The 286,316-nt window shown below is 40.3% G+C and overlaps 6 protein-coding genes across 10 annotated transcripts; 1 reads left to right on the top strand and 5 right to left on the bottom strand.

The window, feature by feature from the left end:
- Positions 1–10,658: 10,658 nt before the first annotated feature.
- cd8b (cd8 beta) lies at positions 10,659–16,560 on the bottom strand. Of its 2 annotated transcripts, XM_034167127.1 has the most exons (7): positions 16,405–16,535; positions 14,969–15,322; positions 12,184–12,273; positions 11,386–11,469; positions 11,202–11,235; positions 11,048–11,095; positions 10,659–10,903 (listed from the first exon to the last, which is right to left on the bottom strand). In XM_034167127.1, exons 1-6 carry the CDS (start codon positions 16,457–16,459, stop codon positions 11,074–11,076), a joined length of 639 nt encoding a protein of 212 aa, XP_034023018.1. In that variant the 5' UTR covers positions 16,460–16,535; the 3' UTR covers positions 10,659–10,903; positions 11,048–11,073. The 2 variants fall into 2 exon arrangements, with proteins under 2 accessions (XP_034023018.1, XP_034023019.1); XM_034167128.1 differs by having other exon boundaries at positions 10,659–11,095; positions 16,405–16,560.
- A 24,023-nt stretch (positions 16,561–40,583) lies between these two features.
- Positions 40,584–56,028, bottom strand: zmat1 (zinc finger matrin-type 1). Of its 2 annotated transcripts, XM_034167129.1 has the most exons (8): positions 55,883–56,028; positions 46,890–46,996; positions 46,692–46,775; positions 45,448–45,583; positions 45,048–45,329; positions 43,868–43,952; positions 43,515–43,522; positions 40,584–41,747 (listed from the first exon to the last, which is right to left on the bottom strand). In XM_034167129.1, exons 1-8 carry the CDS (start codon positions 56,019–56,021, stop codon positions 40,792–40,794), a joined length of 1,797 nt encoding a protein of 598 aa, XP_034023020.1. In that variant the 5' UTR covers positions 56,022–56,028; the 3' UTR covers positions 40,584–40,791. The 2 variants fall into 2 exon arrangements, with proteins under 2 accessions (XP_034023020.1, XP_034023021.1); XM_034167130.1 differs by lacking the exon at positions 43,515–43,522 and having other exon boundaries at positions 40,584–41,749; positions 43,862–43,952.
- Positions 56,029–60,162: 4,134 nt separating this feature from the next.
- Positions 60,163–64,234, bottom strand: gnrh2 (gonadotropin-releasing hormone 2). The gene is made up of 3 exons (XM_034167708.1): positions 63,017–64,234; positions 62,831–62,914; positions 60,163–60,341 (listed from the first exon to the last, which is right to left on the bottom strand). Exons 1-3 carry the CDS (start codon positions 63,137–63,139, stop codon positions 60,303–60,305), a joined length of 246 nt encoding a protein of 81 aa, XP_034023599.1. The 5' UTR covers positions 63,140–64,234; the 3' UTR covers positions 60,163–60,302.
- Positions 64,235–73,519: 9,285 nt separating this feature from the next.
- ptpra (protein tyrosine phosphatase receptor type A) lies at positions 73,520–193,972 on the bottom strand. Its single transcript, XM_034167131.1, has 22 exons — positions 193,602–193,972; positions 133,923–133,969; positions 131,533–131,614; positions 131,031–131,420; positions 115,343–115,442; positions 115,095–115,168; positions 114,519–114,655; positions 111,609–111,699; positions 108,210–108,286; positions 108,043–108,079; positions 107,839–107,936; positions 107,264–107,383; positions 97,838–98,004; positions 97,615–97,750; positions 96,168–96,317; positions 95,912–96,005; positions 87,520–87,596; positions 84,142–84,276; positions 81,164–81,289; positions 80,641–80,792; positions 79,800–79,935; positions 73,520–77,106 (listed from the first exon to the last, which is right to left on the bottom strand). Exons 2-22 carry the CDS (start codon positions 133,941–133,943, stop codon positions 77,032–77,034), a joined length of 2,475 nt encoding a protein of 824 aa, XP_034023022.1. The 5' UTR covers positions 133,944–133,969; positions 193,602–193,972; the 3' UTR covers positions 73,520–77,031.
- Positions 193,973–204,294: 10,322 nt separating this feature from the next.
- idh3b (isocitrate dehydrogenase (NAD(+)) 3 non-catalytic subunit beta) lies at positions 204,295–239,058 on the bottom strand. 2 transcript variants are annotated; one of them, XM_034167136.1, is made up of 11 exons: positions 238,971–239,058; positions 227,858–228,031; positions 224,602–224,722; positions 221,597–221,657; positions 221,373–221,505; positions 219,719–219,852; positions 218,747–218,849; positions 212,011–212,157; positions 211,765–211,859; positions 210,059–210,119; positions 204,295–204,463 (listed from the first exon to the last, which is right to left on the bottom strand). In XM_034167136.1, exons 1-11 carry the CDS (start codon positions 239,010–239,012, stop codon positions 204,386–204,388), a joined length of 1,149 nt encoding a protein of 382 aa, XP_034023027.1. In that variant the 5' UTR covers positions 239,013–239,058; the 3' UTR covers positions 204,295–204,385. The 2 variants fall into 2 exon arrangements, with proteins under 2 accessions (XP_034023027.1, XP_034023025.1); XM_034167134.1 differs by lacking the exon at positions 204,295–204,463 and adding an exon at positions 207,753–209,019.
- Positions 239,059–254,177: 15,119 nt separating this feature from the next.
- wdr1 (WD repeat domain 1) lies at positions 254,178–284,052 on the top strand. Of its 2 annotated transcripts, XM_034167133.1 has the most exons (16): positions 254,178–254,311; positions 257,120–257,241; positions 257,837–257,927; positions 258,010–258,157; positions 260,518–260,692; positions 267,554–267,559; positions 267,700–267,777; positions 271,528–271,608; positions 271,731–271,964; positions 275,019–275,106; positions 275,817–275,970; positions 280,060–280,147; positions 280,379–280,489; positions 281,279–281,452; positions 281,574–281,718; positions 283,001–284,052. In XM_034167133.1, the coding sequence occupies exons 1-16, from the start codon at positions 254,296–254,298 to the stop codon at positions 283,105–283,107; spliced, it is 1,818 nt and encodes a 605-aa protein (XP_034023024.1). In that variant the 5' UTR covers positions 254,178–254,295; the 3' UTR covers positions 283,108–284,052. The 2 variants fall into 2 exon arrangements, with proteins under 2 accessions (XP_034023024.1, XP_034023023.1); XM_034167132.1 differs by lacking the exon at positions 267,554–267,559 and having other exon boundaries at positions 260,518–260,698.
- The last annotated feature ends 2,264 nt before the right edge of the window (positions 284,053–286,316 follow it).

Genomic DNA, 286,316 nt, shown 5'->3' on the forward strand with positions numbered 1-286,316 from the left:
ATATCAACTGTTGCAATCATTTATTGACGATAACTAATTGACATCAATTGAACAAAGTTACTGTAATTCAGATCATTACAGGTTTACTCCTGATTTTTATTTTTCATCACATTAACCGTGACTTGTTTTCGATGCCGTGCTGTACGTCTCATCGGTGCGGATGGACAAAATGAGAATGAGGCCCATCATAAAAAAACATGAAAGAACTGTGGGGAAGTGAAAGAGCAGTGATGGTGCAACTCTGGGCCCGTTCTATTTCCTGTTCAGTGATGGAAAGTCAATGCACAAATTTGGGTAGTGAGTGTCGATAACACACTGCTGTGGGCGTTTTATCTGTTCCACAAGTGGGAGGAGAGAGAGAGCTGCTTCCCATCAAACCTTTTCTGTTGTGTGTTATTATTATTTTTCTTTTTTTAACCACACGTTCACTGTTACCTTTCTTTGTGAGAGTGTTATTTCTTTGGTGACTTTACATTTATTTGTTTTATTTTATTTATTTATTTGTTTGTTTACATTTATTTATTTATTAGTGGTGGAAAGTATCTAAATGCATTTGATCAACTACTGTATTTAAGTACAAATGTGAAGTACTTGAAACACACTCCACACAGAAATGACAAGGCAAACCTGACACCTTCTCGCTGTGAGGCAGCAGTCCGGCCACTAAAACCAGATTTAGATTATCCATCCATCCATCCATTTTCTTCCGCTTTATCTGGAGTCGGGTCGTGGGGGCAGCAGCTCAAGCAAAGCCACCCAGACCTCCCGATCCACACAAATCTCCCCCAGCTCCTCTGGGAGAACTCCAAGGCGTTCCCAAGCCAGCCGAGAGATGTAGTCCCTCCAGCGTGTCCTGGGTCTTCTCCGGGGCCTCCTCCAAATGGGACGTGCCCGGAACACCTCTCCAGCGAGGCGTCCAGGGGGCATCCGGACGACGTGGAGGAGCAGCGGCTTGACTCCGAGCTCCTCCCGAGTGACCGAGCTCCTCACCCTATCTCTAAGGGAGCGCCCAGCCACCCTGCGGAGGAAACTCATCTCGGCCACTTGTACTCGCGATCTCGTTCTTTCGGTCATGAGCCAAATCTCATGACCACAGGTGAGGATCGGAACGTAGATCGATTGGTAAATCGAGAGCTTTGCCCCCTACTCAGCTCTCTCTTCACCACGACGGTCCGATACAGCGACCGCATCACTGCAGATGTTGCACCGATCCGTCTATTGATCTCACGCTCCATCTGGCCCTCACTCGTGAACAAGACCCTGAGATACTTAAACTCCTCCAACTGAGGCAAGGACACTCCACCGACCTGAAGAGGGCAAAGCATCTTTTTCCGGTCAAGAACCATGGCCTCGGATTTGGAGGTGCTGATTTTCATCCCGGACGCTTCACACTCGGCTGCAAACCACCCCAGTACACGCTGAAGGTCCTGATTGAAGCCAACAGAACCACATCGTCCGCAAACAGCAGAGACGAGATTCTATGGTTCCCAAACCAGACCCCCTCTACACCCTGGCTGCGCCTAGAAATTCTGTCCACAAAAATAATGAACAGAACCGGTGACAAAGGGCAGCCCTGGCGGAGGCCAACGTGCACTGGAAACAGGTTTGACTTACTACCGGCAATGCGAACCAAGCTCCTGCTGCGGTCGTACAGGGACCGGATAGCCCTTAGCAAAGGACCCCGTACTCCTGGAATACCCCCCACAGGGTGCCCCAAGGGACACGGTCGAACGCCTTCTCCAGATCCACAAAACACATGTGAACTGGTTGGGCGAACTCCCATGAACCCTCGAGCACCCAATGGAGCGTGTAGAGCTGGTCCAGTGTGCCACGACCAGGACGAAACCCACACTGCTCCTCCTGAATCCGAGGTTCGACCATCGGTCGAATTCTCCTCTCCAGTACTCTGGAATAGACCTTACCGGGGAGGCTGAGGAGTGTGATCCCCCATTAGTTGGAACACACCCTCCGGTCCCCCTTCTTAAACAGAGGGACCACCACCCCGGTCTGCCAATCCAGAGGCACTGTCCAAGACCGCCATGCGATGTTGCAGAGGCATGTCAGCCAAGACAGTCCCACAACATCCAGAGACTTAAGGTACTCAGGACCGATTTCATCCACCCCAGGAGCCTTGCCACCGAGGAGCTTTCTAACCACCTCGGTGACTTCGACCTGGGTAATGGATGAGTCTGCCTCTGAGTCCCCAGTCTCTGCTTCCTCTTCGGAAGACGTGACGATGGGATTGAGGAGATCCTCGAAGTATTCCTTCCACCACCCGACAACATCCCCAGTCAGCGTCAACAGCTCCCCACCCGCAACGTAAACAGTGCTGGTGGAGAGCTGCTTCCACCTCCTGAGGCGCCGGACAGTTTGCCAGAATCTCTTCGAGGCCGACCAACAGTCCTCCTCCATGGCCTCCCCGAACTCCTCCCAGACCCGAGTTTTTGCCTCTGCGACCGCACGGGCTGCGGCACGCTTGGCCTGCCAGTACCTGTCAGCTGCCTCCGGGGTCCCACCTACCAACAAAGATAAGTAGGACTCCTTCTTCACCTTGACGGCATCCCTTACTTGCGGCGTCCACCACTGGGTTCGGGGATTACCGCCGCAACAGGCACCAGAGACCTTGTGACCACAGCTACTAGCGGCTGCATCAACAGTGGAGGTGGAGAACATGGTCCACTCGGACTCCATGTCTCCAACCTCCCCCGGGATCTGGGAGAAGCTCTTCCGGAGGTGGAAGTTGAAGACCTCGCTGACAGAGGGTTCCGCCAGTCGTTTCCAGCGGACCCTCACGATACGTTTGGGCCTGCCAGGTCTGACCGGCTTCCTCCACTCCCAGCGGATCCAACTCACCACCAGGTGGTGATCGGTCGACAGCTCTGCCCCTCTCTTCACTCGAGTGTCCGAGACACGTGGCCGAAGGTCAGATGATACGACTACAAAGTCGACCATCGACCTCTGGCTCAGGGTGTCCTGGTGCCACGTGCACTTATGGACACCCTTGTGCTCGAACATGGTGTTCGTGATGGACAAACTGTGACTAGCACAGAAGTCCAACAACTGAACACCACTCGGGTTCAGATCGGGGAGGCCGTGCTTTCCGATCACCCACTTCCAGGTCTCACTGTCGCCGCCCACGTGGGCACTGAAATCCCCCAGGAGAACAATGGAGTCCCCAGTCGGAGCACTATCTACTACCCCTCCCAGGGACTCCAAGAAGGTCGGGTACTCTGCACTGCCGCTCGGCAGATTTAGATTAATGATACAAAACATTACTAGTAACTACATTAGATTATATGGTAGATAAGGCTTTGTTGGGCCCCAAAGAAATGAATAAACTGCCACACCGTATGTAAAACAGGATTTGGAAAAGTCTATACACACGGGCCCTTGAAAATACATTGAGCGAATGGACAGATAAATGAATGAGTCGATCCTTTCCTCTGTTTAAACACCCTCTTAAAACTCTCAGTATTAAAAGTTCATAGCCAGAGCAAGCGAATTACAATCTGGTGAACTGTAATGCACCAGATTACTAGTAATTAAAAAGTAGCTTGTTTTGCCTCTATATTATCCCATAGATGTGTCTGCCCCCTGCTGAGCGGTTAGTGGATGCTGGACTGATGATGGATTAGGAGTAGGTCAGAGAAACCATCCTTTTTTGAACAAAAATGTACTATATTAAAGAAGTAACCTGTTACTGATGTTTCACAGTTGTTACATTCTACAACTCAAATGACACAGTCATCATAACACTACACAACAATGCCAAAAGGATTTTGCATAGAAAACACAAACCATGCCACATATGTACATACATACATAGATTGCCTTTTATATATATATATATATATACACACACACAAACAATTATAATCATACTATTTAAGTACATTTTCATTACAACCGTGACAACCATTGAAAACGATCAATTTTTACTTGGAACAGTGTTGTTACTTTTACTTCTGTGAAATATCTGAGTTCTTACACCACTGTTTACTTCTAACTATTCACTAATTTAAAGCAGGTTACTTTCAGGTTTTGCATTATTTTCCGTAAGCAGGGGATTCTGTTAATGCTTCACCTCCATACTTGTGTTTCAGGGATGAGTCAGTGACAGTTTGACTCCTAGCACCTGCATGGGCTTCCCTATCTGAGTCACACAGGGGGTATCCAACCTGAAACTTCACATCTGTGTGTCTCTGTTTTGTATGTGGTGGGTGACCAAGGGATACCCATGAAAACGCTGTGTTCCATCGCAGTCAGAAGTCCATCCATAATCAGAGAATAATGGCAGGATGAACGTTGTGGAAATTGTTTGTTCATCAGTTTGTCTCACCTGTCAAAGCTCTGCAGCTACACCGGAAACATCAGGCATCATGGGATATGAAGTGATGAAAGGAAACAAACAACAACAAGAAATGTGAGTAGACACCATAGAAAAACATAGATTTGGGTATTTTCAGAGATGTGGATATTAAAAGTAATTCCATATTTATTCAATGTTTGCTAAGAAAGATAAAGTCAGGCACCATATTGAGAATTTCAGAAATAATGTAATGGATTTTTTTATTTTTTTTAAGAAAAATACTTGTATGTTTTAGGCATGTTTGTAACTCCCCTGCTGTTGTTAAATGTTTGATTAATCAGACATTAATTGTTACAAATTTTATCTTTGGGGACACCTTTTACTCCCCCTGTTGTCTATAAAAATAACAGCGTTTTATAGCAGGAAGCGAAATATTCTCTATTTCACCTTATGAATTTATGATAACCAATCATCAATGTAACCTTATAGTTGCATATCTAAACCCAGAAATCATCATCCTGCGGTTGTATTGCACTGTCATGTACGCATTCTTGTTGTACATGTTCAACATAGCAGCTTACTTGTAAACTGGTTGTCTTTGGCAATATTAATACCATCAGTCACAAACAAATTATTGTGTATTTAAAATTTCTGTGATGTCTCATTTTTCTTTATGGAAACACTGTATGTGCCTGTGTGTAATTGCTTTGTGTATAGTGTTGCTTTTTATGTGATATTCACTCACTCATTTACTCATCTTCAACCGCTTACTCCAGTTAAGGATTACAGGGGACTGGATCCTATCCCAGTAATCATAGGACATGACGTGGGGTACACCTTGGACAGGACACCAGTCTGTCACAGGGCCACATATAGACAGACAAACACATTCGCTTTTTTAATTTTATTTATTTATCTTGAACAGACACAATGTGAAATAGACATGAAAACTAAAGTACTAAAATCAACATGTAGTATCAATAAAATTATATATATATATATGTATATATATGTGTGTGTGTGTGTGTGTGTGTGTGTGTGTGTGTATGAATGCTTGAGAAGGAGCAGGAAGAAGCAGATTTATCCATTCACTCATGATAACAAACCTGAAGACCAGTTTCTAAGAAATTCATGTCTGTCACCAACAACTAAGCCAATGAAGAGATTCTCTGTTGCATTAACTTTTGAACATGTTTAATACACATAGTACAAAAATATAGTTTACATTTATTATTCACCATTTTTTATAGTGTTGCTGCCGCCTGCGTTCAGACGTCTGTATTAGAAAGGTTTGAATAAATGTTGTATTCAAACTTTGACAGAATTGTATGGTATAAAATTGCCACAATAAGCAATTTGTTTTTGGCAATTTTCACATTGTAACATGATGTTTTAATAATGTGTGTGTGTGTGTGTGTGTGTGTGTGTCTGCATGCGCATTGTATTTTAATTATTGTTGCAGTTGTTTTAATTCTATCTCCATGTAAAGTGTTTTGAAACATTTTAGTTATTAAAATGAAGCTCTCATTGTACTACAACAAACAATGTGGAGCTGAAAGCTCAAGAGTCCAAGCTTTCAGTGTTCATTTTAATCTTTGGAGCATTATTTTAACCCTCTTACACAGCAGTGCTATTGTATCTTTGGGTTAATCACATCAGTGTTGATTAATTTATCTACAAGTGTGTAACACTCTGGAAGTGTAATTATAACTTTGTTAATGAGGTATGAGAAATGAGAAACAGAGTTCTTGTGATGTATGTTGAGAGTTTTCGATGGTGTTGCTATGGCAGTGCTGTCACCTCATAACCAGAAAGTTGTAGTGTCGAAGTATTTCTCAGTGTACTACTTTGAGTGTAACAGAAGTGTAACTTCCTCTCAGAACTCGCAAAAATGATACAAATTGGGGCTGGTAAAAGATGGTTAAATTACCATTTCTAAGTTGTAAATCGTGACTTTAATATCAGATAACTTTTTTTTTTCCAAATGTGTGACTTTATAAGCTCATTAAATGTTTTGAGGTGTTTTTTTTTTAGGGGGTTTTCTTGCAAATTCACTATTTCAGTCTCAGACAGTGGATGAGTTTTTTCTGGTAAATACAGCTTTAAATTAAAAGATTAGGTGTTTTTCCTCAGAATTTTCATTTATCATTATTTTCTGTCATTTATTCAGGTCTGGGTCACAGTGGCAGTAGATCAAGCAGCTCATCCTACACTTCCCTATCTTCTGCCGAGTTCTCATTCTGGGGGATCTCAAGGCTTTCAAAAAGATGTCTGGGAGATATTATCCCTCCAGCGTGTCCCACTCTCTGGGGCTTCCTTCAAGTTGGACGTGCCTGGAAAACCTCCCTAGGGAAATGACCAGGGGACATCCTGACCAGATGCCCAAACCATCTCAGCTGGCTTCATTCAAGGCAAAGATGTAGCGGCTCTATTCCGAGTCCCTCCTGGATATTCAAGCTTCTCACCCTCTCCCGGAGTGTAAGACCAGATGGCCGACACAGGAATTTCATTTCCACCACGTGTTCTTTCAGTTATTAATCAAAGTTCATGACCATATTATCAACTGATAAATCCAGAGGTTTACCTTCTGACTCAGCCCTTTGTTGACCGTGATGATCTGGTACATTGTCGGTAAAACAGACGCAATCTGTCTGTCGATCTCAAGCTCTAAATTACCCTCAACTCCTGAACAAAACCCCAAGATTAAAACTTAAACTCCTCCTCTTTGGACAATAACTCTCCCCTCCCCTGCTCTCAGAATGTTAAGGAGTATCACTGCCTATAAAACTGAAAAAAAAAAAAAATTCTAAAAACATTTCCTGTGAGAAAATTCCTTTAACTGACTAAAGTGTAGTTCAGGTTAGTAAAAACAAAGTTGGTCAGATCCTCTGTAATTTTATAGCTGGACCAACAATCATGAACTGAAGCCTGACGACCCCCCCCCCCCTCCCCCCACAACGTAGGTAAGAAAAATTGTGATTGGAGAGAGAAATTATCAGCATCTTTTATAGGCAGGTTAAAATCTTTTATTTCCACAGAAACAATTTGTTTAGATGCTGACTGTCAAATTATGAATTAAGAAAACTAGAAATAATTACTTCTTAAATATTATTGTTTAGAACATCTTAGGCTCCTCAGGAGAGTAACATATGATCAAATAGAGACTTACCATTGAACAGTATCAATTTGATATATTACCCAGCAATCATCAGTCATATGTTCTTTATTGTTTATTTCTAGGTTTTGTCGTTTACATAGAATAAGTATATCACTGAGTGAAACTTTGCTACTATTCTGAAAGCTGTTACAGAGATGTGTTTGTAATGCCTGTAGTGTATAACTGTCAGTGGTTATTGCACTAGGAGGCTTCAAATATACGAAGCCTCAGCTTCTCACCAACATAATATATTGTTATTAACACTGTGAGCTGAATTATAAGAGGGGACTTTGCTGTATTACAGTGTAATATAATAATAGAGGTTAGTGTACTTTCTTTCAAAGCAGAAGGTTCCCAGTACAAGGCCTCCCATGTCAACTCTCCAAGTAATGTGGAGTTGTATCAGGAAGGGAATCCGACATGAAACACGTGCCAAATCAACATGTAGATTCATATCAGAGCGAGTGTGGAGACCCTGAGCGACAAACGGAAAAACAAAAAGAACTTACCAATGAGAAGCAGTGAATACTCAGTATTATTACAGCGCTCACTGTCTTATATGTGTGGAGAAGAATACATCTGTTTTTACACATAACATCACATCATTTCATGAATATTAAAAAAAGTGATTGGAATGAGGAACATTTGTTGTTTTAATGATAAATGTGATACTATGTAAGAAAGTCAGTTTCTTGATGTAAGGTGATCATAAATATTTGGTATATAACAAGAATATCATTATGCCATACTACTGGGATTGCCTCTGGCTGGCTACCCCATGTGACCCTTAATTGGAAGAAGCAGGTATAAAAAATGGATAGATGGATCATTACACCATCAAAATTTCTCAACATTTAATTTTTGGTGTAAATGACATGTTCTTGTCATTAAAATGGTGCTGAAGATTTGGTTTTAATGTGACATTGTACAGCTTAAAACATTTACAAAATAAAAACCATAGCAGCACTGAGGTGATTTTGTCTTAATTAATTTCTTCATGAATGTTGTGCTTTTTATTCCCTTTAATCATTTTTGATGTATGAGACACTCACCTTCGCAGTTCGCACACACAAACACGTTACACACTTAGTAACGGAGGTGCACTTACACCATAAAGTAGACTTCATGCTGTTGTTTTGTTTTTTTTCTGTATTCTTGTTTTAAAAGTGTGCAGCTCTCTCCCTCTCGACACTGTGTCTGTCAATGCTTGTGGTTGGGTTTGTGGGATTTTTGTGGTCTTTTTGTTTCAGACTTGAGCTAAAAAGCTCAAAGCTGAGCGAAGCGATAACATCTTAGTGAACAATGCTCATCTCTCAAGCACACAGGAAAGGGCCATGCACACTCCCAGAGACCCGAACCACACACACACGCACAGTCACACAGGTATGTGTGTGACTGTGCGTGTTTGTGTGTGTGTGTGTGTAAAACTTGTACTCTGCATTAGCTTTAATTCAAATAAATGATGCCTCCTTTCATTTTAGAGACATCAGAAAGTGGATATGACCCAAAGTTACACATTAAAGTAGAAAAAGAAACCTAAGCTTGAACAAGTTCTGTTCAACTGACTCTGGATGTACGATACACTGCACGAATCCCTCACATATCTGCACCCATAGGTGCTGATAGACACATCTGAGGTCTACAACACATTCTAAATGTCCAAGTGCCCTGGAGCAAAGCCCTGCTTTATTTATTTATTTATTTATTTAATTTGAACAAAAACAGTGCTTTGGGGGTGAAAAGCAGGTTTTGGGTGCACTGTTTTGCATTTGAATAACAAGATTGGAGTTTCACTTTAATCTGTGGTATTCTTGTGAAAAATATCAGAGAATCTATCATTTGATACTCAACAAGTCAGAATACATGAACCTCGCGGCTGCACCGCCTTAACGGAAGGAAAAACTAGATATCTGTGATCAACACCCCCGTAACAGCTGATTGCATGATACACCCAAAGTAACAAACTGGTTTACCCCTGTATATCTAACTGGCAAATATGATGTATTAAAAAAAAACTAAAAATCCAACAACAACAAAATTCCATTTATCTCCCCTTGAAGACTTATTTTCAGATGCACATTTCCATGCGGTATGCTATGTGTCCGGGGAGATCTAATTGAATTACATAAAATATTAAATGGTTATGACAATATATCAGGTGTCCCAAAAAAAATGCAACATTTTATCAGAAAAGAAAATGGTCAAAGCATATGTCTAGGAAATAAATTTATGGCTGGATAGAAAGCTGAAAGGTTGAAGTTTTTCATACCAATGTCAATATTGGCCCTGCATTTTGTCAGTCTAGCATAAAGTCGCTGCACCTGTTTGACACTCTTGGTCTGGTGCCGAAACTCAATAATTTTTGTTAACTGTAGTATGGTTAATCTTGGCATTTTCCTGAGTCTTGCTTAGCATCAACATAAACTTCAGGGTCTCTGCAAGTAAAAAAGAAACATAAGTGATTAAGTTTGTAGCATTTAAGGGTCAAACCGAATGTTTTAAATGTTGTATATTTTTTGGGACACCCTATAGATTATCAAGACTTTTTTGAGTTATGAAGCTATACTGGCCTTAGGGGTCAAGAAATGAGTGTGGAGGTGAAAAGAGCAAGGTTGAATATTAGAAAAAGCTTTTTCAGTGTTAAAGTTGTAGAAATTTGGAATAGTCTTCCTAGCAATGTGGTACTCTCGCCAAGTGTGAATGCATTTAAAAATAGATATGACAGCGTTCACAATGCAAATAACACCACCAATGGCAACATGCCATAATTTGTTTTTATTATGTTTTTTTATTGTTATGATGTGTCAGTATATACTTTCATCTATACATTGTTTGAATTAAATTATGAATTACTGTGTGACGTTTCACTGAACTGCACCAAATACTTTAGTAGGAGTTGCACTTTCAAGATCCATGCACAGGCAGAGTGATTCCAATAGAAAATACCACCTTAAATTTTGGGGGTTTGTTGGGGGGGCAAAGATGCTGCTTTTCAACATACAACTCATGACATTTTAAAAAACACACATACTGTACACAGGTGTTAAGTGAATTCTTTTAAAGGTTTTCTTGGTGCACCAGTTGCTGGACCAGAGGAAAAGTAGTCCCGTATGTATTTTCTATTTTAATTTGGATGCAGAAAGCTCAACTACATTCTGCAGACCCCCTAACTTAAAAAAAGAAACCTGCTCATGATCATTAAAAACACAGTTTATTGACAAGGAAAACATATTTAGCAATGTAATATTACAACAGTGACCTGGGTGGAGTCTCCTCTTGCAATAACTGAAATAAAAAGAGTCACTATGTCACATTATGATACACGGTTGATGCTGTTAAAACATAAAAATGTTCCTGAACTCATATTTCACAGGAAACAGATGTAAGGGGCTGTTGTTAGCCAAGGACATCCTCAAGGGTAATTTTCTTCCCCGTGTCTGTTTAAAACGAAACATTTCAGTGTCATTGATCGCATGACAAAAATAATTTCATTAAAGCAGGTTTACTTCCGACTGAAAACAGTTCCCAAACTGGTGGCTGTTGTTCAGATTTTGTTCACACTTAATGTGTAAGCTGCATACTTTGTCACATGTCGCCGGTGATACATTCATGAAGTCATCGGCCTTTTCCTTAAATGGAAAAAACACAAAGAAAGAAATAATCAGTTCACTGTGGAACACGTTTTATTTTCACATGAGCTGAAGAGCATCAACACAAGTCACACTGTACACTTACTTTACAAACTGGTGTCGACACTTTTTGGGCAAACCTGTAATTAAGACAAAACAGTTACGTTTTAAGGTTTAAGCTCAGTGCTGTCACCTGTACACAGATTTCTGCACAACATCACATACTGTAAATAAATAAAGCCAGCCATAAGAAAGATTGTGTTACTGTGTTGGAGAGGAGCATGACTCACGGCTGAAGTAGTAGAGCGTGCAGACCAGGACCACAGCCAGGACCAAAATAACACCCACCAAAGGCCACACAAGCAGGCAGCCGTCTGAAACAAACAAACTGTACACATGAGCAAATTTGAGCCGCTCAAGAGATTTTAAAGTTAAAAAGCCTCTAAATCTTCATGGCAAACTGCGCTCACAGAGTCACAACTCACGATTCAACACTGAGACGTTCAGCAAGAATATGTGCAGGAAAACAGTTTAAAAAGAAACAATTGGCTGATTTTAAAAGCAGTACATGCAGTACAATGTGTAGTCTCGATGTGTTAATGATGAGTTGACCTGATGTATTCAGTCATTAATCCTGCTCAGGAGGTTACATGATCACAAAGGTTTTTCTGATTGGCAGCAAATCCATTCAAAAAGACACGCAGTGGAACGATCAGTTCCATCGAGAACAAGAGCTCCTACGTGTTCTGCTGTGGACCAAGATCCAGATATGGATTCTGGATAATTTCATCAATTTGTTGTTGCTAACAAGAAAAATTTCAATCAGCTGCTCAAATAGCTGATTTTGAACAAATATCTCGCACATTATAAGAGTCAATCAAGTGAACTTTTGTGAAGATCCAGACAGGTTTATGGCATTAATTCTTAATAGTTCTGCTCATCTTTCATTTTTGTGTACGACAACACACATTTCAATTTAATAACAGAATTACACACCATCAAACACAAAAATCAAGAATTTTCAAAAGAACACAGCGGGATATCAGTTAAACTGTAAGACAGCTGAGGCCGTTTCCCTCTAAACTGACCGTGGGGTCGGGTCTTCTTTTTGCAGCGAGGACAGACCGGGTTGACCGGCAGCCTGAGCTTCACCTCTGGCGGGACAGTTGGAGGAGTCACTGCCAGATACCAAACGTTAGAGAAAGAAAAAGTGATGAATGAACACAGGCAGTCAGCACTGAAATCAATGAATTTAACAGAGCTACAGTGAAGCTGATCATTTTTCAAGCTTCATTATACTAAACGATCATCTCACTGAGCGCGCCACCACAAAATGCCGCTACACCTGTTTATCTGCTTCTCTCCAATGCATTGCTACCGGGCCACTGTTTGTATTCAGGTTTTTCAATCTGCTTGTTTAGCGAAATAGATTTAAAAAATCATTATTACTTCCATTATCAAGCAACTTTTAGAATGTATTTTGCGTTGCATTAAACCTATATAACGATCTGCTGGATATTTGTATTCCTGTGGTTTCTAGAGCAAATTTCAACCGTCCCACATGGGATCAGACTCAAATTTGGCACAGTGGTAGTCTACCGTCTGGGTCAGTACATTGTTAGTTTTCATTGCAATCTGACTTCAGTAGACTGTTAAAAGTTCTGCGGTTCAAATAAATACATTTCTTGCTGCACATACAGTTTCCACATACTTACTGTGAATTAGCTTACAACCCTTCAAGAATCCTAAAGTTTCTTTGGGGTTAAAGAAGCACTTCCCCCATTGGATAAACTGCCTCCACGTTTATACGGCCTGAGCCAAAATGTACACGTTTTTCCGAGCAGCGCTGCATTACTGTACGTTACAGAACCTTCGGTGAAACAGGCAGTTGTGGGCACCGGCCAAAGTGGCAACAAATCTACAGCACGTTTTGTTGAACTGGGATGAACCTGTCAATTACATTTAAGAACAAACCATGTGTGTCAGGAGAATCCATCATCCCGCAACAGCAGGTAACCAAGCATATAGGACAGAACAAGTTACATCCAATATGGTGAGAATGAATAAATATATATAGTGAATTCATGAACAAAAACATCATTATCCACAGTGTAGAAACATTTCTCTGGTTTTACAAAAAAAAAAACACCATTGCAACATCATCACAAACAACATAAAATTATATCTAAATAAGAGTTCATATAGCCTCTATACATATCTATAAATAAGATTAAAACTCACAGTACACAACATCATTGCAGCAACAACCATAAAAAGTTAGCTAATAAAAATTCATAAACTAGAAAATTGCACTCATAGGGCGCAAACCTCCACCAACACTACTTTCCAATTCCACAGATTTTTTCCTTGGAAGAAGTGGGTTTTCATAAGATAAAATACAGATCAAAAGCGCTTTTCAATATTAAACTCAAATATGTGCTAAATCCACAATACGGATCAGATGCGTATCAAACTTTGTCTGTTCATTGAGAGTGCCAGTTTGCACCCCATTGTCACAAATGAGAGTGGTTGAGGCACTTTTGATTGAGATATAATGCAATATGTACACCAAATGGACTTTTCAATATATTTGAAAATGTCCACAAAATCCGCAATCCAGATCAGATCCAGATCAAACGTTGCCAGTCTGCACCTCACTTTCAAATATGGGAGTGATTGGGGCATGTTTGATTAAGATATAATGTAAAATATACATTAAATGGGGTTTTCAATATTAAATTCAAATGTCCACAAAATCTGTAATCCGGATCAGATCCAGATCAAGGATACAGTCGATAAAGAATACCATCAGTCGATAAAGTCGATAAAGGATACCATCTTTTTTAACGGAGTTATGAATTTTTGAAAATTTGTTCAGTGTAAATGGATAGGGATTTTTCCCATTTTAAAAGATTTTTCCTGACTTTGACCTTGAAAATTGAATCAGTTCTTGCCTATCAGGACATGAATCCTCTGTAAAAACCTCACAACGACATATGAAAACTTGTAGGTTACAGGCTGTTCACAAACAAACAAATGGGTGAAAATAAAACCTCCAACCAACTTTGTTGGCAAAAGTAAAAAATAAATCACAGAATGCAAACCTGCACTTTAATTAAAACTCTAATAGCACTTGCTACAAAGGATTTATTGTAGATATTTATGTTTGCCTTTGTTATTTTATAACATCTCCCTGAAGGTAAATGTTTGAATTCTCTGAACAACGGACGTGACGGGTCATTTGTAGTTCATCATATATTTTACTGAGCTGCTTTTGTAGCTTACTGAAAATTTTGGAAGTCATGTTCACTATTTTCTGCAGCTTGTTCCTCTTCTTTATGTTTAAATTACCGTACCAGAAGATCATGTTAAAAGATAAAATACTTTCCACTAAGTTCGCAATACAACATAAAGAATATTTTGGCTCACAGCAAAGTTGTTCAACTTGCGGAGCAAGTGGAGAAGTTGTGGACACTTCCTGAAAATGTGCTCGGTATTTACTTTAAAAGTCAGATTACTGTTAACAAATGTACCAAGATATTTAAAGTCTTGGACCTGTTCAACTGGTTGCCTGTTAATATTTCTTGGCTGCATTAAATCTGGGCCATTTTGTAGGATGAGCTCTTTTGTTTTACTGACATTTATTTCTCGGGAGCTCATTAAACACCAGTTTGGAAAAGTTAACACGATTAAACATCGCATATAACTTAAAATACTGTTTAAAAACATTTTAAAGGTATTTTATCCTCATGGGGTAGTAAATGGTGGCATGCATCAGGCTGAACTCAAACTAAAGATGTCTCAGGTACACGGTGGGTGAGACAGCTGAAAATTTTAAATAGATTAAAGCAGCTGATATTAAAACATACACACCTCCCGGGCGAAGAAGAATCCCAGGATTCCACATTTCATCCTTCCTCTTGCTGGTCAGCACGCAGGAATAAACCCCTGCATCTTCTTCCGTCACATTGACAATTCGTAGCACAAAGGACAAGCTGCCCTTCTTGCTAAACTTAAACTGTCCTGTATTGGCGACACTCGTGTAGGTGTCGCGATTTGCGTTGTTGCATGTACCGAGGAACTGTAGGTCATTACTGATGAGAAGACTGCGAAACCACAAGACAAAGTCACAAGAACTGTTTCCACAATCGCACTCAATCACCTCTGAAGAGAGGATTGGAGGGTAGAGAACCTTTGAGGGTTTTTGGATCAGGATCTGGCTCAAACCTGGGAGTGGAGACAAGAAGGACACTTCAAAACAACATATCTGAAAGCCGTTAGTTCAACGTTAATGCTGGCAGCTTTCAAACACAATGGAAAAAGTTAGTCTTCATTAAATTTTTACAAAAATCACAAATTTTACCACGTTGGTTCCAAAGTTATTCTTTCTGTGGTTTTGTTGCAAATGCACTTAAACTCTTTTATTTAAAGCATTTAATAAACACGCCTTTGATTTTGCACAATCAGTTTTGGCACAGTCATAGAAGGGTAAATGCAGTGAGGCTTCAAACAAGCAATTTAGCATTAAGACACACTTTCCAATACATAAAAGGAAAAAAAAGGCAAACAAAACCAGAGTTTTTCAAGAATTAAAGCTGCAGTGTGACGAAACGTTGCGCACTGATTTCTAAGTCTTCTCATGACATTTCAAAAATGCCATATGTCAACATCGGCAACTTTTAAGATGCCCACAGTGGAAGTGTTACTTCATCTAATCTACACCTCACACCCTGAATGTGTCTGTTTGTCAGATACGTGTAGGCAAATACCTGTTGCAATCGCATGTTTGTGAAATAAAGAAATCTGGAAAACATACATGTCTAAAGGTCCTGTTCCATTCTTATTTCAGGCTTGTCAACATGTGTGAAATGTTTTGTTTAAGAATCCACCAAAGTGAGACAAACTCAAACATAGTGCACACGCTCATTCCCATGTCCTCATAATAGTTGTTTTAATATTATTTGCAAACAAAACGAAACAGAAAAACACACAAATCTCTCATTCTCAGATTTTGGCAATATAATGGAGCAAGGAAACCTAAATTTTACACTCACTGCATTTATTATTACGAACAACATGCCGAGAGGGCAAACGTAATAACAATATTAATATTACAAACACCTGTAACATATTCATCAAAGCCTTCTGTTAATATTACAAAATAAACTCAACACACCTCCCAAGTTTGTAAAAACATAGATAATCATTTAAACGGTGTATATTTGGAGTAACGCATATTCTGGCTACAGGCCGCAGACTGAGGCTGCAGCAGTCTGATATGACATGTTAGAGAAACTTGTGAGACCTACCTGGAGTCCATAAGGTCACCACCAACATGGTCCACAGCAGAGACGTGAGAATCATTTTGGCCGGTCCACAGCGACTCTGTGTCTGTATGTGAGGGTCGACACTGATGCTTTCTTTTCCTGATATCTGTCTGTCATAGATGAGAGGAGGAACTGAGGTGTCAGAGCTCTGTGTCGTCAAGGTGACAGCCCAACGTGAGACACACACACACACACACACACACACACACACACACACACACACACACACACACACACACACACACACACACACACACACACACACACACACACACACACACACACGGCCTATCAGAGAGGGCTATGCAAGCAGCCGGATGATTTGTCAAAAGTATTAATTCAACAAAAGTGAAATACAGAGCTGCATATGACATTATAGGCCATGTACATACTCACTGTTATTACTGTGTAATAAATGTTTTCATCTCACAGGTGCATGTTGTTAGAGGAGAAAGATTAAGTTCAACATGTAGTACTTTGTATCACAACAGACAGCTGGAAATGTATAACTGGCCTGACACACAGACACATTTAAGGCATAGCACGCACACACACACACACACACACACAGACACATGCACAGAGAGAGAAAGAGAGAGTTGTGTAGCAGTTTGCAGCGCTGTATTCTTTGCCCAGGTGTGTGACCCACAGCTCTGCAGAGGCCTACATACAGGCTGCACGATGCACCATGGGAATACTGATGTACAGGATTAATTCAATTTGATAGTCACATAATGTTGCAGCAATGTTCACTGTCCACAACATACAACACCCCATGTCCCCACAGTTGTACAACACATACTGTTCAGTCGAAGAAATAAAATGTAGAATTTATTTGATAAAGTTAACTTTTTCCACATCTTTGTCAGTTAAGTGCAAAACAATATTGGGAATTAAGTAATAATGTTTCATTTGATTTAATTAATTTCAACTACAATATTATTTTGCACTTAACTGACAATGTTATGTGGAAAAAGTTACCTTAACTTTATCAATTAAATTCAATGTTTTATGCCTAAGAGTGTATGTTTCATCTCTTAGAGTGCAGTTATACAGAAACATGAACAACAGAACTACCTTTTTTTTTAAGGGCAGGGCTCTACACTTAGACCTAGGAGTGACTTGCCATGCTGGGCAAGTTGGGGGTTAGATCTACATGCCACATGGCAAGTAAACCAATGTAACCAAATAATCCATGTACAGTGTATCTGTATCTAGTATTTACAGCACTTTACTTTTTATTCACTTATTTGTTTTATGTAACACCTAAAATAAATACTTGTCATTTGATATTTTATTAATTTATAAACAAGAGAAAAAGGACTTACAATTTGGTGTGCCTCAGTGGTCCTTTGAGGTCAAGAGGTTCCAAATTAAATAGCAGTTCAATCCAATCCAAAACTGTTCTCAGTCAACTTGCAAAAACAGTCAGCTAGTTCAAAAACAATCCTGACGATGTACGAGGTCTGTGATAAAAGTAACGGACCTTATTATTTTTTTCAAAAACCATATGGATTTGAATCACGTGTGATTACATCAGACATGCTTGAACCCTCGTGGGCATGCAAGAGTTTTTTCACGCCTGTCGGTTACATCATTCGCCTGTGGGCAGTCTTTGAGTGAGGAGTGGCCCACCCTCTTGTCGTTTTTTCATTGTTTAGGAATGGCTCAGAGACTGCTGCTTTGTTTGATAAAAATTTTTTCAACTGTAAGGCACAACTGAGTGGACACCATTCGATAAATTCAGCTGGTTTTCGGTAAAAATTTTAACGGCTGGTGAGAGATTTTGGTCTGGTAGTGTCGCTTTAAGGACGGCCCACGGCGCCTGACGGCGATCTGCACCTTGAGGCGGCAGCGTCTCGCCGTTTCAAGTTGAAAACTTCCACATTTCAGGCTCTGTTGACCCAGTAAGTTGTCAGAGAACAGAGAACTTTCAGAAGAAGTCGGCATGAGGAGTTTATTCGGACATTCCATTGTTAACGGACATTTTGTAATGAAAGAACGTGCGGGCAGAGTCACATGTCGGGCCGGACCCGACCGCGGGGGGTCGCGACAGGAAAAACACCTCCGTGTTGGAAACCTTAACGGGCAAGTTGGAACATGCCCAAGCTGTTAAACAATTTCTTAGTTACTCACTTGTTGAAAGCCATCAAAAGTGACCTTGGTTTCCTAGTAGTCTTAATGTTGTCCAATTTAATTTTTGGTTATTACTGGTGCAGACACGTTAAATAGCTAGTTCTCAATTTTTATTTAGTTATTTTTTAACAGGTGGTTGCATTCGGTGGATAACAAGCCTAGTCTGAACAAGATGATGCTGGATATGCACATGGTCAAGTTGGTATGTAATATGTTACAGGTAAATGATGATTGTTGTAGACCTATTTGTACAAGTTATGACTCTGCTGTTAAAAGGTATATGTAAACATTGTTGTCTGATCCTTTGCAGTTACACCTGTACGTGATGATCACATTTTGCTGTTTGAGCAGTGACTGATTCTTATTCTGCAGGCATACAGTCCAATTGCACCGACCACCGAACAAATCATTTGGAGGTTGATATGATGTTGCACATCATATCAATGATGTGCAAAAAAAAAAAAAAAAAAAGATGTACTCCATGCTGCCAATAAAAATTACAAACAAACATGTCTACTTTGAGAACCACAAGATGAGGGTGTCATTGGCTGAACAGACACCAAGTCTCTCTGTGTCAGTGGCTCTCCACACAATGAGGGATCTTGGGTACTCTCAGTTTAGAGACTGTGAGGCAACGGCTGAATTCACTGAGGTAATAAAAATAATGATTATAGAACCAAGTACATATTTGAAAAAATATTTCAAATTCAATTTGGGCATCAGGAACAATTCTGACTGACTCTATATTCAACATGCAAATATTGTCATAAACTGTGATATTGCATATTCATCATAATTACAAAGGTTTGTACATAATATTATACATAGCTTCAAAAATATTAGAGTGGTATAGCTCTGAAATTTACTGCAGTACAAAGCAGACCTATATATATATATACGAGAATGCAACAGGTGCAGCCAATCATCGTAACAGAGGAGAGAGACTCTTCTGCAGCACATTTTCCTCAGAGAACAGCCCCAAATCACCTGGGAAGGAAAATAAACACAAAACAACCCAACCTTGTCCAGCCAAACCCCCCGCCAACACACAACATAAATGGCCACCTTAAATACCCTTTCTTATGATTGGATTCACCTGTGTAAGGAGGTCAAGGGTCAATGAGCTTACCAAACCAATTTTGTGTTCCAATAATTAGTGATGAATGTATTCAAATCAATAAAATGACAAGGGTGCCCAAATTTATGCACATGCCCAATTTTGTTTAAATAATTATTGCACACTTTCTGTAAATACTAGAAACTTCATTTCACTTCTCAAATATCAGTGTGCTCGTCATTGTCTGCTATATGATATATTTAACTGAAATTTCTGATCCAGACAATCAATGATTTATAAAGCAAAATCATGGAAATTATCAGGGGTGCCCAAACTGTTGCATACAACTGTAAAGTGAAATCTTGATCCAGGATCCGAATCACCTCCAAAATTTCATGGAGTTTTCCAAGGCCCAATATCTATCTGTGGTGAAAATTTTGTCAAACTCCATGCAGTGGTTTTGATGTAATCCTGCTAACAGGCAGACAAATAAATAAATAAATAAATAAACGTCAATGATTTTATTACGTCCTTAGTGGACGTAATTACTGTGTAATATGGAGTGATTTTTTGTGTGTGTGTGTGTGCACCCGTCCTTTGTTTTGTTATATAAAGAACTTTAAATTTGCACAAAATGCAACATGATAAAATCCAGTGATTAAACACAACACACAGACACTGAGCAGCACTTATACAAATAAGCACAGTATTTTCCCATCCATTAGCCATCAGTAAAAACTATGACTCCAAAAAAGGATTCGTTTCATAATGTTAAGCAATTAGTTGTTTGGTCTTTATAATGCTCAAGACAATGTCTTATTTTGTCCACAACCCAGAGATATTCAGTTTACTGCCAGATAGTAATGAAACTATTAAAACAAAGCAGAAAATACTCACATTTCAGAGACAGAATTTGGGTATTAAAAAAAAACTTTATTAATCGATTGTCAAAATGGTTGACAAATTTAATAGTCAATTAATAATCAACAAAACATTGCAGCTCTTGTAAAAACAAAGTCAGCAAGAATAGAATGAATTTACAACTTTTTTTTTTTTTTTGGATTATATCACACATCATAATAAGAATACAATGAAAAAAGTTGAACAAAAGAAAGAAGAGTCACTAAAACAGTATAATCCAACACAAATAACAATCCTCTCAAAGTTGTCCAGAAACAGCTGCAAAAGGAAAGCAAATAAAATAATGAAGTTGAAAAGATTTGAATGGTGTTACTTTGGATAAAATATTCAACTGAACTTTTAAATTATCTGACTGTCGAACAAAGTGTCCAGAAACCTACAGAGGAAGATGAAAAATATGCATTCATAATAAACACAAAAATGATGCTGTTCACATATTTGGCAACATTTCCACACACACTGATTTTGTTATTGACTTTGAGTACATTTCCTTGAATGCAAATCATGGGGCACTGACCAGCATCTATCATTTAACTCTGTGCTCACGGCCTGATTTACAAACTGTTCTGTGCCACTTTATTTGAAGAATTCATAACTCTTCAATAACTCCTGAGACTCCTTAAAGTGGTGCTCTGTGGATTGTGTATTTGTGTATGTGAAAGGTTATGGTTGTTTTTCAGCCTGACAGGGGTCTCAAACGCAGAGGATGTGGGCTCCATGCAGCTCGACGGGGGTCGGGATTCGAGTGAGACGGAACCAGACCACAGGATTCTTTGAAAACAGGAGATCTCAGGGGGCTTCAGAGCTGCTTTTTACACATCGCTGAGCGACAAAACCTTTGTTGGGCTCTCTGCTCTCATCTTACATAAGATGCCGAACTCAGAACTTGTGTTGTTTGTTGGTTCATATGAGAAAATGTGTCACATATGTAAGAATTTATATATTTTCCAACATCTTCTGCTGTCAGTTCTGCTATTGCGTGTTTTTAAAATATATCTGAAAACACTATTTGTTCTGACATTTTTCTATGCCAGGTTCTCCATGTAACCAACAGTTCTACAAGCACGTGTTGTACAGTTCTTTAGGTCAAACTGCCTAAAGGTTTTAATCTGCAAATTAGCCCTGTGTAGTGTTTCAGCACCTTGCATGGCAGCGCCTTGAGGTTGGCGTAGAGGTGGAATAGTTTAAAGTGCAATATAAATACAGTCCAGTTACACACATTCATTCATTTTCTATACTCACTTACTCTAATCATGGTTCAGAAGGGGGCTGAAGCCTATCCCAGCAGTCACAGGGTGTGAGGCAGGGTACACCCTGGACAGGATGCCAGCTATCGCAGGGTCATACACAGTAGTGTTCAGAATAATAGTACTGCTATGTGACTAAAAAGATGAATCCAGGTTTTGAGTATATTTCTTATTGTTACATAGGAAACAAGGTACCAGTAGATTCAGTAGATTCTCACAAATCCAACAAGACCAAGCATTCATGATATGCACACTCGTAAGGCTATGAAATTGGGCTATTAGTAAAAAAAGTAGAAAAGGGGGTGTTCACAATAATAGTAGCGTCTGCTGTTGACGCTACAAATTCAAAACTATTATGTTCAAATTGCTTTTTTATCAATCCTGTGAATCAATAAACTAGTATTTAGTTGTATAACCACAGTTTTTCATGATTTCTTCACATCTGTGAGGCATTAATTTTGTTGGTTTGGAACCAAGATTTTGCTTGTTTACTAGTGTGCTTGGGGTCATTATCTTGTTGAAACAACCATTTCAAGGGCATGTCCTCTTCAGCATAAGGCAACATGACCTCTTCCAAGTATTTTGACATATCCAAACTGATCCATGATACCCGGTATGCGATATATACAGAGGAAAATAAGTATTTGAACACCCTGCGATTTTGCAAGTTCTCCCACTTAGAAATCATGGAGGGGTCTAAAATTTTCATCTTAGGTGCATGTCCACTGTAGAGACATAATCTAAAAAAAATAAATAAATAAACTGGAAATCACAATGTATGATTTTTTTAATAATTTCTTTGTATGTTACTGCTGCAAATAAGTATTTGAACACCTACCAACCAGCAAGAATTCTGGCTCACACAGACCTGTTAATTTTTCCTTAAGAAGCCCTCTTATTCTGCACTCTTTACCTGTATTAATTGCACCTGTTTGAACTTGTTACCTGTATAAAAGACACCTGTTCACACAATCAATCACACTCCAACCTGTCCACCATAGCAAGACCAAAGAGCTGTCTAAGGACACCAGGGACAAAACTTTAAACCTGCACAAGGCTGGGATGGACTACAGGACAACAGGCAAGCAGCTTGGTAGAAGACAACAACTGTTATGATTATTTATTAGAAAGTGGAAGAAACACAAGATGACTGTCAATCTCCCTCAGTCTGGGATTTCATGCAAGATCTCACTTTGTGGGGTAAGGATGATTCTGAGAAACTTCAGAACTACACAGGAGGACCTGGTCAATGACCTGAAGATAGCTGGGACAACAGTCACAAAGATTACATTCGTAACACATGATGCTGTCATGGGTTAAAATCCTGCAGGGCAGCAAGGTCCCCCTGCTCAAGCCAGCACATGTCCAGGCCCGTTTGAAGTTCACCAGTGACCATCTGGATGATCCAGAGGAGGCATGGGAGAAGGACATGTGGTCAGATGAGACCAAAATAGAGCTTTTTGGAATCAACTCCACCTACCATGTTTAGCTGATGAGAACAACCCCAAGAAAACCATCCCAACTGTGAAGCATGGGGGTGGAAACATCATACTCTGGGGGTGCTCTCCTGCAAAGGGGACAGGATGACTGCACCGTATTGAAGGGAGGATGGATGGGGTCATGTATTGTGTGAGATTTTGGCAAACAACCTCCTTCTCTCAGTAAGAGCATTGAAGATGGGTCATGGCTGAGTCTTCCAGCATGACAATGACCCCAAACACACAGCCAGGGCAACTAAGGAGGGGATCTGCAAGAAGCATTTCAAGGTCCTGGAGTGGCCTGGCCAGTCTCCAGACCTGAACTCAACAGAAAATCTTTGGAGGGAGCTGAAACTCCAAACCTGAAAGATTTGGAGAAGATCTGTATGGAGGAGTGGACCAAAATCCCTGTTGCAGTGTCTGAAAACTTGGTCAAGAACTACAGGAAACGTTTGACATCTGTAATTGCAAACAAAGGCTACTGTACCAAATATTAACATTGATTTTCACAGGTGTTCAAATACTTATTTGCAGCAGTAACATACAAATAAATTATTAAAAAAATCATATTGTGATTTCCGGATTTTTTTTTTAGATTATGTCTCTCACAGTGTACATGCACCTAAGATTTTTTTTTTTTTAGATTATGTCTCTCACAGTGTACATGCACCTAAGATGAAAATTTCAGACCCCTCCATGATTTCTAAGTGGGAAAACTGGCAAAATTAAATACTTATTTTCCTCACTGTACAATGACTGATATATCTTCTAAACCATGAGAAGGACTGATGATGCAACTGTTTACCAAAGCACTACAATGTAAATAAAGCAAATAATCACCTTTGGAACAGCTCCAGATGTGCTGCCCAGCAGCCCTCTCTATCTCTCTCTTTCTTTTACTCTCTCCTGGACATCAGCCCTTTAGCAGACAGCAACCTTCCCGCTGTCCGGCAGCTGCAAGCAGTGATGAGGGCAGACCATTCTGTGTGGAAGATCACTGACGAATCGAAGCTTTTGGATACAACTCTTTGGATCCTTACTGCCCGTTCAGATCTTGCCGGGGGTTATACACACCCTGTGCAGCTGTGGAGTTTGATCAAGCACACCAACGTGGAGCTGTGGGGTCTGATCGCACACAGCCCTGTGCAACTGTAGAGTTTGATTATAGTGCTGCAGTGCCCAGTGGGGGGGGCAATGTCACGGTGCAGAGGGTCAGTCATGTGTGGAAAGGAAATGTCCATCCTGAGGGGACGTATCCTGCTAACAGACAGTGAGTAGTAGAGTGAGGGAGAGGAACAGGCGAATGACATATTTATCACATATGTCATATTGCGGGCTGTTGGACAACAGCAATTGGGCACATGTAGGGCATCGACACGTTACGTGTCAGGCCACATCATGGACTGCTTGTTATAACAGGTGTGTGCACTGGTGATGAAAGAGGTGACATACATTGGATGACATTCGGGGTCCAGTAGAGTGACACTCCAGGTCTTGGAGGAGTGGCAGATGACAGCTCTGCTGTCCCCCTCCTCTCCCCGTGTTTGCCTCCCAGACATCGGGTGGCAATCGGAGAGCACATGTATGGCAGTCGAAGTGCATTCTTCATATTCTTACTGCATTCTGACAGCAGTCTGAGTATTCGTAGTGTGTTAAAACTACATCTGACCAGCATTCGTAAGCATGCACACAGAATGTGCACGAATCAGCTGAGGTGGGATCTGCCCACATTCTAAGTGGTCATACGGCATTCGTACACGGCTATTCGAATATCTGTCCCATCTGACTGCATCTCAAATTTTGGCTTTTTTCCCCCCATTTCGCCTGGGTCGGCTTGATTCATGCTCATTGTTGCTAAGTGTGACGGGGTCCTGAAGGAGAAAGAGCTGCACCCGTGGAAATGCAGTCAGAACATGTAAAACAATCAGGGCTGTTTCTCACAAAGTCTGGACACATATCTGCACTGGGGTTCATCTAAGTTGGGGTGCAGTTAACATCTGTTTTATTGTTATGGCTATAATGTTTTGATTGCATAACAAAAGCAGGAACATGCCAGTCTCATTGGTTAACCCCTTTCTGTTTTTGCTATTCGTAGGTCTAAGACCTTGGCAGTTAGCCCGAGCTGCCCCTGCTAACTGCACAGCTACATTTGGCAGTATCTTTTGTTGATGTCAGTAAACTACTGCATTATAAGTTCTTTCTCCCTGCATTTTTTTTTTTACAGCTGTTGAAAGGTTCATTTTCTGGCAACTTGGAGAACTCCAGCTTAAGGTGGACCACATAATAATGGTGCTGCTTAAGTCCACCACTTGCCGCAGCCAAGATCCTGATGATGAGGAGCTCAACACCACCCTTCCCACTGCACTGCTTCTCTCCAGGATCTGGAGCTTTTTAACTAGAGGGCTGCAGGACAGCAAGTTTAAACAACTTACAGTGTCCCTTCACAGTCAAATTGGGATATAACAAGATCTAAATGGGACTTTGTTTACTTGACTCCATTCTTCCAAGTACAGACAGGAAGGTGAAAGTGATGTTCCAAAGTAATTTTGATGCCTCTTTCCTCATCCACCACAGTTGGTTGGTGGATGAGGAAAGAGAGGGTTGAGTAGTGATTTGAGGTGTCAAGATGACTTGGCTCAAAGAGATCAAGATATAATTGGGAGAACACAGATTGTTCAGTTTAAGCAAAATAATTTATTACATTAAATATTTACATAAGTCAGTATGTGTGAAAGGAAATCAAAAAATTGAAGGGGTTCCTGGCAGGACCTTTGCAGTGAGTTAATTTTTCCAGCATGGTGATTGCTGTATTTACGGCGTGTCGAGAGCCTTTGCAGTAGACAATTTGATGATGATTACTTTATGGATGTACACAGTTTGTTTACGGTTTGTTTCATTCTATGATAGCCATGAGTGGGGCCTCATTTGAGGGGTATGTGGTGTGGTACCTTTCAATACTTGATCACACACATTTTTGCGTCCCTGGAGTCACATGCAGCAGGGGTTCATATATGCATGTCGGGTCATTCCCGAATGCCCTTGTTCAAATTTTGGTATCCCTTTAATTTGATCCAAATATCGTGGCCTACGGGTCTGTATACTGGTAAATGGACAGAATGAAATAACATAATAACATTATTATAATGACATGTGGAAAAGAAATGTGATGTGGTTTGATTAATTGAATTCATTTCAGATTGTAAAGCTGTCTTTGTCAGGGGGCGGCTCGGTCAAAAAAAAAAAAAAAAGAGTGTGTGGCGTTCACACCACAGCCTGCCACTCAACTAAACTGGTGTGGGAGCGGTGACAAAACTTAAAGGAACACCCCAGCCACGATATACTGCTGTTTAAGTCCCACAAGGTGTTAACAAGGATGTAATAGTCAGCACTAAACTCAAACACTCGCTAATCCAGAAATGAATCAGCTGAATGTTTGTGCCTTAATTACAGGCGATCCAGTCAAATATCAGATTTTGATGGAGTGTCTCTGTCTTTATGTCTTCTCTGTACTGAAAAACGCTGCCTTGGAGCAGGGGCGGTCCTGGGGGCGGTCCTGGAGGCGAGCCGACCGGGCAGCCGCCCAGGGCGGCATCACGGGGGGGGGGGGGGGGGGGGGGGGGGGCGGGAAAAAAAAAAAAAAAAACCTGCCCAAAATAAATAAATAAATAAACAAGGTGGGGGGGGGGGGGGTTCGTGGTTACGTTACGGCAGAGCGGCGCCCCCATCCCAACGGTGGGAGGCGCGCATCTGGCGCCTGTACAATCCACTGTGCTCAGATCACATCATCATCTGTCATCACGCTCTGCTCTATTATTGTATAATATTTCAAATAAAGGTTTCGAAATTCTCTACATTCCCATTAGGTTTGATTCTGTGTTGTGTATGATGAACCGAAGGAATTCCCAAGATTATGGTGGTCGTGGTGGTCAATTGGTCAAGTTGAAATGGTTCAGCGACAGTCTCACCTCTCGCGTTAGGTGAGCAACGCTGCACAGTGCAGAGTTTGTGCAGGGGGAGGGGGGAATCATTCAATGTTTGGACGAGGAGGTGTTCGAAACGGAGTAAGACATAACCATGGATAGGAAACAATCAAAGCCATCAAGTGCCCAATTTCGAAAGAAAAAGAAAGATGAAGAGGAGAAACGAGCAAAGGAAAAAGGTATGTATCGATTTATGTATTGATTTCAGTGAGTGACATGATGAATTAGTGGCCTAACTAGCCTGATGATGTTTGCTAAATCGGACGGTCTAGCCGAAATTAATTTCAGCATAAGATTAGGCTTAAACTTTTAAAGTTATTGCTGGCATCACCTTGGGTTAACGTTGGGCTCTGTGTTAGCCAACAGAATGGTAGCCCCCTAATACACGCCGACACCGTTCCCCCAGTGGAACGCTGTAATAGTCATTGAAATGTTGACTACCAAGTACTACACTACTACAGAGGCGATTGCTTTAAGACTGCAAGGGAAGTTCAGCTTCCCCTAAAATGTCAAAAAATAAGTGATCAAATATATACTACTGTTGTGTGTACATGTCATTGACTAAATATGCGCTACAACGCGCTCAACTTTTGTTCAGAATCAGCTTCTTATCACTGGTAACGACACAGCTTTCCTCCCTCACTCATTCCCGCAGCTTCACAGTGCTTCAAACAGTGTGGATGCTGAGCGTCCATGGAGTTCAAGAGCGAAGCAAAGAATGCAGCAAAACGAGACGAGTCATTGGATAAATGCTGGGCTTTGTCCCGCCCATCGGACGCTCAGCGTCTCTGGGGGTCTATGGGGCAGTGGGCTGGCCTCGGCTGGCCTGGACGCTCAGCTTCTGCATGATGACTGGATGATCTGTCTGAGGCTGAATCCCTTTTTGACTGACAGCGAAATGAGCGAATCAGCGATCTTTTGGTGTAAACATCCGTGGGAGCATTTTTTAATTTTCATTCTGTTCTGAGTTGAACAGGAGACTTTCCTAATCCTCTTGGCAGCATTTTCTTTGTTAAAAACAACTAGCGACAAATCGAGCTTCTATTGCTGGTGTTTTTTTGTTGTTTTTTTTGTAGCTGCTTGTGTTTGGACACTGACTTCTATCACTCTTTCTGACTTCTATCGCAGTTTCTGTCCCTACCGAGCAGCGGGTGCTGCTGAGCTCCTCCACCGTCACAAAGCACTCACAGACGGACAAACTTCACACTAGCCTCACGCCAGTCCCAGCTAGCGAGTTAGCTAGGTAGCAAGCTGCACATAATGGCAGACAATTTGAATGTTGTGGACCGGATTTTGGCGAAGCCATTTGATAGTCTTCCTTACGAAGAAGCCATGGCTGCTGTCATGGCTTCAGCTCTCAATGGTTTGCAGGCCAAAGTTAAAACAATAGCCCCCAGTGCAATGTTTGTGCATTGCTATGCACACAGACTGAATCTGGTTCTGTCTCAGGGGGCTAAATGCTTATCTGAGTGCAGAATATTTTTTGCATCACTCTCTGGGTTTGCCACATTTTTCTCAAAATCCACAATGAGGATGCAGGGGGTTTCACCCGGGGAGTAAATCACTCTAGGACCGCCACTGCCTTGGAGAACGCCACTGTGGCAGATGTTGAGGCAGCAGTCCAGAACTGACTCCGCCTGAGTCAGGACAGACCAAGAGGACGGAGACGCAAAACTGAACCTTAAAGGTAAGCCTATTGACAGAGCTACAGCTGGGGCTGCAGCTTTTACTGGCACTAATGAAGTGCATTTTGAAACTTCACTACATAAATATCAACATCTCAGAAATTGCTAGTTTTAATTCAGTTATTTGCCATTTATTCACCTTATTCAGCCCCGCCAACTTTAACAACAGAGGCATTTACGTGTTGTCTTAGGACTTCCAGTGAGTGGTGTTTTCAGTATAAAAAAAATGTAAGATATTACATGGGTGGAAACAAAAACCTTTTTGAAAAGCTCAAAGGGAACGACTCTGGCTCACCCACAGGTCATAACAGAGTGGGAAGATGACATGAAAAAGTGGCCCTTGATTATGTATGACGATATTTTTAACTACTTTGTGTGGACAGTTTGGCTATCAGGAACTATAAAACCACCGAAGCCTATCAATATCTCCTTGAATCAAGTTAAAATCCCAACTTACCCAACAAGTACCCAACAAGTAGTGCCACCGTAATGACAAGATTAAATCAAATCAAATCAATTTTATTTATATAGCACCAAATCACAACAAACAGTTGCCCCAAGGCACTTTATATTGTAAGGCAAAAGCCATACAATAATTACAGACAAACCCCAACGGTCAAAACGACCCCCTGTGAGCAAGCACTTGGCGACAGTGGGAAGGAAAAACTCCCTTTTAACAGGAAGAAACCTCCAGCAGAACCAGGCTCAGGGAGGAGCAGTCTTCTGCTGGGACTGGTTGGGGCTGAGGGGAATCAGGAAAGGACAGGATTACGTAACGTTAATATATGTATGGTGTGATTTCATGCAGTGCTTGGTTGTATCAAACGCCAGAAAATGAGTAAATTAGATAGCAGCTAATGCTATACACACAGCTTACCCGTTTGTCTCACTAGCATCAGCCGTGGCTTCTTCAATGGAGTGTTGTAGTCCAACCATTTGTCTGGGTAAGGATGCAGTGGTATGGGTTTTTTCTCCACAAAATAAATAGTACAGACATAGGGATGTTTAGGTGGATTTTTCAAATTCAGCACCTTTAGCCAGCACCGGAGATCATCGTCTTTCAATGGAGGAGGGAACAGGTTAAATCCTGGTCCACAGCACTCAGATCTCTCCTTTCCATGTTCAAAACATCGTTCTGAAAGCGAGTTTCCTCTTCTTCCAGTTGCTGTGGCACTCACGAACTGAACAATTAATGCTGCTCATGTCTGGACACTTCTAGCGTACTGTGTTCCCATGTAGCTAATCATTAGACGCAGCGACAAACTGGAAGTTGTTTGACAAAGTGGAGCCTCCCACCCTGACTTCCAGAATAAGGTGAATATGCGCAGATCATTCAGGGCGTGGTAGAGCTGCTATTTGTTTTAACTTTGGACTACTGTCTCTTCAGACAACAGAACACTTTCTAGTAAAGGTTTACATTTAAGTCAATAATTCTTATGACCTCACATGGCAAGGGACATGTAAGGGCATAATAGAGGGGACATGTAAGGGATGTTGGCTGGGGTTAATGCACAATAACCTCAGGTGAGGTGAGCTAGTAACACAATGACCTTTGCACATCTACAGAATCATACAAATACTGACGTCCTCACAGTCCAACCAAAATAGTCAAAAAGAAAAATGTTGCAGTCATGAAGTGACTCTGGACATGTTTCATGTGTGCTCACTGCCTTTTCTCTGTCTTGCAGAGAAAAGTTAAGTCAACCGATTTTTTTTTTTTTTTTTTGGGGGGGGGGGGGGGGTGTCTATGTGAAGCAGAATAAATTAAAGCAATTCAATATTTGTAGCATTTTGTAATCTCCTGTAAGAACCACAACTTATGGCAGTTTAAGTTAAATGTAATCCAAATGTCAGATTTTGTTATTTTATGCTATATTTCCTGTCATTTGATGTTATGCATAGGTCATAAATAATGTTAATGGTAAAAAGTGCATTAACACTGGATGGATATAACTCCTCCCACCCCCTCCTCCCCCATATTCTGTTGAAGTCATGCCTCCAACATGGAACAGATAATCTGTGGGAAAAAAAATAACAAAAACAAAACATTAATTTCTGGATTTAACTGCATTTACAGACAGTGGAGTATCTATTAATTGATTATTTTTAATCACTGCTCTGATTTTCACTTTTTTCTCTTTGTTCGGCTCTGCACTGAGAGCATCTTCGCTCACTCACAAAGAAAAAGAATGAGAAACTGGACTTTGTAAACACACACACATACAGAAAAAGAAAAGCGCTCTGTCCACAAATAATAGTTGCTGACGGGCAATCTGTTTGAAAAGTTATGCGTCAGCATTCAACTCAAGGCAGAACTGGCTAGTAATCGGTTGACTTCTGATAATATGCTTTAAAAACATGATTCTCTGTGTTGAATGCATGTGTGTGTGTGTGTCTGTTCACTCTGACACCTCACAGAGATGAGGTGAGAACATGCATGGATTTAGAGAATCTGGTTTCATTTATCCTACAACAGTTGAACACAAAATCGCTTCTGCTACCACGGGAACATCACTGAAGTATGCTGATTTTTGACCAGATTTGATTCTTCGTAAATGCAGTTGAAAATTATTTTGCCACACTGGGTAAGTGAGGGCCGTGAAAGTCCGACAGCACCGTCAATGTCGAGCAGACGAACATTAGGGTCCCTTCACACATTGTGCGAATTTGGTCGAATTGTGCATTAAGTGCGCATGACACAGGAATCGTATGCAAACTTTCGTAGCTGCTTCCGTCTTGTACACCTGTTGCTACAACTATGTGTGCACACCAGCAGCTGAAAGAGTGTGCGCGCTGTACGAGCCCATCAAACCCTCTCGTGACAGGTGTCAGCCAAATTCCAACTGACATGCATGGACATCTAACAACACTCGCATGGCACTGGGTGGGGAAAAGCTGCTGTATTTCCACGTGCACGGAACTGTTGCAGCATGTATGTTTTATTTATTTATTTTTTATTCACACCACCTGCACGATGTGGTGCGAATAAAAGCTGGTGGCACTGTGTTACCATGTGCACATCTGCTCATCGGCGCGATGTTTCGTGGTGCGCACATACCAGCTGCTCCCACGGGTGTCACCCTGGAGTACATATTCGCACTATGTGTAAAGGGGCCTTTACTGTGAGCCTTGCCAGGTTGATTTAAAATAAATAATTTTAAAACTATTTAACATTTTAGGAGCTTGAATGTTGTCTCGTTATTATACACCAACACACGCGCAAAAAAATGTATTTTTTTAAAGCTTTTCCACACATAATGGTTGCCTAAACTATTTAAAATATTCTTACTAATATGAGCTAGTTTGACCTAAATATAAAGGTTGTGACTATAGCATCTAGCCTGAAACTGGCTCTTTTGTTAAGTCGTTTTAAAACATTGTTTAATGGTCGCCCTCAACAAAACAGATGTTTGGCGACATATTGCCAATGAGCAAAAGACCTTACAGAGACATCTCCACGATGACATGTGACACATCGTGGCGATGTCAGGGAGATGTACGTGGGCTGTCTGGGTTGTTTGTCAATTATTTTTATGCCACAGCATCCTTAATAACTATCTTTTACACAAAATACCACAGATCAAACTTTTGTCAGGTGATTTTTTTCTTCTGGTGTTCTTCACATAATTAAGTTATAAAATATTTTCATGTAACTAGTGTTAATTTTAAACTATCTGATTACTCCGGGATAGCCTTTAACATCACACTCATCTGAAAAGAAAAAAAAGTATTTTAGAGGATGTTTACATTTTGTGTCTGTAAGAACACCAAAGTTGCTCCTTTATCATTCATTTGAACTGTTCTTGTCTCATTCAACACTTGTTAATCTGAACATGAATTATAGAGTTAGTGGAGGAGTGTCCTCATTTTGAACTTCTGCACCTGTGACCCCGAGGCCCAGATTATATGCAAATCCATCTGAAACAAACATACAGGGTAAGACAGAGTGTTTCAGCACTGTGTTTTTGTTTGACTGCAGTCATGTTTTTATTCATCCATCTGTTTGTCTCTGTGCCAGTGAGCGAAAACGTTTTAATTTAAAAACAAAAAACCTCTGCCTCTCTACAGCACCACCCACAGGTTGTTAAAGAGATGGCAATCTATCAAATCCTCCCCCAGCAACACAGATAAAAATTATCAGTTTTAACTTGCACAAATGTATAAGATAACACAATAATTAAAAATTAAAGGCAAAGCACGAAAAAAAATATTATAGATGATGAGAGTGCATTAAAACTTAAGCCGGACACTTACTATGCAATGATACAAAGCACTTGTTGATGTAATGCAGTTCAACACAATTCAGGAACACATTTCTGAAGAACTGTAGCACACAGCACATACATTACACTGTGTGCCTCTATAACAGTGAGCAGCTACGCACTGTGCACAGTGTCACAAATGTTTTCCCATCTGTGACTGATGCAAAGCTCCAGTGAGGGAGAAATGAAAAAACAAAACACACACACAAAGAAGGTAATGTTTTCACCAGCATTTTGTCTGTTAGCAGGATAACTCCAAAAGTAATGAATGTGTTGTGTGGGCCGCTGAAGAGGAGGTACTGCTGGCCCACTACCACCAGAGGGCGCCCTGCTTGGAGTGCGGGCTCCAAGCACGAGAGGGCGCCAGATCCAGAGGAAGTGACAGCTGTCACTCATCTACGCCACTACTTAAGCCGGACTGCAACTCCACCTCCCCGCCGAGAAATCGACTACCGTGAGGTAATTCTCTGCTGACTGACACATTGTGTTATTTGCAGCCCTATTCCTGTGGACGGAGCCTTATCTGGAGTGGCGGAGATTAACGACGACGACTGCGCCTTACTCTCTGGACAGATAAGTGGTTACACAGGCGTTGCACGAGTGTGTGATTCGGAGGTGGAGGTTCCCCCTCCTAACGGTGTACAGACCGAGAACCACTGAGTGTAAAGACTTACACTCATTCATCTTGTTTCTGCTTTTTGCCAGCAGTACCAGGGTCGACAGTCGAAGACAGAGGTCACCTGGGGATTCGGGACTTGGCGGCTCCGGTGTTCTTCAGGCCGTTGGTGGTGGAAGCCGTGTGGGACGCGGCCTCTCTCTCATAGGGGTCTCCTATCTTCGAGCCTGCCCACACGTCACCTGGTGTTAATTGACTTTGCAGATTTTGTGTATTTAGTTGTGTATTGTCACAACATTAAATTGTTACCTTTTGGCTTACTCATTGTCCGTTCCTTTGCGCCCCCTGTTGTGGGTCCGTGCTACGACACCTTCCCAACAGGATTTCTCGGCCAATCGTCATGGATTCCGAGGGGCGTCAGCTCGAGCGTGAACGGCCAATGGAAGAGCCAGGAGCGCAGGCGTCAGCAGGAGGCGTGTTGAGTGAGCTGCAGCAGATCTTAACCGCCTTCACGGCTCGGTTGGATTTAGTGACCGAGCAGAATGTCCTCCTTAATCGGAGAGTGGAGGCTCTCGCCGCCAGGGTGGAAGCGCGCGATCAGGGCGCTGCTGCAGCTCCTCCTCTGGCTGGTCCTGGGCCTGTGTCAGACGTTCCACTGGTCGTTCAACGAACCCCCCCACCGTCCCCTGAAGCATACATAAGCCCTCCGGAACCGTACGGGGGCTGTGTGGAGACGTGCGCAGACTTCCTCATGCAGTGTTCGCTCATTTTTTCACAGCGCCCTGTCATGTACGCATCAGATGCTAGCCGGGTGGCTTATGTTATTAATCTGCTTCGAGGAGAAATTGGATCTTAGAAATGCGTACCACCTGGTTCGGATCCGGAAGGGAGACGAATGGAAGACGGCATTCAACACCCCGTTAGGTCATTTTGAGTACCTGGTCATGCCGTTCGGCCTCACTAATGCCCCCGCGACGTTCCAAGCCTTGGTAAATGACGTCTTGCGGGACTTCCTGCATCGGTTCGTCTTCGTATATCTGGACGATATACTCATCTTTTCCCCGGACCCTGAGACCCATGTCCAACATGTACGTCAGGTCCTACAGCGGTTATTGGAGAACCGGCTGTTTGTGAAGGGCGAGAAGTGTGAGTTCCACCGCACTTCTTTGTCCTTCCTGGGGTTCATCATCTCCTCCAACTCCGTCGCCCCTGATCCGGCTAAGGTTGCGGCTGTGAGAGACTGGCCCCAACCAACAAGCCGCAGGAAACTACAGCAGTTCCTCGGCTTTGCAAATTTTTACAGGAGGTTCATAAAAGGTTACAGTCAGGTAGTTAGCCCCCTGACTGCCCTGACCTCCACCAAGGTCCCCTTCGCCTGGTCGGATCGGTGCGAAGCCGCGTTCCAGGAGTTGAAACGCCGGTTCTCGACTGCACCAGTTCTGGTGCAGCCTGATCCTGATCGCCAGTACATAGTAGAAGTGGACGCCTCTGACTCAGGGATAGGAGCTGTGCTGTCCCAGAGCGTGGAGGCTGATAAAGTTCTCCATCCTTGTGCCTTTTATTCCCGCAGGTTGACCCCAGCTGAACGGAACTATGACGTCGGCAATCGGGAACTTCTTGCGGTGAAGGAGGCTCTTGAAGAGTGGAGACACCTGCTGGAGGGGGCGTCGTTGCCCTTCACGGTTTTCACGGACCATCGGAACCTGGAGTACATCCGGACCACCAAGCGGCTGAACCCCAGGCAAGCCCGCTGGTCTCTGTTCTTCGGGCGCTTTGACTTCCGGATCACGTATCGCCCCGGGACCAGGAACCAAAAATCAGATGCATTGTCCCGGGTGCATGAAGAAGAAGCCAAAGCGGGGCTGTCGAACCCCACCGAGACCATCATCCCCGAGTCCACTGTCGTGGCCACCCTTACCTGGGACGTGGAAAAGACCGTCCGGGAGGCCCTGACCAGGAGCCCGGACCCGGGGACTGGCCACAAGAACAGACTGTACGTCCCACCAGAAGCTAGAGCTGCCGTATTGGACTTCTGTCACGGGTCCAAGCTCTCCTGTCATCCCGGAGTGCGTAGGACCGTGGCAGTAGTCCAGCAGCGCTTCTGGTGGGCGTCCCTGGAAACCGACGTCCGGGACTACATCCAGGCCTGTACCATCTGCGCCAGGGGCAAGGCAGACCATCGGAGGACGACGGGCCTCCTCCAACCCCTGCCAGTGCCTCATCGCCCCTGGTCTCACATCGGCCTGGATTTCATCACGGGCCACCCGCCGTCCCAGGGCAACACCATCGTTCTCACGATAGTGGACCAGTTCTCCAAGGCGGCCCACTTCGTGGCCCTCCCGAAGCTCCTGACGGCCCAGGAGACGGCAGACCTCCTGGTCCACCACGTCATGCGGCTGCATGGGATACCATCGGACATTGTATCAGATCGTGGTCCCCAGTTCTCTTCACAGGTGTGGAAGAGTTTCTGCAAGGAGCTGGGGGCCACCGTGAGTCTCTCGTCCGGGTACCACCCCCAGACCAACGGCCAGGCAGAGCGGGCCAACCAGGAGTTGGAGCAGGCCCTGCGGTGTGTCACCTCCGCACATCCGGCGGCCTGGAGTCACCATCTGGCCTGGATCGAGTATGCCCACAACAGCCAAGTTTCGTCTGCTACCGGCCTCTCCCCTTTTGAGTTGTGTTTGGGGTACCAGCCCCCATTGTTCCCGCTGGTGGAGGGAGAGGTCGGTGTGCCCTCGGTCCAGGCCCACCTCAGGAGATGCCGCCGGGTGTGGCGGACCGCCCGCTCTGCCCTGTTGAAGGCCCGGACGAGGGCCAAGTCCCATGCGGACCGCCGACGTTCCCCGGCCCCCACGTACCAGCCCGGGCAGGAGGTGTGGCTGTCAACAAAGGACATCCCCCTCTGTGTGGACTCACCCAAGTTAATGGACAGATACATCGGACCATTCCCCATCCTCAAGATCATCAACCCGGCCGCAGTGAAGCTCCGACTCCCGGCTTCACTGCGGATCCACCCTGTCTTCCACGTGTCCCGTATCAAGCCTCACCACACCTCACCCCTCTGTACACCTGGACCCGCGCCGCCTCCTGCCCAGCTCATCGACGGGGAGCCTGCATGGACAGTACGCAGGCTCCTGGACGTCCGTCGTAAGGGCCGGGGGTTCCAATATCTGGTGGACTGGGAGGGGTATGGACCTGAAGAACGCTCCTGGGTGAAGAGGAGCTTCATCCTGGACCCGGCCCTCCTGGCCGAGTTCTACAGACGACACCCGGACAAGCCAGGTCGGGCGCCAGGAGGCGCCCGTTGAGGGGGGGGTCCTGTTGTGTGGGCCGCTGAAGAGGAGGTACTGCTGGCCCACTACCACCAGAGGGCGCCCTGCTTGGAGTGCGGGCTCCAAGCACGAGAGGGCGCCAGATCCAGAGGAAGTGACAGCTGTCACTCATCACACCAGCTGTCACTCATCTACGCCACTACTTAAGCCGGACTGCAACTCCACCTCCCCGCCGAGAAATCGACTACCGTGAGGTAATTCTCTGCTGACTGACACATTGTGTTATTTGCAGCCCTATTCCTGTGGACGGAGCCTTATCTGGAGTGGCGGAGATTAACGACGACGACTGCGCCTTACTCTCTGGACAGATAAGTGGTTACACAGGCGTTGCACGAGTGTGTGATTCGGAGGTGGAGGTTCCCCCTCCTAACGGTGTACAGACCGAGAACCACTGAGTGTAAAGACTTACACTCATTCATCTTGTTTCTGCTTTTTGCCAGCAGTACCAGGGTCGACAGTCGAAGACAGAGGTCACCTGGGGATTCGGGACTTGGCGGCTCCGGTGTTCTTCAGGCCGTTGGTGGTGGAAGCCATGTGGGACGCGGCCTCTCTCTCATCGGGGTCTCCTATCTTCGAGCCTGCCCACACGTCACCTGGTGTTAATTGACTTTGCAGATTTTGTGTATTTAGTTGTGTATTGTCACAACATTAAATTGTTACCTTTTGGCTTACTCATTGTCCGTTCCTTTGCGCCCCCTGTTGTGGGTCCGTGCTACGACACCTTCCCAACAGAATGGATTTCAGTGAAGTTTGGTGAGGAAATAAATAACATTCCAGGAAATAACAAATGGATGGCTTAGTGGTTAGCACTGTTTCCACACAGTAAGAAGGTCCTGCGATTGCTTCCCACCTGCTCCTTTCAAACTGTGGAAACAAATTTCACAGGCACACGGTAAAATTTCAGGCAAAATACATTTTTCTATTTTGTTTTCTCTACAGTCACTCCACTCCACACACGTTGCTGAAGTCAGGTCTTTTAAAGGAGTGTAGCTTCACTTTTGTTATCCCCTGCTGGCCAAAGGCCCAAAAGGGGGATTATGTCATGGCAATTTATTTCCTTCCTTCCATCCATACATCCGCCTAAGGGTATAAACATTCTGAAATCAACTCCTCTCACATTTTTTGGAGGAATTTTGTGAAACTTGGCACAAATCCTTGTTATAGGTTGATAATACACATATTATCATATTGTTCAAGTTGGGCTCATTTTACCAGAGTTATGGCCCTTGATTATCAAATCTAGGCACTGCCAATTTCATGAGTCGGTGCTTGCATTCTGAAATCAACTCCTCACATTTTTAGGAGGAATTTTGTGAAACTTGGTACAAGTCCTTGTTATAGATTGATAATATGCATATTGTAATTGTACTGTACAACAGTGACACAATTTTGCAGAGTTATGGCCCTTGATTAACAAACCTAGGCACTGTTAGTTTCATGAGTCGCTGTCTGCATTCTGAAATCAACTATCACATAGACCTGTGCGATATATCCGGTTTAAACGTTAAATGGTATCATTTTGGCCGATGGTAGAGCTTTGGACTCCACCCACTAATCGTGATAACAGCGGATGCACTGGGGGAAGGCAGATGCTCCGGGTGGAGGCCTAAATCAAACTTTTTAGAAATCATCACATTACATACCGCAAGGATTTTTTTAACAGGATTAGAAAAACAAACTCAGCAAGCTCACGGCAATTTACCCAGAATGACTTCAAACATGAGTAAATTAAGAATTTTTTATTCATTTTTTTTGTGTGTGTGGTTTTGTGTTGAGTTTTGTAAATGAGGAAAAGCACAGCTAACTGTACTGAAACACTTCATGTACTCAGAGTGGGTGTGCCATCTAGTGTTCAAAAGATGAAACTTCAGCCACTGACTCAATAAATACATTTATTTAATTCTTTCACCAAAACCCCAAATCTAGGCTTGCATCTTAGATGTACCTTCTGGCAAATTGTAGCTGTAGTTTTGAGATCTGCACAATAAATTCAAAATTACATTATATCTGTTTTTATTTTTTTGCTGTCATTTTTTTCCAATTTACCTTTATAAGGGACCCATTCAGAAACACATTATAATTTTTACACTTATGTTTATATTGCGATATATACCGTTATCGTGAAGGGATTCAATTTATATTGCAATATGAATTTTAGGTCATATTGCCCAGCCCCTACTATCACATACCTTGAAACGTTATCCGAATATATAGCAAGCACTTGTACCAAAGCAGAATTTGCCAGCTGGGGATATTGTGGTTTCAGAGAACTCTTGTTGTTCGTTCACTTGCTCTTATTTGAAATTTGAACAACAGAAAGGCATTGCCTAACACAAAGTCTTTCAGGAAGTCTGATGGACTTCGGCCACAGGTAAGTGCATTACAATTTTGCTACTGGCTGCTCCTGTGCAAGCGCAAATGTGCACACTTGTGTGTGTGGGTATGTGCACCTGTGCGGCCCTCCATGTGTGTCTCTGCTTGTAATAATATCTATGTAACTCCATGCAATGTACATTGATGGAATTAAATTATTTTAGCTTCTCCCTTTTTTAACTTGGGGTCACCACAGCAGATCAGATATGGATCTACATGTTGATTTCACGTTTTGCATCAAATGCCCTTCTTGTCCCAACACCACATGACATGGAGAATGGTAAGGGGTGGTTTTGAACCCGTGTCGCCGACCGAACGGTCCTCTCTAAAAATCGCCCCCCTCCCCTGCCTTCACTGCGCATGCGTCATTTCAGAGCATCAGCCGCAGTTCACAGATTATCACCTCATTTCTGCTTAAAACTGCACTCCAGTCATCATCTATCTCAGCAACAGATATCTGAAGCTTTTGTACAACAATCATTTCCACATAAATGTAGCATTATTTCATAATAAAAGACGGGGGACCAATCACAGCGCCACAGCTGATGTTCTGCTGTTGCTGCTGCACCTACGTCATTTCAGATCGTCAGCCACGGTTCACCGATTATGGCCTCGTTTCTGCTTAAAACTGACTTTGGAATAATTTAAGAGGTTTTACTTTGTCATGTGATGGTTAATAATCACATTTTTCCCTTTGATCACTTTGGGTGTAGAGAGTCAGACTCAGACATGCTGCTGTGGTCCCAAATGACGCATGCGCAGTAAAGGCAGGGCGGACCAATTTTTAGGGTGGACCGTTCCGTCTGTGACACCGAGAGCCTTCTGCTCTGGAAACAGGAAATATGGCACTGGTTGCATCACAAACATCTTTAACGTGCTTGAACTGCTGCACTTCAATCTGACCTCTCAAAGACACATAATGCGGCTGTTCTGTACACTTTGCAAGCAGACTTGCAAAGTGCATTCATATTGCATCATCATTTAGCTAGTGGCCGACCTAGAGAGTAAAGCAGCTGCTAAAAAAGCGTAAAATTTAGTGTGCAAAAGAAAAACAAAAAAACCTAAAACACCCCGAACTTCTTGTCGTCTTCTACTATACTGAAATAAGGTGGTTACATTCAAAAAGCCCAAATTTACTAAACACAGCCAGCCAGCTGTCATGCGTCGAGCCTTTAGATCATTGGTACAATGATTAGTGCTGATATTTCCTCATGTCAGACTTGTGATAATGTTCAGCGTTCTATGTCAAAAGTTCAGAACAGCTGAACTGGGTCTCTTGTACTTAACAGCCAAGTATGGATTCATCCCACAGCTTCTCCTCCTCTGTTCTACTGTCTACTTTGTCCTTTGTTTTCCTCTTTTCCTTCCAAAATCTGGATCGGGTTAACTCATCTTGCTCTTCCTGCTGCTCATCCTCAATATTACACCGAGTTCCTTTTTTCATCTCCATCATCTCTTCTGGCATTAAAATATCCAACACCTTTTCCCCGCCTTCCTCCACGTACTCACTTTGCAGAGTTTTTTTGTCTTGCCTTCCATCACCATGCCTTTTATGTTTTGCTCGCTTGTTTTTTTCTCCTAACTTATCTCTTCTCCTCCCTTTGTAGTTTTCACCCCTGGCCTTCCTCCTCTGCCTTTTCTCTGCATCGGAGTCTTCCTCTCTTGGTCTCCTGCCTCTCCTCATCCTGGACCTTCTGGGTCTCTTCCTGTGTCTGTGCTTGCGTGTGCTCTCCTCACAGTCACTCGTGCTGCTGCCAGACGAGGAGGAATACGAGGAGTCAGACAACGAGGTACTGTATGAAGAGCTTGAGCACTCTCTGTTCCTTTTCCTCTTGAAGGACCTCATAGTGGTCTGTGTAATCTCTGAGCCTGTGAGGTCTGGAGGAGGGCCACTGGAGTCCCAGCCACAATACATTCTTCTGACGCTGTAATTACACACAGGGTCCTGATATGGAGGATGCCAGCCTTCAGCTACATAATAACCACTGGGATGAGAGTAATGAGGATTATTTGAAGTAGGCAGATGGTTGTGAAGATGCTGGTCCAGCTGACAAACACTTCCCTCATTAAATGTTTCTTCTTCCTCACCCTCTTCCTGTCTGTCACCCAGGGGGACAGTGTAGGTCGTCTTGGGGGTGATTCCACGAGCCTTCTGGCCCTTGATGTAATCTGCCAGTTCATCTGCAAATGTGCTACTGACCTTCTCTTGGGAAGTGCACACATCAGCAACCTTCTTCTCTCTGGTCAATAACATGACAACATGAATTCAGTTTGTATTCAGAAATATATTTAATATTTATACTGAAGTAGTAACCAACAGAGGCAGATACCACTGTTTAACCACAACTTAAAATTGCAGTCCTAAATTTTTTAGCACCATTATGATTGGACCGAAACATGTATATTAAAAAAAAAAAAAAATATCAACAGTTTGTCTTACCTAAACTCTTATTTGCATTTTTCATGAGCTGATCTTTTATATGGACTTTCTAATTCTTGCTGGTCAGACAATGCAACCTCAGACTGTCAGAATTAGCTTACTGGCAGTGGCTGTATATGGTTTACACATTTCAAAGAAAAAACACCTAAAATTATGCCCTGTAACCTGAGAGTGAAAACAAACCTCTACGACATGATAAAACTGAGTGACTGTTCGAAGAAAGAGACTAGTGAGGGAAGCCACCAAGATACACCCATGACAGCTCTGAAGGAATTACATGCTTCAGCTTCATGATGAAGTGGTACAGGGGAGGATTTTATTAAAAAGAAGACCTGAACCTTTAGCTACAAACTGCCAGAAGGTACATCTGAGATGCAAGCCTAGATAAGAGTGGTGATGCAAAATGCAAAATCTGCACCGTGCACAATTTCTCCAATCATAGCTACATAAGGCTATAACTTCTTCTGGGTTGTCTAAGCGTCTGGGTGTCTTCCCTCACAGTTTTTAAGAACTGTCTACTCCGTGCAGATTTACCATAGAGTGTCATACTGTTTGTATTTCTTCATAATTTATGTAGATAAAGTCCAAGACATGTTCAGTGACAGCTTTACCATCAGAGAGCCTCATCCACAACTACCACAAAAGACTCCAAGCTGTCATTGATGTTAAAGGGGGAAATACACAGTATTAAGAACAGAGGTATGTAAACTTTTGATCAGGATCATGTGGGTAGTTTCTGTTGTCATTATGATTTAAAAAGAGTAAACAGAGTGGTTTGACCATAAATGGCTTCACCAAACCAAAAACAATGAGTGAAAATAAAGCTTTTGTGTTATCATTCATATTCTCAGACAAACTGCCACCCCCCCACCCAAAAAAAAAAATTCTGCCAGGGTATGCCAACTGTATCTGACAGGATGAGATGTTGACAAAGCAATACTGTCTTAAATGTGAGTTTAAAGGATATATTTTCAGACATTTTAATAGAGAAGCTAGATTTATTTATTTATTTATTATTATTTTTATGTCACAAAAATGTGTGAAAACCTAAGATTGTTCAAACTTTTTCATGCCACTGTATGACGAGTGGTGCCAAAATGTTTGTGAACCCTTGACCTCTTATACATCTGAGTTTTGTAATGACATATTTTTTTTTTTTTTTTTTTTTTTAAGAATCACGCTTGTTCAAAATATATAAAAATGTCTAAAATGATAACCTGTAAACTGACAGTTAAAATTAACTGCCCTTCGACAGACTGGTGTCCTGTCCAGGGTGTACCCCGCCCCCTGCCCTACGACTGCTGAAATATGCTGCCTTTTTATTTCATTTATGTCATGTTGTAGAAATTAGTTTTCACTGTGTTTTTTATATACATAAGCCTGATTTGCATTGAAGATTCATTCATTCAATTCAATTCATTCAAGATGTTTGGAACACAAGTCAATTGGAATGAATAAACAAAAGTGATCTCTCAAATAAATAGAAAAAGACTAAAATGTTTTGACTAAAATACCTTGAGTTCTCGTTTGACTAAAACTAGACTAAAATGTTTTGACTAAAATACCTTGAGTTCTCGTTTGACTAAAACTAGACTAAAATGTTGAGACTTTTAGTCAACTGAAACATGACTAACAAAAATGATATGTGAATGACTAAATGTGACTAAGACCAAGAATGAACTTTGGCACAAGACTAAGACTAAAATGAAAAATGGGTGACAAAATTAACACTAGTGAGGCGTCAGTGTTATCCACCGTACCACCTCACGTTATTCCTCACATGATATTTCCAGGGAGTTTTATAAATGTGTTTTTATCTTTCCCAGTGTTCCTGTTGCTAACTATCAAATGTACAAACAAAAACAAAAAACAAAACATCCTTTGTGGAGAGAATAATGTCTTGTGAGCTTACCTATTCCGGTGCTTGTTGCCCTGCATGTGGGCATGATACATTTCCACAGAGTTAAATTCCACACTACACATCTGACACATCAGGGAGCTACCTGCAAACAGTCCACAACAGGTGAATTTCCAAAAGGTGATTTATTTTTTAATCTTCTGGGAAGAAGATATCTTATGTGCACAACATTAGAGAATTTGGACCTTTACTGTGTAGACTGGATGTCACACGTATACAACCTCCTCAAAATGGTATTACTTTCACCTTGGATTGTCACACAGTGAAATTCACCCAAATACAGGATCACTCTCTGTAGGAATTACTTACTGTAGATTTTAAATTACACTAATGCAAAGATTAAGTGGATTTAGACTGTGTAATTGACTTCAGACATGATCAACCAGAAGGCCCAGTGAAGCTGCATGTATGTAGATGGATATTTAGCATTTTAGAGAAAATGGTCAAAGTTAATAAAAGTAAGCTTTTTATTTGACAGAATTGGATCCCAAGCACGAGGCACGCAAAGAAATGAAACTGGCATGCTCATTCTCATTCTCACAATTCAAATTAAACCAGTTATTAGAGGAAAAAAATTATGTTTTCCTCATATCTGTAAGACAGGACACACCGGCTAAAGGTCATCCCCGTCTTTGTTTTTATAACACGTTGTGTTATATCCAGTTTCATGACTAAATAGATAATCTTAGCCCTGACTAGTTAATGGCCATGTTTGTATTATGATCTTGTTTTCGTTATGGCAAAGGTCCTTAACACGGCCCTCTAAGAAGGGAAGACAGAAGGCTTTGAGGGTACACTGCATGCTGTACCATTTGGAACTTCTCAAAGTGCATCTGTCTCTGCTTCGACCAAAAATAAATCTCTCTGCATCATTTATGTCCGACTCCTGGATGATCCTTCATTGCCCGTCTCATTTTATGCTGACATTCATCACACAAATTCCACATCAGTTATAGTAATGACAACTTATGCTACACCTCCCCTCAGTGCATGAATACTATCTGTGATAAAACCTATATATCTATCCATCCATTTTCTATACCTGCTCACTCCAGTTAAGGGTCAAAGGGGGCTGGAGCCTATCCCAGCAGTTAAAAGCTATATGTAATTTGTTTAACGTTTTCCTTATTTTTCTTATTTTGGTACACTACACAACCCCTTGTGTAAGGCTCATGAGTACCTTGTTGGACACTCTCTCCCAGTTCTTTAAGCAGCTCTTGTTTGGATTGATTCCTTTGGTGTTTCCGTCCACTGTAGTGCTGCAGAGCCATCTGAGGGTTGAAGAAGGGGGCAGCACACAGGGGACACCACTTGTTAGGGTCCTTCAGATCAATATCTGCACTCTGGGTGGATGCTGGGTCTATAAAATGCTTTGTGACATCCTCCAGAGATGATTCTTGATCAGCATTAGCAGAAGCTTGATTCAGACTTTCACTCAGCTTCTCTGTGCACTTGTTTAGAACTGCAAGAAAAAAAAAATCACAATGTTTAAATAACCTTCTGAACTTTAGTTAACTGTAATGAATGGAATTTACTTATAGATTTCAACAATTATAAATCACAATTATGCCTACACTTGCCTACAGACTGAAGACCTTGTTTACGTAGATTTTTTGCATGGACTTTTCCCACATAATGTGATTTTGCAACCACAGGAGCATTAAATACCATGTTACACAGCTCACAGAAACGGTCTTTATCCCCCATAATGGTTTGCTGAAACAAAACAGGTAGACAACTGACATCAGACATGTCAAGAGACAGATATATGCTTCTTCATATAGAAGTAAAATAATGTCAGTGAAAAAAAAAAATAAGTGCTGAGAATATAATTCCACAATGTCACACACAATGAAAATAGTACATTCTATATCACTAGCCACGGCTGCTTGACTAAATTCCAAAATGCTCATGCTGAGTCACCTTGGTTGATATTTGGGCATCACACCACTACAGTCATGTTTTCCTTAATGGCCCGGTCACACGGCACACGGCGTTTGCTGAACGAAGGAAAAATGTCACCAAGCCACAAATCGTCAAGAAAAAGTGGACGACTGAGCCGGCATGTCTCCCATCACTGAAAAGCCTGCGAGTGCAGAGAGCATAAAAGACCGAAAAGAAACCGAAACTAACAAAAGAAAAACAAAGCAAACGGTGACCTTGACACTGTGATCACAGCCACCTGCAGCTTTGTAATCTTGACAACAGGTTTGAACGTGTGCGCGCACATGCACGTTGGAGCCAGAAACGGCATGCGAACATGTGTAAACACTTAAAGTAGTTGATCAAACATTCTTGCTGCTATTGTTTCTGTATGAAAACGTTGCTTTTCATCCCACACAAGGACGAGTCACGTTCAGCTGGTTGTGCAAGACGTCGGACTTGTGAGGTTGGACGAAGTTGGACAACAATCAAACGGAACGCTGACTGTACGGGAACTATGCAAACGATGAGGAACTGTCAAGACAGACAGCAAAATGGCATACGGATTAATTGAAGATGTCGTCAGGATTCCTTCACATTTTACAACAGTTTGAAAATTCTGACGAAGGGCCAGCTACAAAAACAAAGCTGGACGATGGTTAAACGATGTCTCCGAAAGTCAACGTAAGTCCAGATTTCTTGCTTGGTTTTGGCTTTGGTGTCCTTTGTTAGTGCCATGTGACAGGGGCTTAATTATGCTTCTCTATAATGGTCACATTGCAGTGGAAATTACTTTATGAGGCCACTAAGATTTATTCTGCTGATGGAATAAGTACTTTTTACAAGAGTTAAGAGCATCACCTAAATTACTCAAAGGTAAAATCCCTAAATAAATGCTAACCTGGGATCCAGCAGACTGTGAGTTCATCTTCTCGGTTTTCTTTGCCTGCAAATACACCTTGAGTTTCTGAGCATGTTTCTTTCCCTAAAGTCACAGGGTGCAGCCATTAATATACGGTAAATAGTTTAATCCTCGGCAGATCAGTAAAGGAGCAGCTAAATTTTACAACTACAGCAATATGAAGGAAGGCGCACACACCTCATAGTGAGCAAGCCGCTGAGACTCAAACTGCAGCACAGCCTCACACACGTGACAGTAGCCATCAGTTAGGAGACCAGTCAGTAGCTCCTCTTCAGTCTTGTCTCCTAAATAGCAGAATATTCACTGTTACAAGATGATACTAAAAAATGTGTAAGCTTTAAATCACCATGAACCTGACTCAGAAAATTTGTTTTGAAGTCAGACAATGTATCATACAAGTTTACTCTCACAACCTTAAAGGTAACAAAGAACCTACACTGACACGTTCTCATTCAATTAAATATATACACAGCAAATGACTGCAATAAGAAAACAAGTATAAAACTGCATCTACCTGCACAGATCATCTCAAATCATGGGAAAGTTGTATTTTATGTAAACATGAAAAATATTTGGGATGTAAGCCAACTACGCCTTCTTCAATCAGGAAATCTAAGAAAACCAGTCATTCTGGATGTGTTGCTACGAAATGGCAAAATCGTGGTGCTTTTTGCAATTTGCTTGTTTGGTGCCTGACTGAAAGCTCCGTTTAATTCCTGTAATGTTGAAGGCAGGAAGAGGGTCAGCCACTTTTTCTGATTGTCTATTGTCTCATCGATAACGAATGACGTTGTACATCACACTGACAAAGTGAGGAACCTTGGGGTGATTTTTGGTCCCATGTTGTCCTTTGATCTACACATTACAGAAATCACTAGGACTGCTTTCCTCCACCTTCGTACATAGCAAGGATTTGTCGCAGTCCTGTCTATGGCTGATATAGAGATTATGATCCATGCATTTGTCTCTTCTAGACTGGATTACTGCAATGCCCTGTTCTCTATCTTACCACGGTCCAGCATTAGGGGTCTCCAATTGGTTCAAAATTCTGCTGCCAGAATTTTGACAAGCAGAAAGTTTGGCATTCCACCAATTTTGGCCTCCCTTCATTGGTTTCCGGTGTCTGTAAGGTCTGATTTTAAGGTTCTACTGCTAACATAAAGTTACTCGTGGACTAACGCCTCCTTACTTAGCTGGCCTAATAACACCCTACGTTCTCAGGATGCAGGAGTACTTTGTGTCCTTAAGGTTAAGAAAAAGTTGGCAGGCCACAGGACCTTCTCTAATCGTGCACTTATCTTGTGGAATGATCTCCCTGCAAAGATCAAACAGTCATATTCCGTAGACATTCAATTCCAGACTAAAGACACATCTGTTTCCCTCTCGTATGACTAGCATACCGGTGTAGTATGGAATTATGCTTCCTCTCCTTTTAATTCATATTATTAGCAGCGGATCAGGTCTCAGTCTCATTACATCTGAATTATGGGTCTGTTAGTGAAGCACAGGTCTAGCTGCCAGCGACCACTTTAGCAATCTCTCTGCTTCTCTGTTGATTTACTGCTGGTGAATTAATGTCTTAGGTGCAGTAATTTCCAACTGACTGATTCTGCTTTTTCTCTCTATCCAAGGCACTGACGAGTCCTTCAATGGATGCTGGCCCTGCACCTCAGGATGACAGACTGACCCCTGGAAGCCCTTCTTTTTCAAGACCTACCTATATTCAACCACCTAAAGACCAAAGATAGAGCGCTTTCTAATTTCAATTAAGGACTCTGTTTTTGTTGCTCTTCTGTTTTTTTCTTATTTCTTCTGTTTCCAAGGAAATTTTTCAATTTCAATTTCAATTTATTTTCATTTATATAGCGCCAAATCATAACAGAATTGCCTTAAAGTGCTTCACACAGGTAAATTCTTGCTAAATTTGTAAAAACCCTGTAATTGTTAGAATGGCCTTAGCAGTGGGTCACCCCTCTGAGTCTGGTCTGCTTGAGGTTTCTTCCTCATTATCACCAGGAGTTTTTCTTTACCATTGTCACCTGTGTGCTTGATTGGGGGTTGGTAAGGTCAGGCCTTACTCGTGTGAAGCGCCTTGAGGCAGCATTGTTGTGATTTGGCGCTATACATATAAAATCAATTGAATTATCACATTGTGCTCTTTATTTGTGTTCACTTGAAATACAGTCACACAATCACCAAGTCCAACATAAAGCCACTTTCAGAATCTCTCAAGGACACAGACTCTTGTTAGCAAGGTATTTGATGCATGAGGATTTAAAAAGCTCTTTAATGAGCACTGATTCTCAAATGGGGATACTGGCTAAATAAGGCCAGGGTACTGCACATCACAACATCCACCACATTAGCAAACTGGCTTGGGTCCTGGATCGCGACAACCTATGTAGGCAACCAGTCCATCCACAGTGCTCAAAAGTAACACCTGGGTGGTATGAATTAAGTGCTTCTGTATTTGACAGAGTTGAAAGAAAATTTAATCTCAAAGTAAATTCAGGGTAGTCTTGCGAACAATGTAGGAATGACAGCATGTTTTGAAGGAAGTAAAAGTAATTGGACAATTTGCAGCAGCTGTTTCATGGCCAAGCCTATGCTACACTGTTACGACATAATTTACAAGTAAGCAGAGACATCTTGAATTAATTTCAAGTCTTTAGTTTGTATTTGGAGTCAGCTGATGTTAAATGTCAATATAAAGTGAACAGAGGTGAATTAAACAACTCTCAACAAATAAACAGGAAAACTAACAGAAAAGTAAAGTGGTGGTCAAATCAATGATATACAACCCCTGGCAAAAATTATGGAATCACCGGCCTCGGAGGATGTTCATTCAGTTGTTTAATTTTGTAGAAAAAAAGCAGATCACAGACATGACACAAAACTAAAGTCATTTCAAATGGCAACTTTCTGGCTTTAAGAAACACTATAAGAAATCAAGAAAAAAAGATTGTGGCAGTCAGTAACGGTTACTTTTTTAGACCAAGCAGAGGAAAAAAATATGGAATCACTCAATTCTGAGGAAATAATTATGGAATCACCTGTAAATTTTCATCCCCGAAACTAACACCTGCATCATATCAGATCTGCTCGTTAGTCTGCATCTAAAAAGGAGTGAACACACCTTGGAGAGCTGTTGCACCAAGTGGACTGACATGAATCATGGCTCCAACACGAGAAATGTCAATTGAAACAAAGGAGAGGATTATCAAACTCTTAAAAGAGAGTAAATCATCACGCAATGTTGCAAAAGGTGTTGGTTGTTCACAGTCAGCTGTGTCTAAACTCTGGACCAAATACAAACAACATGGGAAGGTTGTTAAAGGCAAACATACTGGTAGACCAAGGAAGACAAAGCGTCAAGACAGAAAACTTAAAGCAATATGTCTCAAAAATTGAAAAATGTACAACAAAACAAATGAGGAACGAATGGGAGGAAACTGGAGTCAACGTCTGTGACCGAACTGTAAGAACCCGCCTAAAGGAAATGGGATTTACATACAGAAAAGCTAAACGAAAGGCATCATTGATGATATGGGGCTGCATGTCAGGTAAAGGCACTGGGGAGATGGCTGTCATTACATCATCAATAAATGCACAAGTTTATGTTGATATTTTGGACAATTGAAAGGATGTTTGGCGATGATGAAATCGTTTTTCAAGATGATAATGCATCTTGCCATAGAGCAAAAACTGCAAACACATTCCTTGCAAAAAGACACATAGGGTCAATGTCATGGCATAGGGTCAATGTCAATGAGCAGATCTGATTTGATGCAGGTGTTAATTTGGGGGATGAAAATTTACAGGGTGATTCCATAATTGTTTCCTCAGAATTGAGTGATTCCATATTTTTTTCCTCTGCTTGGTCTAAAAAAGTAACCGTTACTGACTGCCACAATCTTTTTTTCTTTATTTCTTACAGTGTTTCTTAAAGCCAGAAAGTTGCCATTTGAAATGACTTTAGTTTTGTGTCATGTCTGTGATCTGCTTTTTTTCTACAAAATTAAACAACTGAATGAACATCCTCTGAGGCCGGTGATTCCATAATTTTTGCCAGGGGTTGTAGTACACTATTAATAAAAAAAAAGGAACTCAGAGGAACTCTGTATGCTGTGAAGAATAAACCCTTCAATACAGATGGCATGATAAAGAGCACCCTCCATGAGATAGGTATGTCTGAGTCAAAGCCAACTTTAAAGAGACTCAGCATATGTAAAATAATGACAAGTGTCAAAAACAGGAAGTCCATATTGCCTGTTGAGTTTTGGAACAACCCATGAAGGGATGTGACAAAGATCAACTTGTAACAGAATAATGAGAAAAGTGTTGAGAACAGAAGGAACCACTTGTGATTTGAAGCATACCACTTCATATATGATGCATCGCTGAGGCAGCATAATGGAATGGGTATGCATGAAAGTGGTTCCCTTGTATCTACTGATTATGTGACTAACATAAAGCAACTGTAAGAATTCCAAAAAGCATAGGGTACATTATCTCCTCACACCCAATCAAATGCTAAAAAGGTCAGCAGGAGGTAATTCTCAGTGTAGCTGGGCAATGATCCAAAGCAAACTGTGAAAGCAAAGAAGCAGAATGCTCTGCAATGGCTATCAATCACCTGTGATGAATGAAAATGAGTATGAATTTCACTTGCTGGAAGATTTGTAGAGGGGGAAGCACACAAAGAATAAGTGGGAACTAAAAGCCAGCTTCTGTGGAAGATAGTCTGTGCTTCACCGGGGAAAAACTCAGCATGTCTGGTACTGCATGTGCATGGGTTTGGCTTAAAGGTATAGGGTCACTAAGCTTTTTAAAATTTAAGGCATAAAAATAATTTTCACTGGCACCATTATAATTTTATTTATTAGCCTTTAAGTAAGAGATACATATGGCATTACCAATACGATCAAAATTTGCATTGTCAGAAAAAATTAATAAAATCTTCCTCTGAAGGGAAAATTTTCAAAAGAACAGACAACTTTGAACTACTTACAGCACTGACAGATGAGACCCATGCAGTTGATGACAGTGATGTCATAGATCATGTGAGTGCTTTCCCAGACTTGGGCGAAGCATTATGGGAAGCACACGGTGGCAGCTAATCAGAGCAGAGGTACACTGACATCGCTGGTTGGTCTCCCTCTGGCTCCTAATCCAACATGGGTGGAAAACGCTCCGAAACTGCTGCATTTTTGTGAAATCTAACACATTTCTCATATATTAAATGCCAGCAAGAAATAAACACTTCTAAAATGAAAAATGCTGTTTTGTAACCTGATAACACCTCTGGAGTGATTTACAAGATTTCACGAACGTCAGCGTCATGCAATGCATCAAGGTAACTTCCAGTGTTTGCAAAAGCACTCTCTCTCTCACACACACACTCACATGTCCTCCTGCAGACAGCATTAAAAAGAGAAGAAAATATGTGCTATTTTACAAGCCATTTCAAAAAATAAACTGACATTATAATGCCTGGATTTCAGGAAAATTTTGATTTGTCAGTTGAGTGAAATGCGGGTGGCCGTCTAGCATTAAGGAATTCATTGAGTACAAAGGATGTGCAAAGTATTAAAAAGAGTGCTCTGAGAGCACAATATCCGTGCTGGCAAATGCTGCTTTGGTACACGTGCTTGCTACATTGTGATAACATTTCAAGGACTTGTATCAATTTTCACAAAATTCAACCTAAATATGTGAGTTTATTTCAGAATGCAGGCATCAATTGATGAAACTGGCAGTGTCTAGGCTTGTAACTCAAGGTCCATAACGCTGCCAAAATGTGTCAACCTTATACAAGCCTATAATAAGGATTTGTACCAAGTTTCATGAAATTCCTCCTAAACATGTGACAGGAGCTGATTTCAGAACACTTATACCCTTTTTTGGATGAACAGACAGAATCCCTTTTGGGCCTTCAGCCAGTGGGAGATAGAAATGCCAACTGTATGTTTAAACACATTACAGAACTTTTCGGCAAACAAATATAAGTCACCAGGTATAAAAATATATTGAAATTTGTAGTCAAAAAGCTACAGACAAGGAGGTGGCATAAAAAGCAACAACAACAAAAAACAAAAAAAAACATTTTTAGGGCTCTATGAAACAACCTGTTCCCGCTGTTATGAACAATAGTGGGGCGGCGTAACTTTTTTCATAAGAATTGTGCATTTGGTGATAAAAGCACATCTGGCACAGATGTAGCCAAAGATATTACAAAAAATATGGCTATTGAGAATTCATGCATAGCGACCTTTTTTTTTTTAAATGAAAATTGAAAAATGTTATTATACATTATTTGTCTGATCATAGTTTACACTGTGACTGAATGTTATGGTTTTATGGGGTAAAAAACAGCAAAAAGGATGAAAATGTCAATTTCAATTTTACAGGGGCAAAAAGTTAAAGCTGCTCCAATTTGGGTAAAAAGTGATGCAAATTATTGTTTTAGTCAATAAGGTTTTGAAAAGGATTAGTTATCATGTTACGGAACATATGTCAAATTTTATAGAATCCAATGGATGTCAACCTTGTTTGACCTTTCCTCTGGAGACCAAACACTCAACACAGACACAAATACTCCATTTATTCATCCTATTAGCACAACTAATAACTTGCATCACTTTTATTTATTTATTTATTTATTTTTACCAAAATTGAAGCAACTTTAACTTTTGGTTGAACAGTCTGCAAGCCACCCACAAGGGAGAATTCAAAAGATATTTTCTTAGAGTATTACATCACTTCCTTAAAACCTCACTTGACTGCCAACGCTGGTGCAAGGATTTTCTGTAAACACAGCTACCAGTACTTTTTAAAACATATAATGCATAAACGTCATTAAAGAAATACTTTTTAATCGCATTATCAATTTAACAGTACAAGCAGTGCACAAATGAGTGCACATACGGATCCTGCAAGGACTATGGTTTTAAATATGAATTCCATAATGTGACATGGACGCACATTCACTAATTGTACAGCAGGTGGGAGGACAGCACATGGCATTTTCCTTTTCAAGGGGATTTGGGAACTTTGTTGGAAACATGGCCGTTTCCACGGATTTGACGTTTCGGAGCAGTGTTTCAACTTAGTCATCACCAATTTGCAGTACCAACAAAATGTTCTGGCAATAACCACACATTCTATCCTTTCTTTAACTCCAGTTTTTCTTTCCCATTCTGTTGTAGGTTTTGACCCATATAATGTTTTCTTTGTGTGTGGACTCCAGAACATGTTTGAAACACACGTTTCAAAGTTTTGAAACATGTTTCAAGCTAAATTGCTAAACTGTACTAAAGTTTTTGGCACCATTGCCAGTCACGCATTCAATTCATTTTTTAATTCTGGTCTTACTTTGCAGTTTTGTTGCATAGTTTGTCAATCAATAAATAAGCTCTCATTCCTACCCTAAACAATTTTGATGCAAATATCCTCAAATTAAAGCTGAGAATTCGCACTTTAAGCAATATATCTATGGATGTATAGAACTTTAAATCAGAAAAAGGTTATGGAAAATGCAAAATAAACAAACAATAAATAATAAATAAAAAGTTATTGTGGCATTTACTTTAATTTTTGTTTCACTGCAGACGGTATTAACCTGAGATAATGTTTTTTGTGCCAACTTAATTTCATTTGTTAATATCCGTACAATATCCATTCCTGCAATTTAATGCCTATAACACATTCCAAAAAATAAAAAAGTAAGGACAGGGGTAAAATAGCAGTTGCTCTTCTTTGTGCAAACCTGATCCCATCAGATCTCAGATGGCAAGCAGTGCAGGTCAAGGTTAGTACTTGGATGGGAGACCTCGTAGAAAGACCAGGGGCTGTATTTCTCAAGGTAAAACTAGAGTTGTGCTAGGAAAGGCATCTGGTGTATAAAACTTGTGTCAAATTCCAATGCGGATCTGCACTAGCTTTGCTGTGGCAACCCAGTACAAACTGGGGCAGCCAAAAGACAACAACGAGGTAAAAGAAATTAAATAATGCTGTTTCCAATAGGTGATTGTAATCATGACTGGGTACAAAAACAGTATCCATGAAAGGCTGACTATTTTAAGAGGGAAAAGATGGGCAGAGGATCTAAAGTTTGTCTGTAAACGTGACAAAATTATTGACATGTTTAAAAACAGTATTTCTCAAAGAAAGACTGGAAGGGATTTGCATTTTTATCCCTCTACAGTCCATAATATGAAACACTTCATCACTTGGTATCCTCAATACCAAAACATCTTAGAAGGAATGGCAACATTACAAAGTGGTAAATACTTTACTGACCCAACTTTTTGGGGAATGTTTTGCAGACGTAAAATACAGCAATCAGTGTATATTAACAAAGACAATGAAGCTGACCAGAGGGGGGAAAAAAATGAAATATTGGGTTCATTCTGTCTGCAATGCAACAGAAGTCAAAGTAGGCTATACGTAAGGTACACAGTTTTGTTTTTTAATTTGCATTTTCCATATCATCCCAACATTTTTCGATTCGGGAGTTGTAATTGTACTGCATTAAAAGCAACACAGATGTGTCTCAAATACTTACCAAATGATAATCACAGTAGCACTTAACATAGAACTGAGATGAAAGATATCTTCAAGTATGTGTAATGTTGTTTGAATACCCACTTTATCGTTGCTGTTTTTGTGCTGAGACTGACCTACAGATGACACTGTAGCCTATTTTTGCCACTGACACACTCAGGCTGTGTTCCTCTCTTCCTTAACCGCACCCTGAACGATCACTTAACTGTTACACCATAAATAACGTTCAAATGTCGCCCACCACAAAGCGGGTTGTTGTTGCCTGACCGATTTCACGGTCTTTTCGCTGTAAATTCAGCTAAACATGTACTTTAGTTAGATGCCACCGTATTTTGGATGGGGAACTTAGCATTAGCTAGCACGCTAAATGGCCTAAAGTTAAGAGACCCTCAGACAAGCAACATTTTTAGTTTAATATAATTAAAAGGGCGTGGTGTGGTTTGCGACGTGAACATTTTCACAAGTTGTGTACGCACAAAAATTCGGCAAATGCTATATCTGACATTATTTTATGTAGCTAAGGAGCGCGCTAACTCGACTCTGGAGGTGGCTAGCCATTAGCTAGAAGGCTAAAATATTAATTTCCAGGTTCTCGATAAACTCACCTTCGACCTGGGTACTACCTATTTGAATGTTTATTACTTTAACGGCGTCTGTGACAAAAGCCGCATCAGGGGCAGTAGTAATGTTTTTTTGAGCGCCTGACTCCGCAAAACTCGGAGCACAGACACTCCTGTCGCCCATAGTTACCTAACTGGACGGCGCGTGCGCAACGCTCGTGACGTTGGCTTTAAAAACAAAACAAGCAAATAAATAAATAAACAAGACAAACACATACACAACCCACAATCATTTGCTATAATTTTAAATCGTCAGACATGATATAATTTAAAGGAATATGTGTGTGCTACAGACAAATGTGTGTTGTTGAAGTTTTAAACAACACATTTTTTAAAACAATTTTCATACAAGTTTTATAGCTGTATACCACACTCAAAATCACTAAGGTAGCAGATAAATAAATCCAATAAATTTAAAGAATTTCAAGTACACTTAAATCCATGCAAATCTTATATATGCTTATATATGCTTATATATGCAAATATATATATATATATAATTATTATATATATGTGTGTGTGTGTGTGTGTATATATACACACACACACACTTTAACCAAGCTCAAAAACATTCATCAAGGCATTGCACATAAACAAAAGCAGGTTTGTCTTATGTAACCTAGAATTCAATCAGCGTAATCAGCAACTATTAAGGATGGTTTTAAATTGAGACTAAGAATATATCTGTCGTCATCTTAATATCATATAGACCTACTGTATTTGATTGAGTGAGATTAGCACATCACATTATATATGATTTGCATGACGTTTTGTTTTTTTTGCGAGTTTTATTTTAAAAGATGTATTTTATGAACTGATATTGTAATGTTTGATTTTGTATTTTATTGTATGGACCCCAGGAAGACTAGCTGACATTTTGGCGCCAGCTAATGGGCATTCTTTTAAATAAACAAATAAACTAAATCCATTACACCTGCATAAGGTCACCTTATACAGGTGAAATGACATGAGTATAAGGTGACCTTATACAGTAACTGTTCTAGTTGATTACACTGATTGAATTATGGTTTGTTTGTTTGTTTGTTTTTTAACAAAAGCCTGGCTTAAAAACATATACATATGTTAAATGATTTATGTGGTTTTAAGTGTGTAGGAAATTCTTAAAATTTAAACTATTTACATAAAATATTTTGATGCTGATAACCTCTTTAAAAGGGTGTTGGCAGTTGCAATAAATTCTTGATTTATTGCTAATAAAAACCTCCATTCCTTGTTGGTTAATTTAAACCACCAGTTAACCAATTTCAATTAAACTTGGAAAAAAAAAGTCTGGCTGGATTTGGCCTAGAGCAGAATTGTGTTGTGGTAAAGGAGCTAAGTAGGGAACATGTATTTTGGAAAAAACAGGAGGACATTGAGTTTTGAAATGAGCACAAATCCTGAATAATTTTAAATTAAGAGTGTGTCTCCTGCTGATTTCCATGTTATTTATATTTTGATGAAACAGAGCCTCATCTGCTTAATCAGGTCATTTGAAGGATAAGTCCACTTTTTAAACATCTATTGTTATTTTTAAACATTGTTCACAACCAGGCCTCCAAGTACTCTACTCACCTTTGATGATTGATTTGTTTTTGAGAAACTGTCTTTTACACACACTCATACATACATATTTATGCATGTATATAAATCTCCCTCCCCACCGCGTGGAGGGTGGTATGTGTATTCCTCAAGCTCAGATTCTCAGAGGCCTGAGAATTTGAAGGTTTGGTACATTATCTTAGTTGTTCTTAGGACTGCACTCTCTGATGTTGTGCCCGGAATCTGCTGGAACCACTCTTCCAATTTTGAGAGGACAGCTCCTAGTGCTCCTGTTACCACTGGGACCACTTTGGACTTTACCTTCCACATCTGCTCCATTGCTCCTTCAGCTCTTGGTACTTCTCAATTTTCTTGTGATCCTTCTTTCTGATGTTGCTGTCAGCTGAGATTGCCACATCGATCACAACTACAGTTTTCTTTTCCTTGTCAACCACCACTATGTCTGGTTGGTTGGCCAGCAGCTGCTCGTCTGTCTGGAATTTGACATCCCACAGGACCTTTGCCTTGTCGTTCCCAACCACCTTTGGTGCTGTCTCCCATCGAGACACGTGAATGGGGGGCGAGGATGGACGGACGGACGGGCAGACACACACACACACACCACCAACAAATCAGAAAAAGTTGGCATTATGTTTAAAAAAAAAAAAGTTTAAAAAAACTTGCTGTGATTCTTACATTTACATTGACTTCTATGTCACTGTAGATGAATACAACCTATTAAATGTTTTATGTGGGCAGCTTAAATAATATCCTCAGTACATTCATTCTTGCATTTCAGACTTGCCACATTCCAAAATAGGATAGTACTGAGGTTTAAAAAAATTACATAATGATGTTATTTCAAACAGGTGACATCAACCGGTGATTGTAATCATGATTTAGTACAAAAGCAGTATCCACAAAAGACTGAGTCTTTAAAAAGCAAAGATGGACAGTGTCTTGACTTTGTCAACAAATGCATGTGAAAATTATTGACATGCTTAAAAACACTTTTATCAAAGAAAGATTGGAAAGGATCTGTGTTATTTCTTCTAAAGTGTGTAATATCATTCAGTGATTGAAGGAATCTGGAGGAATTTCAGTGCATAAAGGAGAAGGTCACAAGCCAATGCTAAATACCCATGATCTCTGATCCCTCAGGTGGTATTGCATCAAGAACACTTTCATCAATAGCTGATATAACTACAGGGCAACGGATTACTTTGGGAAACTTTTGTCAATAACTACAAAATGGAGTTATTTATTTATTTCCATTTTCCATACAGCCTTCTTTTCTGATATGGGGTTGTAGTTTATACCAATGCTGTGTTAGTTGTGTGATTTACCTCCAGGCAGTTTATTTATGAAGAATGTAGCTGCACAATAGCTCCTATATTACTTTGTGACAATATATGCTGTGAGAAATCATAAGATGTATAAACGCATTAACTGCACTACACTTTCAGAGCTGTACTGCTGGTGTCATGCATTTCTTTATTGTCAAATGTCTGAAAACAAGATTTTTCCTAATATGACAATTGTGATTGGTGAGTAGGACACTCAAAGGCTTGATTTATAACATTTTAATATAACCAAGTTGGCAAAAAGGTGAACTCTTCCTTTAAGGACAAATAAATGGGACTGTTGGCACAGGTTGCATGTGTTCAGATTGCATTCTAGTTGTGAATGTATTGAAGTCGTCAGTGTTCATTATACTGAAACACTCATTCATCATCACTCATCTTTAACCGTGTATCCGGAATTGGGTCGCGGGGGCAACAGCTTCAGTAGGGGACTCCAAACTTCCCTTTCCCGGGGCAAATTAACCACCTCTGTCTGGGGGATACTGAGATGTTCCCAGGCCAGTGTGGAGATGTAATCTCTCCTGGGTCTTCTCCAGGGGCTCCGACCAGCTAGATGTGCCTGGAACACCTCTCTAGGGAGGCGCCCAAGAGGCATCCTTACCATAAGCCCGAACCATCTCAGCTGGTTCCTCTCAACACGAAGGAGCAGTGGGTCTACTTCACGCCTCTCAGAGATGACTGAGCTTCTCACCCTGTCTCTAAGGGAGGCACTAGCCACCCTCTTAAGGAAGCCAATTTTGGCCACTTGTACCCATGATCTCGTTCTTTCGGTCATGACCCAACCCTTGTGACCATAGGTGAGAATAGGAACGAAGATTGATCAGTAGATTGAGAGCGTCGCCTTTAGGCTCAACTTCCTTTTTGCCACAACAGTACAGTAAAGCCAATGCAATACCGCTCGTGCTGCCCCGATACTTCAGCCAGTCTCGTGCTTCATTGTCCCCTCACTTGTGAACAAGACCTCGAGGTACTTGAACTCCTTCACTTGGGGCAAGACCTCATTCCTTACCCAGAGTAGGCAATCCATCGGTTTCCTGCTGAGCACCATCGCCTCAGATTTAGAGGTGCTGATCCTGAAACATTTTAGAAAAATTACAGCTACTAATTTTTGCTGAAATATTTTGAAATACAGTGTATAAAAACTGACATCTTGATATCATGTCCACACTATTTGTTTGTTACATGTGTTGGTTTTGCTCCTTGGAAAAAAATTCTATTTAAAAAAGTTTATAGTTATGTAAAACCTTTAATACATGGTGGACATAGGTTTGAAATTTTGAACATCAGACAGAAAAAATAACAAAAATCACAAAAATATATATTTTATTGCAGCATGTTACTTTTTTTGACATTCACCACAAACTGGAAGCATCCACATAATGCTGCAAATTTACTGACAGAGCAGAACAAAGAGGACAGTTTAACAATAATCGTTATGCAATACAAGGACATTGCTGAGGAGGGTCAGATGGTATAAAAGCAGCATAGATGGAAGTCCATCACTTTTTCTTTTGGAGCTGTCTGGCTAAGGCATCCACCTGTGGAGAGTCAGAAACACATTAAAGCATACCGCTAAGCATACAGTACTGTGTGCTATTAAAATGTTTTTATTCAACCCTACAGATGGATATGTGTGAGATCAATCAATGAACACTTATTTATAAAGCGCTTTACAGCAGCCAGACATTGTCCAAATTGCTTTACAGTAAAATCAAAGATTCACCAATAATAATACACATACAATGAAGTTAAAACAGCACATAAAAACAAAGCATGTCACAGCACCTATTAAAAGCCAGCTTAAACAAATAAGTCTTTAGCTTTGATTTAAAAAGTGCTAGGTCAACAATAGCACATAAATCAAGAGGTAGCTTGTCACCAGTCTGGGGCCAGCTACTGTAAAAGCACAAACACTCCTGAGTTTGGATTATGACCTCGGAACATTGAAGTAAAGCTGCCCAGACGCTTGTAATGTCATACTGTAAGTGCAGAGAGTTAAAATTTCAGACAAGTAAAGGATGCGAGGCCATTAATAACCTTAAAAACAAACATTAAAATCTTAAAATCAATTCTAAAATGAACTGGAAACCAGTGGAGTGAGTACAGGACAGGTGTAATATGCTCACTTCTAAAAGTGTTTCTTAAAAGACGAGCAGCAGCATTCTGCAGCAATTGGAGGCGTGCAAGAGAAAACTGGTTAATGCCAGTATAAAGTGCATTACAGTAATCAAGCCTGGAGCCGATGAAAGCATGAATGACCATCTGAAGATCACGTCTACTGAGGAAGTGCTTTACTTTTGCCAGAAGACGAAGCTGGAAAAAACTTGGTTTGACCACAGAGTTTATCTGTTGATCGAACAGGCACTGGTCCTCACAGGCAGATAAATTTGCAGATCATCTGCATAGCAATGAAAGGACAGGTTGTGCTGGGCTAAAATTGACCCCAACGGCAAAATGTACAAAGAAAATAGAATAGGCCCAAGAACCGAACCCTGCGGCACTCCACAAAACAGGGGAGCAGTTGATGAAGAGAGCTCACCAATTATAATAGAAAAACCCCTTTAGATGAAATACAATTTAAACCACTTAAGTGTCGTACCTTAAATGCCAATAAAATGTTCTAGGACTGAGTGATCCATAGTATCAAAGGCTGCTGTGAGGTCCAACAGGACCAGCACAGCAGGATTCCCTGCATCCACAGACAAAGCGTTCTCATTATGTACTTTTAAGATTACAGACTCAGTGCTGTGTCGCGATCTAAATGCAGATTGGAATTTTTCAGAGATGTGCTTTTAAAAATGATTGCAACAACATTATACAACCTTTTATAAAACCTTGTAAAGAAATGGCAGATGTGACACAGGTCTAAAATTGGATACAACTGACACGTAGCGGTGAGATTTTTTTAAGAAGGGGTCGAATGTGTGGCGATAGTCATACAGACGTACAAAAGAGAAATTTTACTAAACATTTATTTACCAATTAACAATGAGAAAATTGTGCAAACTCAGTTTTATCTACAATTTGTTATTAAATATCCCCAAAGTCCCACAGTCTTGTCTCTGAGTGACGAAACTGCTCTGTGATGACTGAAATTTATGCCCGAGACAGACACCTGTATTAAATCCATTTCAGGTCTGTGAGACAGACCCATTGTGCTTAGTGGGACATGCCTACCCTCTCTGTGGGACAGAGACAGATGCCTAAACTTAATGTCTACACTCCCAGGTCCAGTCTCAAGATCCTCCCTGACCCCTGAACCCTCACAGACTTAAACAATGTCACCTGGAAAGTGACTGAAAGGAGGCTAAAAGAGTTCAAAATGGGATAAAGAGGAATGGGACACATCATGTTACCTCAACAATGTCATGCTCTTTACCATTATAAACGGAAAAAGAAATTTTACACCTATAAGATTTTCATCTGTTTGAATGGCAGTTAGAACATAAATTAATTAACTTCATTTAAGGCATCTTTGTCAGTTAATCTGGTTCATATGAATGTAATGCCAATTGGATACAGTGTGTCAAGAAAGTATTCACAGGGCTTCACTCTTTCCACATTATGTTTATGTTACAGCCTCATTCCAAAATCGATTAAATTCATTTTCCTACTCAAAATTTTATTCACAACACCCCATAATGACAACATGAAAAAAGTTTTTTGCAAATTTATTAAAACTAAAACACTAAGAAATCACATGTACAATTTTGAGGAAAAAAAAGAATTTCATCCATTTTGAAATAAGGTTGTAACATTAAAATATGGATAAAGTGAAGCAGTCTGAATACTTTCCAGATGCACTGTATTAATGATGAAATGAAATGAAAGGTCGTTTAATAATATGACCCATTTAACCAAAAAATGCTATTGCCATAACTTGTATTAAAAATAAATAAATTAAAAAAATAAATAAATGAAAGGGGGAGGGAGGGCCTACAGCTGGAATTTAAAATAATGTTTAAAAAAATCATTGTGTCTATGCATCGTATATAGAATAAACTACGGTTTATATTGTTACACTTACAAGAATGCTTCTCAGAAGGCTCCTCCGCTGGGGTCTCAAGTAGCTGCATTCTCCTCCTTTACACACCTTAATCTCCTCTGAAATCTGAGAGTAAGATAAAGGAAATATCACAGATAAATAACAGGTTAAATAAGACACTTCTGTTAGAATGATGAGTTGATCACAAAATGATACATAGTTTCTGACCTCTGATGTGGCAAAAGAATCCAGTTCCCTCTTGCCTCCAGGGTACCAACCATGAGACCAGTGCTGGGCCCCCACACACAGAATCAGACCCAACAGCAGCACCAGCTGACACATACTCATCATATTCACACCTGTAGGCAAAGGAAGACTCAGTCAAAGCCTCAAAAATTATTAAGCAAAAGTGACTTTTCAGGCTAAACACAACAGTCACAGCAACGTGATCTGAAATGTTTAGCCGTTCACATACAATGGAATTCGAAAGAATGGGCAAAAACTGTTCATTTATTTTCTATACCCGCTTACTCCAATGAAGGGTCATGGGGTGCTGGAGCCTATCCCAGCAGCCAGTCATAGGGCAAGAGGCGCAGTGCACCCTGGACAGGATGCCAGTCTGTCGCAGGGCCACATATAGACAGACAAACATACTCACACACGCCAACGGTCAGTTTAGAATCACCAATTCACCTAACATGCAGAACACGTACAGAACTCTATACAGAATGGACCAGGCGGGAAGCAATCCCAGGTCCTTCTTGCTATGAGGCAGCAGTGTTAACCACGAAGCCAGGAAAATATTTGTGATTGATTGGTATAAGTGTCTTCATGATGAAGTCTCAAACAAGTCAAAAAATAAAGCCATATACAGTTGAGAAACAAAAAGCCTTAAGTGTGGCCCATCAAAGTTCACTGCACGTAAGATAATAAACATTCATAATTCATAATATAAACTGATATTCTTCATCTGAATGGATATGTTTTATTTCCTTTATATGCTACTTTGTTTCTCTTAAATAATTGTTTTGCCATTTGACTTTATGGTAAAAAAAAAAAAAAAAAATCACATTTCCAATAGTACAATTTAATCTGACATTATTAATCACCTTTTAGAATGAGGTATTTTTTTCAGGAGAAATGGAGACAATTCATTTTAATAGGTGGCAAATGAAGAAGAATAAGATGCATCATCACACTAATTGTGAATCTACAAATATCAATTGTAAAGTTGATGGTGAAAGATAAATTGTCTGAGAATAACATTTCTCTGCTGCATGGTAGTACTAAGGTGAATACTTTCATTTATTTTAGAAACAGTAAAGCTGGTCTTACCTTTGTCTGAACTCACTTTATAACAGCCTCCTGAAGTCGCTTTAGAAGATCCCTTTCTTATTTGTTTTTTTTTCTTTGTTCAGGTGTTGATTCTTTTGCACACTATCCTTCTGCTCAATATATATACACACCAGTCAACACCCACCGCCCCCCAACTCCCCAAACCCATCTTACATGCTCCACCCATTACTGACCTCTTTACATACATTAACCACATTAAAGTTAAATCTTCAGGGCACGAGGTGCAGGAGACCCGGTCACTTCCAATCATCATCGGCAAACAGCGCTGGCACCTCTTGGACGCGCACAGCTGCACACCTGTGTCACCCAGTATTTCCAAATACTGACGCTTTGCCTGCGTAACAGATTCAAGTCATGAATTTTACCGATATAGTGAACAACACCTGATTATAATTCAGTCACAAACCAACATGTACAGTCTACAGGCGAATAAGTGTATTTTAAAAGTGCAGAAAACTAAACAGTGTTGATATTACAGTATATATAACGGCTGAGTGGATCCTTGTCATTTGATTGGTGGCTTGTATGTCACGTGACATTATTCGTACTATTTGCTGTTGTGTTTCTTTGACCGTGCAATACTTCTTTTTTAACATGTAGTTTTGGCGCTATATGAAATGTGCTATTGCACGCTCCAACCACTGCACATGCTCACACTACCAGGGGCGGTGTCTAAACATGGCAGTGTTTTGCTGGTGGATGACGACTGAAGGACCAAGTTTACGCTGCTAATTCTAACACACACACAAATAAACAAATCCACCACGCCGTCTGGAGGCATGAAGAGCTGTTAGGATGAAAAGCTGGACAAATTTCTGATACAGTTTTTCACTGAAGTGAGTAAAGCAGACAGCAGTCTGTACAAAGTCAGTGCACGGAGAACTGAGAACATTTTTGGACTCCTATTTAAAGTTTGTGTTGGACTGTTAAGCACTAGTGACACACACCAAAATGTAAGTCCCTTTTCTGTTGTTTAGAAATTAATAAAATATCAAATGACAAGGATCTATTTTTGCTGTTATATCAAACAAATAATTAATGTTTTTCCCATTCTTTCAATGGAACGGATATTTAATTTAGTGAAATATGTAACGGACCATTCAACGAGACGTCCCATTGAACTCAAACATTCATTATGTATGTAATATTCTACAGGGTAAAGTGTTGCTGTATGGTGTCAGGTTAAGCTTTGTGCAAGATTAGTTAACAACAGGCCAACCAGCAGTTTAGGTACAGTATATACATAGTCAAGCAAGAGTTTGTTTTTGAATGATGCATGGAAATTCCTTAGCAAATTAATGGTTTTGTATAGGTTATCATGTGCTGCCATAACTTACACATCTCAATTAGGAAAAAAATGACTTAAACTTCATTAATACGCGAATACTTAGTATATACACCACACGACATGTCTGGTCTGGAAGCACACACTGGTGTTGCATGGCGCCACATCTACCACACGATGGAACTGCTTCTCCAGCTGCTGGGGTCTTCAACACAGAGGCACCTGCATGCTCCATCAAAACAGAGAAATGTGCCATATGCCAGAATATTGTAGCTAACATTGGCTCACAGTGCAAGTGATACTCCCCATCTGAGTCTCCATCAGTAACCATTAGTTTGACACAGTGTGATTCCAACAGTACCCAAGGATCCTGAGAGAAAACCTAGTACCAAAGACATCTAGTTGTTTCCTTAAGTCAATGGTTATCATCCAAGACTCACAAGCATAGTAAGACAGGAAACACCAATGCCTTTATCTGTGAAGCATCCTAAGGCTAAAAGTAGCTATTAGCGATGTTTTTCTAAGAAAAATCTTAGAATGACTTCAATTTTTCCTTGGTAAGATAAAAGTTGTTCACAAAGCACCTTAGACCTTAAGAGAGATCCTAAGGTGCCAAACTGGTAAGAAACGGGAGGAGGACTTTTAAGAAGCCTAAGAGTGTCTTAAACAGAGAAGACAGCAGAAAGACAAAGCAGAAGCAGAGATATTCTCTGTATGGAGAATAGCAGTGACTCAGTAAGACGCTACTGGCGCAATCGTGCAAGGATGTTTGTGGTTGACCTCATCAGGAATGAACTTACTTTTGCTACCCAGTGTTGTAATGTAATAACACCTGAGATGAAAGTCACCACAACATTGCTAGCTACAGGAAAAATGTTAATTGCATATATACATAGAGATTTTCATTGCACTGTCCTGTATGATGTTATACCTACAGCGAGGAAAATAAGTATTTGAACACCCTGTGATTTTGCAAGTTCTCCTACTTAGAAATCATGGAGGGGTCTTAAATTTTCATCTTAGGTGCATGTCCACTGTGAGAGATATAATAATAATAAAAAAAAAAAAATCAAAATCCAGAAATCACAATGTATGATTTTTTAATAATTTATTTGTATGTTACTGCTGCAAATAAGTATTTGAACACCTGTGAAAATCAATGTTAATATTTGGTACAGTAGCCTTTGTTTGCAATTACAGAGGTCAAACGTTTCCTGTAGTTTTTCACCAGGTTTGCACACACTGCAGCAGGGATTTTGGTCCACTCCTCCATACAGATCTTCACTAGATCTTTCAGGTTTGGAGTTTCAGCTCCATTCAAAGATTTTCTGTTGAGTTCAGGTCTGGAGACTGGCCAGGCCACTCCAGGACCTTGAAATGCTTCTTACGGAGCTCCTCCTTAGTTTTGGGAGTCATTGTCATGCTGGAAGACCCAGCCATAACCCATCTCCAATGCTTTTACTGAGGGAAGGAGGTTGTTTGTCAAAATCTCGCAATACATGACCCCATCCATCCTCCCTTCAATACGGTGCAACCGTCCTGTCCCCTTTGCAGAAGAGCACCCCCAGAGTATGATGTTTCCACCCCCATGCTTCACGGTTGGGATGGTTTTCTTGGGCTTGTTCTCATCCTCTAAACATGGTAAGAGGAGTTGATTCCAGAAAGCTCTATTCTGGTCTCATCTGACCACATGACCTTCTCCCATGCCTCCTCTGGATCATCTAGATGGTCACTGGTGAACTTCATACAGGTCTGGACATGTGCTGGCTTGAGCAGGGGGACCTTGCTGCCCTGCAGGATTTTAAATCATGACAGCATCATGTGTTACTAATGTAATCTTTGTGACTGTGGTCCCAGCTCTCTTCAGGTCATTGACCAGGTCCTCCTGTGTAGTTCTGAGCTTTCTCAGAATCACCCTTACCCCACAAAGTGAGATCTTGCATGGAATCCCAGACCGAGGGAGACTGACAGTCGTCTTATGTTTCTTCCACTTTCTAATTAATAATCATAACAGGGTGATTCTTTAACTACGGGCACTATTGGCCTTGTAAATGTAATTTCCACCACACCATTGCCTTACAATATAAAGCGACTTGGGGCAACTGTTTGTTGTGATTTGGCGCTATATACATGTGCTCTGATGTCACTGTTTATCTCCATAGAAACTACCCAAACAGTTTTTCATACAAACTGTTTAAAGGGACATTACAGTGTTGTGGTGGAAATTACGGCAATAGTGTGGGACAACTACATTTTGTTTAAAAAAAAAAATCACAACAGTTGTATGACATTGAATACCCCAATTATGTTTTGATTATTTTACTGATATTTTATTCAGAGATATTTTAAAACATTAGAAAAAACGTTTACCATTCATTTTTATCATTGAAGATCAAAAGTCTGGGTGTGGGACAAGCACAAAACGGCAATATTTGCATATAATGATGCTGAAAAAAGGTGAAAAAAGTCATCATAGACTACTAGAACAAAGTTCTTAACACACTTTCATTGTAAAGATAACTATAAAAGTGTGAAATTTCCCCTTTTTTCTGTTTTTCATACAATATGATCAAAGGACATAATAAGTGCCCGTAGTCTAAGAATCACCCAACAGTTGTTGTCTTCTACCAAGCTGCTTGCCTGTTGTCCTGTAGTCCATCCCAGCCTTGTGCAGGTCTACAGTTTTGTCCCTGGTGTCCTTAGACAGCTCTTTGGTCTTGGTTATGGTGGACAGGTTGGAGTGTGATTGATTGAGTGTGTGAACAGGTGTCTTTTATAAAGGTAACAAGTTCAAACAGGTGCAATTAATATGAGTAAATGTGCAAGAATAAGAGGGCTTCTTAAAGAAAAATTAACAGGTCTGAGTGAGCCAGAATTCTTGCTGGATGGTAGGGGTTCAAATACTTATTTGCAGCAGTAACATACAAATAAATTATTAAAAGAAAAAAAAAAAAATCATACATTGTGATTTCCGGATGTTTTTTTTTTTTAATTCTGTCTCTCACAGTGGACATGCACCTAAGATGAAAATTTCAGACCCCTCCATGATTTCTAAGTGGGAGAACTTGCAAAATCGCAGGGTTTCTGTGTAGGCTCTCAGTTGTCCAGGTGGTTTCCATAGTAGAGAAGCTTGAATCTTCGACTGGACTGGGTTGCTTGATGCGAGGACGTTTCGCTTCAAATCGCAGAAGCTTCCTCAGCTAAAATTCTTGCTCTGGTGGTCTGACTTCTGTCTTGACTCTTGTCGAGAAGAAGTCAGAGTCAGAAGCTGGGGACCTCCGACTAAGAGTCACAGCAGTGCTGAACAGTGCTAAGCCTCCTCCGTCCAACATCACAGGAGAACGGAAAGCTTTGTCAGCACTGCAAAAGGACCAAAGCATCCTTATCCTGCCAGCAGATAAAGGCAGATGCACGGTGGTCCTGAACACATCGGACTATGAGGCCAAGATCAACAACGTGCTCAGTGACTCCAATACATACGAACGTCTGAAGAGACCCCACGAGCGGCTATAAGAAGAAAATCATTAGCTACCTCCAAAACCTGGAGAAAGAGGGACTCATCGACAGGCAGACATACTACAGACTGTACCCGGGGAACGCCACTCCGTGCATCTATGGACTGCCCAAAATCCACAAACAGGACGTGCCACTCAGGCCTATTGTATGTAGCACAGATTCCATCATGTACAATTTGGCAAAGCACCTCAAGTGGATTTTGGCTCCTCTAGTGGGTAACTCAGACCACCATGTGGAGAACACACAAGATTTTGTGAACAAGATCAAGGACCTACAGCTGGAGGCAGATGAAACAATCGTGTCATTTGATGTGACTTCGTTGTTCACCTGCATCCCCACCGCTGAGGCTGTCTCAGCGGTGAGGCAGAGACTGCTGGAGGATGTGTCTCTACTTGAAAGGACCAAACTCACACCAGACCACATCTGCCAACTCTTGGAGATCTGTCTCAACACCACGTATTTCCTGTTTAGGGGGAATTACTACAGGCAGATTCATGGTTGTGCGATGGGTCTCCGCCAATCTGTACATGGAGCGAGTGGAAAAGACAGCCTTGATATCTTTCACGGGCATCTCTCCCAGTCACTGGTTCAGATATGTTGATGACACATGGGTTAAAATCAAGCAACAGGAGGTTGAGGACTTTACAGAGCACATCAACTCGGTGGACTCCAATATCAAGTTCACACGTGAGGATGCCAGAAACAACCATTTAGTCTTCTTGGACTATGATGTTACGATTGGAGAGAACAGGCAGCTCCAGACAGGGGTTTACAGAAAAACAACTCACACTGACCAATATCTGTTCTTTGGCTCAAACCACCCCCTTGAACACAAGCTCTGGGTGATCAGGATGCTTCAACACAGAGCCCTACAGGTGCCCACAACTGCAGAGGGAAGGGCTAAAGAACAACAACTTGTCCGGAAAGTCCTCACAGTATATGGGTACCCACGATGGTCCCTGGACAAAGTGCATAAGTCCCAGAGAACAAAGAGACCAGACAGATAGGAGACGGAGACAAGAAGAAGAGGAGTGTCTCTCCCTTATTTAGCAGGAGTAGGGGAAAAACTACAGAGGATCTTCAGACAGCACAAAATCCCAGTTTACTTTAAACCGGTTAACACCTTGAGACAGAAATTAGTTCACCCTAAGGACATGATCCCTAGTTACAAACAGAGCAATGTAGTGTATTCTATCAGATGTCAGGAAAACTGTAACGAACACTACATAGGTGAGACGAAGCAACCTTTACACAAAAGGCTATACCAGCACCGCAGAGAGGGCGCCAGTGGACCTCAGTCTGCAGTTCAACTCCACCTTAAAGACACTAACCACACGTTTGAGGACAAGGAAGTTAAAATATTAGCCAGAGAGAAGAAATGGTTTGAGAGAGGGGTCAAGGAGGTATTCTTTGTGAAACGTTTGAAACCCAGCCTTAACCGGGGAGGGGGTCTGAGACACGCTTTATCCCCTGTTTACAAATGGGTACTCAGGTCAAAGGAGTTTCAGTCTTTTGTTCATGGTAATGAGTCATTCACGTCATCAGCAGAGTTGCCAACGGAGCCACAGCTGCCCTGTCATTAGGAGGGTGCCAACTAGAGCACAATAGGTTCTAATTATAGCTATTGTTTAGTCACTAGCCTTAGCAGTCTGCCTCTCGGTAGGAGGGGTCTGGTTAGGTTTAAAACTCCAGCTTTTGTGACTTCGGTTCATTCTTCCCGACAAGAGTCAAGACAGAAGTCAGACCACCAGAGCAAGAATTTTAGCTGAGGAAGCTTCTGCGATTTGAAGCGAAACGTCCTCGTGTCAAGCAACCCAGTCCAGTCGAAGATTCAAGCTTCTCTACTAATATTAAAGTACGCAATGTCAGCAGCCATAGCCTAAACTCACCAATTTTGAGAAGAACTCCACTTGTGTGCTACAATCTCTGCTCTGCTTGGATTACAGCACGTACCAACACTTCTGACACTGGCCGCTTGTGCGCAACTACTAGCGTGGAGAGCAAACATAACAATAAGCTCATCAGTATAACTAGCGTGTTGCCCGTGGGGATCCACAAACACTAGATTGGGTAGTTTTTATAAAATAGGTAGCTGACATTTTTCAAGGGTGGTAATAAATTATGCAAAGTTTCTATGATGAGTTGGAATGGTGTGTCAGTCCAGAATGTTTTTAGAACCGTAAACCTCAACAGTGTTTGGAAGAACTCCTTTTTTCCTGTTAATTTTGTAATTTTTTTATGTTAATTTACTGTCTTAATGTATTTATAATTGTAAATTTATAAATTATCAGTTTATAAAAATTACTCCACAACTCTCTTCTGACCCAGAGGGAACAATCCACCCTTTTCCAACAGCGGACCATGGCCTCAGACTTGGAGGTCCTGATCCCTGTCCAATGCACATCAAAAGTCACTGTCTGAAGAAGCAAACAGATGTCCATCATTCACAAAAAAGTGTACAAATCCTTTGCTCCTAATTAATATGCAAATATATGCATCAAACAACCCTAAAATTTAATCAGCTCATCTACTTCTCAGGGGTTCGCTATGGCATAAGTATCATGAGTCATGTATTACTAACGAGTCCCAAAACATGTAATTATACAGAGACACATCCAAACAATGAAATCCTCTAGAGGCCCTGAGGCTCACTGATGCCCGTGCTTGTCCATGGGTATAGACTTCCCAGGGATGACTCACTAGTCCATTGCAACATACTTCCTCAGCCAAGGCCAGTACCCATTTACGTATAGCTGGCTAGACTGAGACAATGCAGATGAAGTGCGTTTCCCAAGGACACAGACTGGTAGCAGGAAGCACAGACCTGGAATTGAACACCAGTCCATAAGTTGGTACTCTAACTCCTATGCTACTGAGTTACCTTCTCTACAGTAAATAAATAAAATACATAAAAATTGATTTTGAGAAAGCCCGTGTCATGAATGATTCTGTTGAAGCTCACAGCTGCCCACAGTGCGAATTTCTGCTATTTTTTGAGCTCTGTCCAAGAATGATCTTTGGCTTTGAATTTCTCATGGTGCACCTTTGATTGGAACAGGAGCCCGTGTCCTCCTTTAGATGCAGTTGACCCTTGTGGTCAGGGGGAAACACAATGCCATCTGACGACAAGGACGGCAAACAGTGGATTCCTGTCCAGGCCACTGATGATATCCGTCCTTAATTAGAGAAGGGCAGGTGCTTTCACTCATATGATGAAAAATTACTCAGGAAGCGACAAAGTTTCACCTGCTGCTGTTGACATAAGCTATGTATCAGAGCCACTGCCGTGAAACCAAGGTTTGCTGAAAGCAAGATGACCAAGATGTTGTGGATATGTATCACAGATGAGACTCCACATGATGCCTGACATGTATCAATGTTATAAATGTTTTCAGAAATCTACACAGGAACATTTCTAAGTTTTTAAATACTTGTCCTGTAACTTGACTTCAGCCGATTCTTTCCTTGAAACAGTTTTCCCCAGCACACCCATGGCCTGTTTTCATAGGGCTGAATGCTAGAACTAAAACCAAAATTCATAGCTGGAGATGAACTTCAGGATGTTTTCTCTTTTTTTGTTGTCTTCTGTTTCCAGCTTCAGAAACCTGTTTGATGCTGTGGAAATGTGAAGGTTTCTCAAAATGCTGGCACAAGCTGTAATAGGTAAATTGTTTTTTTTTTTCCTAAAATCACCTGGATTTTTTTTTTAAACACTCCTGCATAGCCAATGCACTTGCAGGGCTGTTGTTCTCAATCCTGACGGTCTGTTCATTTGCATGTGAACATAATAACTCCAAGGTTTTAGCCCAATTTGGACCAAGGTTGGTGGAAAGATTGAGAGTCAACCAAGGACAACATGTTTGGATTCAGGAGGACAAAAATATAAGCTTTTATATATTTACAGTAGAATGGGTATTTTGAGGAAATGGTGAAAGATACCTCTGTAGCAAAGTGAAATCGACAATGAAATCTATTCTTTGCAACTTGGGTGGTGTGGATACCCCTTTGGTTTATCTGGTCTCATGTTTGAATCCCACCGGAAGCAACCAAGACAACACTTGGTTACACACCTATCAGTGGTCTAAGGGACCAGTTAATCCATACGGGTCACTCTTCACAGTTTGGTATGCATATAAAGTGCAGATTAACTGCAAAGATTAAATAAAAGTTTTGACCTGACCTGGAGTGTGAACACAGCGAGTTTGGTGAAGAAGGCACAACGCCTTTTCTTCCGAAGGTGGTGTGGACTTTTCTTCACAGATCACATGCAAAAGAGTCTAAAATACCACAGTCATCGCAACCAAAGAGCAACCTTCAGTAATCTACACAGCATGTATTTCTAGTAAGGCTGTAGGTCCAATATGTGGGTTCAACGCTGGAAATGAAGATTAAAAATCAAAGGCTACAAGAAGGTGGACCTGAAAAACAGACTAGTAGTTTCCTGTATTCTTGTGTCTTAATTTCCCCCTCTCAGATCTTTCAATAGGTGTGCTCCTACTTTATTTTGCCCCTGACACCATGCAACAGTAATTCCATTTATCAAAATACTTTAACATTAAAATAACAGACAAATATTAAAATCTCAAGCACTTTATTAAGTTTGAACAGTATCTTGTTTAGAAAGGCCTTTTGGCATTATATAATTATATATAATTTTTCATATATAATTATATATACATATATCCAAATTTTGAATAACAAAACACTAGAAACAAACAGGCAAATTAAAAAAAATATTTCCTTGCGACAGTTTTACCAAATTAAAAATGGTCAAAACATCTCTAATACATTTCAAAATGGTCCCAATACAGTTTAATATACACAAAAAAACAAAACAAAAAACAAAACAAAAACGACAATAAAATAAGCAAGGCAGCAGAAAAGAATGACATATAAATAACTTTAGGTTATGTACAAAAGTGTGTAGGCAGTGACCAGTAGACACAAATGGTCTGAGGGCGAAAAGAAAGAAGCAGTTTGTGTCGAGCTGTGAGCGATTTAGGACATAAACTTAAAGAGAAGAAGAGGTCAGACCATCATCTTCCTCTAGTCTTGCTCACTCAAGAAATTGAGATTTATCAATTCAAAATGCTCTGAAAATGAAGCTTAAACAAACACCTGATATTTTTTTCTTTTGGTACCGCATAAAAAAGTGTGATTTATATCAATAAACCCGATAGTACCCAGAGTGGATTCCTTGTCATCGGCTTTTTGTTCAAATATTAAGTGGAATGAATTGAAGCCACAAAGTCAAAGTGGAATATGAAGTAATCAGAGTTAGGAACTCAATTTAAAGTAGGAAACTGCACAGGAACAGACGGAATGTAAATCAAAAGATGACTGACGCAGTTAGCTTAACTTCTGAACATTTCAATTTGCAACATCATACAGAGAGGCCTCGTTAGTGATGATGATGGTTATGTGGGGAGGAAATAAAGATCAACATTCAAAGGTTCTACCACACAAACGCAGCAGGCGCACAAGATGAATTAATTTTGAAAATCAACCAGTGAGGCACTTTTATTTGTTCATTACACGTTGCGGAAAAGTGAGCCTCATTGGTTGGCACAGTATCCTGCTTTTGTTATATTGGAGTATGACAAAGTGACCATACTCCAAATACATACAACAAACCATATCACTTATACATGCCAGATGGACTTCAATAATAATAATAATATAATAATAATAAAAGCATCCTTCTCCCAAATAATAAAATGACTCCCAACTTGGCTTAGGTGTCACATGATTAATTCTGAGCAATGACTGGACAATTAAAACATTTAATAAAGCCCAAATAATAGAGCTGAGCATGGGCTAGAAGAGATAAATGAAGCTTCAAGTCTTAGCTGAACTCACCTCTTGTTTGGTTCTCTCTAAACTTTAAGGTTTTTATTTTGGTGCAAACAGTGCATGATTTAAGTGTTCCAACAATCCACATGAATAAAGCCAAGTGTATCCAAACCCACTGTGTAATTTGACTTTTTTAAACCCCATTTATCACAACCATACACTTTGGACTTTTATTCTGTGCTCCTATTCTGTGTTTTTATTTATTCGTCCAGTGCATCGATATTTCGTTCTGTGATAGCATCTGTGACGTTTATTGCTGAATGACCATAAAAATGAGTCTATGAGCCTAATGACTAACTAAAAACTGATTGTGCTCTTTTAGTTAAGGAATGATGCAACTGTTAGTGTGAAACATGTCGGCAATATCCTTGTATTTTTTTATTAAAATACATTTGGAAAGTTAAATCTCAGGAGATTAAAGCTGTCGCAATTTCATGATTTACTATATGTTAAATTTGAGAATGAGCAAATGAATAACCAAATGCGTCTTTAAAACAAATGTTAAAACAAAATGAACTAAATGTTGAGATGATTTTTAAATTTGTTGAATTTGTAAAATTTATACAAGTAGGCATCAGTCATTTCCTGAGCTGAGCTGAAACAGAACCGACTGACACAGGCTGCGGCTCACAGCTGTCTCTCAGTTTCCATTACAATCATAAAGAGCACAACCTCAGGTGTGACCTCAACTGTGTCCTCACGGGACTACTGTTACAAAACACAAAAAGAAACCCGGACACATACTGCACAACACACGTCCACAATGTAACAATGCATCCATGTTTGAGCAGTATTTTAGCAACAGCATTGTCATAAAAACAGAAACATTCTTCAGCATCAGTGATTGTTGCACAGAAAAAGCGCATATAAACATAAAAAAAGGCCCGACAGTCCAGCGCAGGGATATGAAGCAGATATAAAAGCAAATTGACAATTCTGGCAGACTTGAAAGAAACGCTGAACACAAACTTCAACAAATACTGATGAGTCTCTAAACAAAAACTGAATTACCACTTATAAAGAACTCATTTCTCTAAAGCATTATAGGTGTGTCGTCTGGTTTAGCGCTTCATCAACACTGTTGCCGATACTGTAACAGAGCTTGAGATTAAAATTATTTTTCAAGATTTAACATAAAAGTGTGAACAGTTCCTCTAAAATGCATTTCTTTACTGCATGGGATTAAACAAACTATTCATTTTCATGTAACTGCAGGCATGTGTTGGTGACTGACAGACATCCTACCTGTCAGGAAAAACAGCTTACTAGTACTGTAAAACAGCTGGTTCCGAGTTGGAGAATCCAGTCAGGTGAAAGACTTTGGCACTCGGTTTCGAGAAGACAAACATGAAAACACGCTGTGTACATTTTGCCAGCATAGGTTCCAACTCAAACACACACAGAAGTGCAGATGGCTCCTGGTATTTACAAGTGTGTATGAATGTGTTTCTTCGTATGACAGCGTCAAACTGAGACGAGGAGCTAAGCCACAAATATTCTGGACTCCACTCCTGATTGGACCTGCAAAACTTAAAAAGGTGCATTAAAGGAATGCATCCAGATCTTTGTTGAGAATAATGGCGCTGCAGTCGCAGTTTATGTGTATGTATTGTCTGGAATTGAAAACGAGCCCAGGCATTAGCTTGTGGAAATGCCCGGGGTTTGCTACTACACATGTGGCTACAGCGCGGCTGTGGTAAAGTCGCACAAGAATAAAAAGAAAAAAGTTACCTTGACTTTGGATTTTTTTTTCCTTTACAGTAGTGTCCAAAGCACGAGAATTAAATTCTTATATATTTATATATACCATTAAAATACATTACAGGTGCCACCCTAAAATGCAGTCAAAACTCAAATCTGTGTCTGAAACCAAAGTAATAATATGCATCACAGTTAGTGTATATACATATGGAGAAAGATAAGGTAAGCAAATATGGGTGAGGGGCTGTATTAACAAGGGTAATATTACAAAATATCCAAGAAGGCATCTCTCATTTCTCAGCTTGTTTCTTCTGTCTGGCTGCACTGCCCTGATCTCTGAACTGAGACCTCTGTTCCCTTTTCCACCAGGCAGATTGTTCCATCCACAGATCAGGCTGTGATGAGTTTTTTTTTTCTTCCATAAATCCATCACATGGGAATATGCAAGTCTCTGCATTTTAATGTAGGTGTAACTGTGGATGTATAGATGTCTGTTATGAAGTATATGTGAACATCCACCTGTGACAAGTCCCTACTTGAAGTTGGCGTAGTCAGAAAAGGCATCGATATACTCCTGGACCACTTTGTAGCAGAACTCATACTGCTCCTGAGGAAAGTATGAAGAAAGAAAAAAGAGAGAAACAATCCTGTTAAGATGTGAAATAAGCATTAAGTTGCAGAGCAGCTTCCAAAGCTGAAGCACTTACAGTAGTGTTCAGAATAATAGTAGTGCTATGTGACTAAAAACATTAATCCAGTTTTTGAGTATATTTCTTATTGTTACATGGGAAACAAAGTACCAGTAGATTCAGTAGATTCTCACAAATCCAACAAGACCAAGCATTCATGATATGCACACTCTTAAGGCTATGAAATTGGGCTGTTAGTAAAAAAAGTAGAAAAGGGGGTGTTCACAATAATAGTAGCATCTGCTGTTGAAGCTACAAACTCAAAACTATTATGTTCAAACTGCTTTTTTTTTTTAATCAATCCTATGAATCACGAAACTAGTATTTAGTTGTATAACCACAGTTTTTCATGATTTCTTCACATCTGCGAGGCATTAATTTTGTTGGTTTGGAACCAAGATTTTGCTGGTTTACTAGTGTGCTTGGGGTCATTGTCTTGTTGAAACACCCATTTCAAGGGCATGTCCTCTTCAGCATAAGGCAACATGACCTCTTCAAGTATGCTGACATATCCAAACTGATCCATGATACCTGGTATGTGATATATAGGCCCAACACCATAGTAGGAGAAACATGCCCATATCATGATGCTTGCACCACCATGCTTCACTGTCTTCACTGTGAAATGTGGCTTGAATTCAGAGTTTGGGGGTCGTCTCACAAATTGTCTGCGGCCCTTGGACCCAAAAAGAACAATTTTACTCTCATGAGTCCACAAAATATTCCTCCACTTCTCTTTAGGCCAGCTGATGTGTTCTTTGGCAAATTGTAACCTCTTCTGCACGTCTTTTATTTAACAGCGGGACTTTGCGGGGGATTCTTGAACATAAATTAGCTTCACACAGGTGTCTTCTGTCACAGCACTTACAGGTAACTCCAGACTATCTTTGATCATCCTGGAGCTGATCAATGGGTGAGCCTTTGCCATTCTGGTTATTCTTCTATCCATTTTGATGGTTGTTTTCTTCCACGCGTCTCTGTTTTTTTTGGTCCAATTTAAAGCATTGGAGATCATTGTAGATGAACAGCCTATAATGTTTTGCACCTGCGTATAGGTTTTCCCCTCTCCAATCAACTTTTTAATCAAACTACGCTGTTCTTCTGAACAATGTCTTGAACATCCCATTTTCCTCAGGCTTTCATAGAAAAAAGCATGTTCAACAGGTGCTGGCTTCATCCTTAAATAGGGGACACCTGATTCACACCTGTTTGTTCCACAAAACTGAGGAACTCACTGACTGAATGTCACACTACTATTATTGTGAACACCCCCTTTTCTACTTTTTTTTTTTTTTTACTAATAGCCCAATTTCATAGCCTTAAGAGTGTGCATATCATGAATGCTTGGTCTTGTTGGATTTGTGAGAATCTACTGAATCTACTGGTACCTTGTTTCCCATGTAACAATAAGAAATATACTCAAAACCTGGATTAATCTTTTTAGTCACCTAGCACTACTATTGTTCTGAACACTACTGTATGTGTTATCAGATATAAATATTTAGAACTAATGTTACTGCCCAATCGTTGTTTCAGAAATATTTAACCAGGTGTTAAAGTTTCCTTTAATAACTCACTCACTCACCTTCAACCGCTTTTCTGGGTTCAGGTCGCGGGGCAAAAAAAAAAAAAAATTTACACAAACACTACCCTCGATTTATTTATGTGCAGTTGGAGACACTATGTTCAAATTTCACTGGCATGACTCCCGCATTCTTGGTAACAGTTACTCAAAAGACTCATAAAAGCTGGATCAGTTGAGTCAGCAGTCGGGGCTCCATTACTCTCCAAATTGCACAATTTGAAATTGCAAATCGATAATGTGGAAATGTAATGGAAAGACTTGTATAAAAAAAAAAAAAATACAAATACTGCAAATGTTTTTTTTAAGCTCACAGGAGGTGGTTTTTTCAGGTGTTTCAAAAAAGCCTTATTTCACAAGTGTGTATTGGAAACACCACTATTACAGGTCAGCTTGTACAGAAAAAGTCACATGACATTCCAAAAATACAAGACACATTACATGTGGACAAAATGAGAGATGGAGACATTTGAATTGCCCATAATACCTTTCATCACGTGTCTGTTAAAAGCTCAAACCTTCAGAATTTAGTGCATTCCTTTAAAAGATATGTGTGTGATATTTTCTCTCTGTAAAAATGACAGAGGTACTGTTAATATTGAGAAACTGTCCGGAATTAGTTTCTTATGAGGAAAACCATGAGTGAAAAGTGTGTTGCGTTTCATGTCTCCTCCCCACTGTCTGTCTTTTTGCATGTAGAAAGTAAATGACTTCCATGCCGCTCTCTTCTGCTGGGGGAGGATTGGGCTCACAGCCATCTGACTATTGCAAAACATGCAATAGGTAGGTACTAACATGTATGATTTTGACCATTATATTTTATTCACTATGCCAGCAAAAACGTTAGCGGACTGAAAGTTAGCAGAACTAAATTTAGTGGAAGCTAAGTGGTCCGCTGATGGTTTTCAAAATTAGCTGAAAAGCTAATCTGCTAACAAAAAAGTTAGCTTTGCTAATTAGCGGTTAGCCCGCCACTGCATAAAACAAAGGAATGAATTGAAACTTCTAATATGTTTTAGCAGATCTCACCAGTGTTTGCACCATATGGGGTCTCTGCAGTCGGAGACTCTTTACTGTCTGGAAGACATCCAGGATGCCTTCTGCCTTCACCCTCTCCAGGACTGTACTCAAAGCACAGAAAGTCCCCGTCCGGCCAGCACCCGCACTGTACAGACACACAAAAGGAATAACACAACCCTCAACCTCTGACCACTACTGAAACAAAAGCAGCTGCACACATCAGGATTCTGTTTTTGTCTTTGGCATTCCAAAGACGATTTCAAGAAAACACAATAGCAAAGGTTTGTGGATGACACACATTTCTGAAGGTCTTTTTTGGAATGGTGTCCAGCTGGGCTGTCACGATCCACATGATGTCTCCCTTTCACTGTTGCTGTGATCTTGGGGAACAATCAAAAATCAGAGGGACCCATGTCAGGAAAGCAGGGAGCCTGAAGAATCACAAAAGTGTGACCCCACGGGAGTCAAATATAATGGTCAAAATGACTTTGACATTGCTGTGGACCTGCTGTGCCTTCTTTGGTCTTGGTGATGTTAGATGCTTCCGCTGCGATCACTGAAATTTGGTTTCCGGGTCATACCCGTAAACCCATGTCTCATCACCAGTGATGATAGTGTTAAGGAAGTCGGGGTCGCTGTTTGCGTATTCCAGCATGTCCTGCGAGACTTCCAGAGGCAGTCGCTTCTGCTCCACCGTTAACAGTTTCAACACGCTTTGTAAGCCCAAATCCTCTGTCACAATAGAATATACTGAACCTGTGCTTATCCCCACCTCGCCTCCAAGTTCTTGGATGTGGACACGATGGTCATACATTTTGGGTTCAAACCAAACTGATAGTGAGAGTTGTACCTGCAGTGCACAGTGATGGGGTGGTTTCCAGATTGCTGCTGTTGCTTCTGTACTGCAGCGATTATGTTGATCATGCCTTTTCCATCAGTGGGGATGCCTACTTCTGGCCACCCATGGAAATGAAACTGACGCACCGCTCGAGCCTTGTTCTCCTGAAAAGATGGGGGGAGGGGTAACACAGGAATTGGCAAAGGAAGATTATACAAGTAGGATTTGACCAATTACTAGAAATTGGTCAAAACTAGAAAAATGAACTGTTTGTGTTAAACAACAAGGATGAAAGTCCTGAGTTGCTCTCATTAATTTCTCAATTAAAAGGAAGTGCTACTTCACAGATGTTACTTTGGCCTCTGGGAAATTATGATTTCTGGCATTTTCTAGACTTGACATACAGACAAAACATTTAATTACAGACTGAAGTATGTTGTCAGCCAGCCATTAAATAAACTACGCTTTACAAAGAACAAAATTAACTGATAACATTTGTTGAATCCACTGCTTTTTGTTGTTTTTTTCCCCTTACCCTGTTGTTGGTGACCAGGAGGTCTCGAACTGTGTAACTCTCACTCTCCTCTTCCCTTTTGAGCTCAATGGAGATATCTCCATAAATTAACACTCCATCACTTGGCCAATACTGAGCACACTTTTCCTGTGGCACACAAAATGAAGACAAACATTTAACACCATACTAATTTTGACAAGTCAATGCTGCAACAGACAGATGGAAATTTCAAGCAATCAAAAAAAAAAAAAAAAAAAAATTACAATCCACCAACTCTCCAAATGGCATTCTTAATTGTGGATGCAAAATGGATGATTTGAATTCCAGATTTGAAGGGAAATGTAAAAACTGTAAAGGGAGAAATTAATCCCACACAAATTGATGATTTATCACAGTAAGGAAAGAAACAGTCACTGAGGCAAGGGTTTCCCACAGACACTGGGCACATGAAGTCTAGGGGCATGCACTGGCACCATGCGTCTCTGCAATCAGCACACTATGGAACCACCCTGGGTCCTGGTTGGCAACTACCCAGGCAGACAACTGGCCCACCTCCCAAAGTAGCCATCGAACTGCCACAACCAGGTGAAATGCTGGCATCCCCTTGGCCTTCTCCCGTTGCTGTGGTCATCAATACTGAGGCAAGTGCGTGTTGGATCAGGCACAGAGAAATATGCCACATGGCCAAAAAGTCACAGCCGATGTTCCTTCACAATGCAAGTGAAAGGCATCAATGAAGACACCTAGTAGCAAAGACACCCAATCGACTAGGTGTGTGTGTGTGTGTGTGTGTGTGTGTGGCGGCTGCAGAGTATGATCATTTTCATTTTGGCAGGCACTTTAACAAGTTACAGCTTGCGCACCAACTCAGATGCATCTCTTGTCATGGCTGTCGAACCTCGCTAGAGTTTCAGGGCAGCAGCTATTTTTTGCGCATGATGTGAGCAGCATACAGCAAAAGCTGACAGAACACGAGTCAGTCAGTTTGACGCTGTTCAGCAACATCAAATAAGTAACACCTTTTACTGTACTGTAGTTTCTATTTTGGGGAAGAGGTCACAGACATGAAAAATATACATTTTTTCAGACAATTTTAGCAACTGAAGACATTAATAAGAAAATCAAATGGTTGCTATGCAGTTACAAGAAGCCAATTTTATGGGCTTCACTTTTCCCCCACAGTGAAACCCACAAAGAGCTCAATGACCCACAGGGTCTGGATGAATCCAAAAAAAGAAAAGAAAAGGAAAAAGGTTCCTAAAAGCACAAGCAGGATGTGTGCTTTTCGAGGAATGTTCTCAACTGACCAATGGTAAATTTAGCTGCTGCATGCACCAGTTTCATTACAATGCAGATGATTTAAAACTAGCATTATCATCAAATTCTTGTGGAAGAAACAGCTACAGAAAACCTATGCAGATACACCTAACCCCTGCTGGCAGTACACAAGCGAAGCCATATTGAACTGTTCCGAACCGTACACAGGAGACCACCTAATCTGAACAGCATGTTGGTATGTTCTAATTTGCAGCCTTTGATTGATTCATGCTCTTTACCCAAGTTACCAGATGGTAATTATAGATGTGGTCATTGCAGTCGATGCAATTTCATATATCCAACAGAAATTTTTCAAGACCTCAGTATGAGTAAGACGTTTAAAATCAAGGGAGTTATCACATGTGAGACTTCCAATGTTACTTACATTTGTACATTTACATGTACAAGACAAAAAATGTACATGTTGAAATGTCCGTGTGGCTTAGCATATATTGGAAAAACTACAAGGCCTTTAAAAATAAGAATTTCTGAGCATAGATCCAAAATTTGTAGTCAGGATAATAAAAGTCCTGTGGCTGTTCATTTTTCTGTGAAACAACATGTGAGCTCACTCAGGTACTTGGGTATCAAGCATGTACAACTTAATAATCACGGTGGTGATGTTAATAATGTGCTTATGAAAAGAGAGACTTTTTGGATTTACACTCTTAGTACAGTTTCTCCCAGGGGCTTAAATGAGGATTTCGATCGCCCACAATGTCAAGGTCAGTAAAGCTTTCCCCACCAACAAAAGCAGCTTCCACAAGTCCACACAACTACTGAGCACTCTGGGAGCCAGAATATATTCCTGACTAACACCAGTGCTCACTGGGACAAAATAATAATAATAATAATAATAATGATAATAAATATGATTCTGCCCCTGCCTTCACAGTACTCACACTGACTATAATGTCCACAAACATGTTGTGGATTCTGTGAATTTTCAGGATGTCCTAGACTGGAACCTGGTCAACCAAATCAAACACTTAGGGAAAATCAGCATCATCTGCAAAGAAGCACTGTCAATATTTATGCTTGCATTCAATGACTAGTCACACAGTTACTGTACGATGTAGTCAATAGTTGACGTCTTGGGTGCGAAGCCAGACTGCTCCAGTCCCTGAGTCATAAGTAACTGGGACTGAATCACTACAAGTACTTTTCCTGGCACAGAGGGCAGTGTAATACGCTTGTAGTTGTTAAAAATCAAGGCAATCACCCTTTCATTTCCAGAATGAGTCTGTCAGAATGTCACATGTTTGCTGTGCTGAGAACAGCATTTCCACCTGCCTGACAAAGTGCAGCTGTAATATTGCAGATCCTTGGAGCTTTCTCCACCTTCAGCTGATGTGTGGATCATAAATGTTAAATTCTGAGCAAGTACAATTATTTTATTATACATCTATGCAGATCAATATTTTCCAATCTTTAACTTTTATAATGTACCCTTTATAACCTGCATGAAAGGACTGAAAAATAATTGCTTTTTTATTGGAGAGACACACCAACAGGACACATTAAAAATGCTGATGACAGGAAATGCTCTTTGATTATTAACTACTGCATAAGACTAGAGGCATCAAGATAGCACTGAGTAAATGATCCAATGTCAATATTCTATTTTGGCCCGTTATTGATCTGATATCTAATAGCGTTTGTTTCTGTGCACATGCTCACACCTGCCCCCTCTCCTCCAGCTCAGTAAGCATGACTATGGAGCAGCTTCTCCACTCCCAGATCATCCTCCAGAAGTCTTCTATAGTGTGAAGCAGAGGGCCTTGGCTGGCCATGTACGAATCCTTCTGACGGTAACCCTGTGTCAGGTAAAAAAAACAAAAAACAAAACAAAAAAAACAAAAAACAAAACAAAACAAAAAACCATGAAACAATGATATTAAGCAGGAAAGCAGAGAAATGTAGTACAGTTGTGGTCAGAAGTGTACATACATGCATCATGGCAATACTGAGCTTCAATAATTTATTAGACCCATATGGTCTTTTTCTGTGGCACAATTACTGTACAACATGCACTTTCAACTGTTTTTTTTTTTTTGTAAAAGTTTTAATTTATTTTGAGTTTTCTGAAATCAATGTGGTGAAAATTATAGTGGATTAAAAATGTACTACATGCAGAACACCTAATATTTAACCAAATGTCCCTGTGCAGGGCTCACTTGATCAGGCACTTCTGACAGCCATTAAGCACCTGGCAGAACTCTGGTTGGATATTTGACAACTCTTCTTGGCAGAATGGTTTGCATTCAATTAATTTAACTAGTTTCCTGGCACAGATGTGACTTTTAAGCACATTTCATAGGCTTTCAACAGGGATGAAGTCAGGACTTAGGTAAAGACATTCCGAAGGTTAAAGTCAACCTGCTGTTGCCGATTCATAACCAGCTTTGACATGTGATTTATGTTACTGTCCTGTTGAAATATCCACTTGTATCCAAGTTTCAACCATCTAACTCATGGTTTGAGGTTTTGCTAAAGAACTCTGAGGCTGTCTTCCTTCATTTGTTCATCCACTTTGTGCAGTGCAGCACTTGGCAGAAAAACAGCCCTAAATCATGATACTACCACCACCATGCTTAACAGCTGGCACAGTGTTGTTGAGGTTGAATGCCTCACTGTTCCTCCTACAGACACATTATAGACATTTTGAACCCTGTGACAGAAGACATTCTTGGGCCTTCCAAACCTGGACACTCACATTACTTTAAGTGTAAAAGTACAAAACTAAAGCTTTTTGAGGGCCCTCCTGACTGTAGCCAAATAACTTATTCTTTGTCTCATCTAACCATAAAACATGCACACAGAAGAGTTCATATCCCTTCTTTATGCAGTCTGCTGTAAACATTACTTAAGCTTGATGGTATCAATTTTGGAAGAGGGCTTCATTCTTTGTCGGCAGTCTCCGAGTCCACAGCGATGTAAAACTTACTTGACTGTTGACTAAAATTCCAGCAGCTTCCAGTTCATGGCAGACCTGTGCCTTGGTGACTCCTGGGTTGTCTGTGACCATCCCAACTAATTTCTTCAATGCTGGGAGTGATATTTTGGGCCTTCTTCAGACCTGGAAATGACTCCGCTTCCTGATATTTTGTACTTACTTAAAATTGCTTGAACTGATGATTATATGACAGCTTGTTTCAAAATAGCTCCCAGAGACTGGTGGAAGACTACAATTCAATAACAGATCTGCACTGAGCTTTTTGGACTCTCATACTGCACAGTGCATCCAGAAAGTTTTCACAGTGCTTCACTTTTTCCACATTTTGCTACATAACAGCCTTATTCCAAAATGGATGCAATTCAGTTTTTTTCTCAAAATTATATATATATATATATATAAAACCTAAACGGAAGAATTCACAGCCTTTGCCGTAAAGCTCAAAATTGCGCACAGCTGCATCTTGCTTCAACTGATCATCCTTGAGGTGTTTCTACAGCTTAATTGGAATCCACCTGGGGCAAATTCAGTTGATTGGACATTATTTGGAAAGGCATGTCTGTCTACATATAAGGTCCCACAGCTGACAGTGACAACTGACCAAGAACCTGATGGTCATTCTGTCAGAGATCTAGCATTCCTCTGTGGAGAGAGGAGAACCTTCGAGAAGGACAAACAACTCTGCAACAAACCACCAATCAGGCCTGTATCGTAGAGTGGCCAAACAGGAACCACTCCTTAGTAAAAAGCACCTAGCAGCCCGCCTGGAAAGACTCTCAATGCATGAGAAACAAAAGTCTCTGGTCTGATGAGCCAAAGATTGAACTCTTTGGTGTGAATGCCAGGCATTCTGTTTGGAGGAAAACCAGGCATCATCCCTACAGTGAAGCATGGTGGTGGCAGCATCATGCTGTGGGGATGTTTTTCAGCGACAGGAACTGGGAGACTAATCAGGATTGAGGGAAAGATGAATGCAGCAATGTACAGAGACATCCTGGATGAAAACCTGCTCCAGAGCACTCTTCACCTCAGACTGGGGCGACGGTTCACCGTTCAACAGGACAATGAGCCTAAGCACAGAGCCAAGATATCAAAGGAGTAACGTCAGGACAACTCTGTGAATGTCCTTGAGTGGCCCAGCCAGAACCCAGACCTGAATCCCATTGAACAATCTCTGGAGAGATCTGAAAATGGCTGTGCACTGAAATGGAAGACATGGAGCTTGAGAGGTGCTGCAAAGAGGAATGGGCAAAATTGTCCAAAGATATGTGCACCAAGCTTGTGGCATCATAGTCAAGAAGACTTGAGGCTGTAATTGCTGCCAAAGGTGCATCAACAAAGTATTGAGCAAAGGGGGTGAATACTTGTGGACACATGATTTCTTAGTTTTTTTTTTTAAATAAATTTGCAAAAATTTCAAAAAACTATTTTTCATGTTGTCATTATGGGGTGTTGTTACTCCATTTTGAAATAAGGCTGTGACATAAAATCTGGAAAAAGTGAATACTTTCCAGATGCACTGTAAACTTTAAGGAAATATAATGTCAACTACTACTTAGACTGTTAAAAATACAATTTTGAAGTATATCATCTAACTACTGTTATTGCCAGTTAAAAAAACATTACTTTTTGTCCATATCACAAACACCTCTATTTTTGACCTTGTATGTTTCACTGACCCTGTATTGATCTCAGAAAACAAAATAAATGAAAACATGCATCAAATTCTTGCCTGCCAAAGCCCCCCCATGCGTGCCTGCGCGCGCGCGCACACACACACACACACACACACACACACACACACACACACACACACACACACACACACACACACACACACACACACACACACACACACACACACACACACACACACACACACACACACACACACACCAGGTGGCTATGTGGGATAGGAGTTGGACTAACAACACGGAACCCTGCTTTCAATTCTGAGTTTATGCTTAAGGCCAGCTGTCTGTGTCCTTGGACAAGACATTTCATTTGTATTGTCCCAGAAGAAAGAATTGCTTAATGCTTAAGATCAATTAGCTCCATTGACGAAATAATCTTTATGATTTTGTGAAGACATGTTTAAACTTACATCAATGAAGGAAGCATTAACGTAATCAGTGTTCTCCTCTCCTCGTTTGACTGGAATGATCACTCTGTTGAATTCATCTGCAGCAGCAAGCAGTGACACACATTACATACATTTTTTTTAAAGCTAAGCTAATAATAATACTAGTATAAATAAAAATAAATAAATCACACACATATATATATATATATATATATGTATATATATATACATACACATATATATACATACACATATATACATACACATATATATACATATACATATATACATATACATATATATACACATATATATGTATATACACAAACCCTGGCAAAAATTATGGAATCACCGGCCTCGGAGGACGTTCATTCAGTTGTTTAATTTTGTAGAAAAAAAGCAGATCACAGACATGACACAAAACTAAAGTTATTTCAAATGGCAACTTTCTGGCTTTAAGAAACACTAAGAAATCAGGAAAAAAAAATTGTGGCAGTCAGTAACGGTTACTTTTTAGACCAAGCAGAGGGAAAAAAATATGGAATCACTCAATTCTGAGGAAAAAATTATGGAATCATGAAAAACAAAAGAACGCTCCAACACATCACTAGTATTTTGTTGCACCACCTCTGGCTTTTATAACAGCTTGCAGTCTCTGAGGCATGGACTTAATGAGTAACAAGCAGTACTCTTCATCAATCTGGCTCCAACTTTCTCTGATTGCTGTTGCCAGATCAGCTTTGCAGGTTGGAGCCTTGTCATGGACCATTTTCTTCAACTTCCACCAAAGATTTTCAATTGGATTAAGATCCAGACTATTTGCAGGCCATGACATTGACCCTATGTGTCTTTTTGCAAGGAATGTTTTCACAGTTTTTGCTCTATGACAAGATGCATTATCATCTTGAAAAATGATTTCATCATCCCCAAACATCCTTTCAATTGTCCAAAATATCAACATAAACGTGTGCATTTATTGATGATGTAATGACAGCCATCTCCCCAGTGCCTTTACCTGACATGCAGCTTCATATCATCAATGACTGTGGAAATTTACATGTTCTGTTCAGGCAGTCATCTTTATAAATCTCATTGGAACGGCACCAAACAAAGGTTCCAGCATCATCACCTTGCCCAATGCAGATTCAAGATTCTTCACTGAATATGACTTTCATCCAGTCATCCACAGTCCACGATTGCTTTTCCTTAGCCCATTGTAACCTTGTTTTTTCTGTTTAGGTGTTAATGATGGCTTTCGTTTAGCTTTTCTGTATGTAAATCCCATTTCCTTTAGGCGGGTTCTTACAGTTCGGTCACAGACGTTGACTCCAGTTTCCTCCCATTCGTTCCTCATTTGTTTTGTTGTGCATTTTAGATTTTTGAGACATATTGCTTTAAGTTTTCTGTCTTGACGCTTTGATGTCTTCCTTGGTCTACCAGTATGTTTGCCTTTAACAACCTTCCCATGGTGTTTGTATTTGGTCCAGAGTTTAGACACAGCTGACTGAACAACCAACATCTTTTGCAACATTGCATGATGATTTACCCTCTTTTAAGAGTTTGATAATCCTCTCCTTTGTTTCAATTGACATCTCTCGTGTTGGAGCCATGATTCATGTCAGTCCACTTGGTGCAACAGCTCTCCAAGGTGTGATCACTCCTTTTTAGATGCAGACTAACGAGCAGATCTGATTTGATGCAGGTGTTAGTTTTGGGGATGAAAATTTACAGGGTGATTCCATAATTTATTCCTCAGAATTGAGTGAGTCCATATTTTTTTTCCTTCTGCTTGGTCTAAAAAAGTAACCGTTACTGACTGCGACTATTTTTTTTTCTTGATGTCATAGTGTTTCTTAAAGCCAGAAAGTTGACATTTGAAATGACTTTAGTTTTGTGTCATGTCTGTGATCTGCTTTTTTTCTACAAAATTAAACAACTGAATGAACATCCTCCGAGGCCGGTGATTCCATCATTTTTGCCAGGGGTTATATATATATATATATATACACACACACACATATATATATATGAGGTCTGTTAGAAAACTATCCGACCTTTTTATTTTTTGCAAAAACCATATGGATTTGAATCACGTATGACTGCATCAGCCAAGCTTGAACCTTCGTGTGCATGCGTGAGTTTCTTCACGCCTGTCGGTTGCGTCATTCGCCTGTGAGCACGCTTTGTGTGAGCAGTGGTCCCCCTCTCTCGTCTGATGATTATTATGAATAAAATGTCTGAACGATTTGGAGCTTTGCTGCATCAAATTTTTCTAGAAACTGTGAGAGGCCTCCAGGTGGACACCATTCGGAAAATTCAGATGACTTTCAGGGACGATTTTATGGGGATTATACAGATTAAGGAGTGCTCCAGCCGGTTCACAGGCGAATGACGCAACCGACAGGCGTGAAAAAAGTCACGCATGCGCACGAAGGTTCAAGCTTGGCTGATGCAATCACACGTGATTCAAATCCATATGGTTTTTGCAAAAAATAAAAAGGTCGGATAGTTTTCTAACAGACATCATATATATATATATATATATATATATATATATATATATATATATATATATATATATACACACATATATACACACTCAACAAAAATATAAACGCAACACGTTTGGTTTTGCTCCCATTTTGTATGAGATGAACTCAAAGATCTAAAACTTTTTCCACATACACAATATCACCATTTCCCTCAAATATTGTTCACAAACCAATCTAAATCTGTGATAGTGAGCACTTCTCCTTTGCTGAGATAATCCATCCCACCTCACAGGTGTGCCATATCAAGATGCTGATTAGACACCATGATTAGTGCACAGGTGTGCCTTAGACTGCCCACAATAAAAGGCCACTCTGAAAGGTGCAGTTTTACCACACAGCACAATGCCACAGATGTCGCAAGATTTGAGGGAGTGTGCAATTGGCATGCTGAGAGCAGGAATGTCAACCAGAGCTGTTGCTCGTGTATTGAATGTTCATTTCTCTACCATAAGCTGTCTCCAAAGGCGTTTCAAAGAATTTGGCAGTACATCCAACCAGCCTCACAACAACAGACCACGTGTAACCACACCAGCCCAGGACCTCCACATCCAGCATGTTCACCTCCAAGATCGTCTGAGACCAGCCACTCGGACAGCTGCTGAAACAATCGGTTTGCATAACCAAAGAATGTCTGCACAAACTGTCAGAAACGGTGTCAGGGAAGCTCATCTGCATGCTCGTCATCCTCATCAGGGTCTCGACCTGACTCCAGTTTGTTGTCGTAACCGACTTGAGTGGGCAAATGCTCACATTCGCTGGCATTTGGCACATTGGAGAGGTGTTCTCTTCACGGATGAATCCCGGTTCACACAGTCCAGGGCAGATGGCAGACAGCGTGTGTGGCGTCGTGTGGGTGAGCGGTTTTCTGATGTCAATGTTGTGGATCGAGTGGCCCATGGTGGCGGTTGGGTTATGGTATGGGCAGGCGTCTGTTATGGACGAAGAACACAGGTGCATTTTATTGATGGCATTTTGAATGCACAGAGATACCGTGTCGAGATCCTGAGGCCCATTGTTGTGCCTTACATCCAAGAACATCACCTCATGTTGCAGCAGGATAATGCACGGCCCCATGTTGCAAGGATCTGTACACAATTCTTGGAAGCTGAAAATGTCCAAGTTCTTGCATGGCCTATACTCACCGGACATGTCACCCATTGAGCATGTTTGGGATGCTCTGGACCGGCGTATACGACAGCGTGTACCAGTTCCTGCCAATATCCAGCAACTTCGCACAGCCATTGAAGAGGAGTGGACCAACATTCCACAGGCCACAATTGACAACCTGATCAACTCTATGCGAAGGAGATGTGTTGCACTGCATGAGGCAAATGGTGGTCACACCAGATACTGACTGGTATCCTCCCCCATTAAAACAAAACTGCACCTTTCAGAGTGGCCTTTTATTGTGGGCAGTCTAAGGCACACCTGTGCACTAATCATGGTGTCTAATCAGCATCTTGATATGGCACACCTGTGAGGTGGGATGGATTATCTCAGCAAAGGAGAAGTACTCACTATCACAGATTTAGACTGGTTTGTGAACAATATTTGAGGGAAATGGTGATATTGTGTATGTGGAAAAAGTTTTACATCTTTGAGTTCATCTCATACAAAATGGGAGCAAAACCAAAAGTGTTGTGTTTATATTTTAGTTGAGTATATATATATATATATATATATATATATATATATATATATATGCTTACGTATAAATGATGATTAAAAAACGTCTGGTCAGCGTTTTGGTCCTTTTGGTCAAACCAGCCCCAGCACGTTTCATCCATTTGTTTTGTAGTTTCAACATGATGCAGAGCTCAATTTAAAATCTGTAACAGGGTCTGTCATTCGCTGCTGTGTGGTTGAGCAGCAGCAACGCTTTACATTTATCCTTCAGTCACGGATCAGGGAGTGAAAACGTGACGCTTAATATCCATTGTGACGTCTCATCAGAAATGTTTACAAACAATTTTACAAATACAAACATCTTGAAGACAGACCACAGGCTAAATACGTTGTGGGCCAAAAAAAATAAATAAAATAAAATAAATAAATAACCCTTCTTCTTTCGAGTTTATTAGCGGTTTGCAAACCAACACGGCACAGGCACATTACCGCCATTAACTGTTTGGGTGTGGACCATTAATGGATTCTGACGTATGCTATCAAAAATAACCCGGAAATGTTCACCACATAAGTCATTTCTGGGAATTCCCAGAAAACGTCAATCACTATTTTTAGTATCCTCTACAGGAGGCGTGCATGTGTATTTTGAAAAGACCTGAAGTTACATTTAGTGTGCACGCTGATGTCCATGAGCTGTCTTGTAAATAACTTCAGAGGTGTTATGTGGTTACAACAACAGTGTTTTTAGTTTTAGAAGTGTCTATTTCTCACTAGTTACAGTAGTGTTCAGAATAATAGTAGTGCTATGTGACTAAAAAGATTAATCCAGGTTTTGAGTATATTTCTTATTGTTACATGGGAAACAAGGTACCAGTAGATTCAGTAGATTCTCACAAATCCAACAAGACCAAGCATTCATGATATGCACACTCTTAAGGCTATGAAATTGGGCTATTAGTAAAAGAAAGTACAAAAGGGGCATTCACAATAATAGCAGCATCTGCTGTTGATGCTACAAACTCAAAACTATTATGTTCAAACTGCTTTTTTAGCAATCCAGTGAATCACTAAACTAGTATTTAGTTGTATAACCACAGTTTTTCATGATTTCTTCACATCTGCGAGGCATTAATTTTGTTGGTTTGGAACCAAGATTTTTACTAGTGTGCTTGGGGTCATTGTCTTGTTGAAACACCTATTTCAAGGGCATGTCCTCTTCAGCATAAGGCAACATGACCTCTTCAAGTATTTTGACATATCCAAAGTGATCCATGATACCTGGTATGTGATATATAGGCTCAACACCATAGTAGGAGAAACATGCCCATATCATGATGCTTGCACCACCATGTTTCACTGTCTTCACTGTGAACTGTGGCTTGAATTCAGAGTTTGGGGGTCGTCTCACAAACCGTCTGCGGTCCTTGGACCCAAAAAGGACAATTTTACTCTCATCAGTCCACAAAATATTCCTCCATTTCTCTTTAGGCCAGTTGATGTGTTCTTTGGCAAATTGTAACCTCTTCTGCACGTCTTTTATTTAACAGAGGGAATTTGCGGGGGATTCTTGCAAATAAATTAGCTTCACACAGGCATCTTCTAACTGTCACAGCACTTACAGGTAACTCCAGACCGTCTTTGATCATCCTGGAGCTGATCAATGGGTGAGCCTTTGCCATTCTGGTTATTCTTCTATCCATTTTAATGGCTGTTTTCCGTTTTCTTCCACGCGTCTCTGGTTTGTTTTGTCCATTTTAAAGCATTGGAGATCAATGTAGATGAACAGCCTATAATTTTTGCACCTGCGTATACATTTTCCCCTCTCCAATCAACTTTTTAATCAAACTACGCTGTTCTTCTGAACAATGTCTTGAACATCCCATTTTCCTCAGGCTTTCAAAGAGAAAAGCATGTTCAACAGGTGCTGGCTTCATCCTTAAATAGGGGACACCTGATTCACACCTGTTTGTTCCACAAAATTGACAAACTCACTGACTGAATGCCACACTATTATTATTGTGAACACCCCCTTTTCTACTTTTTTTTTTTTTACTAATAGCCCAATTTCATAGCCTTAAGAGTGTGCATATCATGAATGCTTGGTCTTGTTGGATTTTTGAGAATCTACTGGTACCTTGTTTCCCATGTAACAATACGAAATATACTCAAAGCCTGGATTAATCTTTTTAGTCACATAGCACTACTATTATTCTGAACACTACTGTGCCAAAGAGGTTATCTTTTCAGTCGCGTCCGTTTGTTTGTTGGTTGGTTGGTTTGTTAGCAGGATTAATCAAAAAAACTTCAAGGGATTTCAATGAAATTTTTACCAGGGGTGTATCTTGGCCTAACTTAGAAGTCATAAAATTTTGGTAATGATCTGGAACACGATCCGGATCCAGTAATTTTTTTTAAGGTTTTTTTATCATTGTAGGATAGGGCCAATTTCAACATTTTTGCATCTAACTTCATGAAGACGGGTCAAAAAGGCTGAACAAAAATTAAGTTACGACACAACAATAATTTAGCATTTGTTTCTCCTCATTGAATAAACTTATTAGGGAGAAAAAAAAAAGGGTAGTTCATGCAGTTTCTCTTAAATAAATACATCTGCTGAAGATCTAAGGGTTTAACCACTGAATCTGAAACATGATGGTAGATGCCTGAAACGACGTGGAATAAGTCTCTTTGCCAAAGGGTGTTCCATGTGACCTCAGTGACTGTATGGCCTTCGCAGAGGTTTGCGCTCTCCGAGTGCTTCTAGTTTTTAAATATATTTGAGAAACATGTTCAATTTACACAGCAAGGCCTCAGTTTTAGAGCCTTTTCGGCCATGTTGGATTAGCAGCCAGAGAGACCAGCCAGTGACATCATGGTGCCTTTCTACTGTGATTGGCTATCACCTTGTCCTTCCCAGAATCCCTTATGCAATTCTGGGAAGCCCCCATGTGATCTATGATGTCACTGTCATAGACTGCGTGGGTCTCTACCATCGCTGCAGTAAGTAGTTCAAGTCAGTCTGTTCTTTATCATTTTTATAATTTTTTTTCTCGACAGTGTGAATTTTGATTGTACTGGTAATGTCATATTATGAACCCCCTACTCAAAGACTAATAAATAAAATTATAATGGTGCCAAAGAAAATTCTTTTCATGCCTTAAATCTTAAAATGCTTAGTGGCCCTATACTTTTCAGTCTCACGTTCCTCAGAGAAAATAACTACATTTGTTCATCTTTACAAATTGGACTGCTCTTGAATTTTTCAGTGATTGGAGCATAAAATAAAGACGGAATTATATTCAGTTAATCACACTGGAGAAAGCAGATATAAGTGGCAACATTTTCGGCTATATGGCAAAATTCGTTGGAGGGTTGATGGAGAATTCCAACTTTACCACCATTATGACTGAACAAACATGCAAGTAATGATTTTTTTTTTTTTATCAAACACTTCCCCCTCAAAAGACTGACACTTTGCAATATGGATTACTGCTCTGAATTAAGTAATACTCATGAACAGAATGCGCAAGTGCCTACAAGTGTTCCTGAGTGCAAAATTCCCAGAGTATACATGGCGTCCTACACCAAGAATGGTGTGGAAAAAGTCGGTGACAGAGTGTTGCTTGCCATTAAGGCACAGAAGATAAAGGCCATTATTGTTGGATTTTTCCTCTTCAAGTGGTATTTTTTTTTTTTTAAAGGTGCAACTCATACGCTGAAAAATACGCTAACCGTTTTTCTTCATAGGAAAACATCTTACTTTAATTGGTATACTGTACTACTTTCTTTACTAAAAGAGAAAATTATCTGGTACCATTATACTTTTCAAAAGTAACATATAGAAATGTCAAATTTGATGTTTTACATAAATGCTAAAAACAAGAAAAATGGGGATGCTTTAGATATTTGCACATACAGTAAATTTTATTTGCACATACAGTAAATTTTACATAGTAAAATGTACTCTGCCAGGACTATATTTGGTCCCAGTCCAAATAGAGTTAAATATACTCTATCAAGGTGTAAAATCAACACTATCATGCTGGAGTTGGAAAAACTTGATTTGACAAGATGGTAGAGTTGATTTCACTCTATAATAGATTCTATTTAACTTTATTTGGACTGGGACCAAATATTATCCTGGCAGAGTATATTTTACTCTGCAAAATTTACTGTGCAGGACTTCAACACTAGGCAAAAGAGCAACCTCAAGTGTAAACATCTGTGCCACTCACATGGAATGATCTGTAGGACTCTGTTCTTCTTCATGTTGGCCGGCAGGTTGCCTGTTCTCATCTTGTCATTCTGAATCTTGATGGATGTCAGTTTCTAAAAGTTACAAGATAACACTGCTCTGTTAATGCTGTGAAAAATACATTTAAAATATCTTATTTTGGGTAAGAGCCTTCAAAGGTAAAAAATCTGGAACGTTTGATTTGTTGTAATCCAACAACATATTGCCATATTACATGCACCCACATGCACACAAACCTTGAATTCTGCCTCCAATCCACTGCAGCCAGCTCCAGGTGAGAGGGCATAAAGCTTGGCCAGGTGAGACTCCAAAGATGTCACCTCCAGCTCTGTGTCACCGTACAGGTAGTGCTCCAACAGTGCCTGAAAGATGAATACGTACTGCATCTGGGGGTGAGAGAGAGGAAGGGAGGAGAAGTGTAAAGGGGAGAATAAAACAATATAAATATGTTCTAAATATGACTGATTCAATCAAATCATAGCTAGGCCTGTCAGTGTCACACTGCATGTCTGTGTTCTTGGACAAGACACTTAATCTACATTATCTAGGTCCACCCAGTTGTAAATGGGTACCAGCCTCATTTTGGAAAGTAACCTGTGTCGGGTTGGCGTCCCACCCAGGGGAATCTTAGACTCTTCCTCTTGGTAGCAATGGGCCTCATGGCCTATATAGGACTTACCTTTTGCCACAGTTATTATTTTTGTAGGATGATATATTGTCACAACAAGAATTTAGAGAAATGACATCATCATCATCTTTAGGAGGTTTAATGACGTTTCAATTCTTAAGAATATCCAGAAATTGAAACTGGAATATGGAAGGGGAAAAAAATCCAATATCAAAAAATTACAAATAAACAACTAAAAAAAGAGATTCTCAAGCTCCCTTAACAAAAACTGCACCTAAATAAAAAAAAGGGACAGACACTCAACATACTGGTTTGTTCCTGTTAAAAGGCGTTAATCTCTCACAATTTAAAACAAAAATGTTCCCACAACAGAAAAGTTGTGCAGCGCCATTTTCAGGTATATTTGTACTTATGCAGTTATCTAGAAAAACACCTATCAACATCAAATAACATATTAGCTCCACCGTCACTCCCTGTGTGTATTTATGTGCGGTGGAGTGGTCTGAGCCATAGTTACTGTGAAATTCCAACACAAGAGGAGGCAACAGCAGCAGCAACACTGCAGCCCAAAATGACAGCAAAATGTGCCCCTGCGTGTCACTTTGTCCAAGGTTACTTCCCCAGCCAAGGCTACTACCCATTTACAGCTGGTGGACTGGGACAATACACAAAAAGTGTCTTGACCAAGGACACAAACAGGTAATGTGACTGGGAATTAAATGTATGCACCATATTTGCACAAGCTCAATTCCTTATTCCATCGAGTAAGCAAGTTGACTATTCTGGCGTCAAATTTATGACATTCTTATTTAAGCAAACGTGTGTAAACACAACAGCCAATATCAATGTCACAAATGATTGAGGTCATGCTCATACAGTATATCGTATAATCAAAATAAGTCAATATAGTAATTATTGTGACAGACCAAATCATAGCCTCAAGTACAGACAGGTACTGACTTGGGTTTCATCGGGAATAGCTAAGCCTACGGCAAAACAGAATTCATTTTTAGCTGTCTGCCCTAGTGGTAGCAGCATGTTAAAAATTAACCTACATCAGTCTGAACCATCTGACAGCGTTGAGCTCTGATCCTTGTGACAAAGCCGAACACATCCACCTTCCTCTCAGCGATCATCATGTCCAACATGGCATCAATCACAATGAAGGTGCCTGTCCGCCCCACACCCGCACTGAAATGAAGGAGAGAAAAATGTAACAACAAAAACACCATATGACAAAAACAAAGAGACTATCACTAAGAAGTCCAACATATTTACCTGCAATGGACCACAATTGGTCCGGCATACTGCGGGTTGCAGGTCTTGACTTTCTTAAGAAACTTGAGCATTCCAATGGGGGTGAAAGGCACCCCAAAATCAGGCCAGCTTGTGAAGTGGAACTGAGTAACAAGTCTCTGTGGCTTCTTCCCAGAAACATCACCCACCTGGGGAGACAAAAACCACATCATACTCCAAACTACGAGATGAGGACTGGCGTTTGGGCATTTATGTATTCCACTAAATCTATGTTTAAATAGCAACCCATACACAAACCTGCCAAGGCATAATGACAGTGTTATACTGGCAGATTTTTTTAAAACATGAAAACAAAACATTTTTAACATTTAAGGATTAAAAATAAATTAATAAGAATAAGAAGCTGAAAAAACTTATGACTCAAAACAAGCTGTTTAGAAAGCTCTTTCACAAAATATTTGTAAGATGCATTATCAAAAAAACAAGTCCTTACATGTGGTTGAAATTTTACTTATTAGGTTGGGGTGTCTTATATTAAGCGTAGATAAGATATTTTGACTAAAAATTAGACATATCAGGGTTCGCACACCTTGTTCAACATTATATTCAAGGACTTTGAGGGTTAAATTCGCTCATATTTAAGGAACAAATGTGGCAGCAGTTCAAGTAGAGAGAGCAAACTTAGGTAGATTTACAAATTTTGCAAAATACCTGCAAAAATATTGGAAGTTCAGGCAAATAAGTTCAAATTCAAACTTTATTAATTTATATAGCACCAACTCACGACGTGGTCACCTCAAGGTGCTTTAAAAGATTAAGAAAAACACACACACAATAAAAGAATAAAAACATAAAAAAATAAAAAGAATAAAAGAAAACATGCAATCACATAAAATACTACAGATAAAACAGGGTAAAAAGATGAGTCTTTAATCTGGACTTAAAAATTTCCACATAGTCTGACTGACATATCCGTGCAGGGAGATTGTTTCACAGAGCCGGGGCACAATAAGAAAAGGCTCTGTGACCCACAGACTTTTTTCACCCTAGGAACACACAGCAGTCCTGCACCCTGTGAATGCAAGGCCCGAGCCGGTACGTAGGGCTTAACCATGTCAGCCAGTTAGGGAGGTGCCAGTCCATGAACAATTTTATAGGCCAGTAACAGCACCTTAAAATCTGACCTCAACGAGACAGGAAGCCAATGAAGGGATACCAAAATGTGCATTTCAGGCACAACAACTGAAGTGAGAGGCTTGAATTTGTGAATATGTCTTAATGGCCTTCTGTCTTGGGACAAGACACTTAATATGCACTGTCCCAGTCCATCTAAATGTAAATGTGGACGAGCCTTGCCTGGGCAAGTAACCTGGGGTTGGACTGACATCCTGTCCAGGGAGAGTCACTGACTCTCATCCGCTTCACACTACAAAATTCAGAGAAAAGCACCAGCACAGGGCCTATACAGAATTTACTTCACAACAGTGCTGTTAAAGGGAAAGTTGAGATGGTGGTCTCTTGCTTTCTCAAACACAACACAGCAAAACAATGTACGGTGTAAGTAGAGCAATTGAAACTAGGACTTATTTAAAAGTTGAGCAACGTAACTCCTTCCATGGATTTCAGTGGAGAAAAACAGCTTCATGTTGGAGTGGAATAGAGAAGGATTGTAAAACAGAACAAATCTAGGCTTGGGTTTCCTATGTACCTACTTGCAAACTGCAGCTGAAATTTTGCATGCCTGTTTTAAGAAAATCTTCCTCTATACCACTTCACAATGAAGCTATATAAATGGTGATTCAACAGAAACATTGCACTATGCACAGTTTCGGTAATTCCTTCAGAGTTTTCAAGTTGACTTTCCTCACTTGTCTCCTTCCAGCACAGTCACTCAATCCCGACTTGTCTCAATAAAAACTGGCTATAAAAGTTATGATTTAATCCTTACATATAGAATAAATTGCCCTATCCCAATTTTTTCTGGAATTTGTTGCAGGTCTTAAATACAGGAATGGATGTATATTAAGAAATGAAATGAAGCTGACCACATAAAACTTGAACTATCCTGGGTATGGGTCGTTGGATGTTTTCCAGAGGCCGAAATATGGCCATTGGTTATTGCGAAGACTTTGCGTCCATCCATCTGTCTGTCTGTCTGTGCTTAGCATAAGTCCAGTCATACTACTGCCAGGGTCTTCAAATACAAAGGGAGCATTCTTGGGACACAGACCTTGCACAAGTTCAAAGATGGGTAACCTTGACCTATTTTAAGTGGTCAAAAGATTCCGTTTCTTAGTTTTTATGGTCATACGGCCAAGGATATTTTAGCATTATGTTATATATATATATATATATATATATATATATATATATATATATTTTTTTTTTTTTTTTATTTGCATTTTCTATATCCTCCCAACATCTGATTTGGGGTTGTACATATAAACTCATCATCAACTTTTCCTTTGATGGATTACTTTCAGAATCCAGATTCTGTGTGGTTGAGGAACATTTGGAAAAGCAAGAGCAGAAAAGTGACTTTTTGTAAATGAAAGCAGTCGTGTGACTTTTTTCAGTAGCTGAAATGTCCATCCATCCATCCATCCATCCATCCATTTTCTTCCACTTTATCCGGAGTCGGGTCGCGGGGGCAGCAGCTCAAGCAAAGCTGCCCAGACCTCTTGATCCACACAAATCTCCCCCAGTCCGAGGGAACTCCAAGGGGTTCCCAAGCCAGCCGAGAGATGTAGTCCCTCCAGCGTGTCCTGGGTCTTCCCCGGGGCCTCCTCCCAATGGGACGTGCCCGGAACACCTCTGCAGCGAGGCGTCCAGGGGGCATCCGGAAAAGATGCCCGAGCCACCTCAACTGACTCCTTTCGACGTGGAGGAGCAGCGGCTTGACTCCGAGCTCCTCCCGAGTGACCGAGCTCCTCACCCTATCTCTAAGGGAGCGCCCAGCCACCCTGCGGAGGAAACTCATCTCGGCCGCTTGTACTCGCAATCTCGTTCTTTCGGTCATGAGCCAAATCTCATGACCATAGGTGAGGATCGGAACGTAGATCGATCGGTAAATTGAGAGCTTTGCCCCCCTACTCAGCTCTCTCTTCACCATGACGGTCCGATACAGCGACCGCATCACTGCAGATGCTGCACTGATCTGTCTATCAATCTCACGCTCCATCCATCCCTCACTCGTGAACAAGACCCCGAGATACTTAAACTCCTCCACTTGAGGCAAGGACACTCCACCGACCTGAAGAGGGCAAAGCACCTTTTTCCGGTCGAGAACCATGGCGTCGGATTTGAAATGTTTTTAAAAAATGTTTTTAAAATGTTATGAAATGTTTAAAAAAAAAATTGTATTATATTTTCCATGTATAGGGCTTCTTTCCCAGTCACAGAAAGTCCAGAAAAATATGTTATTTAATGTTGTCACTATGGTATCAAAATTATCATTTCTGTGCTTGATTAATGATTGCTACACTGGAGTCAATCCATAGAATTCTGCATGAAGGCCAACGTTACTGTGTGGTGGCCAAATAAACAAGGACATAGATGAGAGAAAATGTATGCAGAAAAATTAACAATTTCTGTCTTGCACAAATATATAAATTTAAGTTCTTTCAATGACCCATTCAAGGATTTCAAGGGCCAGTGGGACCCCTAATATATATATATATATATATATATATATATACATACATATATATACATACTCAACAAAAATATAAACGCAACACTTTTGGTTTTGCTCCCATTTTGTACGAGATGAACTCAAAGATCTAAAACTTTTTCCACATACACAATATCACCATCTCCCTCAAATATTGTTCACAAACCAGTCTAAATCTGTGATAGTGAGCACTTCTCCTTTGCTGAGATAATCCATCCCACCTCACAGGTGTGCCATATCAAGATGCTGATTAGACACCATGATTAGTGCACAGGTGTGCCTTAGACTGCCCACAATAAAAGGCCACTCTGAAAGGTGCAGTTTTGTTTTATTGGGGGGGATACCAGTCAGTATCTGGTGTGACCACCATTTGCCTCATGCAGTGCAACACATCTCCTTCACATAGAGTTGATCAGGTTGTCAATTGTGGCCTGTGGAATGTTGGTCCACTCCTCTTCAATGGCTGTGCGAAGTTGCTGGATACTGGCAGGAACTGGTACACGCTGTCGTATACGCCGGTCCAGAGCATCCCAAACATGCTAAATGGGTGACATGTCCGGAGAGTATGCCGGCCATGCAAGAACTGGGACATTTTCAACTTCCAAGAATTGTGTACAGATCCTTGCAACATGGGGCCGTGCATTATCCTGCTGCAACATGAGGTGATCTTCTTGGATGTATGGCACAACAATGGGTCTCAGGATCTCGTCACGGTATCTCTGTGCATTCAAAATGCCATCAATAAAATGGACCTGTGTTCTTCGTCCATAACAGATGCCTGCCCATACCATAACCCCACCGCCACCATGGGCCACTCGATCCACAACATTGACATCAGAAAACCGCTCACCCACACGACGCCACACACGCTGTCTGCCATCTGCCCTGGACAGTGTGAACCGGGATTCATCCATGAAGAGAACACCTCTCCAACATGCCAAACGCCAGCGAATGTGAGCATTTGCCCACTCAAGTCGGTTACGACGACGAACTGGAGTCAGGTCGAGACCCCGATGAGGATGACGAGCATGCAGATGAGCTTCCCTGAGACGGTTTCTGACAGTTTGTGCAGAAATTGCGACATCTGTGGCATTGTGCTGTGTGATAAAACTGCACCTTTCAGAGTGGCCTTTTATTGTGGGCAGTCTAAGGCACACCTGTGCACTAATCATGGTGTCTAATCAGCATCTTGATATGGCACACCTGTGAGGTGGGATAGATTATCTCAGCAAAGGAGAAGTGCTCACTATCACAGATTTAGACTGGTTTGTGAACAATATTTGAGGGAAATGGTGATATTGTGTATGTGGAAAAAGTTTTAGATCTTTGAGTTCATCTCATACTGAATGGGAGCAAAACCAAAAGTGTTGCGTTTATATTTTTGTTGAGTGTATATATACATATATACACGCACACATATACACATATACGCACACATATACACATATACGCACATATATACACATACATATATACGCACATATATACACGCACATTATACGCACATATATACACGCACATATATATATACATATATACGCACATATATACGCACATATATATATACATATATACGCACATATATATACATATATACGCACATATATATACATATATACGCACATATACACACATATACATACATATACACACATATACACATATATACACACATATATACACACATATACATACATATACACAAATATACACACATATATATATATATATATATACACATATATATATATATATACACATATATACACACATATACATATATCAATCAATCAATCAATCAACTTTTTTCTTGTATAGCGCCAAATCACAACAAACAGTTGCCCCAAGGCGCTCCACATTGCAAGGCAAGGCCATACAATAATTATGAAACACAGTCTACGTCTAAAGCAACATAACCAAGGGATGGTCCAGGGTCACCCGATCCAGCCCTAACTATAAGCCTTAGCGAAAAGGAAAGTTTTAAGCCTAATCTTAAACGTAGAGAGGGTATCTGTCTCCCTGATCTGAATTGGGAGCTGGTTCCACAGGAGAGGAGCCTGAAAGCTGAAGGCTCTGCCTCCCATTCTACTCTTACAAACCCTAGGAACTACAAGTAAGCCCGCAGTCTGAGAGCGAAGCGCTCTAATGGGGTAATATGGTACTATGAGGTCCCTAAGATAAGATGGGACCTGATTATTCAAAACCTTATAAGTAAGAAGAAGAATTTTAAATTCTATTCTAGCATTAACAGGAAGCCAATGAAGGGAGGCCAACACGGGTGAGATATGCTCTCTCCTGCTAGTCCCCGTCAGTACTCTAGCTGCAGCATTCTGAACCAACTGAAGGCTTTTTAGGGAACTTTTAGGACAACCTGATAATATGAATTACAATAGTCCAGCCTAGAGGAAACAAATGCATGAATTAGTTTTTCAGCATCACTCTGAGACAAGACCTTTCTGATTTTAGAGATATTGCGTAAATGCAAAAAGGCAGTCCTACATATTTGTTTAATATGCGCTTTGAATGACATATCCTGATCAAAAATAACTCCAAGATTTCTCACAGTATTACTAGAGATCAGGGAAATGCCATCCAGAGTAACGATCTGGTTAGACACCATGCTTCTAAGATTTGTGGGGCCAAGTACAATAACTTCAGTTTTATCTGAGTTTAAAAGCAGGAAATTAGAGGTCATCCATGTCTTTATGTCTGTAAGACAATCCTGCAGTTTAGCTAATTGGTGCGTATCCTCTGGCTTCATGGATAGATAAAGCTGGGTATCATCTGCGTAACAATGAAAATTTAAGCAATACCGTCTAATAATACTGCCCAAGGGAAGCATGTATAAAGTGAATAAAATTGGTCCTAGCACAGAACCTTGTGGAACTCCATAATTAACTTTAGTCTGTGAAGAAGATTCCCCATTTACATGAACAAACTGTAATCTATTAGACAAATATGATTCAAACCACCGCAGCGCAATGCCTTTAATACCTATGACATGCTCTAATCTCTGTAATAAAATTTTATGGTCAACAGTATCAAAAGCAGCACTGAGGTCCAACAGAACAAGCACAGAGATAAGTCCACTGTCCGAAGCCATAAGAAGATCATTTGTAACCTTCACTAATGCTGTTTCTGTACTATGATGAAATCTAAAACCTGACTGAAACTCTTCAAATAGACCATTCCTCTGCAGGTGATCAGTTAGCTGTTTTACAACTACCCTCTCAAGAATCTTTGAGAGAAAAGGAAGGTTGGAGATTGGCCTATAATTAGCTAAGATAGCTGGGTCAAGTGATGGCTTTTTAAGTAATGGTTTAATTACTGCCACCTTAAAGGCCCGTGGTACATAACCAACTAACAAAGATAGATTGATCATATTTAAGATTGAAGCATTAAATAATGGTAGGACTTCCTTGAGCAGCCTGGCAGGAATGGGGTCTAATAAGCATGTTGATGGTTTGGATGAAGTAACTAATGAAAATAACTCAGACAGAACAATCGGAGAGAAAGAGTCTAACCAAATACCGGCATCACTGAAAGCAGCCAAAGATAACGATATATATATATATATACACACATATATATATATATATACACACATATATATATATATATACACACACATATATATACATATATACACACATATATATATATATATACATATATACACACATATATATATATATATATACATATATACACACATATATATATATATATATACATATATACACACATATATATATATATATATATACATATATACACACATATATATATATATATATACATATACAGTGAGGAAAATAAGTATTTGAACACCCTGCGGTTTTGCCAGTTCTCCCACTTAGAAATCATGGAGGGGTCTGAAATTTTCATCTTAGGTGCATTCCACTGTTAGAGACATAATCAAAAAAAAAAAAAAAAAAAATCTGGAAATCACAATGTATGATTTTTTTTAAATAATTTATTTGCATGTTACTGATGCAAATAAGTATTTGAACACCTACCAACCAGCAAGAATTGTGGCTCACACAGACCTGTTAATTTTTCTTTAAGAAGCCCTCTTATTCTGCACTCTATACCTGTATTAATTGCACCTGTTTGAACTTGTTACCTGTATAAAAGACACTTGTTCACACATTCAATCAATCACACTCCAGCCTGTCCACCATAGCCAAGACCAAAGAGCTGTCTAAGGACACCAGAGACAAAACAAATGACCTGCACAAGGCTGCGATGGACAACAGGACAACAGGCAAGCAGCTTGGTAGAAGACAACAACTGTTATGATTATTTATCAGAATCAGAAAGTGGAAGAAACACAAGATGACTGTTAATCTCCCTCGATCTGGGATTCCATGCAAGATCTCACTTTGTGGGGTAAGGATGATTCTGAGAAAGCTCAGAACTACACAGGAGGACCTAGTCAATGACCTGAAGAGAGCTGGGACCACAGTCACAAAGATTACATTAGTAACACATGATGCTGTCATGGTTTAAAATCCTGCAGGGCTGCAAGGTCCCCCTGTTCAAGCCAGCACAAGTCCAGGCCCATTTGAAGTTCACCAGGGACCATCTGGATGATCCAGAGGAGGCATGGGAGAAGGTCATTTGGTCGGATGAGACCAGAATAGAGGTTTTTGGAATCAACTCCACTTATCGTGTTTAGAGGATGAGAACAACCCCAAGAAAACCATCCCAACCGTGAAGCATGGGGGTGGAAACATCATACTCTGGGGGTGCTCTTCTGCAAAGGGGACAGCACGACTACACCGTATTGAAGGGAAGAAGGACGGGGTCATGCATTGCGAGATTTTGGCAAACAACCTCCTTCCCTCAGTAAGAGCACTGAAGATGGGTCATGGCTGGGTCTTCCAGCATGACAATGACCCAAAACACACAGCCAGGGCAACTAAGGAGGGGCTCTGTAAGAAGCATTTCAAGGTCCTGGAGTGACCTGGCCAGTCTCCAGACCTGAACTCAACAGAAAATCTTCGGAGGAAGCTGAAACTCCAAACCTGAAAGATCTAGAGAAGATCTGTATGGAGGAGTGGACCAAAATCCCTGCTGATGTTTGTGAAAACCTGGTGAAAAACTACAGGAAACGTTTGACCTCTGTAACTGCAAACAAAGGCTACTGTACCAAATATTAACATTGATTTTCACAGGTGTTCAAATACTTATTTGCAGCAATAACATACAAATAGATTATTAAAAAAAATCATACATTGTGATTTCCAGATATTTTTTTTAGATTATGTCTCTCACAGTGGACATGCACCTAAGATGAAAATTTCAGACCCATGATTTCTAAGTGGGAGAACTTGCAAAATCGCAGGGTGTTCAAATACTTATTTCCTCGCTGTGTGTGTGTGTTATATATATATATATATATATATATATATATATATATATATATATATATATATATATATATATATATATATATATATATATAGAGAGAGAGAGAGAGAGAGAGAGAGAGAGAGAGGAGAGAGAGAGAGAGAGGAGAGAGAGAGATAGAGAGAGAGAGAGAGAGAGAGAGAGAGAGAGAGAGAGAGAGGTTTTACATTTAAATGAAAACAACCATTCCAGTTGAACACCATGCACATAATGAGCCCTATACTGCACTGTAACACCACTAGTCAGCAATATATTACCCTGCAAGAAATAAAAGTGCTCACCTCTGACATACTGTTTTCACAGAATCTCATGGAGGTTCTGGTATCTAAATGAATGCATGCTCGCTTAACTTTTAATACCTGTTGAATGCAAAACTTTCGGATGGTGTAGTCCACCAGCACCATTGTGTCTTCTACTGACACACGAATGTTTCCATATGTCCAACAGCCCTGGTCCGGCCAGTACTGTGCACACTTACACTGAACAAAAAGAAAATGACAGATAAAAACATTTTAAACATCTACTCCATACTCTGAATTTACACATATGTCAATGAAGTTTCTGAGACATCAAAGTAGGAAAGGTTTACTCTATAGTGTATGACAGCTTATCTGTCTTCATGATATTTTGTCACTTATTCAAGAGATATCTTCAGGTGTCTGATTGGGTCGATGGGTGTAAGACTTCAGGCAGCAAAGCACTTGCATCCAGGTCTTGAAAATGACCACATTCATGCTGTTTTAGTCCAATTACTTTTGTTGACTTAAAAAAAGAAAAAGCTGTAATTCCTCCACTCAACCAGATTTGAAAATAAATACCAAGAAATTAAAGCTATATGTCTTTTTTATTTGAGTTTATATTCAGCATTTGTTTTCAACTACAGCATATTTAAGGACTTGGGGCACAATTTAACACCCTTCTCCAGCTCCGATACCTCTTTTCTTTCCTTTAGGTTGGTCACCATGACAATGGTAGCAGTGTTTTGCTCCCAAATCATACGCCAGAAGTCATTGACCGTTTCTTCCTTCGGTCCTGAGATGAAGACAAACAAAAATAGACAACAATGGATCATAAAGTAATTTCTTCCTGCATTTAAATACACACTTCTTCCTACTGCAAATGTGGGTGAAAACTTTACCTTGAGCTGCAATAAACTTATTTTTCTCTTGGTAACCCTGGAATAGAAAGAGAACAGGAGACGATCTGACACAGTAGCAGTAGTTCAGAGTTTGCTAAAAAATTCATGCATTAAAAAGTGCAATAATTGTGTTGGCTTTGTAGACAACAAGCTGGACTTATACAAACATTTATAAAGGAGGCATTGATGAAGTCTGAGTCTGGGACTCCCTCGAGAGATGACAGATGTACCCTGGAGTGATCATCTGAGAAAGTGACAGGAAGCAAATGATAAGTAGTCGGAAAAGCAGGGTCAGCGAAGGAATTTTAATTTCAAGTGGTATACAGTGCATCCGGAAAGTATTCAGAGCTTCACTTTTTCCACATTTTGTTATGTTACAGCCATATTCCAAAGCAGATGAAATTCATTTTTTTTCCTCAAAATTCTACACATAGTAAGTCCCTTCGGCTGCTCCCTTGTTTGCACTTGGGGTCGCCACAGCAAATCCAAGGTGGATCTGCATGTTGAATTGGCACAGGTTTCACGCCGGATGCCCTTCCTGACGCAACTCCACATTATATGGAGAAATGTGGCAGAGGTGGGATTTGAACCCGGAACCTTCTACACATAATACCCCATAATGACAATGTGAAAAAAGTTTGAGATTTTTGCTAATTTACAAAAAAAAAAAAAAACAACTAAGGAATCACACGTACATAAGTATTCATAGCCTTTGCTATGAAGCTCAAAACTGAGCTCAGGTGCATCTTGTTTCCACTGATCATCCTTGACATGTTTCTACAGCTTAACAGAAGTCCACCTGGGGTAAATTCAGTTGATTGGACATGATTTGGTAAAGCACACACCTGTCTACATACGAGGTCTATTAGAAAAGTATCCGACCTTATTATTTTTTCAAAAACCATATGGATTTGAATCACGTGTGATTACATCAGACATGCTTGAACCCTCGTGGGCATGCGAGAGTTTTTTCACGCCTGTCGGTTACGTCATTCGCCTGTGGGCAGTCTTTGAGTGAGGAGTCGCCCACCCGCTCGTCGATTTTTTTCATTGTTTAGGAATGGCTCAGAGACTGTTGCTTTGTTTGATAAAATTTTTTTCAAAACTGTAAGGCACAACTGAGTGGACACCATTCAATAAATTCAGCTGGTTTTCGGTAAAAATTTTAACGGCTGATGAGAGATTTTGGTCTGGTAGTGTCGCTTTAAGGACGGTCCACGGCGCCTGACGGCGATCTGCGCTTCGAGGCGGCAGCGTCTCGCCGTTTCAAGTTGAAAACTTCCACATTTCAGGCTCTGTTGACGCACGCAGTAAGTCGTCAGAGAACAGAGAACTTTCAGAAGAAGTCGGCATGAGGAGTTTATTCGGACATTCCATTGTTAACGGTCATTTTGTAATGAAAGAACGTGCGGGCAGAGTCGCATGTCGGGCTGGACCCGACCGCGGGGGGTCGCGGCAGGAAAAACACCTCCGTTGGAAATCTTAACGGGCAAGTTGGAACATGCCCAAGCTGTTAAACAATTTCTCAGTTACTCACTTGTTGAAAGCCATTAAAAGCCGCCTGAATTCTACAAATGGTTTTCAACACAGAGGTGTTTTTCCTGTCGCGGCGCACACAGATTTGCCGAGTCGTCACAGAAACAACTCGGCGAATTTGCGCGTACGTCTTTCATTAAAAAAAATGTCCTTAAACAGTGGAATGTCCGCATAAATTCCTCATGCCGGCCTCTTCTGAATCTTCTCTGTTCTCTCACGATGTCCTGGGTGAATTAAGCCTTAAATTAGGATGTTTTAAGCTCGAAACAGGCCGACGACAGCGCCTGGAAGCGCTGCAGGACGTCCCGCTCCGTGGGAAGTCCTTACACCGACAGAAACACCCCATAATCTCTCATCAGCCGTTAAACTTTTCACAGAAAACCATCTTAATTTCTCGAATAGTGTCCACTCGGATATTCCTCACAGGTCTAGAAAAAATTTTGATAAAGCAACGCGCGCCGTCTCGAGCAGCGTGTGAAACAAAGGAATTCAGCCGAGAGGGCGGGACCACATCTCACTCAAGGCCTGCCCACAGAAAAATGACGTCACCGACACGCGTGAAAAAACTCACGCATGCGCACGAGGGTTCAAGCATGATTGGTGTAATCGCATGTCATTCAAATCCATAGTTAAAAAAAAAAATAAAAGGGTCGGTTTATTATCTAAGAGACCTCGTATAAGGTCCCACAGTTGACAGTGAATGTCAGAGCACAAACCAAGCATGAAGTCAAAGGAATTGTCTGTAGACCCCTGAGACAGGATTGTCTCGAGGCACAAATCTGGGGAAGGGTGCAGAAACATTTCTGCTGCTTTTTATGTCCCAGTGGGCATCGTGGCCTCCATCATTGGTAAGTGGAAGAAGTTCAGAACCACCAGGACTCTTCCTAGAGCTGGCCAACCATCTAAACCCAGGGACTGGGAGAGAAATCAAAGAGGTAACCAAGAACCTGATGGTCACTCTGTCAGAGCTCCAGCATTCCTCTGTAGAGACAGGAGAACCTTGCAGAAGGACAACCAACTCTGCAGCAATTCACCAATCAGGCCTGTATGGTGGAGTGGTCAGATGGAAGTCACTCCTTAGTAAAAGGCACATGGCAGCCCACCTAGAGTTTGACAAAAGGCACCTGAAGGACTCTCAGACCATGAGAAACAACATTTTTTTGGCGTCATGAGAGTGAATGGCAGACATCATATGTTTGAAGGAAACCAGGCACCATCCCTACAGTGAAGCATGGTGGTGACAGCATCATGCTGTGGGGATGTTTTTCAGCAGCAGGAACAGGGAGACTACTCAGGATTGAGGGAAAGATAAATGTAGCAATGTACAAAGACATCCTAGATGAAAACCTGCTCCAGAGTGCTCTTGACCTCAGACTGGGGGGACCCAGTCAGAGCCCAGACCTGAATCCAATTTCACATCTCTGGAGAGATGTGAAATTGGCTGTGCACCGATGCTCCCCATCCAACCTGATGGAGCTTGAAAGATGCTGAAAAGAGAAATGGGCAAGACTGTTCAAGGATAGGTGCACCAAGCTTGTGGCATCATATTCAAGAAGACTTGAGGCAGGAACTGATGTCAAAGCTGCATCAATACAGTATTGAGCCAAGTGTGTGAATACTTATGTACATGTGATTTCTTAGTTTTATATTTTTAATAAATTTGCAAAAAAAAAAAAAAAAAAACTTTTTCCATGTTTCATGTTATGTGTTGGTGTGAGTACAATTCTGAGGGAAAAATGAATTTCATTTATTTTGGAATAAGGCTGTAACATAACAAAATGAGTAAATAGTGAAGTGCTGTGAATACTTTCTGGATGCACTGTACGACAAACATTCTGTCCCACATTCCGTGACAAAAATACAACTCACTAACTCACTTTATGAACCCTGTAACTGTGAGCTGCATGGTGTTTACTGGCGTCTACTGATGAGTGTATATAAAACCCTAAAATACCTGGTAAAAACTGGAGACACACTGAGTACTCTATTGTTAGGGTCAGGCAGTGTCACAGAGGTCAGCTGTTACTCACATGGGAGGATGTTGACATATCTATTCTTTTCTTTATTCTCTTCCTTAGACGCAGCATCACATGATGCCTGGATGGGGCAGACTGGCAATGCCTACACACACAGAATGAATGAATGAATAAATAAATAATACAATGTAAAAGTGGACAGATATCCATCCATGAGTTCTGTAGATCAATACCCACTTTCAAAGAACAAAATTAAAAAATAAAGCACTGAGGACTCCGAAGTGATGCCGACATAATCAGTTTTCCTTCAGTGGTGCTTTAAGTTATGCAATACTGTGAGCTCATCTACCACGCCAAGTATCTGTAGGCAGCAACATGGCTGCATAAGGTCTTGAACCTCCTAATTAGTTCAAAGCTTTGTTTGGCTGCAACAAATGATTATTTTTTTATTGATTAATATCCTGATTATTTTTCACTTAAACCATTATGTTTATTACTCGATATAACACAGAATTTACTTAAACTCAGTTTTAAAAAGTTGTCATTTATATTTGAATATTTAATGGTCTTCTCTTTAAAAACAAGCAAAAAAAAAAGAGTATGCACTGTTGGACATTATCCCCACCACCTTAAAATAACACTATTAGTTCTCAAAGGGAAATTTAGGAAGTCTTAACTGTTTTAGTTAATGAAAGAACTTTGTTTCTGCAGTCACATTCAAATTTTCTTCTTTTCTTGACAATGTAGCCAGTGTATGTCAACCGTATTAAAAACGCGGGCATAAGTCCAATAGGTTAAGGGTACTTTTTTATAAGAGCAAGTTGAAGCACGTTGAAACACGTTGAAGCTCGCTGATGTACGTCCTGATAAGCTGAGCTACTCAAAAAAAATTTGGGCATTTTGGGCAAATTTTTCAACGCATGCCAGCGTGTGACTCATTCGTCCAGCACATGAGGGACTAAGTCTAAAGCTGTCCAATAATGCTGGCCACTGTTTGGCTGAAAGCTGCGGTCGTCATGCATATCGACTGTTTCATTCACACACAGAGGAAATATGACCTGTTAATTTCAGTCCAATTCACCATCACAGATGGACATGAATCCACATAAAGCTCCTGATTTTTGAAAATGATGTCTGAAAATACTTTAATTTGTGGCTGGAAATGTGTCATTTTAAAGCAAGTCCCTCTGTGTTTTTTCTGCTGCAGGTGCGCTTCTCATGTCGGTGTTGTGCTCTGAACACACAGAAGCTCTGTGATGGTTTCAACTTTTAAAGCGTTGTCACTGTTGGTGTGATCATTATTTGACCTGATCAATCGATCAGGGTGATCACACCTGATTAATGCGCCGTTTAAACATTTAAAGCGCCATCGCTGTCGGTGATCATCACACTGACAGATCACACTTACAGATCACACAGCACTTTATTCAGGTCTGATCACACCTGATCACAGTCCGACTGGTGCTTTAAAAGTTTAAATCATCACAGCATTTCGTTCAAACTTTCCTGATCAGGTCCGTTGATCAGGAAGCAGCCGGCACATTAAACATTAATAGAGACACAGCCCTTCATTCATTCACGGCAGCGTTTACCACAGCCAGTTGACTCATCAGCATTGAAAATGAAACACAATGAAAATGGTCCACCAAGATAAAAAATAATAAAATAAAATAAAATAATGTTAAATTACTCTGTTTTTGACCCGCACCACACCATGCAGTACTGACCCTAACCACTGGGTGGAAACGGGGCCGTTGGCATAAGCTGGCTAATCATCAAGGCGTGACAGCTGCATTAATTTTTTAGACGTACACCAGCATGTGCCAGCGTTTTTAATACGGTCAGCATACGCAGGCTAAATCATCAAGGTGTGACAGGGCCTTAATGTTCATGCCACATCGAACTCTATTTAAAAAAATAAATGAAAGCAAAAGACCTTGTAAGATAAGACTGGCAACTTTCATAGTTAACTGCAAAAGGCAACAAAACAGGGGATAATTAATGCATTAAAAAAGGGAGATAACTCCACCCAAAGTAATTCTGCTTTAAAGGTAAAGGGTCGTCACACAAGGTACTTGGTTTAGGTTTTAGCACCATCATAAATTATTTGACATTTAGAAGCTTTTCTTTTCCCCCAGAATAGCTTTACACCGCAAAAACTGATATCTAAGAAAGTACAAAAAAAGTCTTGTTGAATGAAAATTTGACTTAATTTTGTCTAAACAGAAAAATAATCTTGTCAAGCATTTTTATATAAGAAAGACCAAGCTGTATTTAACCAGTAACAAGGAAAGGCAATAGATTACAAATCATCCAAGCAAAAGAAAAAGATTGTTTTCCTTATTTTAAGACAGAGGCTAATCTTAAAATACGGATTCTGTCGAGTTTTAAGGGTCGAGTTTGATTATTCAGTGTCTAGACATTTTGCTAGTTTTGAGAATTCTAACCAAGTAAATTTTTCTTACCCCATTAGCAGATTTTTTTTTTTTTTTTTGCTTAATGCAAGACAACTTTGCTAGATTTTGGATTATTTGGCTTATTTTGAGAGGGACAGTTATTGCAGTGTACTTCATTTACATATTTTTAAAATTATGTGCAAGACCTTATGAGATCCTTTGTCTCTGCCGTGCCTAATGCAAGTCACTCATCTGGTAGATTTCTGTGTCTATGTGTTGCTTCAGTAACATATTAAAAGTATACTCGTAGTTAGACATGTCAAAGTCTGAGACACTCTGGTCTTGGCAGATTTTTACACTTCAGACTTTGATTAATTATTTGTCCATTTTGCATATCTGTACAAAATGCTCAGAAACAGTGTTACTGTTTAACTGTATACTACCTTTTGTTTTTGGAAAAATATCTTCACAGCCCTGAATGACAAGGAAATTATTTACAGTATAAAGACACAAGACAGTATGAATTTTGTGTGTGCTGTAAGGCAGTGTGTGTTTGAGTGCTCCCTACGTTAAACTCCTCCCTGAAGAGCTTGTTGTCATCGGCCATGCGGCGGTTCATTTCTTCCTCAAGTTTGTCTATGGGAAGGGGCGGGTACTTCCTATTTGTACTGGGGGAACGGGCCAATAGCGGCACACTCTGGAGTTCTGTTTAAGCAAAGAAGATGGAAGTGAGCAGAAGAGGTCACGAAAAGGACAAGAAAGAGGTAACTAAGAGATGGGATTAGAAAGTGAGACCAAAGTTTAACCTGACTTCAATATTTATTTCATTTTCTTCCCCAAAACGTCCACCAGAGGGCGATGTGTATTCAATGCTGCCAGCTAACTGCAGCCTGTTGGTTAAGTAATCACAGCAAACAAAAGCCTTCTACCAAGAGTCAAACACTGAAATGTTATCAGTTGGAGGAGCAAGATCAATGCAGTCTTATCAGAAACAATGCAGAGTAGTAAGTCTGGTCAAGCTTTATGTTTACTGATACAACCAAGAACACACAAATTTTTGTTCAGTGTGTACGTACACAGCCACGCACATCATCACTGACAGCACAAATATACACCAATGCTCGTACATGTGTGGGCAAGTTACCTGTATCATCTGATCTACCATTGGTCAATCTGAAAGAGCTGGAATGGCTTCCTGCTTGCTTGTACCTTTTGAACCTGCAATAATCAGACATTACTTCACATTAATACATGCACAAACCCCATCTCACATGCTGCCATAGTCATCACAGCATGCCGATCAGTCATTGCCACAGTAACTTCTGCAACATAGGCCTACCGCATAGATCTCAAGCTAGCATGTCTGAAGAACAAGAACTGCAGTTCACCAACCTGAGCATATAGAGGATGATGATGATGAATATAATGACCAGCAAAGAGGACAGGGCCACCATCACTGCTATGACTGGCATGTCATCATTATGGCTGTTGTCTTGGTCAAAGAGAGAAAGAAAAAAATATGAAACAAATATGGAATACAACAAGTGGCCATTAAATAGGTCAGTGTACTGGCTTGGCGATGATGGTATGTATCTCCTGGCATCTTAAGCCCCCCCCCCCAAAAAAAATTAAAAACACATTCTTTAAGGTAAAACATCAAATACTCAAATACTGGGTATTTATCATTTCAAACCAAACACCTAGGAGTTGAAAAAAGTAATTATATTGCTGACCTATTATCAATGACTGACTTCAACAAAATATAATGAATAAAAGTCCAGCTGATGTTTAATGTCTCAAAACTGCAGTTTTTAGCATCAGATGTTCATCGTTTGACTTGTGCCTATTCCAAAACCAACTTGCACCTTTGTTTTACCTAATGGATTCTCAAAATAATATGTGAAGAAAAAGTCCAGCACATGTGTAACAGGCATTCCCCCAGAATGAGCAGACACATCACAGTTTAACAGAAGAACAGTGACTAACTATTTACATAGAAGACTACAGCAAACAGTAGCTCAGGTAATGCAACATTTACATCAATCATGGTCTGTCTGTTATCTCTGTCCTGTCCATGGAAGCATCTTTATGGTTGTGTCAAGCACAGTTTTTGGTTTGCACTTTTCACAATCATCATTTTCAGTATTTGTTTAATGGCAGTTCTGTGTGTATAAAACAAAGAGGACAGCAAATTGCTGGTGCCACATATTCTTAATGGTATGAGCTGTGGAATGGAATGTAAGCACTGATGTCATTGAGATTGGTGTGTGTGCACCGTGTCTTCTTCATGCACTTCTGTGCCAAGGGCTGGGAGCAGCTGGAAGCACTGATCTGTGGCTGGAGGTCCACTGAGCACCAGGAAAAAAAAAAAAAAACCCTCCACTGTATCCAACTTTTGCAAAATGCTGTGCCTGCTTGGTGAGTACTAATGTATCCAGAAAGAGGTATATAAATAAAGTTATTATTTCAAGTCTTCCCAAAGCATCTCTGCAGGAATGCACATAAAGAAGAAACTGGCAGACAGAATGATTTTTAGGGCAAAGTGCAGCTTTAAAACTATATAATATTATCAAAAGTAACATATAATCCAAAACCTATAATTTAGGAACTTTAAGAAGATGGCCTGTGTTCAGTGTGTTTTTAATTATTTCAGATGTTTCCCACAGTTTCCACAAAGTTTTCAAATGCAAACTACTGAACAGGTTTCACTCAGTCACTACAGATGAAATAATGTGACCTTTCTGAGTAAATTAAAGTTGTTAATGAATCCCCTGTGTTTTAGTTTAGGTGATAATTAAATGTTTCAGATTCTAACTGTCCAGAAATGTGTTTTAATCCATTTCATTCATGCACCTCCAGAAATAAATTTCTAACATAAATGCAGATTTTCAGGAGTGGGGCATTAAAAAAACAACAAAAAATAAACAAAAAAAACCCATGAAAAAAACCTGTGTGCATGTTGTTATGTGGATTTTCTTTAATTCTTATTTTGGTCTAATGTTTATTTATGTGTTCATGATAAAAAAAAAAACAAAACCTGGACATCGGAATACATGCATTGTTTGTTAGTAGTTTGTTCCTCATAAGAGGTATTCCGCGACCACTGTTAAATCCATAAATTACAAACATCATTTATAACTTCTTAATGAAATGGCACAGAACATGCAGAAGTGATGAACTTCTGACTGACTCTGAGACAAGACCTTTCTGATTTTAGAGAAGAGAGAAGATGAAAGTATTTTTTTCAGAGCTGCGTCAGTCACAGTCAGTCAGAGCTGCGTGTCGTCAGAGTGAGCTGCAAAAAGTTTGTACCTGAGTTTTCAGAGGTGGTGTTTGTAGTTGCCATCTGCCACGCCGGTGTTTGCCAACCCGGACAGTGGGAATACCACCTCAACCGGCAACTTAGCCCCGCGACTGGACAGCAACAACGTCCGAGGCCCGCTCAACGTGGTGAATTCACTGAGGCCGCGCGCTGCGTCATTAGAGCCGCGCGTCACGAGTGCCGCTTCCCCGAGGCCTCGTGCAGCCACCGCGGATCCATCAGCGCGGAAACACCGAGGCCGCGCGGCACCAGCGCAGTGCAGATCCATCCCGGTGATAAACAACACAGGCTGTTAACATCGGCGATCGACAAGCTGCTCATAAACCGACCATGGGGCCTAAGAAGGTTCTGACAGCGGAGGAAGGTGACGATATTAAAAAATCTCTGGACTTTTTATCAGAGGAGATTTCTGTTGTGAAGCAGCAACAGAAATCAATCATGGATCTGGTGGAGGAGGTGAAGGCATTACGGCTCCAGAATGCCGAGAAAGACCGGCATCTGGTGCAGCTGGAAAATAGAGTGGCTGAATTGGAGCAGTACACCAGAATCAACGACGTCATCATCACAGGTCTTCACATCAAACCACGGTCCTACGCACGAGCGGTAACAGATGAGAGCGGAGGGGAGCCCAGTGAACAGGAGGTCAGCTCTGTGGAAAAACAGGTTGCTGATTTCCTCCTATCTAAAGGTATAGAAATGGATTTAAATAACATTGAAGCGTGCCACCCTCTGCCCCGGAGAAATGACGGTGATAAACGAACCGTCATCATGAGATTCATCAACAGAAAACACAAAACAGCACTGTTAAAACAAGGAAGAAAACTGAAAGGGACAAACGTATTCATCAATGAACATCTCACCAAACGGAATGCCGACATCGCCAGGAAAGCACGCTTCTTGAAGAAACAGGGAAAAATCCAGCACACATGGACTTCAAACTGTAAAATATTCATCAAACTGAACGGATCACCAGAACAAGCAAAAGTCATGGCAATAAGGAACATCGAGGAGCTGGACAAATATGAACAATAGTGTTTCTTAAAGCGAGGATCTGGACAGATATGACCAATAAGGTATGAGGACACAAACACATCACAACACCATGACACAGACCAGAGGAACCTATTCATCTACTACCTATTCATCTACATCTGGAGACAAGAAGGATATAACTCAAAGGATTGCTGATCATGGAAAAGTAGAACTGAGAACATTTAAATACACAGACCACAATGTACTGGACTTGGAGTACGATATAGACCCAGACAATAATTTCTTCTCAAATATCAATGACAGTTGTTGCTATTATACAGATGAACAGTTTAATCGGATCATTAAAACGGATAACAAATTATCAATAATCCATTTCAACAGCAGAAGTCTATATGCAAACTTTAACAACATTAAAGAATATTTAAGTCAGTTTAAAAAAATATTTAACATAATTGTTATATCAGAAACATGGATCAATGAAGATAAAGGAATGGATTTTGAACTGGATGGATATGAATTTAATTGTGTAAACAGAAAGAATAAGAGTGGAGGAGGAGTGGCTGTGTATGTGGATAAGAACATGGATTATAAAATAGTAGACAATATGACAACTGTGATTGATAACTTATTAGAATGTATAACTATTGAAATATGTGAAGAAAAAAGCAAAAATGTATTAGTCAGCTGTATATATAGAGCACCAGGATCTAGTATTGAAACATTCACTGACTGTATGGGAAAATGTTCTCAAAAACTAATAAAAAAACTGTGTTCATTTGTGGTGACTTAAATATTGATCTGCTCAATCCAAATAAGCATTAAATAACAGATGAATTTATCAGTATAATGTACAGTATGAGTTTATATCCAAAAATCACCAGGCCAAGCAGAATTACATCCCATAGTGCCACCTTAATTGATAATATATTCAGCAATGATATTGAGAATAACACTGTGAGTGGATTATTAATCAATGACATTAGTGATCATCTACCAGTTTTCATCGTTTATAATAGAAACCATCGGCGGAATCAGCCAGAGGAGAAAATAAAATACAGGCGAGTGCGGACAGAGGAAAACATGAACACACTAAAGAAGGATTTACAGGAGCAAAACTGGGAAAAGGTATACAGTGAAAGTGATGTTGATAGTGCATATGAAACTTTTTTACAAATATTTACATCATTATATGATAAAAATTGTCCAATTAAACAAGACTACAGAAAACAAAAAATCCAAGCTCGACCATGGATGACGAAAGGGTTACGAAATGCATGTAATAAGAAAAATACACTGTATAGAGAATTCATAAACTAAAGACTAAAGAGGCAGAAAATAGATATAAGAAATACAAAAATAGATTAACTAATATTATACGGGTATGTAGGAAGGAATATTATAGTAACATATTATATAATAACAAAAACAATATTAAAGGAATATGGGATATATTAAATAGCATTATCAAAAATGGTAATAAAAAACAGAGTTACCCTCAGTATTTCATTGATAATAATGTCAAGAAGGAAAATAAGGATGAGGTAGTCAACGGTTTTAATAATTTTTTTGTAAATATTGGACCAAGCTTGGCAGAAAAAATTCCCGATTCCCAACCTGAGGATTGGGATAATAATCTCATAGAAAGAAATCCCTGTTCAATGTTCCTCACAGCAGTGGATGGAAATGAAATTATAGACATTGTGAATAATTGTAAATATAAAACATCTACCGATTTAAATGAAATTGATATGGTGGTGGTAAAACAGGTCATTGAATGGATTGTAGAACCATTAACATACATCTGTAACTTATCATTTCAAACCGGTAAATTTCCCAATCAATGAAAATAGCTAAGGTTGTGCCGCTGTATAAGACTGGGGATAGACACCACTTCACAAATTATAGACCTGTTTCTTTGCTTCCACAATTTTCCAAATTATTAGAAAAGTTATTCAATAATAGATTAGACAAATTCATAAATAAACATAAATTACTTACTGATAGTCAATATGGATTCAGAGCACATAGTTCAACATCACTTGCATTAATAGAATCAGTTGAGGAGATTACAAACGCCATAGACCACAAATTACATTCAGTTGGAATATTTATAGATCTTAAAAAGGCTTTTGATACAATTAATCATGACATATTAATCAATAAACTTGAACAGTATGGGATTAGGGGGTTGGTGTTGCACTGGGTGAGAAGCTACTTAAGTAACAGAAAACAGTTTGTGAAGTTGGGGGAATATACATCATCATGCTTGGACAATGCTTGTGGCGTCCCACAGGGGTCAGTATTGGGTCCAAAACTGTTTCTAATTTATATAAATGATATTGTCAATGTTTCCAAAATATTAAAATTAGTATTATTTGCAGATGACACAAGCATTTTTTGTTCAGGGGGGGATTTGCAGGAGTTACTGAGGAGGATCAGTATGGAAATGGGAAAATTGAAAATATGGTTTGACAGAAATAAATTATCATTAAACTTAAGTAAAACAAAATACATGTTATTTGGCTATTGTAATACAGATATACAGGTTCAGTTACAAGTCGAGGGGGTAGATATTGAAAGGGTACATGAAAATAAGTTTCTGGGGGTGATAATAGATGATAAGATAAACTGGAAGACTCATATAAAACATATACAAAGTAAACTGTCAAGAAGCATTTCAGTTCTAAACAAAGCGAAACATATTCTGGACCACAACTCACTCCGCATTCTTTACTGCTCACTGGTTTTACCATATTTACAGTACTGTGCAGAGGTATGGGGTAATACTTATAAAGGTACAACACAATCACTGTCAGTAATGCAGAAAAGAGCTATAAGAATTATTCATAATACTGGCTATAGAGATCATACAAATCCACTATTTTTACAATCCAAATTCTTAAAATTCACAGACTTGGTTCATTTTCAAACAGTACAAATTGTGTATAAAGCAATAAACAATTTACTTCCAGCAAATATTAAAAATATGTTTTTTAACAGATCAGGGGATTACAGTCTGAGGGGGAAATTTAATTTAAAGCATCAGTGGGCACGAACAACATTAAAAGGTTTCTGTATTTCTGTCTGTGGGGTGAGGATGTGGAACAGATTGGGAGTGGGGCTCAAGCAATGTCCAAGCATGAACCAGTTCAAACAGCGGTACAAAAATATGGTTTTTTCTGGGTATAGGGAGGAGGAAGGGTAATGAGGGTTAGGGTGTTTTTGTTGTTTGCTTCGGCTTGTAAATATATAGTATTTTGTATGTAAGTAGGTATGTGTAGGTGTATATTTATGTTTGTGTATATATATGTGTATATATGTATATGTGTATATATGTGTATGTTGATGTGTATATGTATGTGTGTGTATATATATGTATATATATATATTGATATCGGTTTAGGTGTGTAGGAATTTATGTGTATATGTGGCAAAGGGTATTACTGGTTGTGGGGAAGAAGGGGTAGGGATAAATAAGCTGATGCTTCACCCTACCCCTTTTCGGACATGTTGGGTACACAGTAGGAACTTTTTTGTTGTTGTCTTTACTGATCTATCTTGTAATTGTTGTTGTATCAAATGTTCGAAATAAACAGTTTTCATTCATTCATTCAACTAAGGTGTTTATTGTGTTTACTCAACATTTTTAAGAGTGATATGATTTTTGTAATGATGTTATTCAGAAAAATACATAGAAATGTTTAACTCTTTACCTTTAAACATATCATTTAACTACTGTATACGTTTCTTGTCCACTTAGAAGCTAAAAATAAAAATGTTAGCTTGGTATCCTATTTTTCCATGAACTGGACCATTTGAACAAGTTAAAAACAACACTCAAAAATGCTGGTTAACCTTTTATAAAGCCACTTTTCATGAATTCTGTCTAGACTATTTTACTTCAAATTTCAGTTCATCTTTATCACTTGGAACAAAAATTATGACACAAAATGGGAAACCTAAAAACACTCAGCACAAAGTTCATCTCTATTCATAAGATGAAAATGTCATAAGAAATTTCTGGCAGCATGGAGAGGGTCACTGGAGAGGTAAAGGTGTGCATGTTTACCTCAGCAAATGTAAAGAAACTTCTTTTCTTTTCTTTTTTTTTTTTTTTTTAAAGAAAATGACTATACAGTTAACATCTTAGCTTAGCCTCCAGTTGCTTTTGGCGATGCCGCTCCCCATAAGTCATTACAAACCAACTGTTCATGAGGGAATCATTGTTCTGTTTACAACAAGAATGAGTCCCTCATCGAGAACTGACTTATAATGACTCAGTGAAGACCAACGTCGCCACAACAAATGGAAGATGAGTTAAGATGCTATGGTGCATCTGGAAAGTATTCACAGCACTTCACTTTTTCCATATTTTGTTATGTTCCAGCTTTATTCCAAAATGGAGTAAATTCATTTTTTCACCTCAAAATTCTACTCACAACACCTCATAATAACAACATGCAAATTTATTGAAAATAAACCCTTTGCTCAATACTTTGTTGATGCACCTTTGGCAGCAATTACAGCCTTAAGACTTCTTGAATATGATGCCACAAGCTTGGCACACCTATCTGTGGGCAGTTGTGCCCATTCCTCTTTGCAGCACCTCTCAAGCTCCATCAGGTTGGATGGGAAGCGTCGTTGCACAGCCATTTTCAGATCTCTCTAGAATGTTCAATTGGATTCAGGTCTGGGCTCTGGCTGGGCCACTCAAGTACATTTACAGAGTTGTCCTGAAGCCACTCTTGATATCTTAGCTGTGTGCTAAGGGTCACTGTCCTGCTGAAAGATGAACCATTGCCCCAGTCTGAGGTCAAGAGGTCATCCAGGATGTCTCTGTACATTGGTGCATTCATCTTTCCCTCAATCCTGACTAGTCTCCCAGCTCATGTCACTGAAAAACATCCCCACAGCATGATCCTGCCACCACCATGCTTCACTGTAAGGATGGTGCCTGGTTTCCTGCAAACATGGCACCTGGCATTCACACCAAAGAGCTCAATCTTTGTCTTATCAAATCAGAGGATTTTGTTTCTTATGGTCCGAGAGTCCTTCAGGTGTCTTTTGGCAAACTCCAGGCAGGCTGCCATGTGCCTTTTACTAAGAAGTGGCTTCAGTCTGGCCACTCTACCATAGAGGCCTGATTGATGGATTGCTGCAGAGATGGTTGTCTTTCTGGAAGGTTCTCCTCTCTCCACACCGAAATGTTGGAGCTTTGACAGAGTGACCATCAGGTTCTTGGTCACCTGTCTGACTAAGGCCCTTCTCCCATGATCGCTCAGTTTAGACAGGTGGCCAGCTCTAGGAAGAATCCTGATGGATCAGAACTTCTTCCATTTATAGATGACGGAGGCCAATGTGCTCACTGGGACCTTTAATGCAACAGAAATGTTTCTGTGCTCTTCCCTAGATTTGTGCCTTGAGACAATCTTGTCTCTAAGGTCTGCAGACAATTCCTTTAACTTCATGCTTGCTTTATGCTTTCACATGCACCATCAACTGTGGGATGCTGTTTGATGCACATTTTCTTCTACTCGCACTCATCTTGTGTTTATTAAGAGCTGACGTAACGTGAATTTCCCCATTGTGAGATCAATAAAGTCTTATCTTATATGTAGACAGGTGTGTGCCTTTCCACATATTGCCCAATCAGGTGAATTTACCTCAAGTGGACTCCAATTAAGCTGCAAAAACATTTCAAGAATGATTAGTAGAAACAGGATGCACCTGAGCTCAATTTTCAGCTTTATGGCAAAGGCTCTGAATACTTATGTACATGTGATTTCTTAGTTTTTTATTTGTAATAAATTTCCAAAAATCTAAAAACAATAAACAAACCTTTTATCACATTGTCATTATGGGGTATTGTGTGTAGAAAAAAAATTTCATCCATTTTGGACTAAGGCTGTAACATAACAAAATGGGGAAAAAGTGAAGTGCTGTGAATACTTTCTGGATGCACTGTAACTGTACAGTATAAGTGATTTTAAACGTTTCTTTACATTTGCCAAAGTAAACATGCAGGGATTCTCTTCATGCTACCAGACACTTCTAATGGCATTTTTGCCTTTTCAATGGTAACAAGAAGTGGTTTACACTGTTCTTAGTTTGTCCTATAGCATTACATTAGGTAGCTGTTTAGTCAACAGTGGTGTTATAGTTCTAAATCAACAATGTACCAATTAAATTCAGTTTTCTCCTGAATGAAATGTTGAACCCACAACCTGAAAAAACCTGAGTTCCTTTTTAGGGTCATGATAACCATGTCTATGCTATATCTGTTTAAGTCTAGTTTCTCCTGCATACGTTCAGGATTTGCTTCTGGCCTGCAGCTCTGCTAATATACAAGATCCACATCACTCACTGTCAGTGAAATCTTCATCCATTCGTCATGGAGTTTGGCTTTGACAGAGTCCCATTCTCTGAGAATTTCAGAGGAGAAATTTTGATGATGGATGTGTCTGTGGATCCACTGAGCATCACAGGAACTGATGAGGACCCTCCCAGTTTGAGAGCCAATCTCGCTCTGTTTTTAACTCCTCAGGTCAGTGATCCTCTGCTCCAGATTATCCTGAAGGTCTCAGTCTTTTGTTGGAATCTGCTCTTTTTCCATGAGCTAGACATGATGAACAAAAATCTTCTTAATGTCCTGAAGGAACATCACATCCCCGTCCTCTATTCTCAGCTGGATGTGCTGTCGACTCACCTCAAGTGCTCTCTCCCTCTCAGATTGGAGAGCAGGCTTGCTCAGCAACTCCAGTAACTAACCTAACATGCTGAATTTCACAAAAACAGGCCTCTGCATGAAGGTCTGCCTGCACAAAAGACAGCTGTGGATTTACTGCCAATCCACTAACAGTTCATTCAGTTGCTATGCCCACAGGGAATAGTCACCGGATCCTTCAGTAGATCCAGACAGATCGAACAGCACAACTCTGCTCCATCCAGCAGAATTACTTCCTGTGTCCTTGGACTTTTTTGCATCAGTGAATGTCAAAGAGTTTCACTTTCAGCAGCCTGTGCTGTGATTTAAAACAGGACTAATCATTTCCTGCTGGAGTAGTCAGTAATGTTCCGTTTGACACATAAGCTACATATCTTGTTACTTTTGGAACAACTCCACAATAATAGCTGAACCAGTTTGCCATTTTTTTCAGGAAGTAGTTCATTTGACTGCTTTAGTTTAACATACGGGACTGACATTTTGCACATTCAAAAGATTTCAAGAGCAATAAAAAGGTGATCTAAATGTGGGGGGCTTGTGTGTAAACTGGTGCACATTTTACACCAAAATGCTGGTTAGGCTTTAATAACCACTATTTAAACACAGCCACGGAGTGTAGAAATGCTTGACTCAATGTTTTTGTTCAATCAGCAGATTTGGATCCTATATAATCATTATTAAAGGGGTCACAGTGTAATAAATTTTGATCTACCTTTTACATTTTCATGTGTTTGATATTTAAAGTTCAACATCTCCAAAGTTCTGCAATTTGATAAGTGTTTTCACAGATATTTTCCCGATATAAACAGAATTTGTGATATAAGGCACTGTTTAAAGCCTCTGTGACATATGTATCAGAATCCCCACCCCCAATAAAAAGCTCTAATTCTCTGTCCTCGAGAGCCACCTTCCTGATACTCTTTGTTGTCTCCCTGCTCCAACACACCTGAATCCAATGAAAGGCTCATTAAAAGCCTGCTAACGAGTCTTTCGTTGGAGGACCGAACTTGAGCACCCCTGCTCTAATTTTACCTCAGATAATTAAAATGAAGACAATGGCAAAAAGGTTTTGCTAATAGTGTGTTTACACATAGGAAAGACATGTTACAAATGTCATATTTGCATCATTCTTGGCAGATTCCTGACATTCTTAACGTGACAACACATCTGAATAGGTTTCTTATAGTGCGTATTGGTGCGTGATGTGTGTGATTTTCGTGGAGCATGTTTTTGGCTGTCAAAAAATCTTCCACGAATGTCACGCACCACCCTCATTTCCCCTCATGTTGTGGAGGTCGCAAATGAGCATGTTGATCCGTGTTGATTAGTGGTGATCCTTAATAAAGCGTGACAGCGTTCATCTCTGACATGCACACAATTAAAACCTGCAGCAGCAGTTTCACTGAATGCAATGTCCTTCTTCAGCAATTCCTTTTTCAGCATATTGTTGAAGAAGGACAGTGACGCCAAATTGGCTAAAAGTCTCGTTCCAATGCTCATCAATGTGCTCCTGCAGGTGTTACACTTGCTGCTGCTGCGCCTGATGGTTGGGAAAACAAGCAAGACAAGAGCCGTGTGAAGCCACACATCTGGCTCTCTCAGTCTCCTCCTCCATTCTGCGCCACTCCATGGCACAGAGTCCAACTAATGCATGCAGTCACAAAGGTCTTCTGCTGTGGATTTTGAGGAGCAAACTGGAGCAATCCCAATTGTTCAGCAACTGACGGTAGGATGAATACGGGGGTGTGTGGAGACAAATCGCCTCATTAACAACGTGACAGGCTATAAGCTAACATATTTTGCCTTACCTGACAGCAGACCCCTTGCTTGACAAGCTGTCATACTGCATTGTGGTGATTTATGCTATTTCATCATGAGTGTACGCAGGAAAAATTTAAACAGAACATTTTCAAAAAGTAAAAAAAAAAATTGCCAGAGCATTGCTGTGTCCCACTTTGTTTGGCTTCATTCAAACTGAATGGCATACTAGGTTTTCACTGATTATCGAGCACAGTCAAACAGCCACTATTAATGGTTGCACATACATCCTCACCCCCAGTAAAACAACCTCTGACAGCGGTAGCATGTAGCTCCTGTCCCTGATAAAATAGTTTCCATTAGCGGTTACACGTAGCTCCTCTACTCAGTAAAGTAGCTTCTGTTAGTGGCAGCGAGGAGTTAAAAGCACACGTTACCCAGCAGATTTTAATGTTAATTAGTCAATTGTTCTTTGCTTAACTTTGTTGTTGTGTTTGACGTCTCAAGTTTAGTATAGCTTGCTGTACCCTGGCTGAGGACACACCCGGGTAGCTGCGCATGACTTCGGCATCCTGGATGCTGATGTGGACAATTACAACAAGCTAATAAATGGATTTTGTTCTATTCCTGTTTTGCACATTTGATAATTGTTTGTTGTACTTTGTTTATTTGATCTGTGTTATTGTTAGAATGGCCTAAGCAGCGGGTCACTCCTCTGAGTCTAGTGCACTTGCGGTTTCTCCCTGAAAAAACACCAGAGGGAGTTTATTCTTTACCGCTGTCACCTACATGCGTGCTCAGGGGTGTTGGTAAAGTTAGACCTTACCCTTGTTAAGCACCTTGGGGAGAATTATGTTGTGATTTAGTGCTACATAAATAAACAGAATTGTGTACAGTGGGGTAAAAAAGTATTTAGTCAGTCCCTGATTGTGCAAGTTCTCCTACTTAGAAAGATGAGAGAGATCTGTAATTTTCATTATAGGTACACTTCAACTATGAGACACAAAATGAGAAAAACAATTCCAGGAAATTGCACTGTAGGATTTTTAAAGAATTTATATGTAAAGTATGGTGAAAAATAAGTATTTGTTCAATAACAAAAGTTCAACTCCACACACACACACACACACACACACACACACACACACACACACACACACACACACACACACACACACACACACACACACACACACACACACACACACACACACACAACTGCTTAGTCCAATCACGGGTCGTGGGGGGTTGGAGCCTATCCCAGCAGTCATAGAGTGCGAGGCGGGGTAAACCCTGGACAGGACGCCAGTCTGTCGCAGGGCCACAAACAGACAAAAACACATTCACACCCACTCACACACCTACGAACAACTTAAAGATCCCAACCCACCTAACCTGCATGTCTTTGGATGTGGGAGGAAACCCACGCAAACACGGGGAGAACATGCAAACTCCACACAGAAAGGCCACAGGCGGGAATTGAACCCATGGCCTCCTCACTGTGAGGCAACAGTGCTAACCACTAAGCCACCGTGCTTCAATTCAACTCAATACTTTGTAACATAATCTTTGCTGCAATGACAGAGGTCAAATGTTTCCTGTAAGTCTTCACCAGGTTTGCACACACTGTAGCTGGTATTTTGGCCCATACCTCCATGTAGATCTCCTCTAGAGCAGTGATTTTTTGGGCTGTCGCTGGGCAACACGGACTTTTAACTCCCTCCACAAATTTTCTATGGGGTTGAGGTCTGGAGACTTGCTAGTTCACTCCAGGACCTTGAAATGCTTTTTATGGAGCCACTCTGACGTTGCCCGAGCGGTGTGTTTAGGATCGTTGTCATACTGGAAGACCCAGCCATGTTGCATCTTCAATGCTCTCACTGATGGAAGGAGGTTTTGGCTTAAAATATCACGATACATGGCCACGTTCATTATTCCCTTAACACAGATCAGTCGTCCTGTCCCCTTTGCAGAAAAACAGCCCCAAAGCATGATGTTTCCACCCCCATGCTTCACAGTAGGTATGGTGTTAAATGGTAAATGGACTGCATTTATATAGCGCTTTTCCATCTGCATCAGACGCTCAAAGCGCTTTACAATTATGCCTCACATTCACCCCGATGTCAGGGTTCTTGGGAAGCAACTCAGCATTCGCCTTCCTCCAAACATGACTAGTTTAGTTGTTACTAAAAAAAAGTTCTATTTTGGTTTCATCTGACTACATGATATTCTCCCAGTCCTCTTCTGGATCATCCATATGCTCTCTGGCAAACTTCAAACGGGCCTGGACACATACTGGCTTAAGCAGGAGGACATGCCTGGCACTGCAGAATTTGAGTAACTCTGTGCGTAGTGTGTAGCCTTCGTTAATTTGGTCCCAGCTCTCTGCAGGTCATTCATCAGGTCCTTCTGTGTAGTTCTGGGATTTTTGTTATCTGTTCTCATGATCATTTTGACCCCAAGGGATGACATCGAGGGAGATTATCAATGGTCTTGTATGTCTTCCATTTTCTTACAATTGCTCCCACAGTTGATTTATTCACACCAACCTGCTTGACTATTCTAGATTCACGCTTCCCAGCTTGGTGCACATCTACAGTTTTCTTCCTGGTGTCCTTTGACAGTTGTTTGGTCTTGGCCATAGCTGAGTTTGGAGTCTGACTGTTTGAGGCTGTGGATAGGTGTCTTTTATACAGATAACGAGTTCCAACAGATGCCATTAATACAGGTAACAGGTTGAGGACAGAAGAGCTTCTTAAATAAGAAATTAGAGATCTGTGAGAGCCAGATCTCTTGCTTGTTTGTGAGTGACCAAATACTTATTTTCTACCATAATTTACAAATGCGTTCTTTAAAAATCCTACAATGTGATTTCCTGGAAATTTTTTCTCATTTTGTCTCTCATAGTTGAAGTGTACCTATGATGAAAATTACAGACCTCTCTCAATACTTTTTTGCTTAACTGTATATATGGCAAAATATAATTTAAATCCTTTAATTTGCTGACAAGGGCTTTTGTCATCCTGCAAATCCGATGAACACTGGTGATGTTCTATTTTGGAAAGTCTTACAGTATGCTCCAGCAGTATGCTACCATTGTTGGATCAGAAACAACGGAGCAGGATTATGTAGAACAGGGTAGTGATTGTGCAAGTAGTCCATTATTATGTTCTTGTAAAGGAAGTGCAATATCAAGCAGAGATCATTTCCAGCATTACTACAGATTTATATCCATATACATTATTGACAATTCTTCTTAACAACATAACACTTGCAATTACATCTATATTATAATAGCCAAGTGACCTGTGTGTGTGTGTGTGTGTGTGTGTGTGTGTGTGTGTGTGTGTGTGTGTGTGTGTGTGTGTGTGTGTGTGTGTGTGTGTGTGTGTGTGTGTGTGTGTGTGTGTGTGTGTGTGTGTGTATGGCTTTGATCATGCAAAAACCAGGGAAAGCTGACATTTGCCATTTGGTATGCTTATGTATGTCGGGTCAAGAATGAACATTACAAAAACCGAAAATTGATAGGTCAAATATGTTTCGTGAAATTAGCAATTTTGGCTAACCAATATACAATGGATGCTGTGCTGCAACGCACCACGGGAGTTCAGGGTTTTGTGGTTTTAAATGTTATTGTGGTTTATGTTAGTTTAACAGTGATGTTAGTGTTATTGGTTTTGTAGCTCAATTTGTTTACTCAGTTGAGATAAGTGTCATATTGCTCTTACCATGAGTGACTTAAGTTTCATGTTGATATACAAGTAAAATGTGTAGTGGTTTTAATATCTTCAGCCACTGTCATTGTTTGTCAAATTAAAAGCACCTGCTTATAGCAGCTGTGCGTGTGTGTTGCTAACTACTTTCTGGACTCACAGGCCTGAGGATGATGGAAATGGTATAAACACAGGTTTGACCATGGCTCCAACATGCATTCAGCAGACATGTCAAACCCACATTTCATGTAATAAAGTTATGTGCATGTAATTAGTGGGACCTCCTGTCACCGTTGCTGGTTATGCAAATGTTTAACACAAATGCATAACAACCCATTTCTTGAAATTAACTCAAGGGTTTGTTGTGCTTACCAGATTGCTGCAATAGTGAAAATTAGCATAATTACTTTGAGGTCTGTAAGTATCATTTGTTCAAATGTTATGTCATGAACAGAATGTCTTGCACTTCAAGTGTTTTGTTCCATGTTTCGGGGAGTGCATGGTTGATTCACTAGGTTTAGAAAACAAATGGTATGCAAAAAAGCAAGAAATGTATAAAACCCCACTTACCATGAGGGCTGGAATCTGTAGTAGACACTGTCTCAATGAGGAAGTCATCGCTGTCTTCGAAAGGATAATCTGGAGGTGCAGTGCCTGGAATAGAATTTAAAGTCCCATTGTCCCCCCCACTGTCTTGGACCACTGTGGTGGGAGGAAGGGGAGGATTGGTGCTTGGTGGTGCCTGAGGGACATCAGCTGGGGATAGAGGAGTGATGGGTTCCACTGCCACAGTGGCATTGGGTCCTGCTGGCAGCGTTGGGGTAGTGGTTGTTGTTGTTGTTGTTGCTATCACAGAGACGACTGCAGGGGCAAGCATTGTGGGTGGCTCTGCAGTGGGTGTATTGTTAAGGAAAGGTGCAACAGGAGGGTCTGGAAGTTTGACAGTGACACCTGGAGGGCCTGGAAAAATAAAGACAGAAGCTCAAGGAAACTGGATGTCAGTTTTAAGTGGTGGCTTCTTAAAGTGAAGGAGGCAGTGAAGGCATTTGTTTTAAATGAACATGTACAGTACCAGTAATGGGGAGGTGATCCTGGGCAAAGGCCCCAAGGGTTACACTGAGCAGCAGGAGCAGGGGACACACACCCATTCTGCCCTGCCCACAGCAAAATCAAAACAGGATATTAGATCAACTGCAATTTAAATCAGTTAAAAAAAGTCTTCTTTAAGCACACGCACACAAACTTATGCATCAAGGCTCTCCCCAGACATTTTGAGCCCAACAGCGTGAGAGGTCAGGCATGGGGGGACTTTTCAGGAAGAAGTTCGAGCATTTTGCCGTTTTCGAATACCAGTGGAAGCCATTTCCTGCAACTTCAGCTTCACATCTTATCTAAAATTATAAACTTGTCCACACAGAAACTGATACAATCTGCATACACACGAATCCACTGAAAACGGTGCAGTATATGCCGGTGTGTAGTGAGTGACTGGCATGGCAGCACCCTGATACTGGTGTGAGAATGGATGAAAGTTAAGTGTCTTTGAGTTTCTGATTCAGATGGAAAAGTGCTTCTCCCGCCACCAACAAGAAAAAAAAAATAACGTTGTGGAGAAGTTGAAAATCTTTTCTGCAATTATGTGTCGCAACGGTCACTTTATTCATCTCAGTGCTTTCCACAACCATTCTTCGTCTCTTCAGCATTCTGCTATCGTCCATTATGAGCAGCAGAAGCTGGCATGCTCAGTGAGAAAATTCAACCTAAAAAAAAAAAGTTCTTGTTGCTTGACATCTTTAAGCTTGATCTGAGAGAGATGTGGGTCTATAACATGTTAAAACATTGCAAGATGACACCACTTCATGAGATTTCACAGAAAAACAATGGCGCCAAGGAAAATGACGCCGCATGGCTGCAAACCAATGAATTTCAATAAATTTAAGCGAAATTACCCAACAGAGAGGAAACAACCTAAATTTGAATTGGCAAAAATTGGCATGACACTCACTGTCTTTGCTTTTTCACGTGTTTAACTAATATGCAACTTTTGTGAAATTATGATGTCATAGCCCCACCTCTCCAACCTCAGCCTTAATCCCGGTTGGAAGAAATCATGGAACAACAACAACAATAACAACAACAACAATGGCAGACGACAGACTTGTGTTAGTGCTGCAGAAGCTACTGAGCTTATTGGAGCTGCTAAAGTAAAATCTTCTGCATCTCTTCTACACTCTAAAACCTGCAGCTGCATTTAGTTATGTCCACTTACTACCTACCCCTCTTTACCATAAAGAGCTCTTACAAGTTTTGGATGTTGAACTCAACTTTATGTTAAAGAGAAGTAGCAAGTGGACATAACTAGACACAGCCGCTTTTAGAGTGTAAGACAATGAGCAGCAAATAGTCATGTTAACAACATACTGTCATGGTTGGGGTTGGCGGGGATGTTTGATTGGTTTTGGTGTTTATTTCATGTGTGGGTTTTTCTGTGTGTTTGGTTGGTGATTTTCTGTCTGCACACTGTCTTTCTGTGGGAGTTTTGGTCTGGGTGTGTCTGGTCCCTTTTGTTTGCCACGCCCTCTTCCTGTTTCCTCCCCTGCACCTGTGTCTGATTATCCCTTATCACACCTGTTATTTACGCCTCACTTTTGCTTATCTCCATTTGCTATCTTGTGTACCAAACCCTGCCTGGTAAATGCATAAAGCCTTTTGAACATTCCTTTTTGTGTCTTGAGTCCTGCCTTTGTGTCCAGCCAGTTTTTGTCTGAAGCCCTGACACATACAGTCAACATTCTCTTATAGCTTAGTTGACTTATAACCCATCGTGACTTGAATCAGAATTTAGACGTCATCGTTGGTCCACATCAACGTCTCAGCTTTTGCTCTTGCTTTAGCATTCATGCTCACTATCCTATTGGTTGTCTTCTTCTGTGTTTGTATACAGCGTGCAAGCTGTATGCACATGCTCCACAGTTTCTTCTCTGTTTCTGTGGGAGAATTACAGTGCCACATATAGGCCTAGCATATGTACTGCAATCAATATGCATTTTCACTGGTTTCGTGTATATGCAAACATTTCTTGAAACCCTGCCGTGTTTACGGAACACTTTTTGAAGACAACAAAGTAAAAGATTGTATAGGAAAAGTTCTGTTTCCGTGTTGACAAGGCATCGTTTCATATGAAAGAGAGATCTGTTCATGACTTTGCAGTTGATTCAACATGGTCTTTTCCAGGTTTGACAGAAGAAGTCTGTGAGGAAAATAAGTGCTGTTAAAATGCAAATCCTTATTTGTAGCTATTTCAAGTATTTCAAGTACCAAGGGTTATTGCAAGCTAGGGCTTGTTTGTCACTTTTCATTTAAATGTAACAAGCCTTGAATGGTAGTAATTTTAGTTATATTTGTTTGGGAGGGAGAAAAAATCCTGCACATTTTCACAATTAAAACCTAAAAACTGTTTACCTGAAGGAGCGAAGTTGGCATCAATCACTCATTCGCACAGTGTCTTCCTAGAAAAACATAAAAAAAAAGAAAATTTACTTTGTATAGCTTTTCTCATCACATATGCACAAGCCTATAATTCCTTCAAAGGTGTCATGGTTGTCTTAGTGTCATCCTTCACTAGACTCCTTATGCAGTAGAGCTGCAAAAATTAATCAGTTCTTAAATGACAATCAACAAATATTTTGATATCGATTCTGAGACATTTAAAAAATAACTCTGAGTTCATCTTCTTCAATGTAAAGATTGTCTGTTTTATTTTAGGGCTGGGGCAGCATGTCACAATATGGCTGCATGTAGTCAGAACATGGATTCTGAAAAGCACGCAGCTTGGGGGGGGGGGGGGGGGGGAGACAAGTTGGACAACAAAGTTGACAAGCCCAGCTCTCCGCAATTTCTCTTATACTCACTCGACTGGTAAGCACTGAAAGCCGAGATAGGCATGTCCCAACTTGTCCTTTAACACTCCGAAACGGAGGTGTTCTTTGTCTCGCTTCAGCAGCGAATCGGTCGTGACGCGCGAAGCCTCGGCGCGGCTTTCCATGACAAAATCTCTTGTTAAAAGTGAAATCTGCTGGAAAATGGCTGATGTCCAGCTCTTGTGATAACCATAGAAATTGCACACGACGGTCCCGGCTCCACACAGCAATCCGTTTAGAAATGATGTGGTGGTTTCTGCCTCTCGATGGCGGCTCGGAGCGCGGCACGCCGTGCACCATTGTGGGCAGTCTTTAAAGCTGTAGTAACACTCCTTATTCTCTGTGAAGCCCATAAAATTTTCACCGAAAGCCAGATAAATTTTTCGAATGGTTTCCAGCTGCCTGTCTCTAACAGTTTCTGAAACAATTCTGATGGAAAAAAAGCCCAAATCATTCCACCATTTCCTTGCAATGAAACGACGACAAGAGGGGTGGACCAGTGCTCACTCAAAGCCTGCCCACAGACGAATGACGCAACCGACAGGCGTGGAAAAACTCACGCATGCGCATGAAGGTTCAAGCTTGGCTGACGTAAAAACATATGAATCAAATCCATATATTTTTTGCATAAAATAAAAAAGGACAGATACTTTTCTCACAGACCTTGTATCTCAGCGACAGATATCTCAAGCTTTTGTACAACAATTACTTCCACATAAATTCAGCATTATTTCATAATTAGAGACAGAGGAAGCGATCAGAGCACCACAGCTGCAGCTGCGCCTACGTCATTTCAGAGCGCCAGTAACAACTCGCCAATTATGGCCTCGCTTTCTGCTTAAAATGGCTTCATTTCTGCTTAAGACTGACTTTAGAATGATTTAAGAGCTTTTACTTTGTCATCTGATGGTTAATAATCACATTAATCCCTTTGATCGCTTTGGGTGTCGAGAGTCAGTCTCAGATGCGCTGCTGTGGTCCGAAATGACACATGCACAGTGAAGGCAGGGCAGACGGATTTTTAGGGGGGACCATTTGATCTGCAACACCGGTGTGATTTCTCAAGACAGTAAAACAGCGCCATCCTGTTTACTTTTTTGTCCCCATGTTTGTTCCTTGTTGTTTGTTGTTGCAGTTAAACTTGACATTATACCACTTCCAGTGATTCGTGTTTCAACACAGCATTGGCACATTTATAGTACACCTGTACATGTGAGTTTACTGCCAATGGCCACAGGTGAACAAACTCATTACAAAAGTTGAAGTTTTATATGAATTAGTGTAAGATTTCACGAATGGGATGTTTGGCAAATAGCAACACTGCCTACGGTAATTTGATTGTGAAAGTACATTTATTATAAACAACACACTCATACACACAAAACACTGACCGAGCTAGTAACTTTATTCAATGCAAATGTCAAGCAATGTAATCAAATTCAAAAGTGTTCAATGAAGAAAAAAAAAAAAATCAAGTTTACATTTACACTCTGACAAACGCTTCGGGAGAGAGGAAAAACCCTTGCGCGTGAAAGCAGCTCTCTGCCTCACTAGATTAAAGATACTGTATGCAAGTTTTCAAGACAGCAGCAAAAGCTGGGAACATCAAATATTAATGTCTTTTTTAACTTTTTAAAGATTATTCATGACCTATGCATTACATCAAATGATATAGAATATAAAGCCATATATTGTACTGTAAGATGTTTTGCTGGACCATTTGATTTGAGGTTACACTTTTGTTACGAGAGTAAAACCTGCATATAATGGATTCAGGTGGACCAGCGAATTTTGTCCGTTATAATCGAAATCTGTTATATGTCTAAAACAAACAAAATCCACTATATGTATAAAATGGACAAAATCAGTTAAATGCTTGTAACGGGTTAGTTACAGTCAGGAGGTGCCAAAAAAATCTACAAGGAATCCCCAGCACCAATTAGTCTTACGTATTTCCTTGATAAAATGCCTGACCTTGAATGGGGGGCCTGCCTCATTTAATGACTGGGTCAAACACCTGTCTAAAATAAGCACTAGGCATTATGTGCATTAAAAAATTACAACTGGTCGAGTCACTCTTTTTTCTAAGCCCGATGCGGAGTGATACCTTAAAATCCTAAAGCCTGATTTTTGTTTCTCCAGCTCTAACTCGGTAGCCGTGCAATTATTCTGACGTGCGTGTGACCCTTTTAACCCTCTGGGTATGGTACCTGGGTATAACTGGGCGTTTTTGACGACTTTTGGTTTTACCCTCATAATTTACCTTTAAAAAACAGTTTACCTTGCCTGTTTGGTGTCATTTTTTCAGCACAACCTTACCTGTGTGACTTTACAGTTTTGTTTTCATTCTGACATACTGCATTAAAACAATAAACCTAATTATACACAAAAAACTAAAATCCGAATAGGAAAAAGTTTGCTTTTTTACTTTGAAAATCACAAATATGTGTAACAAACCATTTTTATAACTTAAATCGCAAATATAAATTGAAAAATGTCAAAAACATATGTACAAATTTGTATATAAACAAAGTTATATGCAATTATTACATTAAAATGCAGAAAATGGTTCAAGCATTTTTTTGAACAACAAAGTTTTGTTTGAAACTGTAATTGTTATAAACTGAGAGAAGAAAGAGTGAGAAAATCTCTTGTTTGCGCACGCGTGCTGGACACAGCGACAGATCAGCGCTTCGTACACTGGCTGTGCGTTTTGCACTAAACGGCTGGTGCTTCTTTTTCCAACCTTGCCCACGGGGAGAGGCGGCGGGTGGGGGTAGCATTGCTCATTGCTCCCCAGCTCAGTCGCCATGTGTTGGAGTTCACCCCGATGAACGAGAGAGTCACGTCCCTATGCCTTCAGGTTGGGGACAGGTCTCTCACCGTTGTCTCGGCCTCCGTGCTGAGCGGCAGTGCAGAGTACCCGACCTTCTTGGAGTCCCTGGGAGGGGTACTAGATAGTGCTCTGACTGGGGACTCCATTGTTCTTCAATGCCCACGTGGGAGGCAACACTGAAACATGGAGGGGGGTGATCAGGAAGCACGGCCTCCCCAATCTGAACCCGAGTGGTGTTCAGTTGTTGGACTTCTGTGCTATCCACAGTTTGTCCATCATGAACACCATGTTCGAGCACAAGGGTGTCCATAAGTGCACAAGTCCCCAGGACACCATGAGCCAGAGGTCGATGATCAACTTCGTAGTCGTATCATCTGACCTTCGGCCACGTGTCTCGGACACTCGGGTGAAGAGAGGGGCTGAGCTGTCGACCGATCACCACCTGGTAGTGAGTTGGATCCGCTGGGACGGGGGGAAGCCGTCAGACCTGGCAGGCCCAAAAGTATCATGAGGGTCTGCTAAGAATGACTGGTGGAACCCTCTGTTCGCAAGGTCTTCAACTCCCACCTCCGGGAGAGCGTGTCCCAGATCCTGGGGGAGGTTGGAGACATGGAGTCCGAGTGAACCATGTTCTCCACCTCCATTGTCGATGCAGCCGCTAGCAGCTGTGGTCGCAGGGTCTCTGGTGCCTGTCGTGGCAGCATCCCCGAACCCGGTGGTGGACGCCGGAAGTAAGGGATGCCGTCAAGCCGAAGAAGGAGTCCTACTTGTTTTTGTTAGCAGGTGGAACTCCGGAGGAAGCTGGCGGGTACCGGCAGGCCAAGCGTGTTGCAGCCTGTGTGGTCGCAGAGGCAAAAACTCAGGTCTGGGAGAAGATTGGGGAGGCCATGGAGGAAGACTATGGGTCGGCCTCGAAGAAATTTTGGCAAACTGTCCGACGCCTTCGGAGGCGGAAGCAGCTCTCCACCAACACTGTCTAGAGTGCTGGTGGGGAGCTGTTGACCCTGACTGGGGATGTTGTCGGGCAGTGGAAGGAATACTTCGAGGATCTCCTCAATCCCATTGTCATGTCTTCCAAAGAGGAAGCAGAGACTGGGGACTCAGAGGCGGACTCATCCATCACCCAATCCATCCAGAGTACCTTAAGTCTCTGAATGGTGTGGGACTGTCTTGGCTGACACGTCTCTGCAACATCGCATGGCGGTCGGGGACAGTGCCTCTGGATTGGCAGACCGGGGTGGTGGTCCCTCTGTTTAAGAAGGGGGACCGGAGAGTGTGTTCCAACTACAGGGGGATCACACTCCTCAGCCTCCCTCGTAAGGTCTCTTCCAGGAGAATTCGACCAATAGTCGAACCTCAGATTCAGGAGGAGCAGTGTGGTTTTCGTCTTGGTTGCGGCGGACCAGCTCTACACCCTCCATCGGGTGCTCGAGGGTTCATGGGAGTTCGCCCAACCAGTCCACATGTGTTTTGTGGATCTGGAGAAGGCGTTCAACCGTGTCCCTCAAGTCGCCCTGTGGGGGGTGCTCCGGGAGTATGAGGTCCGGGGTACTTTGTTAAGAGCTATCTGGTCCCTGTACAACCACAGCAGGAGCTTGGTTTGCATTGCCTGTAGTAAGTCAAGCCTTTTTTCAGTGCACATCGGTCTCCGCCAGGGCTGCCCTTTGTTACCGGTTCTGTTCATTACCTTTATGGACAGAATTTCAAGCCACAGTCAGGGTGTAGAGGGGGTCCGGTTTGGGAACCACAGAATCTCGTCTCTGGTGTTTGCGGACGATGTGGTTCTGTTGGACTCGTCAAATCAGGACCTTCAGCATGCAAAGGAGCGGTTTGCAGCTGAGTGTGAAGTGTCCGGGATGAAAATTAGCACCTCCAAAACCGAGGCCATGGTTCTTGACCAGAAAAAAGGCGCTTTTTCCTCTTTAGGTCGGTGGACTGTCCTTGCCTCAAGTGGAAGAGTTTTAGTATCTCAGGGTCTTGTTCATGAGAGAGGGACGGATTGAGTAGGAGATCGACAGACGGATCGGTGCAGCGTCTGCAGTAATGCGGCCGCTGTATCGGACAGTCGTGGTGAAGAGAGAGCTGAGCAGGGGGGCAAAGATCTTGATTTACCGATCGATCTACGTTCCGACCCTCACTTATGGTCATGAGATTTGGCTCATGACCGAAAGAACAAGATTGTGAGTACAAGCGGTCGAGATGAGTTTCCTCCGCAGGGTGGGAGCACAGATGTGGTTGTCCAGGAATGGATAAGAGCAGCACGTGCGCAAAAGAGCGATTTTGCAGAAATAAACGGATGAACACAAAGTTTGAAATGGGATCACGGTGTGTGATCTGGCTCCTCGCCGACGAGCCAGCGAGGAGCACAGAGGTGGCTGTCCAGGAGCCCTTGGTTCGGTTCTGGCTGGTCTGGTGCATTACAGGTGGACAGCAGCCTGCCGCACAGCGCACAACCGCGGGACTGTACTGGAGCGTCTATTTTTGGACTGCATTTAAAATATGTGACATCTTTAAATGCTGCTGTGAATCTGTGAATTGAAAACCCACAGTTTAAATGGACCAGGTGTGGGAGGACTGGAGGTTTGGACCAAACCCATCATGCCTAAACGTGCGCCAACATGGCGTTATCATGGTGCTATCATGGCTTAGTGTGGCTGATGCGAGCCATTCGAGGCTCTAATGCCAGGTCGGTCGTGGCTCACTAGAGGCTGCTATGTGGCACATGCGGGGTACAGAGAGGCACATAGAGGCACCTTCATAGCGGATACGTGATAGATGAAAACGTGGGTGATTCTTCCAATAATCGCTGACACACCCATGCGTTATTCGATGGGACCCAGGCTTTACAAGCAGAGAGGAAAAAAAAGTGCGAAAACCTCTCTTGTTCGCAAACATGTGCATGCTGGCCGAAGCAATCGCACAGAGCGGCGCTTCACACATTAACATAATAATTCATGAAAAAACCTGCCGAAAATTACTAATCATTATTCAAGGTTTCCTGGGTCAACAAAATTTAAAATCTGGTATGGAGGTTGAAGTCTCCACTTTCAACAAACATTCAAACTGAAACTGAAAGTGTGGGTAATTTGATGGGAGGACAGCTTAATTTGGTCAAGTGATGTTTAATGTGTATGCGCATCAAACGACTCCAGAGGATTAAATTTCTCTGTCACATCTTTTTGCAGTTTACCACAGGAACAGTGGCTTTTTTCTGGATTAATTTGTCCCGCAAAGAGTTCCACTTCTTTATGCAATCAACAACCTCTAAACCAATGAAATGTGTAATTTCCATCCACGAATATATATATATATATACACACATACTGTATTTTCTGCACCATAAGGCGCACCGGATTATAAGGCGCGGCCTCAATTAGCGGGTACTTAACCCTTACAAAAGGCGCACGCTAAAACATATAGTCTACAAAAAAAAAAAAAGGTCACGGAAGCAAAACGGTGAGTTTATTTGAACTTTTTAACAACTTTGAACTACCGGTATTTAACAATATGGTACTCACATTATTTTTTATTATGGTTCTGTCACAAATCCATCGAAGTCTTCATCTTCTGTGTCTGAATTGAACAGCTGGTCTTCTAGCTGTGGCCACTTCGCTTTGTTTCTGCGGAAACTCCATTTGGTCTTTTTAACTTGGCGCAGTTCATTTTCTTGTTTCCCCTCTTCTCTGATTGGTTTATCGCTGGCAGCGTACGTACTCTACGCTACCAGCGTACGTACTTTACGTATTACGTAATGTTCTCCGATTGGTTTATCGCTGCCAGGGTACGTACTCTACGCTACTAGCGAATGTACTTTACGTATTACGCCCTTGTGTCAGCAGGAAATGGTCCAGCGGGATATTCCGACGGTCAAAGACAAGGTCGGTCGTTTTTACAGATTTTGGAATTCAGTGCGCACATAAGGCGCACTGGATTATAGGGCGCACGGACGATTTTTGTGAAAATTTAAGGCTTTTAGGTGCGCCTTATGGTGTGGAAAATACGGTATAAAGACCAAATATAATGTTTTATGTAAAATGGAATATATTTGTTGTCACAATACTTGGCTACTTTCACACTGTAAATTTATATAATTTTTTATATTTTGACAAAATTGGGACAATGTCTCACTGCCTTCTTTTCCTTTACCAATCACTGAAAGCACAACCAAATTATAATTATATTTGAATTCCTGCACTCAAATATGTCAGCAGGTATAGAGTATCAGCCAGATAAGAGAAAGACTCAGGGAACATGAAGAAGACTGGATGGCCTGTCTGGATGACCATCACTATTTTGTGTTATCCTTGGAGCAAACAAGGTTGTTGTCTCACTAACTGATCTGTGATAATCCGTCTGTGTAATCCCATGGTCCTGACCCAGGAACAATCACTCCAGCCTGTTGGGTTCCTTTTAAAGAAATATTTCAGCACTACACAGAAGCAGCCAGTTCACAAGTTAATGGTTTAAACCAGGGATTATTGCCCCTACTGGCAGCAGATTAACTGGGTCTTAAAAGCACAAACTGAACCACTTGCCAGTTTCTGGTTGTGTTTTGGACAAAGATCATTCATTCCAGTATTTAATTCGGATTTCAGCACAGCCCTGTGTGGCTTTAACAGCTGCAATAAAACCCAAAATCAAATCACTTTGGGATGATACAGAAAATGCAAAAGCAAACAGTAATTCTTACATGGACTTTTATTTTATTGCAGACAGTATGAACTAAGGGTGAGGGAAAAACTGATTCTCAGATGCAGGGTTGGGGTGATGCGTTGATGTAATCGATTACATAAAGAAATCAATTTGCGTAATGTGCATCGATACGTCGCAAGGGTGGAGCATGGCTACACTTACAGCATCAACTCCACCAAAGAGCATGCTGTGTGTGTGCACAAATAATAACGTGCATTAACAACATTAGTGTGACGTGAAACATTTATGTTGTTCTTCCATGACATGCTGGCGAGGAGCACACAGAAAAAAAGTGACTGGAGACAAAGGGCGCAGAAGCGTGGATACATATTTTATATATTTTGAAGTACCGGATAATTAAGCATTAATGCACTACATTCCATTTACTTGACTGAAACAGGTTCTTGCATTAATTTTATTTTGGGGGACTTTGTTGCCAATAATGGTCGGAATGGTCATTTTCGCCTTCAGTGCGGAGCACATGGCATCCAGTTCACTGAACAAAGAACAGAGCCGTGAAATAAAAATTGTGAAATCTGAGGAAAATTCGCAGGGGGTCTGGGGGCGCCCCCCTAGGAGCCGGGGTCTAGGGCCTTGTGGGGCCCCAGAAACCTCCTCCTGGAAGAACAAATCTCAAAATTAGTGCATATTTAAATTATCCTAGATTCAACCTTTCATTTGAACAATCAATGATCATGTTGAAATAACAGAATATGACATGGAAGTAGGACCTGGAATGATTTTCCTTTTAATTGTAAACCAAATTATGCATTAAGTCAGAACAATTAAACTACATGAAATTCATGAAGACTTTTCAAAAACCACAGCTAAAGCTTGTAGAGTATTTTAAAAATCAGGGTAAAATATCAATAATATTCCTTATAGTAAAAAAGCCACACATTCTTGTGTAAATTCCTGTAACTCCACTCAAAGCCACAGTGTCTTTTTTCCCATGAAAAAAGTCTACATTAATAAAAAGTGGAGGAGGAAACTGATATGTAACTGTAACACACAGATCAGTGTCCGTGGACTTATAAAACTTGCATGATGTGTAAAAAAAAATGTACCTCTGTGTGCAGCAGGAGCATCTGTGTGTTCTGCATGTTTCCTCCAGCTGCACACAGTATAAACACGTCCTCAGACTCCTGGCCCAAACAGAACACACAATCTTATTAGCCACATCCATCACATCTTCCATATTTACGGACCATTACGCTGCTAGCCGACTTTTCAATTCCTAGACATTGCGGGCATGCAGAGGTGATTTAGCCTGGAAATTTGCATCGTAGCTCTTGTGGCTCATTTTGAAGTGCCGCACCAAATTTCCTCTCTTCGGTAAAACAACATTTGTGTTGCAGATAAGCCACACGGATTTTCCATTTGAATAAACGAAAAAAATAATCGTCCTCCTACTCTGAATGAAAATAAGTTTGATATTTTTTTTTTACCTCTGCCAATCGCTGCCAACTCCTCAGTAAGGAAAGTCACTATTGGCTGCCCGAAAAGTCGCTATAAGTTGCTAAATGACATCATCAACTAATTTGCAAAATTTGCCTTTTTTGCACTGCGGATATACCTCTTTCATTCAGTTAAATTTTATGTTTATGACCTTTCAAGTCAGCATGTGGCTTAAGCACCGGTCACAACCCACCATGCGTTTTTTTTTACCGTACATTTTCTGCGGATGCCACGGCCACTACGTTTTAGTGAAAACGTACGGAGGCAGTAGCAAGAGGAGGGAGGGAGTACGTTCAATGCACGTCTCTAGGAGTGTAACGATAAAGAGAGTTGACAATAAAGCAGTGTGTGTGGGGGGGGTTGGCTTTTCTTTTGATGTGTGTGTTATGAGCGGGACCGGAGCGGCAGGTGTTTTTCGGCACGAGCATGTCCAGCCTGTTAGTGAAAAGTCACACAAGGTGTGAAACACTGATAGAGGAATATATTCACTACACTTGATTATCAGCTTTTTAAATTTCAACTTAATTCTAATTTATATATGTCTATCAATCTTCAAGATCTGATACCTACAATTTAATTCCATAGTATGTGGTGAGTAGCCTACTGCCTCCGTACGGATTTGGTTAATTCAACAGTAATTGAATGAAAATGTGCTGCTTTGAATCCGTACTGAGGCAGTACTCACAACGTGCGTCATCTGTACTGCTGGTGAATCCGCAGCCTGACCGCAGCGAACGTTCTGCATACGCTAAAACCTCTACGGCATGTCTGCGTGTGTCTGCGTGCTCCTAAATTCGTACTGAGGCAGTACTTACGACGTACGATCTCCAAATTTAGCCCACGTTTTTTCAAGTAGACTGCACGCACGTGCAAGTATGGCGGGTTGTGTCCATGGCTTTACTCAGATTTATATTTGTAGATATTTGCACTGAAAGGCTTGCATCATAACTTTCGTTGTACTGGTTACAATGACAAAGAATCTGTATCTGTAAGTGCATGCAATTGTTATTGATGCTGCAGGAGAGAGGAATAACATTGTGGGAGAGAGAAAAAGTGAGTAAAAAACACCCTGCATATGTTTAGAAATACAAATTAACTTTCTTCTGTTGATTTGTGGACTTGGAACTGACAAAAGTGATCCAAAAGAGACACTCTAGTGGAGGTACTTGCTTTTTTCCCTTTAGTTCATTTGTTTGTTTGTTTTAACTTCAGTCTTCTTAAGCCTGGTCTTTAGTGCAGTGATTAATTTTTGACAAAGAAAAAAAAAATTTGCCCCAAATTTACATAACACACAGGTAGTTGGGACATTTATTTACTATGTTGTGAGATCAGATTTTATGGTTCTGTTACTAACCTATAAAAGTGTTCACGGACTAGCACCTCCCTACTTAGCTGTCCTACAACCCCAATGAGGTGGGCTTCATAGATAATTGGCAAAGCTTCTGGGGAAAACCTGGTCTTGTTAGGAGAGACGGCATCCATCCCACTTTAGATGGAGCAGCTCTCATTTCTAGAAATCTGGCCAATTTTCTTGGATCCTCCAAACTGTGACTGTCTAGCATTGGGACCAGGAGGCAGAGTTGTAGTCTTACACACCTCTCTGCAGCTTCTCTCCCCCTGCCATCCCCTCATTACCCCATCCCCGTAGAGACGGTGCCTGCTCCCAGACCACCAATAACCAGCAAAAATCTATTTAAGCAAAAAAATTCAAAAAGAAAAAATAATATAGCACCTTCAACTGCACCACAGACTAAAACAGTTAAATGTGGTCTATTAAACATTAGGTCTCTCTCTTCTAAGTCCCTGTTGGTAAATGATATAATAATTGATCAACGTATTGATTTATTCTGCCTAACAGAAACCTGGTTACAGCAGGATGAATATGTTAGTTTAAATGAGTCAACACCCCCGAGTCACGCTAACTGTCAGAATGCTCGTAGTACGGGCCGGGGCGGAGGATTAGTAGCAATCTTCCATTCCAGCTTATTAATTAATCAAAAACCTAGACAGAGCTTTAATTCATTTGAAAGCTTGTCTCTTAGTCTTTTCCATCCAAATTGGAAGTCCCAAAAACCAGTTTTATTTGTTATTATCTATCGTCCACCTGGTCGTTACTGTGAGTTTCTCTGTGAATTTTCAGACCTTCTGTCTGACTTAGTGCTTAGCTCAGATAAGATACTTATAGTGGGCGATTTTAACATCCACACAGATGCTGAGAATGACAGCCTCAACACTGCATTTAATCTATTATTAGACTCTATTGGCTTTGCTCAAAAAGTAAATGAGTCCACCCACCACTTTAATCATATCTTAGATCTTGTTTTGACTTATGGTATGGAAATAGAAGACTTAACAGTATTCCCTGAAAACTCCCTTCTGTCTGATCATTTTTTAATAACATTTACATTTACCCTGATGGACTACCCTGCAGTGGGGAATAAGTTTCATTACACTAGAAGTCTTTCAGAAAGCGCTGTAACTAGGTTTAAGGATATGATTCCTTCTTTATGTTCTCTAATGTCATATACCAACACAGAGCAGAGTAGCTACCTAAACTCTGTAAGGGAGTTAGAGTATCTCGTCAATAGTTTTACATCCTCATTAAAGACAACTTTGGATGCTGTAGCTCCTCTGAAAAAGAGAGCTTTAAATCAGAAGTGTCTGACTCCGTGGTATAACTCACAAACTCGTAGCTTAAAGCAGATAACCCGTAAGTTGGAGAGGAAATGGCGTCTCACTAATTTAGAAGATCTTCACTTAGCCTGGAAAAAGAGTTTGTTGCTCTATAAAAAAGCCCTCCGTAAAGCTAGGACATCTTTCTACTCATCACTAATTGAAGAAAATAAGAACAACCCCAGGTTTCTTTTCAGCACTGTAGCCAGGCTGACAAAGAGTCAGAGCTCTATTGAGCTGAGTATTCCATTAACTTTAACTAGTAATGACTTCATGACTTTCTTTGCTAACAAAATTTTGACTATTAGAGAAAAAATTACTCATAACCATCCCAAAGATGTATCGTTATCTTTGGCTGCTTTCAGTGATGCCGGTATTTGGTTAGACTCTTTCTCTCCGATTGTTCTGTCTGAGTTATTTTCATTAGTTACTTCATCCAAACCATCAACATGTTTATTAGACCCCATTCCTGCCAGGCTGCTCAAGGAAGTCCTACCATTATTTAATGCTTCAATCTTAAATATGATCAACTTATCTTTGTTAGTTGGCTATGTACCACAGGCTTTTAAGGTGGCAGTAATTAAACCATTACTTAAAAAGCCATCACTTGACCCAGCTATCTTAGCTAATTATAGGCCAATCTCCAACCTTCCTTTTCTCTCAAAGATTCTTGAGAGGGTAGTTGTAAAACAGCTAACTGATCACCTGCAGAGGAATGGTCTATTTGAAGAGGTTCAGTCAGGTTTTAGAATTCATCATAGTACAGAAACAGCATTAGTGAAGGTTACAAATGATCTTCTTATGGCTTCGGACAGTGGACTTATCTCTGTGCTTGTTCTGTTGGACCTCAGTGCTGCTTTTGATACTGTTGACCATAAAATTTTATTACAGAGATTAGAGCATGTCATAGGTATTAAAGGCACTGCGCTGCGGTGGTTTGAATCATATTTGTCTAATAGATTACAGTTTGTTCATGTAAATGGGGAATCTTCTTCACAGACTAAAGTTAATTATGGAGTTCCACAAGGTTCTGTGCTAGGACCAATTTTATTCACTTTATACATGCTTCCCTTAGGCAGTATTATTAGACGGTATTGCTTACATTTTCATTGTTACGCAGATGATACCCAGCTTTATCTATCCATGAAGCCAGAGGACACACACCAATTAGCTAAACTGCAGGATTGTCTTACAGACATAAAGACATGGATGACCTCTAATTTCCTGCTTTTAAACTCAGATAAAACTGAAGTTATTGTACTTGGCCCCACAAATCTTAGAAGCATGGTGTCTAACCAGATCTTTACTCTGGATGGCATTTCCCTGACCTCTAGTAATACTGTGAGAAATCTTGGAGTCATTTTTGATCAGGATATGTCATTCAAAGCGCATATTAAACAAATATGTAGGACTGCCTTTTTGCATTTACGCAATATCTCTAAAATCAGAAAGGTCTTGTCTCAGAGTGATGCTGAAAAACTAATTCATGCATTTATTTCCTCTAGGCTGGACTATTGTAATTCATTATTATCAGGTTGTCCTAAAAGTTCCCTAAAAAGCCTTCAGTTAATTCAAAATGCTGCAGCTAGAGTACTGACGGGGACTAGCAGGAGAGAGCATATCTCACCCGTGTTGGCCTCTCTTCATTGGCTTCCTGTTAATTCTAGAATAGAATTTAAAATTCTTCTTCTTACTTATAAGGTTTTGAATAATCAGGTCCCATCTTATCTTAGGGACCTCGTAGTACCATATTACCCCATTAGAGCGCTTCGCTCTCAGACTGCAGGCTTACTTGTAGTTCCTAGGGTTTGTAAGAGTAGAATGGGAGGCAGAGCCTTCAGCTTTCAGGCTCCTCTCCTGTGGAACCAGCTCCCAATTCAGATCAGGGAGACAGATACCCTCTCTACTTTTAAGATTAGGCTTAAAACTTTCCTTTTCGCTAAGGCTTATAGTTAGGGCTGGATCAGGTGACCCTGGACTATCCCTTGGTTATGCTGCTTTAGACGTAGACTGTGGGGGGGGGGTTCCCATGATGCACTGTTTCTTTCTGTTTTTGCTCTGTATGCATCACTCCGCATTTAATCATTAGTGATCGATCTCTGCCCCCCTCCACAGCATGTCTTTTTCCTGGTTCTTTCCCTCAGCCCCAACCAGTCTCAGCAGAAGACTGCCCCTCCCTGAGCCTGGTTCTGCTGGAGGTTTCTTCCTGTTAAAAGGGAGTTTTTCCTTCCCACTGTAGCCAAGTGCTTGCTCACAGGGGGTCGTTTTGACCGTTGGGGTTTTTCATAATTATTGTATGGCCTTGCCTTACAATATAAAGCGCCTTGGGGCAACTGTTTGTTGTGATTTGGCGCTATATAAAAAAAAAGTTGATTGATTGATTGAAGTTGGGACATTGTGTGAAATGTAAATAAAAACGCAATACAATGATTTGCAAATCCTTTTCAACCTATATTCAGTTGAATACACCACAAAGACAAAATATTTAGTGTTCAAACTGATAAACTTTATTGTTTTTGTGCAAATATTTGCTCATTTTGAAATGGATGCCTGCAACATATTTAAAAAAGCTGGGACAGTGGTATGTTTACCACTGTTACATCACCTTTATTTCTAACAACACTCATTAAGCGTTTGGGAACTGAGGACACTAATTGTTGAAGCTTTGTAGGTGGAATTCTTCCCCATTCTTGCTTGATGTACAACTTCAGTTGTTCAACAATCTGAGGTCTCTGTTGGCGTATTTTGCACTTCATAATGCGCCACACATTTTCAATGAGCGACAGGACTGGACTGCAGGCAGGCCAGTTTAGTACCCGCACTCTTTTACTACGAAGTCACATTGTTGTGACACGTGCAGAATGTGGCTTGGCATTGTATTGCTGAAATAAGCTGGGACGTCCCTGAAAAAGACATTGCTTAGAACCCTACGTACCGCCCTGGGCTCTGCATTCTCAGGGTGCAGGACTACTTTGTGTCCCTAGCAGTGGGGGGCAAGGTTCCGCTAATACGCTAACCGCTGATTATCGAAGCTAATGTTTTCATTAGCGGATTAGCTTTCCAGATAACTTTGAAAACCATCAGCAGACCAATTAGTCTCCGATAAATTTAGCTAGTTCCAATAACATTTAGACCGCTAACATATTTTTGTGGGCATAGTGAATAAAGCTTAACAGTTAAAAACATTTGTAAAGTCTGAAATCAAAGATTTTAGTGCTTGTCTGTTACATGTTTTATAGCAGACAGACAAGCTGGATGTCTAGAAACTTAAAACTTTTATACTCTGATAAGACTGAAATTATGGTTCTTGGTCCAGTGAGACATCGGCATCACTTTGACTAGTTAACGCTTAGCCTAGGCTCGTGTGTCATACATCACACTGACAAAGTGAGGAACCATGTGGTAATTTTTCATCCTACATTGTCCGTTGACCTCCACATTATAAATATTATGAGGACTGCTTTCTTCCACCTGCGAAATATAGCGAAGATTAATCCCAATCTGTCTGTGGCTGATGCTGAGACCCTGATCCGTGAGTTTATTGCTTCTCGATTGGACTACTGCAAAGTTCTTTTTTCTGGTTTGCCGCAGTCCAGCATTAGGGCTCTCCAACTGGTTCAACATGCTGCAGCCAGACTTTGGACACGAAGCAGAAAGTTCAACCACATTACACCCATTTTGGCATCCCTTCACTGGCTTCCTGTCCCAGTGAAATCAGATTTTAAGGTTCTGCTACTAATCTACAAAATTGTTCACGGACTGGCACCTCCCTACCTCGCTGACTAATTAAACCTTACGTACCGGCCCGGGCTTTGCGTTCTGCGGGTGCAGGACTACTTTGTGTCCCTAGGGTGTATAAGAAGTCTGCGGGTCATAGAGCTTTCTCTTATCGTGCCCCTGTTCTGTGGAATGATCTCCCTGCATCAATGAAACAGTCCGATACTGTGGAGACTTTCATGTCCAGAATTAAGATGCACTTATTTTCCCTTTTGTATGGCTAGCATACCGGCATAGTATAGTTCTGCACTTTTTACTCTTTTAATTCATTTTATTTGGAAATGGAGTGTGCCACGGCCTCAACTTCTAGGTCTTTTAGTGAAGCTTAGGACTAGTGGCCGATGATCACCTTAGTATTTCTTCTGTTTTTCTTGTTGTTTAATGCAGACAAATTATACTGTATTTCTTGTCTTTCTGATGGGTGATTCAGTTTTTTTCTCTCTGTTTAAAGTGCAGGTCCATCCAGAGATGGGTGTGGTATTTGTGCTGGAGACCCTCCTGTCCTGTGCACCAACAGCATTTCCTGTATATTCATTTTGTGAATTGTTTCTGTAATTTATGTCTGTAGCATGGCCCAAGGAGAGGGTCACCCCTTTAAGTGTGGTCTGCTTGAGGTTTCTTCCTCAGAGGGAGTCTTTCCTTACCACTGCTGCTCTGGGGCTTAGTAAGGTTAGACCTTACTTGAAGCACCGTGAGGCAACTCTGATGTGATTTGGCGCTATATAAATGAAAATAAAATGAACTGAAATTGAAAGTCCACACCATCAAAAAGTCCTCACACATGGATCGTATGCATGACTGCAAGCTGGAGAACATTGTCCAGGTCAACGATAAATCCTCACACGTGTTCACCAGCCAGAGAATAATGTCCGACTGTAGCTCCCCTGTCAGCTCCTCAAGTTTTCTCACGATTCTGGCATGTTAGATAGAAAGTCCATTATCTCTTGAAAATAATATCTTCTGACTTTTCTATTCTAAGAAATACATCTGCGTGTTCAGGCAGCCTGAAAAACAGCGTCATGGAGACATTCCACGTCCATGTTCACGGTGGCAGGAAAACAGCATCCTGTGACACAGACAGCAGCATTACCACACCTTAAGTTAAAAAATCCAATGACTCTGAAAAAGTTAAGAGTTTCGGGGTGAAATGTGTTGTCTCTGCTCTGTACATCCAAGCCATCACTTACGAATGAAAGCTCAGAAGCTTGGTTATCAGACACAGCAGCGTTCGTTTCACTGTCTGTCGGCCATTGGGATGTTTCTGCTTTTTCTAAAATGTACGTCACAAGCCAAGAAATGCTGAATACGACATTTACCAGAAACGCACCTGCTAACTCTGTAGCGAGAGGCATAATTAGCAACCAGTGACCACTGATTATTATTGCATGTGCACAGATAGACAATCATGAATACTTTGATGTTGTGTTGCTAACTGAGATGTTAAATAATGTGCGACATGTCCTTTAAGGGAACCACCAAGCCTTTGAAATTCTTTAAAAAAAACATCCAAAAAAAAAAAAAAAGGCCGCCAGGTACTCGGATAACAGCCTCATACTCACCACAAACATGCCTCTAACATCTTCGTTTGTCCTCGTAGTACCTCGTACACAAATCGCCCCATAACATTTCTGCTAAAGTTTGAACTTCATGAAATTAGCACCACGTTCAGAGATGAGCCTTGTTACCCAAATAACCTGCCTCTAAGAGCCACTATTCTCCCACGTTTCTTGAATAACTCAACTTGCACAAAAAAATTCATGCTACGTGGCTCATTATTCGGTCTGACCAGGGCTTAACATAATAGAAGGCAGACAGAGATGTTTCACCTCTGATTTCTGTAGGCTGTGCTAATTCCTGTAGCAAACAGAATCAATCAATCAATCAATTTTTTTATATAGCGCCAAATCACAACAAACAGTTGCCCCAAGGCGCTTTATATTGTAAGGCAAGGCCATACAATAATTATGACATGACATAATGACATGAGGTATGAAACTGAAAGTTTTTGGGAAGTAAAACTGCCTGAAAAAATTTCCAGACATTTCAAAAGGAAGAGTACACTGTCTTTATTTTATCTGATCATCATCATATGTGTGATTGGCAAAGGACAAAACAAACACACACACACACACACACACACACAGAGACAGTGATATTACTGAAATACATTTAATAAAATACAGTGCCAGCAGTGCAAAACTGCACAGTGAATTGACGCTGTGTCAGCTATCAATAGCATTGGGACAGGTTTATATCAGATTCCGGAGTTGGCAAGACTTCATTTACAAGTCTTTTTGTGATTAGGGATGTAGCAAGGAAAGGGGCTGAGGCAACAGTGATGTGGGTTCCAGCGTATAAAGGTATCCCAGAAAATGAGAAGGTGGATATGTTGGCCAAAAAAGCTTTGACAAATGAAAACAGACATCAGTATCAATCTTTACAAAGAAGAGGGCAAGTGTATTGTCTGGAGGGAAATTAACTTACAAAGGCAAAAATGCTAGGAACAGGAGACTAAGGCTGAATCTCAATTCTACCCCTTGGCCCTTCCCCTTACCCTCCGTTTTGCGCGGGCATGAGAGACAGAGGGGTGTCTCAATTCTCTTTTTGGAGCAAGGCGGAGGGCTTCAAACCCCTCCGTTTGGAGTGAATCTGGATGCACACTCCCTTTGGAGGGGTAGGAGGAGCTTACCGCTGTCTCCGAAAAAACAAACATGGCGCTGAAAGAGCCGCACAAATGAAGCGGCTTTCATTACAAATTACGCTGTTTAGAAAGTTATAACTTGTCAAAAAACTTCACAGGCAGTTGCCTAGGACAGCAACGTGTATGCTGCTGGATGCATGTTGCGTATATTGTCGTTCTGAAGAATATCGTAACTTCGCTCGTGCACTGAGCCATTATAATGCACATACACACGAACACTAGGATAAGACACTTTTATTTCTCACAATGGAGAAAATCCTGATAAAGGATAAGCAGGTTAATTTATATGTTCATAAATCTTTGGATAATATCAATCCCTGCTGTTGGATTTCAAGGTCTGTAACAAGTGTGTATTTTGTAAACAAACAGGGAGCCCTGAACAAGCTTGTCTCCTAATAAGCTTTCAGGCAGAAAATGAGGAGAAGTTTCACCAATGGGAGTCAGTTGGAAAATATATATAAATATATACATGTATATGTGTAACAAATAACCTGATGTACTAATAGACTGATATTATTTGTCAAGGAAATTTCTAAAGGCTGGATGCAAAAAATGGGAGAATTTAAAAAAGAAATATAAGGTTAACAGAACTAGATGCCGCCCATAACATACATACAGGTGCTGGTCATATAATTAGAATATAATGAAAAAGTTGATTTATTTCAGTAATTCCATTCAAAAAGTGAAACTTGTATACATTCATTGCACACAGACTGATATATTTCAAGTGTTTATTTATTTTAATTACTAATTAATTCATTACGAATCAATCAATTAATTAATCAAACATTATTACTATTATTGATTAATTATTTATATTAACATCAATTAATTACTAATTAATTATTATTATTTATTATTATTATTATAAATTAATTACATTAATTAACATGACATGATTGCGATACGTCGAAGAAATCTGTGACTTCTATTTCTTTGCATTTACACAGAAAGGCGAGAAAATAAAAAGAGCAAACAGGCTACTGCAACAAGTTGCATTTCGGTTGCCATGTTAACAAACTGTGAAGACAGCAGTTTGACACAGGCAGTTTTTTTCCTCCTATGGTGGAGGGGTGTCTCAATTCATAGGGCTAGAGGCATACCCCTTCGCCTTACCCCTTGTTTTAAAGGGGTAGGCATTTATTTTCAAAAGCTAATAGTGACAGATTCAGTAAATAGTTGTCGAAGAAACGGGTGGAAAAGAAAGGATGAAGTCACTATTGCTAGACTGAGAATTGGTTATACTTTCTTGAACAGTACTCTCTTCCTCTTAGGAAAGCATCACGGTGGACTATGTTTGGAATGTCCATAGCCAGACAGAGTGTGGTGTGTCATCATGTATTGTAATAAATATTTCAGAGAAAGGCAAGAGCATCTCTCAGAAGTTACAACCCCAATTCCAATGAAGTTGGGACGCTGTGTAAAATGTAAATAAAAACAGAATATAATGATTTGCAAATCCTTTTCAACCTATATTCAATTGAATACACCACAAAGACAAGATATTTAATGTTAAAACTGATAAACTTCATTGTTTTTGTGCAAATATTTGCTCATTTTGAAATGGATGCCTGCAACACGGTTCAAAAAAGTTGGGACGGGGTAACAAAAGACTGGGAAAGTTGATGAATGCTCAAAGAACACCTGTTTGGAAACAGGTGAGCATCATGATTGGGTATAAAAGGAGCATCCCCAAAAGGCTCAGCCGTTCACAAGCAAAGATGGGGCGAAGATTACCACTTTGAGAACAACTGTGTGACAAAAATAGTCCAACAGTTTAAGAACAATGTTTCTCAACATTCAATTGCAAGCAATTGAGGGATTCCATCATCTACAGTCCATAATATAATTGTCTATTTTTTTTCCTTTTTTCCCTTCTTTATATTCTACTATTGTAGTACAAGGCTACACAACTCTGGAAGAACGTCTGGCTTCTGTGAGTGGAGAAACTGGGAATAGTGCAACATTTTTATTTTATCTTCTTCTGAAATTGTTTCTCCTCATCAGTCACGTTTTGTGCTTAAACACTACATTAAGCTCAAGATTGAACAAATAAATACCGTTGGAAAATAACAGCTGTTAAAGTTCAGAGTTCTCACCTGCTTTTTGTGATCTGTGCGTCTGAACATCACCACAGCTTCTCCACGTCAGGGTTATTTTTTATTTTATTTTTTTTGCTTAGTTCATTCATATATTCTCATTTTTTAAATATGTTTTTAAAGATATTTGACAGTTTATTTCATCTCATGATCTCATAAATTCAGTATACGACAGGCACATGCTGTGAACAGGACGGTAACGGCAGAATCACACCGGGAGAGAAAGTTCAGAGATAAGTAAAAGCAGCTACACGGTTTTGGTTTTTTAACATTTTCACTCGGGTTAAAATCCTCTCTCTGCTCCGCGCTCGCTGTCTTGTGTGCACTGATGGTTCTCAGCAGCGTGTCGTGCCTCCATTCAGGAATCTCCCTCACAGTCTGCAGCCTGTTGACTCCATGCACACACAGACAGACACACACACCGACAGCTCCTTCGGTAAACTCCGCATTTTAAACAGCTTTAAAGAAGACGGCCACTGTTTTAATCGGCCGTCTTATCCAAACGGCAGGAAGGATCGCTCCTCAGCCTCCATGTTATTGTCCTGCCTTAAGATGAGAGCAAAACAGAGTGAGCGAGGCTGCAGCACAATAACGTCAGATTCTGAGTCGTTTTATGCTTTGTGGATAAAATAAATAATTCACAGTAATCGCAAATATGAAAAATAATCGCAATTGGCAAATATTGTAATAATTGTGACTGACCTACATGTAAGCGGCAAGGCCGAAAACCAACACTGAATGACCTTCAATCCCTCAGGCAGCACTGTATTACAAACCGACATCGTGTAAAGGATCTTACCGTGTGGACTCAGGAACACTTCAGAAAACCATTGTCAGTTAACACAGTTCATCACGACATCATAGCTTTGTAATAAAAGAGTGCGGGTACTAGACTGGCCTGGCTGCAGTCCAGACCTGTCACCCACTGAAAATGTGTGGTGCATTATTAAGCGCAAAATGCGACAATGGAGACTGTTAAACAACTGAAGTCGTACATCAAGCAAGAATGGGAAAGAATTTCACCTACAAAGCTTCAACAATTAGTGTCCTCATTTCCCAAACACTTATTGAGTGTTGTTAGAAGGAAAGGTGATGTAACACAGTGGTAAACATATCACTGTCCCAGGTTTTTTGAAACGTGTTGCAGGCATCCATTTCAAAATGAGCAAATATTTGCACAAAAACAATAAAGTCTTTCAGTCTGAACATTAAATATCTTGTCTTTGTGGTGTATTCAGTTGAACATAGGTTGAAAAGGATGTGCAAATCATTGTATTCTGTTTTTATTTACATTTCAGACAAGGTCCCAACTTCTTTGGAATTGCGGTTGTAGAAGAATAGGCCTGAAAGAAGTTTCTCTCGAAAGTATTTTAGACATAGGGTCAAGTAGGAGGGGGAAGAGCTGGATTTTTAAATGCTTGAAAGACAGCGGACTCATCAAGAGGATTTGGTACTGCTATAACAGACTGATGCAGAAGGTGGCAGCAATGCAACAAGAATGATGCCAGCTGCTGTTAAATGCCACAGAAGAAGAAGGAAGAGGAAGCGAAGAACAAGGGGAAGAAGAAGGAGTAGAAGAACCACAGTGTGTGCTTGATTTCTTCACAGGGGCACGTTTTGAGGAGGGAGTACATTTCCCCATTTCCAAAATGCCACAATAAACCACCAATAAATAAATAAATGTACTTAATTTACTCATATTCTGAGTCATTCTGGGTAAATCGTCGACCCCATTGACTGTGCAGCTAAGGCTAAGCTAATGTTAGCTGATAAAGCATGGTGCACAAATGAAAAGGTTTATTTTTAATCACTGACAGGTCTGTGGGCATCTGGCTCTGCCCGGCCGCACTTCTTTCGAGTTTATTAACAGTTTGCAAACCAAGACAGCGCACCCAACCGCACTTGAATAGTTGCTGAAAACAAAACGCTCCTACTAGCAGGACATAGTTTGTCAATCGTTTTTGTTTTTTGCTCCTAATTTTGTGGTTTTGACTCGCAGACTGCGTGCCCTTGACCCCCCCAAAAAAACAAAGGTGATTTGCAAGATTCACAAGAGCCTCATTTTCAGGTCGGAAAAACCGAATTTCCAGATCTATCTAGAAGAATCCCACCCCTGATCATACATGCCACTAGTCTACCATCAATCAGGAAAATTGCAAACTTAAATTTGCAGAGAAATATAACCTTACTGTGGTCATCCTAAACATTAACCAAATCACCTCAAAATTCACAATTGTTTTTATTTTCTTGAATGGAACATTTATAAAGTGGGGACATCTATGACTAAGGGGGAAAATGATGCACCCTAACGGTGGCGTGCGTGTATGTGTAATTACACCTGCAGAGTTTCAGCTGTGTTTGTGGTGCGTCACTGCTCAGTCTTTTCCCATCATTTGTCTTTGCCAAAGAATTTTATTCCACACTCTCCTGTCCATAGCTCCTGTGACCATTTTGTAGTGCACATTCAGTGTTTCTTGTGTGCCTCTATGAATGCACGCTTCACTTTAAATACACAATAAGTCTATTTTAGATCAACAGTGCACGTCAGTCTCGCTGTTTCGGAGCTGATGCCAGAGATTAAACAGCCAACGCACACACTCCCTCATCCTGTCTGTTTGTTCTTTCAGACTTTCACATCACAGCACCCCCCCCCCCCCCCCCCCTAAGCCGCTTTAAACAGTATTTTTTTCTGCATAACAGTAATACTATCATTACAATAATAACACCAATATACTACTTTGATTTTTTTTTTCCATTCAACTTGAGTCATGTTGGCTCTGAAACCAAGTTTGGTTTAGATTGATTTAGTGTTAACATCAGAAATTTAAAAATTAAATAACGGTGATGGACCAGGGTTCGCGATTACACCGTCCTGACGCAAAAGCAACAAGGGTGAATGCAATATACAGTAGTGTTCAGAATAATGGTAGTGCTATGTGACTAAAAAGATTAACCCAGGTTTTGAGTATATTTCTTATTGTTACATGGGAAACAAGGTACCAGTAGATTCTCACAAATCCAACAAGACCAAGCATTCATGATATGCACACTCTTAAGGCTATGAAATTGGGCTATTAGTAAAAAAAAAAAAAAAAAAAAAACAAGTAGAAAAGGGGGTGTTCACAATAATAGTAGTGTGGCATTCAGTCAGTGAGTTTGTCAATTTTGTGGAACAAACAGGTGTGAATCAGGTGTCCCCTATTTAAGGATGAAGCCAGCACCTGTTTAACATGCTTTTCTCTTTGAAAGCCTGAGGAAAATGGGATGTTCAAGACATTGTTCAGAAGAACAGCGTAGTTTGATTAAAAAGTTGATTGGAGAGGGGAAAACTTATACGCAGGTGCAAAACATTATAGGCTGTTCTTCTACAATGATCTCCAATGCTTTAAAATGGACAAAAAAAAAAACAGACGCGTGGAAGAAAACAGAAAACAACCATTAAAATGGACAGAAGAATAACCAGAATGGCAAAGGCTCACCCATTGATCAGCTCCAGGATGATCAAAGACAGTCTGGAGTTACCTGTAAGTGCTGTGACAGTTAGAAGACGCCTGTGTGAAGCTAATTTATTTGCAAGAATCCCCCGCAAAGTCCCTCTGTTAAATAAAAGACATGTGCAGAAGAGGTTACAATTTGCCAAAGAACACATCCACTGGCCTAAAGAGAAATGGAGGAATATTTTGTGGAGTGATGAGAGTAAAATTGTTGTTTTTGGGTCCAAGGGCCGCAGATAGTTTGTGAGACGACCCCCAAACTCTGAATTCAAGCCACAGTTTACAGTGAAGCATGGTGGTGCAAGCATCATGATATGGGCATGTTTCTCCAACTATGGTGTTGAGCCTATATATCGCATACCAGGTATCATGGATCAGTTTGGATATGTCAAAATACTTGAAGAGGTCATGCTGCCTTATGCTGAAGAGGACATGCCCTTGAAATGGGTGTTTCAACAAGACAATGACCCCAAGCACACTAGTAAATGAGCAAAATCTTGGTTCCAAACCAACAAAATTAATGCCTCGCAGATGTGAAGAAATCATGAAAAACTGTGGTTATACAACTAAATACTAGTTTAGTGATTCACAGGATTGCTAAAAAAGCAGTTTGAACATAATAGTTTTGAGTTTGTAGCATCAACAGCAGATGCTACTATTATTGTGAACACCCCCTTTTCTACTTTTTTTTTACTAATAGCCCAATTTCATAGCCTTAAGAGTGTGCATATCATGAATGCTTGGTCTTGTTGGATTTGTGAGAATCTACTGGTACCTTGTTTCCCATTTAACAATAAGAAATATACTCAAAACCTGGATTAATCTTTTTAGTCACATAGCACTACTATTATTCTGAACACTACTGTATATAACATGTACCACATCCCCAGGGACGTCCCACCATGTCCTGTGCATTCTAAAAGTTCAAAAATAGATTTTTAAAATAAAGTACACAGCATACAACTGCGAGCCAGCTACACCAACTCCAACCAGAAAGTTCGGAAGAATAAATGGAACTGGTTAACTTACTTTTTCTTCCAAACTAGCAACCGAAAAGCCAAAGCATACCAATCTTCATTTGTGTTGAATCACTGTCCCTGAATGCAATCAGAACATGCTGTATGCACATTTAAGAAGGCAAGACCATCATCTTAATACATTACTTATTATTCATTTGACGTTTCATATGAATTGGTGTAAGATTTCACAGATTTGATGTCTGCTGAACAGTGTCACCGCCTACGATGATTCCTGATCTGTACAGAGTGATACTTTATTATATGGTAATTTGCGCAAAAATCAAACTCAAAACCGACAAAATATTGAAGGCGGCCTGATGTCGCACCAGACCTTCCATATTTTGTCAGTAGACTAGTCCAAAAAAAAAAACAAAAAAAACACACACAACAACAACAAAAAAGCACCTTGCAGAGTAAATTCATCTAACATGAATAACATGAGCTGTAATCCAATTTAAAAACATTTCATTCATACAAAAAAAGATCTGTAATACTGACTTGTCTGACCACAACACGTTTCCACTGTGTTATGTTCCAAGAGTTTATATTTACTGTGTCTGTCTCTATGCTGCTCACAGATTTAAAAAAACTGTATGTATGTTTTGGGGCATGACAGCAAATGTTATATCCATGAGTGTGTTAAAAAATAACTAGATCCGATGCCTGTTTCATTTCAAAAGACCTGCACTCCTACAGCATTGTGGAAAACAAAGGGTGATTTACAAATATCCCCACATGTGCTCTGCGATCCACAAACACAAATTTCTGATTTGTAACTTGTGTGTTGGTTTTTACAAATAAACGTATATTTGTAAATAGATCGTTTTATTCTTTTGTTCAAAAAAAAAAGGCATTGGTAAAACTGAAAATTCTGTTTGTGAACTGTGATTCGGCATTTGTAGATCACCGATTACACACTATCACTTTGATCAGTTACGCAATATTGAGACATTCTCTGCACAAAACTGCACAAATCACCAAACAAACAGCTTGTAATTCACACAAAGCAACATTGTCATACCAGCAAATGCACAGAGGGTGATTAAAAATATCCCTTGATTTGTTCGTTTTGTGATCCACAAACACAAATTACCAATTTGTAACTTGTGTTTTGGTTTTTACAAATAAATGTGTATTTGTAAATATATCGGGGGTTTTTCATTTGTTAAAAAAAAAAAAAAGAATTTGCAAACCTGAAAATTCTGTTTGTGAAGTGTGATTCAGCATTTGTGGCTCACCGGTCACATGCATTCACCACATTGCTCAGTTACACAATACTGAGTGCAAAACTGCTCCGAGTTTCACAAATATATATGTCACTATTCACACTGTCATCCAGTAGATGGCAGTAGATGTCAGCACAAAACCTGCCTTTTGGTGGCCCAATTAACGGAAATCCATCGCAGCAACATTTAACTTGAATCCCTGCGACTCCACTGTCTGTGCTAGCGAGGTGCTACGGTATACTGGTTCAATACAGTTGGGCTTGGTTAATGCACAACTCAAACAGATGCCGAACTGCAAGTTGATTAATGCTGCCACAGCAATTGTTTTTCCAGGCTTGAAATTTTATGGCAGTTAAGGAAAAACTGCAGCCTTGGCACTGACAATACACTCAATTCAATTAATTTTATTTATATAGCACCAAATCCCAATATGTCACCCCAAGACACTGCACAAGGGTAATGTATATATAACCTTACCAACCCCTCTGATAAAACATATAGGCAGCAGTGGTAATGAAAAACTCACTCAGGTGTTTACTGAGGAAGGAAACTTAATTGATGGATGACGCCCAGTACAGCACTGCCAGAACCAACTTGAAAAGAGGCATCGTTAACTCATTCTGCTTGCAACCCCAAGTCCAATGAAGTTGGGACATTGTGTAAAATGTAAATAAAAACAGAATGCAATGATTTGAAAATCCTTTTGAACCTATATTCAACTGAATACACCATAAAGACAAGATATTTAATGTTCAAACTGATAAATTTTGTTGTCTTTGTGCAAATATTTGCTCATTTTGAAATGGATGCCTGCAACACGTTTCAAAAAAGTTGGGACGGGGCAACAAAAGACTGGGAAAGTTGATGAATGCTCAAAGAACACCTAATTGGAAACAGGTGAGTGTCATGATTGGGTATAAAAGGAGCATCTCCAAAAGGCTCAGCTGTTCACAAGCAAAGATGGGGTGAGGATCACCACTTTGTGAACAACTGCATGAAAAAATAGCCCAACAGTTTAAGAACAATATTTCTCAATGTTCAATTGCAAGGAATTTAGGGATTCATCATCTACAGTCCATAATATAATCAGAAGATTTAGAGAATCTTGAGAACTGTCTACACATAAGCGGCAAGGCCGAAAACCAACTCTGAATGCTCGTGACCTTCGATCCCTCAGGCGGCACTGCATTAAAAACCGACATCATTATGTAAAGGATCTTACCGCGTGGGCTCAGGAACACTTCAGAAAACCATTATCAGTTAATACAGTTCATCGCTACATTTATAAGTGCAAGTTAAAACTCTACCATGCAAAGCGAAAGCCATACATCAACAACATCCAGAAATGCTGCTACCTTCTCAGGGCCCAAACTCATTTGAAATGGACAGACGCAAAGTGGAAAAGTGTGCTGTGGTCTGATGAGTCCACATTTCAAATTGTTTTTGGGTATCATGGACGTTGTGTACTCTGGACAAAAGAGGAAAAAGACTGTCCAGACTGCTACCAGCGCAAAGTTCAAAAACCAGCATCTGTGATGGTATGGGGGCCCGAAGTCCCTGGCGGGGGATCTGGGGGGGTTCTACCCCAGAAAAATGTGAAATCTCAGATGCATTCTGGTGCATAGGTAGGTGTATTTACCCACCAAAAAAATCTAAAAAAAAAAAATAATAATAATAATAATAATCTTTTGTTGAGTCAAGTTAATTTTTCCATCCCAGTCTTCCACCCAGTCAACTTGTACTGTGTTACCAGCCTTTAATAAAAAAAACATACAGTGTGACTCAAAAAAGGAAATGACAACTCAAAGTTCTCAAAAATAATAATTCTCACTATCAATTTAAATGGAACAATAGAAGCACTTATGGCACATTAATGCATCAACTTGTTAAACCTTCAGTCACTTCTGAGCTTTTCTAGTTTTGGCAGGAGCTTTGGAACCCAGTTCCTGCCTGTGTTCATCTTTCTGTTCTTTGGCTTCTGTCAATTTCTTTTTTAAAATACAAATATTGCTTATATGGAAAGGTACTAAATAAATTTATTCACTTTTTGTTTCATGTAAAAATAGAGGTGAGGGCTCCAGGAAAATCATTGCTTATCTGGCTAGGCCAACAAGTATTATAAAAAAGTACATTCTTTTTTTTTTCTTTATTGTTTATTTGATGAGGATAATGCACATTAATGAACAATTTGTACATTTTCATGGCTTAGTGTAAATAGAGGGTAAGAACGATGCAGCCTCTGTGACAGTGAACAGGGAGGCTTTTATGAAGAAAACAGTAGAACAGAATTTGAAATTATTCAGGTACCAAGACACACTTTGAGATTTTGGGGCTGGATAGTGGCATGCATTATTTCCATTCTTCTATGTTTTAAAGGATATGTCAACTGAAATGCTGCATGTCAAGATCAGTGTAGGGCTGCAGCTATAGAATATTTTTTGAAATACAGTATTCTAGCAATTTTTTTATTCGATTAATCGAGTAATCGGATAAAAAGTACTTTTAGTCCAGGGCTCTCCCTAAGCAATGGCACAATGTCACTGTGGCTTCATGCAGACTGTCAAATTTAGTGTATCCCTTTCTGTTTTGCTGGGTAATTATTCATTTTTTCACATCTTTAAAAGTTTTGGATCTTTCCTGGTGTCAGGAGTTCAGCACTCCACTGACACTGGACCGTAAGCGTAGGTGGTCGGTCCTCAGTCAGTCAGGCTGCACGTGAAAGTGAGCACAGCCTGCGAAAAATTGGGCTCTGGAGTGCAGCTTTTCCACAAAAGCCACACCCATGAATCCACTCTGCACCCTGTCAATGAAAACACTGATCAAATCCAAATAAAGGCAGTTTTTGAATAAACTTGACTGATTTAAAGTGCACGTAAAATGGAGAGCAGCCAGCGGACCAAACCGTGTGTTTTTTAAAAATAGAAAAACACACTGCTTCACTTTAAATGCGCATTAAGTCTACTTCAGATGATCAGGGTGAACCCTATTTCTTTTAAAAAGCTTTATTTTACTGTGTGTCATGTTGGAAAGCTGTAGCTTTTGGTGCTACATGATTAGCTCTTACACTGCTTATGCGCATGCTGTAGTCTTCTTCTGTTTTTTTTTCTAGGGACGTTACAGCACCACACACACAGGCCTGGCATATGTACTACAATGTTAACCAGCGCTTCGAGGCACAGAATTTGCCTCAAACATTTTTTGTAATTGAATTTTTCAAGTTACATCGATTTAATTCATAAATAAAGGAGGACGTCTCATTTTTGGGAAAAAACTGTTTTGGTCAGTTGTAGTCCTCAGCTGCACGCTCTGACTCATCAGTGCCGAGCTGGTGGAGGTGATGCCGTGGGTCTCTTCACCACTCGAACAACCTGACACCCGCTCATCACCGTCACCTCGCCTTACATAGCCGGCCGAGCAGGACACACAGCCGCATCAGCAGCGCCTTCGGCTCACCACAGCGGCCACAAATCACACGGCTGCCGGAGAATTGCACCGGCTCACCACACCCATACAACACACAGCCGATGGAGCAGCATTTCACAGCCACAATAAACAGCAGCGGCCCAGCTTGGACCGGCTTTCACTCAGCACGGACAGCCGAGCCCACTTCAATCACAGCAGCCACGAATCACACAGGTAGCGGGCAATTGCACCAGCCATGAGCCAACCAGCCAGCCGACCAGCACATCACAACTGCAATAAGCAGCAACAGCTTGGCTTGGAGGATCGCCACTCACTCGGCGTGGACAGCTGAGCTCGCTTCAATCACAACCACCGCTCCAAGCCTACCTGGCCCCGAGCAGAGCTCTACACACAGCCGGCCCAGCTTCCATCGGCACAGCTCGCTCACAGCAGCCATTTCACAGATAAAAGTGGCACTTTCTCCTCATGCAGCCAGCAGTCCCTCATCACTGCTCGCAGCCAGCCCGACGTTCACTGCTCACAGCCAGCCCGGCTTTCAACAGCTCAGCCGCAACAACCCGCTTATGATGCCCATTTCATGGCTCGAAACGGTGCTTTCACCACTCTGTGGAAGCCCCTTGTCTCTCAAGGAGGACTGCCAGAGCCACCAGACAACGACCCATTTCATGCATTGAGATGAGGGACACAAAAAACAAAACAAAAACAAAACTCTTTATTCTTTTCAGTATGGTGAATTTAGGAGGATGTGTGTCATGGTCATGCTCCACCTTTTGGGCACAATTCACCATAAAGCCCCTTTCACACCGGTCCTACGTAGAGTTGCATTGTGCTGCATATCTAGTATGCAGGAATGGCTGCACAGGGACAAAAAAATGTTTGCACGCAGGGGGGCAAAGCTTGGCTTCATGACACTGATTTTACAGACTGCCTGGACACGCAGATGGATTTGATACAATATTTCCAGGAGTTAATGGACTTTATTTAATGTGCCACAATCGTGAGAGAACTTGAGGAAGTGAAAGAAGGCTGCAGCAGGTGATCGCACGCGCAATCTGTCCATGAGGAGTGGACGGTGGACATGTCCTCTGGCTGGCGATCCGTCGGTGAGCATGAGTTAATGGATCTGTGTAGGCTCTCAGTTGTCCAGGTGGTTTCCATAGTAGAAAAAGCTTGAATCTTCGACTGGACTGGTTGCTTGACGCAAGGACGTTTCGCTTCAAATCGCAGAAGCTTCCTCAGCTAAAATTCTTGCTCTGGTGGTCTGACTTCTGTCTTGACTAGAGAAGAATAATCAAGAAGTCACAAAAGCTGGAGTTTTAAACCTAACCAGACCCCTCCTACCGAGAGGCAGACTGCTATAGGCCAGTGACTAAACAATAGCTCTAATTAGCACCTATTGTGCTCTAGTTAGCACCCTCCTAATGACAGGGCAGCTGTCCCTCCTAATGATGGGAGGGACCCTCTCCTGATGGCTCCCTTGACGACTCTGCTGATGATGTGAATGACTCATTACCATGAACAAAAGACTGAAACTGCTTTGACCTGAGTACCCCATTGTAAACAGGGGATAAAGCGTGTCTCCGACCCCCTCCCCGGTTAAGGCTGGGTTTCAAACGTTTCACAAAGAATGCCTCCTTGACCCCTCTCTCAAACCATTTCTTCTCTCTGGCTAATATTTTAACTTCCTTGTCCTCAAACGTGTGGTTAGTGTCTTTAAGGTGGAGATGAACTGCAGACTGAGGTTCACTGGCACCCTCTCTGCGGTGCTGGTATAGCCTTTTGTGATTGCTTAGTCTCACCTATGTAGTGTTCGTTACAGTTTTCCTGACATCTGATAGAATACACTACATTGTTCTGTTTGTAACTAGGGATCCTGTCCTTAGGGTGAACTAATTTCTGTCTCAAGGTGTTACCCGGTTTAAAGTAAACTGGGATTTTGTGCTGTCTGAAGATCCTCTGTAGTTTTTCCCCTACTCCTGCTAAATAAGGGAGAGACACTCTTCTTCTTGTCCTGTCTATCTGGTCTCTTTGTTCTCTGGGACTTCTGCACTTTGTCCAGGGACCATCGTGGGTACCCACATACTGTGAGGGCTTTCCTGGCAAGTTACTGTTCTTTAGCCCTTCCCTCTGCAGTTGTGGGCACCTGTAGGGCTCTGTGTTGAAGCATCCTGATCACCCCGAGCTTGTGTTCAAGGGGGTGGTTTGAGCCAAAGAGCAGATATTGTTCAGTGTGAGTTGGTTTTCTGTAAACCCCTGTCTGGAGCTGCCTGTTCTCTCCAATCGTAACATCACAGTCCAAGAAGGCTAAATGGTTGTTTCTGGCATCCTCACGTGTGAACTTGATACTGGCGTCCACCGAGATGATGTGTTCTGTAAAGTCCTCAACTTCCTGTTGCTTGATTTTAACCCATGTGTCATCAACATATCTGAACCAGTGACTGGGAGAGATGCCCGTGAAAGACATCAAAGCTGTCTTCTCCACTCGCTCCATGTACAGATTGGCCACAACGGGGGCTACCGGAGACCCCATCGCACAACCATGAATCTGCCTGTAGTAATTCCCCCTAAACAGGAAATACGTGGTGTTAAGACAGATCTCCAAGAGTTGGCAGATGTGGTCTGGTGTAAGTTTGGTCCTTTCAAGTAGAGACACATCCTCCAGCAGTCTCTGCCTCACAGCTGAGACGGCCTCAGCGGTGGGGATGCAGGTGAACAACGAAGTCACATCAAATGACACGATTGTTTCATCTGCCTCCAGCTGCAGGTCCTTGATCTTGTTCACAAAATCTTGTGTGTTCTCCACATGGTGGTCTGAGTTACCCAGAGCAAGAATTTTAGCTGAGGAAGCTTCTGCGATTTGAAGCGAAACGTCCTCGCGTCAAGCACCTCAGTCCAGTCAAAGATTCAAGCTTTTTCTACTAAGGAGTTAATGGACTTTATTTAATGTGCCACAATCGTGAAAGAACATGAGGAGGTGAAAGAAAGCTGCAGCCGGTGATCGCACACGCAATCTGTCCATGAGGAGTGGACGGTGGACATGTCCTCTCACTGGCAAGCCATCCGTGAGGACTGGATGCGGACATGTCCTCTTGCTGGTGATCTGTCCATGATGAGTTAGTGAACATGGAAGCCTGGCCAGGCCCATCTCTTCTTCTTCTGTAGTTTTGAAGCTTTACTGCCAGCAAAGTCCAGTGGGATGAATAAAATCTAGCAATGCAGGTATGGAGTGATTAAAACACAGAAAAGGATTTTTCACCCTGCATGGTATACAGGTGTTCAGTAGCGCAGTGTTGTGCAGATTTACATACAGTAACGGCGTGTTGTGTAGACTTACGAGGAACATTGCGACCATGCTCTATGGCGAAAGTCTGCAAAAAAAATTTAACATGTTTAATTTTGCCCCTTTGCATCCTTCGGCACATTGCCACATAGTGCTGCATAAACTCAGTGTAGTTCGGTGTAGTTGGTACCGATGAGACCAATTCACGCATCGGAAAATACCGATCCAACCCGCGACATTTTCCGATACTGGAGAAGAGCCACTGTGAACAACGGCTGTTGTTTTCTCTCTGCTTGTTTACTGCCAAGCGGGAGGAGAGGAGACGGAATTTTTTCTGAAGCCAGGCTGCTTGAGAGAACTCTCTTCTGCAGTGTTCTAGCTGCAGTTAGTGGCAAATTTCTGCCTGGCTCTCGGATTCAATTTGTCTGTTCGTCAAGCATGGATTTTCCATAAAATTAATTGAATTGTTGCTGAAAATGTGTGCTAAAAAGGTAGCCACTTCACTGTCCTAGGGCTGTAAAACACTATGAAAAGCCAGCTCAGCGTGCAGCCGAGGAGGAGCTGAACAGAGATTCTGTCCGCTGAAAGGGAAAAAAGTCTCCAATAAAATCCTGCGCGAGTATCGATGATGATACACTAATTTTACAGTTGAAAGGCTTTGTGTTTCCAAAAGTTCAAAGTTTGCGCAGCACAAACAGAGCAAGAGAGAAAGAAAAAGAGAGACGGAGGGAGAGCAACAGCAGGTGAGAGAGAAAAAAAGAGACAGAAAGAGAGGGAGATAGACAGAGAGAGAGGGAGAGAGAAAGAGAGAGAGAGACAGACAGAGGACTTAATTTTTACAGTGTAACACTTGCTTTGTCAATGTAAACATATGTCTCCCATATCAATAAAGCTCCACTGAAATTAAAAATTGAGGAGAGAGAGATTTATTATTATTTATTATTTTCTCTTTAAGTCTATAAGGCTATAAAAGTCTATAAAAAAATAAAAGTACTTAATTCTTTCACCAAAACAACAAATCTAGGCTGTCTTCTTTGATGCACCTTCTGGCAAATTGTAGCTGAACTTTCAGGTCTCCTTTTTAAGAAAATCCTCATACAAAATCAACACTAATGATAACAGAAATATTAAAGCAAACAGAGCTCTGGTATCGGATTGGAAAAGTATCAGTATCTGCAGATATCCAAATTCAAGTAAGAGGATCGGATCGGAAGTGAAAAATTGTGGATCGGCGCATCCCTCGTTGGTACGCTGCATTACATAGCTCTACGTTGGATCAGGATGTATAATTACATTGGGAAAACATCATATGTCAGACAAAACCTGCCATTATAGGAAATTAATAAAGGAATAAAATTCTCTATCATCAAATTAATGTGAAATTCATTTGAGAATACACAAATATCTACAGGAATTGTCCAAGATAACACACCCTATTTACATCATCTTTTCAGGTTAACATTTCTTTAAGAAGGCACATGATTGTGTAGTCTGTTCTTAAGGAGACGAATGAATGAGCCAGACAGATACGCAGCCTAAAGCTGACACCAATAGTGGCTGTAATGCTTCATACAGTGAAAATTTTCCCTCTGGCTTTCTAAAAGGCATCTGGCTTCACTAGTGGCTGCAGTGCTCAATAATGCTCGTCTGTCTGTCTCCATTCAGAGTATATTAATACTGTTCCTATGTCTTGAGAGGGAGGGGGCCTGAGTGGCAGGAATACTGTGAATGCTTCTCTTCACAGGAGACTGAAGTAGGCCTAAACCAGAGCTGCTAGGACTCTTGCTCTGAAACAGACCACAGATTATATGTCCCCTGTGCCACATACAACAGCCACAATCCTCTGGACTTCCCTTTCTGAGGGATACTACACCCTGCTGGTGCGGTTTGTGTTCAGACTGGCATCATTCATGAGCTGGTGACTTGATGACAAGATGAAGAAAAGCAAGGGATTACTATCCTGACAAATCATACATGCAAGGCTGACCACTATGTCTGTTATTAAGACCATAATGACGAGTTTTGGTCCATCAGGCATGAATGATCAAGAAAACTTCACGAAGTGAAAGTGCCACTCGATGTCTGCTTTGTAGTGAAAAGCATGCCAGAGGCCTCTCAGTTCTTCCCACACATAGACACAAAGAGGATGTTGAGGCACCAATCATGGCCTCCCCACAGAAACCACTGTGACCTTGAAGCATGGTGTGGGGCCACAGAGCCAACTCAAGGCCCTGGACAAAACCTGGTACACCAATACATTTCCATTTGAAATGCTACCGTTAAGAACAATTCTTACAGCCAACATGCAGCAAAACACAGTCCGGTAGCATAATGGCAAGCTGTTTCAACATTTAACAGCTTAAAAAAATACATCATACCGGTCAAAGGTTTGGACACACTTTGCCATTCAATTGCAAGGGGAAGTGTGTCAACAATGACAGATTTTGTAAGATTAGGAAAAAATCTAATCCTTGTACATTTGGAGTTGTGTCAGCAAGGACGACCTGAGGACACCTTTTGCCAAATCGACATGTGACTCTCATTAAGAAACTCATATGTGAAGCATTAAATGGACTACTTCATTCAAACAGTTTTAAAAGTTTAACAAATTAAAATACTACATTATCACACACGCTAGAGTGCCTTAACTGAGAGAGTGGCAACATGAGGAGTCGAAAAACGGAAAAAAAAAAGGGGGGGGGGGGGGTCACGTGACTTGTGGTGCCATCTTGGTTCCAAAATAGTGTTCTCTGTTAATCTGTCTGCATGGAAATCCAGCTATTTTATTTATTTATTCGTTGAAAATGCCGGGCTGTTGTGCATTTGGAGGCACAAATAGACACAACAAGGGCTTCAAGATGTACAGATTCCCTTCAGATCTTAACAGAAGAAAAACTGTGGAAAATAAAGTTAGCTGTGTGGGATGGAAGCGACATCATCGTCAAAGTTTTGAGAGGTAAATTTAATGTTCAGTCCCATGTACAGTAAAACTCACCTAAACCATCATCATTTTAACCAGAAATTCACAGTCACCTGACAAAAAAAAAGTCCCAATGTTGTTCTCCATGTAATAAACATAAACACTGTATATTTTTTGCTCACATCAGATAAAATGTCCCGTCCAATCGCAATGTATTTCTATTAAAAACCCCAAGCAATCTGGACGTGCAAAGTAACAGAAGTACAAATAAAAGTTCAGCTCTGACACTCCCCGATTTGAGTAAAGTGGGGCCAGAGTCATTTCCCTGATAAAAAAAAAATTACAGATGGATCAGTAAAGTCTGCACATTTACAACACGAAGTCGGTAAAAGAGGAAAATGTACAGCTTCCCTTTGATTTGGAGGTGATGTTTATAGAAAGAAAAGCTTGTTGAGGGTCAAATTAGTCCAGAATAAAGCAAAATCCAGAGACGGAGAATTTTAAAACTGTCACGCACGTCACTGCATGATACAGAGTTATAGTTGTGCAGGTGCACAAATCAGACTTTAAATTCATTAAATAAACCATCATAAATTATAAATTTATGGCATTTTGATAGCTTAACTATTTTTATATTTATTTTGATAGCACCTGTACCTGGACGTGTTGCTGTATGTGGTTAAATGATTTAAAAAATGTTGAAAACATTAAAGGTTCGTTCAGTAGTTCAGCACAGTTGGAACCACAATGGTGCCATGTTCTGAGTTGACGTTACTCTCTCAATTAAGGAACTCTAACACACACACATGCGCGTTATGTATGAAAGCCACAGTTCAGATTGGATACTTTTTTCTTTAAGCCATGGATTTGATCATTTTTTTCAGATGAGAGGGAAACAAACAAACAAAAAAGACAAATGCTTGTTTTCTATCTTTAAAAATAGCTGTGTGAGAAAGGAAACGTTTGTCTGCAGTCCTGAATGAAAACAAGGCATCCAATGTTATAAATAATATTTTAAAATAAAATACATAATTGTTCTATTAAATTGCAACATGAACAGTATCGGTGAATAAAAAAATGTCTGTTAAAATCATGACAAATACAACTTTTTTCCCCTCACTAGGGATGGGCATTGATAAGATTTTATCGATATCGATTCCACTTATCGATCCGATTCCTTATCGATTCCCTTATTGATACCTCTTGTGAATTTTCCATGCACTAAATGTACGCTTTACAGGTTTTCTATGTCAACAACATTTTAAATTGGTCACTGGATCCTTGCTCTCTGCACATAAATAAAAATAAATAAAATCTGTAGTTTTTGTCAAAAGCATTGCCTTTCAGACATTCTGGCATGAGAGTCACTCTGTACCTCTGAGCTGAGCTCAGCCAGCTGCTGAACGTCAGCGCAGGACATCTCATTTTGGGAGGAAAAACGTTTTGATCGATTGCAGTTTGTTTGTATTACAACGTTTGGAAAGAGGTGTCATTTGATTTAAATGCGTTTCGCTTTGAATTTATTAATTCTGACTGGACTCTATCATTCTAACTTGACTCAGCAGAGAGCCGCGCAGCGTTTGGAGCTGTGTGAACAGAACAGAGGATGATTCTCGTTTCTTTCTCGCAACAAGATAAGAGTCCCAGTTAGTGACTTTAATCCACACAAAAGTGACTCACGATTTACATATTCAGGGATGAAAGTGGTGAAAACAAAAAAAAAGGTGAAACCTAAAATTACCCCCCCCCCTCCCCCCCAACACCAAACGCACAAAAAGTTTTGAATTCTAGAAGTTCTGAAATACAATCTGTGGCTATTTCAGACAATAAACTGCAGTGAATGCAACATCCATTTTAGTGAGAAAAAACCCCAACTTTCCTTATTCAAATTCATTCCAGTAGTATTCTGCTCTTACTAGGATGCAGTAGTTTTCTAGCTTGGCAGATAGTTCTGGAGAAATCACTGAAGAAATTAACAAATTGAAAATATGGTTTGACCAAAACAAATTGAAGAGACAGGGATGAAGTGGAGGTGTAAGAGTCACTAGGTGTTCACAGGAAACCGTTATTTATTTATTTTCATTGTTAGTTGGTTTTATCTTTTCTGTTGTGTTTTGTTTCATCAGGTTCTTTTTGTGTCTTTCTGTAAAATTGTACTGTAGCATTACACTATGTAACACAATTTTTGTTCCTGGCTTCTAAGTGTTATATTTCAACTGCTTATGTCTAAAGTCTGTGGAAAAATGACTACATTCAGCACAAACTTTGATTTTATTTTTTTTAACGTTCTAGAAAGTTCTAAAAGTTTCTTGAAATTTCTAGATAATTCTGGAAACTTCTGGAAAGTTCTAGCAGTTCAAGAATATTCTAGGAGACTACTCAGTAGTAGTGAAGGCGAACCGAGAATATTCTTGAAAACAGACAAATTTCAAAATATCATTGTCTTGATCACAGAAGCAAAGGTTTCTGTGGAATAACAGCTATTTTCTACTTATTAAAGACATAAGAGGATAGGAAAACACACTGTGTACCCAGGAACAAAACAAAAATAAAAATTTGTTACATAGTGTTATTAGTTATTGGGAGTTATTATTACTATTATTGTTGTTGTTATTAGTATTAATATATGAAAAAAAAAATCACAATTTGACTCTTTTACGACAATGAGCCCACGCGATAAGATCCTTTACACAATGATGTTGGTTTTTAATGCAGTGCTGCCTAATGATGGGCAGCCACTGTACTATTTTTTCAATTAAGGTACTTGGCTCAGCTCAAACTGTACAACAAAACCGCAGGGTGTAAACGTTCAGACTGCATGATTTATGTTCTCACTATACGGCCAGATGCTCTGATGCAATCCGACTACTCACATTGTACGTTCAAAAACCACACTTCGGACTCGTGTTTCCGGAAGTAAAATGTAAACAGAAGCTGCTCTCTCCCAAAGAGATGATCACTGTTTATGCTCTCTCCAATTCTGCATTGGCGTTTGTACATGCGCGGTGCGAGAGGATGGGGTAAATCGGCTCGTAGTGCTACATCAACAGCGCAATACCCTCATGAGGGCCAAACACATTTGATTTTCATCCGGCCATACGATTGCCGATGGGGAGGTGGTCGTGAGAGGTTAAACGCAGCTCGTTACTCCATGTATACTACACGATGCAGAACACACGATTAAGCTGAAACTCACGCAATCCAAAAATTTCTCACACGAGTGAAAAATAGGCTCAAAAAGAGCCAAAACACGCACAGTGTAAACCCAGCTTAAGGGATCGAAGGTCACGTGCATTCGATGTTGATTTTTGGTCTTGCCGCTCACATGTAGAAAGTTCTCCAGATTCTCTGAATCTTCTGATTATATTATGGCCTGTAGATGATGGAATCCCTAAATTCCTTGCAACTGAACGTGGAAAAACACTGTTCTTAAACTTTTGGACTATTTTTTCATGCAGCTGTTCACAAAGTGGTGATCCTCGCCCCATCTTTTGGGGATGCTCCTTTTATACCCAATCATGACACCCACTTGTTTCCAATTAACCTGTTCACCTGTGGAATGTTACAAACAGGTGTTCTTTGAGCATTCATCAACTTTCCCAGTCTTTTGTTGCCCCTTTCCCAGCTTTTCTGAAATGTGCTGCAGGCATCCATTTCAAAATTAGAAAATATTTTCACAAAAACAAAAAAGTCAATCAGTTTGAACATTAAATATCTTGTCTTTGTGGTGTATTCAATTCAATATAGGTTGAAGAGGATCTGAAAATCATTGTTTTCTGTTTTTATTTACATTTTACACAATGTCCGAACTTCATTGGAATTGGGGTTGTACATGCCCATGTTGAGTGTGTGTAAACCTCCGACCCCAACTGTACAGCTAACTAATTGTAGCAAGTCAAGTGAAACATTTTCCTGTACATCACAAATCATTCTGTCAGAACAGGAACTCAAACTGTAGGTTGTCATATCTGACATGAAAATCCTACTGCATCCGTCCTCTCCTCTTCCGCTGAAAGATAAGAAGGCAGTCCAAAATGAAGAGACAATCCCGTGAGTTTGAACTGCACAGCACTGAGATGACAATTTTCCAAACTCCTTCCCAGTCCATTACTAAAGCACAAAATAAGTATTTACCTTTTACTTTTAAATGGAGTTTAATTTCAAACATTCTCAAGGTCTCACAGTTCTGTCTGTACATGTAGAAACATCTCTGCTCTCAGCAAATGTAGTCACAAAATTTATTTTACAACTTCTGTGATCTTTGAATTGAAGTCCATATCTGAACCAGAGCTCCTATTTCTCTGACTTGCATTTGGGTGAGTGGAGGGGTGAGGGAAGAAAAAAACAAGCAACCTGATAATGATCAATCTTAGAACAGTTAATAAAACTAACTACTCATTGCAGGGGTCGAAATACATTTTTTTTAACCTACTTGCACTGGTGCTAATAACAAAAAAATTACTTGCACCAAAAAAAGTTACTTGCACAACCAAAAGTAACTTTCACACCGTGCCCACTTCAAGTTGCATCATGACGATGCAGGAATTTCTGTATCAGGTGCACGCAGCAGGGGGCAGAGAGGAGGTGAGAACGCAGCCTGCAGGTTCTCCGCACAGAGAAGTCAGAGTGCACCGTTTGGCTGCAGCCAGACGGTGCACTCTGATTTCTCCTCTAGTTTATATTTGTTCTTGTGCTGAGCTGCAGGTCTGCGCTCTGAGTTCTGTTATAGTTTATCTTTACTCCTGTAACCGCGAGATGCGCGCGTGAATGAACCATCCGTGAGTAAATTTGGACATGTCTGGAGTAGGGATGGGTATATATGGGTTTATATCGATGCCATTATCGATTCTGCTTATCGATCCGATTCCTTATCGATTCCCTTATCGATACCTCGTGAATTTTGTAATAAAAGTAGGCTTTACAGGTTTTCTATGTATTTCCTTGAGTCTTTAAAGTAAATAAATATGAAATTAGTCACTGTATCCTTGATCTCTGGACATAAATAAAAATAAACAAAACTGTGTTTCGCTTTGAAGTTATTAATTCAGACTGAATTCTATCGTTCTATCTTGACTTGTCAGAGAGCCGCACAACGTTTGGAGCTGTGTGAACAGAACGGAGGATGATTCTCGTTTCTTTCTCGCAAAGAGACAGGAGTCCCAGCTAGTAACTTTAATCCGCACAAAAGTGAATCACAACTCATATTCAGGGATGAAAGTGGTGAAAAACAAAAAAGCTGAAACCCAAAATTACCCCCCCCCCCAACACCACCTGCACGAAAATGTTTGAATTCTAGAAGCTCTGAAATGCAATCTGGGACTATTCCAGACAATAAACTGGAGTGAGTGCTGAATCCATTTAGGTGAGAAAAAAAAAATACAACTTTCCTTATTCGGATTCATTCCAGTAGTATTCTGCTCTTACTAGGATGCAGCAGTTTTCTAGTTTGGCAGATAGTTCTGCCAAATCACTGAAGAAATTAACAAACTGAAAATATGGTTTGACCGAAACAAACTGTCATTAAGCTTAAATAAAACAGGGATGAAATGGAGGTGTAAGAGTCACTAGGTGTTCACAGGAAACATTTATTTCTGTATGCATTTATTTATTTATGTTAGTTGATATTATATATTTTCTGTTGTGTTTCTATTCAGGTTCTTTTTGTCTCTTTCTCTAAAATTGTATATAATAATCATTAGATTATTAATATATAGGCAAAAATAAATTTAAGGAATATTACAATTTGAAAACAAATGCACCCGAACGTGATGACGGCTGCAATTGCTAAATGCTAACTTTTAACATTGAAAATGCCATAGACATGCTAACGCGTTAGCATCGCTCCCGTTTTTAAGTTATAAAATACATCTATCAACTGTTTCAGAAGACCATAACAGGTCGGTTTAACATAGAAAAGGTAAATAATACTCACAGACGTATGCCCTTTAGGGTTTTAGCGGGGGAAAATTAAGCGAAAGAAAGAAATAAACGAAGCAATCAACCGAAGCACTGATTCAATCTGCAAACCACGCTTCGACTGGTTCAAGGTTCAAAGCAAAGCCACGCTGCAGAAAAGTTGATTAAGGACCCGCTGCAGGGTCTGTAATCAATGTAGAGAAATGATCATTTTCCTGACAAACACCCGCCAAAACAACGGCCACTCTGAAGGACCGATAACAGAATCATTAAGCACAAAGCTTATTGATGTCGGTGGATCGAATCATTTCTTAACGATACCGAAAGGAACCGGTTCTCGATACCCATCCCTAGTCTGGAGTTATACTTCATGTGGACATGTCCTGTCTCTGGCAATCAGTCTGTGAGCAGGACTTATGTCCTTTTTTTAACACAGTGATGAGAGAGTTTGAGCAGAGAGCAGGGAACTAACTGCCTCCAGCCAGACAGTTTTTTTTTTTCTTTTAACTGTTCATATGTGCGCATGTGAACAGTCCGTGAGTGGACTGGAGATGTCTTATGGATTTTATTTAAACACTTTTGTGAGAGTCTTCTCACAAAAGTGTTTGCTCCTGCTCCTAAGGAGGAGCAGCTGCTGCAATCAGCATTTTTTTTTCTGTGCTCCTTTTTGAGCGTGTAGTTTTACTGCATTGTGTACATGGTATAAAAACAATCTTGCATGATTTATACTTCAGGAACAATGGAACACAAGAGAAATCATAAATTGGCATCGGGTAACATTGTCTTGTGAGGGTGTGGCTTCCAGTCACGCTGAGTATCGTCCTGTTGCTCTGACTTGCGCTGAAACCACTTAATTCTGCGTCATGCACAGGACGCAAACAAAAATCAAACATGTTTAATTTTCGGCGTCCGATTTGCTTCGTCCTTTGCGTCCCTCGTGCTGTTGTGCCGCCGAGCTGCATTGTCTCGGCACTGAGTTGCTTCCACGTGGCGTCGTCATAACGACACACGATGCAACTGGGAGCAGCCCCGGTGTGAAAGGGCTGAAGCAACTCGAAGCAGGTCCGGTGCGGTTATGACAGAGTTTGAGGGAAGAGCAGTAGCAGCGGCAGACAGTTTTTTTTTTTCATGTGCGCACGCAAACGAATCATCACAGCAACTCGCTCCGTGTGTGAGAGTCAGAAAGCACAGGGAAGATGAAGACAACACACTGGAAATTGTTTTTTTCCTTATTTATTCCTTTATTGGTTCATTCTACTGGTGCTTATAGTTGATAAAACTTGGATAAAGTTACTTGCACCAGTATTAGCGCAGTATAAAATTACATGCACCGCTCAAATAATACATGCACAAACTTGCACATGCACGTAATATTTCGAGCCCTGCATTGTTTGGGAGCTGTTATATTTACTCAGTGATTAGAATATTGCTTGTTATATAATGGCTGAGTGGATCTTTGTCATGTGATTGGCGGGTTGTATGTCATGAGACATGGAATATTCGTACCATTTGCCGTTGTGTTTCACTGAACATGCAATATTTCTTTATTAGTGTGCAATTTTGGTGCTATACGAAATGTGCTATTGCATGCCCCAACCACTGCTGCACTTACACTACCGGGGGACGGCATTTAGCTAAACATGGCGATGTTTGTTTTGCTGATGGGCAGTGATATGAAAGAGCTAACTGACGCTGCTTATTCTTCTAACACACACACAAAAAATCCACTACGCTGTAAACTATCTGTAGGCATGAAGAGCTGTTAGGATGAACAGTTGAACTAATTTCTTACGCGATTTTTTGCTGGACTGAGGAACACAAAGACTTTTTGGGGGGGGGGGGGGTACACAAACTCAGTGCACAGCATCACGGACTAACTGTATTTCCAAGTTGACTGAGAACAATTTTGGACTCCAATTTAAAGTTCATGTTGGACTGTTGACATCAAAACACCAGTGGAACACCAAATGCAAGTCCCTTTTCTGTTGTTTATAAATTAATAAAATATCAAATGACAATGATCTATTTTAGCTGTTATATAAAACAAATAAATGTTTTTTCATTCTTTGAATGGTACGAATATTTAATTTGTGAAAGATGGAATGTACCATTCAACTCGACCTCACCTCGTTAAATCGAACATTCCATCTTTCACCTCATGAAATATTCGTACCATTGAACTCATAAACATTCATTATTTATATACTGTTACATATCTACACAAACTATGCTATGTGGCTTCCAGCTTGTAATAACACAAGTGTATAAATTATTTAACCAGTAGATGTAAGTAGTCTCCAAGCAGTAAATTTTGATAGCCTCAGATGAAGCCCTACCATAAGTACAAATAGTTGCAGTTCCTTGACAGGTTGCTTGAAGGTGGCTCCAAAACAGAGCACATTCCCATTGGAGTCCATGTTAAAATGTTTAAATTTAGAGCAGAAATAAGCATGTTTACAGCATGATGCAACAAAACACTTTTGGTCTCTAGTGATAGTCTCCTCCTCCATGACAACTGTGTGTGTGTGTGTGAGTGGGTGTGGGGTTTTTTTTCTAACTTATTAGTTTAAGATATTATAAGCCATAACGTTTTGTTTCGTTGTGGGCATGGCCGCTCTGAGTGACAACGGCTGAGCATTTCTGGCTCTCATTGTGACGATAGCTCAGAGGCCACTCTATGTGGCTGGTAGTTCTTGCGGAGGACTGTGTGTCTGCTGTGTGGTTTTAACTGTTTTATAACAAACACCTGGAATAATATGGCTAATTGTGTGGTGAAACATTCTAACAGATCATCTAAGATGTCTCTGCTGTAATATTCGCACAGAAGGACATTTTTGTCAGATTTAATGTACGATAACAGCATTCACACTTTTAGCAGATGTTGGGGCAGCTTTGTTGTGATTTGGCGCTATATAAATGAAATAAAAATGACGTGAAATCAGAGCGGCAGCTGCTGCCAACATGGCAACATAGCCCAGACACAAACTTCATATTGGCTGTTTGAAGTCTTCATAGAAAACCAGTGGCTCTGTTCACTTCTTCTTTACTCCACTTGACGAACTGCACATTGTGTTGGCCATTAGATCGCACCACAGAGCACTACATTTATGCATGAAAGATTTTTTTGAACATTTCAGCTTGTCAAGTGGAGTAAAGAAGTGAACAGAGCGAGTGGTGACGTCAGCAGATTGCATCAGAGCGCAGCTCGTCTGAACATCATAAGTTAAATCTGTTATAAATATACTTTAACAGCTGCACACAAGAAGGAAAGAACACACAACTGTTTTACCAAGCCATGACAATGTAAACATGACAAATAATTACCTTTTTAGACATCTCAAAATGCTTTCTGCAGCTTGTTAGGCGCGCATGAATGGCTGAAGCGGTCGTCTGTGATTCAGGAAGTGATTACAACCGTTTTCAACGGCCAATTTGCAGAGAAAATGATTAATCCGACATGTCACAATCCTTTGGAAGTGGTAGTTTCGGCTGTATTCCCTCTGCCATTGTACCGAAGTGAACTTCTTCAGTGAAACAAGAGGAGTGTGCACGCGTGGAGGAGGGAGGGACAGAGGGGGGGCGCTGAGCTTGGTGATGTGAGCAGGAAGAACTAGACATGAAGGCATCTGATTGTTTTTTTTGAGTGGACCGTGGGGTTTATATTGGTCGGAGTTTTGTCGATCCTGCAGCTGCTACAGAAGTCTGATTTTTTTTTTCGTTCCTTTTTCTGAATACATAATGTATTGACTCCTGTTAGGATAGGCAGACCATTTCACCCAATATAACAAAAAGTTACCTATCCTGGCTTTAATTATAAATTAATTTAGCAACCAACCAACCAATGCACGTCACGCTGCCTTCACTTGTGTCACATCCCTCAGCATTTGCATAAAATACACTTCTCTGCTATTTTGGATCTGAACAGCTAGCAGCATAGAGACCATTTGTCACTTGTCACAGTAAAACATCCACTCTGACTGATAATGAATGGCAGCTGCTTGCTTTGTCTCTTGTAATTAATTCATGGGACCAAGGGGTAGGCCTGTCTCTATAATAAATCTTGCTGGAAGATATACTGCCTCTGAAATATGATAAATGATAATATCACAGTATTATCAATGTAATTTTAACACCATTTAATGCCATTGATATAGTAATGATAATATAGCATAAAAATGCAAGTACATCCTTTCAGAGATAAATTAAATTTTAATTTTCAAGAACATTCAATACTGGAATTGAAATGTGAAAAAAATTCAATTTCCTAAACCAGTAACTCATATTTCAAAAGGGTGGAATGGGCTAATGGCCCCTCAGTGCCTGAACAAATGGGCCATTTTCTCTGTATGATGGGCCATTCAATGTGGGCCTATGCAAGGCAGAATAAATTATTCAAGATTTGTCTTTTTTTAATCCATTATGACAGCCAACACTTGAGTCAATTTAAGTTAAATATAACATTAATTTCATTATTCTGTTCATGTCATTTATCTGTGTATAGGCTGCCCATGATTATGTCAAGTACCTTCTTGGGGATCCCATGACTTCTCAGGATGTCCCAGACAGCAGTCTGAAATGGTGTGAATCGTAATCATGATGCAGGACAATCTCAGGTCCAGACATTGCGATTCCTCACTCAGCTTCTCAAGTATTTTTTCTTAACCAGCAATGGTAGTTTTATTACCGGATGGGTCCAAATGTCATAATATTTGTGCGTGCAAATCATATTATATTTGTACCTCAGGGAGTCCAAATACAAATATCATATGACAACAATCACCCTTTGATGCAACTCCAGAAGTACATGGAGAACAGGACATAGATTGTCTTGAACCAGGGACCTTCTGTTTCAGAAGCAAGAGCACAAACTATCTATTAAATACAGTTTTTATGAAGTTAACCACTGCATATTTATGCTGCGTGTGAGTGCAGGAGAATCTCCAACAACTCAAGTTTCTCTTCATTGTTGCCGATCCAAGTGTTCTGATAGGACACATCTGGCATATGTGGGTGGGGTGCACATCCTTATGTAACATTTTTAGGGCATTAATTATGCTAATTCAGTCTTTCATGAACACACACAGGCACCAGCCATCATGTTTACACATGTAATTTATGGAATTTTTTAGCATTCTGATTCAGGGTTCTAGCTAGGACCATTTTAGTGCCGGGTAAAATATGTGATCGCAGCTCACAGCCGAGGGTCCAGGGGCCCACTTAAAGAACTCCAGTGGGGTCCAGGGGCAATGCCCCAGCAGGGGTCGAGGGGGGAAAGAGACCCCCGAAGTTATAGGGTTTTATTCCTCTAAAATGTTATTGGCAAGCCCCATTTTAACTAATTTTGAGTGGTTTTAGATGCACTGAAAGCAACAATAATAGACAAAAAATGACATGTAATATTTGTAATACCAAAGTTCCTTCTTGCAAGTTTCTGTCAAAGTCTAAGTTAATAAAATAAATAACATTGAAAAGATTAAAAGCATGTTAATATGGACATAGCATTTGCTTTCTTCTTCAAAAAATGACACAATGTACCTTTAATCCAGTGACACGGAGTTTTTCTGTCATCCTGACAGTTTTTTTTTCCAACATTTTTGAGTGGGATGGCATTACTTTTTTGTAAGAATGTAATCCCTAACTATCTTGTTTGAACAAGAGCTAAACCTGGACTGATTTGTCAAACCTTTTAAAGATGAAACCTGGATAAAAAACTTTTTGAATCAGTTGTCCACACTTTCCTGTTTCACTGAGGCTGTGTGGTGAAGATGATTGTTTATGATCATTAAATTTAACAAGTGTGTAGCGCTAAAGTATGCTGTTCACACAAATGATCATGAGATTGTTTGTAAACAGTTTGTAAACAACTCCAAATATTTAAAAATTCCAGCTCCTCCGTTTTGCTTTTAGCCTTGTTTAATCAAAATGATGATTATGCGTTGCAGCTAGTTATAGCTCTTGGCTCCAACTTCCATGGGCTGCAAGTAGATTGCATCATCAGCATTCTTGTTCTTCTTGAGGTGATGGTCTAGTGGTTAAGGTGTTGGGCTTGAGTCCAGAAGATCATTGGTTCAAATCCCCACCTGACTGGAAAATCACTAAGGGCCCTTGGGCAAGGCCTTTAATCCCCTATTGCTCCCGGTGTGTAGTGAACGCCTTGTATGGCAGCACCCTGACATCGGGGTGAATGTGAGGCATTATTGTAAAGCGCTTTGAGTGTCTGATACAGATGGAAAAGCGCTATATAAATGCAGTCCATTTACATTCTTCTATGGCGTTTAACCGCAGCCGGCATCCTTATTGTTGCATTCCTGCCACCTTCAGCCCGTTAAGAGCCTTTTTTTTTTTTTTTTTTTTTAAGGATCAGGCGGGCTGTGATTCAAGCCAACTCTGATTTCAACGAAACATGGCTCGGAAATGGAACCTACCAAGAAATGAACTTTCACATATTTTTTCGAACGAAAACCAAATGGTGACCTTGCCAGGGGTCATCAAAGATCAAGGCAAAAATACGCAAAAAGTGATATTTCATTAAATTCCCATCTTTCAAGTGGTGTAACATTCAGCGCCATCAAGTCCCCAAGCTAGTTTAACTATCAAATGATTTATGGAGGCAAACTCTTTCATCTTACATACATATCCGGTTGGGGGATCGATGCCACTGAATACAGGGGGTGCTCAAAGTCTGGTCATTTTGCGAAATTGGCTGTATTTAAAGGCCCATAACCCTCTGTGCCATCAAGACCCCAACCAGATTTCAATGTTATCTGCAAATATAAGCACTACCCTATCAAATGCAACTGAAAAAACATTAGGGTCTTGATGACACTGGGCACCAGGGGGCGCCAAAGTACACGGTTTGACCAATTTTGAGGAAGTTTAGCGCCACCTGGCCTGCGCCATCAGCCTTTTCTCGCCAGCATTATAACAGCATGTCTGAAAAAATTATGCTGCAGTTGGGCCGTTGCGTTGTTTCTGGAGGCACGTATTAGCCATTTAAAGATGTTAATCATGACTACTGGGACTGTTGTTGTGGGCAAGAAAAGAAAATCGTCCACTGTTTAATTCACACAGTCATTTTTTTCTGTTCCTCATAAAGTGCCATTTCCGTGGAACAGCGCATGAAGATTAACTAGTGTGGACTGTGGGAGCCATGTTCCCCTGCTGCAGGAAAACTTATGAAAACTTCCCCCCATTGCAGGAGAACTTTTCTAATATCCACGTTCTCGTGCCGCAGAAGAACTTAGGAGAACTTCCCCCTGCTGCAGGAGAACTCTTCTAATATCCGCGTTCTCTTGCAGCAGGAGAACTTAGGAGAATTTCCCCCGTTGCCGGACCGCTATCCCCCAGAAAATTTTTAACTCTCTGAAACACTGTTGCCTGCATTTTGAGGGCCACATTTTGTGAAGTAGTGTTAATCTGTTGCATAACTAGACAATCATGTAACAGCTCAAAAATGGTTCTAATAACACTAACCCAAATCGAGATCGGATCGAAATAATCCATGCTGATTCTTAAGAATCGGAATCGAATCTTGAAATTTGAATTGATATCCAGCTCTACAGCTATCGAATATTTCTGGAATCGAGTATTCTATTGATTATTTTATCGATTAATTGGATAAAAAGTACCTTTGAGTTTTTAAACAATATCAGTAGTGGCATGGCTCTCCCTAAGCAGTGGCACAATGTTGCTGTGCCATCATGCAGATTTTTAAGTTTAGGGTGTTCTCTCTCTCTGTTTTGCCGGGTTATTATTAATTTTTTCATATTAAGAGTTTTAGAGCTTTGCAAAACCATAAGCCCAGGCAGTCTGTGAAATCTTCAGTCTGCGGACAGTGCATTATTTTTTTCCTTCTTAATGCATATTTCATTTGCACTTTTTATTACTGTGATTTCTTCAGTGTTTAGTGTATATTTATACATGCTGTACAGAGTGTAGCTCAAACCAAAGTCAAATTCTTTCTTTTCTGTGGATACTTGGCGAATAACACAGCATTTGAAAAATGGCTGTGGATTGCGTTTCCACAAAAGTTGCCTGTTGATAAAAACTCTTACCAAATCTGAATGAAAGCTTTTTTTTAATCATTCAACATGACTCATTTAAAGTGTGCGTCCTTTCGTTTCATCTGCGGAGGTGGAGAACGGCCAGTGGAGCAAAACGTTTTTGTTTGTTTTTTTTAAAATATACAAACACACTGCTTCACTTTAAATGCGCAATAAGTCCGTTTCAGATGATCCGCGCGGACTCTTTCTCTTAAAAGGTTTTATTTTACTCAGCGTGTGGCTTTGTAAACTTGTAGCATTGCCTGCTACATTGATTAGCGCTATGGTCGTCTTCTGTATTTTTTGTGGGAGCATTACAGCGCCACATACAGGCCTGGCGGATGTACTACAGCTTTAAACGAAGGCAAATTCTTTGCCTCGAATATTTTTTGTAATCGAATTACTCGATGAATCGTTTCAGCCCTACTTAACATGCATTACTGCTAGGGATGAGTATTAATAACATTTTATCGATATCAATACCATTATCGATTCCACTTATCAATCCGATTCCTTATGGATTCCTTTATCAATACCTCTTGTGAATTTTCTGTGTATTACAAGTGGATTTTGCAGGTTTTCTATGTCAAAAAACATTTTATTGAGCCTTAAAGTAAATGAACATGAAATTGCTCACTGGATCCTTGATCTCTGGACATAAACAGAAATAAAATCTGTAGTTTTTGTCAAAAGCATTTCCTTTCAGACATCAATGGCATGAATGTCACTCCATACATCTGAGCTGAACTCAGATGGCTGCTGGAGTCTGCAGGTCTGCAGCCATACAGTCTTGGGCTGCTGCACATCAGTGCAGGACGTCTCATTTTGGGAAGAAAAAAACATTTTGATTGATTGCAGTATATTGTTTGTATTACAACGTTTGGAAAGAGGTGTCACTGTCATTTGATTTAAAGGGCGATTTGCTTTGAAGTTATTAATTCCGAACGGACTCTAGACTCAGCAGAGAGCGGCACAGCGTTTGGAGCAATGGAACGGAGGACAATTCTTGTTTCTTTCTTGCAACAAGACAGGAGTCCCAGTTAGTCATTTTAATCTGCACAAAAGTGACTCACAACTAACATATTTTAATGGCTTTGAGAGGGGTTAAGAAGCGGAGCTGTCGCTTCTGAAGAAGAGTGAACCAATGAAGCAGCAGATCAAAGCACTGCTTTGTTGGTTCAAAGTTCAAAGCAGAGCCGCGCTGCAGAAACGGTTGATTACATACCCGCTGCAGGGCCTGTAGTCAACATAGAGAAATGATCATTTTATCGACAAACACCCTCAAAAACAACAGCCGCTCTGAAGGACTGATAAGGGATTCCTTAAGCAAAAATGCTATCGATGTCAGTGGATCGAATCATTTCTTAACGATACCCAAAAAGAACCGCTTCTCGATACCCAACCCTAATTACCATGATAGTGCAATGGAATTAAAATCTCTATCGTAGGTAAATTTTGTAACGTTTATATGATATCATTTCTATCTCCCATTACTAGTTTCTTATTTTTAACTTTTCATGATTTTGACAAACGCTTGTTTTCTATTCACAGATACGGCTCATATTCAATTGAATATAACTGAGTTTTTTATTTTAAAACATTATGTTATGCAATGGACACCTTGTTTTTATTCAGGACCACAGGCAAAAGTTCCTTATTCCTTCCTTCACTGCTCATTACATTCTTTTAAAAAATGGAACGCAAAATAGCATGTGTCAGTTTTTTTAAATGCTAATGCAAAAAATGATTGGGTCCATGACTTAAAAACAACATCTAGTCTAAAACCTGGCTTTTGTGATCCGTGACACCCAGTCATCACAGAAAAATTATCTTCCCAAAGAAATAAATGTAATTTAGAATAAATTCTATAATATTTGGCTGAAATCAAGTTCCACAGTCCTCAAAATACTGCTGTGTTCATCCTGACAGTGGTAGAATGATAATACTCTTCCAACACAGTAAAGTATGTACCCCTACAGGTGGAAAAGAAAACATACCTCCTGCTCCACCCAAGGAGGTCCCTCACAATATTGTGTCAGTGCTGTAAAATTGTGAAACTTCCCACTATGAAGGGTACTTCTAAGCAATGCATATCAATACTTAATGAGAAGTGCATGTCCACAAAGCCATTTAACGTTACTTTTTTCCTTATTTTAGAAACTAGGCCAATCATGAAAAATGATGTGAGATTTGCTCAAACTGCTCTGCTGCAATACTTTCAACATCCCAAGACAGAAATAACTTGTGCTAAAAATAAGTTGAAGAAGAAGATATGAAGAAGAGGATAATAACCCTGCATGTCTCAGCAACTCTGTAACTTGACATATTTTTACACAAAGTCATAGAGCTGCTTGACAACCAGATACAGCGTGACAGTGTTTTAGGATAGGGGGAGATGTGTCAAAGCCTGACAAAGGTCAAGGAGGGACAGCTGACACACAGTCACTCTCATCTAATCTTTATCGATGTGGATGGTCCTAACATGATATGATGACGTCTGTGACTTGTGCACGTTATGTTGACTTACAGTGTTTTCACACATTAAAGTTCAGTTCAGTTCAGAACAGGGTCCGAACCAAGGCAGGGTTCAATTTAACACTGTACCTATATCAGGGTTCTAGCTAGGATAAAATTTTAACGTAGTGATAATGTCGAGGGAGTGAAGCGACCGAGGGGTAAGGATGGTGCGGAAGGGAGGAAGCTTTTGAAAATTTCCCATTCTAGGAGTACTCAAATGGGGAAAAGCCAGGTACGACAGCCCAAGTCCCTTCATCATGTCCAGAAGGCTGGGGAAGTTTGTTGAGGGGGCAATCTCATTCTGGGTTAGCCAGTACATGGCCCTCAGTGAGGCAGTCGGAGTCCATGGATATTTTTAAGTCAAGACTTAAAACCTATTTTTATTCTCTTTCTTATGTAAGTCCCTTCGGCTGCTCCCTTGTTTGCACTCGGGGTCGCCACAGCAAATCCAAGGTGGATCTGCATGTTGAATTGGCACAGATTTTACGCCGGATGCCCTTCCTGACGAAACTCCACATTACATGAATTCTTTTACATTTATTCTTTTACTTCTGTTTTTAATTAGGTATTTGAATTTTTTTTTTTTTTATTTATTTATTTTAACTTTATGTTGAACTGTTCTGTGTGAGGCACCTTGAGGCAGCTTTTGTTGTAATTTGGTGCTTTATAAGCTGATTAAATTGAAATTGAACAACATTTTATTGAGTCTTAAAGTAAATAAATATGAAATTGGTTACTGGATCCTTAAACTCTGGACATAATAAACTCTACATGGTGGATCCTTGATCTCTGGACATAAACAGAAATAAAATGTTAGTTTTTGTCAAAAGCATTTCCTTTCAGACATTATTATTGGCATGAATGTATTTCCATACCTCTGAACTGAGCTCTTGCAGCTGCACTGCAGGTCAGGTTTATAAAGAATGCAGGACATCTCATTTTGGGAGGAAAAAGTTTTAGTCAATTCTAGTTTATTGTCTGTATTGCAACATTTGTAAGAGGTGTAATTTTATTTAAAGTGGCAATTCGTTTTGAAGTTATTAATTCTGAGCGGACTCTGTCTCAGCAGAGAGCCATGATGCGTTTGAAGCTGTGCGGAACGGAGGACAATTCTCGTTTCTCGACTGCAACAACACAAGAGTCCCAGTTAGTGACTTTAATCCACATAAAAGCTTTCAGAGAGGTTAAAAAGCAGACTTACCGCTTCTGAAGAGCAGTAAATCAAAGAGCCACGAGCCATTGAATCAAAGCATTGCTTTGATTCAATGGCTCGAAGTGTTTCAATGGTTTCAAACTGGAGTCGCGCTGCAGAAACGGTTGATTACAGATGCTGTATTGAAAATAAGCGTAACGGTCCAAAATAAGCATAACGGTACAAAATTATAGCGTAACGGGCCGTAACGCAAGTTTGCGCTAGCTAGAACCCTGCTATATATATATATATATATATATATATATAAACAACAAATATGCAAAAAAAAAAAAGAAAAAAAAAGAAAAAGACACTGATTTTACAGATACTTGTGTCCTGGTGATGTGGAATTTCTCCCTTCATATAGGCAGGTTGTCAAAGTACTGCTAAATAGATGTGTGTAGGGTAGGCTGTACAATATTGGAAAAAATTGGCATTGCAATTGGCAGCAAGGTGGGATAGTGGTTAGCACTAATGCCTCACAGTAGGACGGTTGTGGGATCACTTCCCGCCTTTCTGTATGGAGTTTGCATGTTCTGCATGTTCTTTGTTGTATATATGTACGTTAAGGGTGCCGGAAAAAAATCGATTCACGTCCAAATCGCAATTCTTATTTATTAAGATTCTGAATTGACCCAAAATGTCCAAGAATTGATTTTTAAAAAGCATTTTTAAAAACATTTTCTTGCTTACTCACTGCGTGTACTGTTTGTCAGGCAACGGCCTCCGTACTAGAGCGTCCCCGCTAGGGGAGGGTCCGGCATGCTTCAAACATTCATGAACTGCAGCTTAGCATGGCGGCGAAGAGTTAATTCAGTCAGCACCATCTCTGCTGAAGGCAAATGTTTGGGCGCATTTTGGATTTTATCATTTGCTGCGTAAGAAGGAGCTTGACATGACTAATGCAGTGTGCAAAATCTGCAAAATGAAAGTCAAGTACTTTGGAAACACTTCAAATCCGCAAGCCCACATGCTATGCCATTACCCGGAGCTAAAAGAAGCAGAGCAGCAGTCTCTGCCAACTACTGACCAGCGCACACTCCATCACTTCATTAAACTACTAGCCAACTCTGAACGAGCAAAGCAGATAAGTAAATTTACATCTTTAGAATCTCTTAATTAACCTTGTAAAGCTAAATTTTCTTAAACATAGACATTTTTTAAGTAATATAACTATTTCTCAGAGCTCTTTCAATCGAAAATCAATTCTAAATCGAATCGTCACCCCAAGAATTGGAACCGAATTAAATCGTGAGTTGTTGTAAGATTCAAATGGATAGCTAGTTATTTACAAGGCAGATTTCAGTATGTTCAATTCAATAATACAAATTCTGAACTCAGGGATGTCACATGTGGGGTGCCGCAGGGCTCAGTGCTGGGTCCTTTGTTGTTTATAATCTATATAAATGATATAAGTTGGGTGTCGAGTTCACTGAGATGTGTCCTTTTTGCGGATGATACACCTGTGTTCTGTAGCGGTGAAAATCTTGAACAGCTTCTGGACATAGTGGAGAAAGAACTGGAAAAATTTAAGGTTTGGTTTGACGCTAATAAGTTGTCACTCAACCTTGGGAAAACTAAATGTATTATATTTGGAAATAAACAGGCACCCAAATGTAAAAATTTAACTATAAACAATAAGGAAATTGAGTTAGTAACAGAGAATAAATTTTTAGGTGTTATCATTGATAATAAACTTAGCTGGAAACCACATATAAATTATGTGAAATCAAAATTGTCAAAAACTATAGCCATTCTGTATAAAGCCAAAGACCTACTGCCACAAGATGTGCTCTTGAACTTTATATCATTCTCTGATGGTACCATATATGACATATTGTGTTGAGTCAAGGGGAAACACTTACAAATCAAATACCAATCCAATATTCCTTTTGCAAAAACGAGCCATACGAATCATCTGCAATAAACAATATCGTGAACCAACTCATTCTTTATTTGTGTCTTTAAATTTATTAAAATTCATAGATTTGGTCGATTACATTACAATTCAAACTTTATTTCGAGCGAAAAACCAAGCCTTACCGAGACATGTCCAGAGTCTGTTCCGATTGAGGGAATCCAGATATAGTTTAAGAGGTTGTGCAGTTTTTATGAAACCACCAGTAAGAACAAATGTAAAGGGTTTTTGTGTGTCTGTGGTTGGGGTGAGGAAATGGAACAAATGTTCAGAGGTTAGAATGAGTAGTACCTTAGTAAGATTTAAGAAACTACTCAAAAAGAACATCATGTCTAAGTATCATAAAGAAGCAAATATAATTTGATTTATATGGAATGTTCAATTTATAAGTGGGACTCATTGTATATTTGAATGTGTGGGTATGTATATGCGTATGTAGATATATAGATATGGGTAGGTGTATATGTATATGTATATAAGTGACTGTGTATATGTATGTATATATTTATGTTTGTAAAGTATATAAGTATGTATATAGGTATATATGGCACAGCCCAAGCAGAGGGTCACCCCCAAGAGCCTGGTCTGCTTGAGGTTTCTTCCTTATAGGGAGTTTTTCCTCACCACAGTTGCCTAGTGCTTGCTCTGGGGGTTGGTAAGGTTAGTCCTTACTGGCGTAAAGTGCCTTGATTCTACTTTCTTGTGATCTGGTACTATATAAATATAATTATAAGTGAATAGTATATTGATGTGTATGTCTGTGTGTCGACATGTAGTAGTGAATTTGTATTTATGTAAATATGACTGATAAGAATTGTTGGACTTGTACGAGCAGGGGTGGGCGCTAATAAGCTTTGCTTCAGCCCACACCCTTTCGGACTCACTAGTTTTGTCTGTGTTTGTTTGTGGAATTGTTCTTTTTTTTTTCTATTCGAATATATTGTGTGCCGAATAAAAAAAACGTTGTCACTTGTCACATCCCTAATGTACGTGCAATGACAATAAAGGCCCCTCTTCTTTTTTTGCCCATAGCAATATTTTATATTATATATCTCTTGCAATATATGAATATATTGCAGGATCATCTTTTCTGTATCCAAAAACGCTGTAGTACACATAGCAAGCCTGTATTTGGCACTGTAACACTTTCACAAAAAAAAAAAGAAGACGGGAGCAAGCGCATAACCAGTGTAAGGAACGAAACACTTATCACGGGGGGACTTGGCAATGTAAACGTGTACGCTTAATTTAATTATGCCAAATCGCAAGGCCTCCAATGGAACAATTGCACAAGTGCACATCGTGATGGCAATGTTCAAACAATATACCGTGCCGCCCTAGTGTAAGGTGAACAACATGTAAAGTTCACTTCTATGAATTCTGTCTTCAAGCAGACTTCGTTGTCACATCGGGAGCACTGCACGGAGTATGGGAGTTTGCCTGCATTACTTTTTCCTGCCTGTTGCTGAACAGTGAGTGCGCGCCAAGTCCCAAGAGAAAACAAAATCTAACCATCTTCAAGTCAAACAACACTCTTAACCAGACAAAATTAAACATTATTTTGTGATTGTTTCTGTTAAACACCAATAAACAGGGACACAGAAAAGGCATCAGTATCTGACATTTGCTCTCCAGATTTTGATGCCCAACATAAAAGTTGGACATCCTCCTTACACACACACACACACACACACACAATAACAAGTTAGCCCCACTCCAGAATATATTTAGCGCTTCAAACATCTTTTCCCATGAAATGCTTCCTCTCTGATCTTGTGACAACATACTGCTGAATGTCTTAAAAATGAGCACAATGCATGACTGATGCACTGCCTATGTCATTTTTCACACAAGAACACCAAAAAAAAAAAAAAAAAAAAAAAATGCAACTGCAGACTCCAAGATCATGAATTCAAGCTAGTCAGTTGTGTCACCACACTGCCCAGGTGCAGATGAAGATCCAAATGGCCACCCTCAGATGACCCAGGAACCACCAAGGCTCAGACCTGCCATGAAGTGGTATACAAATAATGAACGTTTATGAGTTCAATGGTACAAATATTTTATGAAGTGAAAGATGGATCATTCCATTCCATCTTTCACTTCAGGAAACATTTGTTTCATTGAAAGAATGGAAAAAAAACATGAATCATTTGTATTACAGATCGGCTAAAACAGATCTCTGTCATTTGATATTTTATTAATTTAATTTCTCGGGTTCAAACTGTCTGTTCGTCAAGCACGGATTTTCCGAAAAATGAATTGAATTGTTGCTGAAAATGTGTGCTGAAATGTTAGCCACTTCAGTGTCCTGAGGCTGTGAAACGCTATGAAAAGTCCTTCAGTATTAATCCAGAGTTTGTCGCGTGAGTGTCGGTGGTGATACATTTAGAAATTTATAGTTTATTTTACAGTTGAAAGACTTCGTGTTTCCAAAAAGTTCCAAGTTTGCTCAGTAGGAAAACAGCGAGAGAAAGCGCACAAGAGAGAGAAAGAACGAGCGAGAAAGACAGAGACGGGGGAGGGGACTTCATTTTTGACTGCTAATAAAGCTCCGTTGAAATTGCGAAGCAGAGACAGTTGTTTCTCTCTGAGTTTATAAAAAGTAAGGCTATAAAAGTCCATAAAAATAAAAGTACTTAATTCTTTCACCAAAACATCAAATCTAGGCCTGCATCTTAGATATACCTTCTGGCAAACTGTAGCTGAACTTTCAGATCTTCTTTTTAAGAAAATCCTCATATAAAATCAACAATAATAATAATAACAATAATATTAAAGCAAACAGAGCTCTGGTATGGGAAAAGTATCGGTATTTTCAGATATCCACATTCAGGTATCAGGATTGGATCGAAAGTGAAAAATTGTGGATCGGTGCATCTCTAGCTACAATGACAAGAGGTGTGGTTTGGAGGAGTAAAGGTGAGGCTTTCAAATCTAAGAATATCTTACAAACTGTCAGGCATGGTGGTGGTATCATCATGGTCTGGGGCTGGGGCTGAGGGATGGAGTAATTAAGGAGGAAGACAATCTCCAAATTCTTCAATGTCACCTCAAATCAACAGCCAGATGGTTGAAACTTGGCCACAATTGGGTGTTCCAACAGGAAAACGATCCCAAACACACATCAAAACTTGTTGTGGGTTGGATGAAGCAGGCTAACTTTAACCTTCTGGAATGGCCTTCCCAAAGCACCAACCTCAACTCTTAAGATTTGTGAACTACACTTAATCCTCGTCCTGCAACTCCTCCGGATGCATTGTACCTTGCTAAGGCCGTGCACAGGTTGGACTCTGTGTGAAGGTTAGAGTATTATTTACAGATGTAGCTGTCCAATCCAAATGGTTTAAGGAATAACCTCTGTTCTGATGAGCTGTAGAACCACAACTTGCAGCTTAACTGCAAGAAAAATAAAACATCCCACAGTGATAGAAAATGGCATGTTCAGTTACACCCTGTAACAGGACAATATTAATCATCACAGCGGAAAAAAAAACATTTTAGGGAGAGGTTGTAATGGGAGAGTGCACTCTGGCGAGACTGTGAAAGAAAAGAAGAAACAAAGCATCTGGTGTGTTTGGAAAGAGCACAGATGTGAACGTTGGCGTGACCTAATTCCCGCTGCGGGTCGCATGAAGCCCCGCTGACCCTCCACCCGGTCAGCCTGCTGCCCGCCTCTCTGGACGTCAATAAGTTGGACTTTCCAGACATATCTCTTTGTTTCATTTCCATCAAACCAACGCAGCTCGATCCAAAATGCTGTCGCGCGCCTCTCTAAGTCCCCGCTTCAACCAAAAAAAAAAAAAAAAAAAAAAAAAAAAAAAATCCCTCCCTGCCTCCGAGCTACGAGTGAAATATCCAAACATAGGAAGACTTTAGACTGTTTAAGAGGAGTGTCCCCGCCGTGTGTGTGTGTGTGTGTGTGTGTGTGTTGGTGGCGGGGGGGGAACAAAGTGCGTGTTCGTGGGTGACACCGAGAGGAAACACGCTGGTACCGAAACGTTTGTAACAAGTGGGAACAAAACAAGAAAAACTCACCACAACTCCAGCAGCGCCCCGAGGAGACCTGAGGGGCTTTTGAAGGAGCCAAGGAGGAGTGTGGAGCTCGCGTTCCTCTTCCACGTTCCGGAGCCCCGGCCCCTGCCTGTCTCCACACCCCGGGAACAGAGCGTGTGAGAGCGGGGGGACCTGGCGGACGATCCGCGACACCGAGCCAACACTTCGCAGGCACTTTATCCACAAATTCCAGGCAAATACCACACCCTTAAAAATATCCTTATCTTGCCTTGGCGTATCGTCCCAACGGGCGGCACTTTTTAACCTTCCTGGGTGGTAAATCCCACTGTTTATCCGGTGTATCCGGGCGCGACGACCGACTCCTCTAGTCCGCCATGTTGTGTGTCTGCATAGGAAGAATGGGAAGCGAACCACGGATTCCCAGGCCAGGCCCCGCTCCTTCTGCCCAAAGACCACAGCGACACCTGCTGGCCGAGTCCAACTTTACTCGGTCCACAAGGTGCCACAGTCCCTGTAGCGTGGGAAGCCCCAAGGCCCTGTGGTGGGCCCCTGTCATCTTCTCCCAGAGGAACTCCATTGTTTGATTTGATTAAATTAGACAATCGAGTTACAAGATAAGCTGCATGTAACTAATGTTGCCAAGGATAACACAAAGCACACAAATTTATTCACCTTATTAATAAATTTAACACATTAATTTTCATTATCAATCTGGAGCCAATAAAATGAAGCCCCCAAACTCAGATGACATTTTTTTTTTTAATCAGTGCATACAGGCACCTTTATCACAGTTTACAATATATTGGAGTGTACAGCAATCACTGCAGACTGTGCCCATGACTGTTCAAATCACTGTGCCATTTCTGAAAAAGTTTTCACAGTGCCAAAACACCCCCACCCAAAAGAAAAGATATATAAATAAAAATCCACTAATACGAGGTCTGTCAATAAAGTAACGGTCCTTTTTATTTTTTAAAAAACTATATGGATTTCATTCACATGTTTTTACGTCAGACATGCTTGAACCCTTGTGCGCATGCGTGAGTTTTTCCACGCCTGTCGGTGACGTCATTCGCCTGTGAGCACTCCTTGTGGGAGGAGTCGTCCAGCCCCTCGTCGGAATTCCTTTGTCTGAGAAGTTGCTGAGAGACTGGCGCTTTGTTTGATCAAAATTTTTTCTAAACCTGTGAGACACATCGAAGTGGACACAGTTCGAAAAAATAAAATTTTCACCGAAAACCAGCTTAACAGCTGATGACAGATTTTGAGGTGATACTGTCTCTTTAAGGACTTTTCACGGTGCGAGACGTCGCGCAGCGCTCTCAGGCGCCGTCGTCAGCCTGTTTCAAGCTGAAAACCTCCACATTTCAGGCTCTATTGATCCAGGACGTCGTGAGAGAACAGACAAGTTTCAGAAGAAGTCGGTTTCAGCATTTTATCCGGATATTCCACTGTTAAAGGAGATTTTTTTTAATGAAAGACGTGCGGGCGGATTGCAGCGTTGGCTCGCAGCCGCTGCGACGCTCCGCCACAGGAAAAATACTTCTGTTGGAAGCCTTAAGGACAAGTTGGAACATGTCCAACTGTTAAACAATTTCTCATATACTCACTCCACTGAAAGCCATCAAAAGCCGCCTGGATTTTACAAATGGTTATCAACACGGAGGTGTTTTTCCTGTGCCGCCGCACCGCGCCGGCTGCGTCCCGACGCGCGGACCCGTCCGCACGTCTTTCATTAAAAAAATCTCCTTTAACAGTGGAATATCCGGATAAAATGCTGAAACCGACTTCTTCTGAAACTTCTCTGTTCTCTCACGACGTCCTGGATCAATAGAGCCTGAAATGTGGAGGTTTTCAGCTTGAAACAGGCTGACGACGGCGCCTGAGAGCGCTGCACGACGTCTCGCACCGTGGGAAGTCCTTAAAGCGACAGTATCACCTCAAAATCTCTCATCAGCCGTTAAAATTTTCACCGAAAACCAGCTTAATTTTTCAAACCGTGTCCACTTTGATGTGTCTCACAGGTTTAGAAAAAATTTTGATCAAACAAAGCGCCAGTCTCTCAGCAACTTCTCAGACAAAGGAATTCCGACGAGGGGCTGGACGACTCCTCCCACAAGGAGTGCTCACAGGCGAATGACATCACCGACAGGCGTGGAAAAACTCACGCATGCGCACGAGGGTTCATGCATGTCTGACGTAAAAACATATGAATGAAATCCATATAGTTTTTGAAAAAAATAAAAAGGACCTATACTTTATTGACAGCCCTCGTACCTTTGCAAGCTATCCTGTTGATAACAGACTCCAGCACCCTCCCCCACCAAAAAACCCCCATCAAGAATAACATGATGTATCTCAAGAAAGAAGTTTTAAAGTCAAAAGACATCAAAGTGATGTAATTTAGAGTCAAACATTATTTTAGCCCAGAACTAGAATAATTTTTTTGAATGTTTAATATATGTTTTACAGATGACAAACTGTAAGAAATTAAATTTTTCTTATTATCACTATTATTATTTTTAAAAGGCCTATAGTTCTACATATAATAAGAGGGTCACATTATAATACATTTTCAACAAGATGTCCACATTTATTTTTTAATTTCTTTGTACCATAACATTTGGATAATTTTATTGTGTAGTGCATCAGGAAAAATAAGTATTACAGTACATTCACCAAATATAAATGCACACACACACACATCTTCAACTGTACTCCAATTAAGGGTCACAGGGGATTGGAGCCTATCCCAGCAGCCACAGGGCATGAGGCGGGGCCTTGACAGGACGTCATTCTGTTGCAGGGCCACATATACAACCCCTGGCAAAAATTATGGAATCACCGGCCTCGGAGGATGTTCATTCAGTTGTTTAATTTTGTAGAAAAAAAGCAGATCACAGACATGACACAAAACTAAAGTCATTTCAAATGGCAACTTTCTGGCTTTAAGAAACACTATAAGAAATCAAGAAAAAAAAGATTGTGGCAGTCAGCAACGGTTACTTTTTTAGACCAAGCAGAGGAAAAAAATATGGAATCACTCAATTCTGAGGAAAAAATTATGGAATCACCCTGTAAATTTTCATGCCCAAAACTAACACCTGCATCATATCAGATCTGCTCGTTAGTCTGCATCTAAAAAGGAGTGAACACACCTTGGAGAGCTGTTGCACCAAGTGGACTGACATGAATCATGGCTCCAACACGAGAGATGTCAATTGAAACAAAGGAGAGGATTATCAAACTCTTAAAAGAGAGTAAATCATCACGCAATGTTGCAAAAGATGTTGGTTGTTCACAGTCAGCTGTGTCTAAACTCTGGACCAAATACAAACAACATGGGAAGGTTGTTAAAGGCAAACATACTGGTAGACCAAGGAAGACATCAAAGCGTCAAGACAGAAAACTTAAAGGAATATGTCTCAAAAATCGAAAAATGTACAACAAAACAAATGAGGAACGAATGGGAGGAAACTGGAGTCAACGTCTGTGACCGAACTGTAAGAAACCGCCTAAAGGAAATGGGATTTACATACAGAAAAGCTAAACGAAAGGCATCATTAACACCTAAACAGAAAAAAACAAGGTTACAATGGGCTAAGGAAAAGCAATTGTGGACTGTGGATGACTGGATGAAAGTCATATTCAGTGATGAATCTCAAATCTGCATTGGGCAAGGTGATGATGCTGGAACTTTTGTTTGGTGCCTTTCCAATGAGATTTATAAAGATGACTGCCTGAAGAGAACATGTAAATTTCCACAGTCATTGATGATATGGGGCTGCATGTCAGGTAAAGGCACTGGGGAGATGGCTGTCATTACATCATCAATAAATGCACACGTTTTGTTGATATTTTGGACAATTGAAAGGATGTTTGGGGATGATGAAATCATTTTTCAAGATGATAATGCATCTTGCCATAGAGCAAAAACTGCAAAAACATTCCTTGCAAAAAGACACATAGGGTCAATGTCATGGCATAGGGTCAATGTCAATGAGCAGATCTGATTTGATGCAGGTGTTAATTTGGGGGATGAAAATTTACAGGGTGATTCCATAATTTTTTCCTCAGAATTGAGTGATTCCATATTTTTTTCCTCTGCTTGGTCTAAAAAAGTAACCGTTACTGACTGCCACAATCTTTTTTTCTTGATTTCTTATAGTGTTTCTTAAAGCCAGAAAGTTGCCATTTGAAATGACTTTAGTTTTGTGTCATGTCTGTGATCTGCTTTTTTTTTCTACAAAATTAAACAACTGAATGAACATCCTCTGAGGCCGGTGATTCCATAATTTTTGCCAGAGGTTGTAGACAAACAAACACATACACACTCATAAGCACACCTACAGGAAATTTAATGTTTCCAATTCACCTAACCTGCATGTCTTTGTGGGATGTAGGATGTGATGTGGGAGGAAGCCGGAGCACCCGGAGGGAACCCACACAAACACGGGGAGAACATGCAAACTCCACACAGAAAGGCCACAGCTGGGAATCAATCCCATGACCTTCTTGCTGCGAGGCAACAGTGTTAACCATTAAACCACCATGCTTTCAAATATAAATGCATCCCCTTAAAATTCACATTTTGATCCCTAAAATTTGGATCTTTATAGGGATCTGCACCAAACTGAATATATCATGGAAACATCTCATCATGTCAATACCTATTCCCCCCCACCATGATGGTCTATGTATTGATTTCAGAAAAATTGACAAGCCTATGCTAAATAGTCCTATCTCACAATATTAAAGTTTTTTTAATGCTTAGACCCACCTCCTTAATCAGATCAACTCCAAAGGTTAATGGTTTGCTCCTTGGCACATGCGTCAACCTTCCACCAAATTTCAAGAAGATCTGTAGTTTGTGTGTAATCCTGCTAAAAGACAAAGAGGCAAACAGCACTGAAAACTACCTTCTTTGTGGAGCTTGTAACTAGGTCTTGAGAACCATCACTGGTTCTCAAGACCAGGCACCGAAGTGGCTCTACTCTACTCTTTTCTACTCTCCTATTTTACTCTTCCTTTTTAGATATACCTTTATATACTAGCATAGCTCCACCTTAGAATTGGAATATAATATATAAGATACGAGTATACCTTACTGAATTTTCATGTTCCTGTCACTTTATTGGGAAAGGAGCAGTTGTCCCTTTGGAGAAGGGCCATTTCTCCAGCTCTCTGCCACAGGCAGTCTCACAGATCACACAAATATTGACTTCTGTGGCACAAATCTGTTTCAGACCTGTTTTTTCTTGTAGCAGGTTTTTTTTTTTTTATAAATGCACAGAATACAGTAAAAAGACTGGAGAAATTTTAACAAGAAACACCAGCCATACCATATTTGAATATGAATGAATGAATGAATGATTTTTATTCAGCACGCACAGACAAAATCTCTCATTTACAAAACAAGTCATGAGAAAAAAAAATTAAAACATATAGAACAAAACTCAAACAATTTACCAATTTAGTGCAGCTGAAAGGGTGTGGGCAGAAGCAAAAGCTTATAAACGCCCACCAGGTACATCAGTTTCTGTGTACAAACAAAAATAAACATAAAAAACAATTACCTGTCAGCAATGTAACGCAGTGAAACATACAAATACAACACACAAACAAAAAAATAGCCACACAGTCAATTTACTTAATTATGCAAACTATAACAAGTTAATGTAATATTTTTATACAGTTTTTTAAAACAAGCTAATGTACTGGATACTTTAATACAATCCAAACAGTCATTCCACACTCTAACACCCTTTACAGAAATGCAATGACCTTTAGCAGTAGTTTGAATATTTCTTCTATCAAACACCAAGGATCCACACAAATTATAACTGGACTCTCTCATTTTAAACAGTTCCTGGACATGTTGAGGCAAGAGTCCATTTTTAACTTTATACATATCTGTATTGTAAAATAATCAACCAAGTCATAAAATTTCAAAAACTGAAGACAGACAAACAGTGAATTTGTTGGTTCACGATGTTTTTTTTTTTGTTGTTGTTGTTTTTTAACTTATCACTCTTCTAGCTTTTTTTTTTTTGTAACAGAAATATTGGATTAGTATTTGTTTTATATATTTCCCCAAACTTCAATGCAGTAAGTCATATAAGGGACAAGTAATGAGTGACACAATTAAACCAACAGATGTTGGGGGAGAAAGTATTGTACTTTGTACAAGATAGCAATAACTTTTGATATTTTGGACTCAGTATGTTTTATGTGAGTTTTCCAACTAAGCTTGTCATCAACAAAAACTCCAAGAAATTTAGTCTGAGATACAATTTCAATACCATTCAACAATAACTTACTGCTTAAATTTCTAGGCTTATTTCCAAATATAATGCACTTAGTTTTACCGAAATTAAGTGATAATTTATTAGAGTCAAACCAGTATTTAAATTTTTGCAGTTCCCTCTCCACCAAGTCCAAGAGCTGTCTCAAATTATCTCCACTACCAATCACAGTTGTATCATCAGCAAACAAAATATAACTCAAAGACTTAGAAAACAAACCAATATCATTAATATATAGCAAAAACAATAATGGCCCGAGAACTGACCCCTGAGGCACTCCACATGTAATCCTCAAAATTTCTGATTTTATCCCACCAAGGTGAACACACTGATATCTATTACATAAATAACTAGCTATCCAGTTAAAGGCCAGTCCTCTAATACCATACATCTGTAATTTTTCCAATAATACGGTATGAACAACAGTATCAAATGCTTTCTGTAAATAAAAAAAAACCCCAACAGTGTATTGCTTCTTCTCTATTGCACTTGTAACTTGTTCCACAAAATCTATTAAAGCCAAAGAAGTTGTTCAATTTTTTTTCTGAAACCATACTGCTGTTCGTTAAGTATATGATGTTTTTCTATAAAATCGTTCAACCTCTTTACAAATATTTTTTCCAGAATTTTAGAAAACTGTGGTAACAAAGAGATTGGCCTATAATTTGAAAAAACATGTTTATCGCCAGATTTAAACAATGGTATCACCTTAGCAATTTTCATTATGGAGGGAAATTTCCCAGTCATAAGTGACAGGTTACAAATATATGTTAAGGGTTTGATAATACAGTCAATAATGTTCTTAATCAAAACCATATCAAAGCCAGTGGATTTTTTTCCCCTTAATTTTATAAACTATGTTAAAAATGTCTTTTTCATCCATTTCTCTAATAAACATATTTCATTATAGAAAACAGATTTTGTATAATCAAACCAGTTTAAGGAAAGTGCAATGATTTGCATCATCTTGTACTGTCTGTGCACACAAGGTTAACTATCTATCTTTCTATGGACATAGACTGTGGGACTATGAACATGTAATTACAGGCGATGGATTATATCTGAATTCAGTAGGCCTCCTTCCCCACCACAGTGAGATATTTGAATTGTGACTAAGATCTAAGTTCTCCCAAGCTTGTTTCACACAGGAAGTGGAAGCTCTCAAAACAAACCACGGACTCCATCAGTCATTGATTAACACTACTGGCTGGACTAGTTTGTGAAACCAGCTGCTGATGTGATGAATGAAAACCTGTAACCCATGAAGTTTTGGAACAAGTTGGACAGCACTAATTAGTGTTGTTCTAGTTTTATAGTAAAACTACAAGAAACTGTTTCCAAACTGTTTTCCTTACCCTGGACAGGACTATTTGCAATGGATGTTTTTATTTATTTTTATTTCTTCATGCCTTCTCACCAGCCCAACATGTCACAAACGCAACCAGATGCAAATTCATACTTTTCTAGATGCTTCATTCCACCTGATGTGCACGTGTTTGGATACAGAAAAACCTTTCAAACAGATGTGGAGTCTTCTTGATGTGAGGTGATGAATAATATAAACAGAGTTCACAACAATAGCCAGTTTTCTCCAAATACTCAATCATCTATTAAATGTCACAAGATGTCACATATCCTTTCATTTATTATTCATATCTCAAAACAAATGAACATGCAATACACACCTTAAATAAATAATGTCAGAGAAAGCATACATTATGACAAGCAGAAAACAGTAAAAATTACATCATTACAGAACAGAATGTGCAAATTCATGTTATGCACCATTGGAACATGTTATTTCTGCCATATAAGACTGAATTATTAATGAGATTTTGTGTTATTCAGCATTGAAAATGTTTGTGAATTTGATAGCTCTGTGGTTAGGTTGGTAAATTTTCAACGTTTTATATATATATATATATATATATATATATATATACACACACACACACACACACACGAGTATATATATATATATATGATACATAGGCGTAGGAGGCGGGGCGCGGGGGGGCGGTTGCCCCTCCTGCCCCCCTGCTTAGCAAAATGCTCAAATTTGGGCAGATGGGCTGGGAAATTCGGGCATGGGCCATGTTAAGGAAAATATGTTTATGTCTAAAAAATATTCCAAAGGCTATGAAAAAAAACTGATGAAATTTTACTCAAAAGTGTGATGACCATCATCAGTGTAGAAGTAGAACAGATGTCTTCAACTCTATAGAGTCTAGTGCCAGGGTCTAGGATTGTAAATGCCAGCATGAAGCCCACTCCTTCCTAGTCCAGCAGTTAAGGGATAGAATCGTGCACTTTTTTACAAAAGCGCCAAACTTTGTCCAGGGACTCTTTAGGTTATATTAAGTCATGTCAAAGCGGGAGACATTTGATTTTAGCCCTGTATCCTGCTTTTTTTAAAAGGGTGTTTGCATGGTTATAATACAGTGTATATTTTGCTATTCATATGACAACACGATCATATGGTTATTATGTAGGGGGCCAATGATCAAGATTGGACATTGTTAAGCTGTAGAGAATGGCTACTGCAACTAGTGCAAAGCTATAGTGAGCTTATGTGATCATGTATCGTCCGTCGTGCAGCGTCATACATCGTCGTACATCCTTATACATTAGCAGGGTGGTATGTTTCAAAATGGAAAGAGGTACAGGACTCATTTCAGGCCTGTAGGGATCTTTAACAGGCCTCTACCTCTGAGACATAAAATTAGGTCACTATGATCTTCCTAGCATGAAAGCTGTAGAGAGAAGTTCATTAAAAATATTCATGAAACATTTGCGCATATCGAGGAAGTTTGCCAACCAGGTATTTACAATGTTTTCAGTTAAAAAATATGGTGATAATCGTCTTAATACCAATAACATAAAATAATAATGATAACAACAACAATAATAATAATAATAATGGTTATGGCCATAAAAACAAAATTGATTTCTTGTAATTAATAAAAAAGCACTTCTTTCCGTTCAAACACTGTTATTTTAGAGTGTAAATATGTTAGAGTGCATGAGTAGCATCTTTCCTTTGCCCTATGCTCGCAAACAGCTATATTGCATAGGTATATTGATATTCACAATGAGTTAGACAATATTTAGTCACTTTCCCTAGATTAACGCTTTTTCTAAGAGTGTAAGCACACTGAAGTACATTCGAAGCATCCCTACTTAGCCTTAATACATTTTTCATAACCTTCAAGTTTATATTATGAACTTAAAAAGACATTTGGATAAGAGTTTGTCATGAATTATATGCTGTAGAAGGCTGAAAATGGTTATTCTCTTAAACCCAAGTTTTTAGAGTGTAGACGTTTATGGATTCAATGTCTCCCGATCTTATATACTTCAGGACACTATAAAATACCTATAAAGTTTTGGCGCTTTTGTATAAAGTGCATGATTCCCCTAAAATTTGTCCCTTAGCTGCCGGACTATCCAGTCCAAAGCCCAAGCAGTGCTGCCTCCTGGTAGAGAGTAAGAGAACTAAAGGCCACCTGTGGATTTTGAGAGGTTATATACAGTGGGGAAAATAAGTATTTGACCCCCTGTCAGTTTTGCAGGTTTATGAGTACTAGAGGCCGCACTCGCACTGAGCCATGTCCTGGCAAGAAGGCATGGCTGCCATTTTAATTCCAGGCAAGTCAGGAGCAAACATGCATAGAAGTTCAATTAGTCTCGTCAAGAAACAGGTGGAATATGCGGGAAAGCTGCGCATGTTGGCAATCCCACAAACAGAGGAACAAGGGAGACAATATTTCCTTCCATAAGTAAGTGGTTTTAGTTATTCTTGTCACTTTGTTCGTGACATTTGGTTGATAAACAGGTGTATGTTTCCTGCCTGTGCCTGTGTCGTCCAAGGACATGAAGATTTAACTCTTCACTTACACACACCACTGACTTCATGAATGAAACTCAGTCAATAAAGGATAATTGTGTCAAAATAAATAAATAAATTATATATATATATATATATATATATATATATATATATAGAGTAATGGTTTTAGGAGCCGCGAATTTCAGAAACCCGCTGGGGGTTTCTGAAATTCGGGCAAATTTGGTGTCGCCCCCCCCCCGCCGCCAAATAGGCCCCACCTCCTACGCCTATGATATGATATGTTGCCCATGACAGTGTCCTGCACTGTTTCACTTTATCACCATCACACCACTTGCACAGTGTCTTAACAAAAATCTGCTGCTGCTACAAATACTGAATGGTTTGCACTACTGCACTCTCCACTTTTACTATTACCTCAGACACTACACTGTAAATACTAAGTACTTGTCCTTATTGTCGAAATGTCTTGTCCTGTCATCACCGAGGGAAAGTGAGAAACAAAATTTCGATTCCTTGTATGGCTAGTACATGTGAAGAATTGACAATAAAGCTGACGTTGACTTTGTTCAGTTGGACAAGTGTGCGCCGGTAGGATCAGAATGTTAAAGGCATGTGTGTTAGCAGCTGACAGATCAGCACACATAATGTACTTAGACTAACAGGTTAGCAATGACAGCCCGGGTGAACTTGTCGCTTGTGGCGTAGCCCCCCAGGTCTCCTGTGCGCACCTGTCACAAACATAAGGACAGTAGTGTTACTGTGTGCACAGCTGCAAGGATCCATGCACAGGCCGCATGTTAGAGAGCCTTTAACAAACTGCGTGCATGATCTGAGTGGTAATAAACTGTCCTTCCTACTCATTATTAAATATGGTACAGCTGTAAACCAACAATCCTTCAACATTTCTGCAGCAGATAATGCTTACATTGTCAAAAGATATTTAATGGGAATGTATTCCTGTCTAATTCATCTGTATTCAGCCAAAGTAATAAAATAAAGAGTCAAGAATTTAAAAAAGATGTCACAGAAAATACACTTTATTCAGTTTGTCACTTGTGACCAGTGGTGGGCACAGTTCAGCTAATTAGCTGACAGCTAGCTAGCAAAGCTAAATGCTTTTGTTAGTTTATAAGATTATCAGCCATCTTTTAAAACCATTAACAACTTTATTAACAAATAAAGTTGAACACTCAAAAATGTTTCATCATACTTGTTTCAGTTGGAGTTTATACACTAATTCAGTTAGCAACAAGCATCACCTCAGGGAAAGATGAGCAAGAGGTCAAGCCAGTGTAAATTAGATTACTAAAGTTATTTTCCATGTTTTTATTTGTAGTTTAATATTTTCTGCATTGTGAAGAAATCACATGTTAAATGGAAACTTTTAATTTCTTTTGTTCATTTAATTATTCCTGTACATCTTGATCATTATCTGATCTTGGCACGCTAAACCTTTTGGGAATCTCCGTGTTTATGCTTCAACATATTAAAATTCAGCTCTGTCTTTTTTTATGGTTTTCAAGCCAAAAAGATAAGGGTGGTGGTGGTGGGGGCATCCCAAAGCTAAATTCATATCGTAAAAGTTAGCAGTTATCAGTACTTTCAGCTAAATGTGTTAGCAGTTTATTAGTTTAGCATTATCACAGTTAACTTTTAAGTTAGTGAATTAACGTATATCAGTTTCGCTGTGTCCACCACTGCTTGTGACTCGCTTTAGCACATAACTGTGAAATCTCTACAAAGTCACTAAAAGATGAGTACACTTGAAATGCACACACAAAAATATGTGCTAATTTAACACATTACACTGGTGACGGCAAATAGGGTTGGGACAACTAGCTACAATAGTCAACAATGACTAGTTTGTGCCAGATTAGTTGAGTAATTCTCTTCTATTAGACTGCTCGGGTAATTTAGATTTTCAGACAATTTAAAAAGTAAACCAAGAACATAAACAGCCTTTTAAATAACAGTTTCAATAATGTATTTTTATGGTTTTGATGTTCAGTTTATAGGGACACTTTTGCACCAAATCATTAGAATCACCTGTTCAAAATAATATTTATTTTTTCCTTCATTACTGGCCTTACGTTGTCTGTCCCACCTTTCACTGGAATGTGTTGCAGGCCAGAAATTCTGGATGCAGCAACACATGAAACAAAGTAGACCACACAAAACTTAATATCTTTGGTTCATACGGTCTGCAATGAAACAGATAAAGTAAATGAAAGGATCTGTGTGTGTGTGAGTGAGTGAGAGAGATTCTCCCCCCCCATTTTTTATACTAACTTTTTCTGTCTGTATTGTTGGGTCCAGGTGTCTCGTCTTTTTCTTGACCAGTAGTTCTCAAACCAGTGCTCAAGAACCACCTAACTGACACATTTTCCGTCTCTCCGAGCTACATAGAGCAGGTTGCTGAGTGGATAAGGCGCTGGCCTGACAATATGTAGACCAAGGTCTGAATCCTGCTCATGCTACCCATGTATTTGCACAAGACATTAACCTACATAGTCTCCTGTCCACCAGCTGTAACTGGGTACTGGCCTCAGCTGGGGAAGCAACCTACATCAAACTGGCATACCATCCAGGGAGAGTCGTAAAGTCATGTTTCATGCTACAGAATCCAGAGATCACCACTGGCACCAATGGGCCAATATAGGACCTATTTTTTCCTATACGCTGCCACAAGCTGATTAGATAATTCAGGTATACCTGCAAGAGCAATCAGCTTGTGGCAGAGCGAGATGGAAAATATGTAAGTTAGCTGGTCCTTGAGGATAGTTTTGAGAGCCATTGCTCTTGACAATACCCCATAGATTCTCTCTCTGGGATTCAAGTCAGGCTGGCCAATTAAATACAGTAATATGTTGGTGAGCAAACCAGTTCAGAGTAGTTTTGCCAGTTATGTGGGCAGGTGGCAGATGCTGCTGGAAAAGGAAATCAGCACCTTCATAAAGTGTCAGCAGATGTAAGTATAAAGTACTCAAAAATCACTTGGTAGATGGCTGCACTGACTAGAAACTTGTTAAAACAGAGTGGACCAACACCCAATGACATGGCACCCCAAATCATGTGACTGTGGAAACTTCACACAGCTTGGGTTCTGTGCTTCGCCACTCTTCCTCCCGACTCTGGGACCTTGATTTCCAATGAAAAGGAAACTTTGCTTTCATCTGAAAAGAGGATTTTGGACAACTTCAGCAGCAGTCAAGTTCCTTTTATCCTTGGGCCAGGTAAGATGCTTCTGACACTGTCTCTGATTCATGAGTGAGTTGACACTTGTAGCCCATTTCTGGACACATCTGTTCATGGTGGTTCTTGATGCCCTGACTATACCTACCCTCAGTTCACTCCTTGTGAAGCTCCCCTAGTTCTTGAATTGGCATAGTTTGACAATCTTTTCAAGACTGTGAATAGTATTCTTTGATACAGTACTCTGCAAAACAGCCAGGTATTTCAACAATGTATTTCTGTCACTTATCCTGTTTGCAGAGGGGGCCATTAAGTGTCTTCTGGACAACTGTCAAGTCTGCAGTCTTTCCCATGATTGTGGCTGTGTGTACTAAACTAGATATTCATATTTATATTGCATAAATAGCCAATTATTCAAACTTTAAATGAAATACTCTAATAGGCTATTTTTTAGCTGTAGGCTGTAATGGTCAAAAATAAATAAATGCATGCTTCAAACATTTTAGCTGATATGTAATTAATCTAGATTATATTTTTCGAGGTGCATCTCATAGCTTTATCAACAACGTGACCTTCATTAAGCTATGTGATGACCTTATTTTGGTGTAGAACCTCAAAATATTAAATTAGTGCTACTATTACACAAACACAGGAAACTACTGTAAAACACTAGATATATCTTTATTTTTGCAAAAGTATTCATTTTAGAAGCAGCTTCATCAAAGCAGAACAATATATGAATTTGACATTTAAATTAATTTGCCATTCCTGAATTTCAGTATGCAGTTTTACAAACTGCAATACAGGACATTTCTTTCTTTTTGTAGTACTATCTGACAGATTTCATTGTCCTATACACCCCATGCAGCCAAAATCACTTAATCCATGATCCTGCCTGGCAAGAAAGCCTTCTTCAATATTGTATCATTTTGAACCTTATGGCTTCACACAGTGGTTTCATGTTCAGCATGTGGCTGCACTTACTGGTATGGAACACAGAGTATTTCCTTTGACAGATTTCCATAAGACCCAGAAAGAGGATTAAACGAATTGCGTTGGTGTTGCAAAACTGGAGTTCTGTGGGTCAATTTTGGCTCAGTTCTAAAGTTGGATTTGTCCATCAGACACACTTACACATGGTGTCAAGCTAAAATAGTTTTAGTGGATCACTGTGTCATTTGTAGACAAAAAGTGTGTTGAATTATACAGGCAAGTTGGATGGTTCCTGAACCCCAACTCGCAAACAATTTCTCACATATCTTTGCTCAGCATCACTAAGTGTTATGCGTATTTACTGATAGGTAGATTTGTGCTTGTGCTTTTCATTCCAGTACTAATGAGACGATGTGTGCTGAACAAATGAATCCTGCATCTCCTTTGCCCTCTAAAATAGTGACATTTGCACGGATGTTGACATGACTGCACAGGATCTATAGGTAGCCTAGTTTTAGCTCTTAATCACGAGGATATCACATTAAAAAAAAAATTAAAACACAAAGCAAAAACAATGAAGCAAAAGTGGTGGCACAGGGCAAAATTAAAGGTTAGCAGAATAAAAAAGAAAAGTGAAAAGTGGTTGGTTGCTTGCACAGTCAGCATTACATCATGTAAAATTGTAAAGCAGTAGTCTGACGGACAACAGCGGTGTGAATCTGAGATAAAGGACAAAACAATGGATGCACAGAAAATGAGTGAAGGACTGACGTGCATAAGGTTGTCACATTCACACAAAGAAACCAAGATAAAGGAACATGGTCATAACTCAGTCATAAACTCAAAGTGTCTATGAGGAAAGGAGTGCACAACAGAAGATCAAGATTACAAATCAGAGGACGCATCCCAAAAGATAAAAATAAAATAAAAATAAAACATTAACACAAGGCACTGCTCATTTAGTTAGATCAACTATACAACGGATATTTAAAAAAACGTAACAGTGATGAAGCAACTGTTCAAGCTGTGACACAGCTTTCTGATGCAACCTTTCTGGAGATGAAACATCTTAATAAACAGGTCGGTGACGCAGGTTTTCCACAACAGCATTCACAAAGTCACCTGTGGTGCTGTAACCACCAAGGTCACGTGTCCGCACCTGGGATGTGCATGTGCACAGACACACAAACACACACAAACAGGATAACGGGGTGTAAGATGACCAATTAAAGGAAAGGTGAGAGGGAAAGAAAGGGTACTTCAGACAACTGGCAGGTAAATCCTGCTTGAAAATTATCACATTCACTCAGTTACCAAACAACCATTTCCAACATTAACCAAAAAGTAATGTTATCACCTGAAGAGAAATCAGTCGAGATCATAAATATTTGGACATATATTAATAATTTGGCCTGTGTACACCACCACAATGGAATTGAAATGAAACTATCAAGATGTGATTGAAATACAGACATCGAGGTTTAATTCAAGAGGTTTAACAAATATACTGCATTAAGTATTGTGGAATTAGCCATATTTATATGCAGTCTCTCCATTTTCAGAGGACATAACTAACTGGACAAACTAAATATATGGATTAGTAAGCAAGTCCATTCAACATCTCCCTTTATACTCTGGGTCACCATAGCAGATCCCTTATGGATCTACAGGGGGTCTTCAACTCCAGTTCTCAAAGGACACACCTAAGTCAATTAAAGAAGTCATTAGTAGAACTTCGAGAACTTGACTGCAGGAGGTAATTCAGCCATTTGATTCAGGTGTGTTGGACCACGGACACATCTAAAAGGTGCAGGACACCAGCCCCCGAGGACTGGAATGGAAGACCCCTGATCTGCATGTTGATTCGGCACAGGTTTTACTCCAGATGTCGTTTCTGACACAACATGGAGAATTGGCAGGGGTGGCCTTGAACCCGGACCCTTCCATACTGGAAACAAGCACACTTATCCTCTTGGCCACCACCCCTACCTAAACCTAATATAATAAGGATCACTGTATCACTGTATACACACTGTGAAGCACCTACACTGTTATGATTTGGAATGTTAAAAGCTATAAAAAAAAATTCCCTCTATGTGTTAACAAGACTGTTACTACTGTCTGACATTTTTGTTGTTGTAGAAGACGTGTTGGAGGCACAAGTGGGAAAGGTCACATTAACACCCAGTCACACTTACCTTTCCCTGTTTGATTACCCTCTTCACAGCATCTGACACCATCTGAGAGTGATATTCCAGGCTGCAAGACAAAGTGATACTCAAGACAAAGCTTAAACTGTTATACACATACATGTGTAGGAAACAACTCCAAATGTTTTCTCTAAACCCTGAAGCACACAGTACTCCAGGTCAAAAAAATTAGGGATATGGTGAGTTTCTAAGTGGGACAGCGTGAGCCACATAAAATCTTCTGTTACTGTATAAATTAGTATACTTTAGTTTTTTCACTAAAAGACATATCCTGAAAATTTTATTCCATCACAAAATCAGAGCTAGATAAAATAATCACTAAGCTACAGTCACATTAACTACAAGAAACAGAGGCAAAGCGGTGACATAATTTATTTTCAAGCAGAGCGGGTGTTTCACAGTGGCAACAGACAACAGTTGCTCTGCCTCCAGCTAGGCGGGGCCAAAATAGACCTGACACCTATTTTATGCAAATACTGAGCGACGTGACATGACAGGGCGACTGTAAAAATGTAATATGTTTCTCACACAATTTGTCAGAATTAGTGAGAAATTAACACTTCTAAATCTAAAAATGCTGTTTTTAAAACCAGATTAACACCTCTGAAGTTATTTTCCAAACGTTTTATGGAGATATAGCAGGCACTCCTCGGAAATGCCCATCAGGCGACAAAGCCAACTGCTTGTCCCCGTCACTTGTTTTAAAAATGTCTGTTTTGGCTACGAGAAAAATCAAGGTGTTCAATACAAACTTGACTATCATAAATCAACATTACTAATTGATGTGCTAAATGGCTCTTAAAAGGTGTACAACAAACGGTATAAACGTATGAACTATCGTGATAAAGGCTAAATTTTGACCATTACCTAACATATAGGCACTGAACATATTGGTTAATTAACTTTTTAAAAATCCAATTAAAGTATAATTTTGGGGAAGTTATGGTCTAAAGGTTAAAGCAGCGGGCTTGAGACCAGAGGTTTCTCCATTCATATCCATGTCAGACTGGAAAAATCAATTAGTGCCCTTGGGCAAGGTCCTTAATCCCCATGTGCAGTAGAGCACCTTGCATGGCAGTATGAGAACATCAGTGTGCAAGTGTGTGTCAGAATAGGTGAATATGAGGCATCACTGTAAAGCCCTTTGAGCACCTGCTTCATATAAGTGCTATTAAAATATGGTCCACTTACCACCCTTTTAGCATTTAATTTACAATTTTTTTTTATAAATATATTGGATATTATAAGTGTCTAAAATTAGTCTCCATTTAATCAGCAAAACCATTAAATATGGAAAATCTGAATACCTTTCCATTATAACCAATAAAGTCTAAAACACATCCATATTTAAACCCTTTTTTAATTTTAATATTTAGAATGTTTAACACTGCACAATGTTTTCCGTAGTACAAGTTTGTGTAGGTGCAACAGCAGCAATGTAAAGATGCTGCACTTGAGAGGTGAAACCCATATTTAAGCAGATCAACACTGTGCATACATAATGCCACAAAATAGTAGCGATTTACAGTATGACACCCAGAGAACCAGAATAGACAAAACAAAAAACATTAGAAATGTATCAGACATTGATACAATCTCTTGATCATCAAGAAAAATGCTTAAAAAAAAAAAAATTCCTTCGGCCGAATCTTAGGTCTTAATACAAAGCAAAAAAAAAAAAAAGCCTGACTCACTTTAGGTGTCTCAGCATGTTTGCAGCACTGAGAAGCATGGCTGTGGGGTTTGCAATATTTCTTCCTACAGCTTGAGCAAATGGATGACGTGCACCCTGCAGGAGGTTAAAAAAAAAGAGAGTTATTTAAACAGCTGAACCATTGCAAGTACCAACAAAGATTATTTAACAGTTCAGCAATTCTATTTTCTGCAGAGCACCATTATAATTTTCAACCATCCATTCATCATTCACAACAGAAACTTACAGGCTCAAAGACAGCGTACTCAGCACTGTAACTTTCACCAGGTACAACTCCTGCTCCTCCAACCAGCCCCGCCGCCAGGTTATCAATAATGTTGCCGTACAAATTGGGCATCACCAGCACGTCGAACTGGTATGGATTCTGGACCAGCTGCAATACAAAAACACAACAATGCCAATTTCAACATGTAACAAAGTAAAACTAGAACATAAACTCACAGCTAAAACCAAGTCATCTGTTTAGCCAGTCTCATATTTATGATTAGATTTACGAAAACAAACAAATATTGTGTACACATGTAAATCTACCTGCTTTCTTATTTTATAAACAAATTGGGCTAGGACCACCAGGCTTCTTCCCTGAAGCTCTTATGCCGCGTTCACACCGGGCGCGATCAGACGCTACAAATTCGCGAGGGTCGCGTGGCGACGGATGCGCCTCCTTCGCCCGGTGTGTCGCTCTGCTTTTGCTGCGAAAATTTGCCTCGGTGTGTCATCAAATAGGAGGAGCTTCCATTCCGCTCGCCGGCCCCTGTTGTTAAGTCAAGTTAACATGACGGACCTTGATCACATGGAGTGAGTTGTTGTGGAAAGCTCCCAATACAGGGAGTATCATTATTTGCTGCAGGAGCTGCGTCTGGATGACGGTTGCTTTCAGCGGTCCTTCCACCTCTGCGGGACCCAGTATGAGGACCTCCTGTCCCGTTCACACGCGCACATGTAAACAATTAAAAAAAAAAAAAAAAAGAAACTCCGCTGCTTGCTGCAGCTTGCTCTTCCCCCCAAAAAACTTGTCATAATTGTGTTTAGAAACCAGTCACCATTTGTTTTATTATACATCTGTGTAGTTAATTAATAAAATAATCTCCATAGACGATTCACTCACACGCACGTAAAAGAAACTCTGCTCCCCCTGCTGTGGGGCTGCTGCTCACTCCAAAACCTCTGTCATAATTGTGAAATAAAGGACAAAAGAGGCATAAGTCCTGCTCACAGGCTGCTACCAGATACAGGACATGTTCACATCTTCAGTCAAACTCCAGACATCTCCACATCACTACATATTCAGTCCCTGATTGGTCATCGCGGCGCGACGAGATGAAAAAGTTCAGATTTTTCAACTTGGGGAGGAGGGCAACGCAACGTGATGTGACGCAATATTGCGCCACAAACACGCCAATCGCTCAAAATCGCTTCACTCGCGTCCATCGCGTCGCGCTGCGTGACTTGGCGCCAAACGCGTCGTTCCATAGGGATTACATGGCAACCTGTTGCTGCTGTCCCTCGTGTCCCGCCCGGTGTGAACGCAGCATTAGGCTCACAAACTCTGCCACATGACACCTATTCACTGTGCAATATCTTTCTGGTCTCTGAAGACGTGAGCACTTGGCACTTGAAATCTGACTACAACCCCTGGCAAAAATTATGGAATCACTGGCTTCGGAGGATGTTCATTCAGTTGTTTAATTTTGTAGAAAAAAAGCAGATCACAGACATGACACAAAACTAAAGTCATTTCAAATGGCAACTTTCTGGCTTTAAGAAACACTATAAGAAATTAGGAAAAAAATTGCGGCAGTCAGTAATGGTTACTTTTTTAGACCAAGCAGAGGGAAAAAAATATGGAATCACTCAATTCTGAGGAAAAAATTATGGAATCATGAAAAACAAAAGAACGCTCCAACACATCACTAGTATTTTGTTGCACCACCTCTGGCTTTTATAACAGCTTGCAGTCTCTGAGGCATGGACTTAATGAGTGACAAACAGTACTCTTCATCAATCTGGCTCCAACTTTCTCTGATTGCTGTTTCCAGATCAGCTTTGCAGGTTGGAGCCTTGTCATGGACCATTTTCTTCAACTTCCACCAAAGATTTTCAATTGGATTAAGATCCGGAGTATTTGCAGGCCATGACATTGACCCTATGTGTCTTTTTGCAAGGAATGTTTTCACAGTTTTTGCTCTATGGCAAGATGCATTATAATCTTGAAAAATGACTTCATCATCTTCAAACATCCTTTCAATTGATGGGATAAGAAAAGTGTCCAAAATATCAACATAAACTTGTGCATTTATTGATGATGTAATGACAGCCATCTCCCCAGTGCCTTTACCTGACATGCAGCCCCATATCATCAATGACTGTGGAAATTTACATGTTCTCTTCAGGCAGTCATCTTTATAAATCTCACTGTAACCTTGTTTTTTTCTGTTTAGGTGTTAATGATGGCTTTCGTTTAGCTTTTCTGTATGTAAATCCCATTTCCTTTAGGCGGTTTCTTACAGTTCGTTCACAGACGTTGACTCCAGTTTCCTCCCATTCGTTCCTCATTTGTTTTGTTGTGCATTTTTGATTTTTGAGACATATTGCTTTAAGTTTTCTGTCTTGACGCTTTGATGTCTTCCTTGGTCTACCAGTATGTTTGCCTTTAACAACCTTCCCATGTTGTTTGTATTTGGTCCAGAGTTTAGACACAGCTGACTGTGAACAATCAACATCTTTTGCAACATTGCGTGATGATTTACCCTCTTTTAAGAGTTTGATAATACTCTCCTTTGTTTCAATTGACATCTCTCGTGTTGGAGCCATGATTCATGTCAGTCCACTTGGTACAACAGCTCTCCAAGGTGTGATCACTCCTTTTGAGATGCAGACTAACGAGCAGATCTGATTTGATGCAGGTGTTAGTTTTGGGGATGAAAATTTACAGGGTGATTCCATAATTTATTCCTCAGAATTGAGTGAGTCCATATTTTTTTTCCCTCTGCTTGGTCTAAAAAAGTAACCATTACTGACTGCCACAATTTGTTTTTCTTGATTTCTTATAGTGTTTCTTAAAGCCAGAAAGTTGCCATTTGAAATGACTTTAGTTCTGTGTCATGTCTGTGATCTCCTTTTTTTTCTACAAAATTAAACAACTGAGTGAACATCCTCCGAGGCCGGTGATTCCATAATTATTGCCAGGGGTTGTATACCTTATGTGTGCCTATGTGCAATTTAATCTTTCTGGTGTCATCAGGTTTATATGGGCTGCTACCAATCCTATATGTGCTTTTTTTATATAAGGGACAAGTGGATGTGTCTGCATGCTATTTAATTGTTTTAACTTAATTTCTTGCAGGCCTAACTGGGATATCAGTACTTTGATTCATTCATCCTTATGCACCACACATTTTGGAATGATAATTAAAAATCCTTGAATCATGATTTGGGGAATGCGGCAAAAGGTGGAGACAAACTGACGTGGAGAGACCCCCACCACCCCGTCCCTCCCCAACATCTTGAAATTAAGTATGCATTTGCCAGACAATGCAAATATCAATAAGACCGCGTCAAAGGCACTGTCTAGAAAACAGGCCGGCAGAGTGAATTAGTGGTTAGCGCTGATGCCTCAAAACAAGAAGGTTAGGGGATCATTTCCTGCTATTTCTGTGTGGAGTCTGCATGTTGTCCCAGTGTCTGCATGGGTTGCCTCTGGGCACTCCGGTTTCCTCCCACACTTTAAAAAAAAAACTAAACAAAACAAAAACAAAAAAAAAACATACAAACTGGCTAACAGATCCTGCAAAAACTTTTTGGCAAGATAATAAATACAGTGCATCCGGAATTTTTTTTTTTTTTAATATATATAACTAAGACATCACATGTACATGCATTCACAGCCTTTGCCATGAAGCTGAAAATTGAGCTCAGGCGTATCCTGTTTCTACTGATCATCCTTGAGATGTTTCTATGGGTCCTACAGTTGACAGTGGATGTCAAAGCACAAACGAAGTATGAAGACAAATGAATTGTCTGTAGACCTCAGAGACAGGACTGTCTCAAGGCACCAATCTTGGTAAGGGTACAGAAACATTTCTGCTGTTTTGAAGGTCTCAATGAGCGCAGTGGCCTCCATCATCTGTAAATGGAAGAAGTTCAGATGCACCAGGACTCTTGCAAGGGCTGAACGCCCGTCTAAATTGAGCGAACAGGGGAGAAGGGCCTTAGTCAGGCAGGTGACCAAGAACCTGATGGTCACTCTATCAGAGCGCCAGCATTCCTCTGTGGAGAAGGACAACAATCTCTGCAGCAATCCAACAATCAGGCCTGCATGGTAGAGTGGCCAGATGGAAGCCACTCCTTAGTAAAAGGCACATGGTAGCCCACCTTGAGTTTGACAAAAGGTACGTGAAGGAGAAACAAATTTTCTGGTCTGATGAGACAAAGACCTGAACTCTTTGGCGTAAATGCCAGGCGTCATGTTTGGAGGAAACCAGGCACCATCCCTACAGTGAAGCATGGTGGTGGCAGCATCATGCTGTGGGGATGTTTTTCAGTGGCAGGAACTGGGAGACTAATAAGGACTGAGCTACCCTCCAAAGCTGGTCGACATAACACAGAGAATTTGAGGTGAGGCTTTCTTTTGGACCATATGAAGGAGGTGAGCCAGCCATTCACCTGCTTAATCACCTTATGGGTCAGCACAACTGGAAACATTTGTAATGGGTAAAGCAGTCTGGGAAGAACGTTCATTTTCAGTAGTGCTATTCGTCCTAACAAAGAGATGTGAATATTTTCCAGAAGCACTGTAAATGTTACACACTGATATAAACAGTGTGCAACATTTTGTAATTAAAGGGTTGCATCCATTAGACACAACTGGAAAACCAGTGTTTGAAAGGATGAATTTGCATTATTGTGCTGTATCATCATATCAACAGCATAAATTAGTTTGTGTGGACTCTGTGTGGAGGGGGCTTAGCTGTGCAATAACGTACACGCGCTCAATGATGTGCACATCAACATCTACATCTGCATGCTCTACCTACCAAACAAAAGGGCCAAATTATCTTCCTTTGAAGACATAATACAGGAATTATGTTCGTTCATTCACATCTTCCAAGGATTTGCTTAAAAATCTTCTATATTTTTTCTGTTCCACTCCACCTTGAAGCTGTAACTAGTGGTACAACAGAAAAATTGCTCCGTGTACCTTTGTGCCAGCTTAAAAAGCAGAGAAGCCTACAACACCATCAGAGCTGTCACCTGTGTTTTTGTGTACCATAGTACCATACTTTTTGTATTTCTGAAAATGATGTAAGTGAAGACCAAGGTACATTCAGTGAATTTGACATGGAGGCACTATGTGCACAAATGGACACAAACCCTGAATGTTATGTCAGTTAAACACCTTGAACTAAAAGCTAATTATTTATACTACAACACTTCTTGATTGTTTCATTTCAGCTGGTGGTGTACAGGGCTAAAATTAAAAATGTCACTGTCCAACTACTTATGGACTTGATGTTTTCAGTCAAAAAAAAAAAAAAAAAAAACACACCACAGTCTTAGCCATTCACAATTTAAGTTGAGACTTTATCCACAGCCAGGCAATAGTGGCAAGGGGGAAAAAAGAAGAAGAAAAAAAAAAAAAAAATCGCACTGCTTTGTCAACTCAGTGCACACGTAAGAATGGAGCAGCATGTTTTGGCACATAATGTTTTGTTATAAAAGTGACAAAAAAGTGTCCAGATGCTATTTTTTTAAGTGGACAGCTACAGAAACAGTAAAACTAGGAAAGGAAGTATACACATAGACAGTGGTGGGCAAAGTTCAGCTAATCTGCTAACCGATAATGATCGAAGCTAATGTTTTTGTTAATGGATTAGCTTTCCAGATGACTTAAAATCATCAGCGGACCAATTATCTTCCAAAAAATTTGCTGGTAAAGTGAGCAAAGTTTAACAGTCAAAAACGTTTGTAAACACTAAAATCAAGCATTTTAGGTGTGTTTGTGGCAGACTGACTGTTTGCTGATGACATCATCATTAAGCTCAAGACGTGATTGGCCGGTCGACGCAGAGTATTGTAGGTAGTGTAGTTCAGGTTCACTTTGAATGTTACAGTGTTACGGTCCGCTCGACACAAAAACAAAACAGACTAATTTTAGGATTATTTTATTTTATTTCTTTGTGGCTGATAGGATAAGTTAATTGCCAAGACTCAGTGGGAGAGAGGAGATCTCACAGCACAGCTGTGTTACAGAGGGACTTTTCTTCACCGTTTAGACACAGTTTTGAATAATCAGGATGCTTTATGTGGATTCTGATTTTTTTGGAATTTAACGAATCCCACTGAAACTAACAGGTAAGAATTTATATTTACTACGTGTCTTTTACTTTGCCAATGAACGCATTAACGGACATATTTCGGTTGTTTAAGCCGGAGGGTTCAAAGCGTGTGAAAAAAGCAGCATGTTTTAATTCGTAAATGATGGTGTGTGTGTGTGTGTGTATATATATATATATATATATATAAAAAAAATACCGAGATAAACTGTGACTTCTAATACTGTGTTTTACTGCTTCTGAAAGATGATGTTTGAGGTTTTATTTTTTTATTCATTTATTTTTCATGCGTTTGTGATCCTGCCTGGGAATGACTTGATCTTTGAATTTACCCAGCAGCCCCTGCAGCACTTAAAGTGAAACTGGTTTATCAGAAGCCGACAGTGTAATCTGATCTGGCTGCGTCCCAATCAATACTAAAAGCTATCGCTTATCTGTAACTTCCGATAAACTGCTGAGCAGTTTATCGGCGTTATAAAAGATAACCTTCCAGTTAGCGGATTATTGGTTATCGAAGCTAACTTTTTGGTTAGCTGTGCCCACCACTGAACATAGATTAGCGAGAAAAGACATATGATGACTCCAAACATTCGTTAACGGTGTGAAGAATGGACAGAGAGCACATACCTGCATGCAACAGTTATCGATGATTATGTTCTCATATTTGATTTTTGGGTAAAGTTGTGCCACCTCGGCACAGCTCTGAAGAAACAAGCCATCACCCAGCTTCCTGTAACAAGCACAAGGACAAACAGTTTAGTTGCACTAAATAGCTAGGAGATCAAGACCCAAATTACCAGTACTTACAGCTGTACTGCCTTTGGGTTTTTAAAGATCTAAGTCATAAAAATAATTCTTTGGCAACACTAAAATTTTCAAAATTTATGCTGTTTGGAAACAATATAAAATTTTGATCTCTGATGGGTAGAAATTCAAGCGATCAGACGCCATGACCTATATTTGGCAGCGACATTAGATCACTTGGGGCTTCCCCCAACCTGCGCATGAGATGCTTAGCAGGACATGGGGACTACCAATTGGAATAAAGAAAGGTACCAAGATGTCAGCTGGCTGCTCGCTCAAACAAAATGAACTAAGACGGTGGAAAACACTTCAAAACAGCTTATTTCTGCAAAAATCTAGTATGTTTCTCATACAGTTTGTAAAGGTTAGCGAGAAATAAACACTTCCAAATCTAAAAATTCCATTTTTGGAACAGGAAAGCACCTCTGAATTAATTTACAAGATATCTTATGGATGTTGGTGTGATCGCCTCAGGAACACATATCAAGTGGATCAGGTCACAGGTAATTTCAAAACCTCACACATGTGCACATGTGCTTCCTCCTGCAGTTCGTCTACACAATGGTAATAGAAGGAAAAGGCAATATTCGCCATGGGATTTCCCCCAGATAAATATGTTCTCTTCATTAACAAGAGCTGTAATTTTGCAACATGTTACAAAAATAAACAGACATCACAATGCTTTTGGAAGAAACTACATTTTGTCAGTTTGGGGAAATTTGAAAGGCTGTATGCATTTAATTATTTCAAGGATGCCAACTGAAACACATATACAAATAGAAAACACATACTTACATGATGTTGGCTTTGTGAACAGCAGTGACTTTAAGTCGTCCCTTCTTAGTGGCATAATCAAAGGCAAACTTAGCAATACGCCGTGACTTCTCTCTGGTGATAATCTTCAAACATTCAATCACACCTTTCACACTCTAAAACACACATATGCAGAACAGCAAACGTTGATTTCTCCCATAAAAGAATATCAACATATTACACAACCAAACAAATTACCCGAGACGAAAACATGACCATCGGGTATTGAGAAGGCTTCGCGTCCGTCCGTCTGTATGTGCTCAGCATAATTCCAGTCCTACACTGAAAAAAGACCCAACTTAAAATGTTGTTTCAACTGTTAACACCTGAATGAATGAGCTGTTTGAACTTAAGTTGGATCAACTCTAACTTACAAACAACTTAGTTCATTTAGATGTTACTAACTGAAACAGTTGATTTAAGTTGGTTCAACTATTCTCTTTTTCATGTGGTGATCCGAATCACCACATGCTAACGCGTTAGCATGACTATGGCATTTTCAATGTTAAAAGTTAGCATTAAGCAGTTGCAGCTGCCATCACGTCCGGGTGCATTTGTTTTCAAATTGTAATATTTCTTAAATTTATTTTTGTTTATATATTAATAATCTAATGATTATTACATACAATTTTAGAGAAAGAGACAAAAAGAAATCGATCACTGTGCCAAGGAGGGAATCTCTTTAGGGTCAGTGACCCTATGGCCTTGTTTAGAGAAGTGTTTCATAAATGTTAAAAAAATCATATATTTGCACTTTAGTTGAATAATACATTGAATTTTGTCTCTTATTTGTTTTTGTCTATAAGCACATGCAATATCAATATCAGTGCTCAGATAACAGTAGCTTCTGGGAAAGGTGCAAGTTGCAATAAACTGTGATGCCAAGCGCTATGGATACATGCTATCCAGTCACAGCAGATGAAACTTTTTTTTTTTACTACTGAGCAAACATCACTGTTAGACTTTTTTAGGTTCAATGATTCCACGGTGTGTACATGTTATGGCGTCAGTGACCCCATGGCCTTGGTGGAGGTTTGCACTCTCTAAGTGCTTCTAGTTTTCAGTGTACTATTGCCAGAGTCTTTAAATTCACATGGAACAGTCTTGGGACACAGACCTTGGACAAGTTCAAAGATGGCTAACCTTGACCTATTTTGAGAGGTGAAAAGGTCACATTTTGTTTTCTATTGATCTCTCGCTGGCCGTTAATCCAACATGGTGGAATCTGCTCCAAAACTGCTGAATTTTGGTGTAAATGTAACATGTTTCTCATGTATCATCTAAAAGCTTGTGTGAAATAAACACTTCTAAAACTGAAACCACTGTTTTTTGTAACCTGATAACATCCCTGGAGTAATTTACAAGACATCTCATGACGTCAGCGTGCACGCGCATCACACATGGTCAACGGTAACTTCTGCTCTTTTCAAAAGCTCATGTATGTGCACACGCTTGCCCTCTTGCAGACGCCATTACAAGGTACATGCTAATACGGACGAGGGTATTCTAGTAGTGCGATCGGCTGAGGGTATTCTAGCAGTGCGCTATATTTTTATAACGCCTGCATGCATTTCATCTCATGGGTTTAAAACTATTTTTCATCCTTCTCTTTGTAGAGAGAAGGCATCTTGTTTACCTCATGCTCCAAGGAGCTGTACTCGCCCTCAGTCTGTTCACGAATAATGACCAGGTCCAGGTTGTTGTGGCGAGTGTTGTAACCAGGCAGGCTGTTCACGTGAACCACATTAGCAAACAAGTCTAGTTTACGCCTGAGGGACACACATGAAGAGAATTCATAACAGAGAGGACAAAAAAGGTGAAGAAATACATGTAATTAAAAACACACAGTTCTTCTTTTACCTCAGTTTCATCTCATATGAGGCCAGCTCCCCTTTGTACTCCATGGGTGTGTGAATCTTTCCTGGTTAACCAAACATACCACAAGAGAGGTGCATTTCTTTTTTTAAACCAGTCATCTCACTGAACAGTGAATGAAGATACAGATTTATTTCACACTACAAAATAACGATACTGATCAGTGTCATGTCCAGCCTTTTAAAGCGTTTTGTTTTTTGTCTCCAAATCTGATTTACAGTTTTATTTTGATAGTCTCTCCCCATGTTTATTTTCATTCACTTTTCTTCTGCATCTGGGCACATCTGTTATTTCTGTAATTATTTTCCATCCTAATTAAACTCATCTCTGGTATTCCCCTGTGCCAGTACTTCATACGTTCCCCCATTGTATTCTCCTTGTGATTCCTCACTGCAATCAGAGTTTTTGTTTCTGTTTGACCTTGTCTTTTTTTGCATCTCTCCTTTATATGTTCATGTGACTGGCCTGACTGTCTAAACTGTGATTTGAATATGTCACCTACTTCTTTGAGAATGGGCTTTGCTCAGCCCTAATGGACACCGCTGCCATGCTGACTGATCTACTGTGTTATGACCTTGGCCTGTTTTAAGGCATTTGGATTCCTTTGACTGTCTGTTTTCTGTGTTGTGGTTTTCATTACAATCAACATTTTAAAGAAAAAAGTATAAAAAAAAAAAAAAAAAAAAAAAAACAGGTGTTTTTCACAACTCCACTCGTGGTTATTCAAGGGACCAGTTTTACGAACCTACAGTCAGGATTTAATCAAGACGTACAGTGCCAAATCAGTGATGGAATGGTATAGACAGTTATTTTGTAGCTGGCCTACATGTATTAATAAGAGTTTCATCATCAGACTGCAAAACTGGAGGGAGGCAAGTTTTTAAATGAAATATGCAACTTTATTTACTAAAGTTTGAATGGACTGAATTTATATAGCGCTTCTTCCATCTAGTATGTCAGAAGCTCAAAGCACTTTACAGTAATGCCTCACATTTACCCATTCACACACACACCGATTGTTAGGGTGCTGCCATGCAAGGCGCTCACTACACAGTTCAATGTCCCTTGAGCATCATTCCAATCAGCTGGTTCGAAATTGGTTTTATCATTTAAGGAATATTTCAAAACTCAGATTACTGGTGTCAAAGGTTGAACTTGAAATGACTATTCATGCTTTCATCTCTTCTCGTTTGGATTATGTAACGGTCTTTTTACTTGTTTCAGTAAATCAGCTTTGGATCACCTTCAGTCTGTACAGAATGCTGTGGTAAGGCTTTTAACTGGCACCAATAGAATATCCCATATCACTCCAGTTTTGGTTTCTCTTCACTGGTTGTCAGTAAATTTTAGGTTTCATTTTAATTTTAGTCTTAACTTTTAAAGCCTTACATGGTCAATTTCCTCAGTATATCTCTGACCTGCTGAAACCTTATTATTCATCCCGAGCTGTTAGATCGTCAGGTCAAAGGTTGCTGTTGGTTCCACATACGTGGTTTAAAACTCGCGGGGATTGGGCCTTTCAGGTAGTGGCACCAAGGCTGTGGAATTCTCTTCCCCTGTCTTTATGCTGTATAGACTCCACTGACTCTTTTAAAAAGCAGCTGAAGGCATTTTTATTCAGCCAATCTTTTCATTAATTTGTTGTTTTATGCTGTATTCTATTGTTTTATATCGTTGTGGTATGTTATATTTTCACTGTGAAGCACTTTGTGATTTTTATCTGTGAAAAGTGCTATATAAGTAAAATTTACTTACACACCGGGAGCAACTTGTGAATTAAGGACTTTGCCCAAGGACAAAGTGGTGGACAAAGAACAACTGGTGGAACCTGTGTTCTCTTGAGGCCACATCTGACACTGATCATTTGTTCCACATCAATGTCTAGGTAGTGTATGGCTCCACAGTCCTCATGACCAACACAGTGGATAAACGCTTTACGTCCATTCACAACATCACATTTTCTGGAATATTGTTGTATATATATTCATTATGATTTAATATCTTTGTACTTCAACAACACAAAATTGTTCAAATTTGCTTTTTTCTCTTCTTAACCCCTTTTAAATTCTGCCTTTCAAATTTACTGTATGTTATACTGGTAGTAATGTGGAATTTGTTTTCTTTATACTTTTCTGATTATAAAAAGTGACTTAAATTGGTTTTCCACAAATCCCATCCAAGTAATTTCTTTTTAATGTACCAAGTAGCCATGACACCATTGTGCTTCACATAAATCTATGTTGCAACACTCATAATCCCAAAGTCTGCACCCTGGCTACCTTTGCCAGTCAGGTGATTTTCTAAGAAAATGTCATTTGTGAACCTCCCTTTGTGCGCAGGGAGTTTGATTTCGCTGGGGTGACTCACTCCAACTGCTACTAAGCAAGTAAAACAATGCTAAGGCTAGTACTTGCACAGTAACCTCAACATGTGGAAGTATACGTTAAAGAAATGAGCTTCATCAAAGTCTGTCGCCGGTCATACGATCTGGTGCCTACTCTTGTATGCAGCAGTCAACAGGCAGGGTACACAGCAGACATGTTACCAGGATACAGTGTGCATACATTCACCCCAATGGCTAATTTCACCTGCCTGTGTAATTGCACTATACAACTGCAATTAAGATTTATTTTCCATATATGATTAAAAAAACAAATATTTTCTCAATTAATTGATTTGTTGTTTGGTCCATAAAATGTAATAAATAAATAAATAAAGGTTAAAAATATAAATACTGATCAATGTTTTCTAGAACCTGAGATTGATTAATTTAATAATCAATTCATTGTTACAGCTCTATTAGACAAATGGAGTTTTAAACAATCCCACACAGACACAGGAACATGCAAATTTGGCACAGAAAGCCAGAGCAGATAGAAGCTCAAACAAAGAACCTCACAGCTGTGAGCTGACATTACAAATTACTGACACACTAATGACCCAATATTCCTCTTTTCTAGTCCTCAGCTGGAGATAACAAGTAAAGCTACCTTTAATGGCCACTTTGTTGCTGTTCATTGAGGTCAACACTTGTTGCAGCTTTTCTTCACTGGCCATATTCTGTACCTCACTCAGGTGTAACTCCTCAAACTCAACTGGGATGTCACCTGCCTGGAGACAGGATGAAGAGCATACCAACTTTAAGAGTTAGAATACCAAGTATAACTGGAAGGAGACTCTGGGGACTCTGCCACAGTAAAAATGGTCAGTGTTGTGGCTTTTCTCCACTCATCAGATACTTGTAATGTCATACGGTAAGAATGTTTGCAATAAAAAGAACACCTAGCTCACCCCGTTAAACAAACCCAATATTTTGTTGTTGTTGTTATCTTGCCTTCTGTTAGAAGAGGGCAATTTTGCCTGTGGGCAGATTCTGGAATTTTATTGCTAGTATCAATGCTTCCCACAGGATATAGTGATACTACAGCAGGTGAACTGCAAACCTTCTAGGGGGTTCTGAGGGTGTGCTTCCCTAGAATTAAATTTGTACATTTTAAGGTTAAAAATCAATTATCAATCTGGTGCACTTTGAGAGAAACATCAAGCGATTAGAACTATAAATAACTTTGTACTTTATCATAAGCACACTGGTTGAATAAATACAGCAAGAATTAAATGAAAGAGTTCAGTGCAGTTCACAAGTGATCAAGACATAACCAAATACTGCATACATTTGCACAGTCAAAAAAACTGAAGCAAAACTGGTTACTTGTGTTAAACGATTTAATTTTAACAAAATAAACTAAAAAAAAGTAGATATTGGCTGAGGATAGTACATTATCATTTCCCTGTATAACTTTTATAACAGAAAAATGTAAGCTTTTAGCCAAAAATAGCTAGAGGACATGGTATTTATCAATTCTCCCTATTGTAAAACTTTGCACATTGAATTTGGACATTATAATTACATAAATAACATTGCTGTCCTACAACCCCAAATCAGAAAAAAGGGGATGGAATATATATATATATATAAATAAATAAACACCCCACCCATTTCATAGGTTTTTTTTTTCTGGTCCACTTCATTTAATTTGTTAACATAGGATATATTCATTCCTGCATGTAAGGCCTGCAACACATTTCAAATACAGTTGGGACACTAAAGCAGTTACCACTTTGCAATTGTGCCAGTCTCTCATAACACTTAATATATTTTGGCAATGAGGATATAAAGGAGTGAAGTTGGATCCTTCCTGGGGCGAAATCTCAATGGGGGAATTAATTAATTAATGTCATCCTTCCACAAGTCAACAGGATTTTTGTTTACTTATTTTTAGTATGATGGGAGAAAAAAAAAAAAAAAAAAAACAGTGAATAAACATGAATAAGATTAAGGGAGAAAATGTTGTATTCAGTTAATCAACAAGAAAAGGGCAAATATTATTCAAATCAAATATACTTTATTGTCCCCAAAGGGAATTTGTCTTGGGTAAAAGTACTAGACACAGCAGACCAGAAAATGACAAACAGCACAAACAGATACAGCACTGATAAAGTCCCGAGACAAAAAGACAGACATGGCATTGATAAAAAAAAATCACAAAGGAAATATTAAAACCAAAGTATAAAACCTGCTTAAAAACAACAAACAAATAACACTATCCATAAATTGTTTAATTTGTACAACTGACATAACCCCAGACAGACCCTGGCTTTTGGAGTTGTTGGTGATCACATTCTGGATGGTCCTTTTCATTTTTGGTTGGGTGCACACTGTGCCCATTTCTTCCAAAATGGGGAATATTGATTTGTCTGGTCACAATACAAATTTCCCCTAGGGGTGGGCGATACTGCCTCAAAATCATATAGATATTTCAAAGAAGTTTGTGATAACGACATTTACACAATATAGGAGAGAGAGAGAGAGAGAGAGAGAGAGAGAGAGAGAGAGAGAGAGAGAGAAACACTGAACAACAGTTGGAGGATGACAGATTTGTCTTGTCGTTGTGCCCTAAAGGCACAACTGCAGGATTTGAAGTTGCAAATTGAAAATATGCTTAATGGAAACACGTAATCTCCTCGACTTCTCCCTTGTTACACTCAGGAGTGCCACAGCAGATCCGAAGTAGGTCTGCATGTTGACTTGGTACAAATATTGTGCCGGATGTCCTTCCTGACTCAACTCCACATTACATGGAAAGCGGGCAGGAATGGCCTTGGACCAGAAAACTTCTGCACTGGAAACAAGCAGACTTAGCCACCACCGCCACAAACGGAAACACATGTATTTCCAAAAAACAATTGTGAACATAATTCTGTATTGTAGTACTTGACAAATGCAAGGGATTACTATGGGAAGCCTAACAACTGTTGATGAATGACAGATCTTGATGCAGTGCCGTTTGAGGGATCTTGCTCTTCACACACACTGAAATTTCTCCATATTCCTTGAATGATTAAAACTAGAGATCCTATGCCCATTTTTGCTTCTCATAAAGACTCAGCGTTTTATGGACACTGCTTTTGTACCAAATCATGATTACATTCATCTGTCGACGTCACCTCTGTTTTTCTGCTGAGGTAATTAAAAAAGAAAAAAGAAAAAAAAAAGGCTACTTTTATTTTTCCTTTCATAATGAAAAGCTAACTTGTTTCAAATAATGTCTAATAATGAGGGCCAGAATTATGGTAAATAACCATATTTTACATCAATGATTTAAAAACTTATTACAGAAAAAAAAGAAGGCCAAAATTATCAGGAGTGTAATGCTTACAAGGCTTAGGGAATTACACTCCTGATGTCTAAAATAGTGTATCTAAATATCTGCATAAGAGTATAATTGCCTTTTTTTAATTGATTCACTTCCTTCATACCACAGCTCACCACAACTCTTGACACCTTGGTCACAGATCAAATAAGGTATTGCCTGTTGGGGTGAAATACAGGTGGGGACTTTCTGAGCCCGGTGGCCACTACGGTAACCTTGAAGACCCAACAGGAATCCTGAACAAGAGATGGCTAATGGGGCTCTGGTGAAAAAAAAGAAGTCCTTAACAGTAGATCACGAAAAGGAGGGGACAGTTTATAATCCAATGGCTGTGAAGGCAGATGAAGGCTACAGCAGGTCCACAGACACCAATCGTCTGGGATTTCCCAGCCATCACACCAGGCTAAGGCTCTGTCAAGGACTGTGTGTGTTTGTGTGCAATGACATTTCCATGTTAAACAAAGGGTTTGAGGGATTGCCATGAGTGTTACCAGCACAGATAAAGTAAAAAAAGAACAAGTCCCAGTTAAAATACCTTGAAGACTTCCTTAACAGAGGTCATCAGCTCAGGTCCTACTCCATCACCAGGTAACATTGTTACCTTGAAGATCGCATCAGCACGGGCAGGTAGAACATCTGGGCCACAGAGACCAGCAGATACACTCAGTGGCCGAGAGGTCAGCTGTTGCCACTGTGGGACGCTCACGCCCTAAGGACAAAAGAGAGGACACAGCCAGGTGAAATAATGTCTATTTGATAACAGTTATACATGACTTATTATTAAACCAAATTTTGATAGCCTTCTGATGATTGCCAGCCACTGAGAAGAGTGGTTTATAGTGTGCAAAATGGCAGCATAGTTATATTTTGCACTTTGTTACGATGATGACCACCTCAGATTTTCTTCAAACGTAAGGGGTACGTACTACTGACTAAATGAACACACAGCAATTTTTTTCAACCAAGTATCCATTGTTGAACCTTGAAAAAAAAAAAGACATCACTCAGGATTAGTCACAGCCAAAATGCCCACAATATGAAATTAGGTGTGACAGAATTCTTTGGCAACCTCTATTTTTAAGTGCAGTTGGTTGTTAGGGGACTGAATTTACCTTCTTTAGAACAACAGGTGCGCAGTTCAAATCCCAGTTTGGACATACATCCATTAAGTGTTTCCCAATAGCTAGCTATCCAAGCTTACCTCGGAACATGAGTGAGACACATAACTAAAACATACAGCCCGGATGTTGCCCAGGATACCAAGGTCAGTGTCAGATGTCGGGATGACTGACATACTGATGATAATGGCCTATTGGAACAAGATATGCATGGATAAGGACTGACAACATGGAACTGATGAAATGCAACTATGACAACAGACTCAATAAGAGGTTAGTCAAGACAACACAGAACCACCTTGGGTCCTGGATGGCGAGCATCCAGGCATGCAAATGGTTCATTCCCACTTCTCTAAAATAACCAAATACCTGCCACAGGCAGGTGAAACATGGGCATCTCCTTGGCCTTCTCCAGCTACTAGGGTCCACAACACTCAGACAGAGAGATTAAATTCAACATTATACAGAAACATATTCCCTCATCTGAGAATCTATACAAGTTGTAAAATCTTGTCAGAAAATGCCACTTTAGGCTCTAAATGCACTCCCTCTACAAAGAGAATCATATGTTGCCTCATTGCATCACAGATGGAAAACCCACCAGGCAGACAGGCCATCACAACCCCGCCTCTTGAAAGAAACATTTTATGGGGTCAGTCACAATCAAGGTGTCTTAAGGTGTCACCTTAAGACAAAAATCAAAGTAAGTATTTTTCTTTGAATTGAGACCCATTATGAAGCCCAATGTGTAGTGCAATATAATCCAAAATTTTATTCATGTATCTCTAGCCAATTTTTTTTTGAGGCAAAGTCACATTTTGACCGTCACAGACTCTACAATAGAATGGATATCCTTAATACAAGAGTCATTTATTTTACTATTTACTTAAAAAAATTGGTATATGTTTTGGTTATAAGGCTTAACAAACTGGATTCTTCAATATAGATAGAGCACTTCATCATGGATACTCATAGAATCATCCATGTACTATTTTAAAACTATATGTCACGGACTCTACGTGTGTAGAGTCCGTGACACGGTGCTACCTATAGCCTTCATCATAACAGGTATAGGACCTAATTATTTATTCCATTCAACTTATATCCTCTAATTATCCTAACATAGGACAATAAAACTACCTAAGTTACATTCACCATGCTATTATTTTTAAATATAGGTATGTCACGGACTCTACAGGATTTTCTGAACATCTGAGACCATGCAGTGCGATCATTGCCAAAAACAAAATATTGCTCTGGCCGCATTAAATCTTTTGTTTATTTTTTTAGACACCCTTAAGACTTCAAATAACATTATTTAAAGACCAAAGGATGACTTTTTATTGTTTTCATTCAGCATTTCCATTCAATACTGTCTTGAAAATGAAATTTTACAACGGTGTAACTCATTTCTGTAAAACTATGTAGCTGTCTCTCTGTCACCCGAAACTGATGAAATTTTCTGAAAATAGAAAACAGATATTTGTTTATATCACAGAAAAACATTTACATAAAAGACAACCACACCTTTAATGTTATACAATAAAACATGCTGCATCAATTTTAAAGTGACACAGAATAACGACTAATTTAATTTAAAAATGCACCACGTTTTTGGTCATAACTTGTTAAATATTAGGATTAATCAAACCAATTTTTCGGCAACATGAAGTTTTTTTTCATATGCAGATGCTGAAAGCAAAAGTACATCTTCATGACATATGATTTAGTGTTTCTGATATAACATCTGTATTTTGTATCTATAGCCTTGATTGTGACCGACACGTATCTGCCCCATCCAGATAAGGCGTGGGAAATCCTTTGGCTTTCTCCAGCTACTGTGGTCCTCAACACTGAATGAAGGAAAAAAGTCACAAAGCCACAAATCGTCGAGAAAAAGTGAACGAATGAGCCAGCACTTCTCCCATCACCGAAAAGCCTGCGAGTGCAGAGCGCATAAAAGATTGAAACAAAACCAAACGAAGTGAATGGCAACCTTGACGCTTTATAAACAAAATCAAAACAAAACATTCATGATGACGTGAGCGGGTATCAGACCAAGCGCCAGCCTGTGATAATTTCTGCAGTGAGTCTGTGCATTTCTCAGCCACCTGCAGCTGCGACAGGTTGTCTTAACTACAACAACGTGTGCATGCACACTGCAGCTGTCTCTGGCTGCAATGTGCGTAAATAGTTAAAGTAGTTGATAAAACATTCTTGCCGCTATTGTGTCTCTATGAAAACATTGCTTTTTGATCCAGCATTGCTTTAACTTGGTTTTTGACGCGACACCAAGTGTCACGTCAAAAACACAGAGCGTCTCATTGAAAATAATGCTTTTTAGACCGATCAGCAACGCGTCTAACATCGTCGATGCTTGTGGTGTGTGTAATGATTAAGGAGTATTTGTGCCAAATTTGGTGTTTGTATCATAATTTCAACAATTGTTTCAGTTATCTGCTGTACTAGAAGAAGGGGTTTTAAATGTCAGGTCTTTCTGGGCTTCCAAGGGTAAAGAAAGCAGCACAATTTCTTGAGTTTCTACGGCGGCGGCCAACTCATTAACCCAAACCACAATCCATGGGACTTGAAATTCTTATTGCTCTCTATTAAGGCTGCAAATAAAAAGATTCACAGAGAAAGTAATAAACTGATTAATAACTGATTAGATGTTTGGTCCATAAAATGTCAGAAAATGGTGAAAAATGTTGATCAAAGTTGTCCAGAGCCTTCCAATGTTGAAACAGCTCAAAGGTATTCAGTGTACTGCCAGAAAGAAAATATTCACATTTAAGAAACTGAAATCAGATCATTTAGACATTAAAAAAGAAACACTCAAAACACTTAAATCAATTCCCAAAATAACTGTCAATTCATTTTATACAAGCTTCATGCCGCACAGTGGCGTAAAGTTCGCTCTATGGTAGACGAAGGCACAAACCGGAAATGGCACAAAAAAATCTGCCCAGTGGAGAAAAAGCCACTAACCAGACGTTGTCGTAAAAAGCCACAAACTGATGGTAGACGAAGCCGTAAACAGGAAATGGCACGAAATGATTCAATCCACCGACATCAATAGCGTTTTTGCTTAACAATTCCCCTATATGTCCTTCTTCAGAGCGGCCGTTGTTTTTGAGGGTGTCTGTCAGGAAAATGATAATTTCTCTATGTTGATTGCAGACGCTGCAGCAGGTCTGTAATCAACCGCTGCTGCAGCGGCTGTTCTTGAAGCTTGAACCAACGATGCAGTGCTCTGACCCACTGCTTTGTTGGTTCATTGTTTCGCTGCTTTTCAGAAGCGGTAAGTCCGCTTCTTAACACCTCTCAAAGCCATTTTAAAATGTCAATTGTGAGTCACTTTTGTGCAGATTAAAGTCACTAACTGGGACTCTTGTCTTGTTGCACGCAGCAGTAAGAAGCAGTATTACTGCGATTTGTTTGAGAAAAATAAAACTAACATCAGGGGAACCTGGAAGCTCTTAAGCGAAGTCATTAAAAAGAAAAAAGTTGTTAAAGATTATCCATCTTACTTTTATATAGACTGACAAAATTGTAAAAGGAAAAAATTACTGCTGATTATTTCAATGATTATTTTGTTAATGTTGGTAAAAATGCATCAAACTCAATTCTAACCACGACAAAGTGTTCTATGGACAGCTGTAAATTATTTAATACAATTCTGAATTCAATGTTTATTAGAGAAACGGATGAAAATGAAATTATTAATATAGCTCACAAAGCTAAGGGGAATAACTCCTCTGATATTGATAGCTTTGATATGGTTTTGATTAAGAACATTATTGACTGTATTATCAAACCTTTAACATATATTTGTAATCTGTCACTCATGACCGTGAAATTTCCTTCTAGAATGAAAATTGCTAAGGTGATACCACTGTTTTTCAAATTATAGGCCAATCTCTTTGTTACAGTTTTCAAAAATTTTGGAAAAAATATTTGTAGAGGCTGAATGATTTTATAGCTAAACAACATATACTTAAGGAACAGCAGTATGGTTTCAGGAAAAATCGAACAACTTCTTTGGCTTTAATAGACTTTGTGGAACAAGTTACAAATGCAATAGAGAAGAAGCAATACACTGTTGGGGTTTTTTTGATTTATAGAAAGCATTTGAGACCATTGATCATACTTTATTATTGGAAAAATTACAGATGTATGGTATTAGAGGACTGGCCTTTAACTGTATAACTAGTTATTTATGTAACAGATATCAGTGTGTACATCTTGGTGGATAAAATCTGAATTTTTGAGGATTACATGTGGAGTGCCCCAGGGGTCAGTCCTCGGGTCATTATTGTTTTTGTTGTATATTAATGATATAGGTTTGGTTTCTAAGTTTTTGAGTTGTATTTTGTTTGCTGATGATACAACCCCTGGCAAAAATTATGGAATCACCGGCCTCAGAAGATGTTCATTCAGTTGTTTAATTTTGTAGAAAAAAGCAGATCACAGACATGACACAAAACTAAAGTCATTTCAAATGGCAACTTTCTGGCTTTAAGAAACACTATAAGAAATCAAGAAAAAAAGATTGTGGCAGTCAGTAACGGTTACTTTTTTAGACCAAGCAGAGGAAAAAAAATATGGAATCACTCAATTCTGAGGAAAAAATTATGGAATCACCCTGTAAATTTTCATCCCCAAAACTAACACCTGCATCACATCAGATCTGCTCGTTAGTCTGCATCTAAAAAGGAGTGAACACACCTTGGAGAGCTGTTGCACCAAGTGGACTGACATGAATCATGGCTCCAACACGAGAGATGTCAATTGAAACAAAGGAGAGGATTATCAAACTCTTAAAAGAGGGTAAATCATCACGCAATGTTGCAAAAGATGTTGGTTGTTCACAGTCAGCTGTGTCTAAACTCTGGACCAAATACAAACAACATGGGAAGGTTGTTAAAGGCAAACATACTGGTAGACCAAGGAAGACACCAACGCGTCAAGACAGAAAACTTAAAGCAATATGTCTCAAAAATCGAAAAATGTACAACAAAACAAATGAGGAACGAATGGGAGGAAACTGGAGTCAACGTCTGTGACCGAACTGTAAGAAACCGCCTAAAGGAAATGGGATTTACATACAGAAAAGCTAAACGAAAGGCATCATTAACACCTAAACAGAAAAAAACAAGGTTACAATGGGCTAAGGAAAAGCAATTGTGGACTGTGGATGACTGGATGAAAGTCATATTCAGTGATGAATCTCGAATCTGCATTGGGCAAGGTGATGATGCTGGAACTTTTGTTTGGTGCCTTTCCAATGAGATTTATAAAGATGACTGCCTGAAGAGAACATGTAAATTCCACAGTCATTGATGATATGGGGCTGCATGTCAGGTAAAGGCACTGGGGAGATGGCTGTCATTACATCATCAATAAATGCACAAGTTTATGTTGATATTTTGGACAACTGAAAGGATGTTTGGGGATGATGAAATCATTTTTCAAGATGATAATGCATCTTGCCATAGAGCAAAAACTGCAAAAACATTCCTTGCAAAAAGACACATAGGGTCAATGTCATGGCATAGGGTCAATGTCAACGAGCAGATCTGATTTGATGCAGGTGTTAATTTGGGGGATGAAAATTTACAGGGTGATTCCATAATTTTTTCCTCAGAATTGAGTGATTCCATATTTTTTTCCTCTGCTTGGTCTAAAAAAGTAACCGTTACTGACTGCCACAATCTTTTTTCTTGATTTCTTATAGTGTTTCTTAAAGCCAGAAAGTTGCCATTTGAAATGACTTTAGTTTTGTGTCATGTCTGTGATCTGCTTTTTTTCTACAAAATTAAACAACTGAATGAACATCCTCTGAGGCCGGTGATTCCATAATTTTTGCCAGGGGTTGTACAACTGTGTTTGGTAGCGGGGATAATTTGGGACAGCTCTTGGACTTGGTGGAGAGGGAATTGCCAAAATGTAAATATTGGTTTGACTCTAATAAATTATCACTTCATTTTGGCAAAACTAAGTGCACCATATTTGGAAATAAGCCTAGAAATTTAAGCAGTAAATTATTGTTGAATGGTGTTGAAACTGAAATTGTATCTCAAACTAAATTTCTTGGAGTTTTTGGTGATGATAAACTCTGTTGGAAAACTCATATAAAACATGCTGAGTCTAAAATAACAAAAGTTATTGTTATCTTGTACAAAGCTCAATACTTTCTCCCCAGCATCTGCTGGTTTCATTGTATCACTCTTTGCTTGTTCCTTATATGACTTATTGTATTGAAGTTTGGGAAAATACATATAAAACAAACACTAATCCATTATTTCTGTTACAAAAAAAGCTATAAGAGTGATAAGTAAAAAAACATTGTGAATCAACAAATTCATTGTTTGTTCGTCTTCAGTTTTTAAAATTTTATGACTTGGTTGATTATTTTACAATACAGATCATGTATCAAGTTAAAAATGAACTCTTGCCTCAATATGTGCAAGAGCTGTTTAAACAGAGTCCAGTTACAACTTGCGTGGAACCTTGGTATCTGATAGAAGGAAGTTTCGAACCACTGCCAAAGGTCATTGTGTTTCAGTAAAGGGTGTTAAAGTTTGGAATGATTGTTTAGATTGTATTAAGGTATCTAGTACATTGGCTTGTTTTAAAAGACTTTATAAAAACAATTTATTAACTTGGTATTGTTTGAATAATTAAGTAAATTGCCTGTGTGGCTACTTTTGGTTCGTTTGTCCGTTGTATTACTTTGTTTATTTCACTGAGTCACATTACTGACTGGCATTTGTTTTTCGTGTGTATTTTTTGTTTGTACATAGAAACTGATGTACGGAGTGGGTGTTTATAAGCCTCTGTTTCTGCTCACACCCTTTCAGCCACACCAAATTGGTAACTGTTTATGAGTTTTGCTCTATATGTTTTGAAATTTTGTTTTCTTTTGATTTGATTTGTAAATGAGAGATTTTGTTTGTGCATGCGTTCTTAATAAACCATTCATTCATTCATTCATTCATTCATTCATTCAGAAACAAGAATCATCCTCCATTCCATTCGCACAGCTCCAAGCGCTGCGCCGCTCTCTGCCGAGTCAAGTTAGAGTCCGGCCGGAGTTAATAACTTCAAAGCGAATCGCTGTTTTAAATCAAATGGCACCTCTTTCCAAACGTAATACAAACAATAAACTACAATCAACTAAATCAACAATCAACTAATGTTTTTCCTCCCAAAATGAGACATCCTGCATTCTTTGCATTCTTTATGAATTACATTGGCTGAGTTCAGCTCAGAGGTATGGAGAGACATTCATGCCATTAATGTCAAAGGAAATGCTTTTGACAAGAACTACAGATTTTGTTTAATTCTATTCATGTCCAGAGATCAAGGATCCACCATGTAGATTTTATTTAAGTCCAGAGATCAAGGATCCAGTGACCAATTTCATATTTATTTAAGTTAAGATTCAATAAAATGTTGTTGACATAGAAAACCTATAAAGCCTACTTTTAGTACACAGAAAATTCACAGGAGATATCGATAAGGGAATCAGTAAGGAATCGGATTGATAATGGCATCGATAGATAAAATGTTATCAATACCCATCCATAGACCTAAATGACATGGTGAGATGCCGAAGAGCTTTGCTCGTTCATGTCCGAGACATATACGTATTAGTTGATGAAAAATCGAATAATCGTTGCATCTCTATTTCTATAGCGCCAACTCACGATGAGATCACCTCAAGGCGGTTTACACAACACATACCAAAAACAGAAAAAAAAAACGAATAGCTACTTCTCGCAGCTGTAAAAGCTGTAAAATATTTTGGAATAGGTCGTCTCTGCCGTACCTGTAGCCACTTTGTTCCTGAAAACCAGCATATTTTTCAGGATGAAAAATATGCTGACGACACTGCCCTTATCGTTTCGGGGAAAGATGTCGAGGGTATAGAGAAAATACTCTCCTTGGAGCTTGAATCAATCAGAGAATGGCTGAATGATAACAAGCTATCTTTACATTTAGGTAAAACGGAGTCAATACTTTTCTGGTCTAAAAATAAACTCTGCAGATGTAATTCCATTCAGGTGCAATGTGCTAGCAATATATTGAATTGTCAAACACAGGTGAAATACCTGGGTGCCATACTTGATCAGTCTATCTGGAGCTGGCATGGCTGAAAATGTCATCAGTAAGTCAAACGCTAAATTGAAATTCTTATATAGACAAGCGAGGAATGTTGATTTGAAAACCAAGAAAATGCTAGTATCGGCACTCATTCAATGTCATTTTGACTATGCCAGCACCTCTTGGTACACTGGACTAACCAAGAAATATCGAACTCAGTTGCAGTGTACCCAGAACAAAGTGATTCGGTATCTTTTAAATGCCCCGGCCAGAAAACATATCGGTAGTCATGAATTCAAACAAGTTGGAATGTTACCAGTGGAGTTGCGTGTTCGCCAACTGAAACTAAACCAAATGCACAACATCTTTTATGGAAATGCTCCATCTTATTTGGCCCGTTCTTTTGAGCGAACACGTAATCTCCATTCAATTGGTACAAGATTCAGTACCATGTCCTACCAAGTACCCAATGTTAAGTCTCATGGTAAATCTTCGTTTAACTATACAAGTGTTTTGTTATGGAATCAATTACCTAGTCATGTACAGAACCAAAGGAGCAGGTCTCTTTTTAAAGGAGACTTGCATTGAAAAAAATGCAGTCAGATTTTTTGAACAAAAAATGACTTACATTTACACGAGATCCTTCTGAATGTAGTAAAGTAAATCTGCAAGCCCAGATCTGTCATTCAACGGAGAAATCTTCATTTGAAAATGACAAATTTACAGCTAACATTTAGCCCTCCGCAAATTGTCCCTCTCATCATGGACGCTGCCGAGACGTCACAGACAAGACCCTCTCCCAGCATGCATTGCGCCAATTGTAATTTATGGATTTACGTCAGTTTGCATGTGCACCTTTTTCTTGTCTTATACCAATGGATCTACTTTTTTTAAAACTTCATATTGTCTTTCGGCACATTTGGTGAGTACACATTTCTTTTATTTGTGCTTGAAAATTATTTTGGGGGACTTTTTCATACGCCCATTTGATTGAGTGGTGTCGCAATGAAAATCTACTGTCTTTCGCCTCCGGTACCATCGCGGGATATGGAGGCGAGACCCGCAAAGAATCCCAGTCATTAAAAATATATAAACCTTTCTCAGCGTCGATGGAGCTCTGGGGCTCCGATTGCCGAGACGTGCGGTGCTATGGATTTTGCTGCAAGAAGTCTGTCCTTGCAGCAACAGGTGTACCGGCTGCTTCGCATTAAAACAATGAGCGTAATCTCAGGACTTGTGCCAAGTGTGCTGCAGCTCCATTCAGTAGACAGAGAGGTGATGCCGGTGTTGTGCGCTGAATCTGGCACAACACCGGCTGCAAAGCAGACACGGGCGGTGTGAGTGGCCCGCGTCGGCGGTTAACGAGCCCGCAGACTTAATAAGCGCAGCGGAGGCAGAGAGCGGGAGAGGAAGAACGGCGCCCGCTGTCGATGTCGTTGCTGATCTGAGCACACAGATCTGTATCTCACATTCATTGCAGCTTACTTTTGGATGTTGAAACCAGGACGTGTATAAGTAACATTACTAACAGATAAAATCAATTTCAATGCGGGATCGGACTGAAGGCGGGAGCGCGTCGTCTTGTCCCTGACGTCATGGAAATGATACGGCTGTACAAACTGTTTTCACAGAGGGCTAAATTTTAGCTGCAAATTTGTCATTTTTAAATGAAGATTTCTCAGCTGAATTACAAATTTGGGCTTACAGATTTACTTTACTGCATTGACAAGGGTCTTATAAATACATATCAGCTATTTCTTTCTGAAATCTGACCATTTATTTCAATGCAGGTCTACTTTAAACGCCTAGTCAGACAATTTCTATTTGATAATCTCAATGCTGAGGAATCTAGCTCTTTTATATATTATTAAATTTTTTAAATTGTGTGCTATTTAGGCACCGTTTATTTATATATATATATATATATATATTTATTTTCATCTAGTCACAAATTCATATGTTCTCTTTACATTTGTTAAAACCATCTTTTGTACCCATGTTGATTATGTACTGTATGTTTTTGTTTTTATTAAAGGACCACAATGGAAATAAGCGCGTGCGCTTTTTTGTGTAATCCTTTTAATGTTGCTTGTATACAATTTGTTATTGGTATGCAATGTACATTTTAATAATAAATAAAATCAATCAATCATTAACTTTTTCTCTTGGTTTTGTGTTGTCCATCTGACAAAACAGATGTTTACAGAGTTTATATACAATCACTTTATATCTGGTCCAAACATCTCTCTGCCAAAGTCTACAGCCCAAAGAGGCTCCGTCAGTTAGCAACAAATTAAACAGGCTTAAACACACCGATATTCTTTTGACAGTTCCGACTAATATTAAGCTTGGATGTGAACTCGCACATTTCCGACGTGAACATTTACATAAAAAGTCTGTGATCCTCTTTTCATCACTCACCTTGAAGAATGTTAGCAAGTTTCTCCTCAAGACAGCCGCCATGGTACTGAACTGTCTTCTTCTTTTTCTTCTTCTTCTTCTTCTTCTTCTTCTGCCTTCATCTTCTTCTAATGGGGTTCCGGCAGGCTATACGCTGGTGTGCGCAATGCTGCCCTCCTCTGTTATGATGCCGATGTTACACTATATTCTAGAGTAAGTCAGGCTGAGAAAACGAATAATAGCACTCCTGATTTCTTCAGAATTCGCATGATACGAAAAAAGGGACTTAAAGGAAAATGTGGTCAGTCCATGATCAGCCAGTTCCACAAAAAGGCGCTGCCTTTCTGTGTTGTATTTGCTGCATGACAACAACACGTGAATAACCATTTCAGGGCTACCACACTCACACAATCTGTCAGCATGTTTAGCCATCCTAAACAAGCACGCTGCAAGGCCACAGTGCCCCAGTCTCATTCTAGTAAAGACAACCTCATCCCTACGACAAGAAGCACAGAGCTGCCTACTGACCTGAACTGACAGCTGACAAGAAAAATAAAGTCTACCCCTGTGCTCCCCCTTCCATTCTTCCTGCCACTGATTTTGAGATACCTGCTGCATATACTATAACATTCGTGCTTCCCCAGTGCAAGGTGAAGGTAAATAGTGCCTCTGCAAAGTGATTCTTTGCACTGCCACCACCAACTGTTCGGGCATGGAGTATTGATGTTATATTCTGTTGAATAACCCTGTTCCCTTTAAATATGCAAATACATGCCTCGTGGTGTAAGTGTAGAAAAAGAAAGCAATCCCTCAAGTGTTAAACTGTTCTGTCATTGTCTAACTGAATTCGTCTTTGTCTGTTGTATGGTTGGCACTCCAGTAAAACATGCTCAACAGTCTCTCTTCAGCTGCATCTCAAACACTGACTGGTTTCATGTTTTCCAATGATGTTGAGAGTATGATTTAAACCTGTTTGACCTATTCATAGTCATGTGATTACTTCTTCTTCCCTGCAACTCCATCTCCCGTTTCCTTGATACAACCTGTCTGAATTTTTTTTTTCTAAAACCGACCTTTAAATTCCCTGTCCCGTTGCTTTTGTCATGCTTTGTACATTTCTGTCTTGATGATTGTTTTGACTTCAGATTTACTAAGTGGAATGTTGATCTGTATTTCTGATTTCAGAGCTGCTTTTGCCAGCTAATCTACTGCTTTGTTGGCCTCAATTTCAGAATGAGACAGAATCCACATGAGACATACTGAAATAGTGTGTTGCTGTACATGAAATAAGCTTTGAAAAACCTCATTGGTCAGGTGTAGCCTACAAACAGATTTGCAATTAGAAATGCTGAGTCATGCTGCCACTGAATCGACACAAATGAAATGGATGGTGACTGAACTTCACCTTCTCGACCCACCACAGTGCAAGCAAAATTACTAGCAGTTCCACAGAAAAGACAGCTGTTATATCTTATGCATTTTCATTAACTGTGATATAACCTTAAGAAGGAGACTACTTCATTATGCAGCAGACACCATTTACTTCCTGAACACAAATCACACAGTCTGAACACACTCAAACTATTTATACTCCCAACATCAGATTCAACACACATATACACAACTGTTCTGATGTATCTTAATACACAACATATTCCTCCCCACCAAATTTTTTTTTTTCAAGATGGCTCTGTTGAAGCAGCTACCTGTTACTTCACCTCTGTTACAGCTTTTTAATTTAGACAGACAGATAAACTTTATTGAATTTCTCCTCTGCGAGATCAATAAAGTTTATTTATCTATCTAAATTAAAAAGCCGTAACACACAATACTCATCTCAAACATTTCATCCCTGGCATTACCCTGGGGATTATTCTGCCCCATTCTTCTGGGTATGTCGCTAAACTATTTTAAGTTTAGGCAAACAGGGGGCCGCTGTTCTCTCAGGGGGTAGCGGTGAATGGTACCACTTTCTGGTGACCCCACACTGGGAGGAATAGGCACAGGCAACTTTGGAGTGGTTGACAGTTCAGTTTTTGACACCTCAGAAGATTGTCCCGAAGAATTGAGTTTCACACCACATGGTGCATTCTGGACAAATGCGTGTGTTGACTTGGCTTGATTTTCTTGAATAGCTCAACAGCATCATCTTGTAGAGATTACACAAGAACAGCAGATCCATGAAACAGCTGATCTGTGTGTCTCTTCCAGATGTCCTCTGCTGTTTTACTGTGTAAGACACCGGTCTCGTCTGTGCTATTACAGTGGCAGGCACCCATTTTGATCTGTTGTTGTATGCGGCCCGGGTTAACAACGTCCGCCACCGGTGCTATTGCCCAACAGGGTGCCTGTGGAAATTGGGCTACTGCTGGGCGAAGACGACGAAGAAGAGGAGGAAAACGCTGCCACGAACAGCGGGAGAAGAAGAAAACTAGAAGGGTGGAAATGAGAGTGGGGACTTTGAATGTTGGTAGTATGACTGGTAAAGGGAGAGAGCTGGCTGATATGATGGAGAGGAGAAAGGTAGACATATTGTGTGTGCAAGAGACCAAGTGGAAGGGAAGTAAGAGCAGGAGCATCGGCGGTGGGTACAAATTGTTGTACCATGGTGAGGATAGGAAGAGAAATGGTGTTGGGGTCATTTTAAAGGAAGAGTATGTTAAAAGTGTGTTGGAGGTTAAGCGAGTGTCTGACAGGGTGATGAGTGTGAAGTTGGAAATTGAAGGGGTGATGATGAATATCATCAGTGCATATGCCCCACAGGTAGGTTGTGAGATGAAGGAGAAAGAAGATTTCTGGAGTGTGTTAGATGAGGTGGTGGAGAGTGTGCCCAAGCATGGAAGAGTGGTGATAGGAGCAGACTTCAATGGGCATGTTGGTGAAGGGAACAGAGGTGATGAGGAAGTAATGGGTAGATATGGTATCAAGGATAGGAATAGGGAAGGACAGATGGTAGTTGATTTTGCAAAAAGGATGGAAATGGCTGTGGTGAATACCTACTTTAAGAAAAGGGAGGAGCACAGGGTAACATATAAGAGTGGAGGAAGGTGCACACAGGTGGACTACATTCTTTATAGGAGATGCAAGCTAAAATAAATCACAGACTGTAAGGTGGTAGCAGGAGAGAGTGTCACTAGACAGCATAGGATGGTTGTTTGTAGGATGACTTTAGAGGTAAAGAAGAAGAAGAGAGTGAGAGCTCAACAAAGGATCAGATGGTAGAAGCTGAAGGAGGAAGACTGTTGTGTGAAATTTAGGGAGCAGGTGAGAGAAGCACTAGTTGGAGGGGAAGCAATTTTGGACAACTGGAAAAGTACTGCAGATGTGGTGAGGGAGACAGCTAGGGCAGTACTGGGTATGACATCTGGACAGTGGAAGGAAGACAAGGAGACTTGGTGGTGGAATGAAGAGGTCCAGGAAAGCATAAGGAGAAAGAGGTTGGCAAAAACGTTTTGGGATAGTCGGAGAGATGAAGAAAGCAGACAGGAGTACAAGGAGATGCGGCGTAAGGCGAGAAGAGAAGTGGCAAAAGCAAAGGAAAAGGCATATTGCGAGCTGTACAAGAAGTTGAATAGTAAGGAAGGAGAAAAGGACTTGTACCGATTGGCCAGACAAAGGGACAGAGCTGGAAAGGATGTGCAGCAGGTTAGGGTGGTAAAAGATGCACATGGCAATGTGCTGACAAGTGAGGAGTGTGTGCTGAGAAGGTGGAGGGAATATTTTGAAGAGTTGATGAATAAAGAAAATGAGCGAGAGAAAAGGCTGGATGATGTGGTGAGAGTAAATCAGGAAGTAAAAGAGATTAGCAAGGAAGAAGTGAGGGCTGCTATGAAGAGGATGAAGAGTGGAAAGGCAGTTGGTCCAGATGACATTCCAATGGAGGCATGGATATGTCTAGGAGAGATGGCAGTAGAGTTTCTAACCAGATTGTTTAATAAAATCTTGGAAAGTGAGAGGATGCCTGAGGAGTGGAGACGAAGTGTGCTGGTTCCTATTTTCAAGAACAAGGGTGATGTGCAGAGCTGCAGTAACTACAGAGGCATAAAGCTGATCAGCCACAGCATGAAGTTATGGGAAAGAGTAGTAGAAGCTAGGCTTAGAAAACAGGTGAAGATCTGTGAGCAGCAATATGGTTTCATGCCGAGAAAGAGCAGTACAGATGCAATGTTTGCTCTGAGAATACTGTTGGAAAAGTACAGAGAAGGACAGAAAGAGTTACATTGTGTGTTTGTGGACTTAGAAAAAGCTTATGATAGGGTGCCAAGAGAAGAGTTGTGGCATTGTATGAGGAAGTCTGGAGTGGCAGAGAAGTATGTTAGTTTTCTTGGATCCTCCAAACTGTGACTGTCTAGCGTTGGGACCAGGAGGCAGAGCTGTGGTCTTATACACCTTTCTGCAGCTTCTCTCCCCCTGCCATCCCCTCATTACCCCATCCCCGTAGAGACGGTGCCTGCTTCCAGACCACCAATAACCAGCAAAAATCTATTTAAGCAAAAAAATTCAAAAAGAAAAAATAATATAGCACCTTCAACTGCACCACAGACTAAAACAGTTAAATGTGGTCTATTAAACATTAGGTCTCTCTCTTCTAAGTCCCTGTTGGTAAATGATATAATAATTGATCAACGTATTGATTTATTCTGCCTAACAGAAACCTGGTTACAGCAGGATGAATATGTTAGTTTAAATGAGTCAACACCCCCGAGTCACACTAACTGTCAGAATGCTCGTAGTACGGGCCGGGGCGGAGGATTAGCAGCAATCTTCCATTCCAGCTTATTAATTAATCAAAAACCTAGACAGAGCTTTAATTCATTTGAAAGCTTGTCTCTTAGTCTTTTCCATCCAAATTGGAAGTCCCAAAAACCAGTTTTATTTGTTATTATCTATCGTCCACCTGGTCGTTACTGTGAGTTTCTCTGTGAATTTTCAGACCTTCTGTCTGACTTAGTGCTTAGCTCAGATAAGATACTTATAGTGGGCGATTTTAACATCCACACAGATGCTGAGAATGACAGCCTCAACACTGCATTTAATCTATTATTAGACTCTATTGGCTTTGCTCAAAAAGTAAATGAGTCCACCCACCACTTTAATCATATCTTAGATCTTGTTTTGACTTATGGTATGGAAATAGAAGACTTAACAGTATTCCCTGAAAACTCCCTTCTGTCTGATCATTTTTTAATAACATTTACATTTACCCTGATGGACTACCCTGCAGTGGGGAATAAGTTTCATTACACTAGAAGTCTTTCAGAAAGCGCTGTAACTAGGTTTAAGGATATGATTCCTTCTTTATGTTCTCTATTGTCATATACCAACACAGAGCAGAGTAGCTACCTAAACTCTGTAAGAGAGTTAGAGTATCTCGTCAATAGTTTTACATCCTCATTGAAGACAACTTTGGATGCTGTAGCTCCTCTGAAAAAGAGAGCTTTAAATCAGAAGTGTCTGACTCCGTGGTATAACTCACAAACTCGTAGCTTAAAGCAGATAACCCGTAAGTTGGAGAGGAAATGGCGTCTCACTAATTTAGAAGATCTTCACTTAGCCTGGAAAAAGAGTTTGTTGCTCTATAAAATAGCCCTCCGTAAAGCTAGGACATCTTTCTACTCATCACTAATTGAAGAAAATAAGAACAACCTCAGGTTTCTTTTCAGCACTGTAGCCAGGCTGACAAAGAGTCAGAGCTCTATTGAGCTGAGTATTCCATTAACTTTAACTAGTAATGACTTCATGACTTTCTTTGCTAACAAAATTTTGACTATTAGAGAAAAAATTACTCATAACCATCCCAAAGATGTATCGTTATCTTTGGCTGCTTTCAGTGATGCCGGTATTTGGTTAGACTCTTTCTCTCCGATTGTTCTGTCTGAGTTATTTTCATTAGTTACTTCATCCAAACCATCAACATGTTTACTAGACCCCATTCCTGCCAGGCTGCTTAAGGAAGTCCTACCATTATTTAATGCTTCAATCTTAAATATGATCAACTTATCTTTGTTAGTTGGCTATGTACCACAGGCTTTTAAGGTGGCAGTAATTAAACCATTACTTAAAAAGCCATCACTTGACCCAGCTATTTTAGCTAATTATAGGCCAATCTCCAACCTTCCTTTTCTCTCAAAGATTCTTGAGAGGGTAGTTGTAAAACAGCTAACTGATCACCTGCAGAGGAATGGTCTATTTGAAGAGGTTCAGTCAGGTTTTAGAATTCATCATAGTACAGAAACAGCATTAGTGAAGGTTACAAATGATCTTCTTATGGCTTCGGACAGTGGACTTATCTCTGTGCTTGTTCTGTTGGACCTCAGTGCTGCTTTTGATACTGTTGACCATAAAATTTTATTACAGAGATTAGAGCATGTCATAGGTATTAAAGGCACTGCGCTGCGGTGGTTTGAATCATATTTGTCTAATAGATTACAGTTTGTTCATGTAAATGGGGAATCTTCTTCACAGACTAAAGTTAATTATGGAGTTCCACAAGGTTCTGTGCTAGGACCAATTTTATTCACTTTATACATGCTTCCTTTAGGCAGTATTATTAGACGGTATTGCTTAAATTTTCATTGTTACGCAGATGATACCCAGCTTTATCTATCCATGAAGCCAGAGGACACACACCAATTAGCTAAACTGCAGGATTGTCTTACAGACATAAAGACATGGATGACCTCTAATTTCCTGCTTTTAAACTCAGATAAAACTGAAGTTATTGTACTTGGCCCCACAAATCTTAGAAGCATGGTGTCTAACCAGATCTTTACTCTGGATGGCATTTCCCTGACCTCTAGTAATACTGTGAGAAATCTTGGAGTCATTTTTGATCAGGATATGTCATTCAAAGCGCATATTAAACAAATATGTAGGACTGCCTTTTTGCATTTACGCAATATCTCTAAAATCAGAAAGGTCTTGTCTCAGAGTGATGCTGAAAAACTAATTCATGCATTTATTTCCTCTAGGCTGGACTATTGTAATTCTTTATTATCAGGTTGTCCTAAAAGTTCCCTAAAAAGCCTTCAGTTAATTCAAAATGCTGCAGCTAGAGTACTGACGGGGACTAGCAGGAGAGAGCATATCTCACCCGTGTTGGCCTCTCTTCATTGGCTTCCTGTTAATTCTAGAATAGAATTTAAAATTCTTCTTCTTACTTATAAGGTTTTGAATAATCAGGTCCCATCTTATCTTAGGGACCTCGTAGTACCATATCACCCTAATAGAGCGCTTCGCTCTCAGACTGCAGGCTTACTTGTAGTTCCTAGGGTTTGTAAGAGTAGAATGGGAGGCAGAGCCTTCAGCTTTCAGGCTCCTCTCCTGTGGAACCAGCTCCCAATTCAGATCAGGGAGACAGATACCCTCTCTACTTTTAAGATTAGGCTTAAAACTTTCCTTTTCGCTAAGGCTTATAGTTAGGGCTGGATCGGGTGACCCTGGACTATCCCTTGGTTATGCTGCTTTAGACGTAGACTGTGGGGGGGTTCCCATGATGCACTGTTTCTTTCTCTTTTTGCTCTGTATGCATCACTCCGCATTTAATCATTAGTGATCGATCTCTGCCCCCCTCCACAGCATGTCTTTTTCCTGGTTCTTTCCCTCAGCCCCAACCAGTCTCAGCAGAAGACTGCCCCTCCCTGAGCCTGGTTCTGCTGGAGGTTTCTTCCTGTTAAGAGGGAGTTTTTCCTTCCCACTGTTGCCAAGTGCTTGCTCACAGGAGGTCGTTTTGACCATTGGGGTTTTTCATAATTATTGTATGGCCTTGCCTTACAATATAAAGCGCCTTGGGGCAACTGTTTGTTGTGATTTGGCGCTATATAAAAAAAAAGTTGATTGAGTTGATTGATGGTTAGGGTAGTGCAGGACATGTACAAGAATAGTGTGACAGCGATGAGATGCGCAGTCAGAATGACAGACTCATTCAAGGTGGAGGTGGGATTACACCAAGGATCAGCTCTGAGTCCTTTCTTGTTTGCAGTGGTGATGGACAGGTTGACAGATGAGATCAGACAGGAGTCCCCATGGACTATGATGTTTGCAGATGACATTGTGATCTGTAGTGAGAGTAGAGAGCAAGTTGAGTCTAGTCTGGAGAAGTGGAGATATGCTTTGGAGAGAAGGGGAATGAAAGTCAGTAGAAGCAAGACTGAGTACATGTGTGTGAATGAGAGGGAGCCCAGTGGAATAGTGCAGTTACAAGGAGTAGAAGTGATGAAAGTAGATGAGTTTAAATATTTGGGGTCAACTGTTCAAAGTAATGGAGAGTGTGGTAGAGAGGTGAAGAAGAGAGTGCAGGCAGGGTGGAGTGGGTGGAGAAAGGTGGCAGGAGTGATTTGTGACCGAAGAATATCAGCAAGAGTGAAGGGGAAAGTTTACAAAACAGTAGTGAGACCAGCTATGTTGTATGGTTTAGAGACAGTGGCACTAACAAAAAGACAGGAGGAAGAGCTGGAGGTGGCAGAGCTGAAGATGCTGAGATTCTCTTTGGGAGTGACAAGAATGATCAAGATTAGGAATGAACATATCAGAGGGACAGCTCAGGTGGGACAGTTTGGAGACAAAGTCAGAGAGGCGAGATTGAGATGGTTTGGACATGTGCAGAGGAGGGACCCAGGGTATATAGGGAGAAGGATGCTGAGGATGGAGCTACCAGGCAGGAGGAGAAGAGGGAGACCAAAGAGGAGGTTCATGGATGTGCTGAGAGAGGACATGCAGGTGGTTGGTGTTACAGAGGAAGCGACTCTGTTTGTGATGTGTACGTAGAAAATGCTTCCTCTGCATTACAGCATCATACAGCATCTCTTTGTGCAAAGTGCGCTGTATAGTTGAACGATGTACAGAGACACTATCTGCAGCAAGATCATGTTGTAGGTCTTTGGAGCAGGTCTGTGTCTTGACTATGACTGTTCTCACCATCCTTCCCTTCATTTTATCTGAGATCCTTCTGGGCATGCAGGGTCCCCCAGCTCTGATTTCCTTCTTGAAAAGATGGTGTCAATAGCGTTGAGAGACCAGCTGATCAATTCCTTGGTTATTCTGAATGCAATTCAAAGAATTCACAGTCTGGTGAAGTTGGGACTTTGAAGGTTGGAGACAGAGATAGAGACAACAGGAGAAGAGGAGTTAGGAGGAGATGCGACCACCCTCACCGGAGTCCCAACCTGAAAAAAAAAATCCTCACTATGTTCCTCACAGTGGAAACTGACAGCTGAAAATATCTGAGATAGCTTTTTGTATCCTTCCCCAAAACCATGATGTTGAACAATCTTTGTTTTCAGGTCATTTGAGAGTTGTTTAGAGGCTCCCGTGTTGCCACTCATTAGAAGAGATGCAAAGAGGGGAAACATTTGTAAATGGCCACCTTAAATACCCTTTCTCATGATTGGATTCACCTGTGTAAGGAGGTCAAGGGTCAGTGAGCTTACCAAACCCATTTTGTGTTCCAGTAATCAGCGCTAAATGTATTCAAATCAATAAAATGGCAAGGGTGCCCAAATTTTTGCACCTGGCCAATTTTGTTTAAAGAATTATTGCACACTTTCTGTAAATACTATAAACTTAATTTCACTACTCAAATATGAGTGTGTTCATCTGCTATATGATATATTTAACTGAAATTTCTGATCCAGACAACCAATGATTTATAAAGGAAAATCATGAAAATTATCAGGGGTGCCCAAACTTTTGCATACAACTGTAGCTGTTATGTTTCGGACGCGGTCGGAGCACCGACCCAGCGTTTGAAAGGACCCAGCATAAAATAAGCAGAGCACGGTTCAATGGATAACAGAATTTAATAAACATAACAGTGAGCAGTGCTAAACAACCAAAAAGTCCGCAGTCTGGTGAGGTGGAAACACGGCGCGCTCTCAACAGCGCAAACGGTCTGGAGCCACAGCAGTTCGGACCCAGGGACCCCGCCGACACCCCCCAGGTGGCCGCAACAAACCAAGTCTGTGAAGAAAGAAAACATGAGGTGAGTCCAACTCCACACAGAGAGACACAACTCAAAGGTGCACGCAATCAGCAAACACTTCCTGGCTTAAATCTATACATCAGCTTCTTACCCTGCAGGCACGGAACAACTCAGTTCAAATCTCCACTGCAGCAGAAGCTGATTAGACAATTAGCATAACGTGACAGCTCACTAACACAAGGTGTGAGGGACACCAAATCCACTGTCATTACTTCATAAATGTCACCAAAAACCGAATTACCTCAGGAAGTGTGCTGAAGAGCGTGAGACCTCACCCAATCCTCCTTCACAGACTGTGGCGTCAAACCTGGAGCGGTCTCTGCATCCGTGATGGTGAGATTGTTCTCCTGACGTCGCTCTCACACGTCTGCTCACAAGGTCGAGTCTCTGGCAATCACACACTGTGCATTGAAGGTTTAAATGCAGCAATCTCTGATTAAGACAAAATACACCACAGCTGTGAGTCCTGATGACCTGCATGTGAAAACAAGCCTCAGGTGTTCAGGGTGAGGTCCTAATGCTCAGCCACTCAGTCCTGAATGCATACCACCTGGTGGGAGAAACAGAAAACAAAAACCAAGCCAGCCAAACACCCCAGCCCACAACAGTAGCTGTAAGATCACCATTTGTGCTTGAAGAGAAAAATTTTCCACCATCTTATAACAGCTTATCTACTAAGAATTTTTTTCTGAATAACTTACCCGGTTAAATAAAGGTTAAATCAAATCAAATAACTAATCTCATCTTTACCAGGGGACGTAGCTCTGACTTCATCTACAGTGGGGCAAAAAGTATTTAGTCAGCCCCTGATTGTGCAAGTTCTCCTACTTAGAAAGATGAGAGAGGTCTGTAATTTTCATCATAGGTACACTTCAACTGTGAGAGACAAAATGAGAAAAAAAAATCCAGGAAATCACATTGTCGCATTTTTAAAGAATCTATTTGTAAATTATGGTGGAAAATAAGTGTTTGGTCACCCACAAACAAGCAAGATTTCTGGCTCTCACAGACCTGTAACTTCTTATTTAAGAAGCTCTTCTGTCCTCCACTCGTTACCTGTATTAATGGCATCTGTTGGAATTCGTTACCTGTATAAAAGACACCTGTCCACAGCCTCAAACAGTCAGACTCCAAACTCAACCATGGTCAAGACCAAAGAGCTGTCGAAGGACACCAGGAAGAAAATTGTAGACCTGCACCAGGCTGGGAAGAGTGAATCTACAATCGGCAAGCAGGTTGGCGTGAATAAATCAACTGTGGGAGCAATTGTAAGAAAATGGAAGACGTACAAGAGCATTGCTAATCTCCCTCGATCTGGGGCTCCACGCAAGATCTCATCCCGTGGGGTCAAAATGAACAGTGAGCAAGAATCCCAGAACTACACAGAGGGACCTGATGAATGGCCTGCAGAGAGCTGGGACCAAAGTAACAAAGGCTACACACTAAGCACAAAGGGACTCAAATCCTGCAGTGCCAGGCGTGTCCCCCTTCTTAAGCCAGTACATGTCCAGGCCCGTCTGAAGTTTGCCAGAGAGCATACAGACGATCCAGAAGAGGATTGGGAGAATCAGACCAGGCACCTAAGTGGCTCTACTCTACTCTTTTCTACTCTCCTATTTTACTCTTCCTTTTTCGATATTTAGATATACCTTTGTATACTGGCATAGTTCCACCTTAGAATTGGAATATAATATATAAGATATACCTTACTGAATTTTCAGGTGGTCAGATGAAACCAAAATAGAACTTTTTAGTAAAAACTCGTCATATTTGGAGGAAGATGAATGCTAAGTTGCATCCCAAGAACACCATATCTACTGTGAAGCATGGGGGTGGACACATCATGCTTTGGGGCTGTTTTTCTGCAAAGGGGACAGGACGACTGATCTGTGTTAAGGGAAGAATGAACGGGGCCACGTATCGTGAGATTTTAAGCCAAAACCTCCTTCCTTCAGTGAGAGCATTGAAGATTCAACGTGGCTGGGTCTTCCAGCATGACAATGATCCCAAACACACCGCTCGGGCAATGACGGAGTGGCTCTGTAAAAAGCATTTCAAAGTCCTGGAGTGGCCTAGCCAGTCTTCAGACCTCAACCCCATAGAAAATTTGTAGACGGAGTTGAAAGTCTGTGTTGTCTAGTGACAGCCCCAAAATATCACTGCTCTAGAGGAGATCTGCATGGAGGAATGGGCCAAAATACCAGCTACAGTGTGTGCAAACCTGGTGAAGACTTACAGGAAACATTTGACCTCTGTCATTGCCAACAAAGATTATGTTACAAACTAAACTATTGAGTTGAATGTTTGTTATTGACCAAATACTTATTTTGTACCTTAATTTACAAATAAATTCTTTAAAAATCCTACAATGTGATTTCCTGGATTTTTTTTTCTCATTTTCTTTCAACGTTGAAGTGTACCTATAATGAAAATTACTGACCTCTCTCATCTTTCTAAGTAGGAGAACTTGCACAATCAGGGGCTGACTAAATACTTTTTTGCCCCACTGTAAAGCTCGTTTTGGCTCAAATGTAGAAAAGAGAATAATTAATGCTGCATCAAAATCATTCTTCTTCTCTCATATATTGGGATGCACCCTCAACATTTCACCTCTACAGGCTTGTGCATCAGGAGTCAAGTTATCAGAACTACAGTATCTGCTGCACTTCCTTATCTATTCACTCTGGACATCAACCATTTTCCGGCAGATTTCACTTTTAACAAGAGATTTTGTCATGGAAAGCCGAGCGGAGGCTTCGCGTGTTACGATGGATTCGCTACTGGAGCGAGACAAAACCACCTCTGTTTTGGTCTCACAGGACAGCTTTGAGATGGCGTTCAGACAGCTGTCTGTGGTTTTTCCATCGAGTGATTATCCGAGAAATTGTGGATGTGCCTGGACATGCCAGAACATGTCCCGTGAGGCTTCATCACGGCGTTGTTTTGCGCCATGCGGCACCGCCACGACGCCTGAAGCCTCCGCTCCTCTTTCCATGACAAAAACTCCTGTAACAGTGGAATGTGCCGTTCATTTCCAAACTGGACGTTTTGTCCGGGACGTTGTCTGACTAGCACAGGAATTGTGAAAAGACGTGGACATCAGCACTTTTTCAGCACATTGAGACAGACGTGCGGAGGAATTCCGTGCGTCGCGGCGGTGCCGCATGGCGCAAAGCAACGCCGTGATGAAGCCTCACGGGACATGTTCTGGCATGTCCAGGCACATCCACAAGCTTGTTCAAGCTTGTCTGACGCAATCACACATGATTCAAATCCATATGGTTTTTGAAAAAAATAATAAGGTCGGATACTTTTCTAATAGACCTCGTACACCCTTTCCTTAGGATTTTCCACATCTCACCTCACACCAAATCTCTTTTTACTTTTCCTCTTGCTTCATCTCACCAACTATCCCACTTGTTTTTTTTTTGTTGTTTTTTGCCAGCCTCTTACTCCTTTTACTTTGCTGTATTTTGTCATTCCACCAACAAATCTACTTGTCTTCCTTCCTCTGTTCAGATGCCACACGCACCTCCTAGCTATGTCCCTTACTACCTCTGCAGTAGTTATCTAGTCATTCGGTATCATTTCACCTGCATCTAGTGGCTGTCTCATCTCCCTGAATTTCACACAACAGTCTTCCTCCTTCAGTTTCCAGCAGTTGAGCCTTGATTCAGCCCTCAGTCTTAGTCTTCGTCATCTCAAACAAGTCAACACTGTCTAGTGATACACTCCGTTGCCGCTACTTTACAGTCTCCAATTTCTTTTTGTTTCCTTTGACACCGTGTCATTTCAGGAGCACCCAAGGATTCTCAGAAGAGACCAAGAACCAAAGGCATCCAGTTGTCATCTTCAGTTACCGATTAGCATCCAAGTCTCACAACCGTAACACAGGAAGTACCAGGATCATGATCATCATCAACCACATCTTCTTCATCTTCTTGTGTCAGTATAGATCACCATTTACTGCACCAGAAAGTGAAACCTCATGGCAGCACATGGGTAGTACAAGTTAGGAGACTTCAAGCTGACCAATGTTTTGCAGAGTGGAGCACTATTGGTAATTTGAAGAAGCACTGCAAATGTCTGTGATTCTGGGAAAGAGAGTGCAGTGTGAAGCCCTTTATTCATAGGATTTTGGACAACATATGCAACGCAAAAGTGATTTCAGCTAAACAATTCAAGATGAACATGGATTCAGAGTGGGGACACGGTGCTTCAGTTGTGCTGGTGTTTGATGTGGATGTGCTGACCAGCAGAATGTTCCTGGGATGTCTGAGCTATTGAGTTAAACTGTATAATCAGCCCACGCTCCAGTGTGGTAACGGTGTTTTGTTCATGTCGACGCTGTTTACAGGACAAAAACAATGGTGTGGACGTCTAGAGGCCTTCACAAAAATCGCAAGTGGGAGGAAGGTGCAACATTGAAGTGCTGTTAATGTGGAGATGAAGTGGATGCCAGCTGCATTTCCCAAGGTGGTCTCTCTCCCTCTTATCTTTATCTCTCTGTTTTGTGACTGGATGACACACCTCATTCAGCATTCCATCCTCAGTTCCAAACAACAGTTTACATTCTCCAACAAATTACTTCCCCTCTGGAGGATCCGATTTCTGTTTCGTGCCCTCACAGTCACCTCCTCCCCAACCACTTAACCATGCCACAATTATATCTAAACCACCGCTTATCTCCCATGTTCCTGCCCCACCAGGACCCTAAAAATGTGGACCTTTGTTCTCCCGCAAATATGTTGCACTCCAAAAAGCCTCTGTCCAGGGAGCTCATGTCTCTAAAAGCTCTACCCAGGTGTCCCTGATCTCAGAGGCCGAGGACCTAGAAATGTGGACATTACTGCTGAGATCTCTGTCCAAGTTTAACACTCCTTTCACCACACACAGAAACACTTCTAATGGCTGAGTCCAGGAACAAATTGAAAGCCTGAATCTTCATCTTGAAGCAGGGCAATCACAAACCTTCAGCACAGTTTTAAAAACTTCAAGGCTGGTGGACAATGCAGGTGCTTGGTGTGACAGAAGACGTAAGACAGGGTGAGATGGAGACAGATGATCTGCTGTGACAACCACTAACGGAAAGAAAAAGATAATTATTTTGATTCAAGAATCTCAAGTTGTACTTTGTAAGTACAATTTTGAACTTGTGTGGTTTTTTTTTATTTCTATTGGGTTGCCTGAAAGGCAGTGCTCAGGGAAAATAAACCCACGCGCCTGTGTAGCAGCTGAGTTTACTATATATGGGCAAAGACAGGCAGCGCGAGCGCTGTTCCCGTTTCCGTGTTTGTGTGATCAGGGAACACACTCGCTTCGCTGCCTTTCCTCACATTCATTTGGAAGCGCAAGAGGAACGGGAAAATGTCGTACGAACTCAGTGAGTCTATTTGTTTGTTTTATTGTGGCAGTGTGTGACATAAATCGCGAATAAATTATTTTGTGCAGCAGACGGAAGTGAGCGTAGCTAGCGGCGAGCTAACCTCGCCCATAATCACATCATTTGGAGATGTTATCCTGGAAAGTTAATTAAGAAAAAACAAACGAATATTCCATTAATGATAATTACCTGGCAAGCTTGAGTCGACTCGTGTCTCTAACGTTAAGATTGTTTTTGAAGATACCATACAGTGAGTTACAACTTTAGCTGTTTGTGCTAACCTCAAAGAGAATAGCTGTGACAGGTCCAGACAAGGCCGTTTGACAAGTGCTGAGGAGTGTCTCAAAAAGCATATCAGTGTGTTTGCATTAAATCGGATTTGCGGTTGCGATATCATTCAAGTAAACTCCTCATGTTTACCATCTGAAGGCAAAATTGAAGCCCATAGTGGACTCTTTATTTCGTTTTGATCAATTGCATTTTGGTATATACATAAAGAAATAAATACACGGATGAGACAAATTGGAAAAACATTGGTTTCCATTGTGGTCCATACACTGAAAAGTCGATTGAAAGCATGCAAATACAAGAAAAATGAACAGTTATAACAATTTTTCAAATAAATTAAAAATGCTAAAATGCACAATTTCTCAAATCACAGTCACATAAGCCTCTAACTTCTTATGGGCTGTCTGGGTGTCTTGATGGCTTTCCTTGTGCAGTAACTCAGTTTTTGACAACTGTCTACGCCATGTAGATTTACCATAGAGTGCCATACTGTTTGTATTTCTTCATAACTGATGTAAATAAAGTCCAAGACATAATCAGTGGCAGCTTTACCATCAGAGACCCTCATCAACAACTACCACAAAAGATTCCACGCTGTCATTGATGTTAAAGGGGGCAATACACAGTATTAAGAACAGGGGTATGTAAACTTTTGATCAGGATAATTTTGTAGTTTCTGTTGGCATTCAGATTTAAAAAGAGTAACGCTATGTTTACACATAATGACGACAAGTCACGAATCCCTCGAAGTATACATTCTTGGCCACTGATCACGATTATGATTTGAGGCAGAGGCATCAGGTGTCCTCAGGAACTGCTGCAACCTGTTACCACGTGTTGCGATAAATGGCATGTTGCTGGAGAATTATCAGGAACCATTATGCACAGTCAAGAATGTTGTTGCGCACTATTGTGCGTAACAGCACATCGTTACGTTCTGAATGAGGCAGATTGTCTCCACACACACACCCACCCACCCATATTCATCCATCAGCTGCTGAACAATGCAGATCACTCCAGTTTGCTCCTCAAAATCCACAGAAGAAGAACTTTGTGACTGCATGCTTAGTTGGGCTCTGTGCCATGGAGTGAAGCAAAGAGTCGACGACAGAGAGAGCCAGATGTCTGGCTACACACAGCTCATCTCGCTTGTTTTCCCAAACATCAGGCGCAGCAGCAGGTCGAACGCCTGCAGGAGCCCGCTGATGAGCATTGGAACGAAACTTTTAGCCGACTTGCTGTCACTGTCCTTCAGCATACTGCAGCAATGAAACTGAATGCGGTGCAGCAGGGTTTAATTCTGCGCATGTCGGAGAAGAACGCTGTCACGCTCTATTAAGGATCACCACTAATCAAGACGGATCAATACGCTCAGTTGCGACTTCCACTGGATGAGGCGAAATGAGGGTGGTGTATGACATTCGTGGAAGATTTTTTTTTTCTTTTTGACAGCCAAAAACATGCTCCATGAAGATTAAGAATATCACGCACCAACACTCACTATTAAGAAGCATATTCAGATGCGTTAAGTCACGTTAGGAATGTCAGGATTGTGCCAAGAATGACGCAAATATGACATTAGTAACACGTCCTGCCTATGTGTAAACGCAACATTAAAGGTCTTTGATAATAAATTACTTCAACCAACCACTAACCATGAGTGGGGGAATAAAAAGTATTCATGATATCATTCACATTCTCTGAAAAATGGCCAAAAAAAAAAAACAAAAAACAAATTCTGCCAGGGTATGTAAACTTTTGAGTACAACAGTTTAACATCCTATAGTTGACGGTGCATGTCAGAGCACAAACCAAACATGAAGTCAAAGGAATTGTCTGTAGACCTTGGAGACAGAATTGTATCAAGACACAAATCTGGGGAAGGGTACAGAACATTTCTGCTGCTTTGAAGGGCCCAGTGAGCACAGTGGCCTCATAAATTAAAGTTCAGAGCCACAATCTAAGTGGATGTCTTAGAGCGACAAATGATCTCGATGTCACCAGCTAGGGAGAGTCAAAATAGACAAAACTATTTTTGTGCAAAATGGTAACATGATGTACATTGGTTGACTGTTGTATTTATAGTTATTTACATATAATGAAGTTCATTACCATTTGTGTGCATACATCAGCCAATATATCTGTATTGTATCGGGCTCCCCCTCAAGAATCCAAAGCAACTATGGACATGCACCCCCTATTTAAGAAAGAGAGGGGAAAAAAAAGCTATGTGGGCCCTTTGACTGACTTGCAAAATTTGCTGTTTGACTGCAAGCGCTTCCCATTTTTAAAAGACTGCATTGCCACAAGTTGTTCTGTAGATACAATATGCTATAAACCCTCTCAAAATGTTTTGCTGAGTGTGATGATGCAGTATGGGCCTTCTCTGGGCTTTAATTCAAGCAATTTCGGTTTTTGCAGCCATTGGTTTTTGTACACATTTTAGTTTTCAGTGTTTCTCGGTTCTAATTGCAGTAGGTTTAAATATCAATATTTCTCTCTTCTTATGGCTACTTTTAGAGAATGTGTTCGCTGTTCTCCCCCAAATGCAAAGGGCAGCTGGAAAAGTCATTGGAGGGGATCCTGCAGGCAACACCTTCCTCTATACGAATAAGAAAAGTGTCATCATCAGGAACATTAAGGTAATGATTTTTTTTTTTTTAATACTACATCTAACTGGTGCTTCCATGTGATTTTAAATAGCCATGCCACATGCCACACTTGAAATGAGTGCAGTATTTGTTTATGTGCAATATCCACTGCCACTGAAATATTCATAGTTTTGTACATACTGCTTACTTTTTTATATGCAATCTCTTTTTTGCCACCATGTTCATATGTTTTTTTCTTTTTTAATTGTGCACTCTGGACATGCCTCTTTCATTTGGTTAAATTTTATGTTTATTTTTCTTTTCTTCTCCAGACCTTTCAAGTCTGTGTGTGGTTTACTCATGTTTATATTTTCAGTAAAATGCTTGCACCTTTTGTTGTACTGGTTACAATGACAGTAAAGAATCTGTATCTGTAAAGTAGATGTGTGCATAATCAAAACTGGGCCTTACAAACCACAAAACTAATTAAATAGAAACAAATTATCCTTATAAAACATGATTAAAGGGATGTTTTTCTTGATTCAGTGTAATTGGATTGGCAACCAAAGAATGGCAGCATAATGGCACTACAACACAGCTGCAGTTTGCTTGGAACAGCTGCTGATATAATTTTTGTTTTTGACAGAATCCATCCATAGCAGACATTTATACAGAACATGTTGCTGATGTTTCCGTTGCCAAGTATTCTCCTTCTGGATACTATATTGCTTCTGGAGGTAAACAACCCTTATTTATGCGGTCATCAACTATGTATGTTCCTTAATTAATTTAACAATAAATTATTTCTAATTCTTTCAGATTGTTCAGGAAAGATCCGTATCTGGGACACCACCCAGTCAACACATCTGCTTAAGTATGAATACATGCCGTTTGCAGGCAAGATCAAGGATCTTGCTTGGACGGAAGATAGCAAGAGGATTGCTGTTGTTGGTGAAGGACAAGAGAAGTGAGTTTCAGATTCTTTTTGTTGTCATTTGGCTCATTGAACTGATGAAAGTAGTTATCCTCCCATCAAACTCTGAATGCCATGATGTTGGACAATGCAAAAATGGGATTGTATCTGATCTGCAAGTCCTGTGTTGCATGTTTAGGAGATGTGTAATTACAGTGCAGAGCTGTAGTTTTGTTGTTCTGACTAGTTGTCAGTGGTAGCTTTGTACGCATATGAGCAAAGTGCTGGGCTGTCGGTGCACACAAAACTGGTTTTGTTTTTAACTGCCTCGGCATCAGTCTTTGGTCTAAATGCTTAATTAGAAATGAGAATTCTGTGTAATTAAAATATGGATTGTGGTGAAAGGTTTGTTTCAAGTTTCCAGTGTCTCCAATTTGGTGGAAGTGGAAAATTTTGAAAGGGAAGCATGGGTAGACAAAGGAAGATGTTAAATTGTCAGAACAGAAAAGCCAAATCAATGAAAAACAAAAACACCAAAAAAGGTCAGTGTAACAAAGATTAGATTGTGTTTTGGTGCTGTGTAAATAAATTTAATTGAATTCCTGTCTGTCCTCTTTTATGCACAAAGTTATGAGAGTTGTCACTTCCTATGTCAGAAGAGACAATGGTTTCACAGAGTGGAACTGAAATGCAGTATATGCTGGTTACACAGTGAAAACAAACAGAAAAGGTCCGATTACAACTAGAGCTTGACCAATAGTGTTTAAAAAAAAAAAAAAGATGGATATCTGGCGGTATACGTTAAAAATGGCAAAGATTTCTAACTTTCGTTATTTCTCACTAACTCTTATGACAAATAAATGTAAGCGAGAGTTGATGTTTTGCAATTTAAACACGAACTTTAGTGTCAATAACGATAAATATAACTAATAAATGTAGGATGTTACACTGCCTTTACTTGGATTGGCAGGAACTGTGCCTGATTGGTCAGCATTTGGATAAAATAGACTTCTTTTATTCTGTTTTTGGTGGCATACTGACCATGTGTTTTTTGTCACTGTAATACTCCTGCTCTCCAAGAAAGAATGGCAGCTGGTCACTTTGTCTCTGCCTCTTGCAGCAAATGTGACCAAGAGGTGATAGGGGTTCGAGCCATACCAGACATCACTTTCTGCTGGACGCATTACATAATAAAACAGCTTCCAACAACCAAAGTGTGTTTCTGTATTGATTATTCAGTAAAACAAGTTTTCGTATCAGCAAAAAAACCACAGATATTCTGGTGAAGAGCACATAGCCAAATTATATATCTGTCGATCTTTAATTACAACTCAGATGGGAGTGTTGCTTCATTTGCTATGAAGGATAGCAGGATACATTGCTGCTTCATTTATTAAAAAATAAATGGTAAATGGACTGCATTTATATAGCGCTTTTCCATCTGCATGAGACGCTCAAAGCGCTTTACAATAATGCCTCACATTCACCCCGATATTAAAAAATAACTAAATTGTCGCTGTATTCATGGTTAAAATGCCATTTATGGTCATATTAAAGCCTTGCTTAAGGCCCTGTTACACCTTGACAATTTATCCAGCATGTGATGGCAGTCCTTTTTCCACCGAGTGGTTCGAGTCAGTACTGCACGGTCTTTGTGTCAGAACGGTTAGGTCTGGCTTGGTTTGTGTTTTTACTGCCGGCAGAACCCTTTGTGTTCGGCAGGTGGAACACTTAAATATTGACAAGCACGTCATTGGGCATGTGTATGCTGTTAAGTGGCATCTTTTCTCCACATGGAGGCAGAAACGGAGTAATTTAACATTTTATTTCCCAAGGTCATTAAATATGGCCATCAGGTATTGCGAAGGCTTTTTGTCTGTCCGTCTGTGCTCAGCATAAGTCCAGTCCTATTACTGCCAGACTCTTGAAATTCACAGGAAAAAATTCTTGGGACACAGACCTTGAACATGTTCAAATAGTGTTAACGTTGATGTATTTCAAGAAGTTAAAAAGTAACATTCTGTTTCAGTCTGATCCATTTTGTGTTTGAGTGACGCGGGTGAAAGCCAGAGTAGAGCTACACTGTGATGTCAGTCGCTGGTCTCTTCAAAACCACTTTTTGTGTGTTTACAGTGTTCTTCCCAGAAATTTTTAGTATAGCGGTACTGTTGGCAGTTAGCGTCCAAGGCGGTGCACGTTGCGAGTCATTTTGACTGGTTTTAGATGCATGCCTATTACAATGTACAACAGTGTGCTTCACTGTGCTCTTGACTTACACAAAACTTATCCATAATTTATTAGACATATGCCAGCATTTTTTTTTTTTTTTTTTTTAAACGGTCAACATACGCTGGCAAAATCGTGAAGGCGTGACAGGACCTTGACTGTAACAATTGTTTCTTTTCCAACTGCAGGTTTGGGGCAGTGTTCCTGGCAGACACTGGCTCCTCTGTGGGAGAAATTAATGGTCACAGCAAAATTGCTAACACTGTTGACATAAAGCAAACCCGCCCTTACCGCATTGCCAGTGGCAGTGATGACCGCACAGTTTGCTTCTATGAGGGGCCTCCATTCAAGTTCAAGTCCACATCACAGGTAAGTACAAGACATTTAAGTGTGCCCCACCTTCCAAAAAAGGCACATGAGCAAGGATCTACTTGTTTGAACAGTGCTAATACATACAGTGGATATAGTCTACATACCCTTGGGATTTTACACATTTTAATTTATTTGCCATTTAAAAAAAAAACCCTCTATATTTAAATTTTCTGAAATCATTCCATTAAACTTGAACCAAAATCAAATCTCTACAACATGGTATAAACTGGAGTGTAATAATGAATCATGATAATCATATTGTGTAGCATGTACTGGCTCTTATTTAATTAATTAAATTAATTTAAATAAATAACTAATTTAATTAAATAAATAATTGGTATCAAAGTTTACTGGATTCCAATAAATTGCTGAATGTCATAGCTGGCCTGTATTCCGTGGGCAGAGTCTCTGATGTCTTCCCACTGAATTCTGGCATTCTTTAGGGATGCATTGTTGTTCAAAGCTTCCATTGGCTGGGTGGTGGCTAGGTTTGTGGAGGACGGGGACATTGGTGCCTCTGTAAGCAAGGAAAGGTTTGCAGACCTTTACTTTGCTATGATATTTGCAGAATCAATGGTTGCACTGACTGCAGCACTTGCGAAGCTAAGTGAGAGCTTAGTGTTTGGGTTTATTTATTTATTTTCACCCTGGCCCAATCCAAGATTCTGAAATTCAATTATTTCCTGGGCTTTGCCATTAGAAGTGTATCTGTATGCACTGAAAGTGTCACTTGCAGAGAAGCTCACTTTTCTCAGCAGTGGCATTGTTTTCTCTGGACATTAAGCCTTTCAGGTCAAGAGATGTCTGGGAAGAGCTTGAGGAGGCCCCCAGACAGAGGTCTTTGGTAATGCCAATATCTGCAGGAGAACAAAGGTCTATGTCATTATGATCCTGTCTTACTGTGTGCTTGAGGATTACACACACTCGTAAGTAATGACCTAAGGCAACAACTAACTGTATGTCTTTAGTATTGAGCCATGCATGTGTACCAAACAAATGTGGCTGCTGACTGTGCAGAACATTATTCTGTGTGCAGAGCTTTCTTTTTCTGTAATGCAGTGTTTCCCACAAGCAACTTCTGCAAAGGACTGGATGCTGTGAGTTGCATGTGCACAGCTGTGTAGTTATGGTGAATATTGACACACCAGCACTTGAAGGTCCTCTCCTTTTACGGTCTGATCTTTGGAAACCCTTCAGTTCATAATTAAGATGGACAAAGATGGGTGGATCAGATGAAAGCTATATGCTGTGGAAATTGTGCCAGTCAAAGAGAGAGAGTGACTATTTTCAATTTTTAACAACTCATCTGCATGTCACTTTATTTCACTCAACTCATTCACATACATAGACTTTATAAGGAGACTTGGCCCACCTCCTTTCTCCACGGGGTCCTGACAATAAAACATCAAAGGGCCAGGCCAGTTGATTACATATACAGCATGGGCAGACCTTTGTCTGCATCTGCCACAATGCAGCGAGTGATCAGACTCTGCATACACCTTGTCAAGACAGCTTTTAAGAACAGTCACTCATACGTCACCCTGCAGGGGTCCTTTGGGGAAAGCTGTGATGTGCCCATCTCGGCTTGATAACGTGAAGTGGGGAACGTGGTGGAACATTTCCATGCAAAACGAGTTTAACATGTAGAGCAAGATACATTGCAGCCACAGGTGATCTGACTTGGTGAATTATGTCTGAACAGTACAACTCCTGGCAAAAATGATGGAATCACCGGCCTCGGAGGATGTTCATTCAGTTGTTTAATTTTGTAGAAAAAAAGCAGATCACAGACATGACACAAAACTAAAGTCACTTCAAATGGCAACTTTCTGGCTTTAAGAAACACTTACAGTTCGGTTACAGACGTTGACTCCAGTTTCCTCCCATTCGTTCCTCATTTGTTTTGTTGTGCATTTTCGATTTTTGAGACATATTGCTTTAAGTTTTCTGTCTTGATGCTTTGACGTCTTCCTTGGTCTACCAGTATGTTTGCCTTTAACAACTTTCCCATGTTGTTTGTATTTGGTCCAGAGTTTAGACACAGCTGACTGTGAACAACCAACATCTTTTGCAACATTGCATGATGATTTACCCTCTTTTAAGAGTTTGATAATCCTCTCCTTTGTTTCAATTGACATCTCTCGTGTTGGAGCCATGATTCATGTCAGTCCACTTGGTGCAACAGCTTTTCAAGGTGTGATCACTCCTTTTTAGATGCAGACTACCGAGCAGATCTGATTTGATGCAGGTGTTAGTTTTGGGGATGAAAATTTACAGGGTGATTCCATAATTTGTTCCTCAGAATTGAGTCCATATTTTTTTCCCTCTGCTTGGTCTAAAAAAGTAACCGTTACTGACTGCCACAATTATTTTTCCTGATTTCTTATAGTGTTTCTTAAAGCCAGAAAGTTGCCATTTGAAATGACTTTAGTTTTGTGTCATGTCTGTGATCTGCTTTTTTTTCTACAAAATTAAACAACTGAATGAACATCCTTCGAGGCCGGTGATTCCATAATTATTGCCAGGGGTTGTACATTGCGTGTGGTGCGTGCATCACAATGCCAGCATTGTTCACCTGCGATTATAGCTGGTTGTATGTCAGTCGTGTTTCATTTGAAGCAGCATCACTTGAATGTTAATGTCAAAGATATAACATAATCCATATGTTTTTTTCAGTTGTGCTCAAATGTTTACATACTTTGGCAGAATTTTTTTTTTTTTTTTTTCGGCAGTTTTTGAGAACATGAACAGTAACACAAACTTTTTATTTTCATTTTATTTTTTTGCTCATAGTGGTTGGGTGAAGCCATTCATTGTCAAACCTTTGTGTTTACGCTTTAAATCATAATGACAACAGAAACTACCCACATGACCCTGATCAAAAGTTTACATGCCCCTGTTGTTAATGTATTGCCCTCGTTAACATCGGTGATAGCTTGGAGTCTTTTGTGGTAGTTATGGATGAGGATCTCTGATGGTGAAGCTGTCACTGAATATGTCTTACACTTTATTTTCATCAATTATGAAGAAATACCAACAGTATGGCACACTCTGGTAAATGTACATGGAGTAGACAGTTCTCAAAAACTGAGTGACTGCAAGAAGAAGAGTGAGGAAAAACTCCCATCCATCCATTTTCTTCCGCTTTATCCGGAGTCGGGTCATGGGGGCAGCAGCTCAAGCAAAGCCACCCAGACCTCCCGATCCACACACACCTCCCCCAGCTCCTCCGGGGGAACCCCAAGGCATTCCCAAGCCAGCCGAGAGATGTAGTCCCTCCAGCGTGTCCTGGGTCTTCCCCGGGGCCTCCTCCCAATGGGACGTGCCCGGAACACCTCTCTAGCGAGGCGTCCAGGGGGCATCCGGAAAAGATGCCCGAGCCACCTCAACTGACTCCTTTTGACGTGGAGGAGCAGCGGCTCGACTCCGAGCTCCTCCCGAGTGACCCAGCTCCTCACCCTATCTCTAAGGGAGTGCCCAGCCACCCTGCGGAGGAAACTCGTCTCGGCCGCTTGTACTCGCGATCTTGTTCTTTCGGTCATGAGCCAAATCTCATGACCATAGGTGAGGATCAGAACGCAGATCGATCGGTAAATCTAGAGCTTTGCCCCCCTACTCAGCTCTCTTCACCACAACGGTCCGATACAGCTACCGCATCACTGCAGACGCTGCACCGATCTATCGATCTCACGCTCCATCTGTCCCTCACTCGTGAACAAGACCCCGAGATACTTAAACTCCTCCACTTGAAGCAAGGACACTCCACCCAGGAAAGACACCCAGACAACCCAAAAAAAGTTATAGGGTTATGTGGCTGTGAATGGAGAAATTGTGCACAGTGTAAGCTTTGCATTTTGTATCGCCACTCTTAGCTTCATAGTGGAGTAGAGTGGAGAAGGATATTCTTTCATCAAAACAGATCAGATCTAGGCTTGCATCTCAGATGTACCTTCTGGCAAATTGTAGCAAAACTTTCAGGGCTTTTTAAGAAAATCCTCCTCGATACCACTTCATCGTGAAGCTGTATAACTGGTGATACCAATGCATCGGTACTTTCAAATGTTGGCACGTATGAGCTGTATGGAGAAGATTCATCAGTAACATCAAGCCCTTGTAGAAGTGTGAGAAAACAAAGGTGGATTTAGATTACACTAGTATACATATTGGTTTAACATTTTTATCTGCTGCAGCTATTGTGAATCTAAGGGCCCCTCAACACATAGTGCGAAGTTTGGACAAAGTGCGCACGAAGCAGGAATTGTATGCAAAACCTGTACAATTGTACCTGCCTCTAACACCTTTTACACCTGTTGCTACAACTGTTTGCGGACACCAGCGGTTGAAGGACAGAGTGCGCTGTGCGAACCCATCGCACCCTCTCGCGGCAGGTGTTGGCCAAATTCCAGGTGACACACATGAACATCTAACACTGCTCACATGGCACTTAGAAAATGTGTGGCCATTCACATTCTTGGCATGACAACAGACTGCAGACGACCACTGTCGTACTTGCAGTGAAATTTGTCTAAATTTCCTATGAGTGTGGCTTTGCAAACACACGCACTGACGCGTGGGTGTATGCGATTCACTGACGGGAGGTGTGGCTTCCGACAGAAGCACCTGTGGGGATCTGTCATCATGAACGTTTCAGCTGGACAACACCTACTGTGTTTGGTAGGGATGGGTGTTAAGATTTTATCTATCGATTCCGCTTATCGATCCAATTCCTTATCGATACCTCTTGTGAATTTTCTTTGTACTAAAAATAGGCTTTACAGGCTTTCTATGTCAACATTTTATTGATTCTTAAAGTAAATAAATATGAAATTGGTCACTGGATCCTTAATCTCTGGACATAAATAGGAATAAACAATCTGTAGTTTTTGCCAAAAGCATTTCCTTTCAGACATTATTGGCATGAATGTCTTTCCATACCTCTGAGCTGAGCTATTGCAGCTGCCTGTGCTGCACATCAGGATGTTATTCATAAAGAATGCAGGATGTCTCATTATCGGAGGAAAAAACGTTTTAGTCGTTTGCAGTTTATTGTCGTTGGCAGTTTATTGTCTGTATTACAGCGTTTGGAAGGTGGTGTCATTTTATTTAAAGCGGCAATTCGTTTTGAAGTTGTTAATTCCGACCGGACTCTGTCTCAGCAGAGAGCCGTGCAGCATTTGGCGCTGTGCCAAAGGAATGGAGGACGATTCCCAGTTAGTGACTTTAATCCACACAAGAGTGACTCAGGATTGACATATTTTAATGGCTTTGAGAGGGGTTAAGAAGCGGAGTTGCTGCTTCTAAAGAGTTGCTGTTTTTGTTGCTATTATTATTATTATTGTTAATACTGTATATATTAAAAAAATTACAATTTGTAATACATTTGACTCTTTTACGACAACAAATGCTGAGCCATTAATTATGCAGAAAACAAATGCACACAAACGTGCTGCGATGCGAACAGCTAATACTAACTTTATTATTGAAAATGCCATAGACATGCTAACGCATTAGCATCGGTCCCGTTTTTAAGTTATAAAATACATCTATCAACTGTTTCAGAAGACCATAACCGGTCGGTTTAACATTAAAAGGTAAATATTACTCACAGACATATGCTCTTTGGGGTTTTATTGGGGAAAAATTAAGATAAAACAAAACCAACGAGCCAGCGGATCAAAGCAATGCCTCATTGGTTCACGCTTCAAAGTGGAGTCGTTATGCAGAAGCAGTTGATTACACAGCCGCTGCAAATGATAATTTTCCCGAAAAACACCTTCAGAAACAACGGCTGCTCTGAAGAACCGATAAGGGAATCGTTAAGCAAAAAGACTATTGATATTGGTGGATCGAATCATTTCTTAACGATACCTGAAAAGAACCGGTTCTCGATACCCAACCCTAGTGTTTGGACAGTCAAGGACCAACAACTGTCCACTGTGAGGTGCGTGTGTCTGATTGCTGTACTTATGTGGACATAAATAAAAACATACATTGCCATGGCGACAAGCTGCAGTAAGCACGCACATGGAGCGGACATTGACAGCCTGCCAGGTTGAAACGGACCGTCGGATCAGAAGACGCAGCAAGCGATCTGACATCACGTCACCCACGTGAGCTCTGTTCCACATGATGTCTGTGCTGCAGCACGCCATCCACAAGACACGTGTGTTGGGCATAACACGCACGTGGGGCGACTGAATACACTGGACCAGTAGATGTGGACATGATCAGAGCACACTGCTTCTCATTCATGTCATTTCATGACTGTCAGTGACCATGGGTCATTTACAGAGGAACAGATGGATCATGTTTGTATTGCTCGCTTGATAAATGCTGTGTTTTTATATGGTGTGTGATTAATTAATTAATTTATTTTTTAATACTTCCATGTCCTTTCTGATATGAGGCAGATTCCCGCAGCTTTTAAAGGACAGCTCCATAGCTCAGTAGTGAAGTTTCTGATTGGCAATCAGCTTTTGGAAGGTGCGGGTTCAAGTCCTGTGGGATGTTTTTATTTATTCCATATAAGCAGGGTGAGGTGGTCCCACAGGTACAGATAGTTTTTATTTATTCCACGTGGTGCACCTCACGCTGTTCCTGCTCGAAAGACACCATCGCATACTCGAACTCTCGCACCGGGATTGTGCACGCCTGCCCGTCGGCGCAATGTTTCGTGGTGCGCTAATTCGAACTGTTTTGCACTGTTTCGCTGTATTTGACCAAACTTCGCACTGTGTGAAGGGGCCTTTAGTAAGTCACTTTGCCATGAGGTGCAGCTGTACTTCGATTGCTTATGCAGTGTTTAATGAAATGAATTTCTTCAGTGAGCATTTCAAAAAGTTAAATTTAGCTTTATCAGTGAACCTAAATACATCTTGTGTAAGCAGATATTACATGGTTTGCTTTGTGTTGCTTCACTCAAGAATTTGTCATGCTGAATTATCTTGGCATATGTTTATGTGCATCCGTCCCAACCTCATGTTCATGTTTTACTCTAGGACCATGATGCATTTGTCAACTCTGTCCGTTTCTCTCCAAATGGAAGTCTGTTTGCTACAGGTGGCTCTGGTGGCAAGGTGAGTATATGCTTCATTACTGGGTGTACATACTGTACACGCAAAAACTATACATGGGCTATTGTTGCCAAAAGTGATGCAAGTTGTTGTCTTGTTACATTTTGTCTTGAAAGTGGAATATCAATGACAGTAATTATAATATTAGGTGGTGAATGTCAAAACATGGTAGAAAATAATCTAATGCAGTGTGTCTTCAAATGACTTTTGTCCAATCTTGGGACAAAGATCATAAAATGGAAGGGAAGATTATCGTAATTTCAGAAGCTGGAATTCTGTAAATGATTTAAAATAGTTTATATAGCTGACACTTAAGTAAAACACGAGGAAAAAAAATTTGGAATATTGTACACCTCACAGAAGTTGTATTTAACACAAATTTAACGAATGCCATATGTATGTTATCATTGTTAAATTTAGATATGCTTGTTCAGGATTGACCACCATATGTACATGAAGTGCAAGTGGTTTGATGAATGGCTGTATTTGTTTTATTCAATTGTCATCAAATTCATATTATCTCTTAATGTTTAAAAAAGTTAGCATTGCTGAATAGTGATCATTTGCTCTTAAAAATGTTTAAAATAGCCAAGTGATATGGCTTGATATACTTGTCAACAAAACTAATTTGGTGGTCCAATGACAAAACTCAAGTGACGTCAACTGCATAGTAAAATGTGACCGGTGAGATCACTGACTCTGTTTTGTACATCCCTCATAGGGTTCTCGACACATCCACAATTTCTGATATCTCACGCATTGGCCGCCAGGGGGCTGGCAGCCTAATGATTAACTTTAGCGTTAGGTTAACTTTGACTGCAAGCCAGAGCCAGATATGATCTGAAACTTTATTTGTAATCTTGACAAATGAATGTACTAGCTGTCAACCTGCACAGCTATCTGGGCATTTTCCCAATTTTATAGCATGTCCTTCTGCTGCTCTTTGAAGTGTTAAGTTTTATTTATGTACAGTGGGGCAAATAAGTATTTGATCCTCTGTCAATTTTGCAACTTTTCCCCACCTACAAAGAATGGAGAGGGCTTATTGTTATCGTAGGTACACTTCAACTGTAAGAGACAGAATCTAAAATTTTTTTTTTTAAATCAGAAAATCACATTGCATGATTTTTAAGTAATTCATTTGCATTTTATTGCATGAAATAAGTATTTGATGCAATAGAAAAACAGACCTTAATATTTGGTACAGAAACCAGACATTTCCTGTGGTTCTTGACCAAATTTGCACACACTGTATCAGGGATTTTGGTCCATTCCTCCATACAGATCTTCTCCAGATCTTTCAAGTTTTGAGTTTCAGCTCCCTCCAAAGATTTTCTATTGAGTTCAGGTCTGGAGACTGGCTCAGCCACTCCAGGACCTTGAAATGCTTCTTATGCCGCATTCACACCGGGTGTGACCAAACGCCACAAATTTGCTTTGGTCACGTGGCGACGGACACGCCACCATCGCCCGGTGTGTCGCTCTGCTTTCGCTGTGAAAATTTACCCCAGTGCGTCATCAAATAGGAGGAGCTTCCATTCCACTCGCTGGCTCCAGTTGTCAGTCAAGTTAACATGATGGACCTTGATCACACGGAGTGAGTTGTTGTGGAAAGCTCCCAATTCAGGGAGTATCATCATTTGCTGCAGGAGCTGCATCTGAATGACGGCCACTTTCAGCGGTCCTTCCGTCTCTGCATGACCCAGTTTGAGGACCTCCTGTCCCGTTCACGCGCGCACATGTAAACAATTGGAAAAAAAAAAAAAAACCTCCACTCCCCCTGCTGTGGGGCTGCTTCTCGCTCCAAAAACTGTCAAAATTGTGTTTAGAAACCAGTCACCATTTGCTTTAATATACATCTGTGTAGTTAATAAATAAAATAATCTTCATGGACGATTCGCTTGCGCGCGCACGTAAAAAGCAAGAAACTCCGCTCCCTCTCCTGTGGTCCTGCTCCTCGCTCTTGCCCCAAAAACTCTGTCATAATTGTTTAGAAACCAGTCACCATTTGTTTTATTATACATCTGTGTAGTTAATAAGTAAAATAATCTCCACGGACGATTTGCTCGCGCGCACATTAAAATAAATAAATAAATAAATAAACCTCCGCTCCTGCTGCTGTGGGGCTGCTTGCTCCAGAAACTGTCATAATTGTGAAATAAAGGACAAAAGAGACATAAGTCCTGCTCACAGGCTGGCTACCAGAAACAGGACATGTTCACATCTTCAGTCAAACTCCAGACATCTCCATGTCACTACATATTCAGTCCCTAATTGGTCATCTCGGCGCGACAAGATGAAAAAGTTCAGATTTTTCAACTTGGGGAGGAGGGCTACGTGACGTAATGTGACGCAGTATCGAGTCACAAACGCGCCAATTGCTCAAATTCGCTTCACTCGCGTCGCTTCATTCGCGTCCATCGCGTCGCGCTGCGTGACTTGGTGCCAAAACGCTTCCTTACATAGGGTTTACATGGCAGCCTGTCGCTCGCGTCGCTCCCGCTGTGAACGCAGCATTACGGAGACCCTCCTTAGTTGCCCTGGCTGTGTGTTTTGGGTTATCTTCAATGCTCTTACTGAGGTTGTTTGCCAAAATCTCATGATACATGACCCCATCCATCCTCCCTTCAGTATGGTGCAGTTGTCCTCTACGCTTTGCAGAAAAGCACCCCCAAAATGATGTTTCCACCCCCATACTTCACAGTTGGGACTGTGTTCTTGGGGTTGATCTTATCTTCCAATCACGGCGAGTGGAGTTGATACCTAAAAGCTCTATTTTGGTCTCATATGACCACATGACCTTCTCCTGTGCCTCCTCTGGATCATCCAGATGGTCACTGGTGAACTTCAAATGGGCCTGGACGTGTCCTGGTTTGAGCAGGGGGACCTTGCTGCCCTGCAGGATTTTAAACCATGACAGTGTAGTGTGTTACTAATATAGTCTTTGTGAGTGTGGTCCCAGCTCTCTTCAGGTCATTGACCAGGTCCTCCTGTGCAGTTCTGGCCTTTCTCATAATCCTCCTTACCCCATGTGGGGAGATCTTGCATGGAGCCCCAGACCGAGGAAGATTGACAATATCTTGTATTTCTTCCATTTTCTAATAATTACGCCAGCAGTTGTTGTCTTCTCACTAAGCTGCTTGCTTGTTGTCCTGTAGTCCATCCAAGTCTTGTGCATGTCTACAGTTTTGTCCCTGGTGTCCTTAGACAGCTTTTTGGTCTTGGTCATGGTGGATAGGTTGGAATGTGATTGACTGTGTGTACAGTTGTCTTTTATACAGGTAACGAGTTCACTCAGGTGCAATTAATACAGGTAAGGAGTGCAGACTGGAGGGCTTCTTAAAGAAGAACTAACAGCAAGAATTCTAACAGCAAGAATTCTGTCTCTCACATCTGTGAGAGACAGAATTCTTGCTGGTTGGTAGGTGATCAATTTTTTTTTTTTTTAAGATTCTGTCTCTCGCAGTTGAAGTGTACCTACAGTAAAAAATTGGACCTCTCCATTCATTGTAGGTGGGAAAATTTGAAAAATTGACAGTGAATCAAATACTTACTTGCCTCACTGTAGCTATAAATGGCAATGCTCTGCGTTAACACTGCACAGTCAGTGGTTAATGCAGTAGGTTACTGATCAGAGCATGCTTCTTGCCTCCAGTGTGACTTGAGAAAATGTGGTTTAAATATCCTGTTAATTATTACTTTTAGAAACTGTCATTTTAAAGCAAAGGCTCATTTTCCTCATTATTACTACAGATAATACTCTATGATGGAAAGACTGCTGAAAACCCTTTGTCATTGGGTTCTGATAAGGCCCACAGTGGAGGAGTCTATGCTGTAAGTGGAGCACTTGGAGTTTTTTTTCTCAAGGAGTTGCTGTTAGTTTGCTCAGTCCCCCCCCCCCCCCCCCCCCCCTCCTACCTTTTTTTTTTTTTTCTTTCCTTGTGCATGTACTACAGGTTTCCTGGAGCAGGGATGGCTCCCACTTAATGTCTGCCTCAGGTGATAAAACTGTGAAGCTGTGGGATGTTGAGAAAAATATTGCAGTCACCACTTTCCAAATGGGTAATCAAACTGATGACCAGCAGCTGGGCTGTCTTTGGCAGAATGACTATCTACTCAGCATCTCCTTGTCAGGCTGCATTAACTACTTGGATAAGAACAATCCTGACAAGCCCATACGCATCATCAAGGTTTGACCTCTCTCTCTCTTTTTTAAAGTTTATTATGAATGTTTTAGAATATAGACTTTACAGGTAACACTTTCATAACAGCTGATGACTTTGAATTACTGAAACTCATTTTAAAAACAAGCAAACCAGGCCTTGTTGGTCTGTGCGGACATGTAAATATGTATGTTTAACTGTACCAAATGCTTGCCACTACAACTGTATGTCCAGATTTTAAGTATGCATTAGTACAGTGTGTACTTATTGTATTTTAGACCACTCTTTCATGTGGTTAGGTTGTATCCACCTTGGCTTCTTCCAGTTGCTGGGGTCCTTGACAGTGAAGCACCTACCTGTTGGATTCTGTCCAGAGATGTGTGCCACATGGCCAAAATGTTGTAGCTGGTGTTCAGTCACTACTGAAGTGATATGTCTCACTTGAATCTCCCCAAGTAATGGTTTCTTTAACACACAGCCATTCCAGCAGCATTCGGGGAATCTTGAAGACATGGTACCAAAGACATCTAGTCATCAACCAGAGGTTACTGGTTGGTGTCAAACTCTTCCAACAATATGGGAAGCACCATGCATCTAAAAACTTGGACCTTAGTTCTCTTGTGTAGGTATTGGCATCACCAAATGCCTCAGTCCATCAATGTAATGAGTCAGTAAGCTTTTCCCTGGTGTTTCTTGACCTATAAGACTGAGGACCCAGAAACATCAATGTCACTGAAGAGAATTCATAGAAAGTTTGGATCTTCATCCAGAACACTCACAAACCCAGACACTTCCAACTTCTCAAGTGCTGCACTAAGTGCACCCATTGATCCCACAAAGATCACACAATTGTCTGTGAAGTAGAGGTCAGTAAACCTTTCCTAACAGTCACTGAAGTTGTTGTTCTCCACAGCTCCAAAGCCCCTTTCACACCGGGCCCACTTCCAGTTGCATTATGCAGCGTCATGACACGCCACGTGGAAGCAACCCAGTGCTGAGACGATGTAGCTCAGCGCCACAGCAGCGCAAGGGACGAAGCAAATCGGACGCCAAAAATTAAACATGTTTCATTTTTTCTGTGTCCTGTGCTCAACGCAGAAATTAGGTGATTTCAGTGCAAGTCAGGGCAATGCGACGGTACTCAACGTGACTGGAAGCCACACCCTCAAAATACAACATTACCTGATGCCAATTTGATTCCTGCTGTGTTCCATTGCTCCCGAAGTATAAATCAGGCAGGACTGTTTTTATACCGTGTACACAATGTAGTAAAACTACACGCTCAAAGAGCACAGGAAAAAAAAAAGCAAATTGCAGCCTGACTGCAGCTACTTGCTCTTCTCTCACAACTGTTTTTAAATAAAGTCCATAAAAGTCCTGCTCACAGACTGATTGCCAGAGACAGGACATGTCCACATCCAGTAAAAAGTCCAGACATCTCCAGTCCACTCATGGGCGATTTGTTCGCGCGCACACATGTGAACAGTTAAAAGAAAGGAGAGAAAAAAAACTGTCTGGCTGCTGCAGTTTCTCATTCTTCCCTCAAATCACTGTGTTAAATAAAGGACTAAAAAGGACATAAGGCCTGCTCACAGACTGATAGCCAGAGACGGGATATGTCCACAAGTATAACTCCAGACATCTCCACATTTACTCACAGATGGTTCTGGCTGCAGCCAATCTGTGCACTCTGATTTCTCTGTGCAGAGAACCTGCAGGCTGCGTCCTCACCTCCTCTCTGCCCCCCTGCTGCGCGCACCTCATAACACCACAGGAAGCAACTCAGTGAGCCTGGTGTGAAAGGGGCTTAAGCAACACCCAGTCAATGCATTCATTCAACAGTACAAACCACACTACATCGCCGATGAACACCAGAATTAACTGGGAAAAAGTCAGACATTCTGCGTAGAGCTCACAGTACCTGCATAAAGCCCAGTTATGATGCCAAGCAACTTGTGGGAGAACCTTCAAATTTTCAGGGTATCCCAGTGAGCATGGGTTAGAAAAGACAGTGCAGATACTGTTTTTGAGGGACATTGTGACAGACTGCAAGTAAAACGTGTAATGTAACTAGAAATCTACACCAGTTTTTTTTTTTTTTTTCTCTGCTACATATAAGTAGGTTTTTTTAAATAACCTAGTTTGTGAGGTCAAGTGTCTTACATTATGAAGCAACTTGTATATGGAAAATATACTGCATTATTATCACTTTACCGGGGCGTTGCTAGGCCGGTATCGTAGATTTACGTCGACGGTATCTGGCTATACCCGCCCGCTGTGGGTAAACAAATGACGTCATAGCGCGCGCAGCCCAAGAACTGTCTGCAGAGGGGAAAAAAAAAAAAGTCAGCAGAGGAAAAGATTAAAAGGCGAGAAGTGTGTTTTGGTCCCAATATGGATATTCCGGATGATTTTCTCATGGATAGGTTGACAATGAACAGCAGCTAAAGCAGCCAGCTTGATGAGGACGCACTGCTGAATTTCAACAGCAGCGGGCGTGCGCCAGAAGTTAAGTGAGCCAACTTTTTATGTACGTGTTGTGTATCTCAGTAAAAAGTGATAATAATGCAAATAACATGCTGTTGTCGTGTGGCATGCATTCTCTGCGTCCCTCCGTTCACTGCCAGTCGCCCGCAATGACAGCTATTCGCCCTCGTCTAACTCGGGCGAATAGCTGTCAATTTGGGAGACCGGGCGTGAACGTCAGGCCTCTGAAAATGCATACCGCCCTACAAAAGCATGTTATTGTATTATCATCCCATGAGGGGGCACAGTCAACACGTGACAAGCTGCACCTATATACTGAATGAGCTTGGGATAGATGCATTATGATACACATCTTTAGATTGCTACTGTAATAAATCAGCCAAGTTTCTTCATTTTTGGAATGGGGAAGGCCCTCTGGACTAAAACTGTAGTAGGATATCACCCTTACAGATTTTTTTTGTTTGTTTTTTTTAAGCATTTGTGGACAAATGCAACTAATACTCCATTGTAATGTAGTCCAGAGAATATGGTACAATATGGTGCTTACTGTGAAATTTTGACATAACTGAAAAGATGTAATTCTTTGTCCCACAGGGTCACAGCCAATCCATCCAGTGTCTAACGGTTCACACACAGGAAGGACGAAAATACATCTGCACTGGAAGTCAGGAAGGACTCATCAATATCTTTTTTTATTATTACTGGAAAGCACCCAACTTCGAATATGATCTAGTGATGACAGTAAAAGAGCAAAAGTCATGTGGCCTTTTATTGTGGCCAGCTGAAGGCACAACTGTGCAATAATCATGCTGTATAATCATCTTGATATTCCACACCTGTGAGGTGGGTTTATCTCAACAAAGAAGTGCTCACTAACAGATTTAGGCAGATTTGTAAACAATATTTGAGAGAGTCTTTTTTTGTATATAGAAAACGTTTTAGATCTTTGAGTTCAGCAGATGGGAGCAAAAACTAAAGTGTTGCATTTGGTATAACTGACCCTGTGTAGTTTTGAACAAAGCCAAGTTGAGGGACGTAGTGGACATGTTGTCTGGAGAAAGTTTCACACCAACTTCGCTAAATTCTCTTTCATGTAAGCGGTGTTTTGCACTGTTAAAAATTTGCAACATTTATCTTTAATCGGTCTTGAAAAGTTATGCTTTAATTTTTGAGGGAGGACTCACTGCTTTATATCAGTGCTTCTGAGTTGTGATTAACAGTAAACCCTCTTCTATAACTGCCACAATGGATAAATTGTCCTTTCAAGTTAGATTCTCGCTGCTCATTTAGTTCATGCTGCTGCAGGTGTATACTTTTTAGAGTAATCATCTAATTGAACTACATTGTGATTTTGCCACATTTTCTTTTTGTTCCTCTTAACAATGACCTCACCTTACTGGGATGCAGAAACTGGGGATGGTAATTATTTTTCTGGGATTGGTCACACGAACCAGGTGCGCAGCATGACGATTGAGGACAACGAGCTTGTGACATGCAGCATGGATGACACAGTACGTTACACCAACATGGACAAGAAGGAGTACAGGTGTGGTCATTGCTTTCTTTGTTTGCAAATACAGCATAAACTTGGTGGAGAGTGAATATTTAATGTCTTATCTGATTAAGAAGTTGAAAGTTTGTGGTGATAGCTGGTAATGCATAGAGCTTCCTCTTGTTAAAGCTTTGTCATGGACCATGTTCCCAAAACCAGTCCTTGTGAAACTGGGTCCTGCATATTTGCTAATTTGCAGTTCAGTTTTTTTAAATGACTACTTAAAATATTTTTGTGAAATGAAAATTAATCATTCAAATTTAAACATTTGAACCATAGACCTTCTGCCTTCACATTGGGTTCATTCTTTATTCAGACATTAAACAAGAATAAACAGTAACATTGTAAATAACAAATGACACTGATTATAAATAATGTCTGAAAGGCATAGGAAAGAAGTGTAGGCTTGTCGAGTTGTACCACTTTTAAGAAAAAAAAATTCTGGTAATCCTGCCCCCATTTGCTGTATGTATGTATGCATGCTAAAGTTGTCTATCCAGGGTTCTGATTTATCTCCCTTAAGATGGCATTGTAGTTGAGCATAGTTTTTTTTTGTTCAAGAATTAGTCCGTGAACCAATCGGTTCCACTTAAGGTGACGAAACAACACTTCGAACCCAGCCTCAGTGTACCATGGCCTACACAACAATGTATCAGGGTGGCAGCTGTAGCTAGGTAGGGGTCAATGAAGGATTACAGAGGTTAAAAAAAAATATATATATATATATATATATATATATATATACTCAACAAAAATATAGACGCAACACTTTTGGTTTTGCTCCCATTTTGTATGAGATGAACTCAAAGATCTAAAACTTTTTCCACATACACAATATCACCATTTCCCTCAAATATTGTTCACAAACCAGTCTAAATCTGTGATAGTGAGCACTTCTCCTTTGCTGAGATAATCCATCCCACCTCACAGGTGTGCCATATCAAGATGCTGATTAGACACCATGATTAGTGCACAGGTGTGCCTTAGACTGTCCACAATAAAAGGCCACTCTGAAAGGTGCAGTTTTATCACACAACACAATGCCACAGATGTCGCAAGATTTGAGGGAGCGTGCAATTGGCATGCTGACAGCAGGAATGTCAACCAGAGCTGTTGCTCGTGTATTGAATGTTCATTTCTCTACCATAAGCCGTCTCCAAAGGCGTTTCAGAGAATTTGGCAGTACATCCAACCAGCCTCACAACCGCAGACCACGTGTAACCACACCAGCCCAGGACCTCCACATCCAGCATGTTGACCTCCAAGATCATCTGAGACCAGCCACTCGGACAGCTGCTGAAACAATCGGTTTGCATAACCAAAGAATTTCTGCACAAACTGTCAGAAACCATCTCAGGGAAGCTCATCTGCATGCTCGTCGTCCTCATCGGGGTCTCGACCTGACTCCAGTTCGTCTTCATAACCGACTTGAGTGGGCAAATGCTCACATTGGCTGGCGTTTGGCACGTTGGAGAGGTGTTCTCTTCATGGATGAATCCCGGTTCACACTGTTCAGGGCAGATGGCAGACAGCATGTGTGGCGTCGTGTGGGTGAGCGGTTTTCTGATGTCAATGTTGTGGATCGAGTGGCCCATGGTGGCAGTGGGGTTATGGTATGGGCAGGCGTCTGTTATGGACGAAGAACACAGGTGCATTTTATTGATGGCATTTTGAATGCACAGCGATACCGTGATGAGATCCGGAGGCCCATTGTTGTGCCATACATCCAAGAACATCACCTCATGTTGCAGCAGGATAATGCACGGCCCCGTGTTGCAAGGATCTGTACACAATTCTTGGAAGCTGAAAATGTCCCAGTTCTTGCATGGCCGGCATACTCACCGGACATGTCACCCATTGAGCATGTTTGGGATGCTCTGGACCGGCGTATACGACAGCGTGTACCAGTTCCTGCCAATATTCAGCAACTTCGCACAGCCATTGAAGAGGAGTGGACCAACATTCCACAGGCCACAATTGACAACCTGATCAACTCTATGCGAAGGAGATGTGTTGCACTGCATGAGGCAAATGGTGGTCACACCAGATACTGACTGGTATCCCCCCCCAATAAACAAAACTGCACCTTTCAGAGTGGCCTTTTATTGTGGACAGTCTAAGGCACACCTGTGCACTAATCATGGTGTCTAATCAGCATCTTGATATGGCACACCTGTGAGGTGGGATGGATTATCTCAGCAAAGGAGAAGTGCTCACTATCACAGATTTAGACTGGTTTGTGAACAATATTTGAGGGAAATGGTGATATTGTGTATGTGGAAAAAGTTTTAGATCTTTGAGTTCATCTCATACAAAATAGGAGCAAAACCAAAAGTGTTGCGTTTATATTTTTGTTGAGTGTATATAAATCTAGTCATGTGAAAACTATACCACATTATTTGTCTGATCATAACTATTCCAAAAAGGTATAGTTTGGGCTATTTATGACTGAATGTTTTGGAGTTAAAAATGGTGACAAAGGTCAGTTTTAGTTTGTACAGGGGTCAAAAGTTAGTCAGTAAAAAAAAAAAAAAAAGTAACATTGGTTGAAATAAAAGGATTTAAAAAATGGAATAGTTTGACTGTGTTGAATGTTTGGTCTCCAAAGACGAGGTCAGTGTCCATTGAATTCTGACATGTGACATGTTACCCTGCAACATGGTTGAATCAAAAAGACACGCACATCCAAGATGTGTAAAGCGGTGTGCTGGATCAAAGTGAATCAAATAGTCTTAGAGCAAAACTCCGCACAGCCTGAGCGCTCCCATGTAAAAAAAAAAACTTTATTTGGACACCAGTGACGTTTCGCCCTTCTTCAGACATATCTGAAGAAGGGCGAAACGTCCGTGCGGATTTTTACTCTAAAAACTCTGTAATGTGATAACTAAGCATGACAGACGGTGCAAACTATTCCTTTTTAGAACCCTATTAACACAAACAATGTGCAATTTTTTTTTTTTTTTTTTTACTGAAATTGGAGCAACTTCAAATTTTGACCCCTGATCAGACAAATAATGTGGTATAGTTTAAGATGATTGGAGCATTTTTACATTTTGACCTTTGTGTAATTCTTCATTGACCCCTTCCTGGCTACAGCTGCCACCCTGGGATGGCTGTACTGTATTTTTGTGTAGGCCATTAGCCCTATTGACGTATCCCATAATCCCTTGCGTGCCAGAGAGTCGCTGCAGTCAAACATATAGAGAATCCACATGACAATTGTAAATGAATATTATACTACAAAAATGTCTTCTTTTTTTTTATGCTTTTCAATCACGTTAATAAGAGACTGCATGACAAACTGAAAACTTGCTAAAACAATTATAACAAATAATCTGTGTCTGCTACATTTAATCTGCATGGAATTTAATAAATGCAAACTGAATTTCAGACATATATATTAGTCTGGAACAAAGAGGACAAACAGTGTTGTAAAGAACAATAATCAAGACGTTAAAGAGCAAACTTCGCTTTCCCCCAGAACGACATGATCAGGAAGCAAGCGTAGCTCACAGCAGCGCCCATTGAAAATAACGGAGAGACAACCTGTGATTCTCGCATGTTTACATAAAACAAACACAATAACGTCTATAAACCCAGAGAATATATTCATGAGAGTTGTAGGCACAGTATAAAAATAATTTTATGTTGCGATGTTAATGGTGTTGTCCGTGTGCAGAGGTTAAAGTGAAGCCCGATCAGAGCGTCTCAGTGCAGTTCTCAATGTTACTGAGATCTCGCAGCGCGGCAGCCTCTTCGAAGTTTTGCGGGATTTGAAACGTCAATAGGGTGAATGGTACACTGAGGCTGGATTCTAAGTGTTGTTTTGTCACTCTAAGTGGTACTGAAAACCTGCTTGGCCCATGGACTAAATAGGTGAAATACGGAATTGTTTCACTGTGTTTAGCCTCCCAGAGTGGGGTTAACAGAAGTTTTACAGAGAGTCTTATCTGGATGATGATGATTTATATTCTGTTTTTTTTTTTTTTTTTTTTTTCTTAAACCGAATGTTGTATGTTTAAAAAAAAAAGACAACAAAATGATGTTATGGTTATTTTAAAACTCTAGCATTTTGTTTTCTAGTGCTGCCGATGTTGTGAAGATGGATTTCCAGCCTAAAAAGGTGTCTGCGTCATCAGGTCGACTTTCACTTGCTGTGTGCATTGGCCAGGTAACCAGTAATTTCCTGGTTTGGTACACATCTCGCAAGCTTTTACATCAGCATAATGTCCTAGTCATATTGTAGACACTTTATCTGCATTGTCTTAGTCTACCTGGCTGTAAATTGGTAATGGGCCTCAAGGCCTATATCAGATTTTCAGATTTTCTCCATCCTACAGCAGTTTGTACCTGACATGTTTTGTGTATTCTTTATTTGCCATTTATTTCTTGCTTTTTCAAGATTGTCTTGCTGAAGAATAAGAAGAAGGTCTTCACACTGGAAAAACCTGGGTATGAACCAGAAGTATGCGCACTGCACCCTGGATTAGCGACTGCTGCAGTGGGGGGAGCAGTAAGTGGACTTCAAAACTACCTTGTTAAACAGTCAAAAATCTTAATCACCATCCTAAATGGCACACATAAAAACCCGCTAAAGGGCCTGTCACAGTGGCGTATTCATAGAGCTGCTCATTGCAGCGTTGTTTCATTTAAATACGCGCGTACTCAGCCTTTAACAGTGTTTGTTCATACTTGCAGCTCCGTGTGTTCGCATTTTAATGTGCACACACACGTGTGCCATGCCGCACCAGTTTCAGTGCTATTTTCTGCCTCTGTAGAAGTGCGCTTTGTTCTCTACTGCATGGTGTGGTGCGGCTCAAAAACAGTCATTTAACATTATTATTATTAATTTTTTTTAATTCAGCGAGTGCAAGTTTGAGTCACAGCTCTGTTCAGCTTTGATCAGACAGATCGATCAGGGCGTTTTATGAGCGCACCGACGTGCATGTTTATTTTAAAGAGTCACAGCTCTGATGAGAGAGAGAGACTCACAATAGCGGACAGTAGCACGGTACTGCATGTACTCGCGTGAAGGCTCCATGCTGTGCTGTACGCTGAAGAAAATTAAACAGGTTTAATTTCTTCCGTCCTACGCACATAGCCCTCAACATACTGCTGCGTATTGAGAAAAAACTCCACGTGAAGTGGGCGGAGAGCTGCTCATTACAGCGTACATGATACATTGTAATGAGCAGCTCTACGAATACGCCACTGTGACAGGCCTTTAAGCACCTATCTGTAAATTTAATTCAACATGCATTGGAAAGGTCATAACACTATGGTGTTTGTCTTTCCTCCACAGGATGCGAAAGTCCATCTGTACTCTATTCGGGGCGACACTTTAGTTGACAATGGTCAAACTTTAGATGTTAACGGGATAGTGACAGACATGGCCTACTCTTTTGATGGAGCCCATCTTGCTGTTACAGATGACAAAAAGGCGGTCACAGTCTTCAGTGTGGCAGATAACTATTCGGTAACATTTGTGTATTCTGTGTATCCTTTTTTGTGAATTACTAGTTATGCTGTCTGTACAAACTTTGAAGTTGAATCAGAGTCTTTGTATACAATTGTTTTCTCTTTGCTCCCCCCTCCAGGTCAAAGATGAATTTTATGGCCACCATGCAAAAATAACTGCTTTGGCCTGGTCACCTGATAATAACCACTTGGCAACAGGTGGGATGGATTCCTTGATGTTTGTGTGGTCACTTGATGATTCAAACAGAAGAATAAAAATCACTGGTAGGCCACACATTCACTCATACTTGTGTGTGTGTGTGTGTGTGTGTGTGCGCTGAATTTGTTGAATTTGCAATGAAATCTAAACTGCTACAATGAGTTATTGGCATTCCCTCAGTGCAAGTGATACTCCTCATCTTAGTCTAACAAAGAGATGTTTTACCAAAGACATAGACATCAAGTCATCACGAGTGATCGTCTTCAATTTTATGACTGTTTTCTGTAAAAGTCCAAATTAATATTCCGCTATTACTTCTATATATAAAGTGGCTGAAAACCAAAGTAGGGAGCACAGTTTCTTGAATGAAATCAAAGTGGACAAAATAGTTACACAAGCAGTGATTGGTCAGAAATTGAAGCTTGGTTCTATTGAAGCAGTTGGATAGTTGTGGTTCGAGCACAGAGTCTAGACATCAGCTTTGTGCACTGTGTGAGTACGGAATCTTTATTTTTGCCATTGTAATCAAAGGTAAGCACACTACAATTAATATAATGAATGAGACATTGTTTCATAATGAAAGTGGAATGGAGACGGTAAAAAAAAACAAAACTTTGTGGTCAACATGTGAAGCTGAAGCTAAACACAATTCAGTGGACTACGTCAAGCCAGCCCACTGGCACAGAAAATTCACTGTGTAATAGACATTGAGGACATAATTCCTAAGAACGAATAAATTCATCCCCAGCACTAAAACGGTTGAGGGTTAATCACCAGCAAAAAAAAGGCTGCTACAGTGACACCATTTTTTTTATTTTTTAATGCTACCACCATAACCACAACACGAGTACTGAAGGCGACACAATTCTTCAGAGGTGGAAAAACTTAAAACCCTACCATGTATTGCTTCTGCCTGTGCACCTAAAACAGGTGATCTCAATTAGCTCATCCACCTGCCTGAAGAGTTGAACTATGTAAATCAGCTGTTTTTTTAGGAAGATGGAACAAATCATGTTTGATTTTAATCTTAACCTGTGGATTTCATTTTCACGCAGATGTAAGCTAAGTCATGAAATATGTTGTGCACTTGTTTAAGCCTTAATAGCCATTTATTTAGAAATAGCCGCATTTGTTCAACATAAAACTATTCAAAAAAAAAAAACCGAAAAAAAAAACCCATTTTGTTTCATTGAGCTTTTTAACCAGATTTTAACTTGGACAGATTTGAAAATGAAAGTGTAGGTTCAACTCATGCTGAAACAAGATTATTATTATTATTATTAAAGGGGTTGTATTGTGAAAATTGTTCTGTAAAGATGTCTGATGAGTTTGTTTTGATATCTGCAGAACCTCACAGGCTGTACCACATCAGCAGCATGGCCTGGCTTGATGAGAACACTATAGTCACGACTGCCTATGATGGTACTGTCAAGCAGTGGACTATAAAATATTGAACTGCAAGCAAACGCACTATCTCCACGGACGACTACTTGAGAACTCAGCCTTGTTTTGTTTATTATTTTTTTAAAACATTTGTCTAAATGCTTGTCTACGCTGTATGTATACCAATGCTGCGTTCACATATCTGCAGTAAGCAGGAGACTAATACTGGAGAAAGGAGGAAATGGACAGTAAGATGGATTATTTAACTACAGAGAGTCACTTAGGTTTAAACAATTTAATAAATTGTGACATTACAGAGGAATTAATCTATAATTTCACACAGATTGCTTTTTAAGCTAAAACGCTTTCAGTTAAGTAAATCGTAGTCCGTGTTAATGTTGGGGGGGGAACGTACCTGCATTCTGCTGTTGCGGATGACAGGTATTCTCTTATGACGACCGCTGCGGACATATGAACACAGCATAAGTTGTAAACGGCCATAATGGAAAAAATGTCTGCAATATCTTTGATGGCTGATATCCTCATCTTTCACTGCAGAATAATGCAGTTTGTAGTCTAATCAGGAGTGCTTTTACATATTGGAGCTTTATGGACCCAGAAAAATTTGCAAGCTTGACATTCCATAGGTTATCTTTTTGTGTAGTTGGGTTTCATCTATCCTAAGACATGTTAGCACATCTTTTTGGTTGAATGTGTCAAAAAGATGTAACTGCACTTGTTTGTAATATCCCTAGCAGGGAGTATACAACTTTATGGGGTAGCGGCTTATTTTTTGACTTTGTCTGTTAGATTGGGGGATAGTAAATGGGAACAAAACTGGGGTGGGTGGTGTAGAGTTTAAAAAAAAAAAAAAAAAAAATGCTGTGCACTTACTTGGTGTTTTTTGTTTGGGCCTTCTTTAATATTTCCCCTCTCTCCACTGTCCCCTTTCCTGTGATTTTATCAATCAATTCCATGCTGGAAGCAGTTCATAATAAACTGTATTTTCTGACTTCTGGAGATTTGCACACTTTCAAACCCATGGATGATTTGTGGTGGTTCTGCTCTTGAGTAAAGTGGGCAGATTAGGGAAGTCTTTTAAATGGCTCCTTTCTCAGGCAAGACTCACTTCTGGTGGTCTGTCGTTTATGTTGCTGGGCTGAATCTTTGACGTTACCACGTCAGGGTTTCATGCATTAGGTCTGCAGTGCAAGCTGTATTTAAGTTGGGAGAGTGTTTGGTATCTGCAATAATATGAACATTTTTTAGGGTTATTTGCCTAACCTGAAAATGAAAGGGTTTCTGTGATGAATATGAGGAGCTGCTCTATGCAGTAGGATGCATTTTGATTTCAGGGGTGTCCCTGCCCACTTAATTTTTCTTTCAAAAGAACCTTATACAACCACTCCGAAGGATGGATTAGGAAACGTTTTCATGCAGTGTTTCAAACAGTGGGCATCAATCAGAGCAAGCAAAAAAGTAAAACAAACAAACAAAAAACACAGCTGTTACGTCAGGCCAGTTCACACCCATATGGGGAGTAACCAGTGATGGACTGGCATCTCATCCAACCAGATTCCTCTTTGCTCGATGTTCCTATCCGCAGGGATTATCACCAACCTGATGGGCGTACAGTATTCTTCTCCCCCCCCCCTTTTCCAGTCGCTATTTGAACTCAGAAATGAATTCCTCCCCCTGAATTCCACTAGGATGGTCAGTGTATCATGGTATTTCTTCAAACTAGCACAGTTAAAAATAACTAATTGTGTCCAGATCTGTATTGGAGTACTTTAACTTACTATTTCTATATACAGTTACTGTTTTGAAATGAAAAGGTAGTGTTTTGTTCATCCAGCAGGTGACATGGTCGGTTTCTCACCATCCTCCCTAAGACTCCACACCCACCTTACAAGTGAACAGTCATTAGTAATCATATTTTATTGAGGCCTATATGCATTCTTATTGGTCTGATTTTTTAATTTCTGATCAGTTTTGTCACTGGGGATATAGGCCTGCACAGGTTTGGAGTGTCAATGCAGCTGTTACTTTTTGCTGGATTCAGAGCTTGTCATGGCAAGTGGATTTGCAATGTGGAGCTATCAGAAAAACATGGCAGCATTGAAGGTTAATATGTGAGGCATAGGATGCCAATGCATTAAAAAACAGTTCTCTATTCCTTGTGACTACCTTTGCAATAACCTATGGCCATCTGTGCTTAAATTGGTTTAGTGGAGATTAATCAGCTGTGTTCACTTAGTGGTTGATGACCCACCATTCATCACATGTTCTTTAAAAAAAAAAAAAAAAAATCAATTTTGAGACATTTTGTCTCAAAACAGTTGAAGGTTCACTTATCTATTTGGATTGGGTGTAGTGTGGTTTCCTGATCAGCCTTTGCTGGCCTCATCTCACCTGCGCCGGGTTAACCCACTGTCTATCCCAAATGACTATAGGCATGCAAACTACTTGGTTGGTTTCACAGAAGGATCGAACGTGATGGTCCGGCGGTTATGTAGTTGGGTTCACCGACCGACCCAATATGAAGGTGTCGTGTTTATCAAAACTGCTCCTGCAGCTTCTAAAACTTGCCGAAGATCAATTTATGGTTTTTGAAAAAAATTTAGAAAAAGTTCAAGGCTTTGCAAAGGAAGTTGTGAAGAAAAATTAAAGTTAAGTTAAATGCTTTTGGCACTGAGAGGAAAATGAATTTGGACTCTCGAAAGTTTAATCTTAATTTGAAAAACTCGGCTCAGAAATTGTCTTCACAATGCAGAGCACTTGATTCATGCCTTTAAAGTTATTTAAAAAACTGGTGCATCAAACAATGAAAGTTACAGAACAAAATGAAACAAAAGCCACAAGCTAAGACGGAGTTGGGGAGTGTTGAAGTGCGAAAAGAGGGGAGTAGCCGAAGAAAGTAGAAGAGCAAAATAAGACACCGGAAGAGCTGAAGAAGGGTCATCAGATTTCTCCCCAAAAGAAAGTTATTTGAAAAACACATCAGATACAATGAATGACATATACCCACTTCCTTCTTTGGCTAACAAAATATAAGCTGAGTCTCCTATCAGAAAAGGGAACTGATTAACAGAAACTCTGTTTTTGCCATTACAATTCATTAATAATTCAACAAATAACATTAAATTGAAATATAAATTTTGCCTCTGGATAACTATAACAGGAAAAGAAATGACTCTTTCTTTTGTTAAACGAAAGTAAATTTCTGTAGTGAAGGGTCTGTGTACTTCCTCGTGGTGGCACTGTGGTTCCATTACAGTGT

Source organism: Thalassophryne amazonica, chromosome 3, assembly GCF_902500255.1.
Source record: "Thalassophryne amazonica chromosome 3, fThaAma1.1, whole genome shotgun sequence".
NCBI lineage: Eukaryota > Metazoa > Chordata > Actinopteri > Batrachoidiformes > Batrachoididae > Thalassophryne > Thalassophryne amazonica.

What these genes read in the sequence shown, in the direction of transcription:
- wdr1 (XM_034167132.1), top strand. An exon ending in TCATCATCAGGAACATTAAG is followed by an intron (nt 257,242 to 257,836) that starts GTAATGATTTTT and finishes TGTTTTTGACAG; the next exon opens with AATCCATCCATAGCAGACAT. An exon ending in GTTGGTGAAGGACAAGAGAA is followed by an intron (nt 258,158 to 260,517) that starts GTGAGTTTCAGA and finishes TTCCAACTGCAG; the next exon opens with GTTTGGGGCAGTGTTCCTGG.
- idh3b (XM_034167134.1), bottom strand. Translation starts at nt 239,012, where the DNA reads ATGGCGGCTGTCTTGAGGAGAAACTTGCTAACATTCTTCAAG. An exon ending in TCGATAACTGTTGCATGCAG is followed by an intron (nt 212,158 to 218,746) that starts GTATGTGCTCTC and finishes TTTGTATTGCAG; the next exon opens with CTGGTCCAGAATCCATACCA. An exon ending in AACATGCTGAGACACCTAAA is followed by an intron (nt 210,120 to 211,764) that starts GTGAGTCAGGCT and finishes TTTGTCTTGCAG; the next exon opens with CCTGGAATATCACTCTCAGA.
- zmat1 (XM_034167129.1), bottom strand. Translation starts at nt 56,021, where the DNA reads ATGGGCGACAGGAGTGTCTGTGCTCCGAGTTTTGCGGAGTCAGGCGCT. An exon ending in CACAGTCTGCTGGATCCCAG is followed by an intron (nt 45,584 to 46,691) that starts GTTAGCATTTAT and finishes GTTTTGTTTCAG; the next exon opens with CAAACCATTATGGGGGATAA. An exon ending in ACAAGGTCTTCAGTCTGTAG is followed by an intron (nt 45,330 to 45,447) that starts GCAAGTGTAGGC and finishes TTTTTCTTGCAG; the next exon opens with TTCTAAACAAGTGCACAGAG.
- ptpra (XM_034167131.1), bottom strand. Translation starts at nt 133,943, where the DNA reads ATGCCAACTTCGCTCCTTCAG. An exon ending in TCTTCAGGGAGGAGTTTAAC is followed by an intron (nt 111,700 to 114,518) that starts GTAGGGAGCACT and finishes CTGTGTGTGTAG; the next exon opens with GCATTGCCAGTCTGCCCCAT. An exon ending in GTCAGATGGTTCAGACTGAT is followed by an intron (nt 96,318 to 97,614) that starts GTAGGTTAATTT and finishes TCTCACCCCCAG; the next exon opens with ATGCAGTACGTATTCATCTT.
- gnrh2 (XM_034167708.1), bottom strand. Translation starts at nt 63,139, where the DNA reads ATGATGAGTATGTGTCAGCTGGTGCTGCTGTTGGGTCTGATTCTGTGT. An exon ending in ATTCTTTTGCCACATCAGAG is followed by an intron (nt 62,915 to 63,016) that starts GTCAGAAACTAT and finishes TCTTACTCTCAG; the next exon opens with ATTTCAGAGGAGATTAAGGT. An exon ending in GCCTTCTGAGAAGCATTCTT is followed by an intron (nt 60,342 to 62,830) that starts GTAAGTGTAACA and finishes GACTCTCCACAG; the next exon opens with GTGGATGCCTTAGCCAGACA.
- cd8b (XM_034167128.1), bottom strand. Translation starts at nt 16,459, where the DNA reads ATGATTCTCACGTCTCTGCTGTGGACCATGTTGGTGGTGACCTTATGG. An exon ending in GGTGACCTTATGGACTCCAG is followed by an intron (nt 15,323 to 16,404) that starts GTAGGTCTCACA and finishes CTCCACTCCCAG; the next exon opens with GTTTGAGCCAGATCCTGATC. An exon ending in TGTCGACACCAGTTTGTAAA is followed by an intron (nt 11,096 to 11,201) that starts GTAAGTGTACAG and finishes TTTCCATTTAAG; the next exon opens with GAAAAGGCCGATGACTTCAT.